Source organism: Candoia aspera, chromosome 11 (assembly GCF_035149785.1).
Source record: "Candoia aspera isolate rCanAsp1 chromosome 11, rCanAsp1.hap2, whole genome shotgun sequence".
Taxonomy (NCBI): Eukaryota; Metazoa; Chordata; class Lepidosauria; order Squamata; family Boidae; genus Candoia; species Candoia aspera.
This window is the reverse complement of record NC_086163.1, coordinates 3222111-3507542: the sequence shown is the minus strand read 5'-3', so window position 1 is coordinate 3507542 and position 285432 is coordinate 3222111. Positions and strand designations below refer to the sequence as shown.

At 46.7% G+C, this 285432-nt stretch overlaps 6 protein-coding genes across 11 annotated transcripts; 5 read left to right on the top strand and 1 right to left on the bottom strand.

The window, feature by feature from the left end:
• The first annotated feature begins 21537 nt into the window (after positions 1–21537).
• On the top strand, positions 21538–47151 carry FA2H (fatty acid 2-hydroxylase). Its single transcript, XM_063313081.1, has 7 exons — positions 21538–21648; positions 25826–25906; positions 39776–39918; positions 42068–42174; positions 44159–44331; positions 45850–46102; positions 47030–47151. The coding sequence occupies exons 1-7, from the start codon at positions 21538–21540 to the stop codon at positions 47104–47106; spliced, it is 945 nt and encodes a 314-aa protein (XP_063169151.1). The 3' UTR covers positions 47107–47151.
• A 24419-nt stretch (positions 47152–71570) lies between these two features.
• On the top strand, positions 71571–84373 carry MLKL (mixed lineage kinase domain like pseudokinase). Its single transcript, XM_063312979.1, has 9 exons — positions 71571–72092; positions 73751–73916; positions 75926–76023; positions 77781–77916; positions 79977–80061; positions 80513–80664; positions 81894–81943; positions 83709–83849; positions 84169–84373. Exons 1-9 carry the CDS (start codon positions 71606–71608, stop codon positions 84225–84227), a joined length of 1374 nt encoding a protein of 457 aa, XP_063169049.1. The 5' UTR covers positions 71571–71605; the 3' UTR covers positions 84228–84373.
• A 5222-nt stretch (positions 84374–89595) lies between these two features.
• Positions 89596–125896, top strand: RFWD3 (ring finger and WD repeat domain 3). 3 transcript variants are annotated; one of them, XR_010068599.1, is made up of 12 exons: positions 89596–89855; positions 96877–97082; positions 97752–98113; positions 99350–99441; positions 100702–100816; positions 101687–101915; positions 102036–102186; positions 102361–102537; positions 103735–103949; positions 104778–104995; positions 106000–106260; positions 125699–125896. XR_010068599.1 is itself a non-coding variant. In XM_063312800.1 (11 exons), the coding sequence occupies exons 1-11, from the start codon at positions 89596–89598 to the stop codon at positions 106141–106143; spliced, it is 2169 nt and encodes a 722-aa protein (XP_063168870.1). In that variant the 3' UTR covers positions 106144–107710. The 3 variants fall into 3 exon arrangements, 1 of the variants encoding a protein (XP_063168870.1); XR_010068600.1 differs by lacking the exon at positions 125699–125896 and adding an exon at positions 110978–111060; XM_063312800.1 differs by lacking the exon at positions 125699–125896 and having other exon boundaries at positions 106000–107710.
• A 2553-nt stretch (positions 125897–128449) lies between these two features.
• GLG1 (golgi glycoprotein 1) lies at positions 128450–200139 on the top strand. Its single transcript, XM_063312867.1, has 26 exons — positions 128450–128846; positions 156624–156656; positions 158116–158202; positions 162631–162846; positions 163130–163333; positions 163983–164054; positions 165285–165468; positions 168338–168552; positions 174258–174379; positions 175022–175123; positions 175262–175415; positions 176863–177000; positions 179292–179378; positions 182760–182822; positions 184399–184512; positions 185246–185334; positions 185711–185828; positions 186400–186492; positions 187391–187528; positions 189309–189432; positions 190747–190889; positions 192322–192423; positions 193982–194089; positions 194562–194682; positions 195126–195232; positions 196243–200139. Exons 1-26 carry the CDS (start codon positions 128469–128471, stop codon positions 196408–196410), a joined length of 3480 nt encoding a protein of 1159 aa, XP_063168937.1. The 5' UTR covers positions 128450–128468; the 3' UTR covers positions 196411–200139.
• Positions 200140–202931: 2792 nt separating this feature from the next.
• On the top strand, positions 202932–229284 carry PDPR (pyruvate dehydrogenase phosphatase regulatory subunit). Of its 4 annotated transcripts, none has more exons than XM_063313252.1 (18): positions 202932–203102; positions 205078–205367; positions 208105–208238; positions 209150–209231; positions 209328–209491; positions 211135–211256; positions 212705–212822; positions 213611–213760; positions 214218–214410; positions 215068–215192; positions 215801–215956; positions 216052–216185; positions 216635–216783; positions 217648–217760; positions 218781–218875; positions 222338–222427; positions 226599–226781; positions 227554–229284. In XM_063313252.1, exons 2-18 carry the CDS (start codon positions 205138–205140, stop codon positions 227956–227958), a joined length of 2643 nt encoding a protein of 880 aa, XP_063169322.1. In that variant the 5' UTR covers positions 202932–203102; positions 205078–205137; the 3' UTR covers positions 227959–229284. The 4 variants fall into 4 exon arrangements, with proteins under 4 accessions (XP_063169322.1, XP_063169321.1, XP_063169323.1 ...); XM_063313251.1 differs by having other exon boundaries at positions 202932–203129; XM_063313253.1 differs by lacking the exon at positions 202932–203102 and adding an exon at positions 203409–203467.
• Positions 229285–232583: 3299 nt separating this feature from the next.
• Positions 232584–242452, bottom strand: LOC134503889 (fibulin-7-like). Its single transcript, XM_063312827.1, has 8 exons — positions 242324–242452; positions 240854–241010; positions 239765–239935; positions 238230–238355; positions 237534–237653; positions 236213–236350; positions 234295–234433; positions 232584–233541 (listed from the first exon to the last, which is right to left on the bottom strand). Exons 1-8 carry the CDS (start codon positions 242444–242446, stop codon positions 233181–233183), a joined length of 1335 nt encoding a protein of 444 aa, XP_063168897.1. The 5' UTR covers positions 242447–242452; the 3' UTR covers positions 232584–233180.
• Between the last annotated feature and the right edge of the window lie 42980 nt (positions 242453–285432).

Below are 285432 nucleotides of genomic sequence, written 5' to 3'. Positions count from 1 at the left end.
CCACTCCCATTCATCTACTGCATGTAGGATCTGGAAGAAATGCTTGGTTCTATCCTTTGTACACTTTTGCAATTCATGGAATTAGCCACATCACAATAGGGCATTGAAATCTTTCCCTGCTGACGAAATTTATACTACATAATAAATGCAGGTTAATAAGCAGTGAAAGGCTTTGTGTTTCTAGGTGCGAAGATTACTGCAGATGCTGACTGCAGTCAGGAAATCAGAAGACGCTTAATCCTTGGGAGAAGAGCAATGACAAATCTCAATAAAATAGTCAAGAGCAGAGACATCACACTGACAACAAAGGTCCGCATAGTTAAAGCAATGGTGTTCCCCGTAGTAACATATGGCTGCGAGAGCTGGACCATAAGGAAGGCTGAGCGAAGGAAGATCGATGCTTTTGAACTGTGGTGTTGGAGGAAAATTCTGAGCGGGCCTTGGACTGCAAGAAGATCAAACCAGCCCATCCTCCAGGAAATAAAGCCAGACTGCTCACTTGAGGGAATGATACTAAAGGCAAAACTGAAATACTTTGGGCAGATAATGAGAAGACAGGACACCCTGGAGAAGATGCTGATGCTGGGGAGAGTGGGGGGCAAAAGGAAGAGGGGCCAACCAAGGGCAAGGTGGGTGGATGATATTCTAGAGGTGACGGACTCGTCCCTGGGGGAGCTGGGGGTGTTGATGACCGACAGGAAGCTCTGGCGTGGGCTGGTCCATGAAGTCACGAAGAGTCGGAAGCGACTAAATGAATAAACAACAATAAACCACAGTTGCTGTGTTTGGCGGTCAAGCAAATAAACCATGACATAGCTTAAAATGATGGCCTGGTTCTCCCAACATGCTAAGACCATCGTTGAGTTTACATAGTACATTCAGCCTCAAATGCCCCAATCCCATTTAAGACTAGCTCAGTGTACTGTGAAAGTCAGTTTGCTGTAGGGTTTAAAGGCACTGAACTAGAAGCCAGGAGACCATGAATTCTAGTCCTGGCTTAGGCATGAAGCCAGCTGTATGACTTTGGACGGGGTCAGTAACATGCCCTTCCTGCCGGCCCGGGTGGGACTGGTCGATGTGATTGGGACGAGACGATTCCTCAGGCAACCGAGCCCCATGCCATGTAGGATTTTAAAGGTCATAACCAGCACCTTGAATTGGACCCAGAAGCACACTGCACCCAGTACAGCTTGCTCAGCAGTGGTGTCACACATGCCGATCTTGGGGCACCCATAACTGCCCATGTGGCCACATTCTGGACCAGCTGAAGCTTCCGGATACTCTTCAAAGGTAGCCCCATGTAAAGCGCATTGCAGTAGTCCATATGGGAGATGACCAGGGTGTGAGTGACTGAGAGAAGGGGTTCCCAATCCAGGAAAGGGTGCAACTGGCACACAACCATGAAGTTGAGGAAAGGCCCTCCTAGCCATGACTGCCACCTGCTCCTCGAGCAGGAGTTGCGAGTCCAGGAGGACCCCCTCCTTGTTGAGGAACTCTAGATGAAACGTGTGCAAGGCTTCAGACTCTGGGTTTCCTAACAGACTTAAGTCTTCTGCATCAAAGAGAGGGCAAGTTTTTCATATGCTAAACATAGCTTACCTAATATGCAATGTCTCAATAGATCTCACTTTGGCCATGCTGTCTGGGAATTGTAGCACCACACATTTGAAGAGCATTTGGGGAGGAAAAGCTGACTTAAACGTTCTGTCTGCACCTCCCCACCTGCTTCAGATGGGAAAAGGGTAGACATGTGACCCAACAGACAGGGCTGCTGTCATCACAGCTCTTAGGCATCACATCTCTGGAAAAGAAAAATAATGGCAAAGGAAAGAGGTTAGCATAGCTGGAAGTCTTAAGAACGTTGTGCCTGAAGCTGAAAGAAGGCTGGGAAGGAAAGGGGCCAGATGGTATGTTGGGTTTATATAATGTGCTAGAATAGGCCAAAATGAAGTTTTGGAAGTCTGTGAGTCAGAACCTTGTGGGAACCCAGCCAGGATCTTAATATAGTGTATGAAATAGGCCATCATATTCCATTATAAGGAGGTTTATAACACATTATGGAAATATACATATTGTGTAAATGGGGTGCATCCAGAAGTTTTAGGTTGGATGTATCTGTTGCGTGGTATGATTTGAAGCTGAGATTGGGGTGCACAGATCTCTACATCCAAGAGAGCTCAGGTGCTGTATGCATTTACAGGGACAGCACAAGCAAAAATTAGGACAGGTTTCCTACTGTCATGTTCGCCGTTGCAATGTTTGATGTACATCGTAACGTTTCGCGTGCCGTGGTGCTGACGCGCGTTCCGGTTGGGAGGGAGCTGCTGGGAGACCTTGTACCAGGCTGTCTGTCTGTTTTCTCGGGGATGGAATGTGTTTGGGTTATCGTGGGTGTTCAAGGTCTTTTTACCCGTTGATTAGCAGAACTCGTTAGGGGCACCTGGGATGGGGAACTTGAAACGGTTGTACAGGGGGAGGGCTTACATTCGCACCGAGGGTTTTTGTTGAGGTTTTCCTACTAACGATTAAGACTGCTATTGTACCTAATCATTTTGGCCCGGTGAAGAGGTTGTATTTGATTGTCTCCTTTCACGTGCTTCATGCACATCGCCTGGGGGGAGGATCCTGCCCGGACTTGTTTCTTACTTCCTCTTTTTTCTCTCTGCCGGCATGTAGCAAGCCATGAGAGCTAAGTCCTTTGAATTTTGTTTTGCTTTCTGTAAATAAATTATTTTTATAGAAATGCTTGGTGTGTGACTTTTCTGATCTCTCCTGGGCTAAAGGCTTTCCCAGCATTCTGCCAACAGGTTATGTGCCCAGTGAGCAACCCAGTAAGCCCAGTAAAACCCAGAGAGAAAAGAGAGATCAGCTCCACACCTCATGCACAATTTAAAGGCAGGTAGCAAAGACCTGTGAAGATTTTCTTTGGAGCCACCTGGAGTTTTTCCAGCAACTGCCGGTCTACAGGACAAAGAAGCCAGCTGAGGTGACTTGCAAAAGAAGGAAGAAGCCATGGCTACCTCCCAGCCCTCAGTGATGCCTCTGGAGCGCCTATCAGAGACCAACTATTTGAATTGGGCCCTGAAGATGGAGATGTATCTTCGCAGAGAGAATCTTTGGCTGCCAATTGGTGAGCAAAACCCCCCAAATCCCAGTGCTGAATGGCTGAGACAGGATGAGCGGGCTAGAGCCACCATTATCTTGGGAGTTGAGGACAATCAGCTAGTCCACGTGCGAGGCATGCAGTCTGCAAAGCAACTTTGGGATGCTTTGAGAGATATATATGTAAAGGCAACAGCAGGGAGTAAAGTTACCCTGACGAAAAAGCTGTACAGAGCCTACCTTGCAGAAGGAGATAGCCTTCCTGAGCACCTGCATTATATTCAGCAGCTGTTTGTTGAGTTGCAGGAGAGAGGAATGGAATTTACACCTCTCACAAAATCATATATCCTCCTGTCCTCACTGAATGAAACGTGGGACACGCTGATTTGTACCCTGGAGGCTATGCCTGAAACAGACCTCACCCCATCGTATGTTACACAGCGCTTACTCACTGAATGGGAGAAGAGAGAGGAAAGATCCCCCCATCTCTTCTGGAAAGCTGCAAGACCAGAAAATGAGGGAAAAGAAGGGAAAGGAACCTAAGGCCACAGCGCTAGCAAGCCAGCGATGCTTCACTTGTGGTTCAGCTGGACATTTGCAGAAAGACTGTGCCTTGAGACCCAAGAGTAGAAAGACAGATAAGAAGAACACAAGGGCAACACAGAAGAAGGCTCTTCAGACAAGCCAAATTGCACAGGTTGCTGAGAAGGGTAATTCTGATGTATGGGTGTTAGATTCTGGGGCCAGTTGTCATTTATGTAATTGTAAAAGCTCTTTTGTGTCACTGTCTAAAACTGAAAGACAAAGTGTATCTTTGGCTGATGGGTCTGTGACCAAAATTATGGGACAAGGTGACTTGTATTTATCCTGCTTAGGAGAAACTGTAAAAGGTGTGTTGTATGTGCCAAATTTACAATCAAACCTTTTATCTGTGGCACAATTGGCTGCAACAGGGTATATCATAACATTTAAGAAAAATGGTTGTAAGATACGTAAAAATGGGAAATTGTGTGCTACTGGTATGTTAAAAGACTCCTTGTACATTGTGCAAAATGCAAGGAAGCCAAGCTGCAAGGCTGCAGTTGGCAACACACCATATCATGACCAATGTGCACAGGAGATTTGGTCATGCTAATTTCAAGTATATAGCACAAATGCCACAGCTGTGTGCTGACCTAAAGATAAAACCCTGTGACAAATACTTAGACTGTGTAGTTTGCAAAGAATGCAAAACACTAAAAGCTCCTGTGAGTAAGCACAGTGACAGAGTTACAACTAGACCTTTGGAAATTGTACACTCTGACATTATTGGTCCTTTTGCTCCAAGTCTTGGACAAGCAAGGTATGCAATGACCATCATTGATGATTTCTCAAGATACACATTTATCTACATCTTAAAACATAAAGATGAGGCATTTGAGAAATTTAAAAGTTTTGTGACATGGGCAAATGGAAAATTCCCTAGGCCTGTATCTGCACTCCAATGTGATAGAGGAGGAGAATACCTTTCTCACAAATTCAGAAGGTTCCTAGTGGAAAAGGGGATAGAACAAATTCTTTCTAACCCTTACACCCCTCAGCAAAATGGTGTTGCTGAAAGAAAGGGCAGAACCTTGCAAAATGCGATGGAATGCATGTTAAAAGATTCACGATTATGTTTTAAGGACTGGGGAGAGGCCATATCTACTGCCACTTATGTACAGAACAGGTTGTATAACTCTGTGATTCAGGACACTCCATTCCATTTGTTTTATGGTGTGAAACCAAAGGTAAACCATCTTAGAGTGTTTGGTAGCACTGCATGGGTTCACATCCCAAAACAGCAGAGAAGGAAAGGAGGCCCCACAACAAAGAAAGCCATCTTTGTTGGCTATGAACAAAGCCAGAGGAGCTACAGGCTCATAATGGGAGAGAAATTAATAATTAGCAAAAGCGCTTCTTTTGCTGAACAAAACTGGGGGAGATTAAATTCTAGCTCTCCAGTTGAACTGACCACCACAAGAGAACAGCAAGGACTTGCTGATGGTGATCTTTTGCCTGATGAGGACATTAAACCAGAAAAGCAAACTGAAGATCTGTCTGATGAGACAGATGCTTCTCAGGAAAGTGATAGGAGTCAAAATTTAAGCCCTGTATTACCTCGCAGATCTCAGAGGAGTAATAAAGGCGTTCCTCCATCACGTTTTCAGGCTGAAACAGTAAAGGCTTTTCACATATTCACAGAACCTGAGTCTTTAGAACAAGTGAATGCTTTACCACTTGAGATTGCACAAAATTGGCATTCTGCCATGCAACAGGAATTAGCATCCTTGAAAGAAAATAAAACATGGAAACTGGTAAATCTACCTCCCAATGAACGCTGTCTGGGTTGTAGGTGGGTTTTCAAACTGAAAAGGGATGCTGATGGCAAAATCCAAAAATATAAAGCAAGGTTGGTTGCAAAAGGGTTCACTCAAAGGAAAGATTTAGACTTTGACAAGACTTTTGCACCAGTTACTAAAGGTGAATCAATTAGATTACTGTTAAAAGTTGCTGCACTAAAAGGAATGTCAGTTAACCACTATGACATTCAAACTGCATTTCTCTATGGAGATTTAGATCACAAATTATACATGCAGCAACCCCCTGGCTATGAAAAAGGGGAGAATCTAGTCTGTGAACTGCAGAAGTCAATCTATGGATTAAAACAAGCTGCTAGATCCTGGAACCAAAAAGTAGATGAAAAACTGCAGAATTTTGGTTTTGAAAAAAAGAAAAGCAGATCCCTGTGTATATATGAAGAAGGACAAACAAGGCTGTATGTATCTGTGCATTTATGTTGATGATTTGCTGCTGTTCACATCAACAGAAAAACAAAGGCTTGATTTTGAAGCCTGCATGGAAAGCCATTTCACATTAAAAAAAAAAGTCTTGGAATTATAACAACCTAGGTTTGGAAAAACACAGGAAGAAGAATGGTAGCTTTCTGTTAAACCAAAGGGGAGATAATGGTAAAGTAATGTGAATGGAAAGACATATAAAGTTGTCTGAGAAGATTGGTTTGCATCTTAATCTATAGTGTAAAAAGGGGAGTGTTGAGGTTTTCCTACTAACGATTAAGACTGCTATTGTACCTAATCATTTTGGCCCGGTGAAGAGGTTGTATTTGATTGTCTCCTTTCACGTGCTTCATGCACATCGCCTGGGGGGAGGATCCTGCCCGGACTTGTTTCTTACTTCCTCTTTTTTCTCTCTGCCGGCATGTAGCAAGCCATGAGAGCTAAGTCCTTTGAATTTTGTTTTGCTTTCTGTAAATAAATTATTTTTATAGAAATGCTTGGTGTGTGACTTTTCTGATCTCTCCTGGGCTAAAGGCTTTCCCAGCATTCTGCCAACAGTTTTTAGTTTGTATTTGGCACGCTTCTGCTCATTCTCAGCTTTCTTTGTACTTGCACACTATTCTTAAACCAGATTTGATTCAAGCTCTTGCTTGTGAGTCTGGGTGTGTTTTAGGATAGGCAATCATTACACCTACAGGATCCTGCAAGACAGAAGTCCAAGCAGTGTCATAAAGCAGTGTTTCTCAACCTTGGCAACTTGAGGATGAGTGGACTTCAAGTTGCCAAGGTTGAGAGACACTATCATAAAGGAGTGAGCCAAGCATCTTCAAGCTGTCTGCCTGTCTGCCCTGCCCCATTTTATCCTGACTTGAAGGAGCTTTTGTGGGTCTGTATTATCTTACAGAACCTAGATGAGTTCTAGGTTAATGCTAGATTAGTTGGACCTGTAATTTATCTGACATCCTGCCATTCCTGTCCTTCAGCTGTTTGTAGCTGGTAGGAATGTTCAGTTCTTCAGAGGTGGCCCCTATGGTGGCTGCTTCAGGGGGTGCCCTCAGCAGGAGAGGAGACGGTGAGATAGAAGCACAGTGGAAGCAGGGATGGTGTGCAAGGTCAAAAAGGATCAAGAGGTTTAGTGAATGTTGTTGGTGTGAACTAGATTAGCTTGGTTCCCTTCAGGTTTCCTTATGCCTTTCATTTCTTCGGCTTCCTGTTTCTAATTTCTTTGCTCTGCTCTGTAAAATTGTGCATATCCCAGAAGGGAATAGCTTGAAGTGTGGGTATCTGTCTGTCTGTGTTAACATTAAAATGGAACGTGCAAAGTGTTTTCTGCTTAGTTCTGTATTGTTTGAGAATCTGAAGATTTTACACTGCAACCCACCCAGATCCAAATCTCTTTAATCCATGAAATTACAGATTGTACAAGTATTAGGCTGGATTTAGCCCATGACACTGAAGTATAATTTGGCTGATCTGATTTTTGCTTAACATTAATGACTCAGCCAACACTGGTTTATGAAACTGCGATGAAACAAGCCACAGTCTAATGTAATTGCAAACCTAACCTTGTTGTTTATGTTTGGCTTTTCAATCAAAGAATTTACATCTCTGAAATTAGTTGGAGTTTGGGGTTGTTAGAAGATTTAAACTAATGATAGCTAAGTGGCTAAAACAGCTGTTCATTCATTTTTAGAGTGCAACAGGACACTTAAAAATTAATTGAGGTTTCATACTTGATTGTTTTCTATGCAAAGCAATTACAGTTAGCTTTATCAACACCTTAGATCAGCCTTTCTCAACCTTTTGACCCAGGAGGAACCCTTGAAATATTTTTCAGGCCTTGGGGAACCCCTGCACACTCAGGCTCAAATATAGGTGAGATATTAGAAAATTATTATATTCGTTTCATGGGTAGGCCTGTATTGATGCATTAACGGTGTTCTTAAACTAAAAATAAAGAGTGAAACCTACCTCTTTAATGTGAAGTTGCCTGAATTTGAAATAATTTTTTAAATAAATCGTGATCTCCCAGGGAACCCCTAGGGACCTCTCACGGAACCTGAGGGTGCCACAGAGCCCTGGTTGAGAAACCCTGCCTTAGATGATCAGATGAAAAGACAATATCCATTTCCGAATAACTGACCAATTACTGTGTCCAAGAATGACCACTTGAATCTTTGGCAGCAGATCTACCCAGAGATGATCTTTAATGTACCATAAACCACTTTATATACATTTTAAAAAAATATTGATTTGAGGAATTTATTACTGTGATGGAATGGGCTGCTAGGAATTATCCTGTCTTTTTTTCTGATTACATATTTCATTTTTTATGCCTATCATGAATAACTTTCCAAAGATACGTTTGCTACCACTGTTTATTTTTTCTAAGCATGTATTAATCCAATACCAAAGAAACCACAATTTGTGGCTTGTGAATCTCTTTTTTGCTGTCTTCTTGCATCCGAAAGGCCATGGAAGAGTTCAGTTGAGGGTGGGATTCCTCTAGATGCCACCGAGCCAAAGACCTTACTTAAATGGCCTGAGGAGCGGATCCCATGAGTTCATCACACCCCCATGAAGGTCCATTAACCTGCACTTTGATCTGGGCTCAGACTCATCCAAATCCTTGTACTGGTCTTTTGGTCTACACTCTTTTGAGGAAAACTGCTATTCTGAGCCAACCATCTTCCTACACCAAGAGGACCTGATGGTTTATCACCAAAGAATGAATGAAAATATGTATTGGCTGTAAAATTAGCAGGCCTGTCGAGCTTCCCACATTTGTGGAGGGTGGTGGGTGGTGGTGGGGACCAGCATGAACTTCGGGTTGCTGTCCTGTTTTTTGAGAGGTATCACCCCAGACCCTTTACAGGGTCCTGGAAATATTGGGGTAAAGTTCCCAGATGACAAGCAAGGACATCTTGCCAGCCTTCTCTTGGGTTGTACAATATGTAAACACTTCCTTTAAAAAGAATAGCCCCCCACCCCCCAAAAAAAGAATGGCTTTCATTGGTGGCAGCATCAGAGGGAATTTTGCAAGGCCATTCATGAGTGTGAAACTCTGGGTGAGCACTAAAGGGCAGCAAAGAGAGTTTTGGTGCCACTTGGCTGCCAGATTACAGACTAGATCTGGTAGTCTTAGTTGTACTGCTTTGGATCTTGGTAATGTGTGGACCCAATCGTTGTAGTGTACTTAACAAACTATGATTTAAAAATCATGGCTTAGTGGATGGATAAGCCCAGATGTTGTGCTTTTAAACCTATGGTTTATCGTATGGGTGTGCAACCCTCTCAATGTGGCTGAACTCCCAAAATGCCCAGCCATCATGGCCAGTAGTAAGGGACAGAGCAATGTTTGCCAGCCACATTTGGCATCCATGGCTGTAGCTTAGAATCGTGGCTTATTTTTGCTCCTGAAAAATTAACTGATAGAGGCTGGGACCTTCTAGGCAAGAATATGTTTTCTTCCACAGAAAACCTACAAAAACCACAAAACACTAGAAACAGACAGTAAGCAATGAAATGGAACGGTGTGAAATGAAAAGAAATGGTTAATATGCACCTGTCCATAAGATAATCTATTTATTATTAAATTCTATTAATATTATTAAATTTTATGTAAGTTCTATTAGCAAAAAAAAAGAACAAATCAAAAGAACAAACAAGCCAACACAAAAAAACCCTAGAGTTAAGATATTACATGAATATAAATCATCTCAATATAGCACATATATATTTAATAACAAAATATCAAATTAACCATGAAAATGTGTTTATTCTTGTAAAAACATCATGACATCTATGCATCACTTTTATTAGTTAAAAAAAGCTTTTTCAAAAATTGAAAAATTACACCTTTATTGAACCTAATCCATGATGTTTAGACTGGTAATACTTTCCCAGTTTCTCAATATAACTCTCTTCCCCACACCCAGCTTGACCAAAGTTCCTTAGAAAAAGGTCAAATTTCACAATGTTGGGAAATAATTCAAAACAGCATTCACAACTTTAACATGAAAACATTGACCCATGAATCTACTTATATATGATAGAATATTGTTCAAAAAGTGAATCAATAACAGACAAGACCAAATCATATGGGCCAACGTATCCTCACATTTCTTACATCGCCAACCAAGAAGATCTGATGCCCATCCTTTCTGATGCTTCCCTTGGGGCATCCAATAAACTTGGAATGAAATCTTTTGAGGAATTAATTTCAGCCTCAGGGCCGAAGTCCCATAGGTGAAGAATTTGAATAATGTAGAAAGGTCAAGGAGGTGAAGAGAACCTCATTTGCTGCTGGGCAAGGCGTGGCTTCTGACTGGTGTTGTGCAGCAACCACAGGAATCAAATATTCCTCTGCCTCTCAGTGCAGAAACTGCTTCAGGGTCCCCCTTCTCTCTAGAAAACTTCTATCTACTTCATCAGCCTTCCAAGGTAGCCCAGACCAGGAAACCAAGTGAGATTACAGTAACAGAATCTTGCAAGTCTGAAAGCACTTCCCCCCTTCTTTACTTTTACTTTCCAGAAAACCAGGGAGGGTCCCTTCTGAGACGCTTTCTCAGATTACATCTCTGCTTTGGACTCAGATTTCTCTTATCAGACGGTTGTCTAGGCTGCAGCTCTTCCCCTGTCTTTCAAGGTTACGCTCACAGCCTATTATAACTTTTACTTGGGAATTGTCCAATTTAAGATGGAAGGATTACAGAATCTAGGGCATGTGGCAAAATGCTACCCCCGCCCCAAAATGGCTTTTTTATAACTTACTGATGTTGTGTGAACCTAGTCAGTACAGTCACTGTGCTTTATTTTTTATCATGTTGCAACAGGCCAGACATTTGTAGCTTATTCAGAAGTTACAGTAAAATAATTCCACTGTGATTTCCATTTCAGCTTAGTGTGTTCTATGAACTTGGTCACCGTGGTTTGTAAATGCACTGCACCACCCCAGACAATAACAGGCACCTTTTCAGTTCTACAGATACAAATTGATCTATAATAAATTCCCTGCCTGCCCCCCCCAAAAAAACTAGTTCAATAGGAACACAACTGGACTCGAATTGTTTTCCCAATATGCTAGATTCCTGCATAGAACATGAGTAGAAAAGTAGGAATTATTTTTGTATTACCTTCTCATCTGCACTCTTAGACTGTTACAGTGTGGATATTCCGTATCTGCTTGGACCACAGGGCCCTGCAAGGTTCATGCATACAGAAGAAAATCCAGTAGTCTAAAGAAGAATGAAGGCTTTCATTTAGGCGTCTTGTAGAGCTGGCTGCCATGTGCCTGAATCTCAAAGCAAGGAACGCTCTTCGTAGCATCTCTGCAATTAAATCGTGTTTCTGCAAGACTCTTAGATCTGTCATTACACTCAATATTAGTTTGTAGGAAATGCACCTGCTGAAAAGGTCCTGCTTTATCCAACAGTGAGTTTTGCCATAATTCCCAAGTGCTTCTGTACTGCAGCTACATGGTTTTAATTTCTGGGTGTAAAACCTGCTTTCTGTATAATTCACAGGAAGTACTGAAGGAAAACCTCTTTCCCTGAATTTCACATGCTACTATAGCTAACTTTGTTTCCTCCCCCAACTGATAATCTTCCCTGGGTTTTTGTTCTAAAATTTAACTGGCTCTACCTTTTATTGCTTCAGCAAAGGATCGTTACCTTGTTGTGGTGCTGGAGCTTGAGCACCTCAGTGATGCCATGAGCTAAACCGTGAAGGGCCACCCAAGACGGGAAGGTCATGACAGAGAGGTCAGACTAAATGCGATCCCTGGGGAAGGTAATGGCAACCCACCCCAGTATTCTTGCCGTGAAAACTAAATGGATCAGTACAACCAGAGATATGTCGGTATACCATCGGAAGATGAGACCCCCAGGTCGGAAGATGGTCAAAATGCTACTGGGGAGGAACAGAGGATGAGCTCAACTAGCCCCAGACGTGATGACGCAGCTAGCTCAAAGCCGAAAGGACGGCTAGCGGCCGACGGTGCTGGTGGTGAACGGCGAATCCAATGTTCTAAGGATCAACACACCATCGGAACCTGGAATGTAAGATCTATGAGCCAGGGCAAATTGGATGTGGTTATTGGTGAGATGTCAAGATTAAAGATAGACATTCTGGGCGTCAGTGAACTGAAATGGACTGGAATGGGCCACTTCACATCAAATGACCACCAGATCTACTACTGCGGACAAGAGGACCACAGAAGAAATGGAGTAGCCTTCATAATTAATAGTAAAGTGGCTAAAGCAGTGCTTGGATACAACCCAAAAAACGACAGAATGATCTCAATTCGAATTCAGGGCAAGCCATCTAACATCACAGTGATCCAAATATACGCCCCAACCACAAATGCTGAAGAAGCTGAAGTAGAGCAGTTCTATGAGGATCTGCAGCACCTACTGGACAACACGCCTAAAAGAGATGTTATTTTCATCACAGGAGACTGGAATGCTAAGGTGGGCAGTCAAATGACACCTCGAATTACAGGTAAGTATGGCCTGGGAGAACAAAACGAAGCAGGACACAGGCTGATAGAATTTTGCCAAGACAATTCACTCTGCATAACAAACACTCTCTTCCAACAACCTAAGAGACAACTTTATACATGGACTTCACCAGATGGACAACACCGAAATCAGATTGATTACATCCTTTGCAGCCAAAGGTGGCGGACATCTGTACAGTCAGTAAAAACAAGGCCTGGAGCTGACTGTAGTTCAGATCACGAACTTCTTCTTGCACAATTTAGGATCAGACTAAAGAGATTAGGGAAGACCCACAGATCAGCTAGATATGAGCTCACTAATATTCCTAAGGAATATGCAGTGGAGGTGAAGAATAGATTTAAGGGACTGGACTTAGTAGATAGGGTCCCGGAAGAACTCTGGACAGAAGTTGGCAGCATTGTTCAGGAGGCGGCAACAAAATACATCCGAAAGAAAGACAAAACCAAGAAGGCAAAATGGCTGTCTGCTGAGACACTAGAAGTAGCCCAAGAAAGAAGGAAAGCAAAAGGCAACAGTGATAGGGGGAGATATGCCCAATTAAATGCAAAATTCCAGAGGTCAGCCAGAAGAGATAAGGAATTATTTTTAAACAAACAATGTGCGGAAGTGGAAGAAGACAATAGAATAGGAAGGAAAAGAGACCTCTTCCAGAAAATTAGAAACATTGGAGGTAAATTCCAGGCAAAAATGGGTATGATCAAAAACAAAGATGGCAAGGACCTAACAGAAGAAGAAGAGATCAAGAAAAGGTGGCAAGAATATACAGAAGACCTGTATAGGAAGGATAACAATATCGGGGATAGCTTTGACGGTGTGGTCGGTGAGCTAGAGTCAGACATCCTGAAGAGTGAGGTTGAGTGGGCCTTAAGAAGCATTGCTAATAACAAGGCAACAGGAGACGACGGCATCCCAGCTGAACTGTTCAAAATCTTGCAAGATGATGCTGTCAAGGTAATGCATGCTATATGCCAGCAAATTTGGAAAACACAAGAATGGCCATCAGACTGGAAAAAATCAACTTATATCCCCATACCAAAAAAGGGGAACACTAAAGAATGTTCAAACTATCGAACAGTGGCACTCATTTCACATGCCAGTAAGGTAATGCTCAAGATCCTGCAAGGTAGACTTCAGCAGTTCATGGAGCGAGAATTGCCAGATGTACAAGCTGGGTTTAGAAAAGGCAGAGGAACTAGAGACCAAATTGCCAATATCTGCTGGATAATGGAAAAAGCCAGGGAGTTTCAGAAAAACATCTATTTCTGTTTTATTGACTATTCTAAAGCCTTTGACTGTGTGGACCATAACCAATTGTGGCAAGTTCTTAGCGGTATGGGGATACCAAGTCATCTTGTATGCCTCCTGAAGAATCTGTATAACGACCAAGTAGCAACAGTAAGAACAGACCACGGAACAACAGACTGGTTTAAGATTGGGAAAGGAGCATGGCAGGGCTGTATACTCTCACCCTACCTATTCAACTTGTATGCAGAACACATCATGCGACAAGCTGGGCTTGAGGAATCCAAGGCTGGAGTTAAAATCGCTGGAAGAAATATTAAGAATCTCAGATATGCAGATGATACCACTTTGATGGCTGAAAGTGAAGAGGAACTGAGGAGCCTTATGATGAAGGTGAAAGAAGAAAGTGCAAAAGCTGGTTTGCAGCTAAACCTCAAAAAAACCAAGATTATGGCAACCAGCTTGATTGATAACTGGCAAATAGAGGGAGAAAATGTAGAAGCAGTGAAAGACTTTGTATTCCTAGGTGCGAAGATTACTGCAGATGCTGACTGCAGTCAGGAAATCAGAAGACGCTTAATCCTTGGGAGAAGAGCAATGACAAATCTCGATAAAATAGTTAAGAGCAGAGACATCACACTGACAACAAAGGCCCGCATAGTTAAAGCAATGGTGTTCCCCGTAGTAACATATGGCTGCAAGAGCTGGACCATAAGGAAGGCTGAGCGAAGGAAGATCGATGCTTTTGAACTGTGGTGTTGGAGGAAAATTCTGAGAGTGCCTTGGACTGCAAGAAGATCCAACCAGTCCATCCTCCAGGAAATAAAGCCAGACTGCTCACTTGAGGGAATGATATTAAAGGCAAAACTGAAATACTTTGGCCACATAATGAGAAGACAGGACACCCTGGAGAAGATGCTGATGCTAGGGAGAGTGGAGGGCAAAAGGAAGAGGGGCCGACCAAGGGCAAGATGGATGGATGATATTCTAGAGGTGACGGACTCGTCCCTGGGGGAGCTGGGGGTGTTGACGACCGACAGGAAGCTCTGGCGTGGGCTGGTCCATGAAGTCACGAAGAGTCGGAAGCGACTAAACGAATAAACAACAACACCTTTTATTGATGGTGATCTGTTATTGAATTCCAAGCCTGCATCTCTGAAGGGGGGAGAGATTACTAACAAAGGAATATTAGTAGGTTCTTCAGTTAGGTCAGAAGTTGTTTCTTTACATCAGCCTTTCTCAACCTTTTGACCCTGGAGGAACCCTTGAAATATTTTTCAGGCCTCGGGGAACCCCTGCACATTCAGGCTCAAATAAAGGCCAGACGTTACAAAATTATTATATTCGTTTCATGTGTGGGCCTGTATATATGCACTAACGGTGTTCCTAAACTAAAAATAAAGAATGAAACGTGCCTCTTTAATGTGAAGTTGCCCGAATTTGAAATTATTTTTTAAATAAATAATGATCTCCAGGGAACCCCTAGTGACCTCTCGCGGAACCCATGGGTGCCACAGAACACTGGTGGAGAAACCCTGCTTTAGATGAAACTTGTGTGTTTTGTGTAAAGACTGTCCAATTAAATTTTGGATTAGAGGAGGGAAGCCAAGTTGACAATCAAAGTTGCCTATTCAAGCTCTAGAAATCCCAATGGTAGTTGAAATGATTGATGGACAGCCATTAAGAGCAGGACTGATTCTGCAGCACGTGGCTCCTTTGCAGTTGACAATCAAAAATCACACAGAGTTCATAACACTCTATGTAACTGCCTCCTTACGAGTGCCCATAATCTTGGGAATAGAGTGGCTTCAGCTGCATGATCCAGATGTAAGTTGGGCACAAGGGACACTCTCATTCGCCTCCCCTAAATGCCAGGAACATCATGTACAAGTAGTGCAAGCTTACCCCCCTCTCCAATGCAGAGCAGGGGAGCATTGGCACTGCCAGAAAAATATGCAGACTTTGCAGATGCTTTTGGGGAGGAAGAGCCAGCCATGTTACCCCCACACCGGGCATGTGATTGCACCATCAATTGGAAGCCAGGAGCCCAAATCCCAGCAAAGAGACAGTATTTGGATGTCAACATCAAAAAAGGATTCATTCACCCTTCCAACTCACCAACATTGGAACCCACATTTTTTGTCCCCAAAAAACAAGAAGGAGAAGCTGTAACCACTATGAAGGGAAAGGAGGGAGCCCCCACGAACAGAGTGACAATGAGAGACCATTATCCACTCCCACTTATCCTAACTACTAGACCGGCTACAGAAGGCACGGATCTTTACAAAACTAGACTTGAAACGCTTGTCACCTAATCAGAAGGAAAGAAGGAAACGAGTATTTAACAGCCTTCAATACCAGATACGGCAAGTTTGGATACAGTGATGCCTTTTGGCCTGGTTAACTGTGGAGCTGTTTCTCTAGATTCATGAATGACATATTTTCAGAAATTCTAGACAAGGACGTTGTAGTGTACTTAGACGACATGCTAGTTTATTCTGAAGATCCCTCCTTGCAGGTCACCCATGTATTGTAAAAGTTATGGGACAACAAGCTCTTTGCCAAACCAGAAAAGTCTGCATTTGACCTGCCCCAATTGGACTATTTGGGCTACAGAATCTCCATAGAAGGTACGCAGATGGATCCAGCAAAAGTACAGTCTATTCTATCATGGCACACACATCCACCACCCCCACCACCACCCTCCAGTAACATGAAAGATGTGCAGTGCTTTCTGGCCTTTGCTAACTTCTGCAGGAAATTCATCCTTAATTTTGCTGACCATGTAAAACCACTGTCCCAGCTCCTAAGAAAGGGTCAGTGATTCTCCTGGTCGACCCAAAAGCAAGCAGTGTTTCAAGAGTTAAAACAACTCTTTGCTTCTCAGCCCCTCCTGTACCATCCTGCCCCTTCCTGCCCCTTTGTGGTGCAGACAGACACTTTAGATGTGGTGGTAGGAATGGTCCTACTCCAGGCAGAGAAGGAAGGGGGGGCACATTTACTACTGAGTGCCTTTTACTCCAGAGCGCTCCTCCCAGCAGAAAGGAACTATGACATTTTCAATGAAGAGTTGCTGGTGGTAAAAAATGCCTTTCAACATCTGCTGGAGGGAGCAGCCAAGCTCGTACAAGTTCGTACTGACCATAAGAATTTAGAGGTTATGCAAAACCCTCAATCTCTCACCCCTTGGCAAATCAGGTGGGCACAATTTTTCTCCTGCTTTGATTTTTACATCTCATATGTTCCACGCTCCCAGAACAAGTTTGCAGATGCCCCCTCATGTAAGCTGGGGTATAAGGTCCCCCAGTCATCCCCCCAGCAACAATACTCCAGCCATGCAACTTTGAGTCGTACCATAAATCTTGGTACCACCAAGATGAAAAGCTGGAAGCAGGAAGACGTGCTGATCTCTTTGATCAGATTAGGGCACAGCAGCAGCAGGATGCATATGCAAGGATGACCTCCAGGGAGCCCAACAAGGTACTGTTGTGCCTTTCACAGTGGAGGGAGGGCAGCAGTTGCACAATGGACATTTATATGTTCCTCTTCCCCTAAACATAGAAATACAGCTGTGCCCTGACAGCAAAACAGCAGGGCATGGGGGGATATTTAAAACCCAACATAGACTTTCCAGAGAGTTTTGGTGGCTGTGCACCCATGCCAACATCAAGGATTATGTTTCCTCTTGTCATGTCTGTCATAGTGCAAAACCAATCCCTGGTAAGCCAGCTGGGTTGTTGCAGCTGCTAGAGATCCCATTGCAGCCCTGGGACACTGTTTCTCTGGATTTCATCACTGATCTTCCCCCAGTGTGGGGATATACTAGCATACCAATAGTAGTGGATTTACTTACCAAATCAGTTCATATCATTCTTTGCAAGGGTCTCCCAATGGCCCAGGAAACAGCTCAACTCTTTTTGGACCACATCTTTAGATATAGAGGATTGGTCAATCATGTGATCACAGACTGCGGGAGTCAGTTCACCTCCAGATTTTGGAAGGCCCTCTTGCACTTATTAAATGTTAAAATTCATTTGTCTTCCTTGCATCATCTGGCATCTCCAGGGAAGCTGAGAAGGTTAACCAATTGTTGCAGCAATATTTAAGATGCTATACCAGCAAGACAACTGGACTGATCTCAAAGCTCTTGCTGAATTTGCATACAAGAATGCAATGTACTCCTCTTTTGGTATGGCCCTTTTCCGGGTAACTTATGGGTTCCACCCACAGGTCTCACCAACAACCAGGCAAGAAAGCGCCATTCTCACACCGCAGATTTTCTGCATGAGAGGCAAGCAGCCCAAAGTCTCTTAAAGGAACAGCTCGAACTAGCAAAGGCCACATACAAAAAAGCAGCAGATTCACACAAACAAGAAGGAGGTAGAGTTGCAGAAGGAGGATTGGTGTGGCTCTCTACAAAATTTCTGACTCCTGCAAGACCTTCCAAGAAACTAGACTCAAAATTTGTTGGCCCTTTCCCAGTGACTAAGCAAATAAACCCAGTCGCATTCCATTTGCAATTGCCAGCATCAGTGAAGTTTCACCCTGTATTCCATTGGTCTTTGCTTGTGAAAGAGGCACCCCCTTGCACTCTGCATTCACAGATGGCACCCCATCCTGTACTGGTAAACAGAGACGAGGAGTATGAGGTGGAAGCGTCAGTAGACTCTAGATGCAGAGGGAAGTGTGTTGAGTACTTGATGCACTGGAAAGGCTACCCTGAGAGGGCATGGGAGGTGTCCTGCAATTGGTGCCCCGCCTTCATGACTGATACCCTAACAAACTCTGTCCTCGGCAGCTACCGGCCTTGCAGGAGTTAGGCATTGACCAAGAGTTCTTCCATGGGGTGGAGGGCACTTTGGGGGTGGCAAGAGACCAAATAGGGGGCATGGGAAATTAACCAGCTCCTTCCACAACAGGCCTACAGGACATGAAGGGGGGAGGCCAACAGATTCCAGAAGGAGGGATGGCTACCAACTCTATAGGCACAGCTGATTTATGTGACACCTCAAGTGATCTTGGGGACTTACCGGCAGAGAGGGGAGCAACACAGCTACATTTTGTTCTCACAGCCCACCATCTGTTTCCCCTGGGAATTCGGGAGGCGGGGATTATTCTGAAGGGGAGGGTGATTTGAGAGGCAGGGATGAGTCTGAAGGGGAGGGTGATGTGGGAGTGACCTTGGGAGACAGGACATTGAGACATAGCCAGGGGAACTGTCAGATAAAAGGCAGCTTAACCCTCAGCAGGAATGTGGGCAGGGCAAGAGGCTCAGGAAGGACCCTTCCTAATTTCTTGGGCTGTAAAGGAGACAGCGGGAGGTTTGTACTTTCAGACTTACAAGATCCTGTTAATGTAGCCTTACAATAAAGTAGAATTAGCTCCTCTGGTCGTGTTTCCTGTCTGGTCTGCCTGGGAAGGCTGACAGGAGTTCATTGGGAGTGCCTGGGGCTTCCATCTTAGACTCTTCTGCATCTGCCCTGGCTATCGCAGACCAGGCTGCCCTCAGCTTGGCTTCATTGACGTTCTGCCTTCTGCACCATCCCAAATTATTCGCCAATCCCTGGGTAGAAAGACAGCTAGTTCTGCTTGCTGCTGGGCTCAACACTTGTGAGCTTTGCCCAGGAAAAAGGAAGGAGCTTAGGGGAAAATGGACTTTGGGGTTCCAGAGCCAAGGGAACAAACTGCCTTTCTCATAAATTCCAGGTGTAACTGGACACTTCCTGTCAGTAACAAATGTGTCAGTTGAAATGAGAACGACAAGAAGGGTCATTTTATTGTGCTTGGAAGACGTGCAAAAAAACTAGAAAATTTTAGATTCAAATACACACACTGATTCAGAGGATTTTAAAGATTTGTATACAACTGAGACCAGAAGTCTTCCTCTTGGGACTGATGGACAAACAGTTGGAAAAAAGTCATGGAATTCTGTTCTGGTACGTGTTAACTGCAGTGAGATTATTGCATGCACAAAGGTGGAAAGATTTGGCAGTCTTTTTACAATGGAGGAATGGTTGGTAGAGATGACAGAACTTGCTGAGATGGCCAAATTGACTTGTTTGATTAGAAAAAAGGCAATATCTGTGTTTATTGCTGACAGGAAACCCCTTACGGACTTTTGTGTAAAATAGGAAAAAATGAACTTACAATTTATGGTTTTGATGATTGGAAAGGATAGATTATACAAAGAAGAGAGTCACAGTGTAACTTTATAGAAAGAGGTGAATTTATAATTGTACTCATAACTGCTGTAAGGAAGATTGGAGGCGATTTCTTTGTGGTTTTTTTGTTTTCTATTTTTCTTTTGCTTGTTCTTTCTTTCTTGCACTTTTAGCTTTCTCTTTGATTTCTTTTTTGTTCTTTTTTCTTCCTTATTCTATATTAGTTTGTATTAGTTTCTACCTTTGTTTTTAAAACTTTTAACAAAATTGCATGTGTGTGTGTGTATGTATGTGTGTGTGTGTGTGTGTGTGGGTATATACACATATATACATAGACACACACACACACACACATGCATACATACAGTATACAGTATATGGAAAAGGAAATAATCTGGCTGGCTATCGGCAGGATAATGCTTCTAAAATTGAACAGAAGAGGACTAAATTTTCTGCAGGGGGAAAAGTGGGCAAAAGAAAGATGAACTTCAACCAGGGGCTGCCAAGAAAAATTCCCCCATTGCATCCCAATGGGGAAGGCAGCAGAGCCACTGCTGGAAATTCGGGTGGCGGTGCCAGTCTCTTCCTTCCTGGTCATGTGACCCAGAGTGGAATTTCCATCCCAGGCTGATTAAGAGTTCTGTGGGAGTCCTAAGCTCATCCCTTCTTCATATTCTCATTTGCATCTTTTTTCCTGAATCAGCCCAGGAATACCAGGAACTGCGGCTTCTTGCCAGCTTCCCAGGAGGAAAACATCCAAGGAACGGTGGGTTGGGAACCTTCTTCACAGACATATTCTAGCAACCTTTGCTGTCTGGGCATCTCTCCAGCCATTAATCTTCTGCCAGGATGGGGACTTCCTATGCTTCCAGTCTGGTGTACTGAAAATACATCCTAGAGGAAGCCACCTGGTGCATCTGGCTTTGCAGAGGTGGGTCCCTGTTGCCTAGCGCACAGGTGAGAGGTTGGGCCAGTCTGGGGTGACACCCTGAGATATCCTGTCTCCCATCCCTGCTGGGAAGGGCCCCCAGGCATCAAAGCTGAGGGGCAGGCTGGGGGGGGGGCTGCCAAAGCCCCCTGGGTGCACTGGTGGAAGGATGCCAAGCACCTGGGACAGATGCCTTGCGAAGCCCTGGCTCTGCCACAAGTGTTTGTGCAAGCTTTGGGCAAAGGATGGTTTGTAGGTTGCTCTGGGTAGATGGGGGAAGGCCAGCCTTCTCCCCACAAGGATGGAAAGGCCGTAGATTTAGGACATAATCCTCTGAGGGCCTGGAGTGAAAGGCAAGCCAAGGCCTTAAAAGGACTGGAAATTCTTTCCACTCTGCGGTAGTGCCACCCCACACACAAAGGGAAGCAGTTAAACAGAGGGGATGGAATAAGATCCGGCCATAGGGCTTCCTCAGGAGACGCATCGAAAGGAATGAGGCCATTTCAGCCTGAGGATGGGCCGTGCCGTCATCAGGGCTGCAAAAAAGCAGACAGCAACTATGTGACAGTGGTGGGACACCAACCACTCTTGACTCTTGGCTCCCCTTTCATGAATACCCAAAGTTTTATAGTCCAGATTTGATAGTCTTACCTGTCAGAGCCTAGATCATTCAAAGGCAGGCTGAGAATCAGATCAGACCAGATCAAGTTAAATCAGACTGTCTGTCTTCTGGTTGGAGTGTAGTGAACGACGTGTTGGCAGCGATGCTGCCTGAGCTGTATCTGTTGCAGGAAGCCGAAACTCGCTCTTCTGATTTAGACCATGCCCTGTCAAATGAACAAGAGATGCGCCTTCTCTATGGTCAGCCCTGCGAGGTAGGGTGGTCACAAAAGAGAGTCCATACGTTTGACTGGAGGAATACTTTATTAACGTTGGCTGTAATAACAGAATCTCCAGAGTCTGTATTTTCCCTTCCCTCCCTCCCTCCCTCCCTCCTTCCGCAATGGTTTTCCACATTATTGCAGGAAGTGTACTTGAATTCTCTTGTGTATGCCTATGCCTCATAGCCAAGAGCCCATGCCTGGTGGAGAATCTTTGGGTGTTCCTCAAGTTATGGCTTCTCACCACAATTCATGGAACGCATCACACTAGGCCAAGTTCATTTTACGTCAGAGAAAAGTTAAGGAGGAGTTATTTGCAAAGAAATCCGTGGGTGTCCCTGCACTGAGAGAGGGATGACGAGGTGGTGGAGGAGAACGTGTGAACGCCTTCTCTTCCATTCTCCAGTCTTTCCCCGGCATTCTGTGGCTCTGTGGCTTCTTCTAAAACCTGAGGGGAGTCCTTAGGAAGGCACTGTGCAGGTGTGCGACATCTCTTACCCTGAAGAGAATGTTGCTGGAGAGCGTTTCCTTCTCCTGGACAAATATGCAGAGTTTCTCAGGAGTGAGCCCGGAGGGGTGGGGGGGGTCAAAAAAGTCAGCAAGGTGGCCATAACCATGCAATCAAAGGCCTGCCCCTTTTTTACACGTATTGCTGTGTAAAGAGTGTGTGGTTGTGGCTGGCACCTTGACTTTTTAAAGCTTTTTTTTAATGTTTCCTTTTTATTGTTACAAATCTTGATATGTTGTATGGTTTCAATACAGTGATGTTTATATGATATGATTGAAGATTATTAACATTCTGTTATTTAGATAGCATAAAGTATCGAAAATAGAGAAAAAAAATTCTATCAATATTAATTACAATTCAGGATGTCAGTTGTATTTAATATTCAATATTAATTAAATAAATAGTTAATTAATATTCAATATTAATATTGAATATTAATATTACAAGCAGAACATTATTTGGCTTTTTCATCCAAAGTTAAATAAAACATTAAAGAAGGAACTGCTGCGACTCACGTCAAAGTATTGGTTATGTGATAATGGTTTTGATCTTAAGCTAATTACTTAATATTAAAATCTCCACTGTATTGTTTAGATAGATAGATAGATAGATAGATAGATAGATAGATAGATAGATAGATAGATAGATAGATGGATGAAGCAAATTTAACAAAAAATATCTAAAAAGTTTTAAAAAAAGAAAGGAAAAGGGGAATAATAAGAAAAAGAACTATTGGTTTCTGAGTCCTCCCTTTTTATACATCTGCTAATTGGCATATTTGTACACATTTAGGCCCCTTTGGAAGCCAGACTGTAGGTGATTATATTTGCTGTGCTTTGTGGTATGTTGTACATATGGGAACCATTCTTGCTTAAATTTAGTTAAACATTCATACAAAAAATATATGCATATACATACATACATACATAAGGGACGCGGTGGCGCTGCGGGTTAAACCGCTGAGCTGCCGATCGGAAGGTTGGCAGTTCGAAACCGCGCGGCGGGGTGAGCTCCCGTTGCTGGTCCCAGCTCCTGCCAACCTAGCAGTTCGAAAACATGCCAATGTGAGTAGATCAATAGGTACCGCTTCGGCGGGAAGGTAACGGCGTTCCGAGTCGTCATGCTGGCCACATGACCCGGAAGTGTCTATGACAACGCCGGCTCCATGGCTTAGAAACGGAGATGAGCACCGCCCCCTAGAGTCGGACACGACTGGACTTTACGTCAAGGGAAACCTTTACCTTTTACATACATACATACTGTTAGTTTTCCCATTGCTGTGTATTTGCCAAGTTCCCAATCAGATTCTGTGGGAATTATGTCTTTCTTCCAATGTTGAGCAAAATTTATTCCCTCTGCTGTAAGCATGTAAACTCATTAAATTACAATGTTTCTTGTTAATTTTTTTTCTGAGATTATACCTAGTAAAAAAAATTGTGGTTTCATTTCAAATGTAAATTCCAAAATTTTCTGCATTGTACTATATATGTCTTTCCAGTATTTTGGGGTTATTTTGCATGTCCACCACATGTAGTAAAACATTCCTTCTGTTTCATGGCTTTTCCAAGATTTGTTACAATACGATCTGTCTATCTGGGATATTACTGATGGAGTTGTTTACCATCTGTAAAACATTTTGTACCCATTTTCCTTCTTGACATTTTTGATCCTCTCCCTGCAGTTTCTCTTCCCACTATCTTGCTGGGGGATTTTGAAGGGCTGAGAGTATTCCTAATCATATATACTGTATATGATAATTAAAAAAAAATTCCCTTCTCACCCCTATGGGTGGTATGTGTCTTCTTCAACCTCGGGTCCTCTACCAGAGGCCTGGGAATTCACGGATTCTGTGCAGTATCTTAGCTGTTCCTAACATTGCACTCTTCTGGACAGAGAGCCCTGATGTTGATGGAATTGATTATGTATGCATGTATGCATGTTTCCCTGGCTCCAATTTGCACTGTCCAGTCACAAACCTCCAGGATTTTTCCATAGCCTTCAGAAAGCATGCAGAAAAGCTTTGGGTGTGTGTGTGTGTGTGTGGAATGGAAGCAATGACTATTCAGCAATTGTCAGGATTCAACCTCCAGGAAAAACTGGAGCCAATCCAGCAAAGCCTTAAGCATCCAACAACTTTGAATTGTTTGCTGAAAGGTAGTTAGAAAGCAGTGGCCTCTAGGGAGACCAATGGGAAAAACAGTGTTAGGGGCAAACTGCAGCCCTTTTGTAGTACATCATGAGGTTGTGTGGATGAAAGAGACAGAGCTGGGGGCATGACACTAACACTGCGAAAGGGTTGGATCCTGCAGGTGCCTCTTAGAAAGCTGTGGCAAAAGCATTCCAGTAGCTGCAGTGTTTCAAGAGCAAGACCTGTGGGTAGCACTTGTAGTCCACCTCTTCTGAACTTCCTTCTCTGGTCTGCCCTCTGTAACAGACTGCTGGCCCCGTCTTTTGGACCAGGGGCCCAGCTGCTGTCTGTCCCTGGTTTGGGTCATAAGAGACACCCTCTTCTTTTCCTCTGGCTTTGTGAGGACTGACTCACAATGCATTTTGTGCAAATTCCCAAGTCCTCCCTTTCTCCTGCAGGGAGAGCAACTCTGTGTGTGGCTTGATAAACGAGGAGCATTAATAGGGTTCCTGCTTGGAGAAGGAGAAGCCAACTTGGTCTTTGTAAAGTTGATAAGGGGAACTGAGAGGTCGTAGAAAGGCATACTCAATGCTAGCATTGCGTTGCTGGGTTCAGAAGTGCATGAAAGTGCCCTGAGTATCCGTTTAAGAAATTAGAGTTAATGGGGCTTGAGTTTGGAGTAAGGTTTCCTTTCCCCATATATCTATACTAACAGCACCTGGCTCTGAACTGATATTGTCTCCTTCCTTCTGGAAAAGTTCTCTTCCGTTCTTTATTTCTGGGAATTTAGATTTTGAAATTTCAGTGGGGATATCCCAATAGACTGTTGGGACGGGATGCATTGGAAAGACAATGAAAATATGGATAACACAAGGCAGTAATTATAAGCAGAATTTGCTGGTTAATGGCCATAATAAAATTGATGGGTTGATTGGGTTATAAGCAGTAAAGTACAATAACAATACAGCTTGATTGAAATTGTGTGCTTGATACCACTCTCCCCTAAAATCAGAAGGGGTGGGGACCACTCACAACTACTAAGGGAGAGCATTCCCTAGTTTGGGAGCAAAATGGGAAAAGGAGCTTTCCAAGGTATCTTCAGAAGGGCCTGTGCTGGTAGAACTGTGCTACCACCTCCATGGGTGATTGGTTCCATTGTCAAGCAACTGTTATTGTTAGAAATTCCAGAAAACAACAGAGGATCAGTGCAAACCATTCCATTTACACCTGGCAGGTTCTTGAATCTGTACCCTGGTTTGCTTCCAGATGCAGCTGAGACCCCCACTTGAATTGCACTGCAGCCTTTCTTCACAGACACAAAGACTGAATGTAAAAGAACAACCTGGAGAGACATGAGTTCCAAACTCCATGGCTGTTTTTGCAGGGGTGCATTTATGATTTGAGACCCAGCATATAAAACTGTGCAGTCTGGAATCTGTTGAAGGCTGTTGTCCTATCAGGCAGAAGTTGAAATGAATTGGTCCCAGGGAGTATGCCTTTACCCTGAATTGCCCCCCCTACGCTTTTTCTTGCAGACACCATGCTCCACCGGTTTAGAAGCCTCAGGTCCCGTCGTGACAGAGGATCCTAGATATAAATCACTTGATGTAGATAAGGTAAGAATCTTAATTGGAAGAGGAAAGAGAAATTCCCTGTGTACTTAAAACCAAGCTGCAGAACCTGCTAACATGATTTCAGGGCGTGTGCAACACTAAAGTGGCAAGAGAGGAAGCATTAGATATTTTCTCTTCCTCTTCTCTTCTCCATCTCAGAGCTAAATAGGTTCCCTGACTTTGCCTTTTCTCCTGGACATTTAATTCCACCCCGTGTTTTTAGGGTAGAGATGGACAAACCCGTCCATCTGATTTCCCTCAAGCTCTCATTTTTATGCAGTTTTCCATAAGATAGGATAACGTTTATACATCATTTCCTGATGGATGCAGTTTGGCAAGTGATTTTCCAGGGGTGAGTGTCCAAAATGGTCAAGATGGCAGCCATAACGCAGGTAAAAAGGGCGAGGCTTTGATCACATGACTATGGTGGCCACCTTGACTTTTTTGTCCCTTCCCATCAAAAAAGTCAAGGTGGCCTTGGAAACTTTCTCTAAAAGAAGATATATAAATAAGATTTATAGATCTCTGTCTGCATTTGTTTGCTGACTGAAGTGCTTGGCCCTGTGAAAAAGGGAAAAAGATTGGCTTGTAACTGCATTTCCATATGTTGGTAAGAACAGGGCAAATTTCTTCCCTATTTCTATTTTTGCATCTTTTTTCAGTCTGATGTTTTTTCCCTGCCCTTCATAGTAGGGTGCCTCATGTGGCGCAAAGTGGTAGGCGGCAGCATTGCAACTGAAACTCTCCCCATGACCCAAGTTTGATCCCAGCAGAAGCTGGATTCTCAGGCAGCCGGCTCAGGTTGACTCAGCCCTCCATCCTTCCGAGGTCGGTAAAATGAGTACCCAGCTTGCTGGGGAAGGTGACGACTGGGGAAGGCAAAATCAGGAGACCTTCCCTTCTCATTGAGTCTGTACTTGAAGGAGCACCGTCTCTTTTAACACGGAGGAGGCCCATTGTCTTGTTGTCCATCCAGCAAGATAACGCAAGTATCTTACTCAATCCTGGTAGGACCAAGCTGGTCTTCCTCTGTGGAGGATGGGTGGCTGACATACTTTCTTGGAAGCTTCTTTTGTGAGGAGGTGGAAAGTAAGCCTCGGGCACTTTGTATTTGGCTGAGTTAGGAGCTTGTTTATGGAAATGTGAAAAGCAATTGTAGTTGGTTTTGGTCCATTAAAAAACGCCACCGATCTATAAAGATCTTACTCCTTTCATTGGAATCAAGAAAGAATGCAAATTTTAAAGTCTGTTGGAAGCCAGCAGATAGTCAGGCAGTCACTCCCATGCTTGACTACTGCAACACACTCCACATGGGGCTGCCCTTGAAGACCACCCAGAAGCTTCAACTGATCCAGAATGCAGTGGCGTGGGTATTGATGGACAGGCCTTGGTGTGTCCATGTAACACCTCTGCTTTGTGAGCTTCACTGGTTACCAGTTTGTTCCCGGATGTGATTCAAGGTATAAAGCCCTATATGACATAGGGCCTGGTTTCTTGTGGGACTGCCTGTGCCCTGTAGCATCTGCCCAGCTGATTCGATCCTGCAGGGTAGGCATGCTCCAGGTTGCTTTGATTAAACAATGTTATCTACATATTGGGACCCCGGAAGCACACCTTCTCTGTAGCAGCACCTGCCCTCTAGAATGAGGTTCTCCCTGAGATTCAGGTGGCTCCCACATTACTGGTGTTTTGAAGGGGTTTGAAGACCTGGCTCTTCTCCCAAGCCTCCAGTGAGCATGAGTGAAGCCCCCTTGGATTGTGTGGGTGGGTTTCTTTTCTTCCATTCCAATCTGGTTTCTGTAATTTTGTGGGAAGTTGTCAGGGAACTTCAGTGAGGATCGTGTGACTGTGGCAGTGTGGCGGCAGTGCTGAACAGCAGCAGCGCAGCAGCGCTGAAATGGCAACAACTTCCCCAAATTTCATTTCCATGTGAGTAATGGGTCCTGGCATTCTGTAAGTTAGCCCATTTGAGGCACCTTTGTTAAAAAAGTTTTGCCCTATGATGCGGTGTTTCACCTAATTGAGGGTTACAAAATATCAAACAGTCATGAGAGTTTTAGTAGTATATAGATTCCATACGTTACCTTGTCGTGGTGCTGGAGCTTGAGCACCTCAGTGATGCCATGAGCTAAACCGTGAAGGGACACCCAAGACGGGAAGGTCATGACAGAGAGGTCAGACTAAATGCGATCCCTGGGGAAGGTAATGGCAACCCACCCCAGTATTCTTGCCGTGAAAACTCAATGGATCAGTACAACCAGAGATATGTCGGTATACCATCGGAAGATGAGACCCCCAGGTCGGAAGATGGTCAAAATGCTACTGGGGAGGAACAGAGGATGAGCTCAACTAGCCCCAGACGTGATGACGCAGCTAGCTCAAAGCCGAAAGGACGGCTAGCGGCTGACGGTGCTGGCGGTGAACGGCGAATCCGATGTTCTAAGGATCAACACACCACTGGAACCTGGAATGTAAGATCTATGAGCCAGGGCAAATTGGATGTGGTTATTGGTGAGATGTCAAGATTAAAGATAGACATTTTGGGCGTCAGTGAACTGAAATGGACTGGAATGGGCCACTTCACATCAAATGACCACCAGATCTACGACTGTGGACAAGAGGACCACAGAAAAAATGGAGTAGCCCCAACCACAGATGCTGAAGAAGCTGAAGTAGAGCAGTTCTATGAGGATCTGCAGCACCTACTGGACAACACGCCTAAAAGAGATGTTATTTTCATCACGGGAGACTGGAATGCTAAGGTGGGCAGTCAAATGACACCTGGAATTACAGGTAAGCCTGGCCTGGGAGAACAAAACGAAGCAGGACATAGGCTCATAGAATTTTGCCAAGACAACTCAATGTGCATAACAAACACCCTCTTCCAGCAACCTAAGAGACGGCTTTATACATGGACTTCCCCAGATGGACAACACCGAAATCAGATTGACTACATCCTTTGCAGACAAAGGTGGCGGACATCTATACAGTTGGTAAAAACAAGACCTGGAGCTGACTGTAGTTCAGATCACAAACGTCTTCTTGCACAATTTAGGATCAAACTAAAGAGATTAGGGAAGACCCACAGATCAGCTAGATATGAGCTCACTAATATTCCTAAGGAATATGCAGTGGAGGTGAAGAACAGATTTAAGGGACTGGACTTAGTAGATAGGGTCCCGGAAGAACTCTGGACAGAAGTTCGCAACATTGTTCAGGAGGCGGCAACAAAATACATCCCAAAGAAAGAGAAAACCAAGAAGGCAAAATGGCTGTCTGCTGAGACCCTCAAAGTAGCCCAAGAAAGAAGGAAAGCAAAAGGCAACAGTGATAGAGGGAGATATGCCCAATTAAATGCAAAATTCCAGAGGTTAGCCAGAAGAGATAAGGAATTATTTTTAGACAAGCAATGCGTGCAAGTGGAAGAAGACAATAGAATAGGAAGGACAAGAGACCTCTTCCAGAAAATTAGAACCATCGGAGGTAAATTCCAGGCCAAAATGGGTATGATCAAAAACAAAGATGGCAAGGACGTAACAGAAGAAGAAGAGATCAAGAAAAGGTGGCAAGAATATACGGAAGACCTGTATAGGAAGGATAACAATATCGGGGATAGCTTTGACGGTGTGGTCAGTGAGCTAGAGCCAGACATCCTGAAGAGTGAGGTTGAATGGGCCTTAAGAAGCATTGCTAATAACAAGGCAGCAGGAGACGATGGCATCCCAGCTGAACTGTTCAAAATCTTGCAAGATGATGCTGTCAAGGTAATGCATGCTATATGCCAGCAAATTTGGAAAACACAAGAATGGCCATCAGATTGGAAAAAATCAACTTATATCCCCATACCAAAAAAGGGGAACACTAAAGAATGTTCAAACTATCGAACAGTGGCACTCATTTCACATGCCAGTAAGGTAATGCTCAAGATCCTGCAAGGTAGACTTCAGCAATTCATGGAGCGAGAATTGCCAGATGTACAAGCTGGGTTTAGAAAAGGCAGAGGAACTAGGGACCAAATTGCCAATATCAGCTGGATAATGGAAAAAGCCAGGGAGTTTCAGAAAAACATCTATTTCTGTTTGATTGACTATTCTAAAGCCTTTGACTGTGTGGACCATAACAAATTGTGGCAAGTTCTTAGCGGTATGGGGACACCAAGTCATCTTGTCTGCCTCCTGAAGAATCTGTATAACGACCAAGTAGCAACAGTAAGAACAGACCACGGAACAACGGATTGGTTTAAGATTGGGAAAGGAGTACGGCAGGGCTGTATACTCTCACCCTACCTATTCAACTTGTATGCAGAACACATCATGCGACAAGCTGGCCTTGAGGAATCCAAGGCTGGAGTTAAAATCACTGGAAGAAACATTAACAATCTCAGATATGCAGATGATACCACTTTGATGGCTGAAAGCAAAGAGGAACTGAGGAGCCTTATGATGAAGGTGAAAGAAGAAAGTGCAAAAGCTGGCTTGCAGCTAAACCTCAAAAAAACCAAGATTATGGCAACCAGCTTGATTGATAATTGGCAAATAGAGGGAGAAAATGTAGAAGCAGTGAAAGACTTCCTATTTCTAGGTGCGAAGATTACTGCAGACGCTGACTGCAGTCAGGAAATCAGAAGACGTTTAATCCTTGGGAGAAGAGCAATGACAAATCTCGATCAAATAGTTAAGAGCAGAGACACCACACTGACAACTAAGGTCCGCATAGTTAAAGCAATGGTGTTCCCCGTAGTAACATATGGCTGCGAGAGCTGGACCATAAGGAAGGCTGAGAGAAGGAAGATCGATGCTTTTGAACTGTGGTGTTGGAGGAAAATTCTGAGAGTGCCTTGGACTGCAAGGAGATCAAACCAGTCCATACTGCAGGAAATAAAGCCAAACTGCTCACTTGAGGGTATGATATTTAAAGGCAAAACTGAAATACTTTGGCCACATAATGAGAAAACAGGACACCCTGGAGCAGATGCTGATGCTAGGGAGAGTGGAGGGCAAAAGGAAGAGGGACCGACCAAGGGCAAGATGGATGGAGGATATTCTAGAGGTGACGGACTCGTCACTGGGGGTGTTGACGACCGACAGGAAGCTCTGGCGTGGGCTGGTCCATGAAGTCACGAAGAGTCGGAAGCGACTAAATGAATAAACAACAATAGATTCTGTAACTCAGGACAGAGGAGAAATGTGTTTAATTTGCATTTGAGTGTGAACGTATCTAATTTTGCATTTTTAAATGGATGCATAAGTAAGTTCTTTGTTACTGTATGAAGCCCATAATCTTCTAATATTGGTAATACAGTTCTCTAGTAAATTCAAATAGGTTTGTACAACTGTAATGTGTGAAGACATATCCTATTAGGGGAAATCATTTGCAAAAACACTGTATGTTAAACAGAATTGCAAACAGTAATGCCTGGGGATAGAGAATGGTGCATCACCATACAGAAGGGGCAGGGGCTCTTTGGATGATTTATGCTACAGTTCCCAGCATCCCCACTCAGCAGGTCAGTTCAAAGAGTTGTGGGTATCATTGTTCAGCACAACCGGAGGGCAAGTAACTCCCTTTGTGTCTCAGTCCTTTTTGTCCCTTGGCTTCCAGGGGGTCCACAGTGTTTTTTTCCAATTGTTCCTCATCTCCCTCTCTCCCTTTCTCTCTTTCCTTTCTAGTCCTTGCTTCTCATTACCTCCCCAGCCAAGAAAGATTAACTAATGAAACTTAATCTGTGAAAGTTGCAAGGCCACCCAATTTGAAGTGACTCATCAAGTTACTGCCAACTCTTAGCAACTACATAGATAAATCTTCTCCATGACGATCTATCACTAACCTGTTCTTTCAAGTCTCCCAATGGTACACCCATTGCCACTGTAACTGAGTCCATCCACCTTGCTGCTGGTCGCTCTCTTCTTCTCTTTCCTTCCACCTTTCCCAGCATCAGAGCCTTCCCCGGAGAGCTGCTAGGTCTTTGCATTATGTGTCTAAGATAAGACAGACAGGTAGATGATGAACCATCAATTGGAGACCACACGTTTTTTATGACGTGTGATTGTGCTTATGGGTCCTTCAGGTCTTCCAACAGTGGACCCATAAGCACAATAACTGAGTCCATCCCCCTTGCTGCTGGTCTTCCTCTTCTTCTCTTTCTTTCCACCTTTCCCAGCATTGTGGACTTCTCCAGAGTGCTGGGTCTTGCAATGATAGATAGATTTTTTTTTACCTGCTTTCAAGTCAGTATCACCTCTTAGCAACCACAAAGATAGATTTTCTCCATGATGATCTGTCCCTAGCCTGGTCCTTCAGGTCTTCTAATAGTGCACTCAACACCTGGTAATTGAGTCCTGAGTGACATACTGTACAATGTTAAAAACAGATAAAAAATAACTATTGTCAAAAGATTCGTGACAGAGAACCCTTGCCATACCCCATATGACAAGGATACCGTTGAGGATCTCACCTGTCATGAGTAAGGATGGCGAGCCGCATTTCTTGGTTTTCTGAAGACATTTCTAAACGTATCTCCTTAATTGCTTGTTCCTCCCTCTTTCGATGGGAGTAGGAGTTTGTTAGGATTGAAGTCCTAACAACCAGGAAACACACTGAGACAAGGAACTGGTCTCGAATATTTATTGCTAGTACTTAACAGGAATCCTAACAAACTGAAGAAGCGTGGGGAAAACCCAGACATATAACCCCCAAGGGTTAAGGCGGTCCCGATCTGTGTCTCTTTGAATGGCTGAACAATTCATCAGTGCTACGCATGCACTTGACAGTCTGGATGGGAGCCCCCTGCTCGCCATCCTTACTCATGACATCACCAGCATTTAGGCCAACGACTGGGGGAAAAAAGCAGGTTTAAGGGCTTTTTGAAATAAGGTCAGAGGAGGGGCTAAATGAATCTCAGGAGAATGCTATTTCGGAGGGTAGGAGGGGCAACAGAAAATGCATGCTTCCCACATCAGCTGACAACATTGTTTTATTGATGGGGCTTGGACTGTGCTGATCAAACAGGATGGGCAGACCCTATGGGAGAGAGGCAGTGCCTGGGCCCTCTGCCATGATGGGCTTTAAAGGGGGCAACAAGCACCTTCAATTGCATCCAGAAGCCCACTGGGAGCCAGTGCAGCTCCCAAGTAGAGATCCTACGTGGGCATAATGTGGCACACCCATAACTGAACAGCCTGGGTGTTCTGGACCAGCTGCAGCTTCTGAGTGGTCTTCAAGGGCAGTTCCATGTGGAACACAATACAGTAGTCCGCATGTGAGATGACCAAAGTGTGATTGATGGTCCAGAAGGCCTCCTAGTCAGAAAAAGGTGCAGTTGGCACACGAGATGGACCTTGGCCACAGATGGTCTCCTTGGCCACAGCTGACACCTGCTGCTCAAGCGGGAGTGGTGGGTCCATGAAGGTGCACAATGCACATCAGCCCCTAGCCCTAAGACACATTTCCATTTTGCAAATTTGAAATGGTGTGTGTGTGTGTGTGTGTACAAAGGACCTGAGTGGCAGTCATATCTTCCATTGTTGTGGTTGGTTGCCAATAAAGCAGCAGCCCTGACACAGGAGATGTGTGTTTTGGAGCTCTGCAGCCACCAGCAAACCGAGTGTAGCAGCCAAACGAAAGAAAGCATTCTTCCTTCAGAAGGAGTAGACTGTCCAAAAGGGAGCAAGAGAGCTAGTAATAGAACAGAATATAGGAAGCACTCCCATACCACTTTATATGTAGATGTTTTATATACAAATAAAACATCTCCCCAACCTTTATAGGGTCCAAGGACCAGTGTTTTTGTGTCTCTGTTGAGCCTGGGTCAGCCCAACGGGGCATGGCTTAAAGAAAAGAACCTGTGACGGTTATAGCCGATCTCAATGAAAGAAGTTTTAACCTTCCTGTGGAGTTGATTTCATGGGCTGGTCTAGGGGTTGACATCGGTCTTGCCAGTCTAATTGTGCTGAACTTCCTCCTCCTCCTTCAGTCACTTAGGGAGGTGTCTGCCTGAGCCACTTCCATGTTATCTCATTATTCTGGGCTTTAAAAATTTTCAGCCCCTTTTGCCTAGGAGAGCCTTTCTCAACATTTTGACCCTGGAGGAACCCTTGAAATGTTTTTCAGGCCTCGGGGAACCCCTGCACACTCAGGCGCAACTATAGGCCAGATGTTACAAAATTATTATACTCCTTTCATGCGCAGGCCTGTATGTATGCATGAATAGTGTTCTTAAACTAAAAATAAAGAATGAAACTTTCCTCTTTGATGTGAAGTTGCCTAAATTTGAAATAATTTTTTAGATGAATCGTTCCCTCCCAGGGAACCCCTAGTGAGGAACCCTTGGAGGCCACAGAACCCTGGTTGAGAAACCCTGGCCTGTATCATTAAAAAACAGAAAAGGAGATACATTTCTGGATTTGCAACCGTGACCTCATACTTGAAGCATCATGAAACTTACCTCTTCAATGTGAAGTTGCCTGAATTTGAAATAATTTTTTAAATAAATCATGATCTCCCAGGGAACCCCTGGTGACCTCTCGCGGAACCCTGGTTGATAAACCCTGGCCTAGGACTTGGTTCTTGCATACCTCCATCGAAGTCCTCTTCCTTACTCTCTACAAAGGTCATTTGCATTGTGGAAGCTGCGGCAGATTATGATTTTACTAGGTTGATCGGTTTTATGCATTTTTAACTGCTATTTTAGTTATGATACTGTTAACTGCCAACAGTCTTCTCAGAGTATGATGGTGTTTAAAAACTGCATGACTAAACAAGCAAATAAATAAAGACTTTGCATAATAAGCAAAGAACATTTAATCTTGGTTAGGGCTTTGTTTTTCTTGTTGGCTTAGCCTCTTATGCAAATTCATTCCATTTCCTGAGTATTGTGCAAAATTGGGCAACAATTCAGGTCATAACCAAGTTGGCCTAAATAGCTTTATCTCAAGATCTTTTGGAAATGTTGCTGTTAACAAGCTGGAAGAAAAAAAGCTTGAGCCTAACAGTAATAAATGAATAATAAATTTAGCTTAATGTTTCCCATGAGAAAGACAGTACAGTAGGTATGTCTCATGCTGCTACTCCTCCCAACGACACACACGCACACACGCACAAGCAAAAGGAAACAGACCTTATGGTCATATTTTGGTATCTCTTGGTGTCTGATTTGAAAGCAAGGGGGCTCTTGTGTTATGACCCTAACCTTGCTTCTAATAGAACCTAATAATCTGAGTTCTTGGATTAACTGTTTCTGGTCTAGACTGTAAGCAGGGAAGTCTGACATAAATACTCCTTTGAGTGGAATTTGCCTCTGGGTAGGGTTACCAGACCGCCAGCAAAAGGAGGACGTGTCCTCCTTTTGTCCTCGTGGCCTCCATCTGGTAGGCACAGCCTTAAAACATTATCCGGCTTTTTGGGGATCTAACAAGCTCCCCCTTCCTGAGCAGCTTTTCTCTGCAGGAAGAGGCTTCACCAATAAGTGCTAACCACAAGTTAACAAGCTTTGACCTGGGACCTTGATTAGTGGATTAGGCAGCTTCCTGAAATTGACAAGTCCGTAATCAGTAACACCTGGCAGCTTTTCTCTCCTAACCAGCTTTAGCACATTTCTGAGATTGAAAAAGGAGCCTTTCTGATGCTGGAAAAAGGAATTTCATATACATGTAGGTTTAGCAACTGTGGGTAGAATATGCTTTATTTGCATCTGCAAGTGATGGTCCATGATGCAGGGCTTGAATTCACTTAAAAGAATGTTTATTTCCAAGGGACAGGAGACATGGATGTAAACCCCACCACTCTGCAACCTGATCAAATTGTTAATTTTCCCAGCTAACAACTATAACTTAACCCAGCTCCAAACCAATACAATACCGGTAGTCCTTGACTTATGACCATTCATTTAACAACCATTCGAAGTTACGGCAGCACTGAAAAAAGTGACGACCGGTCCTTCCACTTACCACAGTCACAGCATCCCTGCGATCACATGATCAAAATTCAGGCGCTTGGCAACTGACATGTATTTACAACAGTTGCAGTGTCCCAGGGTCATGTGATCGCCATTTGCGACCTTCCCAGCCAGCTTCTGACAAGCAAAGTCAATGGGGGAAGCCTGATTTGCTTAACGACCATGGCAAAAAAGGTGGTAAAATTGGGTGTGACTCACTTAACAACTGCCTTGCTTAGTGATGGAAGTTCTGGTCCCAATTATGGTCATAAGTCAAGGACTACCTGTAGTTGCATGGGTCCCTTCACTTCCCTTCCATTTGCAAAGGGAGTGGAATCGAAGAAAAAATGTTTTTAAAATCCAGTTCAAAGCATATCTCCTCGGGTGTAGTCTGCAGCAGGGGTCCCTGGGCCCAGACTGGTGGGCGCAAAGCCAGCACCGTTTAACATCCATGTACAAAGTGGGGGGTGGGGAGAGCATCAATGCATATTGATGTGCGGAAATTTAGAAAGAATGGAAAAACACAGGAAAGTGCGTTAACTCTGCCTGTGATCTCAGGGCATGTGCAGAGAGCAGGGTGGCATGGTGTATGTGACTGACCAGACCTGGCAGAAGTAGATAAGGATGTTTATTAGAATGTTTACTAGGAAAGTAGGTAGGGCTGTCCAGACAAGCAGGAACCACGCCGAGACGAGGAATAAGTCTCTAGTGTTTTATTACTGCTACAGTAGACAGAAAATCCTAACAAACTGAAGAAGCGTGGGAAAACTCAGACAGATAAACCCCAAAGTCAAGGCGGGTCTGTTCTGTGTCTCTTTGAATGGCTGCTCAAATCCTCACTACTACGCATGCGTTTTCCCCCCTGGATAGGGGCCCCCTCCTGCTCACCATCAGTACTCATGACAAGGGCTGCTTTCTAGGAAAGGCAGAACTGGATAGAGTTGGGATTTGTGCTTAGCACATGAACAATGTGTGGCTAATTAGGCAAAGTAGAAGTGAACATGTAAGTGACTGGTGGGTGGGAAAAGCACATGTGTAGACTGCTTTAATCACTGCTGTCAAGCTGTATAAAAATGCTGCTCCTGATGTGCTCAGGGTGTCTCCCTCTTCACAGGAGGACTCTATTTCTTCCAGACATCTCAAATAAATAGCTTCTGATTCTCCTGCTCTGCATGGTCATTGGCTGTTTATTGCGCCAGGTGAACGAATGAAAGGACCACGATTTGGGGACAACAGCATAAAGAACAAGTTTTTGATTCCTCGGTCATGGTTGAAATCTTGACCTTTTTACCCCCACTCCCACCCTGTGTAGATACCCCTGGCTAGGACAAGTTAAAAATGATTTTAGAGTGAAAATGGGGGATTTAAGTCCTGGAAGGAGACCTGTTTGAAGCCAGCTGTGTGTATCGTGTGTGTTAGAGTAACCTGGGCAGTGTGAGTTAGGTGTAGCTGTTTGGCTGCTAGGATGCTCTGTAGGTCTTGCCTGGCCACACGCTTGCACCTGGAAACCCCCCCCTCCCCGTAAGGTGTGGCAAGTGGTGTGTGAGACCTCTGGCCCACCATTCTTTCTCCCCACCTGTAGTGCCTATTATAAGAAAATAAACAGGCAATTCTTGGTGTCCTCACTTGGAATTTCCCCATTCCGTTTGGCCAACTGCTGCTTTTCTATGGCCAGAAAACTGCTTGCTGGCCGGGGAATTCTGAGAGTTGAAGTCTGCACCTCTTAAAGTTGTCAAGGTTGAGAAACACTGAATTAGAGTCAAAAGAAGCTGAGGAATGAGGGATTCCCCACAGATGTTTTCTGCAGCCAGTGCCCATTCCTTGAAACATCTTGTTGGGTCTTTGGCAAGTCAGCTTTTGCAGTAAGCCTAGAGATGATTAACCTCTGTGAATCACTGTCTTTGATCCCTTTTTTAAGAAGGGAAATACCAGTTGCCTCTTGACTGTACAGTTCTTACAGCATCTCTCCCCAGAGCCTGGGAGGGTCCACACTGAAACGCAGAGGTAATTTTTATCTCTCTGGATTGAGAAACCCATTTTGTTTTGGGTTCCTTTGCTTCTGAAGCGTGAGTTCCATGTTTGTTCTTATGAGGACAGAAATGTCCCTCCCCAGCTTTCTTTCCTCACTCAGCCTCCCATGTGCACAAACTGCCCTGTGAATGCTGCCCTTCAAAAAGAACTCTGTCCCAAGGTATGTTTTGCAGGGCACATATATACAGGAAAGTTTCTAGTAATGACACACCGTTTAAATAGGGGGAAGGAAGAAGTAAACAGTGAGCAAACAAAAGCACAGCTGATAAATCCTGATTCAGCTGGCAGATGCCCCCGGGTCTGACCCTTGCAGACCAACTCTATCAGCTGATCTGCAAAATTAGTACAGGTAGCTCAGTTTTTTTCCTGGATACGTCTTACTCTATATATAGTCAGCTTTAAGGGACTTCCAGGTACAAATCCGATGACAGGCTGACGCCCCCCCCCCACCTTCTGATCGAAGAACACAAGTGTGTTTTCCATTACGTTAAGTCATAGCTCCCTGCAAATTGGGAATTCGTGTTATTTGTGTGCAGTGTGGAATGCATCCCATTTTAGCAGGAGAAGGGAAAGTCTCTTTCCACTGGAATTTGATTCTTGGTGACTTCACGGGCACCTCTGTGTCATTTTCTCCAGCGTAGGTTGACCAACTGCATTGGAGAACAGATGTTGAGATGCACATAATATTGCAGGAACATTGACTATCTCAGTTGCTGAACTCACAAATTCATGAGCTGGAGAGGTTCACAGTCCTCCTTCTTATGCTGCTGACATAGAACATACAATTGGCAGTAATGAGTTTTGCTACTTTTCATGTTTGCATTAATATTAACAAGACCACCTTGCCAGAATGTTGGAAAGGAATTAATAAAACAAAAAAAGAAACATTTGCCCAGTTCATCTGCATGGGTGAAGCAGCTGGGCAGTGCTCAGAATTCCTTGCATGCCACATCTGTGCCTTGAACCTTTAGATGTAGTGGCAGGCATCTGCAGGAAGTTTGGGCGGTGTCACAAAAGTCAAGATGGTGTGCGTGACTATGCCGTCGCTCCTTTTTTATGTATGTTGTGACACATTCATATGACCTGATAACAGGGAAATTTGGTAAATATGACTTCTGGCAATTGTGTCCTTGAAGTGTTTGCTGGTAAGCAGTCTTCCTTCCCAGTGCTGGAGCTGGGGTTGATTTTAAACACTTTATTGTGGTGCAAAAGGGAGGGCCACCATCTTCAGCAATCCAAAATTCAGAAAGAGAGATGAAGAAATTGCCAGCTTTCCAGTGGCGATCCAGGTTTTTGAAGCCCAGATATGGATAACCTGCACAGTGTCCTGTGAAATCTTCTGCCTGATATGAATCCATAATCTAGAATGGTTTTGTTTTTGCTGCGTACAGGACAAAACATTCTGTTTTATTCACAGGTTGTCTTCCTTCGTGGGCTATTATAGGATGACTCACTTTAATTCTGAAAGCATTTATCAACCAACTGTAAGAGATAGTTTCTTTCCCTCTGGTTGTCCTAATTTGTAGGTAGAATGGAATCTACATTATGTGTTGGGCCCACTGGATACGCCCCATATGGAAACAATTTGGCAACGATCAATTGTTTGCAAATCAAGGGCTAAAAACAGGGTGGTTATTTTTAACTGACATTGCAACACCTCTGTCATACACTAATCAGAACTAATTGTATGGTTCCAGGTGTTCTCCTTTATCCGGAGAAAGGAAACCTGCCTGAGCCCCCCAAAAATTGTTAAACTGAATTTCGCATCCTACCAGTTCTCTGCTTTTTTGCAGTGCTATTCACGAAATTTCCTGGCATGCATACATTATTACTCTAATTCTGACCATTGAGCCAACACAGTTGTAAAGACCATGGGATATTGCTCTGACATCTGTCCTTTGCATCTCCAGGATCTGGTGGACTGGAGAAAGCCTCTGCTTTGGCAGGTGGGCCACCTCGGTGAGAGGTACGATGAATGGGTGCACCAGCCAGTGGATCAGCCTATTCGCCTCTTCGATTCGAATCTCATGGAGACCTTTTCCACAGCAAGTTGGTAAGGTCCTAAGTGCACAATGGGTGCGGGCCAAAGGCACAGAATGGCCCTTGTGTTGCAAACAGCAGTATCTCAAGCAAGCAGAAGTGGGATAAAAAGTAGGTCTGGCCAGGATAAAGCTTAAGTTTCATTTCATGCTACTGAGCTGCCTGTGACTGATCTCAGGTGCCAAGCAGACTTGGCCCTGGCTAGTATTTGGATAGGAGCCCACCAGGACACCAAGGGCTGCAGAACTAGACTCGGAAGTTTAAAAAACAAAAAGCTGGAAGAAGGCAGATCACTTTAATCCTGCTGCCATGATCACTGGGAGTCCCTGGGAATCATGGTCAACTCAGGGGTGACTTTCAATGAGATTTAGTTAACATGAGAGCGCTCTGAATTTTGAATAGTCACCCCCTTCATGTCATGTTAAAAATTACAAGTTCCATGACAATTTTGGGAGAGCCTCTGGGATTAGTCTCGGTGCAGATGTGGCGCTTCAGGACACACCCTGTACCCTAGGGCCCGTCTGGGAGTCTGGGGTGTGTGCCTCAGAGCCGTGGCTCCCTGAGCTTCGGCAAGCTGTGTTCAGAAGGGCTAAGCCAGCTCCTAGCCCAGCCCTCCGCTCCACTCCGACCCCCAGATTTGGGGCTCAGATCAAATGTGTTATCAGCCAAACAGCTGGAATTGCGGGCGTTGTTTCTTAAAGCAAACTGCAGCTGCTGGGTGGAGCCTGGCCACGGTCTGGGTTAGGGATGAACTGTAGCGGAAAGGGTGTCACCGTCTTGCACACCAACCAGTGCTGGTCTGGCTCGGGGCAAGAGGCCCAGCTTCCTCTTAGGGAAAGCAGAGACAGGCTCGGCTCCTGGGACGACATGGACCCAGTCGGGCTGTTTTTCACCCACTTCCCAATATAGTCTGTGCTCTTGAGATCTCCTGTTGGTCTCCCGTCCAAGTGCTAGCCAGGTCTGAGCCAGTTTTTCCAAGATCAGCTGAGGTTGGCTCAGTGCCACTGCCTTCTGTGACAGCTCCTATTTGCTTTTGTCAAATCAAATATTTGCACGAATACCTTCACATGTACTTTGATCCCCGGTTCTTCGATTTTTAGCTAGGGATACCTCTTGCCGACCCTTACAACTTTAAAGGAAAGCCCAAGTGTGGTATGGACCGCTTTCCGTCATGACTCGGGATGCTCTGAGCATCCTGCAACATTAGCCCTTAACTTGGCAGTTTCCACGGATCTCCCATCAGCGAGCACGCACCACAGAGAAGCACGTCCGGGTGCCGAGCGTGCCCCGAGGGTTGCCCTCACAGCGCAGGCGTTTCTGGTTGATGTTGGGGGGCTATGAGAACTCTGCTACTGAGAGCACTCTGTCCAGCAGGAAGGGAATGCGCCTCCTGGATCCTGCGACCTTTACGATCCCTGGGTTTAGTAGGGCCGTGCAGTACCTTGGATTCAGGTAGAGTCCTAAGTTTGGAATGGAGCTTGGAGGTCATCTAGTTGAACCCCCTGCCCAGGGCAGGAATCTTCATACCATCCTGTCCAATTTTTTCTCGAAAACCTCCAGTGGAGATGGGACACTTGCTTAGGGCTCACTAAAGGAGGCGCATCTTTTTCAGGGTTGGGCACTATTTGCAGGAACCCTTCCTGGAAGCCCAGACGTTCTGAAGCATCTCTTCCTGCTTGCATCCAAAGCCCTGCACACCCCAGGGTTTAGCTGAGCCTAAGATCTCTTGCAGGAAAGCAACAGCAGTTGATGGCAGAGAAACTCTCCTGCCTTTTAACTCCCACTTCTCGTTCAAGCAGATGTAAGAGAGGAGAATTTTGGAGACATTCTCCTGCATGGAGGGTGGAGCTCCTGTACTCTTTGAATGACCCACTCAGCCCCACTGGCTTCTGCAAAATCCCAAGGGCGGAAGCCTTCTCATTTGGCCTGTCACTCATTTGACCAGTCATGGTGGTCTTGTCACTGCTTGCGGGGAATCTTCTCCTTGAGGAATTGTGTGAATTTCTCCTCCCCCTGGAGAAACTCAGGGAAATAATCCAGCCAGTTTCTCTGCCTACAAATTCAGGGCAGAATCTGAAAAGGCTGCTTCAGCCCAACTCTAATACCAGATTTCAGGATGCGTTGTGGGTCAAAACCCAGTTTCATCCTTGCTTTTCTTCTAGGTATGTTGTCTGTATATACTGGCTATCAGTGATATTCCTTCTCAGCTGGTACTGCTACACAACACTTGGCCAAGGCAACACCCACCTGTTTTCCTCCTTCACATCAGGTGAGGCTGCTGGGCTGCCCAGTGCCTTTTTAAAACAAAACCCCCTCAGCACTTAGGTGACCAGGAATGAAGGCAGCAGGCGGAATGGGAAGTGCCAGCAACATGGTCTCCTCCTTACTCCAAGCTCACCCACCCAGTGGCTTTGGAATCCATGTTTGCAAATGTTTGGGAACCTGATGGTGGTGGGTGCAGTTGGGAGTCAGCAAAGAGCCGGGCCAGCCTCCCCCTCTGCATCTTGGCCCCAGGTGGGTCAGCAAGAAGGGCGAGACCTAAGCCAGCAAAGCCAGCTGTTGGGGCTCCCTTTGTCTCCCAGGGAGCATACCGTTTTGCCATGGAAAGAGGGCTTCTGAGCATTGAAAGTGTGCCATGCGTTCACTCTTCACCCAAGGCCGGGGTAGCAACTTGCAAGTCCCTTGTTTTGTGCCCCTGCAGTCAGAATGACTGAAAATAAGCAGCATGGTTTCCTGCCAATTAAAATAAAATGGAGTGGGGGGTGGGGGGACTCCCCCATTTGCAACGACCAAGGAAAGTGTGTGGCTGGCCAGTCCCCCTTTGCAATACTGCTTCACCCACGAAGCCCCTGGTTCCCAAGGTCGCCCACTCTCTTTAAAACCTGTGCAACGGATGGCAGGGGGCTTTTAGGCCAACGACCATCAGTAGCTCCCCGGCCAAGGCTCTGAGGCCCAGAGACTCAACACAGATGGAAGCCTGTCCGGTCAGCAGCTGGCATTTCTCTCACTCCTGTGCCTTCTCGTCCTCGGTCACCCTCTCGGCTGCTGGCTCCCAGCCCCCACGCTGCAGCCCGGTCTCTGCTTTGTTCTCTGCCGGGATGTTTCTCTTGGGTGCCCTGTACCAGCCGGCGCTCTCCCCCAGGGACAGGAAAGCCCGCTCCCCTGGCCCTTCGAGAGCCAGCCTTCAAGCCAAAGGCTTCTGCCCTCCAGCTGTTCCCAGGGAGAGTCCTGGCTCCCCTCCGGGGCGGAGGCTTTCTCTTCCCCGGCGCTTGGAAGGGTGGGGCAAGGGGCAACCCTCTTTTTTCCCCCAGCGGCTTCTCTCTCCTGCTTAAAAAGCAGGTGGCAAAACGCTCCCACGAAAGGCCAAAGAGCTCAGGAACAAACCACCCAACTTTAAAAGAAGAGTGGGCCTGCCAAACAAAGCCCACCCAAAATGGGCTTCCTGGTGGAAAATGCTTGGCAAAGGTAGAGGGGGACGGAGATGGACTCTGCTGCGTAAAGGCCCTGCTGGAACACAGGCACAGGTGCACACACACACACCATGCCCCCGCCCCTGTTCCAGTTTCACGGGGGACTAAGAGCTTTGGGAGGGTTCCCTGGGCAGAAGTGGCCCTCTTGATATTGCCATCACTGGTTTCCCCCACAGAGAAGCAAACGGGCTGCCCCCATATTGGGGGAAGACAGACTTTGGGGAGAAAGGAAGAGGGGACCGGGCGGGGCTGCCCCCCCTCTCCTCCCACGCCTCGGAAGCTGCCAGGGGGAGGCCCAGGTCCCCAAGCCCTGAGGAGTCACTCTAGTCCTGCTCTCCAGTGGCCCCTGTACATTTGGCGGCAGGGGGAACCAGTGTTGCCAGGCTCTCGCCCTGGGTACAGAACGAGGCCAAACTGGCGTGGGGGGGCATGGGGGGTCACCAATGGCGGACTCGGGACTGAGACGAGGCCAAAGGAGAGCCCAGCCGGCCCCTTGGAGAGCAGTGTGGCCCTGCCTGGAGTTGAGGAGCAGAGCCAGAGTGGGGGGGGGGGGAGATCTTGGCCACTTTGAGATGGGTGATAGCTAAATGGAACCTCCCTCTTTATAAGCAGTCTACCTCTGTCTACCAGAGGCTGGGGCAAGCAGAACGTGGCACTCATGCCCTGCTTCTGGACGTCCCCAAAGAGATGCCTGCCTGGCTGGCTGTTGTTGGAAATCAGATGCTGGTCTTTGCCGGCTTGTGCTCTGCTCCCCTGACTTCCTGTTTTCCATCCCCGGTGCAGCCTACGCCATTCCTGTTCACAAGCACTGGTTCCCACTGCTCTTTCTCTTGGGGATGTTCATCTGGTCCCTGGTGGAGTATCTCATTCATCGCTTCATCTTCCACATGAATCCCCCTGCCAACAGCTACTACCTGATCACCTTCCATTTTCTGGTGCATGGCCAGCATCATAAGGTAGTGGGACCTGGGAAACCAGGGAGGGAGCGACTTGGGGTGACTGCCTACCTGGCTCAGCAGCAGCCCAAGGGAAGGCTTTGCTTGGCATTTTTGCGCACTGGGGAGGATTTCGAAAATGCTGCAAAATGGGCAGCTGTGGGGAAGACGAGGCTGACTCGGCTGCTATTAGTAAGCGTGGCTAACAATTCTGCAGGCAAGCCCTGAGGCTGTTCCTGAAGCTGACATAAAAAATTCCAGGCTGGATTGCCGTGATTTGGCAACGAATGGGGCTGGGTCAGTACTCCTCTGAGCCTGCAGCTGATGCGTTGTTCCTGTCATTTGTCTTTCCACCTGGGCCGGGAGGGAAGGCTCACCGGGTAGCCCTGGGGTGTGGGATCTACCAGGGTGCTGGTAGAAACAGGTGCTGCCTGTTTCTTTTAGGGATGATCCCTCCCTACTAGAGGGATCTGGCAGCACCTCTTCCAACCAACCAATTTTATTAAAAGGCATAAACTTCTCTGAGATCATATCATAGAAATTCAGTGGCAGAACTATCCATGCTTGTGACTCAGTCTTCTGCCCTGTTTTGCCCACTCCCAGTGCAATTTAGGCATGTTAGGACTCTGCACTCTGCAGTGCCAGTCAAGTCTGCACAGCTAATGCATTTGCTTTGCATTTTGATCTCCAAAGCAGAAAGAGATAAAAAATGCTTGGTTCCTCCCCCAGAGTCACCACTTCTGTGGAGGATGGTGGGCGGGAAGGGTGTCCCCACCTGGCAAAAAAGGGCCCCTTTTGGTTTTAGAGAAACCAAAATCAAAAGAGAAGTGGAATCTGTAACCATTCTGAGTTTAGATATAACCCCAATTGTGGTTACTGCAGGCTTATCAGAAACAAGTGCCAGGGGTGTCCGTGGGGGTGTCAAAGAAGTTAAGTTGGTGGCCTGCAGGATCAACCCCTTAGCCCTCTTTATGTGCACCACATGAACGAAAGGGCTGGAGTGGGTTGCAATCATGCCCCGTGGCTGCCATCTTAACAGGAGTGCTTAAAATGCTGAAGGTGGCCTGCGGCTGCGGCTGCAGCTGCAGATACTTGGCCTTTCACTGCTTGGTTCTCTTGCCCCAGGTCTGTGGCCTTTGGGGGTTCTTCCACGTCGGTTCCACACCATTCGGACTAGGACGCGAGGCCAGCCAAGCCCATTTTGGAATAATGGAAAACATTAATAACAGAGAAACATCCATCCAGGTTGCCCCTGTCCATAAAGGCTGGTCCACAAAGTCACCAAGAAAACTTCAGAATAAATTCTCAAGCAGCAAAAGAACTTGAGAAATGGGATGACTGACTGCAGCTCGGCACGATCATTGACTGAAGAGCAGTGGTCAGATCCTGTAGCTGGACCAGAAAGCGGGGAAAGTTCAAGGAGTAGTGGCAGGGTTTGGGGGGAGCACTTGGGGGCCCTGACAGGGCCTCCTTCTCAGCGTTGCTCAGCAGCTGCTCCAGCTGCTGGGATCTAATTTTATCCCCGTTGCTTTCTTGCAGTCCCCGTTCGATCACAACCGCCTCGTCTTCCCGATTATTCCAGCCTCCCTGATCGCTTCCCTTTTCTATTTTGTGGCCTGTGTGGCTTTCCATGGAGTCTTTGGAGTTTCCCTCCTGTGCGGGGGGCTCTGCGGCTACTTAATTTACGACATGATGCATTATTACTTCCATTTCGGCTCACCCAAAGAAGGAACCTACCTGTACGGGCTGAAGACCTACCACAGCAAGCACCATTTTGAATACCAGAAAGCAGGTGAGGGTGGCCTTCGCCTGGGACACCAGGGCGGGGAAGGGGTTAGGGGTGTAGCCGTGCTCCGCGTTCCTCTTTCTTGGCTTTCAAACATCCAAGCTTCCAGAGTCAGAGCTGTGGCAAAACTGCTTTCGGACGCTGAGCATCTTCTACTCTGCGTGCCATGTTCTGGGCTTGGGCCTAGAAACATTTCTTCTATGTCCTTTCCCAAAGCAGTTGGCGGTGCTTGGCCTCAAAGCTATCGCTCATAGTGGTTGCAAGCCACAGTTTAAGGCGTATTTGGACTTGTTCAAGGCAGTTGGCTGAGCTCAGTGTAGATCTCCTGCCTTGAAGACTTCTGGGAAAGACAAGGGGGTCTCCCTGCAGCATTTCCCACATGCCTCGGTGACCTGTTCGCGGCAAGCAGATGTACTCAGCACTGTTGTGTCCCCACTCAGAGCATGGAAGCCCTCCCCCACTCTGGTTCAGAGAAACCAGGAAGCCCCCAGGCCCTGCTGTTGGGCTGCAGGGGAGCAATGGCCGTGTTCAGAGTGCGCTCTCAGTTTATGAAATGCACCTGAATTCTGGGAACGTGCCCGGAAGCCTCTGCAATTTGCACACTTTTGCTGGGAGGCAGGAAGCCAATCATAGAAAATACACTCTCTGGGTGAAAAAATGGAAAGGCGTCCCTTTGCCAACCTTGTTCCGTCTTTCATGACCCGAATGCTGATTGTGGGATGTTCCTAAGCCTGCCTCTCCCAAATGTGCTGGGAATACAGTGCCCTGCCAAGCCATCTTGGGGCACCCCTGCTAAAAGTCTGCCATGGGGGCTTGGAGGTTCACGCCCTGCTTGAACCTTGAACCTATGTCTGAAAAACGGCAGCTTCTCTGCCTCCTTTCACCATCTTCCCCCAGCAGGGTTGAATGCTCAAGGGCTGCATTCTCTTTCAGGCTTCGGTATTTCCAGCCGATTCTGGGACCGTTCCTTTCAGACGCTGATTCCAGAAGAAACTGCTAAGGAAGAGTAGCCGCCCGAGCTCCTGCCTGGCCCGTTGCTGTGTTGATGGTCCTTGGCTGCCATTGGTGGAACTTTGCAAAGCAGGGATTGGAACAGGTCCTGGACCTGGAGCAAGGAGAGAACTGGGTTTCCTTTACATGCTGCTTTTTGTGGCCTTATTTATTCCTTGGGGTCCCGGGGGAAAAGTGCCTCCAGAGACCCTGGGGCGGTGAAGAAGCAAATGGTGGGGAGAGGGCCGAGCCGTATCTTAGTGTCAGAGTCAGGGAGAGATGCACGGGGAGAAATCCTGCTCAGCTCTATTGCCCAGCACCCCAAAATTCAGGGGCACCTCTTCTTCTTGTAACCTGAATGAGTGCATTTCTACATATGCCATCTAAGCAGATCTTGGGGCAGAACGTGGCTCACAAGGGGCTCTAGCCCAGGGTTTTGTGGGAGAGAGAATGTGTTGGGTGCATGCTGGAACTAGAGGCACTCTGTCAAAACCCTCAGGGTGTGCATGGATCAGGGACCTGCACAGACACAGCTGTGTTGCTCTTCCCATGGTGGGAAGGAGTCTCCATTTCTGGCATTCTGGAGCCAGTCTTCCTAAGCCGGCTGCCACTCTGGTTTGCTTAAAGCAGAGGCCTGGGCGTTCTGGATTTTCTGCGCGCCGCTTCCTTTTGGAGCTGATAGAGCGTCCTGTGGCCAAGATTCCCAACGCGGTGCTTATCTCTTGGGAGAGCGATGGAGACCTGCTTTGGCAGATAGATCGAGCCTGACTGAAAGTGGGTTGACTTGGGCAGAGTGCCTGGGATCACTCTGGGATTGTAGTAAATTGGCTGGTTGAAAAGATGCAAATCATACACAGTACTGTGGAATTATACAAACCAGCGTTCCTACTTTAGCCAGATTCCAAGGCCCAGCAGCGTCCAAAGAATTTATGAGCCTTTTCCCACTGCTGAGCTGAAATGGTCTCCACCCATCCTTGAGTCGACCCAAAGCCCTACAGCACAAAATTGCCTGCCCCCGTTGCTGACCCCTCTCCTGCCTCAACTGCCTCCGTTCCCAAGCTCTGCAGTCCCCTGACTTTCCTCCGAGGAGACGGGTGACAAACCTAACAGAGTTGGCCCACCTTGAGGCCACCTTGGCAGGGTTGGCTGCAGGGGGAAAGTGCCACTCTGGTGAAAGCTGTGTTGTGGGCAAGCTCTGCCCTTCTGCATGTGACGTCACAGCGCCTGCAGAAGGGGGCTGGGCTCTGCACTTGGATGCTGTGGCACTGCTTTGTCAGCCCGACACCCCTTGGCCACCACGCCATGGAAGCTGCTGTGCAGGGGCATTCACAAGAGGGCCCAAATCTGCAAGATGGTGGTTAGGAGTTGCAATTGAAGACCCTCCCATTGTGGGGGGCACATACCAAAGGGGTGGGGCTTTGATGGTGACCCACACCCACCATCTTAGATTGTGATCTCCCCTCCATGGATGTCCCTGGACCATAGGAACCTTCTCTGCCCCAGCTACACCTGCATTCCCAGGTGCCGTTGCCAGGAGCGTTTCCTTCCATCCTCTGTCCAGGCGTACTTCATGACCTATGGGGGCATCCTCAAAGCTCCCCCCTGTGATACCTCTTGCGCCCTTGCTCTGATTATGTTTCCAGAGAAGCGGGGCCTGGAACAAGCCCTTGCTTGGCATGGTCTGGGCCCTTGTGGCCACATTGCCAGTGGCGTCAAGAACCAGAGGCTGAATCCTCACTAGACTCCGATGGGGGGCTCTTGCAGGACAGCAGAGTTGGGGGGTTCTGGTTCTCCCCCTCCTGGACCAGGATGCTCTCCTGCACCTCCCCCCTCAGGTCCTCTCCAACCCCAGGCCTCATCCTGCTGGAAGGGAGAACGGAGTTGCAGCAGCAGGAGACGACTTCTGCTGCCCTCTGGTTGCTCTGGAAGAGGCAATGCCCACCATCAGCTCTTCTACTGTTGTCATCCCCTTTGGATTCTGCTACCAAAGTTTCCTTTCGCTCCCCTTTGGATGAAATGCCGCTGATGAAATGTTTGGAGTGAGTGCAGTTGCCAGCTAGTTTGTCTGCCAAATAGGGCTGTCTTTTTCCTGCCAATATTCTCTGGAGCCCCATGCCCAGAGGCAGTGAGAAAGCCCTCAGAGACTGATGCCCGTCTTGCTTGCTCACCTACATCCGTGGGCATCCCAGAATCTCAGGACAGAAAGTTGCTTTTTGACCTCTGATTAGAGATTCTGACATGCCCAGGAAACTGGGTGTGTTTGCAGAAGATATCCAGGTGCAACCGTGGGTAAGAAAGCGCGCCACTCATCCAGTCTGGCAAAATGGCACAGGTAAAAAAAAAGGTGGGGCTTGGCAGCAGCCCTATTAGCTGGTGGCACACCATCCTGGTAGCAGCTGCCAGTTCATACTTTTGGCTGTTTTTTAGATTAGAACCTATTTATAAGTTCCATGAATCTAACAAGCAGGAGGTGGAGGGAGGGAGTCTCTCCAGTTAGAGCAACCTCCCCCCCACCCCCCTTGACAACCCTTCTGGCCGCTATCTCTGAGTCTAGAAGTCAGGAAGGTGGGTTAAGCTGAGGTGCTTCCTTTGGGTTCAGGATGACCAAGGGCACCACGGCTAGCGTGGTATGTATGTAAATCACGGCAAATCATAGATAAACACCGAGGTTAAGGTGCTCCACCTTAACTGAAGTTTGACCCCTTTCTAAAGCCCAGGCAAGATGCTAGGGCTACTGCTAACCTAGCTTGGCACCGTGTGCAGTAATTTCACTTTCATTTGCTTTACCGTTGCTGTGTAGAAGCAGCCACTGAAGCAGCTTACAAGTGACTTCAATATGCAAGGAGTCGGGGCACGGTTAACTGAATGAGGGTTTACTGAACTATGATATACTGAATTGAAAGTTCACGCAACCCACCGGAACATTATAAACGGGCCGGGTTTGCACAACCCTCTAGGCTAAAACGTGGTTGGCTAGTATGAGTCTCGACCTGTCATGCCTTGCATAATCCCAGGATTCTTATTTTGCAAAGGCCGCTTTGGTCTCTCCCAAAAGGCACTTTCTCCAGCCCTGAATTGTTAATTTGCGTGTAGATAAGTTGGTTGTTAGTGAGTTCCTTCCGTGAAGTGGTGTTGGAGGAGAGCTCTGTTAGCCTATGGTGCAAAGAAATTAGGAGTCTGGTAGTGTCTTTTCTGGCAACTTCATTGCAAGGCCTAAGGCGGTGCTTCCCAAACCTGAGTAAATTACCCCAAATTGGGTAAAATTGGGTAACGACACACGAAGCCATTACCCAATCACAACAGGGATGTTTAAATTGATTTAAGAGTGGATAAAAAGGGGCTGGGAATAGACAGGCGCAACCATGGGTAAGAAAGTGAGCGCCTCATCCTGTACCAGCCAGATAAGTGGTTTTGGGTAATGAGGGAAAAAGTTTGGGAAGCCCTGCCTTAGTGTCTCATGAGCTTCTGCCTTTTAATCTGTTAGTCAGAAGAGGCGCTACCAGACTCCCGATTCTGTGAAGCAATGGCAAATGGGGACTCCATTTGAGCCTGGCAATGTTTGCACAGCTCTAATCCAGATTTGATTTAGATATGTAAATAATTCACTTTCCGAGGCTCCTGATATGAATGACGACGGAGGCACGTTGGGGCTGTAGATGTCCTGATAGGCAGTCCCGGATGGAGGTATCCAGAGTCAGTTTCAGGGCTGTCTATCCCCAGCCCCAAATCCCCAAACAGGTGACACATCTGCTTCTCTCCACTCACATCCCACCAGCAAGGATGTCTTGAATTTTGTGAGGTCGGTGTTAACCGTGCACCACTTCTGTTTTGCACCAGCACTGTTCCCTGGGAGTGTTTTGAAAAGCTTTCTGGAATTCATTGTCTTTGTTGAAAGCCATTGCAAAGAGATGCTGCTGAGTCCCTCTGCCTTTTGCCTTCTGACTTCCCCATCTTCTAACGTTGGCCACACAAATATTTTAGGAGGAGGAGGAGGATGGTATATCGAACTGTAGACATGAAATACTTGTACATAGATTATATGTATTCTGAAAATAAAGAGACCTTTGAAGCCTACGTGCATGTGGGAGTAGTTTGGGACCACAATGCTGGAGGGTGAGGTGGTGGGAGATGAGGCAACCTTGCGGTTTCATTCCAAGCAGACCTGCCACATTGCAGTATGCAACATGGGTGGGTCCCTCTTCCCCAGGACAGAGAGGGTGGGGACAGATGGAGGAAGCATGGAAAAAGAACACATTTCTTCTCTGTAACTACTCCAGCTGCTGTGACTAATGCAGGTGTCATCTTGGTTGCAAAGATCAAGAGCTCATAAGCTCCTTTCCACATCCAAACACAGCCTACAGCCTCTTGGGCTCTACGGAAGTTAGCCATCACAATAAGTGGCCGAAGCAAAATTAAGCAGAGGACAGCTCTTCTTGGAGCTCTTCCCAAACCTGGCAGCGTCTTGGAATGTGGCACCAAGCTGCAAGGTTTGAGAAGTGTAGCAGGGCAACTGCCTCCCCTCTCTGAAGGTGAGGAAGTGGTAAGGAGCATTCACTTTCCCTTAAGGGCTAGGGTTGGGGACCTAAACCTTTTGGGCCTGTCCCGATCAGAAGCCCAGGATTCTCGAAGCGTCTCTCCTCTTCCCACGCTCCTTTCCCTGAGATGAAATCACGCCACTGCGTAACCCATGAAACAAACGTTTGCTTTCGATACCCAGTCTTCATCCCCCCCCCCCCCGCCAGCTTTAGAGGGCTGGTAAAGCCTCAGGTTCTGGTGTGGTGAGTTTGGGCATTTCTCTGAAAACAGGTCCCTCTCTTTTTGCCAAAATTCAAAATAGCCTGCATCAAAGCAGCTATACTGTCATGAGTGCCGTTGAGCTGAAGTCATCAGCGCAATGGCACACATGACAATAGCAAGGAAAGAGGTGAAGGGGCTCAAGATAAGTAGCCATCAACTCACAACGACTAACGGCCAACAGACAATAACTAAACGGATCACGGAGCACACCCAAGCCATCAGCGCCAATACAACGGAGATCGCCCAGCTGACAGCAATCACCGGATGAATAGAAAACCCGATGATGGGCGATCCCGGAACGCCAGCGGGGCCTCACAACCCCTCACCCACCGGCAGGGCAACGTATTGGACAAAGGGGGGTGACGTGACCGCGAGTGAGGGGGCGCTGACCGGCGCGGGGTATTTAAACCCCGCACCGGCGCGCTCCTGTCACTCTCAGCTTTTTTCTTCCGACGCTGTAACTGCGCTGTGAATAAATCAGAGCCTGATCCATCGAACCAGTGTCTGAGCCTTATTCAGAGGCAGGCAGCGCATGACATATACAGGGAAGCATTACACTGCAAACAGGACTGCAAGAACAGGTACCTGCCAGCACAGAGAACGAAGTAGAGGGGCAACAGATGTTTTGATTCAGATAGACATTCTGTGAATTGGCTGTGTGGATTCTTTTAAGGCATATATGGAGGATCAGGTTACTGCTGTTACCTGGCAGAAAAAGGAACAAAAATTGAAACATGAAAATTTGGAAAATAAGATTGAGGAATCTTTGAATAATTATTTGCAACTATCTCCCCCAAATAATAATAACAACAACAATTAACAACAACAACAACAACATTTTAATATAGTTGTCCATCCCAGTGGACTCTGGGTGTCTTACAAAATATAATACTAGATTAAACAATTAAAAACAGTGAAACATGGCAAGTTTGCCTTTATGCTTGCAAAAATGGATCTTAATCATGATCAGTCATTCACTCAATCTCCTGGCTGCAAGCCACCATTTTGGAGGACAGATGGGGTGATTCCAAGTATTCTCCTTGATTCAGAGAATGTTTCTGGGGTTCAGGAAAGCCTGCACTAGCCCCCAAAAAGTTGCTGTGTTGTCTGCTCCGCCCGCTGAAATAGCGGGCACAGCTGTTCAGTCCACCATTCCCACTGGAAGCCAGCTGTGATTAAATTTGATATATATATATCAATAAATAAATAAACTATGGGAAGAAGAGATCATCTGTTGTATTTTAAGAGAAGGTGATAAGTTACTAAAATTGTTTATACTTCTTGTGATGAAGGTGGGAAGTCACTTCTTTATATATTTCTTTTTTTTTCTTTCCTATATTCTTTTTTTTCCCTTTCTACTTTCTTTTTTCCTGCACCTTCTATTTCTTCTTTTTCTTCTTCTTTGTTTGCTTTGTATTAGTTTTTTTTTAATCATTGTAAGTGCAATTTTTGATAAAATTGCTATTAAAACAAGTAACTAATGCTGAAGGCAAGGAAAGGTTCCATGGAGTGATTTCTTTTGTAAATGCAGCGGCAAAGATTTTGACAGCTACTTGGTTCAAAGGCTCTGACCTGTTTTGTTGTTGTTTATTTGTTTAGTCGCTTCCGACTCTTCGTGACTTCATGGACCAGCCCACGCCAGAGCTTCCTGTCGGTCGTCAACATCCCCAGCTCCCCCAGGGACGAGTCCGTCACCTCTAGAATATCATCCATCCACCTTGCCCTTGGTCGGCCCCTCTTCCTTTTGCCTTCCACTCTCCCTAGCATCAGCATCTTCTCCAGGGTGTCCTGTCTTCTCATGATGTGGCCAAAGTATTTCAGTTTTGCCTTTAATATCATTCCCTCAAGTGAGCAGTCTGGCTTTATTTCCTGGAGGATGGGCTGGTTTGATCTTCTTGCAGTCCAAGGCCCGCTCAGAATTTTCCTCCAACACCACAGCTCAAAAGCATCGATCTTCCTTCTCTCAGCCTTCCTTATGGTCCAGCTCTCACAGCCATATGTTACTACGGGGAACACCATTGCTTTAACTATGCGGACCTTTGTTGTCAGTGTGATGTCTCTGCTCTTAACTATTTTATCGAGATTTGTCATTGCTCTTCTCCCAAGGATTAAGCGTCTTCTGATTTCCTGACTGCAGTCAGCATCTGCAGTAATCTTCGCACCTAGGAATACAAAGTCTTTCACTGCTTCTACATTTTCTCCCTCTATTTGCCAGTTATCAATCAAGCTGGTTGCCATAATCTTGGTTTTTTTGAGGTTTAGCTGCAAGCCAGCTTTTGCACTTTCTTCTTTCACCTTCATCATAAGGCTCCTCAGTTCCTCTTCGCTTTCAGCCATCAGAGTGGTATCATCTGCATATCTGAGATGGTTAATGTTTCTTCCAGCGATTTTAACTCCAGCCTTGGATTCCTCAAGGCCAGCTTGTCGCATGATGTGTTCTGCATACAAGTTGAATAGGCAGGGTGAGAGTATACAGCCCTGCCGTACTCCTTTCCCAATCTTAAACCAGTCCGTTGTTCCGTGGTCTGTTCTTACTGTTGCTACTTGGTCGTTATACAGATTCTTCAGGAGGCAGACAAGATGACTTGGTATCCCCATACCGCTAAGAACTTGCCACAATTTGTTATGGTCCACACAGTCAAAGGCTTTAGAATAGTCAATAAAACAGAAATAGATGTTTTTCTGAAACTCCCTGGCTTTTTCCATTATCCAGCGGATATTGGCAATTTGGTCCCTAGTTCCTCTGCCTTTTCTAAACCCAGCTTGTACATCTGGCAATTCTCGCTCCATGAACTGCTGAAGTCTACCTTGCAGGATCTTGAGCATTACCGTAGTGGCATGTGAAATGAGTGCCACTGTTCAATAGTTTGAACATTCTTTAGTGTTCCCCTTTTTTGGTATGGGGATATAAGTTGATTTTTTCCAATCTGATGGCCATTCTTGTGTTTTCCAAATTTGCTGGCATATAGCATGCATTACCTTGACAGCATCATCTTGCAAGATTTTGAACAGTTCAGCTGGGATGCCATCATCTCCTGCTGCCTTGTTATTAGCAATGCTTCTTAAGGCCCATTCAACCTCACTCTTCAGGATGTCTGGCTCTACCACACCGTCAAAGCTATCCCCGATATTGTTATCCTTCCTATACAGGTCTTCCGTATATTCTTGCCATCTTTTCTTGATCTCTTCTTCTTCTGTTAGGTCCTTGCCATCTTTGTTTTTGATCATACCCATTTTGGCCTGGAATTTACCTCCAATGTTTCTAATTTTCTGGAAAAGGTCTCTTGTCCTTCCTATTCTCTTGTCTTCTTCCACTTCCGTGCATTGCTTGTTTAAAAATAATTCCTTATCTCTTCTGGCTAGCCTCTGGAATTTTGCATTTAATTGGGCATATCTCCCCCTATCACTGTTGCCTTTTGCTTTCCTTCTTTCTTGGGCTACTTCTAGTGTCTCAGCAGACAGCCACTTTGCCTTCTTGGTTTTCTCTTTCTTTGGGATGTATTTTGTTGCCACCTCCTGGACAATGTTGCGAACTTCTGTCCATAGTTCTTCCAGGACCCTATCTACTAAGTCCAGTCCCTTAAATCTATTCTCCACCTCCACTGCATATTCCTTAGGAATATTAGTGAGCTCATATCTAGCTGATCTGTGGGTCTTCCCTAATCTCTTTAGTCTGATCCTAAATTGTGCAAGAAGAAGTTCGTGATCTGAACTACAGTCAGCTCCAGGTCTGGTTTTTACCAACTGTATAGATGTCCGCCACCTTTGTCTGCAAAGGATGTAGTCAATCAGATTTCGGTGTTGTCCATCTGGTGAAGTCCATGTATAAAGCCGTCTCTTAGGTTGTTGGAAGAGAGTGTTTGTTATGCAGAGTGAGTTGTCTTGGCAAAATTCTGTCAGCCTATGTCCTGCTTCATTTTGTTCTCCCAGGCCATGCTTACCTGTAATTCCAGGTGTCATTTGACTGCCCACCTTAGCATTCCAGTCTCCCGTGATGAAAATAACATCTCTTTTAGGCGTGTTGTCCAGTAGGTGCTGCAGATCCTCATAGAACTGCTCTACTTCAGCTTCTTCAGCATCTGTGGTTGGGGCGTATATTTGGATCACTGTGATGGTAGATGGCTTGCCCTGAATTTGAATTGAGATCATTCTATCGTTTTTTGGATTGTATCCAAGCACTGCTTTAGCCACTTTACTATTAATTATGTAGGCTACTCCATTTCTTCTGTGGTCCTCTTGTCCACAGTAGTAGATCTGGTGGTCATTTGATGTGAAGTGGCCCATTCCAGTCCATTTCAGTTCACTGATGCCCAAAATGTCTATCTTTAATCTTGACATCTCCCCAATAACCACATCCACTTTGCCCTGGCTCATAGATCTTACATTCCAGGTTCCAATGGTGTGTTGACCCTCAGAACATCGGATTCGCCGTTCACCACCAGCACCGTCGGCCGCTAGCCGTCCTTTCGGCTTTGAGCTAGCTGCGTCATCACGTCTGGGGCTAGTTGAGCTCATCCTCTGTTCCTCCCCAGTAGCATTTTGACCATCTTCCGACCCGGGGGTCTCATCTTTCGATGGTATACCGACATATCTCTGGTTGTACTGATCCATTGAGTTTTCACGGCAAGAATACTGGGGTGGGTTGCCATTGCCTTCCCCAGGGATCGCATTTAGTCTGACCTCTCTGTCACGACCTTCCCGTCTTGGGTGGCCCTTCACGGTTTAGCTCACGGCATCATTGAGGTGCTCAAGCTCCAGCACCACGACAAGGTAACGATCCTTTGCTGAAATCTGACCTGTAGTGCCACCAATAATTCATCCTGCTCAGGATGGCTTTATGGGAGGCAGTCAGACTTCTGATGGTTGGCAGTGCAAATCCAATGACCACGAAGCGGCAGTGGTGTACAGACCGAGTGCGGCTCTGTCACTTTTTTTGTGGCTCGCTCTGCCTGTTCTCTGTCTAAGAGACTGCCAACATCTAATCACAGCTTTCCTTCAAAAATGTGGAACGACCGGACTTCAAGGCAGCCCAAGAGGCACACCTTTTCTTTAATTATAAATGGAGGATGCTGGTAGTATGAGAGGTATCTATACCCTTGAGTATGGATGGGTGTTGGAAGGAGCTTCTGGGGGAGCAAAGAGGAAGAATTTGCAGCTGTTACACGTACAGGTTTGGATTGTGGTCACTCACTCACTTGCTCACAGCCTGTTGAGGCTCATGGATCTCATCAGCCCCCCTGGCTTTCTACCCGGGTTTTCCAGATAGGTGCGGCTTGAGCAGACAAGACACACAGCCCAGGCCAATGGCCGGGATATAATTAGGGTCACACACCAATCACTTCCAACCGAACACTGAGGCACAACAGGTTCTTTGGAATCCATGGAGGCCCAGTGAATTTAAAGGAACAGCAACACTTTACTGGCTGCAAGGTACATTTGCTCTTTCTCACACACATGCACACACACCCTTATCCACACTTACCTGCGTCCTTCTCAGCTAGGCTGCCAGGCACTAGCCAGAGGGACAGAAGCTGCCAAGTCTGGATCCAAAGACAGGGAGTGGGCAGGCTTTGGGACCCCTTTTATCCCCCAGAGTCCTTGCTCTGTGGATTCCCAAGTCTGGTAGCTGTTGATGGGATGTGGTGGGGGGGGGGTTCCATGTGCTCAGGCCCATCTTCCTTTGTCTGGTTCAGGTGAAGTTTTTCCTTTGTTTCCTTGACATCTTGCTTCCTTCTTATCTACCTTCCCATAAGGGAAGTTATAGACAAAATTCCGGGCTTTTTCTCCTCTCTGCCTGCTTCATTTTTAGTCTAGTCTTCAAACTAGTCTCACGCAGTCCAGAGTAGAGCAGCCATCAGGCTACGTGCGTGCAATGGGCATAAAAAATGGCTGGAGCTTTCAACACCCCACTGTGGCCACCAGCTTGACCTTTTTACCATATCCTGTGGACATCCTGCCATTCCCCAGTCCTTGAATTGTCAGAAAACTGCATGAATTCTGCCAGGGACATCCGTGGGGTGTGTGTGTGTAGGGGAGGGATTAAAAAATGTCAGCTGCATGATTGATGCCCTACCCCACCCCTTTTAAAAGCTGCATTGCCCCGAATTCTGCTATCCCAACAGCCAAACCCTATGCTGCCTCAGGAACAAAGCCAGGGAATCACCCTGTCCTTCCAGTTGTAACGCAGGAGAATTTAAGGAAAGAGATTGGTGAATCCCTGGGAAGGAAAGTGTCAATAAGCTTGATCAAGGGATACAGGAGCCGAAAAGGGAGGAAAAATAAAAACTGAGTCCTGGGTATACAGAAAGTGTGAAAAAGAAACTCAGAATAACCCCACCTTGATTCTGTTGGCTGCATGAGCGGGCAGAGGAAAACTAACAGGCTTTCAAGATTCTGTTTTATGCAGTAAAGTGGCGTTCCTGTAATCCTCACCATGTTTGTTTCCTGAACTGGCCTGGCTGTTCAGTTCCCCTGGCTTTGTTTCTCCTTCCACCAAGCATCACCTGCTGCTGGGTTCAGAGATTACAGCATTATTGGTTATGGAACCTACTGGTTGAATGGAGGAGAAACCTAGACTCCTTCTAGTGCAGAATACCACCAGCTGGAGTGAAATGGGAACACTTCTCTGCAATCAGGGCTTCTGACTTCTTGGCTTAATCACAGTATTAAATTCGTGCAAAACCTGAGCCAAATTGGGGGTGCATCTAACGGTGGAGAAATAACACAACAGTGGTCTGGAACAGTTGCTGTGTGAGAGCTGCCGTAATCCCTTCCATCCATGGTGATCATGATTTGCATTGACAAGAAACCGGGCCTTGCGCTTAAAAGGAACTGGGCAGCTGGTTCAGGAAGGGAGAACCAGGAGTCATCTATACTGTCTCTATGAAGAACTTGGAGAAGCTGATGGTGGGAGCAGCATTCATACCACACACCTGTAACTCTACCACCAGTTAACAAAACGCGGTTCCATGTTTTGCTTCCAAAACATGAGGCCCAAGTAAAGAAACCAATGTTGGCTTGACATTTTGACTTCATTCTCCAAATATGCAAAGACTATGTCTGGGTACCCATTACAAGCCAAACCACAAGCTTCTTAACACTATTTTAGCCTAGGCTAGTTGTGAAAATCCAGTCATTCTGTGACTGCCAGCCTTTGATCCAACTGGACTGTTGGCCTAAAGAGAATCTGTTGGCCTCTTCCTGGCTGAACATTGACTTACAGCTGGACCGGGTGTCTGTCTGCACTCCAGGGCCTCAGAATCCAGGAAAGGCCTTTACTACTTGCCTCTCCTTTGGCTCTTCCTTCGGGGAGCCTCCTCTCAAACACCTGCCATTTACAATTAGCTGGAGGAACATCCAGCTCTGCTCCTCCAGAAGGCCCCCTGCCTATGTGGTAGGGCTGACCCTACCATTAAGGAGAATGAGGCAACTTCCTCAGGCCGTAGTAACTGCTGCCAGCTGTTCCTCCAAAGCATCCTGCCCCCCCCCTTTTATCAGAGGACAGAACTCCTTTTGCTGCATGATTGGTCTCCTAAACTGGTCTGCCACCATGCAGAAGGATGCTGTCCATCCTTTGTTAGTGCTGGCATAGGATTCCGGTTCCTTATTCTGAACAGGAAGAGGACAACATCTGGTTGTTCCTTTCAGGCACCTAAAGAGCTTGGGCCAATCCTGGCCTGATGACAGATGGTCTCCATGTCAGCTCTGCTTTCTACATCCTCTCCTTCTACATTGCCACCGGACTTCAAGTGATGGCAACAGGTCTGAGTTGAACTCCTGTCCAGAAGCAGATGAAAACATCATGCTGTAACATTTCACAGAGGCCCTGTGGCACTGTATGGAACCAAGTGTTGGGCAGCAACAAAGGGTATAGAGAGATATGGAAATGTATGTGCTCCATTGGATATCGGGCATCTCCCTGCTCAATCATGTCACAAATGATGCCATCTGACAACAACTAGGCGTGTCATTAATTACAGAGAAGATGAGAGAAGGCCGGCTTCGTTGGTGTGGACATGTCCTTAGAGCGGAACCTTTCGCTGTCGCCAAAATAGTTTACCATCTTAAAACCGATGGCCGGCAGCCACGTGGGCGACCAAAACAGAGATGGCAAGACCCCATCAATGAGGACATGCAAATCGAGGGCCTGCGCCCTGAGGATGCAGATGATTGGGCCAAGTGGTATTTCAGGATCCAAAAAGCAGACCCCGCAATAGCAGGAAAATGCTAGGAACAAGAAGAAGAAGGAGAAGGAGAAGGAGAAGGAGAAGAAGGAGAAGAAGGAAAAGAAGATGACGACAGTGGAGGAATGGAAGGTTGGTTTTAAAGGGCATTAGGAAGTCCTTGCAAATGGAAGAGCAGGTAGAATGACACTGCTAAGAGCAACAAGTTCAAAGGTAGCAAGGGATGTACAGGTCCTCACTTTATGACCATCCATTTAGTGATGGTTCAGACTTATGACAGTGCTAAAAAAACCAACTTACAACTGGTGCTCACACTTATGACCGTTGTAGCATCCCCATAGTCATGTGATCATGATTTGGGCACTTGGAACTGATTCACATTTCTGACCGTCACAGCACCCCGTGGTCACATGATCGCCATTTTTGATCTTCCCAGCCGGCTTCTGGCAAGCAAAATCAATGGGAAAACCACATGATTCACTTAACGACCATGTCGTTCACTCAATGACACACTGATTCACTTAATGACTGCCACAAAGAAGGTCATAAAATCAGGTCAGATTTGCTTAATGACCACTTCGCTTAGCAACTGAAATTTTGGTCTCAATTGTGGTCATTAAGTGAGGACTATCTGTAGTATATGTGAGCTATGGCCAAATTCAAATCTTAGTTTCTAGAGAGTACAGAAGTCTTCTGACTGGCCTATATCAAGTCCACTGAACACTGGAGGGCTATGGGAAAGCAAGAGGACATCCATAGTATAAAAATAATCAAAGGTGTTCCAGGACAGTATTTTTAGTTACAGGTCTACCTTGTGGATAGGCTGCTTCAGAAGACCACCATGTTTCCCCCAAGACTTTACATTTAGCTGAGTGCTATTGATCCGGTGTAGTGTGTGTAGTCTGCTAAATGCTTCAATAGAGTTGTTATGTGGGAGCGTGATTGCCTGTGACTCATTCAAACAGCCAAGTCTCCACTTAGCAGCTGTGCAGTCCTGGAAACAGATGTGGCTGCTTCATTGCTTGCACATTCTGAAATACTCCATAGACTGAGAGCCAGTTTGGTCTAGTGGCTAAGGTTCTGGGCTAGAAACCAGGAGGCTGTGAGTTCTAGTCCCGCCTTAGGCACGAAAGCCGGCTGGGTGTCATGAGCACCGTTGAGCTGAAGGCATCAGCACAACGGCACACATGACAATACCTAGGAAGCTAGAGGAAGGGATTTAAAGATAAGCAAAGCACGCACAACAACAGACACAGACCCCGAGGAGAAGGGAACGACCCCGGCCGGATGAACCAGCCATTAGAACACAAAGGGGGAAGGAAGAACGACAAAGACAGGGCGGATCACGAGGCACACCTGAAGCTGTCAGCAGAACGCAACGGATATCGCCCAGCTGACAGCAATCACCGGCCGGAGAAAGAAAACGATCATGAGCGAAGCCCGGGGCACCAGCAGGGGCCCCGCGACCCCTCACCTACCGGCAAGGAAGCATGCAGGACTTGGGGGGATGACACAACCCAAGGTGGGGGGGGCGCTGACCGGCGCGGGCTATTTAAACCCCGCACTGGCACGCTCCCTTCACTCTCAGCTTTTTCTAGCTATGCACTATGCTGAAATAAACCTGAACCTGCTCTTCCCTGAATCAGTGTCTGTGTTTTACTCAGTAGTAGGCAGCGCATGACATAAAGCTGAGAGTCATAAACTCAGCCTCGCCAAGCCCCACCGGACAACAACGAGCCGCGGGAGGAACAGATGGCGAGAAGAACACGAGCGGAGAGCAATGGAGCTGACGCATTGCAGCCAGGACGGGCGAGCCGCACGGCGAGAAGCGGAGGAGGACCGACAGAGGCCAGAGGCAACGCGGACCCCAGGAGCCACGGACACCCTCCCGGCCCATCCCGAGCCTCAGCCCCACCCCCGGAGGGAGGCGGAGGCGACCCGGCCACGGGAGGGAGCAACATACCTCCCGACACCCGCGGAGACCTCCCCGCCCCACATCGCACCCCAACCACAGGCGTGGAGCTTCAGCCCAACTGCAGCAAACGCGGTGGAGGACGGAGAGGTGAACCAGCCGATTCACTCCCAAGTTGAGGGAGCTGACCAGCGGACGGAAACACCCAAACCCCACCGGTGGCACAACTATGCGGAGATGCCGACTGGTCCGATCACAGCTGCGGCGCGGACCTCGGACCGAGAAACGCAAGCCAGACTCATGGCCATGGAGGCCCAACTAAGGGACCTTGGGACCATGCTGCAGTCGCTGATGACCTCCATGCCTCACAACTACGTTCCCGTGCAGGTACACACCCCTATCCAAACCCCGAGCGGGTCTTGGCACCCCCATAGGCCAAATGCTAACCAGCAAGCATCCCCGGTGGACGAAGCCATGGGACGGGAAGCGAGGAGAGGGGACCCACCGAACACCAGGGCCCCAAAGGACTTCCCCATTTTCTTCGACGGGAACCCCGCGAAGCTGTCGTTTTTCATCACAAACGCCAGGGAGTTCATGGGGCGGCACAGACACTCCTTTGACTCCGAAGCGGACAAGATCGCAGCCGTGGCGATCAAGTTACAAGACAGGGCGGCGGACTGGTACGTCCAAATGTACGAGTCCAATTCCCCCGCCCTCTCTGACTTCCACGCCTTCATCACTGAGATGAAGCACTATTTTGAGGAAACGCTAGCCAAGGAGAGGGTTAAAAGTGCGCTTCAAGCCCTCAAACAGGACGCACAAGCTGTCGCAGACTACGCCCTCAAATTTAAAGCCCTCGCAGGGAAGATTAACGACTGGTCCGAAACTACCCTGCTAGAGATGTTCAAAAGGGGCCTCAACCGCGAGGTACTCCAATGGGCACTCTACCGGGACGACCTGGAGACTCTGCAAGGCTGGATCTACCTAGCAGGGAGAGCGGAACACACGCACCACACTTTCCTAATGGCGACGACAGAGGACAAAACAAACACCAGCCCAAAGGTACCCGCGCCACACTTGGGGCCGGCCGGTCCCACGTATCAAAAGAAGAAGTTTACTCGCGGACCCTCTGTGAAGTGCGGAAAAATGGGGCACAAAACGGCAGATTGCTTCTCCAACCGAACACTAACTAGCGCTCCCAAACCTGCACCGAAAACGATGTTCAAACCAACTAACCCACCGCCGCCCCCCCACCGCCGGATGACCGGAACCACAGCGACACCGGACAAAGACTGGGACGCTTACTTGGCGGGGGAGGACGCCGAAGTCCCAGACCAGCCGGCGGGAAACGCTCCCCGCCTGCCTTAAAACGCGCCGCGAGGCAGGTGGTGGGACAGGGGCACGAAACACATAGACAGAGCGACGAAAGCCCCGTAATAATGGGGTCAATCAGGCTTTCCATCAGCAACAGAGCCACGGCCGCGGCGCTAGTGGACTCGGGGTGCTCCAAGAACCTGATCCACCCCGACATAGTCGCCAAGCTTGACCTGCCTTGCCTCCCCCTCCCCACGCCACTGGCCTTCCACCAGCTGGACGGCTCAACAGCGGGAGGGAAACCAGCCACGACGCAGACCGAGCCGGTCACCCTGCAAATGGGCACCCACACCGAGCGAACATTGTTTGTGGTAACCCACATAGGGCGGCCCATCGTAGTCTTAGGAATACCGTGGCTCGCGACCAACAACCCACGCATTAACTGGAAGACCCGCACCTTCCAATTCGACGACAGCGCGTACCGGGCGCCAGTTCCGGCGGGCAGGATCAACCCCACAGTGGGACGGGCAGAGGCGGCAGCCCAGGACAACACAGCAACCCCAGAAGACCTACCTGAGCAATATGCTGATTTCTCAGAGGTCTTCGGAGAAGAGGAGGCAGACCAACTACCCCCCCACCGCAAGACGGACTGTAGAATTGAGCTGCTTCCAGATGTCCCCTTACACAGGCCGAAGATTTACTCGATGACCCCGAAGGAGATGACAACCCTCCGGGAGTTCATCAATAAAAACCTGGATAGGGGTTTCATAGAGCTGGCATGCTCACCGGTTGGAGCGCCCGTCTTATTCCAGGAGAAAAAAGACGGCACCCTACGGCTCTGCACTGACTACCGGGGCCTCAACGCGGCGTCCCTATCCAATAAATACCCCCTACCCCTTGTGAAAGACATGCTCGCCCACCTGTCCACAGGTAGAGTATTCTCCAAGCTGGACCTTCGCGAGGCGTATTACCGGATCCGAATCAGGGAGGGGGACGAATGGAAAACCGCGTTCAACTGCCCCCTAGGCGCCTTTCAGTACAAGGTGCTGCCATTCGGACTAGCAGGGGCCCTGGGAGTGTTCATGCAGCTCATCAATGAGGTACTGCATGAACACCTGTTCAAAGGAGTCCTAGTCTACATAGATGACGTCCTCATCTACACCCAGACGCACGAAGAACACGTAACCCTAGTCAGACAAGTCCTTGAGAAGCTAAGAAGGGTGAAACTCTATGCCAAACCCTCAAAGTGCGAATTCCATAAAGCACGCCTAGACTACCTGGGGTACCGAATCTCCGGGGAAGGCATAGAAATGGACCCCGCAAAAGTCGAGGTGGTGGTGAACTGGGAACGCCCACGTAACAGGCGCCAACTTCAAAGCTTCCTCGGCTTCGCGAATTTCTACAGGTCATTCGCACGGGGGTTCGCGGAGATAGCCCTCCCCCTAACAGACCTCCTCAAAACTAAAGGAGTTGGGGACACACGGCGAGCCAAGAACCCAGGGACAGTACTAAATTGGACTCCCGCGTGTCAGATAGCGTTCAACAGGCTGAAAGCGCTGTTCACCACGGAGCCAATCCTCGCACATCTGGACCCAGAATGGCCGTTCGTGGTCCAAGCCGACACCTCAGACTTCTCCCTGGGGGCCATACTGCTCCAAAAGGACCCTACAGGAATCCTAAAGCCATGCGCCTATCTGTCGAGGAAATTCTCGGAGACGGAAAGGCGCTGGCACGTATGGGAGAAGGAAGCGTTCACAGTAAAATCGGCGCTAGAAACATGGAGGCATCTACTGGAAGGAGCCACCCAACCATTCGAGGTCTGGACAGACCACCGGAACCTCGAGGCCCTCCGGACGCCCAGACGCCTCAGCCCGAAACAGGTCAGATGGGCCCAATTCTTCAGCCGCTTTAACTTTCAACTGAAGTTCATGCCGGGCAAAAAGAACTTCCTGGCTGACGCCCTCTCCCGACTGCCCCAAGACGAAGAGCCTGTCCCAGATATGATTGGGACGGTCCTATCCGCCTCCCAGCTGGGGATGGCTGTGACCACCCGGAGCGGCGCTCAGAAACAGCTCAACCCCACGTCTCAACCGACGGCAAGCCAACCAGCGACCAGACGGCGCCACCCACGACTGCCAGGAGGAATACGCGCGGACCTCACCACCGCCCTCAAAACCGACCCCTGGCTACTAGCAAACCCCGACAAGGTGACGATGGCACAGGACTTAGCATGGGGTGAAGGCAGAATATATGTCCCGGACTCGCAGCACCAGGCGATCCTGCGCAGATCATACGACAGCAAACAAGCGGGACACTTCGGGTTTCTAAAGACCCTGCATCTAACACGACGACAATTCTGGTGGCCCGCGTTGAGACGGGACGTGAAGGCCTACGTAGCGTCCTGCCCAATATGCGCCATGGCCAAACGGGCACCAGGTAAGCGCCTGGGACTCCTACAAATGGTGGCGGAGCCCTCCTGCCCATGGGAGGAAATCTCCATGGATTTTATAGTAGATCTACCACCCAGCCAGAAGAAAACAACCATTTGGGTGGTGAAAGACTACTTTTCGAAACAGGCCCACTTCATCCCCTGCTCATCAGTCCCGTCTGCCCAGCAACTGGCTAAACTCTTCCTTATACATGTGTACAGGTTACACGGATGTCCCGTACGCGTGGTGACCGACAGGGGCACACAATTCACCTCGAAATTCTGGCGGGCCTTCCTAAAACTGATTGGGACCCAACAAGCCCTATCCACGGCCTGGCATCCCCAGACGGACGGAGCCACAGAGATCCTCAATGCCACCCTAGAACAATTCATACGCTCATATACCAACTACCACCAAGACGACTGGGTCGACCTGCTTCCGTTCGCAGAAGTCGCATACAATAACGCCGTTCACATGAGCACAGGGAAAACCCCGTTCGAAGTAGTCTCCGGGCGCGAGTTCGTACCCATACCGGAGCTACCGCAACCCCCGGGACCCCAAGTGGGTGCTAGTGACTGGGGACGGAAGATAGCGGAATCATGGCCAATAATCACGGCAGCGCTGAAGGAAGCACAGGCGGCCTACAAAGAACAGGCCGACAAGCACCGGCGCCAGCAACCGACATTCCAGGCAGGGGATATGGTCTACCTATCCACCAAATTCATGAAATCACCTCAACCCTCGAAGAAACTGGGGCCTATATCGGGCCGCTTCGAGTAACACAGATAGTGAACCCGGTGGCAGTACGCCTGGACCTGCCACACAATCTAAGGAGACTCCACCCGGTATTCCACAGCAGCCTCCTGAAACCAGCAACCACCTCCCGATGGCACCCAAGCACGCCTCTGCCCTCCCCAGTGATGATCGACGGCCAACAACATTTCGACGTAAAAGAAATACTCGATTCCCACCGTCAACGGGGCACACTACACTACCTAGTGAAGTGGAAACACTTCCCCCACCCAGAATGGGTGGCGGCTCAACACGTCAAGGCACCGGACCTGACCCGGGCATTCCACACGACGTACCCTGACAAACCAAAGGGGCACCAAGCCGAACCGGCCCCTAGAACACTCTTCCCCCCTCGGGCCTCCCCCCCCCACCCGCCGCGCCCCCAGGGGAAGGGGCCCCCCAAGCCTGCGACTTGAGTAGACCTCCTCCCCCCTGGGACTCACCCTCCCCCCGCCCCCCCCGGGCCCACTGGGGAGAGAAGATTGGTCATAAGTGCATCGCCAGGGGGCAAACACCCAGGATGCACACATGACAAAACGACGAACATCAACATAAACAAGCAACAAAATAAAAAGATAAGGATCCTACCTGGAGCTGAAAAGCACCCAACCAGCCACGCCTCCTCTCACGACGAACTGAGCACGAACAAGCAGGGTGTGGTCGAGGCATGCGCACTCCCAGGGTGTGGTCGAGGCATGCGCACTCGGAACACACCCAAAAGATGGACACGAGGTAGAGGGCGGAGCAAGGGGAGGGGCAAAAGCACTCCGGCGGGGGGGAAAAATTTTTTTTGACAGCTCTCCCGGGAAAAACCAGAATGCCGGGGGGGGGGCTACTATTCGAACGGGGGGCAGTATGTCATGAGCACCGTTGAGCTGAAGGCATCAGCACAACGGCACACATGACAATATCTAGGAAGCTAGAGGAAGGGATTTAAAGATAAGCAAAGCACGCACAACAACAGACACAGACCCCGAGGAGAAGGGAACGACCCCGGCCAGATGAACCAGCCATTAGAACACAAAGGGGGAAGGAAGAACGACAAAGACAGGGCGGATCACGAGGCACACCTGAAGCTGTCAGCAGAACGCAACGGATATCGCCCAGCTGACAGCAATCACCGGCCGGAGAAAGAAAACGATCATGAGCGAAGCCCGGGGCACCAGCAGGGGCCCCGCGACCCCTCACCTATCGGCAAGGAAGCATGCAGGACTTGGGGGGATGACACAACCCAAGGTGGGGGGGGGCGCTGACCGGCGCGGGCTATTTAAACCCCGCACCGGCGCGCTCCCTTCACTCTCAGCTTTTTCTAGCTATGCACTATGCTGAAATAAACCTGAATCTGCTCTTCCCTGAATCAGTGTCTGTGTTTTACTCAGTAGTAGGCAGCGCATGACACTGGGTGACCTTGGGCCAGCTACTCTCTCTCAGCCCAAGAGCCAACCAGGCATGGTAGGAGAGTTCTAGTCCCGCCTTAGGCACGAAAGCCAGCTGGGTGACCTTGGGCCAGTCCCTCCCTCTCAGCCCAACTCCGTGCGATGTAGACTAGCCTCCTTGTGCTGCACCCCGGGCAACGTGACTCATCATGGCTAAATAGTCCACACATCTGGTTGCTGGACATCGCAAAGATTTCCCAGCAAGAAAAAAGCAGCATGAACACCGGACTGCTATGCCATACGATTAAGACAAAAACCAAAAAAACTCCATAGACAACTTTCAAAGTCTGCCTATAGCCCCACTGTCACACTAACCAGCAGTAGCAGGCTGTGGCATTTTAAGGAAGAATTCATTCCAGATCTTTTGCAAGTGTTCAACTGCTGAGCTAGAAGTGAAACTCTTTTTACAACGTAACAGGCAGGCAGGGTTTCCTAACTTGCATAACCCTTTTTGTCAATCTTTGACAGGAAGTAGGGGCCAACGCTTGGGAAAGCGGAACTGCAGGAGTTTTGCTGAACATTTGAAGCCAACCTGATCACACAGAGAGACGGGAGAGACCATCTTAGAGACACCAGGTAAGCGGCAGGAGGGTTGAGGGAAGATGCTGCTGCTCTCAGGCTGAGGTGACAGGCGAGGGTGGCACCTCACAGTCTTGACCATGTTGAACTTACGGAAGATGTTCAGTGGGGAGGAACTGACAGCAGAGAAGAGTTGGAGAGTAACTGCTCCATCCTGTATTAAAGTTTTAATACAGGCCACTCTCCCCAGGATAGAGTTATAATGCTATAGACTTGCCTTCTATGCTACATAACAGTAAGCTTTCCTTGAAGTTGACTTCAGTTCTTGGTGACTTCCTGGTCCTGTCTGTGAAGTTTTCTTGGCATTGATATGGAAGAGGTTTGGCACTGCCTTCTTTCAAGTCTAGCTTTCAGTTCTGGGATCTCCCGATGGCTTACCATCTCAGGGTTAACCAGTCTGACCTACTTGCTCTCATCGGAGATACGGGCAGACCAAAGGTCCCATAATACGTTCATAGATCTACATATGCAGGTCTGGGCAGCATTTTGCATTGGTAGACAAAATGGTGGTTTGGGGTGGGTAGAGACACTTGGGTAGCGCCACTCTACCAACTCCTGAAGGAGCTGCATCTTTTCCAGGACTGCATGACTGCCACTCCAGGGCAGTTTGGGGATCTGCATTTATTATTTATTATTATTTATTCAAGTTTTTGCCACTGCCCATCTCCCCCCACAAGAGGGACTCTCTGCATTTGCTGGGGAGAGCCACTTTGGTGTGGCAGTTAAGGCACCAGGCTAGAAACTGGGAGACCATGAGTTCTAGTCCCGCCTTAGGCACAAAGCCAGCTGGGTGACCTTGGGCCAGTCACTCTCTCTCAGCCCTAGGAAGCAGGCAATGGCAAACCACTTCTGAAATCTTGCCAAGAAAACTGCAGGGACTTGTCCAGGCAGTCACCAGGAATCAACACTGACTTGAAGGCACCAAAAAAAAAAAGCTGGGGAGGGCAACAGTGGAGCAAATGATGACACCAGAGATGGGGCTTATGTCCTTGCATCTGATGCCATGACAGAGTTGATATTGATGTCATGACATCATGGCCCACATGGCACTGTAATGCCACGGTGGCTTCCTGGGGACAGCTATGCCTAAGATTCCTTGGCATATTATGGGTCCTGATGAATGCAGTGGGGAAACCATTAAATAAGTGCCATTCTAGAGAAACCGGTGCCCATGTCACTTTCAGGCAGCAATCTCCACACACACTGGCACGGAGGACATCCCTTGAAGACCACAGGTGCCCTGGAGGTTGATGTACTTGCGGATATTATTTAACCTGGCTTTGTATATTACCATCAATATCTTGTTGATTTTGGATTTAAGATAGTTAGAATAGTACATAGCTCTTCTCCATGATTTCAGATGAAGAACATGAAGCCATTAGTGGACAGCTAGGACCACTGAATGGAGCAGAGCTTAACACAGTGAAAGATGCACACAGAAAAAAGAACATTATCTAAAATAGCATCGATGAGCATGTTAGAGAAATATAGGTTATTGATCTTACACACTTAGCCCACCCAAGCATAAAGAATTACACACTTAGACAAAGTAGGTTCAAAAGTAAGTAAAAAGAAAGTCTTACTCATTTATTTGGTCCAGTTACATCCATTCAGAAGAAAAAATGATTCTTGTTCTTCTTCTGGCCCTAAACTGAATTAACCCTTAGCCCTCATTGCTGCTAAAGGCTGCATGGAGAAAGGGGGAACCTCCTGAATTCTAGGTCCACTGCATGGCCCAAGATGGAACAAGCTGCAGCCGCATGCTTCCTTCTAGGATGGTGAAGAAGGAGGAAGTGAGATAAGGAATGTGGGAGTGACAACAAACAGCTTCCTCCAGAAGCACATAGAGAATTTGCATCCTAGAGCAAACTCATCCACATGCTAATGAGGCATGCTGATTTGCTGGGACCTCCAACAGAATAGGATGAGCCCACATGATGAAAGATGGGTCAAGAAGGTTCAGAAACCATTTGAGTGTACATCTAGCCCTGCCTCCCACTTTGGAATATCTGTGTGGTAGTTGCCCCTGTCACCATATATCTTCCAGAAGGATGGCAATCCTTGGCATCCTCTCTGCTAACCCAAGCATGTGAAAGAGATAGGGATCCCATAGCCCATGTACCTTACCAGCAAGTAAAAGAAAAAGAAAAAGAAGCTGATACAAATGAAATACATTTTATAGCACGAGGCATGACTATTTATTTATTGAATACTGTTCAACTCTGGATTTTACAGCACTCCAGATTATCGAGAAAAACTTATGACTTAAAGTTAGATTTTTGAACAGAACCCAAAATATACGATATGGGAATTATATACTATTTGCCCATTTATACAGAGACATAAACAGAAGAGACAATAAAGATGTAAACCAGTGTTTTTCAAACTTGGTAACTTTAAGATGTGTGGACTTCAACTCCCAGAATTCCCTGGCCAGCAACCCTAAGAAGTCCACACATCTTAAAGTTGCCAAGTTTGAAGAACACTGCATTAAACAGTACGCCCTCATCAACATCAGTTCAAGATCTAATTGCAGATTCCTGGGTGACTGTTTCCCTATTTCAACAGAAATAAGCAAGATTCTTGAAAAAGGCCTTTACCCTCCTTCCCTTTTACTTGGATTTCCCTTTTTTCCTGGAAATTCCAATCAGTGACTTCTGAGGCTGTGGGGGATGTGGAATCCCCCTCATTACACACCTTGGTACAGCAGCTTCTCCTTGGTTTCAAAAGAGACCCTAATTCCTTATCAAGAGAAGAGGGTAACCCATGCCTGAAATCCATGACTGTATTCAGAATACAGCCAGCCTGAAATATTGTGACCACAGGTTGGCTTCACAAGATGATGATGATGATGATGATGATGTTTCACCCTTGCCAAAGAAATTTGCTAACTGTAATTTCATGGAGGGCCTGAGAGCCTCCTACCTGAATTTGTAGAACTACAGTTCCCAGGGCTTGTTGATTAGGATTCCCAATAATGAGATGGAACAGGCTTCAAGAGACAACTTGTGGGCTATCACAAGTTGTCTATTGTAACTGAAATCTGGGAAAGATGAAGGACCCATTCCAGCTGAGTCATGCTTTGTTCATGGGATTGTTCCCTCCTTGTAGCCATGGACATTGTGGAGCGCATTCTGGTGGTTGCTAACAAGATCTACAGTCAATACCAAAACATGAAGTACTGCAAGAAGCAGAGGGAGCGCCTTGTAAAGCGCATGGACATCCTCCTGAGACCTATTGAGCTCCTTCAGGCTCAGTCCATCGGTAACCTGTCCCCCAGTCTGAAATGGATGCTGCAGAACATGTTGGACCTTTTGCTTGAGGCCCAGGAACTCTTTGACAAGTACAAAAGCCAGAAAGTGCTGGAGAGATTTGTGAAGACTGGTGACATGTTGGAAAAGTTTGCAAATCTGAACGAGCGCTTTGGAGATATGGGTCAAGGGCTTTTGCTGCAGCTCCAGGTGGAGCAGAAGGTGTTCGTAAACTTTAAGAAGTGTGTGGTAAGCAAGGAATGCTGCCAAGATCTAGCAGAAGACAAAGTTTGCTGGAAGGAGATGCTCCAAGGTAGGGCCATATTTTGTTGAAATGTCCTTCCTTTGAAAAATAGAATAGGGGAGAGGCAGGTAAAGCCAGCCCAGCTACAGGAATGGGTTTGGGGAGGTATCTTCAATGGGAGTTAAGAAGCTAACTCATACTGGGTGGGAGTTCTGGAATTTGGGTCCTCTGAAGGATCCTCATCAGGAAAAGCTGCCCTATGTTCTGTCTTCTTCTGGAAGTGTCTCATGCAAACAGATGTGTGAGACACTTCCAGAAGAAGACAGAACATAGGGCAGCTTTCCCTGATGAGGAAATAGCATACAGTACTTAAACAGATATTTGGGCCAGAAGTTGGAGAAGGTCCCTATTTTGTGATCTACCAACCATTGCCATCAGCTTGTAGCATTATGACAACCAAAGTCAGCAGAGTCATTTCCCGATATTTTGAGGTGGGAACCATACAATGGATGGAACCTATCCATGGATAGAACCTAGCACACCAAAGCCTACAAGAGGAAATTTAAAAGAACATCCCAGAGTCATAGGTGGAAGATATTTTGCACCATTTCCCAAGCATCTTACAAATAGTGCCAGATAGAAACAAAAAATCTGTCTTGCCTTTTTCCTTCCAGTTCTCTCAGCGGTATCTATGTGTGTGTCTATGTGCTTGAGAACAGACCAATAGTGTGTCAGAGTGTGCTGGAAAGCATTTGGCCTGAGAGATCAGAAAAATCACACACACCAGGCATTTCTATAAAAATAAATGTATTTACAGAAAGCACAAAAACATATTTTACAAGCTGTGCATTCACACGCACTCAGAGAGCACCGGGAAGAGAGGCTGTGTAGAAAGAAGGAAACTGAAACTAAAACAAGTCCAGGCAAGCTGCCCTCCAGGCAATTTCCTTATTTGGTCATGCCTTTTCACACCCAAACTGAGGAAAATTAAGTTCGACCTCTTCACCCTGCCGATACTTAAGGAAGTACTCAATTACCATGGTAACATTAATTTCTGTAGCAGAAAACAATATACCAACATGGTGGTGGTAATGTTGCAATGGAAGCCCCTCTGCCCCTGGAGACGCCATTGGTCTCTCATTCAATTGGATGAAATAGAATGTGTAACTGAAATTATGGGGAGGGGAATGTGGGCGGAATTCTAGAGGGTTGATTTGTGCTGGTTCACTGACAAGGTGCTGCAGGTGGGCGTGTGAGTATCTTGCCTTTCTTTGCACAAGCCTTCTCTTGCAGCCCTCTAGCTTCACCCAACACCATACAATTGCCCTCAAGACATTGTGAGAGATCTTTCTTTCCCTGAAGACATTTGCGGAAACAATTCCATTTCTCAGCCCACAAATTAGATGGAGGGCTTTGAGAGGCCTGGGGGTGTCCGCAGGGCGTGGTGAAAAAGTCACAGTGGTGGCCAGCACGGCGTGAATCAGAGCTCTGTTGTTCCTGTGCCATGCACAAAATGTGATGCACATAATGCAAGCACATAAAGAAGGCAGGGCTTCAATCACACCATCACAGCCGTTGTCTTGATGTTTTTCACCGCACCCTTCAGACGCTGCTGGAAAGACCCTTTATCCCTTGGCGGGTTTTATTTCTGCAACTGAGAAGTGCAAGATGTTGGCCTCACTTTGGTCTGCTTGACCCTGTTTCAACCTCTCTCCCTTCCCCTCCAGGGCAGCAGGACAATACTGATACCGAAATCACGGAGATAAACAAGCACTACTTAACCAAGATGTCCTTTCTGAGGGAGATGGAAGACCACATCCTGTACAAAGGCGAATATTACAAAACTCCTGTGGCTATCAAAGTCTTCAAAAACCCTTTGACCAACAACCCAAAGTGAGGAAACGGTGGTGGTGGCGGCATGCTCAGGAGAACCTAGTGTTCAGGTCAAAAGGTTAACTTAAGCCACCTTCTTCCTCCAACTGCCACATCCGCTTTCTTATTTTAATGTTGTTTGTCACAGCTGTTCCCCCCCTCCTCCCTTGGTCCTTTATCCATTGAAGTCAGGTAAAGCTGTCTTCTAGTGATCCTTCATTCATTTATTTGCACAGATTTGAAAACACCTGACTCCCAGTGACTCTGGTGACGAACTGGGGAATATGTCCATGTAGATCAGGGTTTCTCAACCTCAGCAACTTTAAGACGTGTGGACTTCAACTCCCAGAATTCCCCAGCCATTGACTGGGGAATTCTAGGAGTTGAAGTCCACACGTCTTAAAGTTGCTGAGGTTGAGAAACACTGATGTAGACTGATTTATTTACAGTACTGCCCTTGTATACTGCTGTAATGTAAAAAAGAGCTCCTGGTGGTTTACCATCAGATAAAACCACAAATGTTTTTGTGGGATGCGGTGGCACTGTGGGTTAAACTGCTGAGCTGCTGAGCTTGCCGATCGGAAGGTCGGCGGTTCGAATCCGCATGACGGGGTGAGCTCTCGTTGCTAGTCCCAGCTCCTGCCAACCTAGCAGTTCGAAAACATGCAAATGTGAGTAGATTAATAGGCACCGCTTCGGCGGGCAGGTAACGGCGTTCCGTGTAGTCATGCCGGCCACATGACCACGGAATTGTCTACGGACAAACGCCGGCTCTTCAGCTTTGAAACGGAGATGAGCACCGCCCCCTAGAGTCGGACACGACTGGACTTAATGTCAAGGGAAACCTTTACCTTTACCTAAAACCACAAAGCAGAAAATAGTTGACTGCAATAACAGAAGCCCGGGAATAATAAAATGAAAATATCAAACGTGGGTACCAATTCTGCAGTAACAGTGTGTAGAAGCAAGATTTTGAAACCTTTAATGTAAACAATAAGGGCAGAAGCATTCGTAAAGTCCGGGGTACGGAGATAGTATGAGGAAGAGGTTTGGGTTGGCTCCCCCCTGACTTCCTGGGGCAGGGCCAACACAAGCAGGTATGCAAGTTGTGCGCTGCACAAAGGTGCCAGTGCATGGGGACACCAAATGATGGGAAGAGTGGTAGCCCAGGGCCGCCTTGCAGGGCGCCAGGTTGGGGGAAGAAGCCTGTCCAGTTGCTACTCTGAGCTTCTGCACATGCGCTGTGGAAGAAAAGGGAGAACAGAGTGCTGGGAAGGCTCAGCTGCCATGCGACGTGAGGGGCAAAACCCCTTCGCAGGAAGGTGGTGGTCCTGCCCTGGGGAATCAGAGGGAGGGGAGGAAAAGCACAAGCAGACTCGCAGGATTCTGTCATTACAGCCAGTCTCAGTAAAGCTTCATTCTACTCTCCTGGTTTCCTGACATGGCCTACTTTGCAGGGCTGGCCCTGCCCTTCAGAAGTCCTCTGAGAAAGTTCTCTTTTCATGGCCCTCCAGGATGACATCAGCATAGATGTCAGATGAATTCTGGGGGAGGCTGTTCCATGAGGGGGGGAACACCACGGATAACACCCACCTCCTGTGGTGCACCTCTCCTTCTCATGCCATATATGGGATGCATCAGCTTGGACATTTGCTTGGCTTACTGTTGCCTTTGCCTTTTTCTGGAGTGTCCCTGCCCTTCTAGGTCAGCTTAAAGTCCCCTGATCTCTGAGTGGTCTCCCATCCAAAGGCTGACCCTGCTCAGGCTTCTGAGGTCAGCCAGGGTCAGCTCGGGGCTGCCATCAAGCTGGGCCCACTGAAGTCGATGGCCAATAAAGGGGTGTGTTTCGGATATCCAAAATATGAGCGGGGGGGGGGGACCTTCTCAGGATTCTATTACAGCTGTGCATTAAAAGCATGTGTATTCTTGATATTTGCAAACGCCAAGCCAGCCTTCTCTCTCCTTCGGTGGGGTTTGAGGGCAAGAGCATCAGCTCCTGCCAAGGACTGGCCATTTGCCATTTCTCGCAGGCGGGTGAGGGAGATCTTTGAGGAGGAGAGCAGGGTGCTGAAGCGTCTGGAGTCCTCCTACATCGTGCGCCTGTATGGGATCTGCATTGATGAAAGCGGTAAGATCTTTCTGCTGTGTTCTGATTTGGAGAAGAGGCTACCTTTGGTGAATATTGATGGAGCCCTACGCGGGTTTTTCCTCTGCCTTCCACAAATTCTCTGTGCTGAGCAAGGGAGGGGGGCCTTTTTATAGAAGAAGGACAGGTGTGGGGTCAGCTTTCAGTCTGCCACTCAGACGTCAGTGCTGGACCACGTATGCCGGTCGAAAGGGGGTCTGCGTGCCAGAAGCCACCACAGCAAGTGGGGACAGGCTGTAATAAAGGTCCCGTCGCCCCATATTGGCAGGGTTGCAAGGTGTATCGCTGGCTTTTCAGGCCCAGACACTCAACCGATCGTGGAAAGCTCTGGGGAGGGATCTGGACTCAAGGGAACTCCCAGAAACTCTTGCGGGATGCTGCCATTTAGCCTCAGCGCTTCCAGCAATGCGGTTAACGGAGCCAGAGACCCTTTTCGTACAAAACCTGCTGTTGGATATCAGGAGGACATGTGCATTTTGTTCTAACTCAGTGTTTTTCAAACTTGGCAATTTGAAGCTGTGTGGACTTCAAGCCCCAGAATTCCCCAGCCAGCTAAGCTCTAGACAATGCCCAGATTCCAGCCCCACAGGCTGTGCCAGTTGAGGGTATGTTGCAGAAACGGGGAGGAGGGTCACAGGGCTGCTTCCCCTTCCCCACCACACCAGTAACAGACACGAGCCTTGCAAGGGTCTCCTTGTGCCTTCTCACTTATCCAAGATATCTCTTCTTCCTTTTCCCTCTTCCTTATACCTTCAGAGCAGTTTCTCAACCTCGGCAACTTGAAGATGTGTGGACTTCAATTCCCAGAATTCTCCGGCTAGCAAGCTGACTGGAGAATTCTGGGAGTAGAAGTCCACACGTCTTCAAGTTGCCGAGGTTGAGAAACACTGTTCTAACTCATAAGTACATCTGGGGGCTGAGAATCAAGCAGCAGAGCACAGAGGCCATGGGGCTCTTTTGCTGTGTCCTGTGGTCCCCTCTCTCCCCACTTGGTTAAGCTGAAGCTGGTCTCCAAACAGCCTTGGGGACACCGGATAGGAAGAAAGCCTTTTCGATCAATTTCAGGAAAATGGAAAACTGCCAGCTGCAACCTAGTGTGGCCAAGTGGTTAAGGAGCTCCCAGAGACTTTGGGCCAGTCTGTGGCCCCCAATACAACCTGCCTCACAGGGTTTTTGTAGGGGAAAATGGGAGAGGAAAGGGCTTTGCCTATGGCCTTGAGATCCTGGAGGAAAAGCAAAATGTACATCTACGAAATAGAGGTCAAGCAAAATCTGGATGGGAGCAGGCAACTGGTTTGGGCTGGTGGGCGCTGTCACAAAATGGCTACCATAGTGGGTGGGGCCAATCAAAGCAACCCCCTGTCCTTAGAAGGCAAACTGGAGAGATTCCCCAAGAGCTTTCCTTCCATCTCCTTCCCCTGTTTTTTCCTTTTTCCTTGGCCTGTGGTCACACTTTAAAACACGCCACTGGGTGGAAACTGCTTAAAAAATGCAAATGAGAAGCCCAGGTGTTTGTGTGGGGAGGGGGGGGTTGGAAACAGAGAAGGTGGTGTTTTCTTTGCAGCTTCTTGTTTGATGAAAAGGGGCTAAACAGAGCAGGGGATGTGGTAGGTGGATGGTCTGGGTTCCGTTTGCTGTTCTGGCTTGAGATTGATGGATGGGCCATCCGGGCAAGGAGAGCTAAGTGGGGCAGAATCCCAGGCGTAGTATCCACTCATGGAGTATTCTTGATTGTTTAGGGCCAGTCCCCGAGTTCTCCATCATCACCGAGTACTGTGAAAAAGGCACCCTGAGGGAAGTGTTGAAAAGAGAACCAGACTTGCCCTGGAAGATTCGCACAGAAATGGCTTCAGACGCTGCCGCTGGGCTGTACAGGTGTGTGTGGCTGGAGGGGAAAAGGGGGTGCGATGCTTCTGAGGGTGTGTCCTTGTTTGCAGGTCTCGGCCCCGTCCTGCCCTGACAAGCCCAATCTTCCCAGTGTTCTCAGTCCCAACGTGGTCTCCAACCCGTCCCCGGCCCTGGAGCGAAAAGCTTTACATCGTAGCAAAGGACTCATCGACCGAGCCCTGACCTCAGCGCAAAGATGCTCCCCTACAGGACGCCCCTCAGGATGCTCCTTCATCCCAACAGCCTGACTTTTTGCCCAGCTGATTCAGTTCTGGTGTTTTCCTTCTTCTCCCAAGACAAGCCTGACTGCGTGCAGGTTCTCTGTTACATCAGCAGTGAGGAGGGTGACGACATGGCAGGACCTAGGACCTGCCCAGCCCCTGTGGGCTTCTTAGGGCCTGCTCTTCCCCTCCGGTTGCTGGCAGCTTCCCAGCACGGGAAGGCACCATATGTCTGCCTGCATAACCCCTGGCTGGTTCCCCATGGTCATCTACAGCAGCTCATGGTCTCCCATAGGACCATTAGATGTACATGAAGGAGCTCCGTGAAAGAACTCATACAGCAGAGCAGTGCTGGCCACTTCTGGTTAAGCCAGTGCTGCTCGGCCATGCACACGGCCTTCCAGGCTCTTCTGACCAGGCTGCAAGGAGGCTTCTTCTGCCTCCTGCTACTGGAGCTCAGAGGATTGTCAAGAGGAGGGGAGGGGGAGAGCAGGAGACCATTGGAAATCCAGGGGACCAAACCAATCCCCTTCTAATTAGTCCAGACGCTACTTGGCTTTGGATAGTTCAAAACTTTCATCAAACTTTTATTTGGCCAAGTTACTGAACCACAGAGTTGAAAGGACCATTTAGACTAGTGTTTCCCATCCTTTCCCAACTCTACCCCTACCCCTGAACCTAAACCAGAATGCTGGCTGGGGAATCCTGGGAGTTGAAGTTCCAGGCTCAAATATAGGCCAGAAGGTACAAAATTATTCGTTTCACAGGTAGGCCTGTCTAGACGCATTCACAGTGTCCTTAAACTCAAAATAATGAAACTTACCTCTTTAATGAGAAGTTGCCCGAATTTGGAATAATTTTTTAAATAAATCATGATCTCCCAGGGAACCCCTAGTGACCTCTTGCGGAACCCTAGGGGGCCACGGAACCCTGGTGGAGAAATCCTGTTCTAGATCATCACAGATAGGTGTTTTGATTTATAACAATGGCTCCCAATTTTTAGTTTCACCTGTATTCCAACAAGCTCTAGAAAGGCTCCATTGGGCACCTAGTTCATCCTTTGGGAAGGAGATGTTTTCTGATGAGTCCTGCCCCACCAGGGGGCTATTTTAACTGTGCCTCAGCAAGGAGATAGCCAGAGCAGCTGCCCACACACTGGGCAATGTCAGCCGCATTCCATCCTGGTCAGTTTCACCCTTTCCTCCTGAGGATTCAACTGACCAGCAGCTGGAAGCATTTTCCTCTATTACATGGAAGAACACAAACACAGGCCACTTACCAGAGAGAAGACTGTTGTTATGAGAGATGGACAGTTGGTCTTCCATAAGGTCAACGTCCCCCAACCATACCACAAAAGGAAGGAAAGGAAAAGAGGAGAAAGAGAGAAGTTGCTGGTTGAGTGTCTGCTATCTTCAGCAGCCAGGGCAGGAAGGACCATGGGTCGCAGAGCCCAGCAGCCAGATGGGAGGGGGCAGTCGTCACTGGGCCAATGGGAGCCCCACAAAGTACCAACCCCCAAAGACTCTTTGTCCATGCGGCCTAAAACATCTACACATTTTCCCCAGGAAAATACTCCTTTGAAGGCTTTTCCACACCTCCTCAGCAGGCTGGTTGTGGGATGGAGACTCCGCGGTGAGGACGTGCCCTCAGCAGAGGGAAAGTGGGGCGTCTCGGAGCCAGGGCAAGGAGGCTGCGTGGTGTGGCCTGAGGGATCCAATCTGTCCCAAATCTGGGAAATGGCAGCGAGGGGGCTTCTGCGGGAGGCGGAGTTTTGCTGTTAACTGCACACGGGAACTGGGTGAAGTTCTTGTTTTTCATTGGCTGCAGGCTACACCAGACAGGAGACATGTGCCAACTGCATTGTTGCATCAACAGTTCCAAATTCTTGGTGGCCAAGGGCTACTGTGTAAAGGTGAGGTCCCTGTGTAGCATTTCCATACTATACGTGTACCCTTTGGCTTAAAGGCAATCCCCTCTCTTCAGAAAAGTCTGATCATTGTGGAACTGTAAGAGTGTGCTTGTATTTCTCTTCAACAAGATTATGTTGGGGGAAAACTGGTGTTAGACCTTTGTAAACCTGTCCTTAGGTGGTTCTGTTGTGTTTGGGTGAGCCGGTTCCTTGGAAACACGTGCTGTCTAAACCGTTTCCTCACTAATGACTTATAGCATCTACATTTCACACTGGAGGGATATAAACCCTCGTTGCTACCATGGTGGTATAACAATGGGGGGTGACTCTGGGAGATGCCCTAAGCGGGGAAATGACAGAACGACAGGGACTCCCTTGTTAGCACAACTCCATTGACTGTAGATGCATTTCCAGACATGCTTCAGAGGACTGACTTTCTCTCCATTCCACTCAGTTGTCAGGATTTAAATTGGACCAAACAGAGTCATCTATCAGTCGGAAAAGCAAGAATAAGGCCCCCAGGGAGGTCTCTTCTTTAGCCTACGCCTGCCCAGAGGGCCTGGCATCCCTAAACCATCCATACAACTTGGCTAGTGAAATATACAGGTACGTGTCCTGCTGGACCTCCACATTTCTACTTCTTCACAGCTGGGTCAACACATTGTCTTCCTGAGCTCAGTACTGAATTAGGTTGAAGCGGCTCAGTTTTAGACGTAATTCTGCATTGACATGTCATGTTAAGCTTGGTTAGTTTCAAATTTGGTTAGGATTGTCTCTGTGTGTGTGTGTGTGTGTGTGGTTTAATGTGCTTCATTCGTTTATAATTCACTGTATTGTGTGAACACAGAAAATGGGTAATTCAGTAATAAAGTTAAAAGTGTGTTGTGCAGACAGACAGGAAGTACACAGTCTGTGATCTATGGGCAGCGACTCCCTGCTCTCAGGCACATCTCTCCAGAGCCCCCTGAGAAGAGAGGCTGAATGTCTGTAATTTCTGTGGCATTCACATGCCACCCAGTTTCCTTTTTGGAGATTTCCTTAAGTGGGCAGCAATGGAAGGAGGAAGTGACTGAGTCCAGATGTCATAATAAATGTCATATTAAATGATGGTTTCTTGCACTATGGCTTGACTAAATCCCAATAGCTGGGTATGCACAACATATTAAGTTATAAACCCTGGACTAGTGGCCACAGTTGCTGGGTTCCCACAATATGCCACTTTGAGGCTTAGCATGATGTGTGAACTCAGCTTTCCTCTGAGAAATGAACCTGCAGGCATGACAGCACGATGGCTGGTGGGCCACTGGGGGACGGGATGCTGGGGAGGAGAGGAGGCAGACTTCCTTTGAGAGTGGGGCACCCCCAGAGGCATCCTGCTCAAGGCTTCCAACCCCTGGTTGGCCCTGATCCTGCTCTGGTGGCAGGTGGCATCTGTAGGGAGAGGGGCAATAATGGACAAAAAGCCCTGATGTGATTCCAGTTTAACAGGAGGGGATGTGGGCCAACCCCTGAATCCCACAGTGGCTGCATCCACACCACACATTAAGCATGGTTTGCTTAACTGTGGTTTATTAAACAAGCCAGTATTAGCTAGCTTTGCAGAACATGGAAGCCACAAACTATAGCTTGCAAAAAACAATGCCTGGTTCGGTAGAACATGCTAAGCCATCGCGTGCTTTGCTCAGTTTGGGGCTTAACAGTATTGTGCGAACTGGCCAACGCGTCCTTAGCCCAGCAGGGCCCCCTCGGACGCAACCTCCCCAGGCCAGGCTAATGGCTGGGCAGGGGGCGGCAGCTCTCAGCCCTGGTGTGACGGCTGCTTCCCTTTCTTTCAGCTTTGGGATCGTGCTGTGGGAAATCGCAACTGGGAAGGTCCCTTTTGCAGGTGAGAGCTGGGCTCGTTTCTGGGAAAGCTCTGGGTTGAATTTCTCTTCTACCACTGCAGGCAAAACCAAAGGGCGCAGCGGCCTCCCCGTCTAGTTCCTACAGGGCCTGTGGCACAACCTCTGGGTAAAGTCGAGGTTGTTTCTCATGGCGCTCCCATGCCACCTCCAGAGCCTCTTCAAGCTGCCTTATCATTGAGCAGGACTCAAGAGGTGCCTCCCTGCTGACCAACAGGGGAGGGCCCCAATCAGCATCCATGCTGTGCCCAACCTCCCCATCGGCAGGAAGAGGGAAAGCGGAGTAGCTTGTAGGCAGGATGAGGTCAGGGGTCTTGCTGAGGGGAAACTGCTCCCCTTGCCCCCAGCTCTGGGCAACGCTGCTAAAATATGCTGTGGCTCTTCCTCTTATGCTTGGCACAGGCAGAGGCCCAGGGGCACAGCGTGGACTCCAGAGCTGCATGCGTGGGTCCTCGGCTGGGCTAAAAAATGGAGGTGTTTTCCCAAGCAGAGTCAAGAGCCTGTGGGAAGTGAGAATTGAGTCAAGAGCCTTTCTGGTATTGGCTGGAGGAAGCTGGATTTTGGGAATCTGCCCAGAGGTTCTCAGAACTTCCCTTATATCTGAGGAGACAGACACAAGCTGGCTCATAATTGGGCTGAGTCATTTCTTTCCTGCTTGTCTCTTCCTCTTCTTGTGCAAGTCAGGCACATTTTTGCAGCAGCAAAGGAAGATCCATCTTGCAATACTCCCTTGGAGAGAATTATAGCAGAAAATGATTGGCAGGGCACTGCTTAGGCACTCCCCCTATTATTTTGCCTTTGCCAATGTGGATCTCTGCACTACAGCCAACAAAATCCACTGACAACATTTGATTCCCAGAAATTTAGATGAAAAATTCAAGTGGAAGGTGTGGAAGGTGGCAATAATTTTTTTTTAAATTGTGCTTTAATTATTCCTTGTCAACAACAACAACAACAGGCCAGGAGCAGCAGTGGAGCCAGAAATTGGCAATTACTGGCAGAAAACAAGCTGGCCTGTTTTTCATTAGCAAGCAAACTTTTGTGGAATTTGAGCATAGGCAGTGACGCCGCCACACAAGCTCCACCCTACAGGGCCAACAGGGAGGCAGGGTAGCCAAAAGTCGCCTCAGTTTGCTATGCGCCCTCCTGTCTGCACGTTATGTAGGAATGCAAAGAAGGGAAGCTGGACCAGCCCTTCTGGGCTGGTGAGATACTGTAAAATCTGGAGATGACTTTCCCTCCATGCCCTTCAGGAGATCATTTCAGGAACTTCTAGGCAATCTGGTCTCTGGGTTTCCTTGCAGCCCTCGTCCCCTCTTATCTTTTCTCTTTTTGTCATGTTTCTGAGATGATATGACAGACAGCGGAGGCAGTCTTGCTTTCTAATTGAACTATGAGCTATTTGTTGGAAAGGCAGGATTAAAAAATGCTCTAATTAGGCAGTATGGTGGAGAAAAAAGTGATCTTGTGATCATCCCTCTGTCTGAAGACTGAGGGAAGAATTTTGAATTTGAAACATTTCAAGCTTGAGACAACTGTTCTGAGTTTACCCTGGGTCAGGACAGGGCCACTGCAAGCTGGCATGGAAGCCGGCTGGTCTGGGCTCTCCAAACGGCATCAGAACACTTCGGATAAGGTGGGAACAGCTGCTTTGAGCTCATGTTTCGGATTTGAAATACCTTGCAAGTCACTACTTTGTAGGCGTGTCTACTGTATGTGAAGTCTTGCCAAATCTCTGATTGGTTGTAGGCTGCAACTCACAAGAAATCTACAAGAAGGTTTATAAGCAAAAGGTACAGGAACCTTTAGGAGAAGATTGTCCCTCCTATTTACAGGAAATCATCAACCAGTGTCGTAACTATGACCCGTCCAAGCGTCCAACTACTGAAGGTATGAGAAAGTAGCAGGCACCTGGGTGTGTGGTTGGGCCCACAAGTTTCACCAAGCCATGATTTGCTTTTAGCTAGGGCTTGATGCATAAGCTATAGCTGAATTTATATGTAACACAATGCTCAAAGGCTCACCAACCCTGGGCACATGGGAAGCAGTGAGTCTAGACATACTACTCCGTGCTCACACTTTCTTACCTCACTAGCAGAGATGGAATTGCTACTCATCTATTGACCAAACTAATTGTCCCTGTGCTTGGAAGGCTGAGCTACAAAACCGAGGTAGGAATGTTTCTGAAAAGTGACATGTCTTTTTGCAGTCGTTGTGAACCAGCTCCTCATCGACCAGGATCACAGCAGCAGCAGCTTGACTTCATGAGGGGATATCAGTGATGTCATCATGGAGGATATATTCCGTCACCTGATCCCTCTTTTTTCAAGTTTCAATATTCTTTGCATCAGCCAGATCTTTGAACCATTAGCCAGCCTGGCAAATGGCCCAAACTTTCCATTGGCTCTGCAAAATTTGGATTGAGGTTGCAGAGAAGGAACCCCCAGATGTTCAAGGCCATGCAAGCCAGAGTGTGGCTGAAAGAGCAGCGCAGCTGTGCTTGCAAGTGTTCTCATTCAGTCCCTCCAGCTGTCGATACTGGCAGAGGGACGACACAGTGGACCAAACCGGGTGGGGTGCTGAGGGTGTGCCATTTGTTTCCTGTACAAAGAGCAGGGGGTCTCCTAGCTCCTCCAAAGCCTTTAAAATGAAGCCACTTCCCCTGCTTACCTGTTCTCAATATTGCCGTGTTTTAAAACAATGAAATTCTCAGTTGTCTGAAGTGGACAACAAGTTAAGATGGGTTGCAATGGGAAGAGTGGTCCTGCATCTTTACTGAAAATTAGATGCCAAAATTCAGCAAAGTTACAGCAAGAGATGGACGCTGCACCTGCCAAATTTCGGTCTAATTTAATCATCTAAAGGAACAGAGCTTTTGTTCAGTCTGACGCCCAGTGCTGTTTCTCTAACCCAGTGTTTCTCAACCTTGGCAAGTTTCAGATATGTGGACTCTAACTCCCAGAATTCCCCATGGCTGCCTGGGGAATTCTGGGAGTTGAAGTCCACACATCTGAAACTTGCCAAGGTTGAGAAACACTGCTCTAATCTACAGTATTACCTTCTGTTGTGGAATCCTTGTACAAACCTGCTGGTATCAAACCAAGCAGCTGTGCTATTTCTAGCTTAGTATGTGCTTCCATTTTCTCCCTCCCGACAGAAGTTATTGAAGGGCGATAGCGGGACATCCCTTATGAACGGAGATGGTGGCGGAGCAATTGAAACGCTGGAACAGATGTATTGTATTGCTCCCTCTGTGCTGATGCTCGCCAGGAATTACTATTCCCGCTCGCCACCAAACACCCTGGTCACTCTGATCCTTTCTATCTCAAGTTGCTGCCAACAGACTAATCTGATTCCGCTTCTTTTTTTATATATAATTTTTAACAGCTAAAAACAATGCAACTTTTAGAGTAGAAATAAAGAAAATACAGAATAGTGAATAGATAATAAGGAAAAGAAAGAAAAGAGAAAGCAGCAGCTTCTGATCTTCTTAACAGCAGTTATAAATGCATTTATATTTTACCCTCTTTCTCTAATATTATCTCATAATTTCCTTCTTTCCATAGTCTAGCCTTTCTAATCATCAAACCCATAAATCGTAAGTTCATTTTTTTCTTTCTTCAGCAAAAAGTCCACAAGGGGTCAATCTTAGTCTACTTCAGTGATTACAGCCAAATACTGTTCCATAGTTTGTTCAATATGCCACAATTTTTCTTCAAGCATCTCCTAGGTATTTTCTGCTTGCTAACATTTCAAATGCAGCTGTCCATTCAGAGTCTATTTTATATAAATGTTTTATGTCCTTACTCTCAATTGAATCTTATTTTTGCCTTAATTTCATTGGCTGCCAGTCATTTTAGCAAAATAGTCAGTCACTAGAATTGTACTCTTCTGAAACCATAATCGCTCCTTATGTATTTTTCTTCCTAACACTTTACATCACTACATTTTCTTTAGATATAATATTAATTACAACTTTTCCATGGCTTTTTGTATTATAATGGTTCTATATATTTTAGATTGGCAGTTTTACTATTCTGTTATTCTAAACAATCATTTGGTTGCCTTATATAAATTGTATTATACCTTACTCTATTAATTTATACGTCCCAAATTCTTAAAACTTTAACTTAACAATTTTACTTGTATTGTTATATGATTTTATAGCTTGTTTTACTCTAATCACTTGTGATTCTTTTGTTTTGCTGGTCAACAACTGAAACAAAATGACTTTCTATTTTCTATTTCCCTCTTGTGGGGAGATGGGCGGTGATAGAAATGTGAGAAATAAATAAATAAATAAATAAATAAATAGAAGGAAGAAAGAAAGTCTTTGAGACTGCCCAGTCCAGGCACATCTGCACCACTGGACTCTCCACCTTCTTGAAAAATACAAAACCCAAATACTACGTTGCCAGTGGCAGTCAACAAATAGAAGCTCCATCTGATTGTATTTATTTTTATACTCTTTTAATTAAATAAAGTAGAGCCAGTTTGGTGTCGTGGTTCAGGAACCAGGCTAGAAACCAGGAGACAGTAAGTTCTAACCCTGCCTTGGGCACAAAGCCAGCTGGGTGACCTTGGGCCAGTCACTTTCTCTCAGCCCTAGAAAGGAGGCAATGGCAGGCCACTTCCGAAAAACTTAAGATATGAAAACGTCCGGGACTTGTCCAGGCAGTCTCCAAGAACCATCATAATTGAACGGATTAAAAAAAAATTAAGTAAAAGAAATGGACATCCAGCTTGCTGCAAAACAAAGAGCAGCCTCAAATATTTTTATGTTCACAATGTTTCTACAACTTTTTTCCAAGCCAGCTACAACCTGTTACATTCTCCCATCTCCTCTGCTCCTTCTGTGATCCTTTGTGGGATCTAAATCAAACTGCCCCAGAGCCAAAGAACATAAAATAAAAGCTGACCTTGATCGTATCAGCCTAGACAAGTATGTCTTTGTTTACACCGTTTCATTGGTTGATTTATGTATTCCATTTGGTGGCTGCCCAGCTCCAACCGACTCTGGGTGGCTCACAACAGTAAGACTTTTATTACAATAACCACGTCCTCCCAATTAAACAGAACAAGTACAAAAACGACTATAAAATAACTGCAAGGTGGCAATGCAAACAAAACAAATCTGTAACATCACAAAAAGGACAATACAAATCATTCAGCAGTAAAAAATCACCACCAAATCTAACTGGGGGCATATTTGCATGACATCCTTAAGCTGCCCCTGTTCTGGACTCAGGCTGGCTTGACTCAGCTGGTTTAAGAAAATCCTGCCTGAGCAGGTCTTCCTGGCCATGCCGCCCCCTCTGCTGCCTGCCTGTGGATCAATTTATATGTCCAACGTTAGACATCAAGGTGTGTGTACAGGTAGTCCTCACTTAACAACCATTCATTTAGTGATGGTTTGGACTTATGATGGTGCTGAAAAAAATGACTTATGACCAGTCCTCACACTTATGACCATTGCAGCGCCCCTGCGGTCCCCAATTGCGATTTGGGTGCTTGGCAACCGGTTCACGTTTATGACTGTTGCAGTGTCGTGTAATCACGTGATCGCCATTTTTGACCTTCCCACTGGCTTCTGGCAAGCAAAATCAATGGGGAACCATGTGATTTGCTTAACAATGATGTGGTTTGCTTAACGACCACTGCAAAAAGAGTCTTAAAATCGGGTCAGATTTGCTTAATGACCAATTCGCTTAGCAACTGAAATTCCGGACTACCTGTACGTGTGCACACCTACAGTCACACGCATATATGCAGGCACAACCACCAGCTGTTGTCCCAGGAGCTCTGGGCTGTTTAAAACCTGGCATGCTTCGCCAGTTGACACGCAAGGCAGGAATCTCTTTTATAGCTTTATTCTGCACAAGAAAGGGCACCCATGAGCTTGCAAATCAACACAGCTTTTATACACATTTAGAACAAAGAGGTATTTGATTATTTTATTCATTTATTCAATTTATATTGCCGCCCATCTCAAACTAGTGACTCTGGGCGGCTAACGACAATAAAAACAGTCATTATATAAAACAATAAAAACAATAGCATAAATTAAAAACAAGTATAGAGTTATTCATGGGTTTGGAGCCAGTTATTACTGGCAAACAACAACTATTCACACCCTTGCGTGGGCAAAACACTCCCAAAAGGTGGGCACTTTTGCTATTGCTGGGGAGAAATACGAGCTCACGGTTATCTTATCTGTTCTCATTGAGCGCACAGCTGACCACTTCCTCGTCCCTTCCTTCTCCAGTTTGGGGAGGGAGCTTACGGCCTTACTGCTTGCACCCGACTGATAAGGGATCCACCCAGGAAGGGCTCCAGTCTTATCTGTTAGCCTTTCAAATGTTCAAAGCAAAGGGGTTGGGGCAGCTAGTTTCTGCAGCCTTCTTCAAATTAACCCTAAAAATCACCATTCCATCACAGCTGTAAAATAACAATTCCTTTCTTGCTGCCCTGTTGCTCTCTAATGCAGTGTTTCTCAATCGTGGCCACTTTAAGACATGCGGACTTCAACTCCCAGAATTCCCCATGGCTGGCTGGGGAATTTAGGGAGTTGAAGTCCACACATCTTAAAGCGGCCACGGTTGAGAAACACTGATCTAATGTCTTTTATCTTGTAATACTCAACCTTACTGGGTTGAAACTGGCAATGATTTTCCTAATATTTTTCTTCCACTGAATTCCATGTTTTCCACTGATTTTTTAAGTCTAGCGGTACGCTGTTTCTCCATCCACTTGCGGTAAAAGGAAGTGAGACCTCCACCCAAGTATTAGATCCAGCAATTCTAATCTTCATGCGCGCAGCCTGAAATACGGATGAACGCTGAAATTAAACACCGAATTCCATAACGCACAAAGAAATACAGAGGTCCTTCACTGTTAGCATTTTGAACCGCTTTTTGTGAGCGCGCTTAGCTTTCCCGCATTTAACCGGATCTGTGTTTTGCTTTGTATCCATGAGCGGTGCCCGGAACGCTTCGACCGCAAGGTGGCTTCTGCGTTGAATGAAGAAAATGAGACTCTGCACAACACCGAGAACGGAAACTTAAAAAAACTCCAGCGTACATCAAGCCCCAAATCCTGTTTCAATTTCCTGGAGACCTGCAAATGTTAGTCGGGGACTGCTGGGGAAGACGGAGACCCCGTTCCTTTCCCAGCCGCTCTCGCCCGACCCGTTTCCAAAAAGGGGTACAGAGGCTCCAAGCATGACAAGGAGTCTTCCTCCCCGTTGGGGAAGGGTCTGACTCTGCAATCTGCCAGCGGGTTGCATTCCCAACGGAGCCGGGTCTGCACCGCCCGCCTGCAGCTCACCGGCTCGTGCGAACGCTCCTCCCGGCCTGCGGCCGCCGAGCCATTCCCGGGCAGGCCTCAAAAACGCGCATGCGCGCCTTCCAAGCCTCCTTTCCCCCTCCCCTCCCCGCTCCTGCCCCAGCCCTCCCGGAAGAGTGACAGTTGGGAGACCCAATGCAGCGTCTCGGTGTTCAGAGCGCCACCCAATAGAAATCAAAGCCTGCCTTCGCGCGCGCCCTGGGCGGCCAATGGGGGCCCCCGGGCAGGGGGCGGGTGGCGGGGAGATTGACCGGTCGGCCCGGGCTCCGCGTCGCTCTGCTGAGGGGAGACGATGGCGCAGGAGACGATGGACGTCGATCTCCCGCCCGCGGCCGAGGGCGCCGGGCCGGAGCCGTCCCCCGCGGCCGATCGCGACGAAGCCTCGGGGCGTCGGCCGGCGGCTGCCCGCTCCTCTTGGGATGCCGGCGCGGAGGCGCGGAGGCCGCGTCGCGCCCGGAGGAACCTTTCTGGGGCCCCGCGGGCAGCGCCTTCCTCCTCCCCTTCGTCCTCCTCCGCCGCCTCCTCGTCCTCCCAGCGGGCAGCCCGCGCCAGGTGAGCAGAAACCGACCGCGCCGCCCCACAGCTTGGCAGCCCGCTCCCGTCGCCCGCCTCAGATCCTCGGCGGTCTAGCAGGGGGCCGGGGCTCCGGGGACACCCTGGAGGAAGGGGCGGCCGAGCCCCGATGGTGCTCCGGAGGAAAAGAGCTCCGTGGCTGTCTTGAGAGGCTCTAACGTGCGTTCCTGCAACTGGATTTCGGGATGTTATTTATGCTTTATCGCAGTGTTTCTCGATCTCAGCAACTTCAAGAAGCGTGGACTCCAACTCCCAGAATTCCCAGGCAAGCTTGCTGGCTGGGGAATTCTGGGAGTTGGAGTCCACCCATCTCAAAGTCTCTGAGAGATCCAGAAAGGCTGCTTTATATCTCACATGATGGGAGGGGACTAGAATCCGAAGAGCAGCTGGCCTGAATTATTGGGGAAACAGATGAAGGCCCCCTATTAAGCTCCCAGGAGGAAGGTCCCCTAGGTTGCGGTGATGGGATTTGTAGTCCAGCTCTCTGTGGTGATGCGGCACGAAGGCTTGGCCAGGAGAGGCTTTGGGCTTCTGCTGTAGGGAAGGAGATTTGGGACCCCCCTGCCTAGCAGTGCTGCATGCCCTTTCTGGCTGAGTGAGGTTGCCTTGATAGAATTAGGGGACTGCAGGTGAGACAGCACTGCCCTCCATTGGTTTTCCTCCTGGTCCGGATCTGAGAGCGCCAGAATGGATGTCTTGGAGTGACCGCTGCCTGGTGAGGAGCAGACGAGGGTGACTGGAGACGCAGCTGGGCAAGGCCAGGGAAGCAAGACCTTTGCAGGCCTTCGTAAGGTATCTTACTAACAGTCTGGGGGAAACTCTCATTCCCACCCTTGTTTATAGTGAGTTCCTTGAGGCAGAAGCCTGTTGCATGATTTGAAATGCTTCATCCCAGGTTCCTTGGTGCTTATGAGGTAAGCTGCCCGCTGACCCACCGTCTGTCTCTTGACTGATTAAGTCTGTGGTCTCCCCTATTCCTTTCCCAGCCTCACCACAATCTTGCCTGCTGGTCTCTGCCCTGAGTCTGATGGATCCTCTTGGATTCCAAACTGCTCTGGAGAAATGTTTTCTCTGACTCAGCAGCCCGGTGGAGGGGTGGAATAATGAAGCCTCCTAGACAATTGATGAAGTGGCTCCTCAGTGCCCATCTGTCAGTGATTGTGGGCGATTTCTGCTTGACCCCTTCGAAATTATTTCATCTTGTCTCCCATGTTGCCTGTATGAATCCAAAAGGGAAAGAACATTCATGGGTTTGGAGCCAGTTGTCATCAAAATGTTAATGAGACTCAGGAATAGATTTCCTTTGGTGGAGACTCACAATGGAGATCACCAAAGTCTTTAGGGGTCTCCAGGTGAATATAAAGAAGATGAGGCAGAATTCAGACAAGACAGTTTGCTCTGGGCTGGAGGCAGGACATACCCACTTTTGGATTGGGTTAGATTCCCCCTTTGCCATTTGGGGGTGCTGTTATCTAGTGCTGCAACTAGACACCCACTTAACAGCAATGACATAGTTCAGTTTCAGTTGATGAAGGGGAGACATTTAGTGTGTAACACTAAATGCTTTAGTGACATTTGCTACTAACCTCAAGGCTGAACTGTCGCAATATTTATTTATTTATTTATTCGATTTTTATCCCGCCTTTATTATTTTTATAAATAACTCAAGGTGGGGAACATGCTAGTACTCCTTCCTCCTCTTTTCCCCACAACAGCAACCCTGTGAGGTGGGTTGGGCTGAGAGAGAGGGACTGGCGCAAGGTCACCCAGCCAGTACGCTTTTTATAGGATGCCTCTTGAAAGGCAGCTGGCCCAGAACAAGTTAGCATGAATGGTGAATAGATCCCCTCTTCAGGTCCTGCTTGATTGATTGATTGATCATATTTATATAGCCGATCATGTGGAGTCCTTGGCGCTCTCTGAGCCTTGTTGTTTTCTTGCAGACGTTTCATTGCCAGACTAGGCAACATCTTCAGTGCCTAGTTTCATTGCCTAGTCTGACAATGAAACGTCTGCAAGAAAACAACAAGGCTCAGAGAGCACCAAGGACTCCACAGTTCAACCCTGAGCTACAAATATTCGCTTCGATTGATAACCGATCATATGTATATAGCCGCCCATCTCACGAAAGTGACTCTGGGTGGTGTACAACAGTTCAATTAAAACAGTAAATATATAAAACAATTGTTACCTAAAATCAGTATATGATAATTACTAAAAACATTACAACAATAAAAATAGAGCTAGAAACAGAAAGGAAATAGTAGGTGGAGAGATGTAAACAATAGCGGGGCCACCTCACTAGCTCAGCCGTCCCCAGGGGTTCCCAGGCCTGCTGACCAGGTCTTGAGGGACCTCCGAAAGCTCAGGAGTGATGAGGCCAACCTCATCTCCAAGGGGAGAAGATTCCACAGTGCAGGCGCCACAGCAGAAAAGGCCCACTGCCTAGGGCCCGCCAGACATTGCTCCCCAGGCAACGGAACCCGCAGCATGCCCGCTCTGCTGGATCTAGATTATGAAACGGTTTCATCATCGTGGGGTGCCATTCAAGCCTGGTTGCAATGTGTACGTGGCTTAATATCAAACTACTTACAGGAAAGCCTGTGCCTGTACACTATTAGTTCATTCATGGGGTAGCTTTGGCAGATCCTGTCACAAATATCAGCATTCAGTTCAGCCTTCTCTGGGCCTTCATGCAAGTTAAACCAAGCTCCCTCTTTATTACAGTGTAACAAGGGCTTGAAATATAATAATTTTTCCAGGCCTATTAATACCACTGTTTTAGCCTTTGTGCTTTATTATCTGTACTTTTATTTTTAACGCATATAAGTGATGTTTTTTCTATATCTTGTAGGCTGCTAGAGCTGTTATGGGAGTGATTTATATATTTTCCACTAAAATATATTTTAAAATTAAAATCTTTATTATAGTTATACAATGTAGTGAATGGCAGAGAAGGCTGTAATTTATTGTTGCACATTTTGCACATAGAATATTCTAGATTTAATTCCTGATACCTATAATTTAAAGAAAAAAATAGCTGATTTCTGCCTTTCTGTCCAAGTCCATTCCAGCTGCTCCTGGATAGACAAATAGCACTTGACCAGATGGACAAATGGGCAGCTTGTTACAAGAAGAGGGGTTGTCCAGAACAGAAGAGCACATGTGGGGGCTATGTAAACCACACTCTAACCAAGACATGTTTTCAGTTACAAAATGAGTTCTAATCAGTATGATTGCAATAATTCCAAAAACGGCAGTTATTTCAGGTTAAGGAAACTTCATAAGCTTGGTTAAAATGGAGCAAGCAGTATGAAGTAAGAAGTGGAATGTTGTTGTTTATTCGTTCAGTCGCTTCCGACTCCTCGTGACTTCATGGACCAGCCCACGCCAGAGCTTCCTGTCGGTCGCCAACACCCCCAGCACCCCCAGGGACGAGTCCGTCACCTCTAGAATGTCATCTATCCATCCTGCCCTTGGTCGGCCCCTCTTCCTTTTGCCTTCCACTCTCCCTAGCATCAGCATCTTCTCCAGGGTGTCCTGTCTTCCCCTTATGTGGCCAAAGTATTTCAGTTTTGCCTTTCATCTCATTCCCTCAAGTGAGCAGTCTGGCTATTTCCTGGTTTGATCTTCCGGCAGTCCAACACACTCTCAGAATTTTCCTCCAACACCACAGCTCAAAAGCATCGATCTTCCTTCTCTCAGCCTTCCTTATGGTCCAGCTCTCTCAGCCATATGTTACTACGGGGAACACCATTGCTTTAACTATGCGGACCTTTGTTGTCAGTGTGATGTCTCTGCTCTTAGCTATTTTATCGAGATTTGTCATTGCTCTTCTCCCAAGGATTAAGCGTCTTCTGATTTCCTGACTGCAGTCAGCATCTGCAATAATCTTTGCGCCTAGAAATACAAAGTCTTTCACTGCCTCTACGTTTTCTCCCTCTATTTGCCAGTTATCAATCAAGCTGGTTGCCATAATCTTGGTTTTTTTGAGGTTTAGCTGCAGGCCAGCTTTTGCACTTTCTTCTTTCACCTTCATCATAAGGCTCCTCAGTTCCTCTTCGCTTTCAGCCATCAAAGTGGTATCATCTGCATATCTGAGATTGTTAATGTTTCTTCCAGCGATTTTAACTCCAGCCTTGGATTCCTCAAGCCCAGCATGTCGCATGATGTGTTCTGTGTACAAGTTGAATAGGTAGGGTGAGAGTATACAGCCCCGCCGTACTCCTTTCCCAGTCTTAAACCAGTCCATTGTTCCGTGGTCTGTTCTTCCTGTTGCTACTTGGTCGTTAAACAGATTCCTCAGGAGGCAGACAAGATGACTTGGTATTCTCATACCACTAAGAGCTTGCCACAATTTGTTATGGTCCACACAGTCAAAGGCTTTAGAATAGTTAATCAAACAGAAATAGATGATTTTCTGAAACTCCCTGGCTTTTTCCATTATCCATCGGATATTGGCAATTCGGATATTGGCAATCTGCCTTTTCTAAACCCAGCTTGTACATCTGGCAATTCTTGCTCCATGAATTGCTGAAGTCTACCTTGCAGGATCTTGAGCATTACCTTACTGGCATGTGAAATGAGCGCCACTGTTCGATGGTTTGAACATTCTTTAGTGTTCCCCTTTTTTGGTATGGGGATATAAGTTGATTTTTTCCAGTCTGATGGCCATTCTTGTGTTTTCCAAATTTGCTGGCATATAGCACGCGTTACCTTGACAGCATCATCTTGCAAGATTTTGAACAGTTCAGCTGGGATGCCATCGTTTCCTGCTGCCTTGTTATTAGCAATGCTTCTTAAGGCCCATTCAACCTCACTCTTCAGGATGTCTGGCTCTAGCTCACTGACCACACTGTCAAAGCTATCCCCGATATTGTTATCCTTCCTATACAGGTCTTCTGTATATTCTTGCCACCTTTTCTTGATCTCTTCTTCTTCTGTTAGGTCCTTGCCATCTTTGTTTTTGATCATACCCATTTTTGCCTGCAATTTACCTCCAGTGTTTCTTATTTTCTGGAAGAGGTCTCTTGTCCTTCCTATTCTGTTGTCTTCTTCCACTTCCGCGCATTGCTTGTTTAAAAATAATTCCTTGTCTCTTCTGGCTAACCTCTGGAATTTTGCATTTAATTGGGCATATCTCCCCCTATCACTGTTGCCTTTTGCTTTCCTTCTTTCTTGGGCTACTTCTAGTGTCTCGCAGACAGCCATTTTGTCTTCTTGGTTTTCTCTTTCTTTGGGATGTATTTTGTTGCCGCCTCCTGGACAATGTTGCAAACTTCTGTCCATAGTTCTTCTGGGACCCTATCTACTAAGTCCAGTCCCTGAAATCTATTCTTCACCTCCACTGCATATTCCTTAGGAATATTAGTGAGCTCATACCTAGCTGATCTGTGGGTCTTCCCTAATCTCTTTAGTCTGGTCCTAAATTGTGCAATAAGAAGTTTGTGATCTGAACTACAGTCAGCTCCAGATCTTGTTTTTACTGACCGTATAGATGTCGGCCACCTTTGTCTGCAAAGGATGTAGTCAATCTGATTTCGGTGTTGTCCATCTGGTGAAGTCCATGTATAAAGCTGTCTCTTAGGTTGTTGGAAGAGAGTGTTTGTTATGCAGAGTGAGTTGTCTTGGCAAAATTCTGTCAGCCTATGTCCTGCTTCGTTTTGTTCTCCCAGGCCATGCTTACCTGTAATTCCAGGTGTCATTTGACTGCCCACCTTAGCATTCCAGTCTCCCGTGATGAAAATAACATCTCTTTTAGGCGTGTTGTCCAGTAGGTGCTGCAGATCCTCATAGAACTGCTCTACTTCAGCTTCTTCAGCATCTGTGGTTGGGGCGTATATTTGGATCACTGTGATGGTAGATGGCTTGCCCTGAATTTGAATTGAGATCATTCTATTGTTTTTTGGATTGTATCCAAGCACTGCTTTAGCCACTTGACTATTAATTATGAAGGCTACTCCATTTCTTCTGTGGTCCTCTTGTCCACAGTAGTAGATCTGGTGGTCATTTGATGTGAAGTGGCCCATTCCAGTCCATTTCAGTTCACTGATGCCCAACATGTCTATCTTTAATCTTGACATCTCACCAATAACCACATCCAATTTGCCCTGGCTCATAGATCTTACATTCCAGGTTCCAATGGTGTGTTGATCCTTAGAACCTCGGATTTGCCGTTCACCACCAGCACCGTCGGCCGCTAGCCATCCTTTCGGCTTTGAGCTAGATGCGTCATCACGTCTGGGGCTAGTTGAACTCATCCTCTGTTCCTCCCCAGTAGCATTTTGACCATCTTCCGACCTGGGGGTCTCATCTTCTGACATATCTCTGGTTGTACTGATCCATTTAGTTTTCACGGCAAGAATACTGGGGTGGGTTGCCATTACCTTCCCCAGGGATCGCATTTAGTCTGACCTCTCTGTCATGACCTTCCTGTCTTGGGTGGCCCTTCACAGTTTAGCTCATGGCATCATTGAGGTGCTCAAGCTCCAGCACCACGACAAGGTAACCATCCTTTGCTGAAGAAGAAGGGGAATACCTCCTTGCTTATTGAGGTGTTTGCCTCAGCAAACGAACAAGCTATTGTGACTGACGCAAAGTCATCCAGTGAATTTCATAGCTGAGTGTGGAACTGAACCTGAATCTCCTTATTACATTTAACCACTGTGCTGTACTTGTTATCTGAGTTTCTGCTGAAGGCATAAGCTGAGTAAGAATTGTGCATTGTAATAGTTTAAATGAATAGTTTGAGCTGTCTGTAATCATTTATAGAAAACCTAGAATTTACCATGGTGTTCTATGATGTAGCAGACCATATAAATGGATGGAAAGTGTTTAAGAATTTGCATATCACTCAGTTGCAGAGATAATGGTTTGACTTAGAAAACAATTTGAAAGAACAAACCTTTCTGTTAGTTGCTGGTATATGTGGCTTAAAAAGATGAGGGGGGTGTTGTCTGTTTGATACCACACTAATGCACACTTATATTTTGCTGATTAGGTCCACAGCATCACTGGACAGTTATTTCCAGGTCAGTAGGACTCAACCAACAGGGACATCCCATCTAGCAGGCCACAATAACCATAGCTCAGATGAAACAGTGGTCCTAAGTGACTCTGAGAGCAGCAACAGCAGCAGCTCCACTGGGGAGGAAGAGGAGCCAGCAAGAAGCTCAGAGGAAGCACCTGGGACCGTTGGCTTGGGAGGTTTGCATTGTTTCCGCATCTTTGAAAATGTAAAAATGTGTAAATGACTCATGGCACGTTGCCCATCATTGATCAAATAAGCGCAATCTGCTTATTTGTGTGACATTTTCATGAGCTTCAGTCGACTTAGGGTGTCAGCAGGATGTCCTCAAAACAGTCAAGATAGCGGCTACAGTGGCACAATTGAAGCTCTGCCTGTACTGCACATAAAAAACAGGCAGAACTTTGATTGGTCCGTTGTGGATGTTGTCTTGACTGTTTTGACTATACTCTGCAGACATCCCTGCTGCTTTGGGTCTCCTGTTGCACAGAGTGGATCATACTTTGTATTGTAACAATTCTAGGAACTCGGCTGAGCTAAGGCAAAATGTCTTGGGCAAATGCAGATTATTTTATGTCAGGCATAGCCTTTACTGTGCAGCAATGGTCCTTTACTAATTCCTTCCAAATATTTTTATGTAGTCTTCTAAAGTAGCCTGATTAAGTCTGTCTACTTTGAACTTTATATACTTATTACCTGTGAGCTTTTTGTGGTTTTGAATTATATAAAAATATCTTGCTAATTTATTTTGTCTGTTTAAATTGAAATAGCTTATTGGTAGGGCTGCACTTCTTTGTGGGCTGGTTTTGGTTTCCTTGTGTGAAGCGTTCCTCTGTTTTTCCCCTTAGTATCTGGCTCAAATCAGATGGAGCCTCCTGGAGATGGTCCTAATGAGACAGAGCACCCTGATGATATTAGAGTCACCGCTGCCCAACCAAAGGTGAGAGAAGGTGAAGTTGAATACCTGGGCTCTTATTTGCCTGAGCCAGCTTCCATGTTTTCTTTTTTCCAGACAACTCCGTTAAAGAAAACCAATCCGGTGGCATCTTTAGTTCCTTTGGAAGAGGAGAATGGTGATACCTGTGCCATCTGTTTTGAAGAGTGGACGAATGCTGGGGAGCATCGTCTCGCTGCACTGCGCTGTGGACATCTTTTTGGCTACAGCTGCATTGAGAGGTGGCTGAAAGGTCAAGTAGGCAAATGCCCCCAGGTAAAAGTCTTTAAGCAAGAACCACCTAAGACACTCATTGCAGTAAAAAGCTAAGAGCAGTTGCAGGGATTTTAAGTGACTTGCCGAATGAAACAACAACAACAACTTTAGTCTTGTCTTGGCTACTAAGCGGGTGATGTATTAGAGTATTCTGGTTGCATGTGACCTTTTCAGCTATTTAAATATTCACTGAGGGATGACAGAACTTCAGGGAAAGAAATAGTTCTCTTTCTTCAGTTATTTAATAGAACTTTGCAGAGCTTAGGGTTCTCAGGGGAAAAGGTGCCATTATTGTTCAGGAGAATTATTTAAATTGTGTGCAACTCACAGTGGAGTAAATGTACCTTGGACTGTGTGGCAGCTGAGGCTTGTTGTGATAAAAATCAATTACCAAAGAAGGTCTAAACTATTGGTTTATTGGTCCAACTTAGCAGGTTGCAATGAGTCACTGGTCTCTTGCACCCAGGAGAGCAGAAGCCACAAGGTATATAGATCTTATGTGGTAAATTGACCAAAGACAGTTTGAATGGGCACAGACACTAGCAGAAGAGCCCAAATAAAGAAAGAATTGCTTTACAACTGATAAGGAAACAAGATAACCACAAGCACAGGGTATCCCTCATGATGTGAAAACATTTCAGACACATTCCTAAAAATGCATCATAGGAGTTTTGATGTGTGAGTTGAGCCAAAGCCTCTGGTGGGAAGAGATGGGTGGTGACAAATTTGATAGATAGATAGATAGATGTTGTTCTAACAAGGTGACCCTGTATTTAGGTCAGGAAGTGATAAGGAGGTATGGCAGCATATATCCTGGTCCTGTCTCCTCAAGGCATGCATTCTGCGACCTATTAGTCACTAATAGGCAGAGCTGGGCACAGTAACAAAGCTCCCTTCTGAAGGATGTTATATGAGAAATACAGAGGAGCGCATAGATGAATGTAAAGAAAAATATATCAGTGCTACCCTGATAAAAGTAAACATACAATTGTATTTATTTATTTAATTTATCGCCGCCCATCTCCCCCACAAGGAGGGACTCAGGGCAGTTTACAATAAAAACACTTGACTACAAAATAATATAAATACTATACAATAATATAAATAAGCAATAAAATGTAAGTATTATATTTATAAATTTATAAATTGGTTCAATCTGGGTTCTTATTCCAAACCACCACAGGCTGAGCAATAGATTAGCCGCAAGAAATTGACTCATTTTGTATTTTGTTTTAGTGCAATAAGAAAGCTAAGCGCACAGATATTGTGGTCCTTTATGCCCGTACTCTGAAAGCACTGGACACCACTGAACAGGAAAACATGAAAAGGTACTGATGCTGAATCACCTTCATATTCCTACATGAAACTGTATGCACGTTTATGATCAAGGACCGTCCAAAAGAATCTTTTACTGAAGTGCACAGAGTAGATCAGCCCAGCCTCTCTCAGACGGCTTCTTGTGCACAAAAGGTATGCAGATTTGAGCTGAAAGAATCTTATGGTACAAATGTAACAAATAAGTGAAGTTACTCACATAATTACAAGGCATGCCTAGAAAATCAGACAAACCCTGTAGTGATTTTTTGTGCCTGATGAATCTGTGCAGAGTCTAGGTCAGGCAGCAAAGCAGGAAAACTTGGTATCTAAACTTAGAAAACGATAGGATTTCAAACAAAAGTCTACTCATGATTCAGTGGGTGCGTCTGCAGTATGTACAAGCTGTGATTAGCATTAAATCTGTCGCTATGAATGCTGCACTGAGAAACATAACAGGTTGAGGTAAAATGTAGTGATGGATCTCTGTTCGATGGCAGTTGGCCAGCTGCACTGAGAAGTTTTTATTTATTAACTGGTGTATAAAAATCGAAAAGGTGGGTGGTAGTCTGACAGGTGTTGGAGCTGCCCCAGGTAGGATGTGCTGAGGAGTTTAATTCTTTCCCTAGGTAACAGCAGAGATATTTTTGCAGGAATGATCCTGCTTCTGCAACCCTGCCTTATCCTTCTGGAAAACCAATGGTTGCTTAATCGTAAGTTAGCAAATAGTCTGGGTTCAGATAACACGAAAAACATAAAAGCCATGGGAGCTTTTGTTCTTGGCAGTTTTAGACCTTTAACTGCTTCCAGAAAAACTAGGTCACCGTGGAATTACAGACACTTCCCGTATTCTAATATCATGGCTCAAATTAATCTTTCCCATTCTTGCTTGATCAGCTGTTACATGTATAAGATTTAGATGTCTGTGTGTAGAGACTGTCCGTACCTTTTTGTTACTAATATTTATATGAAGCATTTTTACCCTGCTCTTGAGCCAAAATGACTCCTATGGCATTTTAAAAAATCAGTTCTGCCTTCAGACTTACACTATAGAAGTTGTAACATACAGTGAGGATGATGGAGGCTCTTGGGTCAGATTTGAATCCTGGTGACTTTGTGGACAATCCTTGTAGCTTCCTTGGAATCCATAGAAAAATAATGTATCACTGCCTTCTGGGATGTTTTCTCAGTTTTCCACTCCAGTCTACAGTCTGGGAACTCCTGGTAGTCTCCCATCCCAAATGCTAATGAAATCTGTCCCTTTTTTGCCATAGTTCTTTAGAAAAGGAGCACGTCCTGAGAAGGAAAGCAGAACTGGAATCAGCACAGAGTCGCCTTCAGCTGCAAGTCATGACAGAGGAGTGTAGCAAACTTAAGCAGCAAGTTCAGGTAAGCTTAGCTGCAATCATTAGGCAGGACATCTGTAATCTGTCTTTCTCACATGCTGTTTAAAAAAAATTACATCTTATTTACGGGAGAGGATGTTACCAGGGAGTCCCTGGCATGGTCGCCGAGGGGCACAGATATCCCCATAGACATTCCTTGGAGCTTGCCGGGCTTTACATGAACCAGTGGGCTCTGAAAGGTTCTTAGGAAAAGTTCAGTGGCATTCCAGGCAGAATGCTTGTTTGCCAAGGGAAAGGCCAAGTTAACTGGGATTTAGAGCACCTGGCTGGGGGAAGGGTGGGGCTCTAGAGAGTTGATAAGCATTCTGGCCAATTGATGTTTTGTGGCTGGGTATGTCCCCCATGGCTGGCTTTTGGTGAATAAATCAACCCCACTTGGTTGCCATTTTACAAGAGCACTTATAATATGTTCTTAAAGGTGCGGCCATCCAGATAGGTTGGGAATCCCTGATCTTGGCAGAGGAATGGTTCAGTGGCACACATTTGATAATATTAGACTTGTTGAATTTGGGCTGGGGAGAGCTGGTTCCTTTAGCCACGATGTCTTTCGGTCCATTCTCTATAAGCATTAGTCTCCTAATATCCCCTTAAGCTACTTGTCTTTCTTCCTGACTTTTGTGAACTTGGAAGACTTGTTAACTGCAGAGTGCTTTGCAGACCTGGTTAAACCGTGTTGGACCCCGATTTCCACAAGCCTAATCTGTACATCAAGCGGATGGGATTTCTGAGAGTTGTTCTCAAAAACATCTGGAGGGGCCTAGATAGCCCCCCCGTTGCCTAATTGTGCCCTCTACGTAGGAGCAGCCGGTACTCTGGGCTTCGCTTCCACTCGCCTTTGTCTTTCCCTCCGCAGGAGCTGAAGGCCTTGCTGGCCCGGCACAACGCCAGCTCCACTCCGCCGTCCAGCAGTGCTCGCTCCTGCTTCCCCGGCTGCCTCTCCTCTGGCCAGGGCCAGCACAAGTACCATTTTGAGAGAGCCTTTCTGGTCTCTCAGATGGGCAACTGCCGGGTTATGGCATACTGTGACCCCTTGAGCTGCCTTGTGGTCTCACAGCCCTCTCCACAAAGTACTCTCCTTCCTGGTGAGTCAGTAACCCAAACCAGGTGTTGGGGCTAGAGGGAGAGGTGGGACTGCCGCCTCAGTCAAATGAAGGTACTTCAGAAAGTGAGGATTCTGCTAACTGGCCTTTTTTGTGTCCGAGGCTATGGGATTAAGATGATGAGCGCTGTCAACTTGAAGAGCAGTCAGTATGTCCCCATCCACAGCAAGCAAATCCGGGGCCTGGCCTTCAGCAACCGTACAGATGGCTTGCTCTTATCTGCTTCTTTGGACCATACACTCAGGCTTACCAGGTGAATACTGGTGATGAAGAGGCTCTTCCCTGCACGGCTCGGGGGACTTGTTAGGAAACGGTCTCCCAGCCAGGACTGCGGCCATTATCTCTGCCGGGTAGTGGGGGCCAGGAGGAAAGGCGCTGGTGGGAATGGGTGCTGATGCTGAGAAGCTCTTGTATCCTTTTCTCTCAGCTTAACCACAAACACTGTTGTGCAGACCTATAATGCCAGCCGCCCCATCTGGTGCTGCTGCTGGTGTCTTGACGACACCAACTGTGTCTATGCTGGGCTCGCTAATGGCTCTATCTTGGTCTATGATCTGCGGGACACGAGCTCCCACATCCAGGAACTGGCCCCACAGAAGTCCAGGTACGGCTTTTGTAAGGTAACTTTGCCTTCCAAACACTAAATTGAGACCACGGGAGATTTTAAATTATCTCAGTGACAATAAAAAACAAGTTCATTTCTAAGGCTGCATATTATTTGAAAAATCCTTCATGCTGTGGGCTACGAACATAGTTTTCTTGACAGGGAACCTGAAAGGCTTGGATACAGAATGCAAACTAAGGGACTGTCTCATCCCCGTCACATCAACCCGTCCCGCCCGGTCGTGCAGAGGGGGCATGCTACGGACCCCGTTGCAAGAGAACTCCATCTGGCGGGGTCCAGGAGGCGGGCCTTCTCTGTGGCAGCCCCCGCCCTTTGGAACACCCTTCCCCCGGAAGTGTGGTTGGCCTCCTCTCTTCTGGACCTCAGGAAACGGCTGAAGACCTGGTTTTGCCACCTTGCCGGGAGTGGGGAGAGGAAGAGCCACTCTTGGGGCTGGTTGGTTCCCTAGTCCTGCCGGGACCCGTTCCGGTCCCCTTTGGGTGGAATTAGATCTGCCATCACTTGGATTTTATTATATATTATATGTATATTTATTGATACTATTCTGATTTTATCGTATTTTATACTGTTTTACTGTGAACCACCCAGGGTCCCCCAAGTGGGGCAGCTGGGTGGTAATAAAAATGTGACAAACAAACAAACAAACAAATAAATAAAAATAAAGTAAACTCCTTGCTGTGATCTAGGATAAAAGTCTCCCAGCTGGTGAGAGCTAGTGACTAGCGCTAGACTGGCTAGTGTCAGAGGTAATCTTGCCAGAGGTGCGTTTCCACTCCTTCAGTCACTGCTGGTAGCAGCATTCTTGTGGGCGGGGACTTGGAGGGAATACAGCGCGGGCAAAATCGGGGAGAAAATCTATCGTGCTTGTAGTGCTGCGTTGAAGACTCTTATCTCAGACTTTCCTGGAATTCTGAGCAGTTGTGAGTGATGTGAGTCAGGTTACCGTTCTTACCCCTACAATACGTTTAATAAAGCTTACTCTGAAGTAAGCAGGGGGTTTCAGTCTTAGCAACAGTTGAACTAAATTAGATGATCTCTAATTTTCAACTTTCTTTGAAATCTTTTCTAAACATTCCTATTTTCATTTTTTCATTTAGGATGAGTAGGGAAACTGTCGGGTTGACAATACCGATTGTCCTGACAATACCTGACTGATTTTGCTGTTCTCTTTGTCAGGTGCCCTGTGGTATCTTTATCTTACCTTCCTCGAATGGCTTCAGCCTCACTACCGCATGGTGGGCTGGTGTCTGGGACGCTGGAAGGAGCCTGTTTTTGGGAACAGAAGTCTAGCGGTTCCTACCGACCTCACGACCTCCTCCTTGAACCTGGAGGCTGTATTGACCTTCAGACAGAAGCCAGCACACGGCACTGCCTTGCAACATTCAGGCCCAGTAAGTTCTCTGTGGATATTTTTGCTCAGTGTTGGGATTTGCCCAGTGGATGCATAGAATCTGGACAGTCCATCCCCAAGAAAACATTGTGTTTTTTCCTCCCCTTCCCCTTTCACTTAATCAGGTGGTGTAACCTCTTGATAGCACTTTGCTTACTTGTTCATGCTGGGTTCCTGCCAGCTCTGTTACTTACAAATGGGAGGGTGAATTTGGATGGCTCTTTCTGTTGAACTGTAGCGCAGTGGAGGCAGTTTATTTTGGCCGCTGTTCTGGCTGCCTCCTCCTTATCAGTTAAGAGATTCGAAGATGAAGGAGAGAAGCTTCAGTGTTAGTTCATTTACTGTACATTGAACGCCTGGATCATGGACATAGCTTGAGCTCTCCTTTTCTTCCCCTGGCCATTGCTTCCACCTCAAGGACAAGGACTAATGCCAGCCTTTCCCAACACAGTACCCTTCACAGTCCCAGAATCTCCAGCCAGCAGGTCCTTTCTCTTTGCTGCCTGGAAATGTCGAGGGTTACAGCTCCAACACGTGGAGCTTCATAATGAGTCTGAATTTTTCCTTTTGCCCTGCTTTGAAATACTGCTTCACAAGCAAACTCGCAGAGATTGTTACTGACAGTACTCACGTAGTAGGCGCTAAGCCCTACCTTGGCATTCAGAGTAGAATAAAACAGGATTACTTTGATCTCAATGTGCATATAAGCAGTACTCTAAGGAAACCAAGCATCTACCAGACAGGTATCTCACTTAAATGTTTCTGCAGCGTTGTGTGTTGATACTTTCTGAATTCTTAACTTATTTTCAATTTCTTCTTCCTTTCACAGACAGAAACAACAACTGTTTGCAGTGTGTGGTAATGGAGCTGACGTCTACTCAGCTGACGGACAGAGCTGATGATGTTGTCTGTTCGTGTAACCCCGTTCAAACTCTTACTGCAGGTCCAACATGCAAACTCCTGACTAAAAATGCCATCTTTCAGAGTCCTGAAGATGATGGCAGCATCCTTGTGTGTGCTGGGGATGAAGCATCAAACTCTGCCATGGTATTGTCTTGATTTTGGATAAAACGTTTACCTTTTGTTGGTAGTGTTGGGTGCTTCCATCACTGGTTGTTTTTCCTGTTCTTCCACAACTGCAATCACAAAGACCCCGGAGTGATAGAGTAGTGCAGTGAGGGTACAAGCGTGTGGCGGTTGCCATAGTACACATCCATGCCACTAGAGAGCCTCTTGTGTAGCAGAACACTGAGGTGGGACTGGAGCTGTCTGTTCTCCCCACTTACTTCCACAGGGGCAGGAGGCTGGGAGGAAAATAATGATCTCAGCTGTGAGGCACATAGACCCAGTATTACTCCATGCAAGGCCTTGAGGTAGAGGGAGGTTAGTCCCTAATTTTTCTGGCTGTCGTACTTGGTCTTTATGTCTCTATTCTGAACTCTTCCAAAAACCTTTTATCGGGACGGGAAGGGAGTTTAGCTTTATTGGGAAGTCACAATTCCTATAAAACATCGTAGTTTGCTGAAGCTATGGAGCTGTGTCTTGCCCAGCAAGGTGTCTGGTGAATCATTTATTTTATTTCTTTATTTCCTATCCCACCTTCATTATTTTTATAAATAACTCAAGGTGGTGAACATACCAAATACTCCTTCCTCCTCTTTTCCCCACAATAGCCCTGTGAGGTGGGTTGGGCTGAGAGAGAGGGACTGGCCCAGGGTCACCTAGCCGGCTTTCGTGCCTAAGGCGGGACTAGAACTCCCAGTCTCCTGGTTTCTAGCCCAGAGCCTGTTTCACAATTCTCTCCCTAACCTTTCAGTATAAAATTCTGGCCAGTGCGGTAGTGCAGGGGACAAAAATGTACACAAAAATGTACCCAAAGTCACCTTGTGCGAGATGGGCAGCCATATAAATGTGATAAATAAATTGCTTAATCTCATACAAGAAAGAAAAAAAATAGGCATATTTATCTGAAAAGATGAATTTGAGTTTAGGATGATCAAAAATTACCAACATGCATAAAAGTTATGGCCTTTTTTCTTTTTATCCTGAAGCTCTGGGATGCAGGAAGTGGAACTCTGCTTCAGAAACTCCCAGCTGACCTCCCTGTGTTGGATGTCTGTCCTTTTGAGGTGAATCGCAGCAGCTTCCTTGCTACTTTGACAGAGAAGATGGTGAAAATCTACAAATGGCAGTGACTGTCTCCCTTGCCTTCCAAGGCTGATCTCTGAGCAAAGCCAGTGTTGCTGCTAATTGGATGTTGGCTGTCTTGAAGATAGGAGTATTTCTGAACCACCATCGCTCTGTACCTCAGGGTAATTTATTTGCTCCATCTCTGCTCACTTTATGTTCTCGTTTTCCCCAATTTATTTATTTTTTTCAGTAAAGACAATTGTTTCAGTCATGCAACAAATTACCTGTATCTTGTTATGGGTCTTGTCTTCTGGTTGCACTACTCTGGGAGAAAATGAAGCCTGAGAAGAGATTTGGCTGCCACTGCATATTTTCTGGAAATTAACTGTTGGTGCTTGCTAAAACTACCTTCATTGGTCCTGTTCCTCATGTGACCTAGAATTTCATGATGTGGGTACCAGCATATCACCAGCCTGCCGTGTGCAAAGCAAAAAGCAGTTTGCATCTTGTTTTTTTGTCTGCTTATAATCACTTGTCTGCAGTGAGTTGTTCCAGCAATGTGTCTTCTGATCATGAGGGATTAGGGGAAAAAGCTGATGGTGAATTCTGCCTCAAATTGGTTGCTAACATGCATTTTGAATGCAGTTTAGGGAGATCCAGTGACTTAAGATAGAAGCCTAACTGTTTAGGCCAAAATCATTAATTAGGAGACATCCTGCCAATCTCCCTGCTAGCCAATCATTGAGAGTTGCAAAATTGAAAAATGAAGCCATTTCAGAACTTGATCAAGTCTCCTTGCAAGAAAAAAAAAAATTGGCTTGGCTTTTCTTAAGCATATTGGTGATATGTTTTCTGCTCTGAATTAAAATGAGATCATATTTAATATTTGCTTTGTGAAAGCCAGCAATCAAGAGTGTATATACTGCGAGACTCATCTGAAAACCTATTTTGATCTGAAAGCTATGGAACTTGAAGCTTTTTGCGCTGCCTATACTATGCGTGGCAGTACGAAACCTTAGAACAACATTCCTAAATTGAAATACTGTGACTCGTAAGTATGTCTAGTAGTCCTGTCATGTTAGATTTTTTTTCTGAACAATGGCAATTGTGAAACAACTATTTAAAATCAGTGGTTTTCTCCAATGGGCAAACAAATTCATTGCCATGCTATTCAAATAGCTTTAAAGTTAAGCATAAGTGCCAAGAAAAGGAAGTGGAGTGCGCATCTTAAAAGATCTTAAGGCAATGATACCTTTTGTATCTGATGTCAGACAGGAATGTTTCCCTGTGGTAAATGAATATGTCAGGGTTTGGAAATACTTCCTTTTTGTTGAAAACTAGCAAAGTGGAATTTTTAAAGTAAATCTTCGCAACAGTGAATGCCTATACCTTATCTAAGGTGAAAATACAGTTACTTTTTTAATGAAGCATGTGTTGGAATAAACTGTTACCTTGCTGGAATCTCTAGAACATAGAAACAGTAGCAGTTCCGCTTTTAACAGTGAACAGGTCACTTTATATTAAAGTACATGATAACTATAATGTAAATAGAGGCAAATTTGTGACGTATGTCAGAATTAGAATTGCTTTGAAAATAAAAGTTTCTGCATAATAAAGATACTTCTTTATCAAGCGCTTAAAAGGCATGTTTGCGTTTGCTGTCTATGCAATAGATGGTGTGTAGAACACCCACGCAATTTCAAAATTTGAAACCCCTGGTGTTTGTAAAAGGATGATAGGTGGTAAAATTTAGGCCGAGTTCTGTTAGAGATATCTCCTATCTGATTCCAGTGCGGAGGGTGAACGTTACTGATGATATGAAGGGTTAGTCTGTAATAGACATCACTAATTGTGGAGTCCTGGGTGCTTTCTGAGCCTTGTTGATTGCTGGCAAGGGACAACCCAACCAATAGAAACTGTGAAAAGGATAACATTGCCATACATCAGAAACATCTCAGAAACCACCAACAGTTACAACCACACGGCAACACCGCAGCACACAAACCAACTAAAACTCTTATATTAAGCAACCCAATAGCCCAAGAAGAAAAAACAGGAGTTATTTACAACATACAATGCAAAGACTGTAACAGCCACTACGTAGGACAGACAGGCAGAAGACTAGCAGAGCGCATCCACGAACACCAACTAGCAGCCAAAAGACACGATGAGAACTCCTTAATCTCACAACACATGGACAGACTCAACCATAGTTTCAGTTGGGAAATGGTGAGCATCCTAAACCAAGCCAAATCCAAAAACACCAGAGAATTCCTGGAAGCCTGGCACTCAGACAAAGCAGCCATCAGCAGACACATAGAGGTAAACAACATCTACATACCATTCCAAAGAGACAATAGAAAAGCCAAAAGACCAGTACGCTCCCTTGCCAGCAATCAACACCCAGATATGCAAAAATCAAGACTAGCATTAACACCAGATGAACCATCAAACAGCACAATACACCCTAATCAAGGAACTATTAACTCAGGCAATCAACCAAGCAGCAAACAACAGCCCAATCAAAGAACTCCCAAGGAGAGAACAACACCCCCAGCAACACAAGCAGGGCAAGCCACGGTGTATAAACTGAGAGCAAGGCCCGCTCCCTCTTCGCACTGAAGATGTTGCCTAGTCTGGCAATGAAACGTCTGTAAGAAAACCTCAAGGCTCAGAGAGCACCAAGGACTCCGCAGTTCAACCCTGAGCTACAAATATTCGCTTCGATTGGTACATAACCAATTCTCTTACATCATATGTTTTAATAGTTTAGAAAAGACACTGTTAAAATCATTTGACAAATACAGTATGCAAATTTCATTCAGTGCTTGGGCTAATGCAGTGTGTAGCCTGTTAAATGAATGGGGTTACGATGGCATCGATATCATCTCAGGAGCGTTGGAGGATACAGTATTCGGCCTTCTAGCACTTGCCCACCTCCTCTATTTTGGGTCCATTTCTCGTGCATCATAATTGAGAAGGAGGCGGAAGATGTTTCACAATTCTCTCTGATCTTTCAGTATAAAACCCTGGCCAGTGCGGCAGTGCAGGGGACAAAAATGTACACTGCTCAAAGTTACCTTGTGTGAGATGGGCAGCCATATAAATTTGGTAAATAAATAAATTGCTTAATCTCATACAAGAAAGAAAAAAATAGGCATATTTATCTGAAAAGATGAATTTGAGTTTAAGATGATCAAAAATTACCAACATGCATAAAAGTATTTTACAATGCCATGCTTCTCCAGTCTAGGGTTACCAACTCTGATTGAAATCAATCCTGGCTGCTTCCGCCCCCAAATAAATGTGTGCGTATGTATCATACTTTTGTGTGCTTATATGTATGTAGAAGTATGTGGCAGAAGTCATATTCCATAAAAGGGCAGAGTCAAGAGAGAATAACCAAAATGTCTACTGATTTACTATAATTATAAAATAAATTATCCCATTCATAAAAGTAATTGACCCTGTCTTTCCATAACAACTGTTCTTTCATCTATCTCTCTTACACCCACATATCTCGCAAAGAGAAACACAAGTACACACATTCCCTGCTCTTTTTGTCTTGCTTGAAGCTAAACTAAATCCTCCATCAGTCCACTAATTTCTCCCTCATGCCATGTGAAACTTATCAAAGGGTTTACTGTGCCTTCTGATGTTCGTGATCCAGCTCAAGCTCCAGAGCGGCCCTACAAGTTTTGCTACCCCTAATAATACCATCGTGGGGGGAGGAGGGTCCTCCCATCTGGAGGGGATTTAAAAAATAACGTTTATGGGAGATGATAGGGCAAGAAACATGGCTGCTGGCCAACTGACCCAGTTGTTCTGAACTCTGTGTTGCATGAAAACTAACGAGCCCAGACAAAATGCAGGTACAGCTTGCCAAATAGCAACACTGACATATATGCAAGTCTCTCTCTTTGGTATGTCCAAGATTTAACTTCATTAGTGCTTCTGAGCAGTCTGGTTTTATTTCACCTAGTTTTGATTTATTTTTGTGATCCAAGATACTCTCACCAATGTTCTCCAGAACCACATTCATTTTTCTTCTTCAGTCTTTCTGGTGATCCATTTTGCACAGTCATGCCCCTACTGGGAAAACTATGACCTTGACAGTCCCTACCTTTGCTGTCAGGGTGATGCCTCTGCACTTCAATGATTTGTTTAGATGTGTCATAGTTTTGCCCCCCCAAAGCAAGCATCTCTTTGTTTCATATCTGCAGTTATCTCTGATCCTAGGAAGATAAACTCTGTTACTACTTCAGCTTCCCTCCCTACTTGCATTGGGGTTGGCATAATTTTGATGTCATTGAGCAGCAGGCTGGCTTTTATTCTTCTTTCACCTTCCACAAGAGATTCCTTAGTTTTTTTCTCTTCCAGCTTTCAAAGGGGAATCCCCAGCATATCAGAGTTTGTTGTTGCCTCTCCCAGCAATTTTAATCCCAATTTCCATTCCCATCATTTCTGACGATTTTCCTGCATGTACCTTAAAAAGGTGTTAATATATATACAGTACCTGGCATACTTCTTTCCCTGATTTGGAACTATTTGGTTGCTCCAGATTACGTTCATTGTACAAATTCTTCAGTAGGTAGATGAGGTGACCCCCAGACTTTTAGGGCTGCCCGAAATTCATTCTTATCTATCCAGTCAAAGGTTTTAGTATAATCAATAAAGCAAATCTAAACATATTTTTGGAACTTCCTTGCCTTTTCCGTCCATCTGATATTGGCACTTGCCACTTCTGAATCCAACTTGTACATCTGGTAGTTCTTCCATCTATTGTTGGAGTCTGGATAGTAACATCTTAAACATCATCTTACTAGCGTAATTGCTTAGTGCTTTGAACATTCTTTAGTATTGCCCTTTTTTGAACTGGAATATAAAATGTGCCTTCAGGTCGGTCTTGACTCCTGGCAACTGTCTGGACAAGTCCCTGCAGTTTTCTTGGCAACGTCTTCAGAAGCAGCTTTCCTTTTGTCATCTTCCTAGGGCTGAGAGAGGGGGACCGGCTCAAAGTAAGTCAGATGGGTAAAGCAGAAGAATTCATGATCCCCATTTTCTAGCCTGGTCCCTTTAACCACTATACCAAACTGGGTCTCTTGTTTGAGTTAGTCTTGATTCTGGATGACTACATGGATGAGTCCCTGCAGTTTTCTTAGCAAGATTTCAGAAGTGATTTGCCCTCACCTCTCCTAGAGCTGAGAGAGAGGGACTGGCTTTGGACCTAAAGCAGGACTAAGTCTCAAAGTCTCCCAATTTGTGGCCTGTTGCCTTTAACCACTAATCAACATTTTTTCTGTTCCCCTCGCCACTGCTGTGTATTCCATGTCTGCTTGCAAACTGCAAGGAATATTTTAGCTGCATCATCTTGTAATATTTTAAACAGTTCTGGTAATATCAACTCCTGCGGCTTTGCTTTTAGCAATATTTTCTAGGGCCCATTTAACTTCACTTCCCAGAATGTCTCGCTGTAGTTCAGTGATCAAACCTTCATATGTATCAGTGATTTGGGGATTTTTCTTGTACAACTCTGCAGTATAATTTGCACCATGTCTTCTGTATATCATTTTTTCCCAGAAGATCTTTGCCTTCTCTTTCTTTTTCCATGCCTATCAGTGCATGAAAAGTTTCCTTGATTTCTGTAATTTTCTTAAATAAATCTCTTATTCTTCCCATGGTGATGGTGGCCATGGGAATTACATTGTAGCTTAACCTTTGGGGAAGAAGAGCTATGTTTACATTACCACTGGATTTTTTTAATATGTCTTCTTTTTTGAGGAATAGTGTGCTTGAACTGCAACTTAGTGATTTGGGAATAATTCTTTGAGAATGCTTGCATTGTAGCCAAGTGTTTTTTATTGAGATAATGTTTTGATGTTTTAGATATTTGTATATTGGTGGTTTTTAAATGGAGCTCTTGTGTTTGCTTTAGAATTTGAATAGTTTGGGTGTTACAGTACCTAGGCCATTTTGGTAATAGTAGGCAGTTTCCCTTTGCACTGCTTATTGTTTGTTTCTTTGAGGCTTGTTTGCAGTGTAGACTGGAGTTGGGATGTTACTGGGGGAGGTTGTATGAGTATGCGTATTGCAGTTGCATAAGTTGTGCTGTGCGTTATATTCTTGGTGATTTGAGGGCAGTTGAGTTTTCATGTTAAACTGCAACTTTTTGCAGGGGAGGGTGATGGATAAGTGCATTTCCTTTACAGTTCAGCGTTTGGGAATATATTGATAGTTTAATCTAATTTGCCTGAGAATCAGCAGATGATGCACAATTTTTACAAAGCACTGGGACTGTGAGGTCTTTATTTTAAGGCCTAATTTCAGAAACTCACAGCACAAGCCACGATGGATATGCAAAGTTCTTTATTAGGTCTTTACCTCAGACTGTCAAAGCCACAACTGGCTCCACTTCCTCCCGCCTCCCTCCTTTGTCTTCCCGCCTTTTCTTTGTCCCGCCCCTTCCTCTGCGTTGACAGCTTGCGTGATGGTGGCCTCTCAGTCTCTCAGTTGTGAATGGGGTTGCTGCCATTTGCTCTCTTCTTCTCCCTTGCCCCTCCGTTGCTCGTAGTCTCTCCTCTGTCCTTCCTTCCCTTTGATGTGTAAGGTTACAGCACCCAGGTGCAATGAACCATTGCCCCTGGGTTCTCCATCCTTACATGCCACCTCCCTGCGGAAAGATGGCCTCCCCCCGTTTTGTCCCCTGGATACAGAGGTACCTGGCAAAAAAAAAAAGCAGGCTGTGACGCGGAGGTACATATGACAAAGCATTAGGAGGTACATATGACAAAGCATTCTGTTTAAGCTATGTAGGTTTAATGGGATATTGCTTATGGAATGCCCTGACTAGGCGGGGCACTCGGACATGGTGGCTTGCCACTCACTCATTTTCTTTGTCTGGTAGGTGTTTCCAGCGTACTAAGTATTGTAAGCCCCCCCGACATAGTCTGGAGTCTAGAATTTCTTGTATCTCGAAGTGCTGTTCACCATCAATCAGTGTGGGGGTGGGTGGGGGTGGTCTAGGGTGCCATCGCGTTGACGTTCGTACTGGTTTAAGAAGACAGCAATGGAAGACTGGGTGAATATTGTGCAATGTTTTTGGAAGTCGGAGTTGCACTGTGACATTGTTGATAAGTTGCGTGATTGGAAACGGGCCGACATACTTTGAGCCGAGTTTCTTCAACGGCTGATTCGATTTCAAGTATTTAGTAGATAAACCATGTCTCCCACTTTTAGGCGCCACTCGGTGGACCTCTTTCTATCAGCGTATTTTTTGTAATCGGGCTTGGCATCATCAAGCGCCTTGACAATTGTAGGCCAGCTGTCCCTGAGTTGTGCAATCCAATCATTCAAGGAGAGTATTTTGGTGCAGAGTTGTGGGAGTTCCAGGATGGGCTTGTCCGGTGGCGACCTGAAATGGCGTAAATCCTGTGCTCACGTGTACTGCATTATTATATGCTACCTCGGCGAATGGGAGTAAATCGACCCAATTGTCTTGCTGGTGGCTGATGTAGCAGCGCAAGTATTGTTTGAGGATTTGATTCCTTTGTTCACTCACCCTGTCAGTTTCTGGGTGGTGGGCGGAGCTTAGGCCTTGGTCGACACCAATTAACTTGAGAAATTGCTTCCAGAATCTGGAAGTAAATTGAGTTCTTTTGTCACTTATGATACATTCGGGAGTACTGTGAGGGTGATAGATGTGGTGAATGAACATCCTAGCCGGTTGACTGGCTGTGGGAAGTGTGGCACATGGGACGAAGTGAGACTGTTTTGAAAAAAGGTCAGTGACCATCCATATGACCATCTTCCATTTGCTCTCGGAGTTCAACAATGAAATCCATGGTGATTTGTTTCCATGGGCGGCTTGGACTCGCCACGGTTTGTAAAAGGCCTCTAGGCTTGCCTCCGATACATTTAGCTATGGCACAGATGGGGCAAGCTGCTGTGTATTCCTCCACATCTTTCCTCAAGGTCGGCCACCAAAATTGTTGTCTAGCTAAATGAAGGGTTTTCACAAATCTGAAATGTCCCGCCACTTTGGCATCATGGCAATGCTCCAGGATGTTCCTTCATAGGGTCTCTGGGATGTACAGTTGGGGTAAGCGAGAGAGGGCATCCGCCAAGACGTTCCTGCCTCCCGGTAAGTATTTCAGTGTGAAGTTAAAGCATCGGAAAAATTGTGCCCATCGTATCTGCTTGGGGTTCAATTTCTGCGGAGATTTTAGAGCTTCTAGGTTCTTGTCCATCCAAACCTCGAACGGGTGAGAAGCCCCTTCTAGTAGGTGCCACCATGTCACCAGTGCCCACTGGACTGAGAATGCTTCCTTCTCCCACACGTGCCAGCGTCATTCGGTGTCTGAGAATTTTCGTGAGAAGTAAGCGCATGGCCTCAATTCACCAGCATCGTCCTTCTGTAGCAGAATGGCCCCAGTTGCCACATCTGAAGCATCCACCTGGACTACTAGGGGTCGTGTGGGGTCAGGATGGCGTAGAATTGGTTCTGATGCGAACAATACTTTCAGTTGGTTAAATGCATTTTGACAGTCAGAAGTCCATTGGATTGAAGCTCCAGGCCTCTTCGCTGCCTTTGAGTTCCCTCGCTCCTTTGTTTTCAGGAGGTTGGTCAGTGGTAAAGCCACCTGTGCAAATTGTGGGATGAATTGTCAGTAAAAGTTTGAGAATCCCAAGAAGCTCTGTAGTTGTCTCCTGGTTCGAGGAGGTTCCCAGGCGATAATGTCTCTGACTTTAGCCGGGTCCATCCCAACTCCATCACTGGAGATTCTGTATCCCAAGTAATCCAACTGCTTCTTATGAAATTCGCACTTCGATAACTTGACATGTAAGTGGTTATTTAGCAGTCGCGTTAAGACTTTGTTGACAAGTGCCACATGGTCCTCCATTGTTTCAGAATAGATGAGGATGTTGTCCAAATAAATGAGGATGCCCCGGTATAAAAAGTCATGTAGAATCTTGTTTATGAGATGCATGAAGACACCTGGCACCCCCTGTAGTCCGAACAGCATCACGAGATATTCAAATGATCCTAGCTGGCAGTTGAAGGCGGTCTTCCACTCATCTCCCTCTCTTATATGCACCCGGTAATATGCCTCCAGTAGGTCAAGTTTGGTGAAAATCTTGCCCTTTGAAAGGTGGGTCAACATATCCCTCATCAGGGGAAGAGGGTATTTGTTTGAAGTGCAGACCGCGTTTAAGCCTCGATAGTTTGTGCAGAGCCGTAAGGATCTGTCCTTTTTAGTCCTGAATAGTACGGGTGCAGTCATAGATGAAGTAGCAGGGCGAATGAAGCCCCATCGTAAGTTTTTATCGATGAACTCGCAAAGGACTTCAAGCTCTTTGGTGGTCATGAGGTATAGTTTTGCCTTGGGTAGTTCTCCCCCCAGGATAAGTTCTATGGCACAATCTGATTTTCGGTGGGGTGGTAGCTGGTCTGCCTCAGTTTCGCCAAAGACATCCTTCAAGGGTCTGTATTGTCTGGGAATGCGGGGTCCCTCATTTGCAGTTTCCTTCTTAACCAATTCCTCAAGTGCTCCCGTGAGCTCAGATTGTCTGTTCAGTGGCCCTACAGATAATTGGTTGTGGCCCCCATTGGCAAAATAGATTTGTCCTGACCTCCAGTCTATTCTTGGATTGCATTCTCGGAGCCAGGCGAGCCCTAGGATCATGGGGTGGTGGGCAATTGGGGTTATAAGGAATCTGAGGACTTCTTTATGTTTCCCCACCTGCATAAGTATTGGCTCGGTACAATATTTGACAGCGCCCCCTTTCATATCCCCCCCATCCAGCTGGGTGAAGGTGACAGGGTTGTCTAACTTATCCACCCGTAGCTTTAGTCTGGCTACCATTGTAGGGTGTAGTAAGTTGCGTGTGCACCCCGAGTCTAGTAATCCAGCTATTGGGATGGGGTCCCCACCTCTTAGTGTTTTCAGTCGTGCATGCACCAGCACTACTGGGTACTTCCCACTTATCATGGGATCCTTGTGCCCATCTTTCCATGCCTGCCCTTCAACGCTGTTTAGAGCATGCTCATGTCGTTTCCTGACAGGGAGTTCATCTTTGGTAGAGGCTTCGGAGTCCTCATATGACTCAAGCCATCCCCTCTCAGAAGCTGCCGCTGCCGGTGTTTTGAGTTTCTTATCTGGGGCCTTTGGGTTGCTTGCATTGATCTTGGGCTGCCCCTGCTTCAAGGGGCCTGGGCAGTTGGCTGCTCGGTGTCCCTCCTTCCCACACTGAAAGCACAAGCCTCTACGTGCTCTTCGTTCTTTTTCTTCAGCCCATGGCCGGTCCGCCACCTATCGTCTGCTGGGGCCTTTGTAGTGTTGTAGCGCCATCCTGTGACATATGATCATTGTTGGCGTCGCACTTGGGCTTGCACTTCCTCTACCTCTCCTGCTAGGCATATCCAGTCTCTCAGTGATTTGGGGTTTCCTCGCACTAGGGACCACTCTAGGATCTCGGGGCATAAGCCTCTCTTGAAATACTCAATCTTTAGGGACTCTGGCCAGTCAGTTAGCCTTCTTGCTAGAGTTTTAAACTCTATAGCATAGTCAGAATCTGATTTGTTCCCTTGTCTTACGGTTTGCACACTGGCTCTGGCTCTCATTGTAGCCAGTGGGTCCTCAAAACATTCTTTTAGTGCCTTCATGAAATTCTGAAGGTTTTGGAGTTCAGGAGCTGCTGCCTCATGTAGTCCCTCCAGCCATTCAGCTACCCCTGCCTTGAGGCGCCCCGATACATAGCGCACTTTGGCATCCTCTGAGCAAAATGTTCCTTCAGATTCCCTCATAAACCCTCTGACATGTGTTAGAAAACATGCAAGTTGCTTGGGGTCTCCAGTGAATTTGATATTGAGGCCTCTGTCCCCCAAAAACTCCTCCCTCACTCTTGGGCTCCTCAGCCCCCCCATGATTGGTGGTTCTAATTGCCAAGTGCCTGGGGTGACTCCTCCCCAGTCTGTGGGCCTCCTTGCTGTGTCTGGGCTTATTCCGTTTTCTCCTGTAGAGGGCACCCATCTCCCTTGTAGCTCGGGGACAGCCGTTGCTGTTCCATTTTGAACGTCTGGTGTTCTGACTGCAGTCAGCCCTCTCTCTTTGCATGCGTCATGTGCCTCCCTTGGGGTCGGGTTCACTGCTTCTTCAGGGCCTCGGGCCATCTCCCACCAGGTGGGCAATCCTCCTTTTCTAAGCGTCTCTACCCTAGATGTCTGGCTGGGTCTCACCCCCTCTCTGTCATGTTCTCCATTTCAATGTTCTGTTAACATCGTAACGTTTCACATGTCAAACCGTTTTCCGTGTGTACCCGCCTTGCTCATGGCTGGGTTTTTCCATTCCTGCGCTCTGTTTTGTTTTGGAACTTTGGAATGTATGTTTGGGTTTGCACTCCTGTTCAAGGTTACTTTCCCAGGTGCGTGTAACGGTTCCTAGCACCTGGGAGGGGATGCGTGCTGACGGGTGCTTGGGGCGGGACTGCATTGAAGGCAAGGCTTTTAAGTTTGTATTTGGCATGCTTTTGCTCATTCTCAGCTTTCTCTGTATTTGCATACTATTCCTTTAATAAATCAGTTATCTTTAAGCCTGAGCTTGTGAGACTGAGTATTTGGGATTAGGCAACCATTACATAAAGCTGAGAATCGTTTATATCATTTCCGCTAGCCCCATCCAAAGTTTGGGTAAAGAGGAGCGCTAGCGATGATCGAACCTCCGCTTCGCGAAAGTGAAGGGAGCGAAGAAGAGCCGGACTCGATGAAGACTCTGATAGCTCCAACTTCGAGAGCGCAAAGGGCAGCACGTCGGGAGAGGTGAGATGTCCAATTGGATGATCTATTGTTAGCCGTGCAGGGTGCCACAGGGGGTGTACTCCAGCCCCAACCCGAGGTGGAAGCAGCACCGGGGAGGGGATCTCCACAGCCATCCTGGGAACCCGAAATCCCCTTATCGCCGAGGGTGGTGGTAACCAATAGACCCTTAGAAGAGCCGGTCACCCCTGCCCGCATGAAAGCAATAGAGGACAAAATGGATATGATAGTAACCCTCCTAAAGGATGTCACCAGAGGCCCAGGGTCCCTACAGGAAGACTGGGAAGAGGACCCCTCTCAGCTGGTTTTCCCAAGACGGAGTTCCCTGTCATTCAGGGGAAGAAGTAAGACTCGAGCTCCCCGGCCGTTGGGAGGAAGGGAGTCAAGGGCGTCCAGAGATCGGCCACCCCTGGCGGCTCGACGCACGTTGTTGTTTGCAGAGCCACCACAGCCAGTGGAACCGGTAAGGATCTTTCCACCCTTTGGGGTGAAGTTTGATGGGGACCCTACCACGCTCTCCTTCTTCATTACCAATGCTAGACATTATATGGAGGATTGGGGTCGAAGTTTTCGCTCTGAACAAGGCAAGATTAATTTTATTGCCAACAAGCTGAAGGGGAGGGCAGCTGATTGGTACGTACAGCTGTGCCAAGCTGAGGCCACGGAGTTAGAGGACTTTGATGAGTTTCTGTGGGCGCTAAAACAGCACTTTGAAGACCCATTGGCCCAAGAGAGAGCGAAGAACTCCCTGAGAAAACTTTACCAAGGAACCCTCTCTGTCGCAGACTACGCTTTGGAATTTAAAGCCCTGGCGGGGAAGGTGGAGGACTGGTCCCAGTCGACTTTGGTAGAGATGTTCAAGCAAGGGCTGGAGACGGAAATCTTCCATTGGGCTTTGTGTAGGGACGATCCTAAAATGTTATACGGCTGGATTCAGTTGGCAGGCAGTGCGGAAAGCGCTCTACAAATGTATGCCCATAGCAAGGAACTGAGACAAACCCGAGCCGCTAAGGGGGCTCGTGCTGCTGGATATTCGAGTCGCCCTAAACCAAAAACCTGGGAGGAAGAAAGGGAACGACGATTTGCGAAAGGGCAGTGCTTAAGATGCGGGAAAGATGGGCATCGTGCTACTTCGTGCCCAAGACGCCGACCAGAGGAACGGCCTGGGAAAGCGCCGGGAAAATCGCCATCCTTGCCGCGCAAGATGAAGGCTGCCTGTGCTGAACTCGACCCTCCAGATCTCCCATTCGGGGAAGAGGAAGAGGAATTACAATTTGACCAGCCGGCGGGAAACGCCTTCCACCTGCCCTGAAGGGCGCCGTTGGGCAGGTGGAAGAAACCGGGCGCGACCACGATTCGGTGAGTGGGAACTTCCCTACAATGACTGTCAAAGTAAAATTGGGCTCTAGAACCAAAACTGTCGAAGTCTGGGCCATGCTGGACTCGGGTTGTTCTCGTTCGCTGATGCATCCTGATGTCGTAGCTGCCCTAGAACTGCCCACGTTCCCTTTGCCACGGCCCATGATCTTCACGCAATTGGATGGGACCATGGCGGGAGGGAAAGCAGTCACTCACTCTACAGGACTGGTGGCTTTACAGATGGGCACCCACTGGGAGAAATTGCCTTTTGTCATAGCTCCAGTGGGGGGCCCTTTGGTGATTTTGGGAATGCCTTGGTTTGTGCAACAAAACCCTTTCATCAATTGGCTGCATAGAACTGTAACGTTTGCTGATGGATTTTATAAAGTACCTGAAAAGGACTTGTTAGAGGACATGGAGGGAGGACGGGTGGCTAACACTACAGTACAAACCCTTCCGCCGCTAGAAGGGCTGCCTAGCCAATACCAGGATCTGGCTGATGTGTTTGGGGAGAAGGAAGCAGATCGCTTGCCACCTCACCGGAAAACAGACTGTGCCATTGAATTTTTACCTAATGTAAAGTTACCTCACCCAAAAATCTATCCCATGTCTCCCAAAGAGCTAACTACGCTGAGGGAATTCATTGACAAAAACCTGGCTAGGGGTTTCATTGAGCCTGCAAACTCCCCGGTGGGGGCCCCTGTTCTCTTTAGACCAAAAAAGGATGGCTCATTGAGGCTCTGTACCGATTTCCACGGGCTTAATGCAGTCTCAATATTAAATAAATATCCTTTGCCCCTTATCAAAGATATGTTATCACATCTGGCCAAAGGCAAAATCTTCTCAAAATTGGATCTGAGAGAAGCCTATTTTCGCATTCGCATAAGGGAAGGGGATGAGTGGAAAACAGTGTTTAACTGTCCTCTTGGGGCTTTCCAATACGAAGTCCTGCCCTTTGGTTTATCGGGGGCACCTGGGGTTTTTATGCAACTTATCAATGAGGTCTTGCACGACCACCTGTTTAAGGGAGTACTGGTGTATTTGGATGATGTATTGATTTATACTGAAACCATGTCAGAACATATTCACTTGGTGCGTCAAGTGCTTACTAAATTGAGAAAAGCTGAGTTGTATGCTAAACTGTCCAAGTGTGCCTTCCATCAATCACAAATCGATTATCTAGGATATAGAATTTCCGCTAAGGGCATTGAAATGGACCCTGCCAAGGTTGAAGCGATTGTGGCATGGGAGCCTCCACATACCAGGAGGCAATTACAAAGTTTCCTTGGATTCGCCAATTTCTACAGGGCATTTGCCCAAAATTTTGCAGAAATCGCCCTCCCCCTTACTGAACTGTTAAAAACTAAAGCGCAGGGGGATACGCGATGCTCTAAAAACCCAGGAGCGCTCCTTAAATGGACTCCAACTTGCCAACAGGCATTCGAGGCGCTCAAACAAATCTTCACTACCGAACCCATTTTGCAGCATCCAGACCCCACCAAGCCTTTCGTAGTACAGGTGGATGCCTCCGATTTCTCCGTCAGGGCACTACTGCTCCAGTCAGACCAGTCTGACACCCTAAAACCCTGTGCTTACCTCTCTCGCAAGTTCACCGAAACAGAGAGACGGTGGCATGTTTGGGAAAAGGAGGCTTTTGCTGTAAAAACCGCTTTAGAAACTTGGCGCCACTTATTAGAAGGGGCTTCAAACCCTTTTGAAGTCTGGACTGACCATAAGAACCTAGAAGCATTAAGCACCAGTTGAAAACTCAGCCCCAAACAACTTCGCTGGGCTGAATTTTTCAGTCGTTTTGATTTTACCCTCAAATTCATACCAGGCAAGAAAAACTTTTTAGCTGATGCGCTGTCACGCAGACCCCAAGATGCTGGCCCAGGGCCAACGGTGCAGGGTACTGTGTGGACAGAAAAGCAACTGAGTCTGGCAGCGGTGACACGCAGCCAAGCGCGAGCGCAACAAACTCAACCTCAAGCCGCTCCGCCTCCCTCCCGGTCACCACACTTGCCAATTCCATCAGACTTGCAACAACAGTTGCTATTCCACCTTAAAAATGATACTTGGTTGCAAGCCAATCTACACACTGTAACTTTCACTGACAATTTTGCTTGGCGCAACGATCGTCTCTATGTGCCTGATGCTTTGCGGAAAACGATCCTCCAGCGTTGCCACGACGACAAGTTGGCTGGACATTTTGGATATCTTAAAACACTTCACCTAGTTCGGCGTCAATTCTGGTGGCCAACTTTGCTAAAGGACCTTAAGGCATATGTCACTGCATGCCCTGTCTGCGCGGCTACAAAGCGCAAGACAGGCAAGCCTCAAGGTCTCCTCCAACCGGTTGCCACCCCATCCTTCCCATGGCAGGACATATCCATGGACTTTATTGTCGACCTACCGCCCAGTCAACGAAAAACTGTCATTTGGGTGGTAAAAGATTTTTTTTCTAAACAAGCGCATTTCATCCCATGCGCCTCTATCCCCACCGCGCAACAGCTGGCACGACTCTTCCTCGTTCACGTGTACCGCCTTCACGGAATCCCCGCCCGTTTGGTGAGTGACAGGCACACAATTTACGTCACAGTTTTGGCGGGCATTTTTAAAACTGCTTGGCACCAAACAAGCCCTATCCACCGCTTGGCATCCGGAAACGGATGGATCTACTGAAGCAGTTAATTCTACTCTTGAGCAATACCTTCGAGCTTTTGTCAATTACCAACAGGACAACTGGGTGGACTTGCTCCCATTTGCTGAAGTCGCCTATAACAACGCCGTGCATCAAAGCACTGGTCAAGTTCCCTTTAAAGCTGTCTTCGGGCGGGAGTTCGTCCCGATCCCTGAACTCCCGCACCCGCAGCCGCTCCCAGCCTCTCTCACTGACTGGGCTAACACTCTCAAAGACTCGTGGCTAAACATTCAGCAAGCTCTACACCATGCCCAAACCACCTACAAACGCCATGCCGATGCTAAACGCTCCCGGGAACCTACTTTTGCTGTGGGGGATAAAGTCTACTTATCCACAAAATTCATCAAATCACCACAACCCTCCAAGAAACTTGGCCCTAAATTTGTGGGTCCTTTTCCCATTGTTGCACAAATTAACCCAGTTACTTTTAAACTAGATTTACCCCATAATCTCAAGCGTTTACATCCTGTTTTCCATTGCAGCTTGCTCAAGCCCTATCTACAGTCGGACTGCTGGCATCCCCATCTGGCTCCACCACCTCCGATCATGATTGATGACCAACAGCACTTCGAGGTCACTGAAATCCTTGACTCCCGCCGCCAGCATTCCACTTTGCAGTACCTCGTTCGCTGGAAGCATTTCCCTCATCCTGAATGGGTTTCTGCCCCCGATGTTCGTTCACCCCGCCTGGTTGCTCGTTTTCACTCTACCTACCCCGACAAACCGGCTCCTTAGCACTGTTCTGGGGGGGGGGGGCGATATGTCATGTTCTCCATTTCAATGTTCTGTTAACATCGTAACGTTTCACATGTCAAACTGTTTTCCGTGTGTACCCGCCTTGCTCATGGCTGGGTTTTTCCATTCCTGCGCTCTGTTTTGTTTTGGAACTTTGGAATGCATGTTTGGGTTTGCACTCCTGTTCAAGGTTACTTTCCCAGGTGCGTGTAACGGTTCCTAGCACCTGGGAGGGGATGCGTGCTGACGGGTGCTTGGGGCGGGACTGCATTGAAGGCAAGGCTTTTAAGTTTGTATTTGGCGCGCTTTTGCTCATTCTCAGCTTTCTCTGTATTTGCATACTATTCCTTTAATAAATCAGTTATCTTTAAGCCCGAGCTTGTGAGACTGAGTATTTGGGATTAGGCAACCATTACACTCTCCCTATTGCTGCCATGCCATTCGCTTCAGCTCCATTCCTTAATTCAAATCTCCCGCCTTCGGTTCGCTCCACCCTCTCTGCGTTCCCTTTGCTCGCACGTTCCCTCGCCCGAGGCTTGGGGCCCTCAACTCTCGTGCACTCTGCCGTCCAGGGCTCGAGGTCCGTGGGTCCCAGGGGTTCGTCACCACCCTCTCTCCAGCCATGGCCCCCCCATCTTGCCTGCGATCGCTCCTCGCGCCACTCCCTCTCCCGTTGCTACTGGATTCCACGTTCTGGCCTCAAACCCCTGGAGCAGGCATTCCACTGCCCCGCGTAGGGCCGCCATATCTTGTTCCGGCCTCATCACTCTGCTCTCCGATCCCACTGGTAAGCCTCTCGTTTTGGGGCCGGGGTTTTCTGCTCTTCCTTCCTCTGTGCTCACCTGCGATGTAGTTTCTGGGGTATGCAGGTTGCTTGGGAATCACGTTTCACTCAGTGGGGTGTGCGGAGCTTCTAATCGTCTCGGGGTTTCCTCTGGGTAGGCCTCTGCGGTTCTGTAGTTTGGCCTCCGTTCTCCCCCCGTTTGAGGTGATCGGCCTTCCGGGGTATCTGTGGTATCTCCCCATGTCGTTGCCTCGTGTGGGTCAGCGTTGGGGCATTCCGTTCCCTCCGGTAAGGCCTCCATGCTGTCAGCTGTGGCTTTCTGTGAGGTTTTTATTTTAAGGCCTAATTTCAGAAACTCACAGCACAAGCCACGATGGATATGCAAAGTTCTTTATTAGGTCTTTACCTCAGATGGTCAAAGCCATAACTGCCTCCACTTCCTCCCGCCTCCCTCCTTTGTCCTCCCGCCTTTTCTTTGTCCCGCCCCTTCCTCTGCGTTGACAGCTTGCGTGATGGTGGCCTCTCAGTCTCTCAGTTGTGAACGGGGTTGCTGCCATCTGCCCTCTTCTTCTCCCTTGCCCCTCCGTTGCTCGTAGTCTCTCCTCTGTCCTTCCTTCCCTTTGATGTGTAAGGTTAGAGCACCCAGGTGCAATGAACCATTGCCCCTCGGTTCTCCATCCTTACAGGGACACCTCATGTGCCTGAAAGGATGTAGCAACATTTTGAAAGCTGCTACTATCTTTGTCTTTCTGCTTTCAGGCCATGAAATTTCCGCTCTGCAATGGATCCTATGTTAATCTAACAATGACAACTAAGGAAAGCAGGACTAAGCTTTAGTTCAGTTCCACTTTTTCTCTTTGGTTCTAGAAATGTCAAGGGTGCCTTGTATATTTTTTTCCATCACCACTTTATTGTTTCTTTAAAATTATGCAGGAACTGGGAACATTTCCAAATCCTGCCTGAGGTTATTGGTGAAGAGAACATATTTTCCCCTCCCGTTCCGGGCAGGATGACTTTCCAAGATGTGGCTGTATATAGTGCTGAAGGTGTTGGACTAAGAAAGATTCAAGTTTATTCTTGTGCACAGAAACTCCCTGGCTGATTTTGAACCAGTTATACTTTCTCAGCCAAACCATCCTCCTCAAACTCCTGAAATAAATGAGAATATAAATCTAAGAAATAAAAAAAATGGTTGGACTCAGACCAAAGATCTACATGTCAAATCATACTAGAGTATTACAAGAACGTGCCCTCTCTGGTTGGGATTCCTCACTGCCTTCGTCAAAAAATGCTGATGAGAAGAGTGTCTCATCTTCAGCTGAACCGTTTATGATCTCACAGTCCAACCTACTTTATAGGGTTGTTGTGAAGGAAGATGGAAGGAGGGAATCTTGAGCTTCTGGAGAAAAGTTGAGATTTAGCCTGAATGAATAAATTGTCCCATCCCTTGGTCAAAAAGGCGGAATCACTGAAGCAGCCTTGTCCTTTAAGCCCCCCTGTGCCTACTGAAGTCGGTTTTCCTCGGCTTTCCCATCTTTCTCCTGGCACCTCTGTGTTGTGATCCGACTCCTTACTTTCCCGTCAACTGTTTCCGACAGACATCAGCTGTCGGCAAACGTGGCATTCTCCAGGATGTGTTGGAAGGACAGACTAGATGGTTAGAAACCATTGTGCAATGTAATGAAATTCACCATTTCAGTCCCATTGTTCAGGTTACCTTGTTTGTTTATTTACCTGTTTATTAACATTTGTAGTCTGTCCTGTATTTTATTTATTTATTTATTTAAACATTTATAGCCTGTTCTGTATTAAAAGGCTTCTGTCTGGAAACCAATCAATTGTAAAAGCTGACCAGAGTTGTTGGGAGTTTGGTGGCATATACGAACATTTTGATGATGATGATGATGATGAACATTTTTCAGAGCAGATTCTATTGGCTATGTCAGCATCTGTCTACTGCGGTGTTTCTCAATCTTAGCAACTTTCAGAGGTGTGAACTTCAACTCCCAGAATTCCCTAGCCAGCAAAGCTGGCTAGGGAATTCTGGGAATTGAAGTCCACACACTTCAAAGTTGCTAAGGTTGAAACAATGGTCGATATGCTAAATGGGAAGAGATACATAAGTGTTCTCTCTTATTCTCCAAATAGTACAGTTGGTTTCTTTCCCGATCTGCCTCTTTCTTTCTTTCCTCTCCTGCTCTCTTAAGCCCAGCTCTCTTTTCGTTGCAGCATCCAGCAAATGAGACAGGCCAAGCCAAGGGCTGTATTTGAAAGAACCAAGTATCAAAAGGCAGAAATTAATTCTGGGTATCGGGTTCCAGAAATGGAGCTTGTATTAAAATCCAGATCAAAAAAATAATAAACATATACATGGAAGAAAAAGGAGAAGCAAGTTATGTATGTGGAAAAAGATTGAAGCATCTAACGAAGTTCTCTTTGCATCAAAGGATCTGCAGGGAGAGAAATCACTCTATAAATGCACAGGGAGTGGGAAGAGCTTCAGTGTTGCTACAAAGGTCATCATTTCTCAGATGATTTATAGAGCAAAGAAATCATATTATTACTGGAATGAGGGGAGAGTTTTACTTGGAATGCAACTCTCACCAAACATTTAAGAATTTCTATAGAGGAGAAACCATGTAAGTGCACGGTATGTTGCCTGAAATTTAGATATATGTGAAAGAATTATTATTATTTATTAAATTTATACGCTGCCCATCTCACTGTGTAAGTGACTCTAGGTGGCTTACAGATAAAAAGAATTAAAAAATATACAAAGTTAAAAAGACGGAGAGAGCATACTCAACCCACCAACCACCCCCAGGGCTGTATACAACTATCGGATCCCATGCTAGGTGGCATTTATTATTTATTTAAATTTATTGGCTGCCCAATTCCAATGGACTCTTCTTCCAGTGAATTCACACAGAGGAGAGAACATATAAATGCCACTGGACCCAAATTTTGCAGGTCCAGGGTATCCAGAAATTGTACTATACTGAATTTTAATAGTCAACACTATTAGTCAACACTGGAGAAAGCCTTTTTTAAGGAGAGACAGAGAACTATAAATATTTATTTAGGCTTAACTCAGAGGAAACCCAGCCTAATCCTTCAAAATCAGGAAAAAAGCCTTAGAAACCTCAGCTTTTTCCACTCTAATTGACCAATCCAATCCCATTATCTGGAGGAACTGCTGGTCATCTCTTTCATGAAGCCAGATTGCTGAGACCCCCAGGGAGTGTTTTTCCATTGTGGCCACGTGTTTTATGGAACAGCCTTCCCAAAGACGGAGAAAGTGTTCTCCAACTTCGGCTACTTTAAGTTATGTGGACTTCAGCTCCCAGAATGCCCCAGTGAGGGGAATTTGGGAAGGTGGTCCACCACACACTGAAGTTGGAAAACTTGCCTCAACACTGGCAGCCTTCCAGAAGCTTGGTAAGATGGAGCCCTTTTGGAAGGCATTTTGTTTAGGCTTTGGGGGTGGTGCTGTCATGTGAGAGTCTGGTGGTTGCACTAACTCCCGTATCGTGGCCATTGTATCATTCTACTGTGAATGTTTTATATTGGATTCTATGGGTATGCTGCCAAAGGCCCCGTGAGAGCCGTGTTATAAAGATCAAGTCAGTCAATACGAAGGAGCTCTCAAAGTTTGCAGTGCTGCAGCCCCACCCCCCCAAGTGATCAATGAATCTGGGCAACCTCCCCATGAATCAAACTAAAGAAAAAACACATACATATAAATAAAACTGTGGGACTCAGAGGTTTAGCTACTCCCCCTGCCCCCTTCTCCAGGCAAAGCCAAAGACAAATTTTGCAATTAACTTGCCTGTGCAAGTCTGTTCAGCTTTTGTACACACCCACCCACCCCACACCTCTAATGCTTAGTTTGGGAGCGCCTGCTGACTTTTTCCTTGTTCCCTCCCACCCCCACGGTGATCTGGTGTTTCCAAGGGTTGTGCAAATAGTCTAAGTGGCTATTGAGGGTGGCGCTGTGCTTTGAAGACACCTGTTCTTTTCTCCCCAGCCAGTCCTCTGGAGTCTTCCTGTTAACATGTAAGCCCCCAAAGGGACTGGTTCAGCTGAAGCCCCCCTCCCCTTTTATAGGCTGGTCAGATCCGCGCAAACGTGGGTTTTTTCCCAAAGGGGTCACAAGTATGATCAGCGTTCTTCAATGTGGTGCCCTCGGCTTGCACGGGATTGCAGTTCACATCCTTTTCAGCTGGAATGTCAGAGTTGGAAAAGTGTAGGAGGAGAGCTGTGTTTTGTAGGCTCATGAACGCTTATGCCTTGGAATAAAATGCGTTAGTTGGAAAAGGTGGTACCAGACTCCAGTCCGAACCTTCACGAGCCAAGGACTTGGGAGGTTTTTCTTTGCATTTCTCCGTGCACCATTTCCCCCCATGTCTTCTCTGGTTAGTGGCCTTTGACGACCCCTCAGTCTGCTTCACACGTTGCATTCCATTGTGCTTTGCTGGTTTCCAAACCCTTGGCTGAGTTTGCAAACCAGGACAAGTCACCTTGAGGGCTTCCGATTTGGCAGCCGTAGAAGTCCAACCAGCCCAGATGCAAAGCCATAAACGTGCAATGCACATCGGTCTGAAACACCACCTTACGTGTTTTTTTCTCCTTCGTCTTAAGACGAACCCGACCATTGTGGACAGCAGTAGTCGTTCAATAATAAACCATGGTCAAATGACGGCTTGATCCAGGCGATTCTTGCCGCTGCATTAACGATCGAGTGCATCGGTCTGGGCGTGTGTGTCTTTTGTCACTGCGAACTGAGGCGACAGGAGAATTTTCCCGGTTGCGTTGCGCTTCGATCCCTGCCGAGGCTTGCAACGGGGAGGCGGCCCCAGCGGTTGCCTGGGCCACGGGGGAGGCGCGCCCCGCCCGCTCGGAACGGCCGGCCCCGACGCCGCGCGCAGGACGCGGGGGCGTGTCTCTCCGGCGGCGTCTCGGTGGGCGGGGCCGCCCGAGCGAAGGAGTCGCATCCAAGATGGCGCCGTGCGGACGTGTCGGGGCCCGGGGCCGCCGCGGGCCGGGCCCTCTGCTCCTCCTGCTCCTCGTGGCCCTCGGGCCGGCGCGGGCGCAGCCGGCCGGGGCCGCCGCCGCCGCGTTCCCGGCGCAGGGGCAGCAGCAGGCGGCGGGGCTGGGGGCCCAGCCGCAGGGGCAGCAGCAGCAGCAGCAGGCGCCTCAGCCCGGGCCGGCCGTGGGCGGCGGCGGCGGCGGGCGGGCGCCCCGCGCGGGCTCCTCCGGCGGCGGCTGGAAGCTGGCGGAAGAGCCGGTGTGCCGCGAAGACGTGGCGCGCGTCTGCCCCAAGCACAGCTGGGCCAACAACCTGGCCGTCCTCGAGTGCCTGCAGGACGTGCGCGAGGTCAGCGGGCGGCGCGGGGCCCGGGGCGGGCAGGCCGGCGGGGCGGCCGCCGGGCGCTCGCAGTCCCTCCGAGCGGGGCGGGCGGGCGAGGACCGGCTGCCGAGGGTTCCTCAGGCGGGCTTGCCGGCCGTCGGTTACAGATGGTGCGGCTCGCTAGGCTTCTTTAGGCTGGCCGCGCGTTATGGGGCCTCGCCGAGAGCGGCGGGTGGGCCGAACCGCCCGTGGCGGGACAAAAGAGGGTCCCAGTCGCGGTTGTTGATCCTGCCGGCGGCTCTCCCGGTCCCGGTGTTGGTTTTGGGGTTCCTGGGCTGGGCTGGTGCCCCACCGAGGGGCATCTGGGTAGGCGCACCCTCCCCGCGGCTGCCCTCTGCTGCCCGGCGCCCGCCCGGGGCGGCTGTAGCCCCGCGGAGGTAGACCCCTGGAGGGACCCCGGCCATCAGCCTTGGCCTGAGCCGGGGCAGTCTTCAGAGTCCACGGAAGAAGCTTGCCGTAACTTGGGAGTTGTTTCCTCTTTTTTTGGGCGAGCGGGCCGCCAAGAGGAAATGCTGGCAAAATCAGGCGGGTGCAGCTGGCCTAGAAACACTTGTGGGTTTTATTCAGAACTTTTGGAAGTCCATTCAAGCAGCTGTGGGAGGAAGATTGGTTTCCACTGGCCCGGTGGGGAAAATAAAAGGCATGACTACCCCATTGTAAAAAAAAAAAGGAGCAAGTTGGATTTTGTAGAGGTTATTTGGGGGATCAGCTGGTCACATTTGTTCTTTTGGTTTGCCATAATCTGCTAGTTGATCCTGACATATTCATCTTTAACTTGAGTTAGCTGGACAGACATTAAGAATTCAGGCATTTGAAGTCACTGGTTCTACTAGAAATGGTTTCTAAGTGAACACGAATAAATATGTTTCTTCTACACGGCTTAAATTGAAAAGCTTATTTGGATGTTTTGTGATGCTCTTGAGAAATGCCTGGTACTCACTTCCAGCCTTGGAGCTCTCATTCTGAATAGAAATTACCTAAATGTATGTATGTATGTTCTTATTTGTAAGCATCTGTTCATAAGGATGGAAAGTGTGGCAATCTGTGGAATGGGCAAGCTAAGAATGAACTCTAGATTAAGAGAACAAGCCAGCCAACCCTGATAGGTTTTACTGGAGGAAGCTGAAGTCAGTGCACGATTTTACATATTACCTTTGCCCTGTCTTGTTGCTTTTTTTCAAGTAGTTTTTTATAACTTCTAAACTGTTTGGCAGGGCGAAGTCAGTAGGATAGTATTTTTTATATAATACAGGCATTGGAAAAAGTCTCAGCGAAAAGGTTGTGATTGTTCCTTTTTGATTGACTGCAAAAATGGAAGACCTGTGCGCCCTGCAAGGTGGGTGCTTAGTCTTCCCTCCAATCTGTCCTTGATTTTTGAAACTGGGGCAAGACACAATGTTCTGCTTAAACAGGACATTATCTGATAACACAGAATCCTGTGTTTGATTATACAGGAGAAAATATCTTTGTTTCACTGGGTTTACCCCCAGGGATTGCAATCACAAGATGGGCAGCATTTTACTGTAAATTCAAGTGAGATGGTTCTGCTTGTAAGTATTTGCAAGAGCCCAATTTGCACATCACACCGCTTAATTTGGTTTGCTTTTGAATTAAAACATAGAGGATCCCATCCTAGGAACAAAATTATGGCTTACAAACACATTTTTTAACTTAAAACACATTTTTTAACTTACTGTTAGTGTGAACCAGGCCAGTTGTTTCTGAATTCTAGATGCTAATGTGGAATTGGTTTCTGTTTACCTATCTATTCTATCTATCAGAAAAGTGTACTGACAATTTGTGTCCTGAGAACTTTTTCCTTTTATCAGAATAATGAAAAAGCACATTTGAAAGAACATTAATAAAACATCTTTTGTCATTTGGTAGCAATTTACAAAGACATTTGCTTATTTTGTTTCAAATAATTTCAGTTTGCATTAGCCACTTTTGATTACCTTTCATTGCTATTGTAGGAGGAGAGCTGTGGCTACAGTGGCCAAAAAACAGAAACAGTCTGGTAGCATTTTTTCTAACAAATTTTATTAAAAGACTTATTGCAAAAGCTTATGCCCTTCAATAGAATTTGTTAGAAAGATGCTACCAGATTCCTCCTGATTTCTTTCATTGCTAAGATCATGAATATGATAACCACAGAGAGGGGATTTCTGGAATCAGGAGATGTTTCACTTTCTGGATGAGGCAAATTAAGCAAAGACGATGTGTAAGGAGTCATTGGTATTGAGGAAATCAAGGTGAATATCTATGTGCTTGCAGATGGCTAGCTCCTTTGGTGTCCACCAGACTGCCTACCTTCCCAGGCTTTAATGTATTGGTTTTCTAATTTAAAAGAGAGAGACACCTAAAGTGATTTGCCATAAAACACCGGCTTCTGTCATACCTTTATTTTGAAGAAAGCCTCAAGTGGGCCTCAAAACATCCTTAGAAAATAAAACTAAGCTGTGCCTTATTGTACTGTCTGGAAGGGTGGCCTCTCCCCAGAGAAAAGGCAATGGTAGGCTGGGGTTGGTTGAGAGCATCTCAGAAGGTTGGGAATGTAATGGAAGGCAACCTCACCAGTTTGCTCCTTGGTAAATGGGTGTTTTGTGATTGGGCACACTTACTGTGGGAGCTATTTTGCGAATTTTCAAAAATCTGATGGCAGTCACTGTGAAAGCACCCACAAATTTGTCTCAGAATTCCAAATAGTCCTGCCATCCCTAAAAGTTGCAGCCTAGGGCTCAGTTGGTATCTCGCTGCCCTTGCTATTGGTGCTGCATTACTAGAGGGACCATGAAGACTCTGTTCACCCCTCATATCCTGAGTTCGAGTTCCTTTACCAGAGGCTTGATTTGTGATTTGTAAATTGTGCTGCAGACTTTTCCAGTGGGTCAGCTCTAAGAATCTTGAGAAGTGGTAATCAGAATTTTAGAATTTTCTCCCTGCATTAAGCACAGCACCTGCATTGATGTCAGTTCCACCCTGCGCTGGGATGAATTACATCCTGAGTTCTAGATTGTTCCGTGTAGTTCCAACAATAGATCTTAGTGAGCTTGTAGTGAAGTGCCATATTTATTTTTGGTGAGAATGACAGAGACAGTGGATTGTGTGTTTTTTTGGATTGTGGATTCTTTTTAGTTTTTTGGATGTTTACAATTTGTAGAGAATTCTCTCAAAAAGTTTCAAAAGAGCAGCTATAGCATTATTTAGCTGCAGTCTTAAAACCTATGTAATATAAGGAATATGTGCTGTATTCCGGAAGAATAATGATCGGGGGATGATACTGAGAGAGACACATGCTGAGGCTGCCTAATGCTTTTATGGCACCAGTGAATTCTTGAGGAGTTCCAGTTTCATAGCTTAGTTTTCTAGATACTATGCTTCATGTAAAGTAGCTGCAAGTTTGTTCCACTATAATTAAAACCAGAAACAAAATTGTACGCGCCATTGGAATACTGCATCGGTTGTGTTATAGTTTTCCGTGACTGGTTCTTGAATCCCTGGGGTCTTTTGGAGGTGCTTCCCCCCTTCTCTCTATATAATATATGTATACTATGTACTACATAGCAGGGGTATCCACAGGGTATGTTAAAAAAAAAAGTCAAGATGGTGCCATCTTGATGCAGTCAAAGCTCTGCTTAGTTTTTGTGTGTTCATAAAAAGCCGGCAGAGCTTCAATTGCACTGTCATGGCCACCATCTTGACCTTTTTAAAAAAAAACATATTCCCTGCTGGTTGTATTATCAAAAACAAAGTTTTAAGATAACAAGGTGGTAGCATGAGGATAATTTTGTATGATTTTGAGAATTTAAGCAGAATTAGTGGATCTCTTTAGTACTTAGGGGTGTGGTGGCTCAGTGGTTAAGATGCCAGGCTTGTCGACCGGAAGGTTGCAGGTTTGGCAGTTCGAGACCCGAGCGCCGCGTGACGGAGTGAGCTCCCGCACTCGCCCCAGCTCTTGCCAACCTAGCAATTCGAAAGCATGCAAATGCGAGTAGATAAATAGGTACCACTTTGGTGGGAAGGTAGCAGTGTTCTGTGACTGTCATGCCGGCCACGTGACCACGGAAGCGTCTTTGGACAACGCTGGCGCTTCAGCCATGAAACGGAGATGAGCACCGCCCCCTAGTGTTGGACACAACTAAATGGGAACCTTTACCTTTAGGAGCCTCATGTGGTGCAGAGGGGTAGGCAGCAGTATTGCAACCGAAACACTCCCCGCGACCCAAGTTCGATCCCGGCGGAAGCTGGATTCTCGGGTAGCTGGCTCAGGTCGACTCAGCCTTCCATCCTTCCGAGGTCGGTAAAATGACCCAGCTTGCTGGGGGAGGTGACGACTGGGGAAGGCAATAGCAAACCACCCCTTTCTATAGTCTGCTAAGAAAACGTCATGAAAGCAGCGTCCCCCCAAAGGGTCGGACATGACTCAGTGCTTCACAGGGGACCTTTCACCTTTTGCCTTTTAGTACTTGAAGAGAGACCATCAGGATATCTCCCAGGCCATCAGTTAGACTGGGAAGTTGAGAAACATTGAGAAGGAAACCACGTCCCTGTTGTTTCCAAGACCTTCGCTTGACTCAAAAGTAGACTTTAACAAGTTGAAATGGATTCAGTCCTTCAAAATGCTTCTGATTAGGATTTAAGGTGAAATGTGCCTGCTGAAGAGAGAGACTTATAATTCTACAGTTGAAGCCCCAGAGAATGGAAGACCATTCATATGTTTGACTTCTGCAGCATTTTGTAACATTTAATCCAGCTGTCCCTGAGCTGCAACTGCCAGATATTTTGGACAACAACTCCTAAAGTCTCTTGCTGTTAAATGTGCTGGCTGTGCCCAGTGGGGATCAGTAGCAATCTTTTGATGATGGGAAAGGGGTACATTAGTGTCAGTTCCACATGTCTAGTAAAAGGCTAACATTTTGCATCGTGCAAGGTGCTTGAAAGGATTATGAAAAATCTGAAAAAGTTTAAATGTTAAATGTTCTACCTCATTGTATTATATAAATGTCAGACATTAAAATAATATAGATTTGTTTCATCTCAACACCTGAAGTGGGATCCAGATGGCGCCATGCCTAAAATAAACCCTCTAAAGTAATTGGCAGCAAATTTATAATTGGATTATATCTCATTGATTTAATAATAATAATTTATTAAACTTGTACGTTGCATGAACTCAACCACTGCAGCTTACAACAATCAAACAAAAAAAATTACAAGAAAATGAATAGAACATAAAAGATAAAAATGGCAAACACGATGAAGCGAGGGATCTCACTCTCTCTTGCCAAAGGCCTGGGCGAAGAGCCAGGATTTCATGGCTCTTCTAAATAACAGCAAAGTGGTGGCCATCTGGAGTTTGGGGGGAACCTTGTTCCAGAGGGCAGCTGCTGCTACAGAGAAGGTGCGCTTCTGGGGTCCTGATAGATGACATTATTTAATTGAAGGAACCTGGAGCACACCAACTCTTCAGGATCGAATCAGCCAGGCAGATGCTATGGCAGACCAATGGTCCCTCAAGGAACCAGGCCTTGTGCCATGTAGGGCTTTATCGGTAACAAACAGCACCTTGAATTGCACCCAGAAGCAAACTGGCAACCAATGCAGCATGTGAAGTAGAGGTGCTACACGGGCACACCGAGGCATGCCCATCACTGCTCGTGCTACTGCATTCTGGACCAGTTGAAGCTTCTGGGTGGTCTTCAAGGGCAGCCCCATGTAGAGCAAGTTATTCTAAGTGTGCAAATCAGAGTCCAACCCAGAGAATTGCTGCTCGCTTTGCTGTGATTTATGAATTTTAAAACCCATGCCAGGCCTTTGTTTTAAAATTTCCCCCTTCTGTTTTTCCAGTAGGACCCAAGTTATATGTTAACATTGTTTTAAGAGTACATTAGTTTGTACCGTCTTGTATCTTTTTTTAAAAGAATTATTATATAATAGTTTTCACTTTTTTTCATTACACAATAACTTACTTAGATGGTTATGCTTACATATTTAGTTCCCATCACCCTTCCATGTCCTGTGTTTTTTGTTGTTATAAACTAAGATAATAAAACATTTCCCATGGTTTTGAAAACTTCCAAAGGTGTTATGTCACCACCTAGGAAGGAATGATCCATTTAGTTGGTCTTAAGCTGGTGAGATGGTTTGGATAAAGCCATTTAAAACATGGTTTTGATTTCTTACTTGCTTGTCTACTTTTTTATTTTTGAACAGATAGGATTCAGTATCATACAAGATAAGATGTGTTACTTCCAGCTTCTGCTGCTTTTAGTCTGAGGCCACAGACCATCATTTTCTTTCTTTTTTCCCACAAAGTCAGGAGATGTTTTGGCATTACCAAATCCTGATGGATAAGAAAGTCACTCACCTAAATGATTCGGTTTTTATAGCTTCTGGTGTTGTGACTCATGTTGTGTTCAGTTTTGTTTGTAAGATCTGTGAAACAGCTCTAGATTAAACCTAGATTAGTGTTGTCATATAACAGGCAAAGGTAGTGATCTTGATAGAGCCACCATCTGAATCACAACAGCGTTTTAGGGTTTGCAGGGTATCTTTAATCTGCAGTCCAGGTTGTTGGCGAGGAACAGCGGCGAACTTAAGACCACCTTCTTTTCCTGCACCCAGCTCTAGAAAAGGCAACCTGGTTTGTTCAGCATGTTTCCTAGCACAGGATTGGGAATATCTGGTTTCGCAAACTAGACTCTGTCTTCTGTGCCAAGAGGAGGGAGAGGAGAAACACCCCAGCTCTTAATTCCTTTCCAGTTCAATAAATCTCCAGTTGGTTTGGATCAAGCATGCAAACACTGAACTAGACCACTGTGTCCCCTGCCAGTTCTGTCTGCATTTTGTTTTACCCTTTTCTGTAAATAAGTAACATGTTCTTTTAAAAGGTGTAAAGATCTATCAGCCCTTTGAACTATGGTATCACTGGCATGTAGTTCTGGACTGTGGCTTGCGTGGTTCTGGCATGCTTTAAGGTTTAAGTTGAACTTGCCAGGATAAATAGCTAACTGAAAGACTGAAATAGCAAGTAAGGAAATGCAAGGAAACTAAAATAACAGTGAAGCATGCAGGACTTTAACCTAACAAAAAATCACAATGCAGACTGAGAGATCAGAATAGGAAGGCTGAGGTCCTTTGTTTAGTTAATAAAAATAACAAGTCTTCAGTTAATATACTAAATAAGCTTAACACATCCAACTGTTGTGAAGATGAAAATGAAAAAATCACATGTGTTGTAGCAGAATATTTATTTGTTAACTGTGTATTTCCCTGTCCTCTAAGAGCTCAAGGCAACCTTCATGTGGATTTCTCATTTTATCCACACAGCAGCAGCCCTCCTCCCCTAGCGAGCTTCTGTGGCCCAGGAGGGGACTAGAACTCATGGTCTCCCAGTTTCTAGTCCAGCCTTTGAACCACAGCACCATGCTGATTTTTGGGCTGAGCGGGAGTGACATGAGGAGGGACTTGAACCTGAGTCTCTCTGATCCTAATTCAAAAATTAATACAGATGCAATAATAAGTCATATAGCAAATGCATTTCATCAGAAACCTTTCTTAGTGGTATATTTCCTGTAAATTTTATGACTTAGGATATTTGTTGAAGAATCAAGCCTTCCCTGCTGATTCACACACAGCAACTATCTGGAGATTTGTTATATTCATGTATAATATACTTGATATTTGGTAACTGTAAATTTTGCAATTCTTGTTAAACAGAATCTGTTTATGCTTTACTACCCCAATTTGTTAACTAAATTAACAGGATACTTTTTTTTTTTTTATCATATGGCATAGCAGTTCGGTGTCCAGGCTGCTTTTTCTTGCTGGGAAATCCTTGTGAGGTCCAGCAGCCGGATGTGTAGACTATTTAGCCATGACAAGTCACATTGCCTGTGGTGCAGCATGAGGAAGTTAGTCTACATTGCACCGAGTTGGGCTGAGAGAGAGCGACAGGCCCAAGGTCACCCAGCCGGCTTTCAGGCCTAAGGCGGAACTAGAACTCGCAGCCTCCTGGTTTCTAGCCCAGCACCTTAACAGGACACTGATATGTATCTACCTCAGAAAGTGGGTCATTGGCTGCATTCATACAAAACTATGCCAGGATTTCTAATTGTTTATTGTACAATTTTACATGGTTTGGTCTGCACATAAAAAGCAAACAAACCTGCAGTATAGCTTAGTGTTAAATGTGATCCAGGCTACTTTGTTCAAAGGGGTATATTTCAGTATAATTAGTAATAATTGAAGGGTGCTTAATAGTGAGTGCTATTGAACTTAATGCTTTTGAACTGTGGTGTTGGAGGAAAATTCTGAGAGTGCCTTGGACTGCAAGAAGATCCAACCAGTCCATCCTCCAGGAAATAAAGCCAGACTGCTCACTTGAGGGAATGATATTAAAGGCAAAACTGAAATACTTTGGCCACATAATGAGAAGACAGGACACCCTGGAGAAGATGCTGATGCTAGGGAGAGTGGAAGGCAAAAGGAAGAGGGGCCGACCAAGGGCAAGATGGATGGATGATATTCTAGAGGTGACGGACTCGTCCCTGGGGGAGCTGGGGGTGTTGACAACCGACAGGAAGCTCTGGCATGGGCTGGTCCATGAAGTCACGAAGAGTCGGAAGCGACTAAACAAATAAACAACAACAAAATTGAACTTAATGGGTCTTATTTCTTAGGAGATGGGTATAGGATTGTTTGTAAATATTATCAGATGGTAACTAAATAGATGGAATATTAAAACTGAATGTATATGAAATGTCTAGACAAGAATATTTAGATTTCACTTTACACGAGTAGGCAAAATCCAGATGTTTTGTACTTCCTTCTGTCAATCCCAGCCAGTGTGGCTGGTGGCAAAGGATATGGGAGTTTTAGTTTAAAACATCTGGAGGACACAACAGTGTCTGCTTCTGGCTGAGAAGAAGGCAGTCTGTATCACTGATAAATTTTTAGGAGATGGGTTGTTGATGAGAATTGAGTCTGTAAGTCTTCATTTGATCTTAGATCAATAAACATGCTGAGCCTGAAGGCTGTTTGTGTAATTTATGGCTGTGCAGGTGTGAATACAATGCGTGACTGTTAAGGACCGCTTCTTTTCCTAGAAGGGAACTAGCATAATGAAACATAAGCCCTTAAGTGGTTTCACTGTCCTCTGTGTGTTGGGAAGCTGAGAAGCATTGATGTAGAATTAAAAGGGTTTTATCTGCTGCATTTGGTGTTCTGCTTTGTGCTGCAGCAGACAGACAAGATTTTTGGATATTACAGTAACTCTTCTGAGCTCTACCCATAGAGATGTCCTTACTTCAAAGCGTTAGTGATCTAATGAAGGAGTTAAACATTGGTCACGCATGCTTAAGCATTAACATTATGAAAATAATAAAGATGATAGCTTGATGTGAAACAATGATAGGAACTTAGAAAAGTATTTATTACATTTGTACTGTCTCTTTCTCTAACCATCCCTTTCCTGCTTTACAGTTTGTCTTTCGATAACCCTCATTCCACCTTAAGATCTGAATGTTGACCATTAGCTGTGATCTTTCTGTCCATGGAACGAGCATTAATAAAAAAAGACTTCTCAGTTGCCGCACCAGACTGGAACACCTTACTCTGGGAATGGTCACTGCAGAAGAAAGTGCTGGGAGGGATAAGCAAAACTGGGACCAGCAGCAGTGTTCCCCGATGGGCTGCGTCTACAAAAGCTCTGTGTGTGAGCCTTAAGCCAATCTTTCCATACTTACGCTTTCAGCTGAGAAAAGAGTTCAGAAAATCCTTGTGTGAGTCCCTGTTGTTCTTTTAGAGTTGACATTTTGTTTACTTGTTGCTAAAAGAGTCTTGGCGTAACATGGTTTGTCGGTTTGTTTTTTTGTCTTTGTGTTCGTTTGTTTTTTCAAATACTTTGGCTTTCGTGCACACTTTGTGATCAGACAGGCATTATCATTTACTGTCTGCCTGGAACTTGCAGTGAGCAGATGGCACCTGGAGATCTTCAGCAATATCGCTAGAATAGTTTTGGTCATTAAGCAGTTAGTACAGCTGTTTAGCTCATTAGTTAAGGCTCATTAATGAGTAGTTTCCAATAAAAATGTAGTGAACAGGTAGTTACCTATTTCCAACAGAGCCCGAACAAGATGTATTCTGCAGTTGTGCTGGAGCCGTCGGATCTCAGACCAAGATGGCAGACGCGGCGCCTCACAGCGACTCGGGTCTTTGAAGGAAGGTGGAAAGGAGCCTTGAACAAGGTGCCGCCCCCACCTCTCTTCAGAGAAACTTAGCTAGGCAGAACATCTGTACCTCTGCATTTCTGTAACCACGGTGCAATGGATAGCCGCGGTGATGAGTCACGCTTGTGCTTTAACTGCTGAGCCTTGAAGGCTTCAGCGGTTTTGTTCCAAGTGCTCCAAGTTTGAGCACTTCAACTACATTTGCATATTCAGTTTTTGAATAAGTACCTTGGAAAACCCATTCATTGAAACTGTCTTGTATTATAAGACGCGGGGACTCTGGTTTTGCTTTCTCGACTTGGGGAGGGCAAGTAATAAGATCAGAGAGTCTGACACTTTGAGGAAATGCTAGGCAGCCCATGACCCATTGGGCCATCGTTTCAGAGATATTTCCTTACCTAAACAGAGGTACAGAATGACCACGGGCGGGCAAAAAAGCAGTTGGAGTGGGAGCGACTTCCGACTTCCTGCTGGCTTCCCCATTGACTTTCCTTGTAGGAAGCTGGCAGGAAGCATTGGAAATCTTCCCTCCCTCCCTCCCCAACCTGCACCATGCCCCCTCACACCTCCGTGACCCACACCTCACCACACCTCCCAGGCACCACCTCACACCCTTGCGCACTCTCCCTGACCCGCATCGTGTCTCTCCTGCACCCCCACGCACCCTGCCCAGCCCTCGCTTCCCTCCCCCACCCGGCAGCAGCCACTTCCCGCCTGCCAGCCTGGGACTTGCAACTTCCTGCTGGCTCCTCCACTGACTTTGCTTGTGGGAAGCTGGCAGGGAGTATCGGCGATCACGTTCGAGTTTAGACTTCTTGCCGGTTCCCCATTGACTTGTGGGAAGCTGTCAGGGAGCACTGGAAATGACAATCACCGGTGCTGAAGTGGCCACAGTTTTGCCAAATTTCAATCCCGTGGGAGTAATGGGCTCCAGATTTTGGATGCGTTCTGTAAGTTAGCCCATTTGAGGTACCTTGGTTCAAAAACTGTTGCCCTATGATGCACTGTTTTGCCCAGTTGAAGGTTATAGTACAAACAGACACGAGAGTTTTAGTAGTATATAGATGACAAAAGTAAAGGGCTGAGATTCCCATCTTTGTATCAACTACAGAAAGATACTGGCATCATACATCATATATAACAATCATGCTGTTCCTTCTTGGGGTAAGCAGCATTATGCAGAATGCAGAAGGACCGTCTGAAGTAATAAACTAAATTAAAGACTTAAGAAAAAGATGTGCAGCTAAATCTAGTTTACATCAACATTGTTAACTATACAGCACTTCTCCATATCTGTCCATCCTTGCACACTGCCCTTGCTTCCACCATGCCCATACAGCACTTCCTTATGCCTCATTTAAAAGAATACGGTGCAATGCTTGTCGTTATACATCTGTATAGACAGGAGAAGCTCTACAGAGGGCAACCAGATCCAGTTGTTTTCTTACATGCAACTATTAAATGCATTTCTTCCAATGTCTTTGGAAGAAATTCCTTCACTGGCCTTCAGTAGGTTGTCAGTTAAGTCTCCAGTGACCTACTAAGAGAAACACATTTGCTTCCTTGGCTTGGATGGCAGGAGGCATTCTGTTTTATGGCCTTCTCAGACTTAAGTCTTGTTAACAGAGTTTTGGCAAGACAGTAGTCCCTGGACAGCTAAACGCCAGAGTTTGTCCAAAGAGTTAGTGGCTGCAGTTTGAATGGGATTCTGGCCTGGGAGCATAAAATATTTCTGGCCTAAGCAAAACTTGGAGGGACGCGGTGGCGCGGTGGGTTAAACCGCTGAGCTGCCGATCGGAAGGTCGGCGGTTCGAAACCGCGCGGCGGGGTGAGCTCCCGTTGCTTGTCCCAGCTCCTGCTCACCTAGCAGTTCGAAAACATGCAAATGTGAGTAGATCAATAGGTACCGCTTCGGCGGGAAGGTACGGCGTTCCGAGTCGTCATGCCGGCCACATGACCCGGAAGTGTCTATGACAACGCCGGCTCCAAGGCTTAGAAACGGAGATGAGCACCGCCCCCTAGAGTTGGATTCGACTGGACTTTACGTCGAGGGAAACCTTTACCTTTACCTTTAAGCAAAACTTGAGAATTAGAATGAAGATGCAGAGGATGTGAGGTTGTGATCTTGTGGTTGAGAAAAGGCTTTTGCTGGGCGCACAATTGCTTAATTTTCTTTCTGCTTCTCTTTGAATAACAGCTATAGCTGTCCCAAAAAGCACAGAATCGTCAATAATGTATCTCTTGGGCTGCAGTTTAGTGTTCAGCTATGAAATAGGCTTAATTTTTCCTTCAAAGAGCAATTCCAGAGCAAGCAAATTCTTTGTACTTCTGTCTACTGAATATTTCCACCTGTGTTTAGCGGCGGGTTTCTCATATTCCTGAACAATATCTTAAAATTTTGAGAAGCTAGTTACAGCTTTTACCTAAGTTCTGTGTAATTGAGATGCTTTTTTTCCCCCTAATGTAACAAACTTTCCAGAAATTTTGGAGTTACTGGCTTAGTAGTCTTCTGAGGGAGATGAGAAAAGTTTTGCAATAAAGTTCAAGTCCCAGGCTGTAGTTGTATCCATTATCTCTCATTCACTGGATATTTACTTTAGGTTTACTGGAAGTAGTGGGAGCTTCTTGCAAAAAATGGGAGAACTGCATTTGCTGTCTTGTGTTTTTTTGGGAAATTGTAAGACACAAAACAATTTGGGCTCGGTCCTTAAGTTGCCAAATACAGGTAGTCCTCGCTTACGATCATAATTGGGACCGGAATTTCGGTTGCTAAGCAAAACAGTCATTAAGCGAATCCAACCGGATTTTATGACCCTTTTTGCGGTAGTGGTTAAGAGAATCACTGCAGGCATTAAGTGAACCATGTGGTCGTTAAGCGAATCACGTGGTTCCTTGTTGATTTTGCTTGCCAGAAGCCAGCCGGGAAGTTTGAAAATGATGATCGCGGGACGCTGCAATGCTCATAAATGTGAACTGGTTGCCAAGCACCCAAATCGTGATTGCATGACTGTGGGGACACTGTGACAGTCATTAGTGTGAGAACTGGCTGTAAATCGTTTTTTTCAACACTGTTGTAAGTCCAAACCATCACTCAATGAATGGTTGTTAAGTGAGGACTACCTGTACAAGAATCTCGAGCAGTTAGGATGAAAATTGCTTCTCCAAGGCCTTTTTCAATGCCCGTTAATCTCATTACTCCAGCCATCCCTAGAATCGTGCCATCGGTAACCATTGGACTGAGGTAGCAGACGTTTACTATAATCTCTTCGTGCTTGTCAATGAGCATCCATACAAAAACTTACCTTTGTTTTGCTTGCCACAATTCTTTGTCTCATATTTTGGGTCTGCATGACCTGCAGTCTGCGTAGGCTCAGAAACACAGAACTACCTCTTGACTGCTGTGCATTTCTGCCTCATGAGATGTGGGCTTCAGTCCAGGAGAGGCTTAGCTTCAAGTTGTGGGTCTTCGGTGTGGCTGGGTGAAGAGGGATAATAGCGGAGGCATAGATCTTCCCTGATGGGGGTCTTTTGCCGATCTGCCCTTGCTGTTTGACCCAGAGCTTTAGTCTCTCATCCTCGGATTGCCAAACCCTTGTCAAAACCTTTATGTGTGAACTGGAACAAAATATATTGTTTTTCTCCTAGAACCACACACAAATGGTTTTGGACACATAGTATCCTGTGTGGGTCTTTGCCTTGGAGTTGCTCATTGAGCGCACTTCTCACTGTGATCTTGGTCAAGGCCCAAAACAATGTATTTATTTCATGTATGCTATTGTAAGCATTTATGCTGTCACGTTGTAAGAATAAAACGAACAGAGTGAAATGGTTTCCACCCTTTTGCTTTAGCATCTCTCCATCATAACTATAATTTAGCATTGATTGATCTGTCTTCGGTTAATTTCCCATTAAAAAATGAATATTCAGTAGGAGGTGTGAGAGCAGTGACAGCTGGACACCAGTTTGGATTCTCTCCACATTTCTAAGCCGCTCCAGGACTGTTTTTGCATCTGAACCAAATCAGTGATCTGTATAACATTGTCCTGGTGAATCTGATAGCCAGTTTTTTGTGACAACCTGCACCTGTGTTTTTGGGGACAGATAAATGTGCACTAAGAGCTACTGGGGGTGGAGTGAGCATTTATCTGCTGCAGACAAAGGGAGAAAAACTTGCCCTATTGACTAAGCACAAGATGACACTGATAGGCAAATGCAGTTTTTGACTGCTGGAGTCCTGAGGAGAGGGATGCAGATTGGTGCCTGGTTTATTCATTCACAAGAAGGAGGAATTTAAATGTAGATAAAAGCTAGGGCTCAAGATGAACTATCTTTCAAATAAGGATTTTTCTTTTTCTATTTTCTTTGCATGCTTCATTCGAATCCATTGGGTGGTGGCACTTGTTGTTATTCTTGGATTGTGATCTTTCAGCAAATACCTAAATTTTGATTGCAGATGAAGTGGACAGTATTTAGTGCAGATCAGCAATTGTGGCTGTCGGTAGTGGGCTGAAGGCTGAATTGTATATGAGCGTGTCTGAAATTCAGGCATGTACTTATTCTTGATAACATGGATGAGCTGTTGATGCCCTTGGGCTTTGAGGATGCTGAAAGCATAGAAAAGTGCTTTATCCTGTAAGATTATTGATCTGGCCAGCTCCTTGGACTTACCTGCAAACCTTACTATATTGTATTGCCCCTGGGCATCTCTAACATAATTGCATTATCCATTGTACTTGTTATTTTGGGAGGAAGTATTATTCTTTATATTGCTTTTTTGTTGTATGTATTATTCTTGCATTATTGCCTTGAATCATAAAAGATAAGACAGGTTATAATGATTTTGAATTAGTTTTATATCCTGCTGATTAAGTCTACAGGCCTTGTAAAGGACTCAGAACCAGATGGTCTTCAGTATTGGGTAAAGATTAGGAAATTCTAACCCCAAATCTTCTGGTTCATGTCAGACTTGCATTAAAAACACATCATTTCCTTTGATAAAAGTCAGATTGGGCCACACACGCTGTCATACTGAGCATAACTAAAGATGGGTCTGTTTTAGGCAGTGTTGTTTTACGTTTCAAGTTGGGATGTGATACTTTTCATGCATTTGAGCTAAAGTGTGGCTCAGTTCATATTCTTAAATGTATCAATGTACTTGGATTGAATGTTTTTGTGTCAAAAGTTTCCAAAATTGTAACCAGTCATCACACATTAGCCATCACTGCTTCTTTCACAAGCTTTAAATGGCCCCCAAAGTCTGATATTCAGGCCAGGCTGTCTGAAAGTACAACTGTCAGGCTTGTGCTCCCCCCCCCCCCACCCATTTCTTCTTATCATTTTGTGCTTGTGGGCTTGGCATGGTTGCTTACAAGCATTCCTTATGGCTTAATTATGCACAGAGACCTGTGGTGTCACCGTGCAGCAGCAGCAGCTAGCCAGACGGGCCTACGGTTACAATTTAAATTCTTCTTTCTTCACATTGACCCGGGGTCCCAATATTTTGGCTTGCCATCACAGGGTTCTGTAAAGCAAGTTCCATTTCCCAGGACTACCAAGAATCATCACTGGGCAAAAGATTAAAAAGCCATCACGGCCACAGAATTTTTGCAAGCCACCCCACAAACGCCGGCAGGAAACAGTTCTGCAAGGCAGAATAAGCTGTTTCAGCTGGAAACAGTCAAGCCAAACCACGTGCAACAGAAAAGGGAAGGGAGAACCTCAAAGCTGTTGAAGTTACAATCGCACTGGAAGTCTGCCTTTCCACTAATCTACAGATCGGACTATTTTCTTTTCTTTTTTCTGACTATTAATTTTTCATTTTTTTTTAGAATAAATGTTTGAAGTTCCTCTATATTAAGGGTTTTTTCCCCTTAATGTATAGTTTGGGTTGATGTGTTTAAATTGTATTTTTAAGTTTGACTTTTCTATTTATTTATGCAGTTTACATGGCACTCAGTTTCAAAGTGGAATTGAGTGGATCACAATAAAACAAAAGTAAAGTAGAAAGGGAGGGGGTTAATCTCCAAATCTCACTTTATCTGTATTTTTATGAAAACCAGTATGATTACATTTTTCAAAAAGGAACAAGGTACAGTCTTTAAAAACAAAACCCTGTCTAAAGTTACTGTGATTTATGCAAGTACGATACCCTTGCAGAAGATGCCCCCAAACCTGAGAAGAACCACTGAAAAGTGTTGTTCCCTTGTTCCAGCTAAACAGCTTGGAATAGACGGGGCAGGCCTCGTGGATTCTCAGTCCCATATGGAAGAAGGCAGTCCTTCAGATATCATCTGCGGTCATAACTGTAGTCCTGAAACAAATAAGAGGACAGTGTAGTTGCTGCAACAGTAGGATGAGAGGCTTCTGGTAATCTGGCTTTGTGTAGCATTTCGGATAACCAGAATTTCCGGATATTTTCCCAGAGGAATCTTGCTATGGGCTCCCTCCATTTGTGTGAAGGTGGCTAGGATGTAAATGCTTAAGAAAGTTTGGAGCCTGTTTGGTGGGAAGATTGTGCTTGCAAACAGGTATTCAGGCCCACAGAAAAAACAGTAATTGTCCCCAGGCAACCATGCAGAAAGATATTTTTTAATATATGAGAAGAAAGTTGGCTGTTCTTACTTCCTGCGGACAAATGATTAACACAGAGGTGATCAATATAGACTTAGTTATGCAGTTGAGTTAAATTATGACTGATGGCTTCAGCTTTAGATATAAAATTTAAACCATCTTAGCCTTATCAACATTAGCATTTCAGAAATCATAGTTAATATTAGCATAAACTTTTTTTTCTTTAGCTTAAAGAAAAATTATCTAACCATTAGAGTGTTAATAATCTCCAGTCAACACTACATAATACCACTCTTTTGTTGTTTATTCGTTTAGTCGCTTCCAACTCTTTGTGACTTCATGGACCAGCCCACGCCAGAGCTTCCTGTTGGTCGTCAACACCCCCAGCTCCCCCAGGGACGGGTCCGTCACCTCTAGAATATCATCCATCCACCTTGCCCTTGGTTGGCCCCTCTTCCTTTTGCCCTCCACTCTCCCTAGCATCAGCATCTTCTCCAGGGTGTCCTGTCTTCTCATTATCTGCCCAAAGTATTTCAGTTTTGCCTTTAGTATCATTCCCTCAAGTGAGCAGTCTGGCTTTATTTCCTGGAGGATGGACTGGTTTGATCTTCTGGCAGTCCAAGGCACTCTCAGGATTTTCCTCCAGCACCACAGCTCAAAAGCATCGATCTTCCTTCTCTCAGCCTTCCTTATGGTCCAGCTCTCGCAGCCATATGTTACTATGGGGAACACCATTGCTTTAACTATGCGGACCTTTGTTGTCAGTGTGATGTCTCTGCTCTTGACTATTTTATTGAGATTTGTCATTGCTCTTCTCCTAAGGATTAAGCCTCTTCTGATTTCCTGACTGCAGTCAGCATCTGCAGTAATCTTTGCGCCTAGAAATACAAAGTCTTTCACTGCTTCTACATTTTCTCCCTCTATTACCAGTTCTCAATCAAGCTGGTTGCCATAACCTTGGTTTTTTTGAGGTTTAGCTGCAAGCCAGCTTTTGCACTTTCTTCTTTCACCTTCATCATAAGGCTCCTCAGTTCCTCTTCGCTTTCAGCCATCAAAGTGGTATCATCTGCATATCTGAGATGGTTAATGTTTCTTCCAGCGATTTTAACTCCAGCCTTGGATTCCTCAAGGCCAGCTTGTCACATGATGTGTTCTGCATACAAGTTGAATAGGTAGGGTGAGAGTATACAGCCCCGCCGTACTCCTCTCCCAATCTTAAACCAGTCCGTTGTTCCGTGGTCTGTTCTTACTGTTGCTACTTGGTCGTTATACAGATTCTTCAGGAGGCATACAAGATGACTTGGTATCCCCATACCGCTAAGAACTTGCCACAATTTGTTATGGTCCGCACAGTCAAAGGCTTTAGAATAGTCAATGAAACAGAAATAGATGTTTTTCTGAAACTCCCTGGCTTTTTCCATTATCCGGCGGATATTGGCAATTTGGTCCCTAGTTCCTCTGCCTTTTCTAAACCCAGCTTGTACATCTCGCAATTCTTGCTCCATGAATTGCTGAAGTCTACCTTGCAGGATCTTGAGCATTACCTTACTGGCATGTGAAATGAGTGCCACTGTTCGATAGTTTGAACATTCTTTAGTGTTTCCCTTTTTTGGTATGGGGATATAAGTTGATTTTTTCCAATCTGATGGCCATTCTTGTGTTTTCCAAATTTGCTGGCATATAGCATGTATTACCTTGACAGCATCATCTTGCAAGATTTTGAACAGTTCAGCTGGGATGCCGTCATCTCCTGCTGCCTTGTTATTAGCAATGCTTCTTAAGGCCCATTCAACCTCACTCTTCAGGATGTCTGGCTCTAGCTCACTGACCACCCCGTCAAAGCTATCCCCGATATTGTTATCCTTCCTATACAGGTCTTCTGTATATTCTTGCCACCTTTTCTTGATCTCTTCTTCTGCTTTCCTTCTTTCTTGGGCTACTTCTAGTGTCTCAACAGACAGCCATTTTGCCTTCTTGGTTTTCTCTTTCTTTGGGATGTATTTTGTTGCTGCCTCCTGAACAATGTTGTGAACTTCTGTCCATAGTTCTTCCGGGACCCTGTCTACTAAGTCCAGTCCCTTAAATCTGTTCTTCACCTCCGCTGCATATTCCTTAGGAATATTAGTGAGCTCATATCTAGCTGATCTGTGGGTCTTCCCTAATCTCTTTAGTCTGATCCTAAATTGTGCAGTAAGAAGGTCGTGATCGGAACTACAGTCAGCTCCAGGTCTTGTTTTTACCAACTGTATAGATGTCCGCCACCTTTGTCTGCAAAGGATGTAGTCAATCAGATTTCGGTGTTGTCCATCTGGTGAAGTCCATGTATAAAGCCGTCTCTTAGGTTGTTGGAAGAGAGTGTTTGTTATGCAGAGTGAGTTGTCTTGGCAAAATTCTATCAGCCTATGTCCTGCTTCGTTTTGTTCTCCCAGGCCATGCTTACCTGTAATTCCAGGTGTCATTTGACTGCCCACCTTAGCATTCCAGTCTCCCGTGATGAAAATAACATCTCTTTTAGGCGTGTTGTCCAGTAGGTGCTGCAGATCCTCATAGAACTGCTGTACTTCAGCTTCTTCAGCATCTGTGGTTGGGGCATATATTTGGATCACTGTGATGCTAGATGGCTTGCCCTGAATTCGAATTGCGATCATTCTATCGTTTTTTGGATTGTATCCAAGCACTGCTTTAGCCACTTTACTATTAATTATGAAGGCTACTCCATTTCTTCTGTGGTCCTCTTGTCCACAGTAGTAGATCTGGTGGTCATCTGATGTGAAGTGGCCCATTCCAGTCCATTTCAGTTCACTGACGCCCAAAATGTCTGTCTTTAATCTTGACATCTCCCCAATAACCACATCCACTTTGCCCTGGCTCATAGATCTTACATTCCAGGTTCCAATGGTGTGTTGATCCTTAGAACCTCGGATTCGCCGTTCACCACCAGCACCGTCGGCCGCTAGCCGTCCTTTCGGCTTTGAGCTAGCTGCGTCATCACGTCTGGGGCTAGTTGAACTCATCCTCCGTTCCTCCCCAGTAGCATTTTGACCATCTTCCGACCTGGGGGTCTTATCTTCCGATGGTATACCGACATATCTCTGGTTGTACTGATCCATTTAGTTTTCACAGCAAGAATACTGGGGTGGGTTGCCATTGCCTTTCCCAGGGATCGCATTTAGTCTGACCTCTCTGTCACGACCTTCCCGTCTTGGGTGGCCCTTCACGGTTTAGCTCATGGCATCATTGAGGTGCTCAAGCTCCAGCACCACGACAAGGTAACGATCCTTTGCTGAAGAATACCACTCTACCCAAATAATATAATGTATTACTTCTGTTTTATAACAATACAATAAAACAATATAAAGAGAAAAACATTGCAACTGACGGTGGGACAGAACTGAAATCATCTACAGGAGAGAGGACCGTGTTCCATTATTTGGCCATCAATTAGTGGCCCGGTGCCTGCTTGCAGAGACAGAAACTGGGCTGGGGTGAAAAACTCCAAACAGAAACATATGGGGGGGAGGTGCCACTTAGCCAGAGAAGTGGTTGACTGCCCTTTGCTGGACATATTCAGGCAGAGGCCACAGACAGCCATCTGGTGGGGATGCTTTGATGTGGTTCCTGTACCGAACAAAGGGTTGGATGTGATGGCCTCAGTGGTGCCTTCTAACATGGGCACTCTATTTTTTTTTTCCCCCTTTGCGGTCTTTTGGTGGGGAGGCAGTTCTGAAAAGAAAATGAATTGGCTTGTAATATTTCCTTTTACAAGAAATTGTTAAGACGTTGGTTTAGACATAAATGAGTATTTCTATACTTCTCTCAGCATAGGAAACCAGTTTTTAGAAGTCCGTGAAAATGATGAAATGTTTTTTGAAATAAGAAACAAAAGAAACTGCAGAAAGTGATAGTGTTTCAGATTCAGCTAATGCTTTGTGTCTTGACCTTCGTATTCTGAGCTTGCTTCCCCTTCATTTGTCAGCTTACTTCCTGTCTGTTTGACATGGTGGAGAACAAAACTAAATATCTATAACATATAGTGTTCATGGTTTCTTCTCTTTTCCTTGCCAACATTTTGTCTGCCCACTTCTTCTAAAAGGCAAAAGAAGTGTTCCTTTCCTTATCTTATTCATCATCTTATAAATTCTGTCAGTAGAGTTACAAGTTCTGCTGAATTAAGCTAACCCTTTCAATTTTAAGCAAGCCTAGTTATTATTTTATAAAGTTGCAAAGTGAGGGTGTTTAAAAATTGGAACACATGCATTTCAGTTCCCCATAACCCCCTCAAAATGTGATTCTTCATTTCCTTCAAAATCTCCAGAAAAAAATGGCTTCTGTATTAAAACAAACAGAAATGACACAGGTAACGCAAGTCAGAAATTAGCCTGCCTATGACAGTAAACTGTCACTTCAGTTTACCTTCCCAAGGTGTTGATACTTATTTCCTTTAGTACTTAAATACCCATCACAGCTTGCAGAACAAGGTGCTGCAAGAGTTATTAGCTTAGTGCATTTTCACCTTGATAGCCAGGGAACTATTTTCTCCAAGAGCAGTTCAAGTTGATTAAAGCAAGAGGGCTCCTGGTCTCAAAAGGCGACACTTGGAAGCAAGGGAACTGGAGGAAAAACAAGAAAAGAAAAGAAGAATGTTTCCACGCCCAGGAGAAGGGGGCGAGTGAGGTGCTGGCATTTATGTGCATCCAGACTGGGCTGATCTTCTCTTCACGTTCTGCTTTCTGATTGAGAGGGCCTCAGTGGTGGGTGAAGCCAGAGTGGGCCACCCTTCACTGCAGTCCCAGGGAAACCTGCAGTAGGAACCGAGTTCTTAATTTGGCAAAGCAAGCTGCAGCCATCCCTGCCTGGCTACCGTATGTGGCACTCAGGCCGCCCCCACGCCAGGATATTTCTCTGAGGTGGCCGTGGTCTCTGGGAATCTGGGTGGGTCGGACCTTTCAGCTCAAAGGCCAAGATGAGCCTTTGCAAAGCCTGTCTGCGGGAGAAGTCCCCCCCTCCCCGACGTGGCCCCCTGGTGCGTCTGTGCTGCCCATGTGCGGTGTCTCGCGCGAGAGAAATCCCATCCGATTCCAGCTTTTCAGAAGAACGTGGCTGTGCTGGCGTTTGGCATTATCTTATGAGGGGGAAGATTTAATTTAAACAACATTGATTTAAACCATGGCTTAAAGCACTGCTCAGGAAAACTCAATGTTAATGATTTAAGTCACTGCCAGCAGGATTCTATTTAATCATCCATTTAGTAAAAGAAAGTGTTCTTGCCTGATATAACCTTAGCGCAGTGTTTCTCAACCTCAGCCACTTTAGGATGAGTGGACTTCAACTCCCAGAATTCCCCACACTGCCTTAGTGTGTGTTAATTATTTCTCAGTGATAGATGTAGACTTCAGTTTCAGAAGGTGGGTGCGCACATTATGCAGCGGTTGTTAGTTCAGATGTTCAGATGATAGAGTTGAAGAATTTTATTTGGTACCAAAACAGTTACAAGCTTGTCATGTCATTAGGAGGCAATCCGGTTTTTCTAATGGTAGGAAAGCTACTACTGTCATCACTAAAGAGACTTTTACGTGTAGCAATAAGCTTATTTATTTTGACAAGTCTTTCCTCCACAAATAACCAAAACATTACTTAAACCACACGTGAGCATTTCTCTTCTTAACCACGGCTGTACAGTTTCCTGAAACAATAAAAATCGATGAGGCGTTTCCCGTATAATCAGCAAGCGAACCTATACAGATAAAATATTGGTTCAATGTAGGAGCGCAATTTTGCTGTTCCTAGTCTGCAAAAAAAAAATTTTTTTTTAACTTTTCAGTTCCTGAGTTATTTCCCAATTTAGAGTTAATTAGCCCAGAGGAAGAGAAAAAATTTCCCTTTGCATCTGCAGAAGAGGCTACTGCTGTTAGAAGCCAGATGATCACTTCAGTCGTCTCCGAATTCAAGCCCTTAAGTGAAGGATCTTTGCGGGGATCTCTTACAGTCTGCTGCTGTGAAAGTTTTCCATTCTATAATTAATTACGGATATCCAGTATAAGCTTCTCCAAGGCTGCAGGAAGAAGTTATTCTTGATTTTGTCCCCATCCTTCCTTTCCATTTATATAAGTGTCACGTTGCTTTGATCTACTCTGTCCTCAAATCCTGTATTCACTGAGAATTGGTGTTTTTGTTTTTAGAGAGTGGGGGAAACGCTTCCACCTGCAGAAAAGGATAGATCATCTCCGTTAACAAGAATATTCATAGAATGCATGTAGACGTTTTGGTTACCATTTATTATACCCTGGTGCTAGGTTCATTTTCTACACACTGCTTTAAGAAAACGGTAAAATCTGATCCAAATCATTAAAATGGGAATTATTGATATATTTTAAAAAAACAGATCAGTTTTTATTCATCTCTCCTGTGCCCTTGGAATTGAATTTTAAAGTAATAGCTTGAATGATTAGCACATCTTTTCTAAGACTGCATACCATTGGTGGGGGAGGGGGGAAGGAGCATATTTTATTTAGGTTGGCTTTGTAACAAATTTAACTAAATATTTCTGGTCACGTCTTAAAAACTAATGGGATTATGGTGACATAAATATTTGAGAACTACTGAGAATAATCCTTCATGCACAGATAGGCTCATGTCCTTAGGGCTTCTTGACACAATATGTTGTTTTTTAGATCCTGCAAGACTTTTGTTCTTTTGCTGCATCAGATGATCATGCTTTTTTCTGAGAATTTATCATACTTTAAAAAAAAAGGTAAACATGATAGCTTGCAAAAGTTTAATGAGCATACTTTCTGGAGGACCCTGAAAGGAAGCAACAGTTTTTCCTTAATATTGGAAGGTAAAGTAATCTTCAAGCTGAATTTGACTTAGAAGACACTGATCATTGCCTTTTTTTGGAATGTTTTTCAATTTTCCAGTCAAATGTCCTTCCTTCCTTCCTCCTTCCTCCCGGATTTTCTGGGCTGTCCCATTGAAGTGCCAACCAAATCTGGCCCTGCTTAGCCCTTTTCAGGGTGGGTTAGGGTTAAGGTTAGGACTGGATGGAGAGTAACTATATCTGCTTTCCTTTCCTAACTACAAACAATTGAAATTGATAGTGCTGGGCTAAAGTTGTAATGAATGGTTTTTCAGCAGTACGCCTGATTTAAGTGAATGGAAGCATGCAGTTCTGGATAACAGGCCACTTTTTCAGCTGGTCAAGTTTAACAGTGGGCAAAAATACTGATAACCTTTGGAAGGTTTTCCTGGACGTCTGACCTGTGAGTGGATATAAGAAAGATGAGGGCTTCCATTTAATATCAGTTGTTTAAATGTCTCTTCAGGATTTAAAATCCCCTTAATTCCAACTGCTCTATCCTTCATGTTTGCCTCTCTCGTATGGTGCCATTAGCCCTTCAATCAAAAAGAGTAAACTCTTGTCCCCTTTAAGGTGCAGCACTGGGATATATCAGGCAGTGCCTTGCCAAAATTGAAGCTCCCTGTCCAGTCATTTAGAGAGGGGCTGTTGTGCACCCCACTTGTGCGGTGCATGAGGCTTAGACTAGGTGACAGGCCTTCTCAGTGGTGGCCTCCTTTTAATGGAACACTCTTTTCTCCAGAGGTAAGGATGGCCCATGCTCTAGACCCGTGGTTCCCAGCCTCAGCAACTTATGTGGCCTTCAACAATTCCCCAGACAACATGTTGGCTGGGGAATTGTGGGAGTTGAAGGCCACACATGTTAACGTTGCTGAGATTGGGAACCACTGCTCTAGAGTTATTTCAAAAATAGACCAGAGGAAGCTGTTTGCTCTTAGATGAGATGAATGGCACCTTTGATATAATCAAGGATTTTTTACTAAGTGACTATAACTTATACTTGCTTTTAATACATTTTGGACAGTGTTTCACCCTGCCCAGAGCCTGTGGAGTGGGCTATAAATATTGTAAAATAAATTAAATACTTTATTCTCTTTGGGATGTCAACTTCTTTTTCTGTTAAGACATGAAGCACTGTTTAGCTTGCACAGTTTCAGTAAGTCTTGCTTTTCTAGGTATTTGGAAAGAGATACCACCATCTTTAACCATTTTAGAAAGCACTGAAGCCTATTATTACAGCCCACTATAAAGTGACCTAAATTACTAGCCTTGGATCCCTTGGAAGTAGTGGCTATTTCAGGAGGCAGATTGGCTGCATCCTTGCTGGGATCCCGAGAGACATCCTTCAGAGTGTGTTCTTATACATGCAGAGGCCCGTTTTTATGCAGTCCAAGGCTGCTGCAGCAGCATATCCCGATTTACAGTTCAGTGCCTTTCATTCTTGCTACCCAGGACATCCTTTTCCTAGATTACAGTTGGAAGCACAGTTTGCTCTGTAGTTAAAAACATGCATCAGTGATATAGGCTAATTTAGGATGAAAGTAGTTTGTAAGTTAAGGTGACGTCCAAAAGGAAGATTTCACAATCTTCTGCACAATCCAGGTTGAATGGCACACCTGGTGGCTATAAAAAACGTTGTCATATTCTTTCTGAACTGGCAATTTCGTGGGCCTTTAGCAAGGCAGCACAGGAACCGAGCAAGAGCCAGTTTTCTGACTAATGTATGGACAGGTTAGTTAATTTCTAGGTGCTTGGTTGCTGAAGCTTCTGACTGCTGCTGTGGATGACTATAAATTCTGAATATATTCCTCCATGACCTGCACTTAGTCTTCTGAGCAAGAACTTAGAGCTAAATATGGGTAACTGTTACCTTTATTGTAAGCTTTTGATAGGCGAGCTTTAAAATTGTTGCATAAATAGCATTATGTTGATACTAAAATCGTAGCTTAGTCTTTGAAGAAGGCACAGGGTTGAACATTCACATTCACAAGAGTGGGAAGGAGGGACTTGTCTTGCACTGGAAGAAAGAGATGTCTCTCAGTAGGTCTGTCAAAATTTAGAATGGTACTTTCTTTTGCTCACAAGCTGTTTTAAATAAGCCTGTGGAAAATTGTTTATGGACAGGTGAACTTCTTTGCTGTTATAAATATCACATCCTGTTTGCTGGGATGAAGGTCTTATTGAAGGACTATGTAAAGCATGTCTTCCCTCCTTCGTATTGACTTCAGAAAACTAAAGTGAAATATAATCTCGCATCTGTCTTTCCTCTAGAACTAGCCAGTGTCCCAGAGCAGAGGTTATAGAGCACTATGTGGATTCTAAGACCTACAGAAATTGTTAACAAATTTTAACGTTTAATGTAAATGAAAGGTGAAATTATTAAATACATGCCTGGAGAAGAGTCAGATTTAACTAGTTTTTGTCCTAGCCTTATTTCATGGATTGTGGCTCCTAGACCTTAGTCATCCAAAGGCTCTTTGGCCAGAAAAAGTTGCACACTTTAAAACAAATTAATTTCTGTTGATATAGTATGTAAATAGAGCTTGTATCCTGGTTAAGTTCAGGAAGATAGGCTGATCACAGCAGTGGCCATTGGAGCATAAAGCTAAAAACAATCACCTTGTGTTTTCTTTAAAATATCTTATGAACTCCATATGAAATGGAATGTTTTCTCCATCTCCTACTCACTCCCTTCCAAGGAACTGTTTGGATAAAATGGTAGCAAACGGGTGCCTTGTAGGAAGCCTGAAACATTCAGAATCATTGCCCTAAAATCTGTACATCCTTAAACTGGATTCCTTTAGAGGTTTTGGATTTAGCTCCCACAATTCCAAATTGTTGACCATGCTGGTTGGACATGGCAGATATTGGACTGCTTGTGCAGGGCCCACCTTGGTGGGAAGCCTCCTGTAAAGAGAAGTCCAAAGAGCAACTAGATCAGTGCATGCATTTGTAGTCTTCTTAGAACGTGAGGCTGTTGGGTAGTAACAGGTGCACCAGGACATGTCCCAGTGTAGGCAGCATGAAAGGGAGGTGGTCTGGAAGTCAGGGGAAACTGAGTGGATTCCTGAGCTAGTAATTTGGGTGTGTATGGAACTTTTTGCTTCATCAGTATGCATAATCCCCTCCAGAGGTTTCAGCTACAACTTCAGTTGTAGTCCTTGTCCCACAGCCCACGTTGATAGGAAATTGATGGAGGTTGTAATCTAGCAGTACATTTATAGCATTTTAGGGTGTCCTTTGCCCCAAGAATGTTCCTAATTAACCTAAGGGAAAAATGTGGTGGATATAAGAAAAATGAAGGATATCAAGGGGCAAATGTAAGCAAACATAGTTCTAAAATTCTAAACATGGTTAATTGATAAGGCCTCATAAAAATTATTTAAGGGTGGTGAAGTGGCGGCACCCCAAAGATTCAAGGAATATGTTCCACAAACCAAAGGCAAGTAAGAAGAGCCTGTCGTGCGTTACTTTGGCTGGGTCTGCGTGCAATGGAATCTCCTGAGGCTGTTTCTTCTTGCCAGTCAAATCTGGGGGAAAAGATCCCATTCGTCTTAAGATGTTTGTTGAATTGAGATCACTTCTAGGCTTTTGCTTAAGTCAGGTCAAAAGGGGATGGTGTAATGCTCTCGTCATAGTGAGATTCTCTCCTCACCGTGAAATGATAATTCATAATTGCAGTTGCGACTGGTGGCCAGGAAAAAAATGTGAAGTGTTCCACACTCTTAAGAGCAATTGAACCCACATTAGCAAACCCTGCTTGCCTTTACTGGATAGAGCTCCAGCCTGTCTAGAGTATATTGCTTTATGAAGTAAGGCTTGTGGGAAAGCACCCTAAGTGGAACATTCTGAAAAGGAACTTAGTTGACGCCTTTGAGTTGAGGCTAATCCCTTAGTGGTAGGGATTGATTAGACAAGATAAACCGGCATTTATCTGCGGGCTGCTCACCTTTGCAGAGCGGCTTGCAGGGTTAGTCTGATCATGCACATTTCTTTGAAGCAATAGCATTGCTTGTTTGTGGGGAAGGGAAGCGGGGTATCCTGACCTTCTCTGAATTAATGCCATTTTCTTTCTTTCTTTTTCCCTAGCCGGATAATGAAATCTCATCGGACTGCAACCATGTAAGTGTGCTTTTTTTTAAAAAAAGGATTGGCACATGCTGTTTAAAAAGCACTGAGCACACTTGCTTTGACAAAAGGGGAAGTTCATGGGAACCTAGACTAACTCACCCAAGTGGAAAAGGCTCACGCTTCTTTACTTTTCTGTGGCTGCCTATGCAGGCAGTCGGAATTCTGTTTCTCAGTAAATGCCTGCTTGAAAGGCATTTTCCTTGAAAGGCAAAACTCTCCTGTGCACACACCCATAGGTTTAATAGGAAATCTGTTTTTCAGAAGCAATTAATTGCTTTTTTTAAGCTTCTAAGAAGAATCTAACTAAATAAATTTCCCTGAGTTTAGCCCTTACTCAGATTGTGCTCTAAAACAATTTCTCTTCAATTAACTCATTGCTTACTCAGTCTCCTTTTGCTGTCCTCGTCTCTTGCTACTCTTTGCAATTAGTTCACCTCTGGTCTCTGCTGCTCTGTGCTAGATGCTTTTTGGAAGAGGTTCATTTAAAAAACAACAGCTTTCTTACAGGGTGCATAGGCAGACGGCAAAGTGCAATTCCAGCATTGTTCCAATTGCATGCCATCTTAATTATTCCCCTGGTGGTTTCAATGAACTTCAAAGAAAAAAAGGTTGGTGGGTGACTGGAACCTCAGCTGGCACTGTGCTTACAGTGCACCAGGCTTCCTGGGATAGAGAATTGAAGCAAAACAGGCACACGAACACCTTGCAAGGGCAAGAGAAAGCTGCGTTGTGGCAAAAATAATTCTCTTTCAAGAGGACTGAGTAACAGCTGTCATCACATGGTACGGGCTTTTTGGCGCAAGGGAAAGAAGAGCCATTCTCTATGTGGCTGCATTGTTAGCTTGCTGTGAGTTTTAATTAGTAGAGTCATGTGTCCACATCCACCTACTTGCCTCTGTTTTATCCCTGGTTGTGCTCCTAAAAGTTCCATGCTAACTGTCACTTACTTGCCTGCAACAGTTATTCAGTGGCTTATAATAGTAACACCTATTAAGGAAAGCATACCAACAAATAAGAAAGGGAATACACACACACACTTTGGTGTGCTTTTGAACAGGGTGGTAAGATGGAATAGCTGTCAATATGGTCATAAAACCCAAGTCTCGATACAACTTACCCTTTCTTTGCTTTTGGATTCTTTTGTCATGAGGACAAAATGTAAATTTCATTTAACTTCAGAAAAAATACTGACCTACATACAATTATATTCTTAAAGATCAGACTTGTGGATTTTTCTAATAATGAGGCAAAGATTACTGTGCTGTACAGAAAATAGGTTGATTGGGATTTTTGTTTGGGTATATTTACATCTGAATTGAAGTCTTGATATCACAGGAAAAATGTTGTCAGATAAGTGTTAGATCAAATCGAGTCATTGCTTTAAACAGGATCCTAAAGCAGCATTTTTTAAAAGTTAAGTTTTACCTTTTGCTTCTTGTCTTCCCTCTAGCTGTTGTGGAACTACAAGTTGAACCTGACTACAGATCCAAAATTTGAATCAGTGGCTAGAGAAGTTTGCAAATCCACTATATCGGAGGTAATTTGATTTTGCAGGGGGTGGGCAGAGCCTGGAATCCTACCATCTTCTTCTGCAAAACAGATGCTGGACTTTTAAAAAAATGAAAGCGCTGAATTATTTTTCCAAAAAGTAAACCCCACCTTTATAAATATTTTCTAAATTGATTTTCTTTTCTATGGAATTTGAAACATGTTAAAAAAAAACCTGCTAATCTCTATTCTAGATTTAGTCTGTGCTTTTGCTAGTTACGAAAAATATGAGAGCAACCCGTTAAAAAGTAACCGTGACTTCAAGCCCATTTCTCAAACTGTGATTCCGGATCCTCATCATTAAATACGGTGCATTTATTTCTTGTCCAACCCCATTCCCAGTGAATGCAATTAATCTATGCAGTGGGGATGGAGAGAGTGGGAGTCGCACAATTCATTTATCATTTTAGGAGGGGTCAAGGCAGTGCAAAGATTGAGAACCTTTACTTTAAGATGTACTGTACTTTTTCTTGGATTAGTTCCAACTGAAGATGGCCATGGGTGGAATGTAGTGTCCAGTTTAAGTAGCACAGCCTCTTCCAACAGCAGGATTACTGTGGGTGGTAGATACTTCCTCTCCCCTGCAGCTTCAAAATCTGAGCCAAAGAATTGCAGGATCCTCCTTAACAGGCTTTAACCGAGAGGTAAACACAGACTGCAGCCAAGTGGGAAAAAGCTGGAATCTGCTCCTGTAACGTTAGTGTTCCATCCACAGGCCGTGCCTTTCTCTCCTTGTCCTTATCTGGACTGATAACATCTATTTAAGTGTTGGAGATAATGACTGCTTGCTAAGAAAATGCTCTGACTACTTTAGAGGAGGCAGTTGTGAGATCACGTTTTTTAAAATATCTCCATGAACCATACCAGGTTTTCCAGCTGTCACTGTTTACAAACTGCCCTTCCTGGGCATGGTGCTTGAATGGATAACTGGGAACATCTGGTGCTGTGTCACTGATGATGCAGGAATTCTGTGCTGATTTTGATTTGTTTTTAATTTTAGAATTGCAACTGCCTTGAGTCATCTGGTGGGGAAAGTAGGGAACCTCTCCTGAAAGGAGAAATGGAATCAGTGCAAAGCTTGTAATTGCCTGCATCATGCAGAAGGATGTGGTGCCATTGACCGTAGTATGATGGAATCTGCTTCTGATCCATAAATCCCTAAACAGTTTTGAAATAGAGCTTATAAAGGGCCCTCCCCTCTCTTCCCAAATCATTGGAAGCCACCTTCTTTGTAGGGAGGGATGGAATATTACTGCTATGGAGTTGCGTATTATATTTACTCCAGACTAGCATTAAAGATACCTTATTTAAATCTGTAGTTTTTCCATCCTTGCCCTTGCCCAGCTGCAAGGTGAGGAGGGCCTCTTAAGGAGGAAGTGTGCCACCTTTCAAGGCTGTTGTCATTGCTCCTTCTCAAAGTAGGACACTGACTCTCTCTCAGATCACTCTGCACGCCCCACCAAATCCACCAAGGAGCCTTGAGAAGGCACGGATCAAGTCCACAAATGGCTGGGGACAGCCGCGGGAACAGCCTTTCTGCTTCGTCAGAGCCCACAGGCCAGAAGGAATCCCAGATAGCGTGGCCAGACATCCCAGTCACCTCAGCAGACTTTTCTTTTGTATTCTGCTTGTTTCTTCTGGCTACTAGCAGAAGCAGTTGGGAAGAGCAATTAGCTAAGCACGCCATACCTACTTTGCTGACTCTGGCTTATTCAACAAACCATAGTTGAAAAAATCCTGGCCACATACATAGCCATGATGTAGCATCTTTTGCATATGCCTGCATCTGGGTGTATTTAAGAACTGGAAAGCGGGATTTCAGCGAAGCTTGCCCCCAAAGCTGCCATCTTCTCAGTAATACAAGTGAAGTTCTTAAGTGTACTCCAGAATCTCCTGTAACTGCTGAAGGAAGAGGATGTCATCCGTTACAAAAGTTTTTATTTGGATCCTACACGGAGCCAAGGGTTGGACTTGATGGCTAAAATGGCCCCTCCCAATTACCAGTCTTCCTGTAATCATTTGCATATTGTAGTTAGCTAGTTCTATTTCGTTTGGTCCAATAAATTAAATATTTAATCTTAAAAGTATTTGAGCGAATCAGTAAGTTGACCAAAGATTATACTGATTGTTTAGCTCTCAACCCTTTCATGCCTTCATCCTCAAGTTGTTTGTAGCCTATTCTTCATCAGATAAATTGGCACTTACCACAGGAGAGAGTTTATTCAAATATTGTTTACTAAATCTAAGCTAAAAGCTTCTAAATTGAAAAAAGACAATCCAGGATTTTAGTTGGGAAAACTTTGTGCAGTTTGTATCTCGTGATGAGATAGGCATTGTTAACAGAACCAGTGAATGATTCTTTAAAAACTTACTTGCATTAGTAACACCAACTGCACACAATAGTCTTATCTGATTAATTTCCAGCTGCAAGATGGTCAAATACATAGTTTTTATTAAAGAGGAATATAAGGAAACTTGGTGTTCAGCTTTCAGTAAAATAGATATTTTTCCCCCTGAACATTTCTTCCTTCAGGGAATCTATTCTGTATTGTCTTGTAGGAAGACTTGAAAATAGCTGCTTCTTTCTGTTTCTGTTGCAGCTATAAAATACTCCAGACATTCATTATACGTCACCACTTAATTAAAGTTCCTGCAATCACAGCAGTCCATCTGAGTTGGCTGTGCCTTTCTTTTGGGACTACTCATTTTTGGAAAATCTTTTCCTATCCAAGTATATGCTCATTTTAAGAGTGTGTGGGTACCCTTGCAACTAAGTCATACTTACGAGTATAAGATAGATAGTTCTTTTTCCTCATGCAAATGAATAAAATCTGTATTGAAGCAGGATAGTTGAAAGAGGGCCACTGCCTCTTGGCCATATAATGGGTTTCTTTTATAGATGGGTGAGAGAGCTATCATGGATCAGGTTTCTTGCCCTTGTGTAAACACAGTTCTGCATAATTAGAAAGATTTCTTTAAAAAATTGTAGCTTGGTGAGAATGAATAAATGTATTATGATTTGGGTGGATTAGGATTTACTCAGGAATTAAAATTATTGTTGTTTAAACAAGAGTGCCAACTGCAGACATTTGTGATGTATCATTAGAATTCTTTTAAGACCTAACTTGGGTGTGATTCCACAATTACCTCACATTCCTAGATATTCACTAGGTAATCCTTCTGTGGTTAAGTTGTTTGGCTTGACAAATAGTGGCTCTAATAGCAACTCCCGCTTATTCTTGGGTGTGTTCAGTTTACCATTGGGAATGCACTTCTGACTTGCTCTGTTAGCTCAGCTTTGAACCTTTCACTTCCACTAGAATAGGTTTTAAAGGGTAAGAGCCAGTCTGGTCTAGTGGTGAAGGTGCTGGGCTAGAAACCAGGAGGCTGTGAGTTCTAGTCCTGCCTGAGGCACGAAAGCTGGCTGGGTGACCTTGGGCTGGTCACTCCCTCTGAGCCCAAGCCACCTCACAGGGTTGCTGTTGTGGGGGAAAGAGGAGGAGGAGGGAGGATTTGGTATGTTTGCCGCCTTGGGTTATTTATAAAAATAATAAAGGCGGGATAAAAAATAATTAAATAAATGCATGAAATACCATGAGATTCCTTCAGTATTTAGCATATGCAGACAAGGACTATGCTTGGTATCAAATGGCCTTTTACTTTCTGTTTAAAACCTTTGTTGCAAGAGGACTCCCGGTGTGATCTGAATTCTGTGTGCTTAAGTCCCCAAGCCTCAGACTATAGCTCCTGCAGCCTAACTGGGTTCTCCAGTAGGGGAATAGGATAATGGGATCTCATCTTGAGCTTCTTCCCAGTAGAATTTGGGCATGCTTTCAAGCTCTCACAAGAAGCCAGCTTTTCTAGCATTTGTGCAGCGGCAAGTAGCTTTTGCACTGCGCTCTGTGCCTTCAAAGGTTCCTTCACAGAGCCACTGGTTTCACTCATCCAGGCAAGGTGCTTTGAGACTCCGGCTTAGTTTGAATGGCTTCCGGGTTCCGGGTCTGCTGTTGAGTGTTTGCTGTTCTTGCCCTTGGAGTGGGGTTGGGGGAGAGCTGTGATAATTCTCCAGTGATTTAGTTCATGGACAGTAAGTAAGAAAGCCACCAGTCACTCTAAGACCTTCTCTATGGAGGTTGCTCACCACAGAGCAGGGTTCCTCAGCCTTGGCAACTCTAAGCTGTGTGGACTTCAACTGGCTGGGGGATTCTGGGAGTTGACGTCCACACAGCTTAGAGTTGCCAAGGCTGAGGTTCATCTCAGATCCTCAGAGTAAGTGAGCTTTTTCCTGAAAATTGGGAGTCTGGGTTTTTATCATCTCTCTGTACTCAAGACTAGTGGGCAAGAACACGATAAACAAAATTCTCCACAAGGTCCAGGCAAGGTATCTGTTTATTTTATCATGGATCTTTCTGAACAGATCAAAGAGTGTGCTGATGAACCAGTTGGAAAAGGTTACTTGGTATCCTGCTTGGTGGAGCATAGAGGAAACATCACGGAATATCAGTGTCACCAGTACATCACCAAAATGACAGCCATCGTTTTCAGTGATTACCGCCTGATCTGTGGATTTATGGATCATTGCAGGACTGATATTAACCTCCTGAAGTGTGGCAGTGTTCGACCAGGAGAAAAGGTAATCTGTTCCAAAACCTATTTTGATTCCAAATTCACTGATTTTGGGGAGAAGAATTCCTGCTCTAAAGAAACCTGGAAGATCATGGCTAGATTCCTTATTTCTGTCTGGAATTTCTGTTACCATCTGGAAGTGTTCTTGGCAAGATGCAGTTAGCACTTGGTTGGCTGAGAACGCCCTTACACTGAAGTCACCATTAGGATGGGAGGTGTTCAGCATTGCATTTGGAGTAAATTGAACCAAATATTTTTTGCTCTTGGATGACCTCCTTCTCCGCATTCAGGATGCCCATTCTCAAGGGGAAGTGGTGGCCTGCCTGGAGAAAGGGCTGGTAAAAGTGTCGGAGGACAACGAGCATCATGTGAAAGTCTCAGAGCCCTGCATGAAGGCAATTCTCCGAGTGGCAGAGCTGTCATCGGATGACTTCCACCTGGACCGGCACCTCTATTTTGCCTGCCGGGACGATCGGGAACACTTTTGTGAAACCGTAAGTCGCTGATGATCTTTCTCCTCTTCTTTGGCCAAAATGTCCACTTTCAGCAAATCTGGCTGACAAGACTGAGAAGCCTTTGACATTGTCTGGTTTGGGGTGAGATTCCTCCAGGAAATTCCAGGGTTGTAGGCTAGCCCAACACCTAACAGAAAAGAGAAGGGAGGAGGAAAAAGCCCATAATAAGGCTGTATTGTTGCCAAGAAAGCTATTGCACATGCGCCTGAAGGCAACCAGAAGTCAAGCTTGACTGAAGATTACTTTTTACTACTAAATAATGAACTTGATTCAGTGTGATTCATTTAACTGGCGATGCAGCCTTGTAAATAACAACAGACTTGTAAACTAGAAAACACTGGATTGTCGATAAAAAGCAGTCAGGGAAGTGCAGTGGATAAAAATGTATTGGTAGAATGGAGTGTAGCTTGAGCTACTGTGTAAGTTACATTTGACTTGCCTTTGACAATACTTGTGTTTCAGTCTTGTGTTTCAGTCTGTCTTCATGAGTTCGTTGGAACAGTCTGCTAAATAACCATATATATTCTCCTTCAGTGCTTTGGAGATGAATATAATATAAATATATTTTTTAAAATTATATATCCTGGCCAAAGCATCCTACTAAATGAACTGTTGCTTTATTTCACAGACTCAAGCAGGGGAAGGTAGGGTATACAAGTGTCTCTTTAACCACAAGTTTGAAGATGCTATGAGTGAAAAGGTGAGTGTCCTCAAGAGCTGATGCTGAATCCAGCCCTTTGGTTGCTCCCCCCTCCCCCGAAGCGTTGGCTTCTCGGTCACCTGCTGTGCTTCCTCTAGTCTGTGCACCCAGGAGAAGATAAGCCAGCTGACTAGCTAGAGTCATGCAACCCTAAACTAGACAAACACACTGCAGGGGCTTTGTTCACATAAACATGCTGTGCCCAAATCAATCATATTATGCCTTAAAGAGATAACCTTGTTTGTGCAACCTTCTGAGACAGGGGCTGTGCTCCTATAATAGGCTGAATCACAAACTACCCAGTTCCTTTTGAGTCTAGTCAGGCATGGCTATGGAGTTTGTATTAGTTGGGTAGAGAGACAAGGGAAAAGAGGAGATATATAGGTCCAATTGGGATCAGCTTTAAGGCGGCGCTCTCTGTGTTCTGTGGCCTGAACTGCAGAATGTAGTCGTCAGATGTCATCAGTAAGAACCAGGTTCTTGCATGCCCTACCTAGAGTGGTTGAACTATATTACATTACAGCAGTGTTTCTCAACCTTGGCAATTTTAAGACGGTGGACTTCAACTCCCAGAATTGAGAATATGCTGGCTGGGGAATTCTGGGAGTTGAAGTCCACCCGTCGTAAAGTTGCCAAGGTTGAGAAACCCAACGCTAGAGATTTAATAAAGTTTTTTCCACCCTCCAGTCAAGGGTGTATTTTGAGCCAGGGCATCCTGTTGGTCATAATTCCCACTGAAGGCTTCACCGTCTACTAGTTTTTGGGACAGAGCAGGTTGAAAGAACACACTGTGCTGGTCTGTTGGAATACTTCAATCCTTTGGTCTAGCAAGAGTAAAGATAATTTCTGAATGAAGGGAGTGGCGTATTGATATTAGGTGTGTGCAAAACTTTCTGTTCTGTGGAATAAGGAAATGTTCCGTTTTTCCTTCAGATACATGTTGATTCAGCCATTCCAGGGTTCCTCTGGGCATAAATCCTTTGGAACAGGATATAGCTTTTCAGAACCACTTCCTGCTCCAGAATATTTACATCCAGAAAACTACTGGACCATCCCCAAAAGAGTTGGATTGGTGTGACCTAGAAAAATGGAGCATTTTTCGGCCCTGGAACATTTTGCAGTTCTCTAATTCAGATACATGTATATTTTTATTAGGTTTATTATGTTATAAATTAATATAAACCAAAGACGAATGGCAAGTTTACTTGAATTCTCGCTTGTCCTCTTCAGTGTCGGGATGCATTGACAACTCGGCAGAAGTTGATTGCCCAGGATTACAAAGTCAGCTACTCCTTGGCGAAGTCCTGCAAAAGTGATCTGAAGAAGTACCGTTGCAATGTTGAGAATCTTCCTCGTACTCGGGAGGCCCGTCTCTCTTACCTGCTCATGTGTCTCGAATCTGCTGTGCACAGAGGTAGCGCTCACCCCTTGTGCTGTTCCCTCACTAGTTTGTGTATGTTAAGCTTGTTGTAAAATGTAAGCGTGAGTAATGGAGTGCTTTTACTTTCTTTTTAAATGAGAAATTGCGGTTGGGAGAAAAGCCATTTGAGGGGAAATTACAGCCCAGGCTGACGTGTGCTTAGTGATAAAATTTCTAGATCCATTTGAATACAGCAGAATGGATTAATTCAACTTCCTAATTGTGTTTCTTGCAGACACTTGCAGCAAGAGCTAGCAGTGCGATATCTGTGGGTGCAGCACGTGTAAATGGGACGTGTGCAAAACCCTAGATGGCACTGGAGAAACCCCCAAATTAAATAATAATTATTCTTTTAAACAAGTGAAGCGTCTGAAATGTAAAAAAAAACTTCAGTATTTTTGCATGAGTTTTTGAAAATAACTTGCAAGGTTTGAGTCTTCTGACATTTTGTGCACCTGACTGAAATATTCCATTTAGATGGCTAATACCTCTGTCCTTCAACTTCTTGAAAGGCAGTGAGGCAAACCTCTGTGGTGCCCTGGAGTCCTCTTAGGCAAATATCTAGACTAGATAAAAGTAGAAGCCCCTAGTTGTCTGCCAAATAGCATGATCCATTTCCAGAATGTTCTGGGTTTTTTGCAATGTTTGATTTCATTTGAGGGCCTCGTATTACAGGTAGTCCTCGCTTAGTGACCACAGTTTTGTTGCTAAGTGCTGTGGTTGCTAAGCAGAAAATCACATGATCATGATGGACTTATGTCACTTCCCATTTGGTTGATAAGTGAGTCACCATGATCATTAAGTGAAACATCACGTGACCATAACTTGTGATTTTACTGCCAGCTTTTCCATTAACTCTGCTTGTCGCAAGCCAGTTGGGAAGCACACAAATGGTGATCATGTGACCATGGGTTGCTGTAATGGTTGTAAATGCGAGGATTGGTTGCAACGCTGTTTTTTTTTAAAACACTATTATAACTTTGAACAGTCATTAAATGAGGCAGTCAGTAAGTGAGGACTACCTGTAAAAGTGTAAGGTCAGACGTTGACATTGGTCACCAAAACATTTTCATCAGCCTTTGCAGGAAGACTGAGTCCTAGGCTGTTTGAGTATTAAAACCAATTTTATATTTTAAATTTAATTTGGGGCCAACCTCATTATCCCTGAATTAATATGTACAGAATTCTGGGAGTTAAAGTCCACACATCTTAAAGGTGCCAAGTTTGAAAAACACTTCTTTAGGACTATCCATGATCCTGCAGTTCTGTGACCTACAAAACTGTCAGTGCTTCATCTAAAGTCTATTAATAGATAGAAAAGAAACTGACTAAATAGGTATCTTTATTGAGCACTTTGAGCCAATATGCACTCTCTTTGTTGGGAAAAGTATGTGAAGTCATCCATCAGAAGATGATGGTGGTTTGAGGTGCAAGCTTGAGCAGCCCTCTCCCTTCAAAAAGAGACCTAAATGGTTTGCCTCCTTGGAGCTGGCTCTTCATAGGAGAGATTAGTGCCAATAAATCATGCCATGTTAAAAGAGAGCTCTGTGGTCCTTGGAACATGGATTGGTGACATTCATGAGGCTGGAAAGGGCTGCAAAACCATTTCCAGAGACCTTGGTCTCCAATCCAAAGTCGGGCAGATGGTGTACAAATGGAGCAGCACCCTTGTTACTCTTCCCAGGAGTGAACATCCAAGAGCAAGGTGCCCAGTACTCGTGGAGGTTGCAAAGAACCCTGAGCTAATGACAAAAAGTCTCCTGGCCCTTGCATTGTCTGATCTCAGGGTTCATGAGTCCACCGTCAGGAAAACACCGAAGAAGGACAGTGCGCATAGGACCCCCTGGATGAGCCTGTTCCAGCAGGCTGTTGGAGCAATGTTTTGTTGATAGATGAGACTGAAGTGGGACTGTTGAGCGTTAATGAGAAACACCACGTTTGGGGAAAATGGAACACTGCATTTCAATAAAAGAGCCTCATCCAACCGAGAAGCATGACAGTGGGAGTATCATGGCTTGGGGCTGCTGGGCAGCCTCAGGATCTGAACAGCTCCAAGTGGCTGAGCGAGCAATTGATTCTGGATAGTGCCAGCAAATTCTATGGGAGAATGTCAGGGTATAAGTCCGTGAGATGAAGCTTAAACAGATGCAAGTGATGCAGCATGACAACAATTCTGAACGCGCAGATGACTCCATGACAGTTGGCTGGGTCAAAAGGAATCTTGTGTCTTGGAATGGGCGAGTTAAAGCCCTGACTTTTGACCCACCTGAGATGTTGTAGCCTGACCTGACGTGAGCAGCCGTGCAAGACAGACCCAGAATATCAGTGAGTCAAACAACTTCTGTAAGGAGGGGTTGGCTAAAATGCATCCATGCCAGAGTGTGGGGTTGAGCAATAGTTACAGTTAAAAGGAAGGCCTCCCAGTAACTAAATCTAAAGTTTCATAAACCTTTTTCAATGAAGAGAGTGAACGTTGGCTTAGTGTGTTCAGTGAAAGACGTGGCAGACTCAAAAAAGAATTGGTTTCAGATACGTATGTGAGTAACTTAAAGCAACCCTCCGTTAGGAAGAGGCTTAGGTCTGGAAACTCTGCAGCTGCTGGTGGCTGGGTCGCTACCTCCCTCGGCTCCATCCCTTTCACTCAGTTGGGTCATCCTTTTTCATCAGCTTTCTGACGCTGAAACAAGGGTGAAATTTCCAGATGGAAAATCCCTTCCCAATTATCGCAGTGAAAGGGCCTGTGTAATGCACGAGGGATAGCTAGAGCGGTGCTCTCAATGTGCCGTTTCAACGGTGCACAACGGTTTGCTGTATCGCTGGGATTCCATTCCGTGTAGCGTGAATCTCCTCTGACTTGCCTTAGGTCGGCAGGTGAGCAGCGAGTGCCAGGGAGAAATGCTGGACTACAGGCGGATGCTGATGGAGGATTTTTCTCTGAGCCCGGAAATCATCCTTGGTTGCCGCACTGAGATCGAGCACCACTGCTCGGGGCTGCATCGCAAGGGCCGCACTCTGCACTGCCTGATGAAGGTTGTGCGGGGAGAGAAAGGCAGCTTGGGAGACAGCTGCCAACATTCGGTAAGCCGGTGGGGGGGAGGTCTCCCCACATCAGTCTTCACCCAGTTTCTTCACAGCGCGCATTTGGTGCTTGCTAAGTTTTTGCGTCTGGAACATACTCTTTGTGGCTTCTGTGAATCACATGTGCCCAAAGCAGTGAGCTTTTGGACAGGGACCCTGTCCCTGAGGGGGCCTCGACCGTCGAATTCCCTCAGCTCCTTTCCAGCTGCCTCTGTGGCAACACGGTGAAGACTTTCTCTTTTACGGAAGCCGAATCGACATTTTAACCTCAGTGTTTGTTTCTTTTTCCCTCTCATACTCGCCCCGCATTCGAGTCTTGGCCCTGAAATGGGCTAAGTAGTTTATGGCCTTTGAACCGTTCTTCAGGAAAATGCATTGGCTACGGTAGAAAGATAAGGTGATGAGAACGGGAGGAGAACAGGAGGGAGAAATAAGTCTTATTCCCATAAGAAGCAGAAGCCAAGAGCTGCCAGTCTTTCAGGCTGTCCTGGAACCCTCTCTCCATCCACCTCTTTTTCGGCTGTCGCGACTCCAGCTGCATGGAAAAAAACAAAGAGCTCCAGTTAAGAGGGCAAGATCTAGAACCATTTCCGGTCAATCGTATAGGATCTCTGATGATTCCTGGCAGCACTCCAGATGCTCTTCTTGTTCTCTTCCACAGCCTCCACCACCTATAGGAGCCACATCTTTAATCCCAAATACTTACTTCTTCCTCTGTAACGCATGTGACTTTTGCATTTCATTTGGTTTACTGACAAGAGGGACGCGGTGGCGCTGCGGGTTAAACCGCTGAGCTGTCGATCGGAAGGTCGGCGGTTCGAAACCGCGCGGCGGGGTGAGCTCCCGTTGTTAATCCCAGCTCCTGCTCACCTAGCAGTTCGAAAACATGCAAATGTGAGTAGATCAATAGGTACCGCTTCGGCGGGAAGGTAACGGCGTTCCGAGTCGTCATGCTGGCCACATGACCCAGAAGTGTCTATGACAACGCCGGCTCCAAGGCTTAGAAACGGAGATGAGCACTGCCCCCTAGAGTCGGACACGACTGGACTTTACGTCAAGGGAAACCTTTACCTTTACCTTTACTGACAGATTTGCAGCACTTGACTGAAGTTGCTTCATCTCTAGTGTCGGACCCTCTGCTTTCCACTTGTCTGTTTGTCTTGCTTCCTCACCCTCTAATGCTGCCACCCGCTAGACCCATGACATGAAGGACTTCAGGTTGTGGTAGGAAAGAGTGGATTTGGAGGGCTGTGGGGCAGACTTGAAATCTGCGTTGTCTGTTCTGCCCTCTGCTTCCTTGTCAGATCCAGTGGGAGGTGGGCACTGAAGGTGTTCGTCTTTATACAGAGCAAGTACGTTGGTTGGTAGCATGGTGCAGATATAAATCAATCACCTATGCCACCAATGGACAATTTGAAGTGATGGTCTAGTACTAGTAACCATTCTTCTACTTGCAACTCTTCTTCAGGTGTTTAAAGAAACTTGGATTCACTCAGCTTCTGTTCCCCCAACATCAAAAATACTAGAACAGAGAAAGGTTCAGGAAAACAGTTGCAACCCCCTACCCAATTTTCTCACAATTGAAGCCCTTCAAAGTATGTTGCACACCAGACTGCTATCTGCTCCCATTGACAAGAAGTGAAATAGATGTTGTTTTTATTCGCAGCAGCTTGGGATGTGCATTACCAGTTACCAAGCTTGTATGACAAATTGCCACTTTTTCTGGGAGAAAATAGCGTCTCTTTTGAGCATTCACCTGAAGATAAATGGCTTTTGGTACAAGTTTTTTTGTGAAGAGTTATCCAAACAAAAGCCATAATATTGGTTCCGCTGTGACGTCTGTGGCTGTATTGGTGCAATTCGCTGGTGATGATCCTCTGGTCCATCAGAAGTTTGAGCCTGTATTAGAGACTGTTCTGGGAAAGGGGAAGGTTGTTAAATAAGAGGTCATCTTTGGTATCTCCATCCCTCCTATTTTAGGCAATAGTGGGACTAAATAATGCTTCCATGTTTTCATACCAGACTTTGGGGTAGAGATGCAGCCATCCTGTTCTTTCTTCCAAGACCACTCTTTTTGGGAAGTCTTAATGCTGATTTTGACCAGTTTCCATCCCCTCCCTTTCCAGAACTATAGCTGGCTATTTCAAGACAAACTGGCTCACATGAGATAAATTTCCAAGCCAAGGTCAGATTGCTAGGTACTCATCATTGTTACGAGAGGCCATGCCATGCAGTTTTAGAACCTCACTCCTTCCACTGCTGTCTTTGATGAAATAAACTCATTTCACTAATAACTCATTTTCAATAGAACTGGTGCTAGGTGATCAAACTAGGGGAAGCTTTTGCCATCTGTACTTCAGGAGACTGGAGAAAGATGGTTTGTATCTCATTCTTGATCTCTAAGATCTGAACTTTATCACCTACTGGAAATTCCAAAGTATTTCTATTTCATGGGGCTTCCTTTTCCTCAATGCGGAGATTTATTTATACTCTTTGACTTACAGGTTGCCTATTTTCATATAGCCATCATTTCAAAAATTTATTTGCAAAGTTTATGTCCCACCTTTTGTTCAGGAGCTTAAAGCTGCCTTTTCCCATGTTTTCCCCACAACAATTTTTTGAAGTCACTTGGGCTGAGAGTGACTGGTCCAAAGCTGCCCAGTGAGTTTCCATGGCTGTGGGTAGACTTGAACCTGGCTCTTCCCAGTGCTGTTTGAACATCTTGACTGCTACATTGTGCTGGCTCTCTATCCTAAAAGCCACTGCCAGTTTCTTTGGTTCCAAATTGGCCCCCAACAGTACTGGTAGTCCTTGTTTAGCGGCTGGCTCGGGCAGTGACCATTCACAAGTATGATGGTGATGAAAAACTGACTTTGGACCAATGCCTGCTTTACAGTGTGTCTCTCTCGGTCACTGTTCACCATTGTGGTCAGTCAGTGTGCGTTGTCCTGTGCCCGTGTCCTGTCCCCCCTTTTTTTCCTCTTCCTGCCCCTCACTGGGTGGAGAGATTGCCTAAACAAGCTATCACTTCCTGAGCTGCTTTTCTCTGCAGCACATCCTGCTAACCAGAAGTTAACAAGCTCACCTCTGTGACCTTGATTAGTTGATTTGAACCCTCTAGCTGGCTTGTAGCTGCTCCTTGAAATTGACAAGACCATAATCAGCCTCATACTACAGGTAGTCCTCCTTTAGGACTGCCTGGTTCAACAACCCTTCGCAGTTGGCGGTGATGAAAAAGTAACTTTGCGACCAGTCCTCGCATTTATGACCCTTGCAGGTCTGTAAAGCAAAGGAAAACTGAAATAAGATTGTAAGCACAGTTGGCGGTTTCACTTGGCGACTGAGTTGCTGACTCCAATTGTGGTCACTAAAGAAGGACTACCTGTAAAGGCTTTTGTTTGCCTCCTGAGCGGCTCACTAGGCAAACTGTCCTTTCAGTGTGTATTCTCTGTGGTGTGCCTGCTTACTCTCTTGTGATTCCTTCCTCTCCAATGAATGTAAATACAGACATCGATTCTCTTCTTGCTAATTATCCCAGTGCCAGGGCGAGCATTCCAGAGGGTGGGGGAGTGGTGGGGGAAGGGTTGTCAGATTTACCCTTTTACCTGGCTTCCTCGTGAGTCGAGTGCCAGAAACCTCCTCCACCATTTAGGCTCACCCAGCTGTTTGGGGTTGCATACTTCTGACACAGTAAAGCAGAGAGAAGTCGAAGTACAGCAGTAAGCAGAGCTGCAGTCACATGATTTTTCACTCGGCAACCGCTTTGCTTAATGACTGAGTTGCTGGTCCCCATTGTGGTCGCTAAACAAGGATGGCCTGTATCAGTATTGGGTGCTGTTCTTCATCAATAGCTGCAGCCCTGTTCATCAAGCGCATGCCAATGGCGAGGCAAGGAGGTGGCTAACGGCAGAGTTCCAGCCTCTTACTGCAGATGCAGAAAAGGTGCAGCTGGTGTGCATCAACGACCCCAAAACAGGAGAAGGCTGGGGTGGTGCGTGTTAACTCTGCTCCGTGTAGCCACCCCCCCTCTGATTCCTGTGCGTGAACATCTTGCTAGCACAGTGTTTCCATTCATTATTTCCACGGACATAGCAGTTGCGGGAATTAACGCAGTAAAAGGGAGCAGCATTAATCTTTTATCATTGCTTTTTCCCTCCTCTTAAACAAAAGGCTCTTATTCTGCCAAGAGCTTGCTATATAAACTAAGGATCTGATAATTTTACGGTTTTTGCTGGTATACATAATACATAACTCTTTGGCTTTCTTTTTTAATGTGGATTCTAGGATAACTGGATGTTGCCCAAAATGAAAACTTCCTAGTACTTAACTGGGACAGACAGGAGTCCCTGGATTTTTACCTCAGATGGAGGGAACAGCAGATTGTTTCCCAGGCAGGAACAGATTATGCTGGTATTCCCTCCAGGGAGTTGAGCCTCCATTGTTGGGTACACACCTCGCTTTGATATGTGCATTAGTGCAAGGAAGCTGATGGTTCGATGCCTTTGAACAGTCCAAATTTCCTTAACAGGTTTTCAAGTGACTGCAGCATATCAGCTGGGAAGGAGGTGGATGGGATGCAGCTCAGCTGACCCCTTTTGCTACACTTCCTGGCAGTTGGCAGTTTTTTCAGGAAGAATTTTGCTTACAAAGAAACAGGAAACACCTTTAGCTTGCAAAGATAGTGCAAGGATTTTAAAAAGCTGTGGTTAGTTGCAGTCCACAGCAAATGAATGGCTTTGCCCAATTTCCTTTCCACTGAATCAGGAGGAGAGTATCAGAAGCTGACATTGTTTCTGGTTGTAAGTTTCATTAGGAAACCATCAGGTGATAAGGTTAAAATGTAAGTCTGCTTCTTTACAAGAACCTATTACATGACTTTCCTTCCTTCCAAGAATGGGTAATAGGACACAATAAGCATTGAGGTCTCTTCAGAGATTCTCTTTTTTTGGAAGCTGCCTCTCTGTAAATGTTGTTCTGTATTGAAATATGATTCATAAGTCAACACGTTCTCCATGATTGCTTCATATTGGCCCAGTGGATTATATTTCACCTTCTGCCCATCCCAAATGAAATAGCTAGGAGCACCAATCCCTAGGCTGTCATTCACAGCAAACACAGAAGGCTGTTTCAGATTTGGGAGGTTGCTACTTGCATTCATGGCTGGAATTGGGGAGACGTGGGCTTTTGAGTGCCCAGCGTGGCTTCTCCCTGCACTCTTGGCTTTCCTGTCCGTCAGCTCTATGAAGAGAAAAGACCCTGTAGTGCTACCGGTGTTCTAGTTGTTATCTCACTGAGATTAGCCTTAGTCGCCCCAAGGTTAATGGGGGAATTAATTGGGGTTGCAGATGTCTGGATCTTGCTGTGTTGTGGTGTAGCCTGACACTTTGCCTGCCTGACTCCAAGCTTGCAGTTGTCTGCTGCAGATGAAGGAGAAGTACCACAAAAAGTTGGGATCTGACCTAGTCAGTATTCAGCCATTTGCTCTTGATTGGGCTTGGGCTTGGGCTTGAAAAACCCTTGGCTCAAAGCTGCTTCTCTTTGGTGGGCTGTTAGCCACTGTGTTTGTTGCAAGGAGTGGGTAGCATCCATGCTTCAAAAACATTGTCTCCTTGCAGAGTCAGTCCCTGAATTTAACTGGTGGAGAGACCGCTGTTCCAGCAAGGACTCTGCGTATTAAGCTCTCTCTGTCTTTCTCCCTCCTTCAGCTTCAGACTCTGATCCAGGAGGTGGACCCTGTGGCTGATTACCGCATTGACCGAGCTTTGAATGAAGCCTGTGAGTCTGTGATACAAACAGCCTGCAAGCACATCCGTGCGGGAGACCCCATGTAGGTGACCCAGTCCTGTCTTCTCTGGCTACAATTGTTACATGTTTCTTTGAGGTAGAAGGAACCCAACGGAGAGAGGGATGGATTAAAGGTATCTCATATCGGAGGGAAGACTTGGGCTATGTAAGAGCAGAAGAGTTCGGTGTTGTGATGGTGTGTGAAGAGCCAGTTGCCTCCTGGCCACTTGTGAATCCCTCAGTTATCAGGGAAATAAACAGTCTCCTGCTGGTTCAGAGAGGCTGTGGGTAAAAACACTGAGAAAGTCTCTGCCTTAACAAGCTGAGGGATAAATTGGGCTCTGAAGTTGCTGAGATTTCTATAGTTTTGTTTCGTTCCCTTTCAGTATATCTCGTTAAAAGAAACTGGGAAATGCTAGCTTTCAGATGAAGTGGGTTGCCTAGAGCTAGATAGATACAGGGATTCAGACTGACTGTTTAATGCTGCTACAAGTTAGTCCTACAAAGGACTTGGGGAAAGGGTGGACCAGAGGTAAGCCTTGCGCTCCAGAGAAGGCTGTGTGGTTGCAACAGGGAGCAGGCTTGTGGGCATTGCAGTTTGGCTGGCTTGCCTGCCTGGGAGATGCTGGTTGTGGTAGCACCTAATAGGGTGGCTTCAGAGATGACTTTCCTGCTTCTCCCCTAGGATTCTTTCTTGCCTCATGGAGCACTTGTACACCGAGAAGATGGTGGAGGACTGTGAACACCGTCTCTTGGAGCTTCAGTACTTCATTTCACGGGATTGGAAGTGAGTGCTGGAGGCCAGGTCTTTGAGAGGCCGTGCTTGTTGTGATGGAACCTCCTGCCGTGTCCACTGCTGTGATGGGGAGCAAGGCCATCCAGGAACCTCAGGTGACGCCGGTGATTTCTCTTTCTGTTCTCGTAGGTTGGATTCTGTCCTCTACCGCAAGTGCCAAGGAGATGCATCCCGCCTTTGTCACACACACGGCTGGAACGAGACCAGCGAGGTTATTCCTCCGGGAGCAATCTTCTCCTGCCTATACAGACATGCCTATCGCACAGAAGAGCAGGGAAGAAGGGTGGGTCTTGTCTGCCCATCTTCCTAGCAGATCCCAGTGCTTCTCAGAGAATAAATAGGGTTTGGGAGCATGTGGTGGGTTTGGTTCCTGAGGTAGTGTTTGAATATTCCCAAGGAAGCAGAGGAACTGAGCAGATGGCTCCGGGAGCACCTGGGGAGGCAAAGCAGTGGTCTTCTGGACAAGTTGCTTGGACCTATTACGTCCCAACCAGCTTGGCTGTGAAGTTCCATGTATCCACAGGGGTGGTCATATATGGAGTCTCAGCTGAAAACCTGCCGAATGTTACTTTCCTTGCAACTATAATGAGGCAAGGACTCACAAGGGGTCAAGAGCTCTTTGCCACTGTGGGTGAAGCTCCATAGTGCAACGGACTTTGCATATAAAAAGGTTCCAGATTCAATTCTGGCATCTCTAGTGAAAAAGAATTAGGTAGCAGGTGAGGTGAAAGGCTGCCTGAGATCCCACGGAATGGGATTGGACGTCCTCCGGATATTTTGAACTGTAGCTGTCTGGTCTTTGGTCCAGGATTTATGAAATAGAGTCATCTGGACTTAGTAAATGCAGACTTTTTGCAAACAGAGGTAGGGTGTGGAAACAAAAAAGGAAGTGGGAAAACTGTATTTTTCACCCTCTTTACAGGAAGATCTCTTTCCCAATGTTATAGAGAAGTAGCTGAAATTGTGGGAAGAAGGTTTCATATGCTGTTGCCCAGCTGTGAGTGTGGGATTGATCAAATCCTTCCTGTGCAAATAACACCTTGGTTTCATCATTTTCTTATAATGTGTTTGAAATGAAATTGTGCCATTTTTTAGATAAAAAAATAATGAAGGCAAAGGTTGATGCAGCCAGCTTTATAGAAGAAACTTCCTGTAAAAAGACCAGAGGAGGAATGAGGCATCTCTTATTTTCATTCCCTGCTTCTTTCCCAATATATTTGGCTATATTTAACTTAATTTTAACGTTTTAAAACGTTAGTTTTAATTTGATTTCTTCATTCTACAATAGGCAGGTCTTCTGCTGGTATCTGACTTTGCTAGAAAAGTTGCCTAATTACAGGAAAAAATGTTACGTTTGCGAGGCTTCTGGTGTAAGCGACCTCCTAAACGTGGGGTAGAAAGTTTGGAGTTGTGAGCATTTTGACACAAGCACAAATTAGAGATTGGGTGTATTTTTAGTTGCCTGCAACAAGAATTGTAGCTAGATTGTTTGATCTAGCTGGTTCAGTTGCAGCCTTCTTGTGGCAATTTATTTAAAAACTTTCTGATTAAATGGGAAATATCCATTCAAATAGCAATGGAAGTACGCATTCAAAGGAGACAGAGTTTTGGCCTGCCAATGGATTTGGTCAAGAATAAGAGAACTGGTGTCTACATCCTGAAGGGAAAACCACATTTCTGAGCGGTTGGGTTTGTTCATCTGGATCAAATTTCCATACGTGTCCTTGTAGTTATCCCGAGAATGCAGAGCAGAAGTACAACGGATTCTGCACCAGCGTGCTTTGGATGTGAAACTTGATCCAGCTCTCCAAGACAAGTGCATGATAGACCTGGGGAAGTGGTGCAGTGAGAAAACAGAGACTGGACAGGTAACTATGGCATTCATTCTTTTCAAAATCGTGTATCAGACTGGAATTATCATACCGTAAGCCTTTTCCTCAGGCTTAGAACATGAGCACATCTGGGCCTATAACTTACTGCAGTTAATAGAAACGTGATTGCTCATGGGGCCACGTGCTACAGGAGAGAATTTGTATGTTCCTGCTGGGCATCGTAAAATTGAAGAAAAATAGCAGGGACAGCTAGAGAGCTGACTTCAGCAACCACGACAGGGTGGTGATCGTGCAGGTACTCTTTCGTATTTTGAATACTGGGCTTGGTGGTTTTCAGCAGTGCAGTTAAGACTACAGGTTGTTCTCAGTTAACAACCACTCGTTTAGCGACTGTTCAAAGTTATGATGGTGCTGAACAAGTGGTGGTTACGACCAGTCCTCGAAGTTCCGGCCGTCCCAGCACCCCCATGGTCACGTGATCGCGATCTGGGCACTCGGCAACTGGCTGGCACTTAAGACGGTTGCAACGTCTCACGGCCACGTGGTCGTCATTCGTGACCTTCCCTGCTGGCTTCCCATGAGCGGAGTCAACAGGGGAGCCAGCAGAGAAGGCCGCAAGTCACTCTGGACCCCCCCCACCTGTGCACCCTCCTCCAGCCCCTCGTGCACCCTCTCCCATCCAGCAGCAGCCCCCCAAGTCCTGTTGTGCGCCTGCCACACCTTCCTGGCCACCCTCACACCCCTTCACCGCCCGGCAATAGCCACATACCTGCCTGGGGGCCTGCTTGCAAGCTGCCTGGGATTTGCAACTTCCTGCTGGCTTCCCCATTGACTTTGGTTGTTGGAAGCTGGTGGGAAGTTGCGAGGAGGTGCTTGCTTAATGACCCATGATCCTTGCTTAATGATGGCAACAGAGACTGCAGGGATTGTCGCTAAGCAATGCAGTCACATGATATTGTGCTTTACAACCGCACCGCTTAGTGACGGAAATTCCAGTCCCAATTGCTGTTGTAACTCGAGGACCGCCTGGAGGTGGTTGATCATGGGATGAAGCAGCTTGCCATCTTTGGTGATTGAAATGAAAGTTGTGGATTTTGCTATCGTAGTCTTGAACCCTCACATAGAGGAAGGCTAAAAACTAGTGGGGGGTCTTGAGATGTAGGGAGTCCCAACAAAGAGAGCCTGAAAATGGGAATACGAAGAAAGACTTAAGTGGAAGTCGTGTGGCTGTAGAAGGAGAGTGGAGGTAGCAAGGGACCGAAGAAAAGCTGCTTCATGAGAAAGAGTTGATTTTTAGCCTGATAGGGGAAAGGGAGTTGTGAGATGCTGGTCAAGAAACAGGATGGTTACATTATTAAAGCTTAATGGTGTTTGAAATATAGATGTTGAGGGGAAAATGTGTAGTGAATAGCTTGAAGAAGAAGCGAACCAAATAAGAAACTCGGTAACTTGGTGGCAAACCTGGAGAAGCGACTTCAGGCCGGTAGCTTTGTCTTCCGTCGTCACCTCAGTATGTTAATGTAGAGATCCTAATGGAGCAAGAAGAGCTCCAAAGCAGGGGACCTTTGCAGCTCCTCTTCATAGCAAGGTTCCCTAAACTGGTTTAATTTTTCAGCATAATGAACCTTTGAACAAAGCTGGGCACGTTTTCTTCAGAAGCTTTTTCATGTGACCGTATCTTGCCTTTCTTCCAAGGAGCTCGGAGTAGTTTGTTTTAAGGGGTGTTGGTTTTGGCACGTGCTCTTACTGGTAGGCAGTTAAAAGGCATCTTGCCTCCCTGAGTGAAGATTGGCTGCCCAAAAGCTGTTTAACCCTAGTGAGGACAGGCGCTTATTTAGGAGGAGGAACAGGAAGCTGGAAGTAAAGGATTCGGAACCTGAAATACTGTGACCTAGCTGTGAAATATGCGTGTATTAAAATTAAAAAGCCAAGCACGTCCCATATGAATTTACTAATATTATGCAAGAATCAGAAGTCATTTTTGTTCTAGCATCGTGTCATAAGTCAAGCATTTTTAGCTAAAAGAACGGTCACTCGAGAGACCGATGGTATTTCAGAGGGTCGTGAACGTTGGCTTTTCCAAGGCTCTCTCACTTCAACCCAACCTGGAGCAAAAATTGTGACTTGCTACTCCAGAATTTATGTTTGCTGGAAAAATGGTAGAACCCCCGTTGCTAAAATCCATAGCAGAATCCTGGGGGTCACTTTTGTGGAAGAGTAAGTAGTCTGGAGCTCTTTCATCATGCATTTGGGATTCTCAAAGGAACAATGAAATGGACCTGTTTGCATTGTGTGTTAATTCTATATCTGTATTTTGCCCTGTTCAGGAACTTGAATGTCTACAGGACCATCTGGATGACCTGGTAACTGACTGCAGAGACATTGTTGGAAACCTTACAGAGCTGGAATCCGAGGTAAGGGGGCTTTCTCCAAAAGAAGCAGCTCCACTATTTTGTTGCACTTGACACTTAGTCACTGTGCTTTATCTTCCAATGTCTTAGAGTGGGCAGACATTGCGAAATAACCGAAGGCTGCTATCGCTGGAAATCGTGGTAGGCAAACAAAACATTATCAGACGAGCCAGGGGCGCATCGCCTGTGCCTTTGATTCTTTTCAGTCCAAAATAAGGAGCTACATAAAGAGACTAGGTCGAGTATCTGTCCATCACTGGGGTACCTCTAAAAAACCCCTGAAAGGAATGGGAACCAAACTGGGTATGGTGGGGGAAATCAGCAAAAGTAAACTTGAGTTCAGAAGTGGAATGAATCCAGTTTCGGGCTGTGGAGAAAAAAAGAAAGAATTCCAGAAGTCATGCTCTGCATGTTTTCCCTACCTTATTTATTATAGTTTATCCATCTCAAAGTGATGCTTATTGAGTGATACCTTCTTGCTGAGAAAGCAGAGGCTGCTGCAGAAACTTAGGAAGAATATCAGGTAGCCAGTTTCCAAGGAATGACTTCACTGATTGAGTAAGCAGACTCACTAACAGGAGCTTGGAGGCAGACTTAAGTGGAGGAGTCTCCAGTTTTTTTCACCTCTAGCTTGACAGTACATACTTGGCTAATCTGAGTGCCTGAGAAGAAACAAGAAGAAATAAAAGCCTTTCTGTTGGTGGTGCCTTGAACAACTTAAGTGAAAATAAAGAGGCGTGACTAGTTGTGACAGGCACTGCTTGTGATATATATGTGCTGACCTGAAAAAAAGTGGCATTTATTTGCAGCAAGTGGAAATGTAATATTTGCACATGCTGCGATGCTTATTGAGATGCTTAAGGAAAAGTACTGCGATTGGCACAAGTGTCCAGATGTCCCCTCATAAGAGAGAACAAAGAATTATTAGACTAAACAAAGGAGGTGCTATAAGAGGGCCTGTTGGAGAAAGCAGTTTTCTATAAAAAGAGAATCAAAGGGTAAACCTAATGGGTGAGAGTGATAACCCAAAACAAGAGAAGATACTCTACAATTTTGGAACTCAGTAACATCTTTGACATCTTGCAGGGAAGGGAAAAAAGACAGTGTTGAACGGAATATATAAAAATGTAGGTCAGAAGAGGAAAGAAAAAGAATAAACGTGGTAGCTGACAGTTCAGTACTGCAGGGAACAAAAACAAATGTGAACCAATTGGGTCCATGACCTCATGAAGTGTGCTGTATGCTAGGAACACCAGATTAGGTATAGGACAGAATCCCTTCCAAGATTTATCAACTCTACCAACAGTTACCATCATCATCATCTTAACCGTTCAGTCGTGTCCGGCTCTTGGTGACTTTATGGACGAGAGCTCTCCATGCAGCCCTATCAAGCACGGCTTCTTTTAATTGCTGGATGTTCATCTTGGTATCTGTTCTGATGGTGTCGAGCCAGCGTATTCTTGACAGTTATCACTTCTAGTAATTCATGTTGGGCAAATGATTTTGCCAAGGGCATCTACAATGTCCTCAACATGGATTTTGAAGATTTAAGAAGAAAGCTTAAGATCTAGGGGCTCAGACAGTGTTCCTATCCCTCCTGAATCAATGGGAAGAGGACTTGAAATATTGCAGATGACAGATTAGCTTTCTGGGACCATGGACTAAGTTATCTCTGTCATGGACTGCTGGCACAGATGAGCTGTAGAGGACAAGGACGAGTAAAAATGTGCTTCGCTGAAGGATGGCAAGTTTGCTGTAAGGGATTTTAATCTGCATCCTTGGGATTGCAGATGAAAAGCTGAGGTAAGGACCTCAGATAAGGATTGTGTGCTCTAGGAAGAAGCAGAAATGTTGCTGTAATGGGCACCTATTATATCAATAAAGTACCAGGAAGAACATTGGCTCGTAAAGTTCATGGCCTTTATTGTCTGTGCACTAATGGTCAGAGTATGGAAAATAAATATTGATCGATTATGTGCCATGAAATTGGTGTCAAATGTGGTGACCACATAGATTTTCTCCATGACAATCTGCCCCTCACTCTGCCCCTAACCTGGTCTTTCAGGTCTTCCAGTGGTGCATCGATTGCCACTGTAACTGAGTCCCTCCACCTTGCTGCTGGTCGCGCTCTTCTGCTCCTTCCTTCCACCTTTCCCAGCATCAGAGCCTTCCCCGGAGAGCTGCTAGGTCTTTGCATGATGTGCCCAAAGTAGGATAATTTGGTCCTGGTCATTTGTGCATTGAGGGACAACTCTGGGTTGATTTGTTCGATGATCTGTATGTTGTGCCACTTGGACTTTTTTATTTTTTACTCTTATTTATATTATTTATTATTGTAATTTTCTATTGTGGATTTTATGATCGTTGTTTTAATTGATTACTGTAAACTGCCCAGAGTCCCCCAAAGGGAGGAGATGGGCGGGGACAAATTGGATAAACAAACAAATAAATAAATGTTTGTTTCCTTGGCTGTCCACGGTATTCTCAGGGGTCTTCTCCAACACCAAAATTCAGAAGTGTCAATACTCTTACCATCCTGCTTCCTCAGAGTCCAACTTTTGCTTCCACAGAGTAGAGAATACCATGGCTTGCATAATTCTGACCTTTGTAGGTATCAACACATCACGGCATCTGAATATCTTTTCCAGGGCCTTCATGGCTGCTCTACCAAGTGCTGGTTTGCGGCGTATTTCTTGACTGCTTGTTCCTTTACTGTTGATGGTTGATCCTAAAAGGCAGAAGCCGTCTGTCAGTTCAATATCTTCATTGCCAATTCGAAGGCTGGTTGTTCTGCCTGTTGTCATTAGTTTGGTCTTCTTTATATTTAATATAAATAATTTTTCACAGTGCTCTTTGACTTTTTGTACTAGGGCTCCTTTGCATTTTTGGCTATCCGAATAGTATCATCATCATAGCGCAGGTTGTTGCTGTTTCTTCCTTCAATTCTAAAACCACACTTACCTTCTTCCAATCCAGCTTCCCTTAATATATATTCTGCATATAGGTTGAATAAATAAGAGAGTATGCAGCCTTGCCGCACTCCTTTGCCAACCTGGAGCCAGCCTGTTTTGCTGTGTTCTGTCTCTGTACTGTGGCCTCCTGACCTGTATGTAGGTTTTGCACGAGGACAAGGCGATGTTCTGGGAATAGGAAATAAATAAGATGGTTGTAAATTCTTAGAATACGAGGACAAGTGAACTATAGGATGGCACTATGGTCATCTCCGGCACCCCCTGCAGTATTTATGTGCTGGTAACTATTTGATTGTCACTTTAATTGCCAGTGTTGGAACCAGAAGTATTAACTATCCAAGATTATGGTTTGTGCTAAAAAACTGGGCATGACCCAGAATGAACTGACTGGTTTCTGGGTTCCTCCGACCAGGATATCCAGATAGAAGCCTTGCTGATGCGAGCATGCGAGCCCATCATCCAGACCTTCTGCCACGTAAGTGATTCTTTTCTCTTGTAATTCTGACCAGGTTAACAATTAACATAAAGTCCTTCCCCATCAAGATATAGAAAAACTTCTCACGATGCCCTTACTGGTATGTGTTCCTTCTTGGAACCTCTGCGTTTTGCAGATGTTCTGCTCACCCACCTCCTTTTTCTGAATTTGGCTTCAGTTCTGTGTGGCAATGCTGATTGACAGGTTTGCACGGAAGGTGGGGATTATGGAAGTTGCAGTCACTTCCTGTCTGCAAGGAATTGGACTGGAGAAGCTGGGTCAAGATAGCTGGTTTTTTTCAGGTTCCTGAGCTTTGTCAGCTGCCTGACTGTCTCCTGAAATAAGAAGAGTGGAATTATTGCAAAGAAATTGCTGATGAAAGAATCCTCCTATATTTATTGCAACACCAAGGGGAATATGAGTTAGGAGCTGCAGTGTTGTAACATTCAGTGTTCCTACTGCCTACATGCCAGAGGAAAAAAGTAATTTGCAGTCTTGTATTATAGTGATCATTTGGGTGCCAAAGAGATGGAGCTAGAATAACAAGCAGATGGTGGAGTGTCTGATGCATGGAAGCATCATTGTTAGATTAGTTTCCTTTCAACCTTCCTCTCCCCCTTCCCCCTTGAAAAAGGAGTTTCTTGCTATGAAAATGTGATTGAGACTGTTTGGTCAGAACTTGCTGAAATCTCTCAAGATGGGGGGTGGTTGTCAGGAGCTGGAGACGGTACATGTGCACAGCTGCTTATTGCTCTCTGTAATGGAGCAAAGCAAAATTAGTGATTTGGAATAAAATAAAATATACCAGAAAGAGTTTCAGAGTTTACTTCGCATAGAATTTCTGGCTTATGTAGGCACAGAATTTTGCTTTTCATAGCATACCCCCATCCCTGTGGGGTTTAAAGATGCTTCTTTTTTTTTTAATCTGTTCAGTTGTGTCCGGTTCTTGGATACTGCCTGGACAAGTCCCTGCAGTTTTCTTGGCAAGGTTTTTCGGAAGTGGTTTGCCATTGTTTTCCTTCTTGGGGCTGAGAGAGAGTGACTGGCCCAAGGTCACCCAGCTGGCTTTGTGCCAAAGGCAGGACTAGAACTAACAGTCTCCTGGTTTCTAGCCTGGTGCCTTAACCACTACACCAGACTGGCTCTTAAAGATACTTGAATAGCATTTAATGAGTGAATTTGGCTGTGGGGATATATAAAATTTAATCCTGGTTGAGGTACAGCTTTCCCCAATTTGCCATCCTCAGGATGTGCGCTGGACTGCAACTTGCAATTCTCTTGGCAGCAGGCCGTTGGCACTGCCAAGCAGAAATGGAATGAGAGGTTGTAGTCCATATGCAGGGGAAGTTGAGTTGAGGAAATGTGACTGAGGGCAACTGGATTGTTCTGGGGCCAAGACTGGCCATATCTCCATCACCGTCTCTAAGGTGATAGTTGAGTTCAAGCAGAGCCTCGTGAAACTTTTCCAAACTATGATTTATGTCTCCTTTAACTTGAGAGTGGAAGCTGCCAAGAAGGGGGAAAGTTTCTGCCAGGTAGTCATTATATGTCTCTAATTGTTCCATCTCCCTTTCAGGAAATGGCAGACAACCAAATTGACTCAGGAGACCTCATGGATTGTCTCATTCAGAATAAGCATCAGAAGGAGATGAATGAGAAGTGTGCAATCGGAGTTACACATTTCCAGCTAGTGAGTATAGCCATTTTGTTCATTTATTCCCATCCATCCATATGCTGCCTATTCTAACAAGTCTAGGTGACTGTTGATATATAAATCTAAAAACATCCACAGAATACTAATAAAAAAAATACACAATTGAAGTATTAAATACTGTTAATAAAAATGACTGCCATCACTTGGAAGATCCTCCTGCCCAAATGCCATCCTAAAAGAGGGCAATCTTCTCCATTTTTCTAGAAGGAGTGCATTGGACCTCAGAGGGGAGGCTGTTCCAGAGAGACGGGGCTGCCACTGGGTCCCAACTCCCCGGTCTCTTTCAGGATGGGCACCCGGAGCATCCTGTCCCCGCTAGACTGTAGGGCAGGCCGATTTTCCCCGAGGAAGATGGTCTTACAAGGGCTAAGCCAGAAACATTTAGTGCTTTGCCAGGGCTAGGAACCAGACAGCCCCCTTCTCCCCAATGGACAGGATCTCCCCAATTAATAGAAATTGGGTTCTTTGTGGTCCCTTTCTTCACGGCTTCTGGCTCCCTTGCCACATACCACCTCCCACACCTCCTTCCAGATGGTCATTCTGTATTTCCATGGCTGTTATCTCGAGGCTATGTCACTTCCCATGGTCTGCATAGGAGTTGCAGTCCGACTTAGCTCCAGCAGAACTTTGCTAGCCTGGAATGAGCAAATGGAGGTGGCGGTTGGGACTTGAGGCCTTTGATACTTTCTGCTCGCTTTTCTTTCTTCAGATTCAAATGAAGGATTTCAGGTTCTCCTACAAATTTAAAATGGCCTGCAAGGAAGATGTGCTGAAGTTGTGTCCCAACATCAAGAAGAAGTACGTATATGCTTTTCCCCTGTAGCTTGGTGTGGTGGATTTCTGTAACGCTGCTGGTTCTCGGGAAGGAGGGAGCACATTCCAAGGAGGAGGGCAAGATAAAAGCAGAGAGAGTCCAGAAATGGAGTGTGGGAAAACTAAGAGGTTCAGAATAGCCCTGCCCTAGAGCCTCCCAGGTTATTTCCCCTGAGGTTAGGCAGAGTAGCTTTAGTCTGGCAAGATTCTGTCTATACGGGGTGAGCAAATAAAGAACTGAAGTTCAGCTGGATTGATTCTCTGAAGTTCTTGGGCTGGGCCTGACACTTGGGGCAACGTGGATGGTCTTTCATCCAGTCTGCAGGTCTGCAGGGAGACAAAATGCTTCTTTGTTCTTCAGGGTGGATGTGGTGATCTGCCTGAGTACCACAGTGCGCAACGACACTCTGCAGGATGCCAAAGAGCACAGGGTCTCCGTGAAATGCCGCAAACAGCTACGCGTGGAGGAGTTGGAAATGGTAAGTGTGCCTGGCTGCTTCTGTCTTGCATGGGTTTCTCAGGGGACCCAGCGGGGCACCGGCTGAAAATATTGGCGCCACTCATCACTAATGTGCTTTCCCCTAATTATTGTCTGCAGCAGTTTATATTCCAGCGCTGGCACCTTGCCACAGGAAGGCAGTCTCCTTGAGCAAGGCCAGTGCCCAGGATGCCAGTGGTCTTGCTCAGCCTGATCCCCACAGTCATTAGAACCTCAAACCCTTTCTTGCCAGGTTTTTGAGGCAAGGTTTGGGCACAACCCAGACTCCTGCTGGAAGACAGCTGAGGAGAGCTTAATCCTAAATTATCCTTTTACGACTTTTGCGACTTAAGACTGGGTCTGAGTGCAGATGTTGTGCTTTCAATTCATGCCAGCCGTCCCTCTACCCTCCGGCTTAACTTGGAATTAGTTAAAGAGTTTCAGAGAACCTTAAAGCTTTCAGAGTGTTTTGGGACTTTTGCTTGTTCTTTAAAAAAAAGACTGCCTATCTGCTGGGTTTTAGTTGCTGCTCCTATTTTATATTCCTCTTTCAATCGGAATTTGTCCTGCAGACTGAAGATATTCGTCTGGAACCAGATCTTCACGAAGCGTGTAAAGCTGACATCAAGAACCACTGCCAGAATGTTCCCTACGGCAACGCCCAGGTGATAGGCTTTTCTGGATTTATTCCCACGGGTTTGTGTACACATTCCTAACATTTTCTCCAAGGTGCGGTGTCTCTGGTCTCCACTCCTCCTGTATTTTATTGCCACAGGCTAACAGAGGGGGATTTGACCTTGCCCCTCCCAGCCCTGGTGAGACATGCTAGTCCAGAGTTAGGCTGATCCAGAGCCCCAGATCCGCATGCCACCCATCCTCATGAGTTTTGGGTGTGGTTCTCAAAGCCTGGAGAAGGTGCTGTCAGATTGTGGCTTTCACTGTGATAGGATAAAGTGTTTTTAAAATGACGACAGTGCATTTATGGTCACTATATTTAATTTTAATTCATTTGAAATATAAACCAGACTTAGTTTTTGCTTAGCCCTTTCCGTTACTTTCTGGAGTGAAACCGAAGCTGAAGATATGCTACCTTGCTTTTCTCTCTGGAGGTTTCTGCTTGAGAAGAAGGGACGTGGTTCGAGCATATTTGGCCTCTCGGTTTTCTGCAGTATTCTGGAGCACTTTTTAATCAGTGCCTCTGTAACAAGCAGTTGCTGAAAACACTCATTTTTAAGTTACTATGTTAGTGGTAGAAATGGCTCCATTTCAGATTCTTTCTTGCCTCTTAATTGCAGTTTTGCTTACGGTCAGGTTAACTTTTTGCCACTAAAATTTTAAGAATGTAGTCTCTGAAACAGGTTCCTTTAGGTGGGGCCCTGCCAGGGCCACTCTTGAGTTGGTCTGTGATGAGATACTGCTTAACATAATTGTCTTTCTTTTTACCAAAATGCATTTTGGCTGAATGGTGTAGTCTTTCACAAAATCCCAGATCTGTCTCAGCAGTGCCTCCCTCTTACCACCAGTGATCCTCAGTGTTTTCTTAGTCATGTCCTCTAACTGCAGATAATTGAGTGTTTGAAGGAAAACAAGAAACAGCTAAGCAGCCGCTGCCATCAAAAAGTCTTCAAACTCCAAGAGACAGAGATGATGGATCCAGAACTGGATTACACCCTCATGCGGGTGTGCAAGCAGATGATCAAGGTAAAGGTGACCAGTTCTGGCCACGGGAGCGTAGCTAAGTCTTGGATTGTGTATTTGGAGAGAAAGGTGGAGAACTTGACGTGTCACTAAACTAAACACTTCATTCATTCATTTATTTATTTTTCAAATTTAATTACTTTTAACCTGATTTGATAGAGTTCCCAGAAAGTGTTTTCTCCTCCCGATCCGAAACTGTCAGATGTGCTTTTCAGCCTTCTTTGCTACAGCCCCGGCACTAATTCTTGCCCTACTTGATGAATAATAATGCTGAATGCAGCCAAAGGGCTGGAAAATGGGCGAGGGATCTGCAGTAGCCACATTGTTTTATGTGTAATACACAATAATTTATATAAAATCTTATTCAGGGCTGGCTGTCCAGGCTGCAGAGTGAAGCAGCCTCCTGAAGGGCCTACCAGGTGGGGTTACGGGGTGGGGAGTGCAAGGCTCAGAATGCTTGATACCCTCATCCACCCCCACCCCCACCCCGGTGTAATGGCTGCTGAGCTGTTGCAGTTTTGGTTTGTGAGAAAGAAGAATTCAGTATCAATAGAAGCAAATCTCTGCAGCCCAGGGTTGAACGGTGGAGCCCTTGGTGCTCTCTGAGCTTGGTGGTTGGTGTGCAGGCGTTTTGTTACACGACTAGGCAACATCTTCAGTGTGTGTGGGTTTTGCATGAAGATGTTACCTAGTCGGGTAACGAAATGTCTGCAAGCCAACCACCAAGCTCAGAGAGCACCGAGGGCTCTGCAGAATCCAGTATTCCTAAATAGGAGAGAATACCTTTATTGGGCTCAACCAAAGTGGCACAGAGAAAAAAAATCAAGCCTTCAAGTTCTCCGAAACGCCTTGTTAAGCAAGGTGCTGTAGAATCCTTTGTCTCTGGTACCGCCGGGTCTGATGAAGAGTTCCGAAGGACTGAAAAGATGGTGTGCTCTTCACTGCCTTTGGGGTTGGCCCTTACGAAGGCCTCGCCCGCCAAGGACGCTGAAAAATGAATAAGGAATTGCATACGGCATGAAATTAAGGTTTGCGATACATCAGATTGTGCACCCCAATCTCTTTCATGCATGTTTGTGTCTGAGGCAGATTTCAGGGCACTATCAGATGTTTGGGCCGTTCCTGCTGAATATATGAAGGGGGAAAATGTGTGAAAAAAAAGAAAAAAAATAGCACAGGGCCAGGAGTCAATGCTGACTTGAAGGTACCCTCCCCAAAAAGCGGGTGGGGGCCCCCTCCTGAAACATACTTCCACAATTCATTCCTTCATTTCTGACCCTGGCAGAAATCTCAAAATAGAGACCCCTGACATGCCGTGAAGGTTTCCAGTGCTTGCATTTGCTAGGATCACTTAGGCAGTGGAGCTCCTGTTTCTAACAAGGTCATTCTCTGTAGAGCAGTGTTTCTCAGCTGTGCAGATGTGTGGACTTCAACTCCCAGAATTCCCCAGCCAGCATGGGAGTTGAAGTCCACACATCTTCAAGCTGCCATGGCTGAGAAACGCTGCTCTAGAGAGCTTTCCCCCAATTGCAGTGGTTCTCAAACAGTGCACAGTGGGAACACACATGGAGACAGGCATTTCAGGGAGGTCCAGATTTTCCACGTGCTGCCATCTGGGTCTTGGAGAGGAAGGATGGGTCTTGTTGATGGTGCAAGCAAGTAGTTCTCCACCCTGCTTGGCTTTGCCTTCCTCCACTGCTTCTTCCCAGAATAGATGACAAAAGGATGGGAGATGTTTCTGAGTCCCTTTGCTGAGTTTTTGCTTCTCCATCTCTCTTGGCAGAGGTTCTGCCCAGAAGCAGATGCAAAGAACATGCTGCAGTGTTTGAAACAGAACAAAAACAGCGAGGTGATGGATCCCAAATGCAAGCAAATGATCACAAAGCGCCAGATTACCCAGAACACAGGTAATGGTCTGTGGCTGCTTGGAACAAGGAGGCAGGAACAGAACGCCCTGCCCTCGAGGGTTGGGATTCTGTCAGCTAGGCCGGACAATTGGCATTTGGGGCTTTGAAGTGGATTAAAAGCCCACAGCAAGGAGATCACCAAGTACACACATTCCTCTGCTTTCTGTTCCTCCACTTTCTTGTACTGGAGTATATTGATCTTGCTTGTTGTTTGCATTTATTGTGCAGAACGGAATGCTCTGATTTCTAGCCACTTCTGCATTTGAAACTACCATACCCACACAGCCTGTCTTGGCAGAAAGTTGTGCTTGCTTTTCCAATAGCGTATGCATTTTGTGTCCGCCCAAATCTACAGTATGCCAGGTTCCTCCCCAGTGAAATTTTCCACGAGGCTGCCATCTCCATAAAGAGCGTTTTGTTATTTCAGAGTTAATTGAAATGTTACAACTGAAACTACAGAAGCACTTGATTGCAAGCTACTAAATATATTTTAACCATAGAGGACATTTTGTAGCTCAGCGAAGCATTTACCTGACTTATGGAAAGTCTGAAGTTTGGACTTTGGCTAGCTGAAAGAATCTCAGTTAGTTAACATGGCTGGGAGGGACTTTGGCATAGCCAAAGAGATTAATAAAAACTGAGCATGCAACCCCAAAAGAAACACACAGAGAGAGAGAGAGAGAGAGAGAGAGAGATGCTGAACTCTGCATCAGGTAGCCAAAGCAACCTTCTCCAGCAAGACATCCATTGGATTGCCCAGTCGGCTGGAATTGTAGGAGCTGTTTGTTCTTTTGTTAAAATAAACCCTTTTCTTTCATTTTTGTCTTGGATCATACTGAATGGGAAATAGCCACGCCTTCCCCATCCCATTAAAAGACCCACCGAGGAAAAGGCCATTGAATTACGTAATTTAAATTGGAAAAGGCTGGGGAGGGGGGCATGTAGGGTCATCTTGCTCAGCATAGAATCATAGTAATTTTGAATTCTCCTTTAACCCAAGAACATCTTATTCAATCATTACCTCTAGCTTTTGAGGTTCCAGCAAGCATTGTCCGCAGTGTTCGAAGCTTTTGTGTGTGTGTGTGGGTGGTCATAATCTGCGTAAATTTGCTGCTTAAAAACGAAGTTGCAGAGGGTGTAGGAGTTGTATTCCAGACCTTTCTTTCAGTTAATCCTTGTAATTTGGTACATTCGAGAGCAATCCGATGGAACGCCATTTGTAGGCTGCTTTGTAAACCCAACACGGTTCTGCAGAGATGCCTCTTTTACCTTGTGGATTTTAAAGCCTGGTTTAACTCTTTTTCTGTCCGGTAGATTACCGTCTGAATCCAGTGCTCAGGAAGGCGTGCAAAGCAGACATCCCCAAATTCTGCCAGAGCATTCTGAGCAAAGCCAAGGATGACTCAGAGCTGGAGGGGCAGGTCATATCCTGCCTGAAACTGAAATATGCAGACCAGGTGATGGGCGGTCGGGTGTATCGGCCAGAGCAGAGGCAGGAAAGTCCACAGAGCCCCTTGTCCACTTCTGTAGAGCAGCTGCAAAAGATGGTGCAGAGGTTGAGAAAGGAAGAGTAGTCTCTTTCGACACAAAGTGGGGGATCCCATTACATGCTTGTCAAATAAACAGACTCTTAGATTGTCATACAGACATGCCAGGAAAAGGAGATCAAGGAGGAGAGACTGCCTTAGTGAGCTCACTAAGCTGGCAGGTTCCGATCTTTTGACCCCTGGCATTAAAACTCCTTAATGAAAGTCTGTGTGAATCTTGCATCCTTGATCGTGTTTTGCAGGTCAGGGGTTTGGCAACAGCCTCCTCCGGGCTAAATGCCTTCCAGATGTGTGAGCTAACTTCTGCAGTTCCTTACCAGTTTGGCCATTGTTCAGAATTTGGAGAATGGAGACCCATTGAGGAGGAGGCTGATGTGGAATGTCCTTTCACCGACTTGCTAGTTTGGCAACTGCATTCGATCCAGAAAATTGATTTGGAGGCAGCTTGGTCAAAAATCCAGATAGAATCAGATCCGGGATAATCTCATACTCTTACAGAGACATGTGTTTAAAATTCAGGAAAGCAGAATTCTTGAGACTTGTTTTCTGCATTGGAAGTTTAAAATTTGTGATGGAGTTTCTGGAAAATTGTCCAGTGCCATAAATTGACCAAAATTCGATTTTGCATACTTGAATTAGTCAGCATGGATAATCTCAAAGTGCACCTTTGCGGTTATTTTGCTTCTTGCAGTTAAATAGCAGTTTTCCTCCTGGAATGCAAAGCAGCATACATGATTTTCTTCCCCATTTTTCCATCACATGACAGTGATCACTGGTCTGGGTCACCAGGCAGGTTTCAAAACTGCATGATCCCATGTAATCCGGGTGTCTAGCCATGAAACCAGCAATGCAATACGGTTGTGGAGCTTGAAGGCTTTGCCTGAGAAGTTAGCTGGTTGGAGAGTCTGCCAGTTTCTCTGTAACCCTGACAAAATCTGAGATTGATGGCGCAAACTGCAAGCGTAGGAAAGCGTTTGTTGGTTTGGAGACAGGGTTGGGCACCTCCTCCTCTTCGCTGTGCTGGAAAGGCAAAACAAAGCTGGAATTGTGGCTTTACACCAACCAACCAACCAAAAAGGCAGAGGTGAAAAGGCAGGTCTAGCTATCGCACCAACCACCCATGAAGGTAGTTTGCTTTTGAACAATATGTATTGTGTTTTCTTTTACAACTGGTTTATATAGCTCGTAAACAGCTCTGAGAGGATTTTTATTTTGCAAGGCTGGATGCCAATCGCTGGCCAGCCTTCATCTTCCTTCAGCTGCGTGGCAAGTCAGATTTTGAGAATGATTTCAGGCTTTGTCCTTCTCCAGCGTGACAGTTCTTGTCCTTGTTTCCGAACAGCGTCTTTCTTCAGACTGCGAAGATCAAATTCGAGTGATCATTGAGGAATCTGCTCTGGATTACCGGTTAGATCCTCAGTTGCAAATGCACTGCTCAGATGAGGTGGGAGCTTCCGGATTCTGTCCTACTTGCCCCCGAATATGTTGACAAGTTCTTACAACTCTTGACAGTATAATTTAAATAATAGGAGTCATGAACTGGTGGTGTAAATCTCTGGGAAATCCCTTTATGGTAATTGCCATAATTTACAGGAAGTATGTTTGTGGGTGGAGCGAAACATTGCGGATTAGTATCACGTACCAGAACTGTCTGTCCCCCTCTGGCGTTGACCTGTCCAGAATCCAGGTTGTTCATTGAGTTCCCTTCTTTTGGGGGGCTTTTTCTTGAAGTCAGTGGAGTCAGTTCCCCATTTTGTCTTTCTGCAGTTTAAGACCTCTATGAAAATAACTCTGCTTCATGCATTTTGGAAGAAACAGAAAACCCTAAAAGCTGGAACTCCTGCTGTTTAATACCATTCTACTGCAGGGAAAATACAGTTGCCAGCCAGTGTATTTTGGGTGTTGTTGCTGCTGCCGCTGCCAGCTCATTTTACACCCCCCGCTTCTCTGCCTTCTCTCAAAAACAAGTGCTTGAGTTCTTGGGGAGCAGCCCTCTCTGTAGTGTGGCTGCCTAGAGCTGCAGGGGGGCTCCCTGCAAGAGTTCTCGGGGCCTTTCCCTGATTCTTGTGAGAAGATCTGAACTTGCAGATACGTAGAGCCACAGAATTGGAAGGGGCCATTGCAGCCATCAAGTCCCACCCCCTGCTTGGTGCAGGAATCCAAATTAAGGCATCCCAGACAAATAGCTGTCTGGTCTCTGCTTGAACATGCACAGTGATGGAAAAACAGTTAGGAAGGACTTACTGTAGGCCTCACAGTCTGTGTCCTGTTTCCCCGGAACAACAGAGAACTTCTTTATGCCGCATTTTCAAGTATTTGAGAAGGGCTATCCTCCTTCCTACGCCCCAGCTCCCTCAGCCTTTCTTCATAAACTTTTCTTCCAGTTCCTTGCAGATCCACGTTGCCCGTCTACAAACCTGTCCCAGGTTCTCTGAAACTTGTTAAAAACATGGCACCCAGAATCGGTCCTTGAGGTCTGACCAGTGCAGAATGTATTGGAAGTATTGCTTCCCATATCTGGAAAGTCTGCTTCTACTGACATAGTCTAAAATCCCACTTGCCTTTGCAATAGCCATAGCACACTGCTGACTCCTTTTCAGCCACTGAGCAGTTCCCGTTCCATGATGTTTTCAAACCTGTTATTATCCAGCCAGGTATCATCTTAAGCGACTAGCGTCTAAATTCAGTCTTAGGCAGCAATCCTCAGCTAAAGCTTCTGCCCTTGTATTTAAGATGTCTTTAAGTCTAAAGATTTAAGGCTGTATCCCTTGGCTCAGGAATGTAAGGATAAACTACTCTGAGCACAAACAGGGTATATTGTCCTCCATTTGTCATTAACAACGGGACAACATTCCTTCCTCTTGGTTCGCTTTGTTCTTTGTCCACACTTGGAAATCTTATTCACATGGTACATGCGTGGATTCTCTTTTATAAATATTTGAACTTCGCTAGGTTGTCCTGGGGTGTGGAGGCTACATCCTAATGTGCTTTATTTTTAACAGATTTTTAGCTTGTGTGCGGAGGAGGCTGCAGCCCAGGAGCAGACAGGGCAAGTGGAAGAGTGTCTGAAAGTGAATTTGCTCAAAATTAAAACAGAGATGTGCAAAAAGGTGAGTGGTCCTGTCTTAATGCACATGTGGTGCATGGGAGATAAAAGCACAGATCCATGTCTTCGAAGGGAATGGATGCATCTCAGAGTCTGTATTGTGGGCTTTAAATTGTAACTTTAGGAGTTCCAGGTGGCTATTTTATTTTGGTTCAGGTCTCTCTCCGCCCTTCATTCCACCCGGAATTGACCCATTTACTCCCCTCTTCCCTTTTTAAGGCATTGTGGATATGCAGCAACAGTTGTGCCTCAGAAGGGCTCCATTTCACATTGATTTTCACTACCAGCTGGTGGAACATCCAGAAGCCACCTTCCTGGATGAGCGCCGTTCATTCTTTGCCAGTGTCTGGTAAAGTCTGCACTTCGCCTTCCGCTTCATGGTTGAACCCCCAAGCCCTTAGGTTTTCATTGGCTCGAGAACAACTTGGGTGTATATCCTGGTCGTGATCCTCAGTGCTTTGTGATCTGCTCTCTAGGAGGTGCTGAACATGCTGAAGGAAAGCAAGGCCGACATCTTTGTGGATCCTGTCCTTCACACAGCCTGTGCCCTTGACATCAAGCATCACTGTGCTGCCATCCCTCCAGGCAGAGGCCGACGTACGTCTCGCATTACCTGCGCGGTCAGGGGAGCCCCGAGATTGCAAGGCTGCTCTGGCCACAGAGTCAGTTCACTCCTGATAGTGGCTGCTTACAAACTTGGGTGCTTCCCACTATGAATACCATGCTAGAGGTGGAGAGAGATTGGGGGAGAAAACAGGCTTACTGGCTGGGCATTTTTTTTACCTCCCACTCAGTGCTTTGTCCAGGGGAAATGTTTCAAATTGCAGGTATTTTATTTTCAAATTATCTGCAAAATGCTTGTGTGTGGAGGAGGTGCTGGTGGAGAAACAGGTTGGCTGGGAAGAGAGCTGCATCGTGGGCCAAGGGGAGCCTCCCTGCTGGGTTTTCTGTCAGGTCCGTGGTTTGCGCGTATGGCAGGTACTTCCCTGACCCCTTCGAGGGAGCCTGTCTTTCATGATAGTATATCCTTCCTTCTGCAGAGATGTCCTGCCTTATGGAGGCCCTGGAAGACAAGCGGGTACGGTTACAGCCAGAATGCAAAAAACGCCTTCATGACCGAATTGAAATGTGGAGCTTTGCTGCGAAGGTGAGCGGGGTGGCACTTGCTTATTGCTGACGTGTGAACAGAAAAGTCATTTGCGTGCTTGGAGTTTATGAGAAGGGGAGGTGAAACAGACCCTGGGAAATGTTTGGTGTCCTGCAGGTCTCATCTCCATTACCTCTAGCCAGTATGGCCGCTGATTTGCATGCTGTTGAGAGAGTCTCACCCCTCTCCAGTTCCCAGTGCAGATCATTCACCAAAGATCTAAACGGGTGAAAGGCCTTGGGTGCAGAAGTGCCAGTTTCTGTGGGCAAATACTGGGTGTACATGTCTAACCTAAATATTTGCTTCTCTGTGTGTATGTGTATGAGTGATGATGTTGCCTTGGTGTGGAGCTCTGGATGGCTGATCAGGAATTTGAAACGCTTTGAAAGGATCTGGACCCCTCATGCCGTTTGCACTGAAATAGAACCTCACTGGCTTTGTTTATTAAAGAGGACAGCCTTTTATGGCAAATTGATTGAATGCACGTTAGGATGTATCATTCCAAATTGGGTTGGTAAGAAGTTTGGGGTTGATCCATAAGCAGCTATAGGATGTTTTGTCCCTCCTGAACTTTGGCTAAAGTTCTACTAGAGGCTTATATGGAACTTTAGCTTGGATGTACTTAAAGGCATCCAAGATTAATGGAACTTTTGACCTTAAAACTGTGGCTTCTTTCATAGACTTCTGGACAGTTTTAAGCAAGGTGCAGTAAACATTTCCCAGAGAAAACTGGGTGTCTCCAAAATTTATTTGGGCATGTTCTAATTCCCTGGGTGGGAGCTTCATGGTTGCTGAGAATCTGATTGCATTCTAGCTGGACTTGAGAGATTTCTACAGATCTGCCCAGGTGGAATCAGCCCTTTATCAGCCTGGGTTTATTGGAACAGTATCACTTGCCTCCTGCCTGGGCAACCAAAGTCCACCTGTCTGGTGAAACGTCTTGATTGGGGTGGTTTTGCTTTCCCTCGGTGGGCAGCTGACCGGTCTTTTTCCTCCTCTGTGCTTGCCAGGTTGCCCCAGCAGAAGGCTTTTCCGATCTTGCCATGCAAGTGGTGACATCTCCGTCCAAGAACTACATCCTTTCAGTGATCAGCGCAGGCATCTGTGTCCTGTTCCTGGTTGGTCTGATGTGTGGGCGCATCACTAAGCAAGTGACACGAGAACTGAAGGACAGGTAGAGACGACCGTGGTCATCAGAGGGAAGATGGAAGGCCTGCCCGTTGCCCAGTTTGTACAGTCTTCTCTGTATAGCCTCCCTCCCCACCTCGCTCCTCTTCAGAGAGTACAAGCAAATTAGAACAGCAGCAGCAGCAGCGGCCCGTGTCAGCTGGGTTTCCCATCTTGTCTGGCGGCTTTGTTACCCCATCGTTAGCGACTCTTGTTTGCCTGCCTGTAGACAAAGCTCTTTCTTTTTCTTTTTCTCATGCTGTTGAACTACCTTCATGCACTCCGAACCAGACTGGCAGACTGCAGGCCAAGAGGTTTTTACAGTAAACATTTTAAAGATCTGTCCCTGGCATAGTCTGGGCATTGTCTCTCGGTGAGGAAATATTTGTGCTCTGAGGCTAGGCAGGACTGGAAAGGATGGGACGGCACCCACTGCTCACAACCGACCCTGGTTTGGACATCTAGTTTGCCAATGAACCAGCTCATAATCTGTCAGCAAAAGGGTCTCCAGAGGTCGTCATCTTGACCAGTATCCCCCTCCTGTTACAAGGTTCTCTTTGTGTGTATTTTTTCTTTTCTTTTTTACTGGTTTGTTCCTCAGTTTCTGCCAAAAGGCAATGCCTTTCATTTTCTCCGCTGTCTTTGGGATTAATAAAATATTGACCGGAAGAAACAAACTCCAGTGGTTTTATAGGTTCCCCTAGCAAAGCTATATTCTATCCCAGTGGATGCCGTTAGATGAGGCAAGCAGAGGTGTGAAGTTGGGTAGCAAGTAGGTAGGTATCCCAGAAAGTTGTTGGGAAGAGTGTGGCACCTGAGAGAGGGTGTGAATCACTGGGTTGATCGTTGGCGAGTGACCCTCTCCCTGATACGTGGGTCCAGCATTAATCAGAGGGGTGAGGCCTTCCTGCTTCCCAGGATCGACTTGAAGAGATTGTCAGGCTTGGGAAGTAGGAAAGCAGCCCCTTGTGAGCTCTGTCCCTCAGCAAGAATGGGGAGGTGGGGGCTGCGCTGGAGAGGAGGAAGGGAGCTGCATTTTTCTGTTACTTGAAGCAGCACTTCTAACAGCCCTTCTGGTCTGAACATGGATGCTGCTCTGGGCCTGACTGGGGAGTAGAAGAAACTGCACGTGTTCATCGTTGGCACACCAGGCAGCCTTTTAACCTGCCAGCCACAGGTCTGCCTGCGTGTGCTGACATGCACTTGGGTGTTCCGGCCAATGCAAAGCTTAATTGCACACCTCTCTCCATTTCCCTGGCATGATCCAGCTTATACAGTAGTTGCACTTGCTAGGCAGATTTTACCTTTCTAGATTTTCTGCATCAACTTCCCCAAAGTGGAGGGTTTTTCTGTAAAGGGACCAGGTGATCAGAGTGTTTGGACAAGCTGTCGTTCGTAACAGTACTGTGAATATTTGCTGCTGCTCTGAAGTGTTGGTGAATGGTATTTTTAACATTTTACTTTAGGAAACTTCATATTGGAAAGTGAGCGATGTGGTATCTAGTTTTGTTTTCCTAGAGATGGTGGTTTGGGAAAGCTTGTGCATTTATTTTTTAAATTACTACTGAGTCTGTCGGGCCTCAAGAGCTGCTCTTGATATCCTGAAGGGTTGCTTGGATCATTTTTGAAAGGAAATGGGGCAGGAATACAGTCCCTCTACATCTCTTGGTCTTCCCTCATGGGTCTTCCAAAAGGTGGGACTGGAAAAAGGCACATGATAGGAGAACCCGGTGAGTGCTGCAAAGCCTAGTATCTTTCTCCTCTGTGGGATCTAAAGGAAACGCCAGTATTTTGTCAGATGCCGATCTACCTGAAGTCGAAATCCGGATCCTTTCTCCTAGAGACAATAGCCGTGACTTTGAGGTTGGTGATTCTGGCCCGTAATTGGATATGCGATAGTCCAGGACTGATACTATAATTGGGCCCAGAGGACTTTTAGCCCTGTGGAGAGGCTGGCCGTGGAATATGGATTATAGAGTGCTTTCTGAGGTGAAGCTGTTGATGGGAGGCAAGGAATAGTCTCAGGCAAGTTTCATTCAGACGTGTACAATTGTACAAGATGCTGGCAGGAAACCTGGGTTTGTATTGGCTGCTGAACTTCGCATGGTGAAGTTGATTTTGCAACAATTGCTGATGAAGCCTGTTCTCCCCCCCTCCCCCGTCATTTTGGCTATCGTCTCTTAGGGAAAAAAACCACACACTCTTTTTTTGCTGTCCTTCAGGTAGCTGTATCGGCCTTTTCCTGCGTTTCCCACTGTTTAGCTGTTTCCCACTGTTGAGGATAATGAACGATGTTTCTGCAGGGGAGGAAGACAGGCCAGAACACTCTGTGGGCTGACTGGTTGTCTGAAAAGAGGGCTCATAAGCAGCTACCCCGAGACAGTCCGCCCAATCTGCCCCACGGCTGAAGGGGCCCACTGCTCTGAAGAGACGGTGGGCAGCCCCCAGTATTCAAGGGCCGTGGTTCCCATGCCCATCCCAGGAATTTCAGCAGCGAGGCTCCCGGGCTGCCTCTTCTGCTCGGTTCTCCAACCCCAGGGCCTTGCGGTGTGGAGGAGAGGATGCCAGGCTCCATTTCCATTCAGGCTGTGCCACACCAGCTTCATTCCGCTGCTCAAGAAAGGTGGAGAAGGCAGCACTGGGTTGTGCCAGGCTGTGGTTTGAAGGCTTTAAAGTCCTTCTTAGCAGGGAGCCAGAAGCCCCTCTTCATCTGCCGCTTCCGTATGCGATCCCTAACTACAGTTGTGGTGTGTGCTTTCCACGCCCGTTTTTCCTTTATCGTTCTGTTGCGCGAGGAGACGCAGCACGGTCCCTCCTCTCAGGCAGAATCCGCTGGGTAGGAAGCTTTGCAGATGGGGACAGGTTGGTAGATGAGGGTCCCGATGCCCAAGCTTGGTGAGGCTGCAGCTGCTGCTTTTCTTAGTGGTGGCTCTGCTGCACCTCAGAAAGAGAACCTGGAACTGGAGGAAAGGCGCGTCAGATAGACTGCTCCCCCGTGTCTTAGTGTGAGAAAGTCAGTGCACAGCAAAGAGCATCAGTTGCACCCTGCTGGCAGGCTGAGGGGAGACAGGAGGAAATTCCTTCTGCAAGAGGTGGTGCTACCAGTGAGCCTAACTGTGTTTTGGACCAAGCATTATACTGTTGTGGTGAAACTGCCAACCAGTTGAGCCAGCAGTGACTGGCTAAAATTGGGCAGTTTGTGGGGCTTGCCTTGCTTCCTCTGTCTCAAACCTGCAGTCCTCCCCACCCTGTGGTTCCATAACTGGTGGAAAGGCATCTGGAGTGTTCTGAAGAGGCAACAAGAGGCATTTTCCCTGCAAGATGGCACAGAACCAATTAATGCTTGGTGCTCATAATTTTGATTTTTCTCATTGCAGATTGTCCAAGACTCGTATGTTTTGGATTTGAAACAAACACCATGCATGCCCAGAAAAACTTGGAATGGCATAGCAGGGTTATGTTCAGTGCCCCTCGTATAGATTTGAAAAGCAGCCATTGGAGACGGTAAATGATAAAAAACAGCAAATGTTGGCTGACCTTGGTTCTTTTTAAAAATGTAATATTAAGATGATTTTTTTTGTAAATTGTTTTTCTTATCTATGTACAAATTCTTGGCCATTCTTTGTTTTTACATGTTCATGCTGTGTAATTTTGAATTGTTACCTGAAATACTGAACATAATGTGCATTTTTCTGTACAGATGAAATGGGAGAATTTAATAAAAAAGAGTCTGCAGGTTTTAGGGGTTTTGCTGTTTTTTCCTGTGCTGCTTTCCCATAACGACCCATTTGGGTCCTGCTGGACTTCAAGGCTAGTTAATGGTGCTTGCCAGCAGTCTCAGTATTTTGCCGGTAGCACCCTTAATTTCTGGATCCTCTCCCTGATCCTCCTCGCATACTGACTGACCAGGGGAATCAGTTCTGTTACTGATGCCCCAGGTTTACAAAATCTTGACCGATACTGGTTGCAGGAGAGGACAGATGTCTTGGAGGAGGCATCTGAGAGTGGGCGAAACATGCTCCACCTTGACCCTACACTCTCAGCCTTGATGCTCTGCTCTGCAAGGTGGGGACAATGCCAGGCTGCCTTGAAGGAAGTGGCTGACAGGCCGCCTCAGATCAGGAGCAGCAGCGAGGGGAGGGGGCTGTACTTTGGAATTTGCTTTGAGGGGGTGTTTCAGTCACAGCTTCATCAAAACACCCTTTTGTAATAGCATTTAGAAGGCTGGATCAGCCTAAATGGTCAGCTCTTTTTACAGTAAAGCTTGGTTGGATGATTAATTTTGGCCTGAGGACCTAAATCAATTTTGGAGCAGGGAAGCAAGACCTGCATGTGGGCACAGCTGCATAATACATTTCCTGGGGGCTTAGCGGGGGTATTTTGGTCCTTAAGGGATGTACCCGTGGTCTTGGGGATGTGCCCCAGAAGGACAGGCTGAAGGAATTGAGGATGTTCAGCCTGGAGAAAAAATGGAGGGAAGATGTGATGGTCAAGTTTGGGACTGCACAGGGAAGATGGTTGGGAGCTTTTTTCCATAGCCACAGAAGCTAGGACCAGAAACAATGGATACAAGTTGCAGCTATCTAGATTTCATTCAAATATAAGGTAGAACAACAGTGGAACAGTCTACCTTGAAAGTCTGTGGGTTCTCCATCTCTACAGGTTTCTTGAGAGAGGCTGGACAGCCACCCGTTGAAGGTACTTTAATTGGCTTCCCTGCACTTTGCAGAGTTGAACTAGGTCAGTATTTCTCAGTCTCAGCAACTTTTAGATATGTGGACTTCAACTCCCAGAATTACCCAGTCAGCCTGGCTGGGGGATTCTGGGAGTTGGTCCACACAACTTCAAATTGTTGAGGTTGAGAAACGCTAGACTATTTGATATTTGGGATGACTTTCCTTCGAACTCCAGAATGCTATGATTGATTTCAGGCAGGTTTCTTCCTACAGCTGGTGGGTATTGCTGTACATGAACTGAATTCCCGATAGCGCTCAATCCCACCAGAAAATATCAGTCCCACAGCCGACGAGCTGTCGTCCTCTGGCGAAGAAGGCAATATAGAAGGAAAGCTGGAGGGAAAAGATTCAAGGTCATGAGGTGAATGTGACATTGGGCCCTCAGAATCAACCTGCCTCAAGGTTAAACAAGGAGGTATGAACTGCATGAAGTGAGTTGCTGCCTACAGATGAACATTACCACGTGCCAGCCTCTGCTCACAACAACAGGCCACGCAGCAGAGGCTCAGGGTTGGAGGGCACTGGCTGAGATGTTGAGAGACCACAGACAGACTTCAACTTGCATTCTTGCCAGAGGACCCAAGAGGAGCCTGGGCAGCTGCCCAGAGGAGTCAGCAATGGGAGCCTCTCCCTTCCCCACCTTCCCTGCCCTTGCTGTGACCCAGTCCAGCTCAATTGTGCTCTGGGGACCCCTCCACCCTCCCTTAGCTACTGAAGAGAAGCGCCCCCAGTCTGGGTCGGGCCAATGGTCCATCTGGTCCAGGGCTCTGGGTCACACGGTGACTGATCAGGAAGCTCAGCACCAGCCCTTCTTCCCCACTTGGCTGCCCAGCATCCGTCATCCAGAGGGGTGGATCCAGAGGAGCCGGCAGCACGAGGCCAGACATCCCCGGCTGTAGATTGTCTTCTGGGGTTTTTGTTCAGCCCAGCTCTAAAGCTCAGCTGGCAACCGTCTCCATCCCGGGTGCTCAGGTTCTGCTGGGGTCTTTGCCTGTGGGTCACTCTCCTGGCGCACCCACTCTTGTCGCGGTGGGGGGCCCTTTGAGTCCATCTTGACTCTGGGTGACTGGGGGGGCAGTCCCTGCAGTTTTCTTGCCACCTTTTCATGAGTGATTTGCCACTGTCGTCGTCTTCCCAGGGCTGAGAGAGAGGGGCTGGCCCACGGTCACCCAGCTGTCACGGAGTCCCGGTCTCCCGGTTTCTAGCCCGGGGCCTTAACCACTAACCCAAATTGGCTCCCTTCCACTCCCTCTTGCTGCTTCGGATTTCCAAAGTGCCTGGGATGGTCAAGCAAAAGGCATTCTCCTCCGGCGCTGCTCCCGGCTGCCCCCGCCATTGCAGCCTCCGGGCCACGTCAACGGTTCACGGGGTTGCTTCAAGTACGATGCATAAAATCAAGGCAAAAAGGAGAAGGGGCAATAACGCTTTCCGCTCCTTCTTGGCAGCCCGCCGGACAAAACGTGGCTCCTGTTCCCTGCAAGGTAGGCTTGGCAGCTGATCAGGCACGCGGCAGGGTTTGGTTCGCTAGGCGCGCATTGCATTAGGTACCACTTTCCTGCGGGGCTGAAAAAAGAGATTAAAACTCGCCCAACTCCGCGCCGAGCTCCTGCAACTCGACCCACAGCGGGGAGAGTGCGCAGGCGCCCTAGCGACGGCTCGCCGGCGCTCAAAGCGCGCATGCGCTCGCTCTTGCGGTCTATCCCCGCCCGCTCCTTTCGCCCCCAGCGCCGATTGGCTGCTGCCCGACGGGTTGCGCCAGGGGACTGGCGCGACGTTGTCGCGCGCTGCGGCCGTAAAGCGCGCGCGGGAAACGGAGAGGGAAGGTCGCGCGCCGCCTCTGCGCCCGCCCCAGGTCTCCCTCCCTCCCTGCCCGCGACGATACCTGTGGGGGCGGGGCCAACTATGCAGATGACCGCCGCGGGGCGGGGCCGGCGATGCAAAGTAGAGGCTCCAGCGAGCGCGTCCAGGTGAGCGCCGCGCCGGAGGCCGGACAGGTGGGTCCTGCTGCGGGGCGCCCCGCTTCCCTCGCGGCTGGGCCGGGCAGGGGGGCCGTTCCGCCGGCCCCGAGAGTCCCGGCCCTTGCGGAAATCTGGCTGGGGTGGCCGCCTCGCCTGCGCAGAGGGATCCCCCCTTTCCCTCCTTGCACCCCAAAGGGTAGGAGCGGCCGCCTCCCTTGCAGCCCATAATACCCCAGCGGCCCCCCCCCCCGCTCCCTCGGGCGCTGCCGCCTCTGGGAAGGGCTGCTTGGCTTTGGGGTCAATGAAATGCCCTCCACCTTCGCGATCCTCCCCAGTTCGCTTTTCTTCGCCGCCTTGCGTTGTATATGAAAAAAGTGGGATAGAAATCTGATAATCATAATAATGACCCATCTGTGGACTTACCTACAGCAGTTATATATATATATATCAATCAAAGCGAGTATTTGTAGCTCAGGGTTGAACTGCGGAGTCCTTGGTGCTCTCCGAGCCTTGTTTTCTTGCAGACGTTTCATGGCCAGACTAGGCAACATCTTCAGTGCGAAGCTGTTCAGTGTTTGCACTGAAGATGTTGCCTAGCCTGGCTATGAAACGTCTGCAAGAAAACAACAAGGCTCGGAGAGCACCAAGGACTCCACAGTTATATATATCCTGGCCAAATGGCTTTAAAGCAATAGAAATAATGGTAAATTACCATGCAACAAACACAGCATTTGAGGATCCTTCCCTTAGGGCAGTTGGTAGTAGCCCAGGAGAAGAAGAGCCCAGATGGAGCTGGAGACCAGCTTTTTCACCCCACCCCCCTTTGCAGGGGTCCTGCTAATGATAATGGCCCTGGGGGACCTGCTGGTCCATGTCCCAAGGTAGAAACAGGAGCAGTTTGCCAGCATTCAAATGAGATGATTTCAGGTTGCACCCAGGGCTTCCTAAGCCTTCAGAAATCAGAAAGAAATCAGAAGGAAAGAATGGCTGAGCTCCCGTTCTTTAAAAATATAAAAAGAGGCTGTTACCTGAACTAGCTTATTATTGGAAGATTTGCCTCCTCTTCCATTTATTGCCATGTTGTGAGGCTTTTTTTTTTCCCCAGGTAATCACTTTTGTACTGAAGGGCAAGGTGTGACTGAGTCAGTGCTGCCCTGTGCAGTAAATGTACTTTTGGCATTCAGAGGGCAAGCTGCTTCCCCCATGGAATTGTGCCAAAGCACAGTGAGGTATGACAGGTGATGTTTCTGCTGTGGCATATTGGCTCGCTTCACACAGCACGCCAGACCAGAGTAACATGGGTCTTGACCGTTTGTGGGTTAAATTCAGCTGTTTTCTTTGTATTGCATTCAGGTATAATACATACTTGGTTATAGCATGTTGGGTGTTTTGTTGACTGGGTTTGGGGTCAAGTATATTACGTGAATGTGTCCAAATGAGGCTCAAAGAGAAGAGTTGAGTTTCAGCCACTGAACTTAAGCCAGCTCTCACGTCCACTCCTTTTCCACATATTTCCCAGTATAGTGGCTGCTGCATGTGAGGGGCTTCCATCGCTCTACCAATATGCTCATTGTCCTTAGTGACTGGGGATTATTGTAGTCTGACAGCCTGGAGGACATCTGTTGGCAGAGTGCATTTTTGTTGTGTTCATATTCTTTATTTTGGTGGAATTATAGTTTTGCCCCAACATTTATTATTAATTGGCCTTTTAAAAAACAAAATGTGAAATGTTTTTGTTTCAGTTGTGGTTTCCAAATACTGAAGTAATAAAAAGGCTTGTGGTGAATGGGCAACTATCCCAACAGTCATTTTCCAAGAAGGGCCAAATCATGTTCTGAAAATTCTTCATGTTCCCACCCACCTAAAAAAGTTAAGGACCCTGATCTGTTCACACATAACTGAGATGATGATGCTGGCCGATCTCATTGAAGTCACTGCACATTTTCCAAGGATGCACACTGAAGAGCATGCTCCTCTTTTGCAGAATTAGCAGCAGCTGTGAAGATTTACCTGTGCATCTTTGGAGAACTGACTAACCATCAGCATGATGTTTCTCCAACGGTTGTTAGATGTTCAGTGGCAAAGAATGAGACTGAGGTGGTGGAGGCTTTATGGCTCCCGGCACAGCAGCACAAATGGAGTTGAACCTCACTTGATGCCCCTGCCAGCACATGCACAGGTGGTTATCTGTGGTGGTGGAATCATGGGTACATCCGTGGCATATCATCTCTCCAAGCTAGGGTGGAAGGACATCGTCTTACTGGAGCAAGGCAGGTAAAGATTACGTTGTTGATTAAAATGTTGATGTCTGATACTGCAGGAAGCATAGTAGATACAAAGGAAGTGGACAAAAATCTACCATTTCCAAAGTATTTTAGCAAAGGTAAATTGCCAGCACAACTGCTATGTGCATAAATACCCATCATGCTACTCCCTTTCAGGGTAAGCAGTTATGTGAATTGCAGAAAAATAGTAAGAGGTTAAAGGCATGAGATGGAAAAGGAAAGATGGCTCAATCTGCTTTACGCGGACAGCATTTACCGTGTGTCTCCATACCTTTCTGTCTTTGCAAACCATCTTTGCTTCCACCAGTGCCCCATACATTGCCTTTTGTTCTTTAAACTTCTCACTGCTCTTTTTTTGAGGATGTCACCAACTCTGTCCGATCATAACTTTCTCTGTCGTCTTCTTCCTCTCAAACCACCCACGATTTGTTTTGAGATGCATCTTCATTCATTCTCTTTAGGCGGTCAAACTTCCTCATTGTGCTTCTTTGCGCTAGGTGCTCCCTTTGTGTATAGTACACGTTCATTCAGCCCCCATTTGTTCTTGGCTGCATCTCCTTGTTTTACCACACACACCTTTATTACCCCAATCCCACTATGTTCAATTTACGTTTATGTTTCCCATGACAAATCCAACTCTTACTTCCATATCACAGAGCAGATAGATGCACATTCTTATATGCAGCCATTTTCAGTTCTTTAGACAAATGTTCATTCCTCAAGACAGACCTCCTACTACCTTTCCAGCAGAATTTGAATCTTAAATTCTGCATCCATTTCCCCACCTTTAGCCCACATTCCTTGAACATACTGTGCATAAATTATCTATTTGCTCTAGTTTTCCACCATTTATGTATAACTTGCAATTGTTCATTTTCACTGTGAAAAGTATCTTCTTTGATCTTTGAGATACTAATTTTCAGGTCGATGCTTCTTATTGCATCATACAGTTGCTGCAAATCATTTGGGTTCTAATTTGTAGCTGTTTTCTGATACTGTCAATTTTTTTGTTATATTTTGTTTGCGAACTGTGTTGAGGACCACTTCCGAGGATGAAATAATAATGTTCCAAATCTCTATGAGGTTATGCCCAAAGCTAAAAAAAGGAGAGCTTTAAAGAGAGAAAAGAGGTTGGGTTAGGCTTTTCTTGAGCATTTGGAAGGTTTATGAAACTCCACGGAATCACACAAGTAATGCAGATACTAGACACGTTGCTATCAAAAAAGCCAGTAAAAGAGATTTGAGTAAAGATTTCCAGAGAATTTGACTTGCTTTTTCAAATAACAACATGAAATGCAAAATCAAGATTAATTTTGAATATCTTGTTTCATTTGTAAGTGGGGTAATTAAAACATGACTTTAAAGTCACCTCGTTTCCTCTGTGCCTCCCCCCCCCCCAGTTTCAGTGCAAACTTTAATAAAATTCATTAGTCGGAAAAGGTGCTACCAGACTCCTGATTTTTTGCCTTAGACCTGTAGGCCTCTACAGTAATTATTTCTGTGATACGATCAGAGGAAAGCAAAGCATGCCTTTTTTCAACACACAACTAAAAATGTTCTCTGTGGCAGGTTCCCTGCCCTCGGCATCCGCATCTTTTTTCACAAGCTCCATCTTCTGTATAAACATCGATTATATAACTTCTTGGGTGCTGCGATTTTTTATTTTGCTGTTAGCCCTGAATAACGTTGTGGGAGGCACTCAAAAAGCCTGAATCTATGGCAGCGACTCAGCGTTGACTCAAATTGATTATAACAGCTTAAAATAAACTTAAATACACTGAAAGACAAACTGAAAATAAGTATTTTACTTTTCCGTGGACCCTAATAAGAGGCTTGTGGGAGGAGAGGGCTACTGCTTCTAAATGGGGGTAGTTTTCAGAGAGATGCCAGCCCAAAGGAGAACACTTTTTGTTGTGTCCATGATGGTTGAATTATCCAACGAAGGTCCTGGCTGCTCCCTCCACAAGAGAGAAAAGTCAGCTCATACAAATTGCGCTGCCCTGTTCCAGGCAACTTCTGGCCTCAAAATGTCCTGGGGCCTGTGCACCACTGTCCTCTTTGGAGGTCATGCTCCCTCTGTGGTTATTCCTGCACAGAAGGGGAGAGAGTCGAGGGACAGGGCTGCAAGCCATGCGGCCCCCACCATTGCTTCAAAGGTTGCTGCTGAAATGTCATTTTTAATCCCCAGGAGGGGAGATTGAATGAGGGATGGGCCAAATATGTTGAACCTGCACCGTTTCGAATGTAAAATGTCTTGTCTGGGCCGTTTTGTTTTGAGCTGAAAGCGCTTCTGAAATGGACTCGGGCAGCCTGCTCCTTTCAGACAACTGCATCGGACTTGAAACGGGGTGCTTTGAAATGTTTTGCGCACCCCAAGGGGTAAACCACAAAATACAGGGGGAATAATTTTACTAGTGGTGGTTAATTAATTACATGTGGGCCACATGTGATTTGACCTGGCCCTTTCTACTTCAGAGGCTACCTGCAGCTCTCAGCTTGAGCAACGCTGCACTCTCCTTTTGGATGCTTCTCCTGTTCCCAGTTAGGTACTCGGGGGCTGTGAGCTCGGGGGCTGCAGAAGACAAACTGGCCCCCTTCTCCCTGATGTGGCTCTTCCCTGCCCGACCCTCCTGGTTCCCTTTAAAACTGGGCTTCAGGACTGCTTCTTCTCTCCTCCGCCTCGGAGTCCAGCGTTTCCCCACCCCTCTCTGGCTTTCCTCTTTCAGGCTGGCAGCCGGTTCCACTCGATTCTGCTCGGGCATTGTGAGCACCGTGCGGCATCTGTCCATTGAGCTGAAGATGGCGGATTACTCAAAGAAGCTCTATCAGCAGCTTGAGCAAGAGACCGGCGTAAAAACCGGTAAGCGCTGGAGGTGCCAATTTGGGAGAGAAGACATCCCTGTCGCTGCCTTCTTGGCACCCTCCAATTGCATCAGGAGCACAACTGGAGTCAAACTGGGGTATTACTGTGTATTGAAAGCTGATTTTCGTTATGGTTTATTGGTCCTCTGGCTCCAGAAATTGGGAGGCCTCAGCAAAGAGCCCGCAGGCTTGGCTGCTCCCCTTAACTTGCAAAAAATGAGGTATGCAAATTGAGGATTTACTCTAGTCCCTTCTGACTCGATTTGATGCTCTGGCTAAAGTGAAAACGATGATGGATATCCTGGCTTGTCCAAGTAGCCGGCTCGGGACTGAGTCCTTCTGACGAGGCCTGAGGAGGTCTGGGAGAGCTTGCTAGAGAGGCCCTAGGCTGCATCACTGTCTGTAAGAGAATTTGTTACAGAATCAGTTGTTTTTGGAATAGCTGGAAGAACCAAGTGAGCCCTTAGTTCCTTTCAGCTGAAGTTTTAGCTTGGTTGTGAAACCAAAGAGACAATGAAGGCTCATCTTCAGAATCAGAACTACTTTTCAGCCTGAGATAAGCCCAACTCACCGCACAGGGTTGTTGTTGTGGGAAAATAGGAGGAGGAAGGAGTATTAGGTATGTTCAACACCTTGAGTTATTTATAAAAGTAATAAAGGCGGGACAGAAAATAAAATAAAATAAAACAAAGAGTATCAGGCTGAATATGACAACAGTGTGGTGTAAATTCACCTCACTTCACTTTCTGGCCGCGCAGGGATCAAAAGCCTGGATTTTCTTGTCCAAGCTCACCCAGCCGCTGCATCGTGCTTCCTTCCCTTTCTTCTCCCATCCAAGAATGGGTAGTGCAGGAAACGGCCCTCTGGTGGGACCGGACGGAGGCTGAGGGCATGCTGTTTCTGTTCTAGGTTACATGAGGACGGGCTCTATCTCACTGGCTCAGACACAAGACCGGCTGATCTCCCTGAAGCGCATAGCCTCACGGCTCAAGTAAGTGGACACATGTGTGTATCCGGTGGGGGGTGCGTCCCCTTCACCCGCCTCGCTGGAGCAAGAGTAACGGGTTCCTGTGTGTGTCTCCGGCAGAGTCATGGGGATCCCCTGTGAGCTTATCCCGCCAAAGAGAGTGGCCCAGCTCCACCCCTTTATGAACATCCATGACCTGGTGGGGGCTATGCACGTGCCTGAGGATGCCGTTGTATCATCTGCTGACGTGACCCTCGCTTTGGCCAGTGCTGCTGCGGCGAATGGTATGGCCCAGCCTCCCCGGTGTCCTGCCGGAACTTCCTTTCTCAGGAGGTTGGGCGCTGGAGTGGAGGGGGGGGGGTGGAGTGATGCTGCAAAGCCACAGGGATGTGGCTCCTCTCCCACTGTTGAATTCCTTTATGGCCTTCAGTGTACGTTGCTTCACAAGCATTTGGGGGAAGCAGGTCCTATTTGATGGAAGTGGAGGGAACTGTTACAGACCAGAACCAGGAAGCTTCAGCTGATCAGGATTATCAGATGATCAGGATTAATGTAATTTTCATTGCATCCTGGGCTTTTACCCTAAGCAGGACCAGGTTTAGATTGCCTCTGTTGGAGAACAGGCAGGATCTCTTGTCAACGCTGACTGGAGTTGGCATGAAAAAGGCCAGACCTGCACATGTGGCTTCAGGGGTGGGGCTCCAGGTTCATTCTGGGACTCTCCTGCTAAAAGGATCAGGCCGTTGTGGCAGAGAAGACCTTTCTCTGCCTTGGGAGTATCTGTTTATGAGAGTAGACAGCACTGGCAAGAGGTTGTGAGAGTTGAGATCTCTTGTTTCTGGAAGTCCTGCATTGGAGAAGGTGGCCTTCTCTGGCTTTTGGGAGTCTTCCTTCACCCTTAAGTGACAGCAAAGGATGTTGGCATCACAACATGGTGTGAGCTGAAGTTGGCATTGCAGAGGGCTGCTGTTTTCCAAAGCATTCTTCCCTTTGTAGTGGGCAAGAGGAGGCAATGCTAGACAGCTTTGCTTGGTCAAGAAGTCTCACGGAATTGGAGCTGCATTTCTGAAGAAGCTCTCAGGTCCAGATTGCAAAACGGATGGCTTTCTTGGACCCATGTGGGCTTTTTTTAATCCTTAGCTCGTGACCCAGACCGAAATGCGACCTGCTTGTTTGTGACTTAAGCATCAGTTACAAGCCATGGTGATGTCACACAGATCATGACTTGAACTTCCCCCAGCCACTTCCAAGATGCTGAAAGTTGAGTCCTTCCCAGTTCAGTGATGGTACAGCACCATTGGCCACACCTGTAGTTGTGGTAGGCCAAAAAATTACCCCGAAAGTGGGGCTCCTGCTGCAGAAAAAGCCCTATGTCCCTAAATTAAGGCTTAACTAACCTCTTCTCATTGAAGTTGTCAGTCCTTCTGGCTCCGTGTTTGCATTCTGCCTCACTGCTGCTCTGCAGCTGGATTTCTTCTTAGCTTTGAAATGCCACTAAGGGCCTGCTTGCATGCAGATGCAGTTCTGGAGCTGTGACCCCTCTCCCCACCCTCCTGCCTTTGCTTAAGAGCACCAGAACTGTCTTTCTGGGTCAAGTCAAGGTCAGTGGCATCGAGCCTTTTCTGATTCTGGCAGAATTTGCTTGAGATTTCCTGGCAGGGCTTGAGCGTGCCTTCTGCCTACACCTGGGTCAAGGCGACGCGCTGCGAGATGATACCCTTCCGAGCACAGCGTTCTGTTTGTCGAACTGGCAGGGAGTGTGTGAGCGTCCATGAGCTTCTGTCGAGTTGTCTCCTCGCAGCGTGTCCCTTTGGCTGAGGGTGAGTGGAGTCCAGGAGAGACCGTGCAAGACCAGGCTGCTCGCGGCTTTCCCTTGCGGTGGATCGCCAGAGAGCTCCCGACTTCTTCCCTGCCTTTGCCTTCCCAGGGGTTCAAATCCACGAGCGAACCAGCGTCATCCACGTCTTGGGCCAGAAGGGCTGTGTAACTGGAGTGGAGACTGACCGAGGGCTGATTGAGTGCCCGTACTTCGTTAACTGTGCTGGACAGGTGAGACCCTGATCGGACTGTGGGGCTAAAGGGCCGGTTGGCCCAGCCTCTCCTGATGACGTCTGGGTCTTCTCCTCGGGGGGCTCTGCGGCCGCCTGCCAAATTAGGCCTATCCAAGCAGGTCTTCGGTGGCTTGGACTTTCGGGCAGATGAGAGGCAGGGTTTCAGCATGGCAGGTTGCTCGCCTCATTAGACTTGCTTGCGATTGGGCTGAGTGGGCGGCTGGTGGGATCGAGGGCAGCAGGTGAGTGGATGCCGTGTGGCTGGCTCCCTGTCGTAAGCAAATGATTGCCTGAAGACTGGAAAGGGCTCATGGGAAGGATGCCTGCTGTTCCCACCTTTCTGCTTGGGCTCTGCGGTCAGCGCTCATTATGCAGAGCACCGAATCGTGCTCAGCGGGCGTTAAACGATATTAGCTAATGTTTGCTAACTGTTTGGGTGCTGCACTGGTTGAAACGCAGGGTATAAGCTGAAATAATAAATAAATAACTTGTTCCTCATTTATTTTGCCTCTGGTCACAGAGATTAATGGCTCCCCACCGCTTCTTCCCAGGCAATTGTTCATATTGATCCTGCAGTCTTCTTTCTTCCTTGTGCTGCATATTGCGTGTATTGTCACTGATGTTTCTTTGAGCAGCTGTAAGAGTTTCATTAACTGAAATTCCCTCCTATTACAGCAAGTCCTTGAATTGACCAGAAAGAGCTTATAGGTGGTACTAACACCCCTCCTTAAAACAGCAGCAATTCTAGATTGAACTGGAAAGGTTGTGATCATCATATTCCATATTACCACCTCTGGAGTTTATATCGACTTAGATACTTGTTTTGCTTGAATTTTTTTTTTGGCCAAAAAATGATAAAGAAGCAATTAAAATGGTTAAGTAAGTCTGACCTTATTGTTAACTCTTCCCAGCACTTAGGGTGCAGCATAAAAAATGAATTCAGTAGTTGTTGTTTTTGCTAAATCTATTATAGCAAAACACTGGAAAGATCATCTTTGTTTGGATCAGTAACGATATTTAAAAGCGTGGGAAATAGCCCTCTCTGAAAAATTAATACAATGTCGATGTGTATTGAAGCACTTTGGTTAAAGATTATTTTACTCACGTTTAGTTTCCATAGTTTCAGTTTAATGAAAGGAATTCTAATGGATTACATGCAGGTGTCCTTTTGGACAGAAATATTGAAAATTAACAATGGTTTCAGTCCTCCAGGTTACAGACCAACTTATATACACTTCTAAATTATCTGGGTTTTTTATTTGTTCCTATGAAATGTTGGGCTTTGGGGGTTTTATTCTTCCTTACGGTGTTTTTTAAAAAAATTTATTATTTAAACGGTGGGTTTAAATGCTTCTTTGAAACAGGACAGCAGAATTTGAAGAATGAGCCCCATGGGAGTAAAATCTGCCCGTTGCTTGGCTTCTGACTTACCTGCTTTGCTTTCAGTGGGCTTATGAGCTGGGTCTTTCCAACGAGGAGCCAGTCAGCATCCCGCTGCACGCCTGCGAGCACTTCTACCTCCTGACGCGCCCCCTGAAGACGCCCCTGGAGAGTAGCACTCCAAGTGAGGAACCTTCTCTTGCGCTCTCCCGCAGGTGCTTGGGGCTTTGGCACAATTGCAGGCCACGGGTGTTCATGCAGAGGGGCGTGGCATTCCCACGCAAAGCAAAGGCCAGGAGCCGTCAGCTCAAGGGCCGCCAGCTCCAGAGAGAGGGGGCTTGAGTACGGGCTGATGGTCTGCCAGTTGGACACCTGGAGCACCATAGATTTCTCGTCCTTGAGCTAAAGGGTACGAACAGGCTAAAAGGGCCTTGACCTGAGGCCAAGGGAATCAGGAGGGACAGTGTTGGGCAGGGCAGAGCCCAGGCCTGACTCCATGTAGAGAAGGTTCCTCGCTTCTCTGGTGCTTGCTGAGAAAGAACCTTGGCCTAACAGTTGTGGTTCTTAAGACCATCACACACACACACACACACACACACACACACGCTGCTCTGGAGTAGAGGGAGGATAAAGGCTCTGGGGTTGCCTCCGCTTGTGCTGTCGTTCTGAAGTAGCCTGTGTGAGCAGAGAACAGCGCAAAAGCCTTCCAGGAGCATCAGCGCTGGCTGAGGATCTGCTGGGCTTCCACGCTCTCTCAGCTGGAGAATTTCTTGCCAGCAACCCTTCTTCTCTGCACTCAGCCGTGGGGGACGGCAGCCTGGCCGTGCGTGCAGAAACCCAGAGTGCACGATGGGCCCCAGAGCAGCCAAGGAGAGCCCCCCCCCCGCATTGCTGGCTGGTTCCCCCCTCCTCCTGCACCCAAGCCTTCTGTTTTTCTCCCTGGGTCCAAGCATCTGCTTCTCTCCTCTGTAGCTATTGTGGACCTTGACGGGAGGATCTACATTCGCAGCTGGCAGGGGGGCATCCTCTCCGGTGGCTTTGAGAAGAACCCCAAGCCTATTTTCACGGAGGGCCGGAACCAGCTGGAGATACAGAGCCTGCAGGAAGACTGGGATCACTTTGGTAAGGCGGCTGGGCTGCTGGGTCTGGCCTGAGAGAAGGAGTGCCTGCTTTACTTACTTACTTATTTTTATTGATTGATTGATTGATTCAGTTTTGATGCTGCCCAACTGCAGCCGACTCTGGGCAGCTCGCACAAATTAAGCACAATCCTCTGGATGCTTGAGCAAAGCGTCTGGGAGATGGCCCCAGTCCTGTACTCCCTCTGTTGTTTTTGGAGGCGTGGTACTTCGCACGCGCACCCTGGTGGCCCTTTCCACTTACCCTCCTTTTAAGATGCTGTGGCGTTGCCACAGAACAAATGGCCATCTGGGCTAGAAGCACACTTTGCTCTGAGCAAAACCCAGTAAGTTTCACTGTTGGAGGCCGGGAGCTCTGTTGGGTGGAGGGAGGCCCACCTGTCTGCTCTGTCTCTGCACATTGGCGGGAGGTAATTGTCTGCTCTGCCTCTGGTGATCAGAGCCACTTCTGAGTGCCTTGCTGCGGAGGATGCCGGAACTGGAGGCCCTGGAGATAATGCAGCTGGTGAATTGCCCAGAATCCTTTACTCCAGACATGCGATGCATCATGGGAGAATCCCCCACTATACAGGGCTACTTTGTCCTAGCAGGAATGAATGCGGCTGGTACATCCTTTGCGGGTGGAGCAGGCAAGTAAGTGGACTCGTTTCCTATCAGTGAAGAGTGGGGGGAGAAAGCTTGATGGGTGTGTATGTCTGTGTAGCAAAATGATTTTTTCCCTCCTTAACTTACTGAAAAGCTAGTCCCATATTGTGAAGAAGGGGCTTTCACAATCTTTCTTAAATAGGAGGCTAGTAAGTTTTTTGGACTTATTTACAAGATGTAATAGACAACTGACATTCCTATTTTTACACATGCAGACTGCTTTCCTTCATTTGACTTCAGTTTTCCAAGTGGCTGAATCCCCTTTTTTTCTAGATCATGGATACATATCGAACCAGATCATGTTCTATACGTATAGTCTCTCCCTTTTCCTTTGCGTCTAGTTTGTGCGCACGGGACTTTTCTTTGCAGAAAGTGGCCTTGCTGACCCCAGTGGGACGCTGCCCCAAATGCTGTGGGCTCTATAGGGTCGCGACCGATGAGTTACCTCTTTGAGATCCTATTCTGGTTTTTCCTCGCATTTCTCATTGTGCTGTTTGGAATCACTGACTCGGAGCGATGGGTTCCCTGGATACATTCGGTAGACTCGAAAGCCACCTGTCTGTGCTTTGATGCCATTTGTGCAATGAACAGGCAGCTGGACTTGTTGGCTTCACGGCCCCTTCCAGCTCTTTGCCTTTCTGACAGGTACCTGGCTGAATGGATGGTGAACGGTTACCCCTCTGACAACGTCTGGCCCTTGGACCTGAAGCGCTTTGGAGCTCTGCAAAGCAGCCGCACCTTCCTCCGCCACCGGGTCATGGAAGTGATGCGTAAGTAGCTGTGTTCATGGAGGTGGGTGAGGGGCCGAGCCCAGCCTCTGCGCCCGTTTCCTGGCTTTGGCGACTGGCTCGTTCTTTAGTTAGAGGGCTGAAGCTCAAGACTTTGGAAGCTGTTTCTAAATGGAGGAATCTGGAGTGGGGAAGTAACTAATTACTTTTTTGTATCACCAAGGAAGTTCAGACAAAACTCTTCATGTCTTTTGAGTAGAATCAAGAGATTTGGAACCTCCTGGGGAGTCACATTCTCCTCCCCGTTTGCAGGAAGGTTAATATTAACCATAGTTGGCTTTCAAGCGCTCAGACAAGCTTAACACCCTGGTTTCAGGCTGCACTTTAAAGCTAGACGTGGTCAGTGGAAACCTTACCATAAAAGTAATGCCACACTATAGGTCTTGCGGAGAGGAAGAAGGAATAGTTCACCGCAAGGACAGGGTGCTTCTTGAACTAGCATGTAATGCTCCGGAGGCCTTATTTTTTCCCTGTTAAAATTTGAGTTGGGTGTTTGGGTGACTGTAAACGATATTCTGGCTGGACTGGAAAGATAATGGGTTGTGTCCCTTCCAGCACATTAATTCTGTGGTTCTGTGGCCCCTCTCCAGCCCTGATTTATGACCTGAAAGTTCCCCGCTGGGATTTCCAGACCGGCAGGCAACTCCGCACGTCTCCCCTTTATGACCGGCTGGATGCCCAGGGAGCGAGGTGGATGGAGAAGCATGGCTTTGAGAGGGCAAAATACTTTGTCCCTCCAGGGAAAGGTGAGGGTGATGTCCCCCGTATGCGCCCCGGAGAGCCAACAGGGGGTGTTTACGGGGGGTGGGGCATGCTCAGTCTTGTGCTTCCTCTCCGGCAGATTTGCTGGCTCTGGATCAGAGTAAGACGTTTTACAAGCCAGACTGGTTTGACATTGTGGGGGCAGAGGTCAAGTGCTGCAAAGAGGCCGTGTGTGTCATTGACATGTCCTCGTTCACCAAGTTTGAGATAAGCGTAAGTGTGTCCTCCCTGAGATCTTTCCTTTTCGTTTCTGAGGTTTCCATGCTTGTTTACAGTGACCTGACTGTGGACATAATATGAGTTTTTAGGCTTTGCCTGAGTAGCATATTGTGAATTTAAACACTGTGGTATATAAACCATGATTTATTGCTTAGTGTCATTTGCAAATGCACCCAATTTGGAGTATTGCAAAACTTTAATTACAAGTCCTGGCTTTGTGTAACATGTGAAGCCACTGCTCTGTTGGTACCAGGCTTTCTCTGGATCAGTTTGCCCCCAGATGCCATTGAGGAGAGCAGTGTCAGGAGACGCTGTGTCTCCTCCCCGTTGCTGAGGGGCATCAGGCGGGCCACAGTGAGGACTAAAGTGCCGGAGTCTGAAGGGCCTGGGCCTCACCCATCAGGCTGTTCTTACCTTTGTGTTCCCTCTTCCATCTGCTGCAGTCCACGGGGGGCCAAGCTTTGGAGGTTCTGCAGTATCTCTTCTCCAATGACCTGGACGTGCCAGTTGGGCACATTGTACACACAGGGATGCTCAATCACAACGGCGGGTACGAGAACGACTGCAGCGTGGTCCGCTTGAACAAACGCAGGTAGGGTCACCCAGCTGTAACCTGGATACTTGCTGGCTTCAGCCTCCCTCCTCTGGGGCCTTTCATGACTCGCCATCCACGCGCAGGAGTCTGTGAGAAGCCACAGTGGCATCAGAATGATAAGTGCAACATGGCATCAGTTGCATGACAACATCCCAGCACGTGATATCATTGTGCCGTCATTGTGGTTTAAGAGATGCCTTGGCTTCTATATAGTGCTTCTCCGCTTGGACGCAGGCATAAAAAAAATTGAGTCACCCCAGTATAACTAGAGAGGGGAGGCATCTTTTCCCATTCCATGCCGTGGTTTCATGGAATTCAGAGGACACCCCTGCAGTTCCTTCCATTGCTCATCTTGCTTAGCCAAAATGTGGCCTGTGTGGTGTGTTCCTAGTTACTTTGCCTTTTAAACCATGATCAGTGGTGCAACCTGTAGTGTTAGCCAAGCCAGCTGTGGTTTATTTGATAAACTATGGTTAAGCCATCTGTTGATAGTGTGATAGACAAAACTGGGGCGTTGTGTGAGTCTAGAGACCTGAACGCCAGAGAATGTGATGTGCCCGCTGTATTGAAGGCGCCTTTCCGGAAGTGAGAAGAGACTTGGGGGCCCATTAGCCGTGGCAGATGAGACAACGGGGAAGGCCGTTGCCATCAGGCTGGACCGTGAGCACCTGATTGGCCATTTGCATTGGCTGGCTGTTAAGAAGGTCATGCTTTTTAATAAAATCGGTTATTTGGAAAAGGTGCCACCACACTCTGCCTGATGAATTAGTAACGGTGTTATCTGATGGCTTCTTTTGCAAGGCTCTGTGGAAAAAGTGTCCCCTTTGGGCTTAAATGGCTTTCCTGTGATTTATACTGCAGCTTCTTCATGATTTCCCCCACAGACCAGCAGGTTCACTGCTGGGCCTGGTTGAAGAAGCACATGCCTGAAGACAGCAACCTCTTCCTGGAAGACGTCACCTGGAAGTACACAGGTGAGGGCAGCTGCCAAGTGCAGGCCCAGCTGGGAGAGTCTCTGGACCAGGGCAGGGCCACCCTTCAAGGGAGCCTCAGCTGCTGCTTTGCTTGCGGTGCTCAGACACCTCACTCCTAGTTAGCCTTGTCCTTGGACAGGTCTCTGGTCCGGCGAGTCAGTGCCCCGGCCCACCTGCTTGGAGTCTTGGGGAAGCAGCGCGAATGACCATCCCTCAAGAGGAGCCTCAGGTCTGTGGGCTCCTGAGACTGAGCGAGCCAGGCTTGCAGGGATGACTGGTTTCCCCTTGGGCCTTTTCACATTTGTGTTTTTCAGAGCTTGCCTAAAACCATAAATGTGGCAAGCAGATTTTAATCGAACTGTGTCTGTCAGATACGCAGGGTTGTCTTGGCTCTTGGGTCAGCGTATTGGCGGCAGATCCAAGTTGGTGGCTTTGTAACATGAGGAACAGCCCTTGGCTGTGTGTTCTTTTGCTCAGTTTTAAAATGCAAGTTTTTATTCCACGTTGTCTTTAAAATGTGATTTGCCTTTTGATTTCGGCTTCGGTCCTTGTTACTAGAAACAAGTATTTTGAACTTATACTGCCATAATATTAGGGCACAGGGCCCTTCAACGCAGGGAGCTTCCCAGGCCCATTGGTGGCTGTCGTGAGATGGGGTGGAGCGTTGGTGTCGCTCGCACAATCCAAAGGCCGAACACAAAAGCTGGATGAGGGCAGTTGCTCGACGTGAGGCTTTGGCCTTTGGAAGAGCTGCCTGCATTGGCCTGGAAGGCTGATGTAAGAAGCCTCCAGCCGAAAAGGATTCCTGGGCTTGTGTTAGAATCACCAGGCATCCTTTCCCATTTAAGTGGCCTCCTCTCGCCCCGATGGAATCTGCCTGCAGGTTCCCAATCCTTTCCAAGCCCTTGCTGAGTGGAGTTGAGCTGACAAGCTGCAAAAAGAGGGAGGGTCTCAGTGGGTTGAGACTTCCTGTTCTGCCGCTGTCTCAGAAGCCGAATCCCTTTCCTTTATTCCCCCCAGCTTTGAATCTGATCGGCCCACGTGCCATGGATGTCCTGTCAGAGCTCTCTTACGCGCCAATGACGCCCGAACACTTCCCTTCCCTCTTCTGTAAGGTGGGTGACTTCCATTTCAACTAGCTACTTTTTTCCTTCTCATGCAGATGGCTTTGGTGGCTTAGCCAAACTTCTCTGAACACACTGGGCCTAGTTCTGATTCGGATTTTAAAAGCATAGGCCAGGCGTAGAATTGTCTCGCCTGGACGCATTTTGATGCGCTTGGCTTCCCAGTTTGGTGAATGGAGCACCGTGCTTTTCCAAACATCCTGGGAAAACAGCGCTTCTCAAGAGCTTAGAGTAGCAGTGATTAACCAGTCTGAATCTCAACAGAGCAGCAGTTGCTCTTCAAAATGCTTGAAATGATCAAAACCACACAACTGAACCCGAAACAGCTGTTTCGAACTTGAAACAGGGTGTTTCAGGTTTGAAACGTTTTGCCCATCCCTCACTGGAAGTGTGCAGCTTTAGGATTTACTGCTGGTTACATGTCAGTGAAGCTGGGATGGGGCAGTACCTTGGGTGAGCTAAATTTATGTCTTTTGGTTGAGCTTCTAGTCCCAGACAGGTGTGGCTGTGTTCTCACAGGACGTTATTTCAAGGCTCATCGTTGCAGTTGCACAACATGCTCAGTTTGTTTAGTTAGTTGTACAGTTTGGTATATTGTCCAAACCCAGAAAACGGGTCAACTCAGTGGCCAAATAAAGCCTGTCGCATTCATTTATTCTTTTCCGTCACACGATTGCCTTCCGGGGTAACCATCTTATACGAAGCATGGAGAGGAGTAAGAAACTATAGGCCCAAGATATTAAAGGTCTGAGAAAAGGAAAAGAAATAGAGCTAAATCTGGTTTACATCAGCAGCATCTGATTTGCTGCCTCTTTCCATACCTTTCTGTCTTTCCAAACCATCCTAGCTTCCACCATGTCCCTACGCCATTTCATGCACTGCCTGCGTTCTTTAAAATTTTCCCCTCTCTCTTTGGAGGATCTCATCCTTAAGCGCAGCCTTCTCAGCTTTCTTTCCTTTTCCCTTCCCTCAGCCCCTTCTCTTTTCCTTCATGTGTTTGCTCTACAGTTTGTTCCTCATTTCATTTGATGGCACCCAGATTAAACGTAAACCTGTAACGCAGCATTAAACTCTGAGAGCCAGTCCCATCCAACGTTATTTCACGTTGAATAACCTGTCACTGTTGACCCAGGTGTTGGCTCTGCTGATTGCTGTGTGGCACATACTCCTTGCTGCATTATTCAATTTGTCTAGTATTTGCTGCAAACATTCTCTCGGGGGTCTGGTGGCCGTGGAGAGGTTTTACGATGGCTGGGTTGAATGTGAAAAATATTAATTGGATTTGCCACTGTCCATGGTTATGTTAGGTGTTTTATTGATAGTTTGTATGTTTCTGTGTTCATTTTTATTGATTTGTTTTTTGGGGCTGTTTTAGTGTTGTCCACTGCCCATAGTCACTCAGGTGAGATGGGTGGCTATAGAAATTGAATGAATGAATGAATGAATGAATGAATGAATGAATCCATCCATCCATCCATCCATCCATCCATCCATCCATCCATCCATCATCCATCCATCCATCCGGTTCATAGTCAGTAATACCATAGAAAGATTCATGTTCTTCGCAACCCCAGCCAGCACACTCTAATGTCACCACAAGCAGTTATTGTACATTTATCCGTAAATGCATTAAACAAGAGGATATCACACATCCTTGTGCATTGCACGTTCTTGCTCAATTTTCTGCCATTTGCTAAGTATTCTGTTTGTTCTCATGCATACTCTACTTCCATCATATACTGCCCTTACCGTATTTTCCAGCCTACCTTCATCACTAATTTGTGCAAAACGTTTCGTAATTCAAGCCTGTTCGCTTTCTCTAAACCAATGTATGATACTTCCTCCCATTCACACATTTCTCAGTGACTTGCTAAGGAGGAGATATCTGAACGGCACATCCCCTGCCGGGCATAAAGCCTCACCGCACTTCCCTGGTTCTGCCTGCTGCCATGTCTTGCTCCCTTCCCAGCAGAATTCTGTCAGATACCTTCCAGGGCCAATTATCAAGTAATCCCCCTGTGCTTTTTACATTTGCTCTTCCATCTTTGCAAGGCAATCAATACAGGTAGTTCTTGGGTTACGACGGCAATTGGGATGATGTGGGTGTAAAGTGTGATGTCACGTGACTATATCGCTTAGCGACAGCAATCCCAGCACTCCCTGTTGCTGTTGTAAATCCAGGACCATGAAGGTTGTGTTTTCTTTAGTTTGTATTAGTCTTGTATCTCTTGTATTTGTAAACTTTAATAAAATTATTATTTTAAAAAAGCGGAAAGAGGCGGGAGCCCTAGGTAAGGAGGATGGGGCGGGGTGCTGTGGGTAGATTCTGGGGAGTGTGGGTGGGCTGGCAAGGGCCCCAGGCGGATGCTGGGGAGTGGGGGGGGATCATACAGAGTGAAAATGGGATCTTGCACTCCACAGTGAGGCTCCTTAGGAGAAAAGGCGGTGGGAGCAACTTACAGGAGCGACTTGTGACCTTCCCTGCAGGCTCCCCCATTGACTTTGCTTGTGGGAAGCCAGCAGGGAAGGACGCAAATGGTGATCACATGTTCCCGGCTTGCTGTGATGTGATCATCGCAAGCCAGGCACCCAAGTGCACGGATCGCAATCATGTGACCACGGGGATGCTGTAACAGCCGCAACTTTGTGGACCAGTCACAAGTACCCCTTGTTCAGAGCCATCATAATTTTGAGCTGTTTCTGAATGAGTGGTTGTAACCCAAGGACTACCTAAGGACGTTTTTCCACTTGTTAAGTCGTGGATACGGTCATCATGCATGTCACACAGTCCACATTTTAACACTTCTCCAGTTACATCATTACTTTCCTGCATGTTTTCATCAACTCCACTCCAGAAGATCAGACTGCTTCATGCAGATCCTTTGCTTTTCTCTTATAGAACATACCTATTTTTCTTTGTTTTATTTAGTTAATTTGTACACTTTGCCATTTACTTCTCTTACATTCCAAGATGCAGTCTTTCATAAGGCATCGGATGCAGCCCATCGATTCTGACCTCTGCTGTCCAGCTTCTCTGGAAGATTTCTTGCCTGATCTCCGCTTGCTGCTCTTAAGAAATCATTGTGCATCTTCTTGGGCACAATTCTTGCAAAATGACTTTGATTCACTGGCCAAACCTGCAGAGTTTCAGTAATGCATTTGGAATATGCCCCAGAAGTCCTTGTTGTGGGCAAATTGTTGGTGGCCTGACCTGAAAACCACGGTTCTAGACTAACGAGCATGAAGAGCAGAAAGCAGGCATGGTCCCCCCGTCTTGCAGGCTGCCAGTATTTTGATCTTAAGTGCTGGTTCAAGTTCTCTCTTGTGCAGAATGTCAATCTGTTTCCCTCCAGTTTAAGACTGTTGCTTGCTGGTAAAGTGAACAAAAAAGCTTTCCTTTTTCTTTCAATGTTTATTCTGGGTTGATTGATGTCCTGGTCCCTCTTTCTGCAGGAGATGAGTGTCGGCTACGCCAATGGAATCCGTGTCATGAGCATGACGCACACGGGGGAGCCGGGCTTTATGCTTTACATCCCCATCGAGGTGAGTGGGGATCAATCTTCACGCTGTTTGGGGGGCCTGTGGTTAAAGGACCTAATCCCCAGATGGTGTGATACAATCCACAATTTATATCTAAGAGCTTTTGCCAGAAAGTACCTAGATGTGACAGTAGCACCTTTTCAGGCTCCTAAATTATATCAGGTTTATGTTTAGGGAAGTGGGTGCCCCTGGTTGGTCTCCACATTTCTCCTATTTTGCGAGGATGGCCTGGATCATTTGCCCCTGGCCTGGTGACCCCAAAGGGCTTGATAGCGATGAAAGACCTGCCGGCAGAGGGGAAGCGGTTCATCAGTTGTCTGGTCTCACTGCACAAGCTTGTGATTTTTATCCCTTGGTACTTGCAACGCCCGTCTCTCTGCGCTGCTGCGGGGACAGCTCCACAGAGCTCCTGTAATCTGCTGGCTGTGTCCTTGTGGCATGGAAGAAGTAAACATGATGACACATGTGTTTTTGCATTGTAGATTTTATTTGGCCTTTTACTGGAATTTTATTTCCCTCTTTTTAGTAATAAGGCCAGGGCAGTCCAACGATTATCTTGTAGCCTTCCTACTAGCCGACAAGAACATTCAGGATGCTCGCGATGTCGCTGAGTTCTCTTATTTAGCTTCAAAGATCCTCCTATGTCTTTTACACTTGTCTGTCTGTTATTGATTCCCTTTTGTGAGTCTTTCACTGGAATAAAGTTTTTGACTTGATAGCCCTTGGTAACACTCCTATATTGATTTGCCTATGAAGGGTTCTTGGCTGCATTGAATCGTGATGGGAAGGAGGGGAGCAAACATCTGTTTGCTTCCTGAGGTCTGCATTCCAGATGCAGAATTTATTCACTGCACTTGGTTTTGTAACTTGGTCATGGCCACCTTTCTGTATGGAACATGCTGTTCCATTTTCCTGCATTACATCTCTCTCCCTTCCCTTTTGCAGTTACGGATCCAGAAAAGGGTGAAAGGAACCCCAAAAAGAAGTGAAATATTGGAAGAATGAATCAAATTGAAAATATGTTTCTAAGGGAAGGTGGCAAAAGGTGCAGCCGGTTCTGTCAAAACTGAGGAGGGGAGGGTGTTAATTAAAATTAAAATTGAAGGAAAGCGAAGTTCCCCCCCCCCCAAATAATCTTTACCAGAGCCAGTTTTAATCGTTCCAAATGTAGAATGCATTTTGTGAGGGAAGATGCTTTTAAAAACATCCAGACCACCAAAAAGGATTTATTTATTTAGTTTGCCTCAACATAAACAAAACCTTACAAGCTGCTAACAAGGAGCTCATAGAGAGAGAGAGAAAAATAAGCAAAACAGAACAGTCAGCAGTGCCCCTCAATCCCCAAAGAGCTCCCAGTTACTTCAGGGGTCATTTCATTCAGCTTCAAAAATATGATATTAAGTGCACTATTCAGGAGTTCTTATTGGTGCATTCTGGAACCTGGAGAAGGTGGGAGGGAGTTCTCAGAGCTATTAAAAATGCAGTTTTTCTGCTAAGGTTCTGCTAAGATATTTTGGATAAAAAAAACCTCTCATAAAAATACATAAAAAGAATAGAGGAGATCAACAGTGTAGAAACCAGAGATTATATTATGAAATGGAAATATCAAAAAACAATCTGCATGAAGTCCATAGTGTCCGTAATATTAGTCAGTTTCAGGAACGGTAGTTATGAATGACAGCTCCAGTGTGGGATCTATGTGCTGATAAAAATTACTGTTGATTTCTTTCAAACCACTGACTCTGGGTTTTTCACATAAACATTACAGGGAAATGCCATTTGCTCCTACTTCCAGCCATTGCCCAGGCCCTAATATTCTTTCCTTCCCACCCAAAAAAGGAAGAGGGGGTGGGGTGGAGGGGCCTTGGCACCCAGATGCTGAGTTAAATGATTGATTGGGGGAAAATGTGGGTTTTGTGGTATGTGAGTCTGGCTCTGCATCCCATATATTTTATGTGAAGAAAATCAAGTCATCTGTTATGGCTGGCCAGGTTCCCACAAACCTTTAGAGTTTTGCTTGTGGGATGCTCCAAGCTGGAGTTGCACAAGAGCCTCTTTTGGTTGGCTTGTTAAGGCAAAAGATACTAAGAACTAGGAACCTATTTTGCTATAAGAGATTATGGCTGCAAAAAGCTTGATGGATTAAGATGATTTCTGTGATATTTCTTGGACCGTAATTAGAAGGAGCCTTGGGAGAATTTGTGTTTGAAATAAGCATGTTTTGGCTGAAAACTTTACTCACTCTTTTCTGAGTTGTTTCTTGCAATGGGTTTTGATACTTAACCCACCGTATATAAGGAGGAATGTCTCTACTGTTTTTCCTTTGAATAAAATTGCTTGAGTTGGGTTTGCATGGCCAGAAATCGTCAGGTTTATGCTTCTCTGGAGGGACCTGTTTTCCCCAAAGGGTCCCTTTCAGATCCTTAGGTACCATGCTGGGAAAGGCTGGTCTAGGCTGAGCTCATGTGCCATCTTTAGAATGCATTAGCAGTATCTTGAAGAGCAGTTTAGACACGTGGCTGAGAAATGCTATTAGCTTTCAGTTTCCAGAGTGCCTCTGACCATGGTTATGTCATAGAATCCTAGAATCCTAGGGTTGGAAGGGACCTTGGAGATCCTCTAGTCCAACTCTCTGCCGAAGCCCAAGGCGGGAGTCCTCATGCCATCTTGAACAAATGGTTGTCCAATCTTTTCTTGAAAACCTCCAGCGATGGAGCACCCACCACTCCAGGAGGACAGCTGTTCCCCCGCGTAATAGTTCTCACTGCCAGGAAATTCCTCCTTGTTTCCAGAGCGGACCTCCCTCTGACGAGCTTCCACCCGTTGCTCTTGTCCTGCCCTCGGGTGCCATGGAGAATAAACCGGCGCCCTCTTCCCTGTGGCCGCCCTTCCAGTATGGGAAGACTGCTCTCGTGTCTCCCCTCCGACTTCTCTTCGTTAAGCTAAACATTCCCGGTTCCTTTAGCCGTTCTTCATAGGATGTAGCCTCCAGGCCCCGCATCATCTTTGCTGCTCTTCTCTGCACTCTTTCTAGGGCCTCAGCATCTTTCTTGCTTTGTGGTGACCAGAACTGGACACAGTATTCCAAGTGTGGCCTCACCAGTGCGGGATAGAGCGGTACCATCCCTTCCCGTGATCTTGATACGATCCCTCTGTTGATGCAGGGACTGCATCAGGACTGTGTTGGCTTTTGAGGACCTCCAAGTAGATGTAGATCCACTGAGGACCACACGCTGAGTGTGGCTGGTCAGCCAACTGCGAATCCATCTGGTAGTGGTACTGCCTACCCCACATCATTCCGTCTTACCAAGAAGTAGGCTGAAATCTAAGTATACTATATCCATGCCATTTCCTCAGTCCACTAATTTAGTCACTCTATCAAAGAAGGCAGTGATATTTGTTTGGCATGACCTGTTCTTAACAAACCCTGCTGGCTTTGTTCATTCCCAGGTGTTCACAAATCCGCTGCTAATTAGCTTTTCCAGGATTTTCCCAGGTATTGATATCAAGCTGACTGGTCTGCAGTTTCCTGGACTGACTTTTCCCCCCTTTTTAAAGATTGGAACCACGTCAGCTCCTTTCCAGTCCCCTGGCAATTCTCCTGTACTCCAGGAGCTCTCAAAGATTTCATTCAGCGGTTCCGAGATCACATCCACCAGCAGCTTCAGCACCCTGGGATTTAAACCTTCTGGTCCAGGAGACCTGGACTCGTTCAAAGCAGCTAGGTGGTCTCTTACCAGTTTGTTACCTATTTGGACCTGCATTCCTCTTCTGTCTCCCATGGTGATGCTTTTGACAGGTTGGACTATTTTTTCCTTTTACGTAAAGACGGATGCGAAAAAGGAATTAAGCAGTTCCGCCTTCTCCCTGCTGCCCGGCACCTTCTTGCCATCTTCTCCCACTAGTGGACCAACCACTTCCTTGTCTTTCCTCTCGCTCCTTGCATACCAAAAGAAACTTTTTAAAACTATTTTTGCATTTGTTGCAAGTCTTAGCTCATTCTGAGCCTTCCTGACTCTATCCCCGCAGATTCGGGCTATTTGCTGGTATTCTGCTCTCGTTATAAGCCCCCCTTTCCATTTTTTATACTTGTCCTTTTTGTCCCTCACTCATCAGAGAGCTCCTTCTGCAGCCACGCTGGCCTCATCGGCCTGTTCACTCTCTTCCCCTGCAGTATGCTCTCCACGTGTACAACGAGGTGATGAACGTGGGGCAGAAGTACGGGATCCGGAACACTGGCTATTACGCCCTCCGCAGCTTGCGCATTGAGAAGTTTTTTGCCTTCTGGGGCCAAGATCTGGACGCTTTCACCACCCCGATGGAATGTGGGCGAGAATTCCGGGTTAAGCTTGACAAGGTGAGGGGCGGTCCCTGGGCGTGCCTGGCAGGGGAGGGCTGGTGGAGCAGGTGGCCTTAGCCAGGGACCCCTTGCCACTTTCCAGCACTGGGGTGGTCTGCCTCCCAGCTCCCAGCCACTGCCCCCTTGCAGGATTGCAATGGGGGGGCGGCACAGCAGGGCTAGAGGGGGAACTGTGGATTCACAGCCCACTTCACAGGGGTGGGCAGTGTGCAGGGGCTGGGAGTCCCCGGCATGCTACTTGTGCTCCCCGAAGTTTGGGAGAACTTTAAGGGCATTTATTCCTTTAAGCCTAACCCCCCCCCCAATGGTTTTTCATGGGAGGGGCATCTCAGGTGGTATGCTGCCCAGAGTCGCTTGCTTTGTGAACTGGGCGGCTATATAAATCGGATAAATAAATGGGATAAATAAACACATGAAATAAGATTCACCCTCAAGAATTTGGGGATAGGAATGGGATAGGAACAGGCCTAACATTTCAGCCCACCTGTTCTGGTGATGTCATGGTATCACTGCCCCCCACCAACCTCCGCATTACAACCACGGATCCCCTGGATGGCCTGGGCAGTTCCTGCCGCCTCCCCACCCACCCCGCGAAAGCAGTATTACCTTGCTTCGTAGCTCTTACAAGAAACATTGCAGACAGCGTAAAAATCCCGTTGCCGTAAGGACTTCGTGGTTGGGTTGTTGGCCGGGGGTCTTTCCCAGCAGTGAGCGGGAGAGATCGCTGGTCGCATCCCGCCGCCCGGTGCCTCTCTGTCTTTCCCGGCAGGGCGTGGATTTCATCGGGAGGGATGCGCTGATGGCTCAGAAGCAGGAGGGGGTCTACAAGCGCTTCACCATGTTCATCCTCGAAGACCACAACACGGACCTGGACTTGTGGCCCTGGTGGGGGGAGCCCATCTACCGCAACGGCTGCTGCGTTGGCAAGACCACCAGCAGCGCTTACAGCTACACGCTGGAGCGGCACGTTTGCCTGGGCTTCGTTCAGAACCCGGACCCTGAAACCGGCGAAGAGCAACTGGTGACCCCAGACTTCGTCAACCGGGGCGAATACGAGGTCGACATTGCGGGGCAGCGCTTCCAGGCCAAGGCCAAGCTGTACCCCTTCAGCTCCCTTTTCACCCCACGCCGGCGCAAGGACGAGATGGAGTTCAGCGGCTTCCAGGGAAAGTAATCTCACACGGCGCTGGACTTTCCCAACATTGCTCCTTGGACTTCTGATGGTCTTTCTGGTCTGTTACATTTTGTATTCTATTTTAACACTTCCCCTTCCTTTCTTCCCCCAAATGACCCTGCAGCTCCCGGTCTAAAGGATTATCTGTGATGGGAAGGAGCACCCTCTCTTTTCAGAGCAAGCAGAGACTTCCTCTTCCCTCACGTGCCAGAGAGAGTTTGAGGTCTTGGGGAACTTGGTGGGACCTCTTGGGGTCTGGAGGAGTCTGCAGCAGCCTGGACCTGTTGCTCCTTTAGGGCACCCACTAACATCACTCAGAAGTTCACCCACATGCAGACACTCTGCTTCCGGGTCCTGTCACCCTTAGCCACCCTTCAAAGGGGCTAGTAGGAATGGCAAGAGGATTATCTCATCCTTATCTCCACAGTAGGAGATGGTAAATTCTGTTAACAGGAGGATCTTAGTAGCTTTGATTCTGCATTGACCAGTAGAAAAATGGAAGTCCCTCAAATAGGCACAGAGCTGCCTGATATTACCCATTTCTTCCTCAGCAGGCCCTCTGCTTCCTCTTTGGGATCTGTTTAATTGGAGCTGCTTTTGGTTCTGCTGCCTCTCCTGTCTTTGTTCTGTTGTGGCCAACCCCATCCTGGGCGCCCTCCAGAGATGTGGACTTCAGCTGCGAGGATTCTCAGCAACAGCCATGCTGGCTGGGAATTCTGGGAGATGAACCACTGCAAGGCAGCCAGAGAGAAGAGGAGAAGGCCATTTCCTTGCAGCTGGTGCAATATGAGAGATGTGGGAGTCTCTCACTGAAGCAATTGGGGAACGGCAAGGCCAGGACCTCGGGATAAGCGGCTTCCTTCTTAACTTTTAAGGCTGATCCAACATGCAACTTTGCTTTGTAACCTAACCATTGCCCCCCCCCCCAACCTAAATCCTGCATTCGGCCAACACGGATGCATCCCCAACCTGGGTGGTCATCCCAGTAGCAGCATCTCCGGCCTCAGCATGACGCCGCGCAATGCGCAACCCTCCTTCCCTGTCATTTTCGGTGCTCCAAAGGCTCACCAGGTTGTGGCTGCGAGATTCTGCCACAAACCAAAATGTGACAGCAGTGCAACCCTTCCCTGGGCGGGAGGTGAAGCTGAACAGTGATGAAGTCCACTTGTGATGCTTCTGGTAGGCTGAATGCCTCTGCCTGGCCTCTTTTCCCCTGTCCCCTCCACACACTGGTGGGGAATTGCTTGGCCAGGAAGACTGGCCTTTTTGGACAAACGGCCTTGCCTGTTTCTTCCCAAGGGAATAAATGTAATGCTTCGCTTTGTAGATCTTCTCCCATCCTGGCCAGCCAGGTCCTTCCTTTGGATGAGGGCTGGGAAGGGGAAATTGGGGAGGCGGTTCTGTCCTTAAACTGGCTGCCAGGGGCGTTTTAATTGCTTTTCCTCCTTGCCCTTCCCTTTGTTCTCCCTGCGATTGCTCTCCTTTGCCCGCGTGTAGCAGGGCAGGCAGCTTACAGGCTGCAGGGGCTGCTGCTCCTCTTACCTTGCCAGTGTCCCATCCAGGGATGTGGGATGGGGATGAGTGTTTTCAAGGGGACCTGTTTGTGAAAGTTCCCTTTCCAGGAGCAGGGACCTTGCCTTGTCTCACGAGAGTCCGGCTCAGGCCTGGTTTACAACAGAGGGTTGCGTTTTCAGGCTTCCAGGGAACTGCAGTTAGGAAGCAGCCCCCAGGGAAGCCCGTCAGTCCAAGGGCTGCCCCGAGGCCCTCGTCTTCTCTCCGCCTCTTTCTTCAGGATCAGAGCCTGGGCAGGGTACAGCACCCTGAACACCCAGCCTGCAGGCTGGCGTGATCTGCTTGGGAAGTGTTGGAGAAGAGCCAGCCATTCCCCTGCTGATCTAAAATCTGCAAAGCCCTTGGAGCAGGCAGGGCAGCAGGACGGGGGAAACCTGTGGGCACACCCAGTCCTCCCCAATGGGTGCCTCTTGGGTTGTGTTGCACTACAGTTCCCCTCACCTGTCACCACTGGTAGGAGGAGTATACCTGGGGAAGTGTGGTATCTGTTCATAGAAAGCAAAGCTCCTGCATCAGTTTGAAACTCCTCTGATTTTGCACCCCTTGTCCTTGTGCCAAAGACATCTGCTCCTTGACCATCTTGCATCATCTTTGTCCTGCAGAGTTTTGAGTGAGACTCGCCCCCCCTCCGTTTTTGCAATACCTGCAAGGCTTTTCCGTGTGCGTGAACTGTGTCCAAGCTCACATTCTGTTTCCAGGACCTCTTCCACGCAACGCTTGCGTCCCTTTGAATTCTGGCCTAACTGGCCCTGCCCTTTTGGAAAACACTGGAGGAATTCTGCAAGGAACCCCAAGTCCTCCTCTGCTGCCCCCCTCCTCCTCCTCCCCCTGCCCAAGCCAGCCCTTCAGGAGTCCCTTCTTTGCAATTCTCAGATGCACTTTAGGATGTTCCTCTATTTTGGCATTGAATGCCCTCCACCCTAGATCTTTGGTTTCTTTCTAGAACTCAACTCCAGGATCGGTGGAGGGATTATCATTATTACTATTACTATTATTATTACTATTATTATTATTATTACTATTATTATTATTGTTACTATTATTGTTGTCATGATCATTCACAGTAACTGAGAGCTCTGGGCAGACTCTTCCACCGGGGCCTGCAGCTGGGAAACCTCCTCCTCCTCTTCAGAGTGCCTTACGCGCGTGATGTTACCAACGGAAGGGGCGTAGCTTGGCCTTGCCCTCTGCCCTGTCTCAGCTACTTGGTGCTCAAAGCCTTGGCCACAGGAGGACGCCATGGCAGAGGCTGGGACATGGAAACCCCGTCTGGCTTTGCGAGGTGCCTTGGCAGCACCGCTGTGGAGGTCTCACCGGGGAGACCTGCTCGTCTAAGCCACCCAGCTTTTCTTCAGGAGATCGCTCCTGGCCTGAAGTCCACCATGGAGCACCGGCCCCTCCCCCACCAGGTCTGCCCTTCTGCAACTGGGAAGCTGCTGCTTCCTGACGTAGACCATCCGCAAAGACCTCCTGTCCCACGGTTGTTTTTCAAGGCTGCCGGCTTGGTACGTCAATAAAGAGTTGATTAGCTGCAACTGCTGGCTGGTCTGGGGGCTGGTTTCGGAGTCTGCCAAATACCCCAATGGAGTTTTGAAGTTCGGGCTGCCGGCTCTGCATCTCATGGTATGGAGAGGGATTTCTGAGTGATCTGCAAATCTGATGCTGGCTCAGTGCTTACTTGGGGAGGGTGTGAGTGCTCAGGACTATGGGGAGGGTGTGTGTGTTTACGTATATATGGGGGCCCAGAATTCCTGCCTTGCTTTAACCACAGCCCTGAAAACCCATCGGTGTGCTTAATGCAGCCATTTATAAGGGGCAGCGATCCTCAGCTCTCCTCCCTTTCCCACAGACAGTGCAGCCTTTCAGAGGCGGATTGGCCAGTTTCCTCCCAGCGCATTGCCACTACTGCAAATTCCACACCCACAGAGCCAAGCACCTTTCATCGCTTAGACGCTCTGCCCGCCTGCCTTTGTGGCTCAATCGGATAAGCAGCCAAGTAGGGATATGCATGGGGTGGGGGTTGGGGGGCGGCCAGGCCAGAGGCAAGTATTTGTATTGCTGTGGCGTTTGGGGAGAAGAGCAGCATCAGCTTTAAAACGGGGGCCTGTTCTGCCATGCACAGGAGCCCCAACTGTTGATCTGCAGAGTTGACTCCGAGGCAGCCTCACTTTCCCTCATGTGCCTGCAGTGCATATGGCAAACCCTCAGGAGGGTCATTTTTATTCCTAAAGCAGTCTTTCCGTGAGCCCACCTCAAAAATCTTCCTTGCGGCAAAAATAAGTTTTGTTCTGATTTGGACAGATGGCAGCCATCCCACGCATAGCCTGCGGTGGCCCTAAATTAGCCAACTACGTAACCAGCCAACGTAGTTAGCTATGATTCTGTCTTGGTCAGCTCAGAAAACTGGATTGAGGAAACCATGTGTAAGTTAACCAGAGGCGTTGTAAGAGGAGAGCCATGTTAGTTTACAGGGGCAAGAAATCAGGAGTCTGGTAGGTCCTTTTCAATTAACAGCTCATAAAACTGAATTTGTTAGAAAAGGTGCTATTAGACTCCTCCTGATTTTTACCCAAGGGCAGCTCGGTCTTGCAAACACAGCTATGCTGCCCCTGCCTCTTGACCATCCAAGATGGGCATCTGTGCGTGTGTGTGTGGGCAAGATGGCTGTGGCTGTGCAATGCTGGTCAGAAAGGGGGGGGGGGGCTTTGATTGCATGGCCACCAACTTTTTTGATCACCTGTTCCCAGGGCTAAGGACCTTTCTGATCCTTTTTTTTTTCTCCATTGGGTGACGAGCCACAATTTTTATTGTAGCCAAAGCATTTGACACAGTAATAACGAATCGCTGTATTTTAATAACTGCTGTCCACATACCAAATCTAGTTTGTTTATATAGATAAATGGCTCACAGGGCCTCCTTGTATCAGACTGGATACAGTGAGACTGTTTTAATGCAGATACCTGTAAATATTTATATGCCTTCCTGCTAAGGTTGGAAGCAAGTTATAAAAAAACGCCGAGCCAAGCGGAATCAGAGGCGCCCAGCTCTCAAAGGAATATAGTGATGGCGATGGTCTGAAAAAGAACGTTGGTATCTTTTCTCCAAAATGTGGATTAATTCCCGCAGTGTGCTTTCTGACCAAGCTGAAAATGCTGCAGTCCTGAGTAGCTGTTGCTACCCACTTCCTGAGCCAAATTTCCAAGCTCTGCAAGGCTTCCCCTGATGTGGGCCTGCTTTTTATATTTAAAAGCTGCACAAAAACTTACATGCTGGCTTAGGGTAGCACCTGCATCTTGTAAAGGCCGCTGATCCATCATGGGAGTTTGCTCTGCTCTTGCTTACCACTCGGATCGTGAAGATTTACGTGCCTTCCAATTTCTTTGCGTCTGTCTACAGCTGCAAGGACTTCAATCGCAGTTCTTGGTCTTCCTCATAAGATGATGGGGCTTCCCATCTATCGCTGCTCCAAGGGGACAGATAGTGGGGAAAGGGTCCAGCAACGAGTGCGGAGAGGAGTGTCTGGCCCAGCCGATCCAGACTCACCTTGGCCTCTCTTATGGCCCATTCTGGGTAGAGAGCTATACGTCCCAAAGATTCCTGCAACATCTGTTCCTGACATTCCCCAAGGCCTGATCGGGTTCCACAGGGGCTCAGAACTCATATTGGGATACCATGACTGTGACCTTGAAGATGTGCTTCCCTAGAAGGATCTTCTGTGCAAATTCACTCATTTCCACCTCGGCCTCCAGGATGGTTGGCCCCAGAGCCGGGCGGACGAGCACCAGTTCCCCTGTATGCTGGCCAGAGCGCTGCACCGCAAGCTTCCCCTGGCTGTTGCCCCCTAGGAGGGCAAAGCGCAGGCTGTCCCCCAGAGGGCGGCTCGTGGACATCTTGAAGAGGACCCAGGGCACAGTGCGGTTGGACTGGAGGGGCAGGTAGTGGAAGGAGATGGCATGAGCAGCTTTCTGGCAGGCTTGGCTGCCCATGGGGCAAGGGCTCCGCTCACACTGCCTGCAAGGAGGAGGTGGAAAAGGAACACCCAGTCAGGGCTGCCTTGAGTTAAAAGCAAGGGGCATGTCTGAATTGGAGGAAAGCATCATGGCATCTAATGGCTGCCAGGAGGGAGCTCGCCTCCTGACATAATGGCTGTCAGGTGGACAAGGCCAGTCCAGAACACCCATTTACCAAAAGATAGAGGACCGAGTTGCCACTCTTATTTCTCAGGGGCATCCACAGGGGTCAAAAAAAGCAAGATGGCAGGTCAACTGCACCATCAAACCAAAGCAGCCTTTTTGCTTGCTTTAATTGCATGGTCCTGCCCACCATCTTGATATTTTTGACCCCTCCTGGTGAATCACCCTGGTCATGGATAATACCTGTTTTTTTCTGGCTGGGAGTGGGGAGTGGTGAAAAGAGAATAAAAATGGGGCAGTTTCTTAACTACTCTGGGCTGGGCTGCCTCAGCTTTCCTGTTTGTAGAATCTCTGTCTATTTCTGCCCTTCCACCCTTGCCAACTTCAGCCTGCCTTTTCTGGGGTGCACCAGACAGCAAAGGGGGCTCAGTTCCCCATTCAGAAGCTCTTCCAAAATCTCAGCCCTCATGAGTGTGGAAAGGTTGGAAATCCGTTCTGGTGTTCCTTGGCTCTCTTAGGACCAAGAACAGCTGTCATCTTTTGCCCCAGCCCTGAGAGAGCAGCAGCTGCTGCTGCTGCTGCTGCTGCTGCTGAGGACCCAGCCCTTCCCCATCCCGGAGCTCCTACTTACAAGGCTGACGTCTTGACGTAGGTGGTGTTGAACTGAGACTTGGGGCATTCGGGCGTCACACAGCGGAAGCCTCCAAAGACGTTGATGCAAGTCTGTCCACGGCTGCAGTTGTGCTGATTCCCGGCGCATTCATCCACATCTCCCAAAGACAACAGAGAAAGTCTGTCTGCCGCGCCTTGGCCCTGGTGGCCTGGAGCCCTGCGGTCCCACGACTCCCGGCAAAGATTACGGGCCCTCACCCTGCTCCAGGAATTTGGCAGAGCATAAGAACTGCTGTGGGCTGCTGGCACTGGCGCTGTTTTGATCACAGCAAGGAAGGGCCTCTTCAAATAAACAGGGATATAAATCCCCAACTCTGTGCAGCTCCCCACTGCAAGTGCCAACAATCTACATCCTTGCTCTTAAGGGATGACTGTGGGGCAGAGGTGGGCATCCACGGGCTGAGTGCAGTCCAGCCTCCCAGTGCCTCTGGAACGAATGGGGCCAACACAGCCCCAAGTTTTTGCATTTCATTCTTTCAAACACACACAAATCAACCTGATCGATGAGGAGGGGTAAAATGGTTAAAATGAGTGCTCTAAGCTTCTACAATTTATTATCCTCCCCTTTGAATGAGGATGGGAAGGCAAAAATGTTGACGTACAATCTCTTTCTACCAGAAGGATGTCCATCCACCTTCTAGGATTCAGAACAATGCTTGAGAATCCTGTTCCCACTCTGTCAAAAGCTTACTATCCCATTCTATTTCTAGCTGAGCTAATATGCTTTTGAATGCTCCTCAGAAGTTTTTTATATGAAGCAGAAGCGGCCTTTGACTTTGTTTTAAGCCACCAAAGACCTGCTCTTAGCTTCTGAGTTATTCTAAGGCCCTAAAGATGACTGGCTGACTGCATTTATGGACTGCCAAATGAACACACGACTCCTAGCGGTTAACAATAGCACTAAAACATCTAAAGTAAAGTTAGAATCCTCCAAGCAGTTACTTCAAAAGATGCTTGGTACATGCACAATATAAATAAGCACAAATCTTGTAACATCTATAAAAAAGACAGATACCGCAAATACCAATAAAATCAGAACTGCTATCTTCCACCAAACACTCTGCAGAAAGGTTCCATCTTGAGCAATTGGATGCCATCGTGTCAGTATCAACTCTTAACGACAGACTGATCTTCTCCTCCAGATGTTCCCCAGAGTAGCTCCATCTTAGCTAGCTGCAAACAGGGCAACCCAGCTTCCAAAGGGAGGCTGCTCTACAACACTGAAGCAGCAGCACTTCCTGGTCTTAATCCCCTCCTCTGGATATCACGAAAGTGAGACATAAAAGTTTCTCCCAGGGTGCTTGTATCAGAAGAGTTGATCCCAACTGGAGAAGGATGCCAAGCCATATGTGCGCCGATAGATCAAAACCAGCCCTTTGAATTGCTCTTGGAAACCTGTGGGAGGCTAACACGAGACTTGCAGGTTCTGTGGGTGACCAGCACCCAGAGAAGAGTCGAGCTCCTGCATTCCATACCAACAGTGGTTCCAAGTGGTCTCCAAATGCGGACTCACGCAGAGCACATCATAGGAGTCCAGGCCGTGTGTCCCTGTTGCAAGATCATCAAGCTCCAAACAGGTGGGAATGGATTAATCCTTCCTCTTAGGCTGCTTTCCTAGTGAAAATTGCCCATTCTTTCTTGGGGCACAAAATACCTCCCTTTCTCTAAGCTGGCATGCAACAGAGGGTAGAAAGAGAAGGATGGAAGGAGGGGGTAGAAAGAAGGAAATGACCGAGAGAAGATGGATGATGTCTCCAGGAATAAACCATCCCCTAAAGATTTTCACCAGGGAATACAACCTGCCCTAGAGCTCCCAGTTCAGCCACAGATTGGTGTGACTCCCCCACAAATGTTCCCGTGCCCGCAAAGGGACTCACCACTGCATCTGTTCTGCTCAGCCTGGAGCCGATAGCCGTCCGGGCAGGTGCACTGGTAAGAGCCAGGTAGGTTCACACATTCGTGGAGACAGATGCGGGTGTGGTAGTTGGACTGGAAGAGCCGGCACTCATCCACATCTGCAGTGGAGCAGGAAGACGCTGAATGGGTCCCCGGGGTGAGAAAAGAGCTCCCCAGTCTCTGCTCGACTCACTGCCCAAGAGAGGGTGCATTCCCACAAGCAGGATCCCCACTCAAGGCACAATGCTCAGCCACGCTTTGCAGGAGGAAATTGCATTGTAGATGGCATTGCAGATCTCCTCCAGTGGGAGGAGATGGGCGGTGACAAATTTGATTGATTGATTGATAGATAGATAGATAGATAAATACATTCAATAAATAACACAGAGGAGGCTCTGCTTAGGGCCCTTGAGCAGGGAGGCATTGCCACATCTGCAAAATGTGCTCAGCTAAGATGGAACCAAACCACAATGAAACAGTTCACATTATATGCTAAGGCAACACAAAGCCACCCCATGTTGGTTTAACCATGGTCTGGTTGACACAACACTCTATGATGGTGATGGGCAATGACAGACCAAAGGTATTCCCTCCCTGAGATTGCACTGCCCACATTCAGCCACACAATGACTGAATTTCACTGGTGCGAGACCAAAGACCCCCCACCTCCTTTCTGCCAATGGCTGCAGGCAGAAATACACATTTTCATCCACTCAAATTCAGGTAGACGTGGAACCGAGAAGATTCGAGGAAGCAGAGTGCCCCATTTCCTCCCTTAACCCCCACTAAAACAATCCAAAATAGTTGTTTTCTGTTTTGTATTTTTTTTCCAGGAGATTTAAGGATAGAAATATGAGCAGGAGGCCACTGGAAGGCCTATCACTCCATCTCTCCCCCCCCCCCATTCTTGGAAAATGTTCGGGTGGGGGATAATGGGAGTTGTAGTCCCGCAAAAGCAGGCAGCATTCTGTTCCATTGGTCCAAGCAGCCTTCCCTGGGACCCTCCTGCTGGGTGGGAAGCACCCACTGCCTGCAGCCACGCTCCCCTTAAGTGCTGGTGGACCCCCAATGAGTCTTGTCTCTTTAGTAGCACAGAGAATTTCCTGACCCCTGGGCTAAAGAACCACCCAGCAAAAGCATTGGCTGATTAGAGTGTTCTAGCTTGTTTTTATTTTCTTGTTAAAGCATCTGTGATGGTTTTACTGCAAGAAGCAGTAAAGGGTAGAAGTCTGGGAGCGGCAATCGCCACCTTGCTTGAGGGCCCCTGGTTGGGGAAGATCATTCCCAGCCCCGCCACCTTACCTTGACACAGGCCTCCCGTCAACTGGAAGCCAGCATCACAGCTGCACTGACGCAAGCCCCCGGGATTCTCGGCACAGTGGGGCTGGCGGCTGAACGCTGCGTTACTCATGGCTGCCCCATCTGTGGTCAAGAGGCTGCTGTAAGTGTGGACTCTGTGGTGGCAAATTAGCAGAGCACGGGGTGGGGAAGGGATGGGACCCTCTGCCTCTCCTGGCTGCACAGGCTTTTTACAGCCCCTGCTAAAGGCAAGGCATACTTGAGCCAAGCTTCCCCCAGGGAGTACCCAGATGCAGCAATATCAAAACGGTTTTGTTTCTGTCCTCTCAGTCTAGCCTGGTGGTCTCCCATCCAAGTGCTTCCAAAGTCAGCCAGGTGCTACCACTGCTAGGAGATCCCAGGGAGGCTTCAACCTAATCAACCTGATGCCTCTGGCAATTAAACACTGACCCTGTCGAAGCTGGTGTGATGCAGGAGGTCAGAATTTTGCTCTAGGGTTGGGGACACCCACATTCAAATCCCTGCTCAGCATGGATGCTTAGAGGGTGACTCTACAACTCACTGGCCAACCCTCCATCTAAGACCCCCACCCCACCCCACCCCTGGGACGAAAGGACGGAAACAGCCAGTCCCGATCCTCCAACCCTTGGGATTCAGAGTCCTTTGGCTAAGGCAGTCCAAAGCGTCTCTGTTACTTACAGGAATAAACGGGGGCCTGGCAGGTGCTCCCGGACCAGCCACTGGGGCACAAGCAGGTGTAGCGGTAAACCCCATCCGCACAGGTCCCTCCGTTGGCACAGGGCTGACTGGCACAACCACCGATGCCTGGTTGGGGAGTAAAGCGAGAGAGGAGGCACTTCAGACCCATAAGGATTGAGACTCAGCCCTCTCCTCCCTTAGCAGGGCCCAGACTTTGCCAGAACGATGCCCAAAAGAGCAAGGACCGCCAAGGGGTGAGTGAGCTGTGATGCCCACATCCTTCCCTCGGAGTATGTGGAATTAGGCTCAAAGGGCACCAATGAACTTGGGCAAAGCTTCCATTCCATTAGCAAGCTTGGGCTGGATGGTACAACAATTAAGTGGCTACAGAGCTGGTAGGAAAATTGTACTCCATGCCATGGTTTCTGATTGATTGACGAGATGAAATTAGACAGACACACGTGCAGAGGTCTTCACTTAGGCAGAAGAAATCGAGGAGAAAGCTACGGACGGGGATACCTGGCTTGGAAAAGGGTTTTGGAATTGCAGTTTATGAACCGAGCATCAGTCGGCAGCCTGATGCGACTGGAAAAAAGGGAAAGACAGTTTTAAATGGCAGGTATGTTTTCTCTTAAGAAAAGTTGACCGAGGGGGATGTGACAGCAATAAGTACTTGAAAAGATGCCAGCTAAAAGAAAATCAAGTCAAGAGAGCAGAGGGATAGTCTCAAATTACAGAAAGGCAGATTCCAGTGGAGTGTTAGGGGGGAAAAAACTTCCCAGCAGTGGGAGAGAAAAATCAGGGATCTAAGAGGTGATGGACCCTCCTTCGCTGGATGCTCCTTTGCATTGGCTAATCAGCCACCTCTTGGGGACACTTTGATTCGGATCCTGCATTGACCAACGAGTTGGACTTGATGTTGAACAGACTTGCCAGTTTGATTCTCGGATTCTATGTCCACAGTTGTCGCTGCATCCCAAGAATCTGATCCTTAATTTCTCAGCATCTAAATTTCTAGACCTTAAGCCTTAAAAAGTGGAGATGAAAACATGCTGACTGGGTGCCCGTGTTGGTCTAAGGTTTTGTGTGCTGTGCTGATTTTCATTCCGCAGTTTAAACCCAGCTTCTGTGTCTGGCAAACTGTTGTTTATGTTTGCTCTGCCAACCCACTTAGTTATGATTTATTTTGGAAGCTTTGTTTAAAATCTCGTGCCTAAGCTTGCAATATTCACCTTGCTTGCCACCAGTTTTGCCCTCCTTGGCTCCTATGCTATCCAGCTGGCTCTGCTGAACTGTTTTATGATTGTGAGTTTGGAAAAGCCTTGTTTTGTTGCTACTAGCTGTTCTGAGACAGCTACAATGGGGCTTACACTGTTGTATAAAAGACAAACATGGGTGGATAGATAAGCAAAATAAACTATATGACCCATAAAAACACAAAAGCAGTGACAAAGGCTTTATGTGCATCTTGGAGGCAAGGTGGCTTCAAACCCACGATCAGGAACAGGAAATCTCTCCTTCCAGCAGACACCCACTTTTGCAGAATGCTGGCCGTCCGCTCCACGTCCTGTTCGCCAGGCACGCCCGCGTCTCAGAGCCGATCAGCGTGAAGCCAAGGTTGCAGACAAAGTGGACCTCATTCCCCACGGCTGTCCTCCTGCCCAGCCTCCTGCCATTGGAGGGCGCAGATGGGAGGGCGCAGCGCTCTGTAGAGGGGAAGGCAGAAGGGGAAGGAAAACAAGATGCAGATGCTTCTTGGCTCCTCAAACAATGCCAGGTTTAATCAGAAGAGACTTGCCTGGCCCTGCAGCTGAGTACAGAACTGGAGAATCCAAATGCAAATGACCAGACCCCATTCCTAATTTTTTGTGGCCCCACTGTTCACAGCAACTTAGAAGAAGAGAGTTGGGGAAGGGGAATTAAAAACTTTAAAGAAATTTAAAAGGCTATGCCCCAGTAGGGAAAATGCAAGCAGACTCAATCAAAGCATTTCAGTGAAATCTGCTATAGTTAAAAAAAAACAAAACTGCTACTGGATTTATTTTAACATGTTTCCCTAATGCGCTAAATATACGTTAGGCTGCCACATCCATCACTTTTAACTAACAAGACCATCAGAAGAACTTTGCCATGTTTGGAATTGGTCCTCATTTTCCTTCTTCCTCCCTCCCCCTTTTCCTTTCGTGACGTGTCTTTTAGACTGTAAACTTTAGTTAATTCCCAGGAATAACACGGGTTAAATAATAAGCAGAGACATTTCTATCATGTCCTCAGTTTTGGGAGGAGCCTGTCCACAGGGAGAATCAACAGCTAGTTTCCTGGGCTTCTACAAGGCAGACCTGGGTTCAAATCCCCGCTCAGCCCTGAAACAATCTACCTCACCTGTTTGTGGCGAGGATTAAAAGGGTAAGGTGGGATAGGGGATAGAATGCTTTAAAAAAAAAAGTCAGTTTTATTCTAATGAAGTTGATTCAGTACCCTTTCCCCAGGATTCTGCAGTCTTCGATTCCAGGGCATCTCATGGAGGTGGTACGGATCAAAAAAAGCAAGATGGCGCCCACAACGAAAGTTACAGGCGCCATCTTGACTTTTTTGACCCACCTCTTGCTTTGCTGGTCTTTTACCATTCTGCTTGGCTGGCAGCTTCCGGGCGCCACCTGGCAGGAGAGCGAGCTGCTTCTTCAGGGTCCGCAGGGTCCGCAGCTGGGCCGCCTCGTGAGCCAAGAGCAGCTTCTGCATCTGTCGGACGGCAGCAGCAACTTGTGGCTTGCTCAGGCAGTTCTAGGAGGGGGAGGAAAGCACAGCTGGTTGGGAAGGGGCTCCCCACGCTGGGTCTGCACCCCAGAAATCAGGCCGGCCAGAACGGGTTTTCGCCCTCCTGGCATCTCCTAAGGCTTAGCCTGGGCAGCAGGGCGGGGGGGGGACTGCACCCAATCCACTGGGACAGCTTGGGATTGAAAAGCCGAAGCCCAACCCTGGAGTATTTCTGCTTGTGGCCAGAAAAGGATCCCCACGTGCACCCTCGGCTCAACCCCGGCAGATGGCTGGAGGGCGGCCATGGCTCAGAAGCCGCTGGATGACAAGAGCGGGGTCACCTCCCTGCACAAGGTCCTGAGGCCAAAGTCGTCAGATGCGTGAGAACGGGTTTTGTGAGAAAACACAGCGGCCCTTCTCTGACGACCAAGGCTCCACATCTGGCCCATTTTGAAGTTCTTGGTTGCTCTGCAGCACTCCAGAAGTATATGACCCGATTATTTAGATGTTAATATTCATGCCGCCCGGGAGCTTCTGATGAATTTTCCTTTTGCTGCTCCTAAAAGTTTCCTTCAACTCGACCCGGTAATATCACAGACCCGTTCAGGCAGTTTTTGGCAAGAGAAGAGAAGTGGCTTGCATGTCCTTCTTCTCCCTCCCAGTCCAGTCAATCCCCTAGGACTTCATTTTGGTCTCCCATCCAAGTACCATGCAGGACAGACCCTGCCTAGCTTTCCAAGATCAGCCAAAGTTGGCTAGATATTTCAACTGTGGCTTTTAAGTTTAAATTTCAAAGCGCCTTCCAGATGTGCTGGAATCACGGCTTCCAGAATCCCTAAATCAGAACAGCAATGGCCTCGTTTAGCAGGTAAAAAAACAGTGGGGCTTTGATTGTGCAGTCGCCATCTTTTCTGACCCCCCTCCTGTGGACAGTGCTGCTACAAAGAATTATGGGAGCTGTATTTCCCAACCTATTGAGAGAGGCAATTTGGGCATGGACATTTTAGATCATAAACACAGAATGTTGTAAGCTGTCAACAAAAAAATTTGAAGAACAGTATATAATTATTTAAAATGCATGAATAATAATAATAATAGGCTGGGCTTTCAGCTCCAGGCCACCCCACCAGGCACAACTGGACTGCGTCTCCTCAGCCACCTGGACCAGTGTTTCTCAACCATGGCAACTTTAAGATGGATGGACTGCATGGCTGGGGAATTCTGGGAGTCGAAGTCCACCCATCTTAAAGTTGCCAAGGTTGAGAAACACTGGCCCAGACGCACGCTCCTGGGATCTGGTGGGCATTATCTTTCCTCAGCCTCATTCTATGTCCTCTTACCTGGGTACTGCTAAGGGGCAGTGGCAGGATGCTGAGGACCATCACGAGGGTGACTAACTTGGGTAGCATTTTCTGCTCTCCAAGAGATGGGAGAAGGGAAATGGCTGCCTGCATCATCCTCATCTCTCCTTGACTAAGAAAGAGAAGAGAGAAGAAAAGTTGGTGAAGCTGGAAATCCAGCTCCAGTCAAGAGCAGAAGACCAGAGGAGGTCCTTCTCTAGCAGAAGAGAGCAGGCCTCCTCCGTCCTCTTCCTTCCTGCCATTTTGACCCATCCCACTCTTGGGAGGAGGAGGGTGCAAATGGACACGATCCTGAGAGGGCCAGAGTGGAAGGAAGCCCAGGTCGATGGGCCTGCATAATGCCCAGCTTCAAGGTGTGGAAGGAACAGCCTCCAAGGCTGGTGTTTAAGGCACCTTCTCCATCTTGGTACCGTACCCCTTTCTGCAATGCTTCCTTTGCTCCGGTTGGTCTTTATGCAGGTCATTTTGGATCCTGTTCTTTACGGTTTTATTTCAACAGATTTTTAGGATTTCTAAACCACTTTGGGATTCTTTGCAATGAGGAGCGGTATAGAAATACCTGCAAAAAGGAATAATCGCCTTGCAGGGGCCGGGAATCACTCACTGTGCCTGATTACGCCCCCTTCGGCCCAACCTTGTCTCCCAGCCCCCCCCTCCGAGCCGATGGGACACCCCCTCAGTGCTCCCCAGGCAGATCAGTCTTGCTGAGACCCCCAGGAATTCTGAGGGTTGCGGTTGCAATCCCGGCCCCTTAAGTGCACCTTTAAGTCATCACTGTCCATGAGGGCTAATAGCAGAGCCCAACCAGAGGCCCGCTGGGCGAGAGGAATTGGCAGCAACAGGCAAGGCCATTCTTGGGGGGGGGGGGCAGACCGCATTCCCACCCCTCTGCTCTGCCTGGAGACTCTGGGGCCAGCTCTGGCGGCCGGCCGGCCTCAGCGGCCCCGTCTCCCTGCCCAGATGACCTGCAGCCCGCCCCAGGAGCCCAGCCGGGGCCAGGGGCTGCCTCGGAGTGGGAGGCCGTCGTTCTGGCGCCCCTGGGGAGGCTCTTATGGCCACGGGGCCAGCGCCAGCTTTGTGCTTCCGCTGCCACTGCTGTCCTCGCCTACGGGAGAAAAGTCAAGTCCGTCCCAGGCCAGCCACGTCCTGAGGGGCCTCTCCTCGCTCGTGGCTGAAGGGGCCGCCCTGCCCTCAGTAAGCAGAGCAGCACCGTGAGCGGGCATTGCGACCAGAGCCCCCGGGTTGGGCTCCCCAGCTGCCCTCCTTGTCCCTCGCCAACACCTCACCTCGTCGTCCCCCCCAGCGCTGGGGCCAACACCTTCAGCCCAGGCCAATGACGGGGGGGGGGGGACGACTGGCCACCCCTTCCCGTGCCTGAGCGCAGCTGGGATCACCCCAGGAGAGCTCACCTGGGCCAGCCTCCCCACCAGAAGGGGTACTGCTGCCCACGTTGGTCGGGGCGGGGGGCAGCGCTGTCCCTCCAGCTGCGGTGGGGGGGAGTGTGGGCTGACTTCAGGGCAGAAAGTGGGGGTGCCAGCTCCGGGGGGGAGGGCAGAGGGCCAGGCTGGGGCCGGGGGGGGGCTGATGCCTGATGCCCCGCGACGCCCCCGCTGCGATTGCACGCCACCCCCCCACCCCCCCAACCCGGGACAGCCAGCGGGGGCAGGAAAAGGCGCGGACCGCCGCGGAGGCGGCGAGGGCACCGACCTGGCTGGAGGGACCTCCCTGGCGGGTGGCGGGGGCCGCGCAGCCCCTCCGGCGAGACTGTCTCCCGCGCCCCGCCGCCCGGCCGCCCCTTATCCCCTCGGCCGCCCCGCCCCGCCCGGCCGCTGCGCTGCTGCCCCGCCCGCCGAGGGAGCCGCGAGGCGCGGAGCTCGCCCGCCGGGCGGAGGCGGCCCTTCCCCAACCGGGCGCCCTCCTCGAAGCTGGTCTAACCCGAAAGGCCGGAGTAGAGCCGGACGCCGCCCTGGCGGTTCCTCCGGGCTCAGGGAGTGGCCGGGGTTTCCCTGGAGAAGCGGGGCAAGAGGGCAGGCGAGAGTCCCCTTTTAAGAGCTGTGCCGCCCGCCCCGCCGCCCCGCCGCCCCGCCGCCGGAACGCGCGCATCCCTGGGCACCCGGGGCTGGCCGGACCCGAGAGAGGCAGGAGAAACGCGGCATTCCCAGTCGGGAACCCGACTAGGCTGGGACACCCCCGCTTCTGATCTGCTGCAAACCTAGTTTGATAAAATAAGCCACTGCGAAGCACTTTTTAAACTCCTGCCCAAATACCAACAGTCGGGAAACCTCGTACAGGTAGTCCTCACTTAAAGACCACAATTGGGACCAGAATTTCGATTGCTAAGGAAGTGGTCATTAAGCGAATCTGACCTGATATTATGACCTATTTTACAGCAGTCATTAAGCGAACCACATGGTTCCCCATTGATTTTGCTTGCCAGAAGCTGGCCAGGAAGGTCAAAAATGGCAATCATGTGACTCTGGGATGCTGCGGCAGTCATAAATGCAAACTGGTTGCCAAGCACCCAAATCGTGATCACGTGGCCGTGGGGATGCTGTGACAGTTGTAAGTGTGAGCACCGGTTGTAAGTCGTTTTTTTCAGCACCATCGTAAGTCTGAACCATCACTAAACGAATGGTCATTAAGTGAGGACTGCCTGTATCTTTGGGGATTTCTAAACTGAGAAAAGCTGGAGCAGGGCAAGGTTGGTTCTTTTGAGCGGGGGCACCTCCCCATTTCTTCTGACAAGTCAGATGGACCCGCTCCCTCAGGGCCCTGCTTCTTCGAGGGGGCTGCTGTGAGGAAATGGAGAGGGGTGCACCCCCCCCCCCATGTCAGGAATTGCAGAGTCAGAGTCAGAGAAGTGCTTGGTGGCACCAACAGTCCCCCCCCCCCCAGCTCTGGTGTTCCCCAGAGTCGTGTATGTGCTGGCTCCTGGTAGGAAAACCTAGCAGGATTCCTCGGTCATCTTTGCAGGTGCACGCGCATGCGCACACACCCCGCGTGGATAATTTCTCTGAATTTCTCCAGGGTCAGGGGAAACTTCCCAGGTATTTCTCAAGGGTAGGACTCCCACTTTGATGACAGGCACACTTGCTTGGAAAGCCCTCCTGGGCAGAGGTGACGCCCGAGGACTTCCCTCGGGTATGAACAGAAGCCAAGGGACGTTCGGACGGTTGAAAAGGTAATTGTGCAGGAGAAAACAGGACTTCCTCCATGTCTTTTGGCCACCTCATAACTCAGTAAAGGCAAAAACCCTACCCTCCGGCCATGAACATTCCTCCAAAATTCCCTTCTTGGCTAGAAATTTTGAAAATCAATTCTCACTGTATGAGAACGCAGAAAAAGTGCAGGAAACGGTCAGGGCCTGCAACTCGCTGCTGCGCGCACAGGCCGGAGGCATGAGCGACGTGCCTTTCTGTCACGCAAACAGGGAAGACACGCCTGACCTGGAGCTGAAGCTGTTGGCGAGACACCCCCTCGCTTGGCGGGACATCCGGCGGAGTCTGCCCGGCGGCACCTTTCTGACCGACTCTTCCTTGATCGGAAGGCTTGATAAAAAGGCATCGCTGCTCTGTGCATCCGATGAAGTCAGCTGCAACGCCTGACAGCTTGTGCCTTTCAATAAGATCTGTTGCTCGGAGAAGATGCTACCAGACTTCCTCTGACTTTTTGCCACGTGGCTCTCCTGCAGTCCCTTCACTCTGGACTCCGGGGGTTGCTCAGCACTTACCAGCCCAGCCCGAAGAGTGCCCGGGATGGGCAAACCTCCGTTTTCCTTGGCCCGCTCTCAAATGTCTTTGGCCGTGGATGAGTGGAGGCACCCAGCCTCGATGTTCCTGCCAAGGGCGACATGAGGACTGCACGTGGCATTCCTTTGCAGAAGAAGCAGCCCATTCACAGAAGGGGCCTTGCGCTCTTGGCTGTGACCCCGGTGCGTAACAAAACTCTGCCTCCTTCTAGAAAAATGGCTACACTTTTTCCTTACATGCAGAGTTGAAAAGTTTCAGAAAAGGATTTTTGGGAAGAGATGTAGCAAGTCGAGGAGTCCAGGAGTGGCCCCAGATGCATTTTCTTGCTCTGGAAGTGGAGGTGTGCATAGTTTAGTATCTTGGCGCAAGCTTGAAATTACCTTCTGAAAAACAAAGGCACTTATTTTTCCTCCATACCATTTATTCACACCGTTTGTTTACTGAATTTGCCATTTTTGTCTACCGTCCCATTCCATCAGGTTCCATAAACCATATAACAGGTTACATGAGGCCAGCCAAGGTTCACACTTGGGCAAATGCCTGTGTCCGGTTCATACGGAACACGTTAACCGTGTTCTGTGAACTCAGCCACTGAGGAGTTACCTACTTTGCTGTGTCTGGCTGTGGATAGAAGCTCACTCTCTGGTAGTATAAGATCACCAGCCACAGCTGAAAGCAACTGGGAGAACGGATGGCTTGTCGTCTGGGGCCACTCCTGGACTCCTCGACTTGTTACATCTCTTCCCCAAAACCTTTTCTGAAACTTTTCAACTCTGCATGTAAGGAAAAGGTGTAGCCATTTTTCTAGAAGGAGGCCAGAGTTGTGCTTGTTTATTCCTGCTTAGCTGAGGGACAGTTTTTAACCTAAAAGCCATAGACTGAGAGGGGCTGCCTGCCAATCGCCTGGGCATCTGCCCAGAATCAGGCCCACGGAAAGGATGTCCAAGGCCCCTCGGGGTGCCTTTCCTCCAGGCACTTCAACCGAGATCCTGCCGTTCCAAGCATGTTTCCATCTCCAGCCCTGGATTCAGCCAGCCCCACGGCTGGGCATCTCCTGTGGCCCCTTCGTTCGGCTTTCTGATGCGTCAGCCTCAGGACTGGCAATTGGAGGGAGCTGCAGGCACCAGCTGTCTCCAACTGAAAGGACCAGCAGTGCAAGACTCAAAAGTGGTGCGGCTGCTCTGTTGGTGAGGAGGGCTTAAAGCTGGAGTCCAACAGTGAATGCGGAACATTGAATTGATCCGTGGATTTGTAGGGAAAGGTCTAAATGTTAGATTTCTATAGTCATCTTTGGTGTTTTTACATGGTGCCCTTCTTAGTAGTCTGAACCACATACAGGTGGTCCTCACTTAATGACCACAATTGGGACTAGAATTTCAGTTGCTAAGCAAAGTGGTTGTTAAGTGAATCTATGTCTTACTCATGACAATCTAACCCAATTTTATGACCTTTTTTGTGGCAGCCATTAAGTGAATCACCATGGATGTTAAGTGAACCACCTGGTTGTTAAGCAAATCACACTGTTTCCCATTGATTTTGCTTGCCAGAAGCCGGCCGGGAAGGTCGAAAATGGTGATCACATGACCACGGGATGCTGCAATGGTCGTAAATGTGAACTGGCTGCCAAGTGCCCAAATTGTGATCACGTGACTGCGGGGATGCTGTGACGGTTGTAAGTGTGAGGACCAGTCATACGTTGGTTTTTTCAGCACCGTTGTAAGTCTGAACTGTCACTAAATGAATGGTTGTTAAGCGAGGACTATCTGTATGGAATGTTCCAACCCAGGACATGGGCATTCACAGGGCAAATGTAATGTTCTACCACATAAGCAAGAGTAAAAGGACGCACACAACCACAAAACAAAGCAAAACCGAGAGAGATGACCTTCCAGAAAATATGCAGCAATCATTAGTAAAACATGAGCTTAGCCCAGAAAACAGGAAGGTATGCGAAAGAAACGAAAGGTTGTCCTTCCTTGATTGCCTTTGGTATAAGAGGGAGGGAAGGGGAGATGTGGTCAGGCTTTCAAGATTCTGTTGTTATAGCCTAGAATAGACCAATCAATGCAGTCTGTTTCTTGACTTGGCCTGCCTTGGAGGACTGCCATCCAGCTTGAAAGCCTGATGGACTGACCAGGGACAGGGTGGGTGTGAGCAGCCAGTCAAGGCCCTGCCCTTTCTACGTGCCTGCGGTGTGGGCCACGCACATTAGAAAGGGGTGGGCCTTTGATCACATGGACATGGACACACCCCTATTTCGAAAGAAGGGCAAGGAAATTAGAAATTAGCACTTCTCCTTTGGTCAGTTATTTTAAAGGCAAAACTTATTCATTTTTATTGAATTTTCTATCCCGCCTTTATTATTTTTATAAATAACTCAAGGTGGGGAACATACCCAATACTCCTTCCTCCTCCTATATTCCCCACAACAACAACCCTGTGAGGTGGGCTGGGCTGAAAGAGACAGAAGGACTGGCCCAAGGTCACCCAGCTGGCTTCCATGCCTAAGGCGGGACTAGAACTCACAGCCTCCTGGTTTCTAGCCCAGCACCTTAACCACCAGACCAAACTGGGTCTCAGTCACCAAATAGAATGAGAACTGGGAGAAAGAAAGTGCAGGATAATTTTTCTACCTGGCGTTAGGTATAATGTTGGGAGATTAGAAAAGATGGGGAGATGTCAGAGGTTTATAACATTATACCTGTTGCAGGGAAAGTGAATAGGCAGAAGTTTGTTTGTTTGTTTGTTTATTTATTTATTTATCAAATTTGTCACCGCCCATCTCCTCCAAACGGAGGGACTCTGGGCGGTTCACAACATAAAACAATAACTATACAATAAAATTCCAATATAAAATAGAGATTAAAACAATTTTAAAAACTACCAAATAAAATAAAATCCTGATGGCTATGGTCTCATTCAGTCCTTGCGTAGGAGGGGCACTTCAAGGCACTAGCCAAACCCAAGTATGATTATTATCCTCCCTGCCCCAAGCCCGGTGGCAGAGCCAGGTCTTCAATTCCCTCCAGAAGGCTAGGAACGATGGGGCTAATCTCACTGCTGGGGGCAAGATGTTCCAGAGGAAGGGGACCACTGCAGAGAAGGCCTGCCTCCTGGACCCCGCCAGATGGAATTCTCTTGCAGTCGCGGTCCGCAGCATGCCCTCTCTGCAAGATTGGGTGGGGTGAGTAGATGTAACAGGGAAGAGGTGGTCCCTCAGGTAGCCTGGCCCCATGCCATGTAGGGCTTTAGAGGTGATAACCAACACCTTGAATTGGACCCGGAAGCAAACTGGTATCCAGTGCAGCTCACAAAGCAAAGGTGTTATATGCGCCCTTCTAGGGGCACCAAAAATCGCCCGCGCAGCCGCATTCTGGACCAGCTGAAGCTTCTGGATACTCTTCAAGGGTAGCCCCATGTAGAGCGCATTGCAATAGTCTATACGGGAGATAACAAGGGTATGAGTGACTGTCCGAAGGGCCTCCCGATCCAGGAAAGGGCGTAACTGGTGCACAACACGCAGCTGTGCAAAGGCCCTTCCGGCCACGGCTGCCACCTGCTCTTCCAGCAGGAGCCGTGAGTCCAGGAGGACCCCCAGATTACGCACCGGGTCTGTCTGGGGCAGTGCAACCCCATCCAGAACCAAAGATGACAAAATCCCAGATATGGAAGAGCCCTTAACCCACAGCCACTCTGTCTTACCAGGGTTCAGCTGAAGCCTGTTGTTCCCCATCCAGGCCCCCACAGCCCCCAGGCACTGAGAAAGGGCAGTCACTGCATCACTTACCTCACCCGGGATGGAGATGTATAGCTGAGTATCATCAGCATACTGATGATACCTCAACCCGTGGTGACGGATGATCTCATCCAGTGGTTTCATGTAGTTGTTAAACAAGAGAGGAGAGAGAACCGAACCCCACAATGGAGGGGTCGAGGGTTGGATCTCTCCTCTCCTATCACCACCGACTGGGACCAGCCCTGGAGGAAGGAGGTGAACCAGCACCGCCCACCCCCTGAGCCGACCCAAAAGGATACCATGGTGGATGGTATCGAAGGCCACTGAGACGTCAAGAAGAGCAGATGTCATGAGCACTGATGGCGAGCAGGAGGGGGCCCCTATCCAGGGGGGAAAATGCACGCGTAGTACTGAGGAGTTAAGCAGCCATTCAAAGAGACACAGACCAGACCCGCCTTAACTCTTGGGGTTTATCTGTCTGGGTTTTTCCCACGCTTCTTCAGTTTGTTAGGATTTTCTGTCTAATGTAGCAGTAATAAAACACTAGACGACAAGTGGTGGCATTTACTGTCCTGAGGATCCTGTCCATTTCCTCAGGTCCAACAGGATCAAACTGTTCCCAGATAACATGGTAAGTACTCTCCCTTGGTATCTCCACAGACCCTGCCTCATGCTTGGAGTCTAACATAGAGCAGGTCCGAGCGATTTTATCCTGCAGATGCTCTGAAAACTCCTCTGCATGGCCCTGTAGGTGGGTCACTGGGCCCACCTTTCCCAAAAGGGATTGAGTAATTTTAAACAGGGCTGTTGGGCAGCATTCTGCGGACACGATAAGGGTGGAGAAGTATTGATGCTTTGCCGCCCTTATCGCCACCAGGGAGGCCTTGATAGTGGCTCTTACCTGTGTTCGGTCGGATTCAGTCTTTGTCTTCCTCCAGTAGCACTCTAGACATCTCTTAGTCCTCTTTAAAACCCTCAGCTCCTCCGTAAACCACTGGGAGCATCGGGTACGATGAGGCAAGAGAGGCCGCACAGGCGCAATCCTGTCCAAAGCCCCAGCCACCTCCCTATTCCAGGTGGCGGCCAGGGCCTCCGCTGGACCGTGCAGCAGATCCTCAGGAATAACCCCCAGATCCCTCTAAAACCCTGCCGGGTCCATCAGTCACCAGGGGCGGACCAATCGAATGGGTCCTGCCTCCCTGCGGAGGGGGGAGGGTGACATAAGAGAATCTCAGGGCTACCAGGGCAAGATCTGACCATGACAAAGGGGACACCTGTAACTCTCCCCTCAGGTCCCATTGCCACTGCTCCGACAAGAAAACTAAGTCCGGGGTGAGGCCACTGTCTCGAGTTGGGTCCCGAATAATCTGAGTCAGGCCCACGGCTGCCATGGTGGCCATGAACTCCCGAGCTGCCTCCGAGGCATGTACCAGGGATGGCAGGTTGAAGTCCCCCAGAACCATAAGCCTGGGGAACTCCACCGCCAGCCCCGAGACGGCCTCGAGCAGCTCAGGCAGGGAGGTTGCCACGCAGCAGGGAGGCTGGTACAGCAGCAACACTCCCAACTGCTCTCGGGCACCCAACTTAAAGAACAGGGTCTCACAACCGGCCACTTGTGGGGCAAGGCCCCTGAAGGCCACCAGAGACTCCCGGATGACAACTGCCACCCCTCCTCCCCTGCCCTGGTGTCTCAGCTGGTGCCATGCCGTAAACCCGGCCGGGCACATTTCCGAAAGGGGCACCCCCCTTCAGGGCCCAGCCAGGTTTTGGTAATACATGCCAGGCCTGCCCCCTCCTCGGTGATCAAGTCACTTATGAGGGGGGCTTTGTTGTTAACTGACCTGGCATTAAGCAGCAGCAGCCGGAGACCAGGGCCCCTGTGGGTCTGCTGACCAGGGCCTGGGTCTGAACTCGGAGGGCCGGAACACGCCACCGGTAACAGACACCGGGGGTGTCTTCCCCGAAGATGGCCTGCCCTCTGGCTCCCACCATAGCGTCCCCTACCCGTCACCACCTCAATAGTATAACCCGCCCTGCACCCCCCGGAGACTCCCCTCAGCCCCGCTCCTGCACCGCCAGAGTCCCCAGTTTGAAATAGAGGTCCCTCCATCCACTCACACCCTCACACATGCACAGTTACCCACAGGGCAATGGCAGGCCCAGCTCACATTCTTGGCGCCATCAGGGCCCAGCCATCACCCACCCATTCACTATTCACTCACAATGCCCCCCGCTCAGCCTCTCTCACTGGTCGGCCAGGGGGGGCATCTCATTCGCTCCCCCTCACCTCCTGCCTCTCACTCAGGGGGTGAGTGCTCTCCCACACCGTCAGACACTCCCAGACTCCCCCCCCCCCGTCTCTCACCCTAGGAGGGGTCCTCAATGAAGAAATGAAGCTGAGTGGTGGATGATTTGGGATTGAGAAAAGGAGGCAATTGTAGATGCAAAGGCAGTTAAAATATGAAATTTGGTGTACCTTTCTCCAAATATGCAACTTAGTTTGCCTAATTCAGAATTTTTGCAGCTGGTTTTCTCCGTGTACACCAATGTCTTTTGGTACACTCTGTCTATGAACACATGTTTTTTATACAGGTGTTACTCTACGGATTATTTCCACCTTTGTTTTAAAGAGCAAACTGCATTACAAAATTGGGAAAAGTTCTAACGTCAGAAATAGAGAGGGTGTTCCAAACTCCCTGAAACTCCTTCTGGGCCCCAAAGTGTGAGCTTGTTTGGTTTGACAGGCCTCACAGAAGAAGTCAAAGCGATGTCTGGTCATTCCTGGGCCAGCCAGCAGGGGGCAGTCCAGGGCTACCGTTCGCTGGTCTCCAATTGGCGAACAAATGTTCTCCCCAGCTGAGACCAGCAATATTCTTTTTCACAAATAAAGCTCCCCGCCAAATAGATGTCTGCAAAATGGGTTTCTTCAAGTTACGACACCATGCCAGCTTTGGCCACGCTCTCTCCATCGGTCTGTGCGGCCCAAAACAATTCATCCAAGAGTCATGAAGGAACAACAGGGCGTAAAACTGCATGTGCTAGTATGGGGTGGGGTGTGGGGAGATAAATCTGCTATTTTCTCTGTAGGGCAAAGAGCCCTATGAGTGGGGAGGGTTGCCCTATTTTTAGGGAGGATTACTAATCCAAGGATTTATTTCTCAACCGCTGTTTCTTCATTTACTTAGAGTAGCAGGAGTGATTCCTTCTGCTTCAGTTCTGTCTGGTTCTGATTCTGGAGCAGGAGGAGGTCTCTGAGCAGCTGGGACACCAACCCCTCTAACTCTTCCATCTGGATTTTCTCAGTCCAAAATTTAGAGGATTTGCTGGCAGCAATCTTGAAATACTCAGCCTTTCAACCGAGGGTATCCACAGGGACGTTGGGGGGAAGAGGCTGTCAGAAAAGTCAAGATGGCAGCTGTAACTGCATAATCAAAGCCTCATCACACATTACGAAGGGTGGGGCTTCAATTGTGGAGAAATTGCTGCTATCTTGATTTTTTTGACTCCCCCCCCAGCTCAAGGATGCTTTAAAAGTAGTGACCAGCAGTTCGAATTGGGCCTTGAAGCCGACTGGTGGCCAATGCAGGGACTTTAAAAGTGATGTTATTCTACTGTCCTGGGATTGTTCTGCCAGAAGTCCATCCAGCATGTTTTGTATCAGCTGCAGCTTGCAGATGGTCTCCAAGGGCAGCCTCACATAGGGAATGTTACAGTAATCAAGCCAAGTGATGTTCAGGGCATAAGGTACTGTCACTAGGGCATCCTGGTCTAGCTGGGATTGTACCTGATGCACCAGCTAAAGCTGGGTGAAGGTATCCCTGGCTACAGCTTCCACCTGTGGGTTGAGCAAGAGCTGTGAGTCCAGGACAACCTCCAAGTTAGTCTTTTGGAAGATGTGAAACCCAACCCAGCTCAACTCCTGGGGCTGATGTTATTGGACTGCCCAATGGTTTACTGGCGAAGAGCAACTCAGTCTTGGTAGGTGGAAAATCACAGAGATGACCTTGAGGGAAATAGGCAAGAACATTGCAAAAGGAAAGAGGGCAGAAACATTCCTTAAGTCCTGGGTATGGAGACAGCATTCAGAAGAGGCTCAGGCTGGCTCCCTCCAGACTCGCTGGGGTATTGGAGGGAGGGGAGGAAGAGCAAAGCAGACATGCAAAATTCAGTTACTATCTCAATAAACCTTCGTTCTAATCCTCCTGTGGAGTTGGCTTCCTGATCTGGTCTACCCCGAGGGGTTGACATGATAAGATTTAATCAGAGCTTGTTTTCCTCCATCCAGACTCTGGTTCAGGGCTTCAGCGGCATCTCCAGCTCAGCCTGTGGTAGCCACAAAGAGCTGAGTGTAATCATCACATTGAGGTCAACTCACCCCAAACTGAGAGCTGAGGGTCTCCCACCAATTTCAGACAGATGTTAAGTAGTGAATGGGACACCGCCTGCCTTGTGGGACCCCACATGGAAGTAGCCATGAACTCAAGTGCTTCTCTCCCATGGCTACCAACTGGAACTGCCTATTCAGGTAGGAACTTATAATGGTACCCCCCCTCAAAAAAAACCCAGAAAACCCTTGCAGGTGGTCCAGAAGGACACCATGGTTGATGGTATTGACTGTTGTCAAGCAGTTTTCAAAGGCCAGATGAAGGTCTCCCGTCTAGGTCCTGATGATGGTCGTCAAGCAGAGTGACCAAGGTGGTTTCTATCTGCCAACCAAGGGATTGGTTGCTTTCTCAACTTCATTCTTTTTATTCTTCATTCTCTTCTTTTTAACAATGGTGGTGTTGATTTACAGCCAGCTCTAATGATTTGCCTTTGCATTAAAGACTGTTAGAAGATTAATCCCTAAACTTGTTTTCAAAACATGCAAGGTGTGGCAAAGATACCTAGCTGGATAAAGAGGACATAAAGTAAGAAAACAATGGCTATCAAAAAAAAGAATTGCTTACATTTCTCAGGTAAAAGGAAGAAGAAAGTAAAGAAAACCAAAGAATTTAGATTGGCTAATATTATTACACCTGGGATTCTCAGGTGCCCAGTTAGGTGGCAGTTTTAGCCAATCTTGGCTAACCTCCCTGGATGGGAGACCATCAGGCTATAAATGACACCAGGTTAGAAGGCAATGGAAACTGCTTCTGTTGCCTAGAAAAGTACATGGGCTAATCAGTGAAGTGCCTAAGAATCAAAGTTGCCTCAAAGGGACTTTAGTGTTCAGGTTACAGCTGGATGCACAGTATGAAGACAGCAAAATGACACAGCAAAGGGTTCTAACTTAGTTCTATCCATTCATAATGGGGGTATTAAGATGTGGAAGAATGTATTTAGCTGTTAAAGCTTCATAAATATGTGGAATTTGGATCAGGGTGGAAAACTGGTGGTCATGGGCATCCACCACTTCTTGTGACCTCACATAGGCCACGATGTCTTTACACAATGATGCAGACAGTTTAATTTGCATCAGTCGCAGCTGTGACTGACAGAAACTACGTAATCTGCAGAATTGGTGTGACACCATCATGGAGTGCATGATGTCAGGGTAGCTTCTATGGGTCACCAATGGCCCTGTCCCCCAGATGCTCCTGAACTAGAACTCCCAGCAGCTCCTGGGGCCTTGTTGAGAACCACTGCTGGGAACTGTAGTTCAATGGGCTATCATCAACAGAACCTTCACCAAACTCCACCCTCTATTCCCCTCCAAGCTCCAATTCCCCCAATTCAGCACATCTGGAGGCACCAGGATACGGGAGGCTTCTTTGCTAAAATGGCACATCCTTGAAAACTCTTTTTTCCCCACATTGGTTTGGTGTTGTCATTACTACGATTGCTTATTTCTTAAAATCATTTGAGTCATCTTTTCATGTTAAATAATAATGTAATCTTCATCCCTCCCCAGGAATCCTTGCTAATTTTTTACTGTAAACCTCTGGGCATTTACAGTAGTTGCTGGCATAAACATTTAGGAACAATGAAAAAGAAAGAATAAAACCAATCAAATGCAGGTACAGACAGACTTAGCTGTCTGCTGAAAATCAGATGGGGTTGATGAGTGGGGTGGTGGTCAAAGAAGTCAAGATGGTAGCTGCAGCTGAAGCCCCACTCCATTTTTATGCATGTTGCAGATGGGGGTGGGGCTTCAGTTACCCAGTTACAGCCACCATCTTGACTCTTTTGCCCCCCTCCCCCACAGCTGCCCCTGGATGGATTGAAATGTTTCCCACCCTCTGCAGGAGCCAGACAAGGAATGACAGACTTCAGGATGAATCAGTGTACTAGGGCTGATTCTTGTAAATAAGGGGCTTGATCTCCAAGCTTTTATAGTAGGTCGAAGGAACCAATGGTCCTAAGGTGTCATTATCCCTGGCTCTCACTAGTGTTTGTTCACTGTGGCCATTGATGAGGGAGGTTGGGAGTTTTCTCTAATACCTGGAGGGCCACAGTCCCCATAACTGATCCACAGAAATAGCAGTTTAATTTTCTATGTCTGAGTCCTTACATAGCTAAAATTGGACCATCCACCTGCTGGAAGGGAGGAAGGGAGGAAAGATGGTCCATAATGCCTGCCCAAGTTTTAGAGAAGGCCAAAGAGAAGCTAGAAAGGAAAAAGTCTACTGAGAAAGTTTGGAGCAGTGGCTTGGTAAGACAGAGTCAGAGAGTTGGATAATGATCTAGAACTAATGGGCAAAACTTCCAAGGATGTAGATACAGATGAGGCACTAGGAAGAACTCCTTGACAGTAAGAGCTGTCAATGAGTGGAATAGGCTACTGCATGGAGGGGTTTCTTCCCTTTTACTGGGAGTTTTCAAACAGAAGCTGGAAGTCATCTTTCGGGGATGGGGTAGTGAATCCTGCAGTGTGCAGGAGGTTGGTCTTGACTCTTTGGTCCCTTCCAACTCCATGATACTAGGATCCATTAAAGGCTGCAGAAAACTGTTGCTAGAAATTGGAAGATCTGGTGAAGGTCCATCTACCTTGACTAGATGTTGTTCCTTGACAAATGAGTGGAGACTATGGTTCTTCTATTCCTCCATCTCTCTCTAGGCCACTGCTGGAGGTCCATCCACTATCACATCCACCCATTTCATGGGAGGAGTGACAGCCATGTTGAATTTAGGAAGTCCTCTGGCCAGTGGCTTTTAGATTAGACCTGGTTTTCTTATGCCTTTACTTTGGAACAGTCTTTTTTTCAGATGTCCCACTTCTCTGTGTGTGAAATATTTGGAAGCTGACTGGCCTGTCAGAAGACTTGCATCTGGTGGCTGGTTGGGTGGCACTTCATATGTAGCTGGTGCTTGATGTGGTTTGCCTGGCATTAGATGTGATATAACCCTTGCATTAGCTCTGATGGATTAGGTTTCCTCCAACCTCAAGAATATTCTGGAATTGTTTTATTAATTCACCAACTCCTAGGCATCTCTCCTGCTGTCAGTATGATATGCATCCCATTACACTTGCCCATAGAGTTGGTTGAGTGGTTTGTCCATGTTCAGGTTGGACCAGATCATTGACATCAACTGTATTGGCTCCGGGACATTCATGCCAGGCAGCATACACTTTTATGGACAAAGGTCTGATAGGAATTGGGCACCTTCTGCTGTCAGGTCCTGAAGTTCCTTCTGACACTTGCTGGCGTTAGCCCTAGATGAATTTTACTGTTGTCTTGATTGTCCATGTTGCCTTGAGGCATTTTACAGGCCACTGACAACAAAGTTAAATATCTCAAAACTGCATATGTTGATTTTCACTTACCTTCTAGCCATGACAAATCTTTCCACAGTTGCCCAGGAAGTGGTCAGGATTCTTACACTCTGGAAATTTGTATTTTTCCATAGGATGTTTTATGAGAATCTCTGGACTTTTTAGTTTTAACAAAAAGGTCCTCTTTTGGTAGCACATAGAAAAATAGATTGCATTAGCAGAGCCAACCAACATTATGATCTTTATGAACTGTCCTGTCAGTTAAAGGTTCTGAGAATAGTTTGATGAGGCTAACAAGTGCAAACCCTTTCAGATCCTGGAATTACTAATGGTGATGCATTACAGTCAAAGGTCTACTTCACTGGATTGTTCCCCTTTCCCAAACCCTTCCTCTCTACTTCTAGACTTACACCCTCAGTCACTCCTATGAATACCGGATTGATTGCAATGGAAAGGAGTCCTCTTAAACCTCTCTAGTTCTAATTTTGAGCACGTTTTTTCTGTGCTCTTCACTCTAAACTTCTTAAGTTTAGTTCCATTCTTCCAAGGTTTTCCTCTCCCAGGAATTTCAGATCCATTCTTTTAAAATATTTCTGCTCCTGAATTTCCATTTTCTTTAACCCATGTGGGTTGATTGGTCTCAGTGTGGTGACTGATTTGGCTGTCTTGGAGTCTGACTGTCCCGTGAGATGCCTTCTTTTGGCTTGGCAGGCAAAGAGGTCTTCCTACCCTTCCATAGCACACAAGAATGCCCTGCCCTCTAATAATTACCTCCCTGTTTTTTAAATGTGGAAGCTAGCTAGATAAAAGAGGGATGCCGCAATGTGTGTGCCCCCCCCCCCATTTGAGTACTTTCTTGTAGACTCAGGTTAAGCAAATGATTGGTACAAAAAATCTAAAGATGCCTTGTGTCAGAAATGAGCTAAACAGCTGTGCTTGTGCAACTTGGTTACTAAACTGAACTATTTTCAGGGTCTGCACATTACACCGAATCATCACAATTTAGTAAGCTGCCATTAAAAAAAAAACTCTTAAGTTTTACCCTAATCAAACCTTGCATCTTGTGGGAGTTGCTAGGTATTCAATTAATCTGGCTAACCTGGTTAAGCCCAACTGCTACTAGTCTTTACTGCCTTTTGGGGAACTGATAATCTATTGCTCTGGATGTGTATGGTGGCTTCTCCTTATTAGAATCTTTCTGAAATGCACATTCTTTGATAGCTCCATTTGGTTCCCCATGTCTCTCAGTGGGGGCTTTGGAGTTCATTATCGCCTCTCCATGGGAAGCATGCTTGAGGGGGCAGAATCAGATTAAAAGAAATCTGCTCCTCTGTCAAAGGCAGGCATTAGAATCAAGGATCCTCTCTGCAGTGCTGCCCAATATTTTCCAGAAAAAACCCTTGAGATGGCCTTTCAGAAGCAGCAACTTTACAGACATCCTCAAGCAGAGGGGCATCTGCATAGTGTCTGTGTGTGCCCAAAACGTCAAGATGGTGGCCGTGACCAAGCGATCAAAGCCCACCCCCTTTTAGCCTGCATCTCATGCCCATGAGACCACACAGCATTTTTTCCCATGGCAAAAACTTTCAAAAGATTTCCTTTCTTCAAATGAGTAGAACAAAGGAAGAAGAATTTCTTTGCCTGGTTGGGGGAGTATGAAATAAACAGCAGTTCATTCTTCGGGTTGGAACACTAACTGAATCCATCCCCTGATGTGAGCATGTAAGGAGCAACACACAAAAACTGCAGTAGCCATCATGTAGCATTTTAAATAATGCGGCAATTATGATGACAACTGTCCATACACCTCATCTACACACCTGCATTAGTTTTTGGGGTTTAAGCCTGCCTGCAGCAGGTGCAAAATGCAGCCCGCCTTTGCTGCTTGCAACGAACGCACCTCCAAGGAGACACCATGAAGGGGTCAGTGGGTTATGCGCCTCCAAGGGGCACAACAGCTTTTTGCCAGAGAAGAAAACCAGTGGAAGGGTGCCCCTTTCCAGTGACCGGCCCTGCTTTTTAAGGGTTTCTTTCATCACTTTCAAGGGCTTCCCCAGGGATACTTTAAAAGAATTTTAATTTTGCAAAGTGGATTTCACTAAACAACAACTCCTGGCATCTTCTAGAGCAGTGTTTCTTACATTTTTTTTCTTTCAGGATCCCTTCCCACTTTTAAAAACTATGGAGGACCCCAAAAGAGTGTTGGTTTCTGTGGGTTATATTTATCGCTATTTACCATATTGAAAATTAAAATTGATGCATTTGCTGTCACTACTGCTTCTCGTGACTGTTTGATCGGATTTTATTATTGTATTATTTTTCAACATCGGCAAATAATTTTGATTTCCTTGGTCTATACTTTGAGGAACGCTTTTCTAGAGAGTAAAAATGACCCTTAAAGCAGAACTGGGCTCAAGGGCATTAGCCAGGTGTGTGCGTGGGTCAAAGGAGTTGGGACCCATGTTGCTGGGCCTGGGGAAACCTTGGCCTCCCGGTGCTGCTTCTGAGGGCCAGCCCTGCAGGTCTCCGGGGACAGAACAAGTCCTCGCCTCCCGGAGTGAGGTCCTGTGCGTGTGGTGGGGTTCAAAGGACAGGCTGGGCGCGTCGCTGAGTCCAGCTACATCCCTGCACGGAAGTGGGGATCGGCCTCGGCTTTCAGTCTCCTTTCCTGAGAACAGCCGCCCCCACCCCGCCCGCCAGGCCTCCCTACCCTTTGGTTTTGCATGCTGTGTGAACCCAGCACATCATAGCTGAGCAAACCATGGCTTAGTGCAGTGTGCAAACCTGGACTAAGCTCACACTTTTTATTTTTTGGGAGGAATCCATTTTTGTGAGGAAGCAGGAGAGCCAGCTGGAGGTTTCCTGGAGCCGCCATGTTGGGTGGTGCCTTTGCTGCAACACACCTGTTCTTTGGCCCCCACAACCTCACCTGCCCCAGATTTCTTCTCCTCCACCCAGGCTCACCTCTTAACTGCTCCCTTCTCTCCGCCTGCTCCCAGGAACCTGATTTTTTCACACCACCCCCAGATGCTTAAGATGATCACCTACCTTTGCCAGAAAGCGTTTCTTTCCCTTTGCAAAAGAGTTCCAGAGATCCACCCATTTGCCTGAAGGATTCCAGCCATAACAGGACCAAATCCTGCTATTCGTCTTCGGTCTATTGCAGAGCAGAATCGCTGCTGGGCAGAAATATCTCGATGTCCCGGTTTGAAGCAACTGCCGGGTGCAGTTGCATCGCCTGCACCCAGTTCAGTGGCACAGAAATGCAGAGAACCCTTTGCGGTCTTCTGTAAAATTGGGATTGGGGAGGGAACAAAGGTTTTTCAAAAGTGTCTCAATAGGGAGAGTATTACCTTTTCCCGAGAGCATCCACTTTCAGTGTGAGCAGGTAAGAAAGGCTGGAGAGGTTTCCCCCCCACCCCGCCCTGGTAGCCCTGAAATCTGCTCCTGTATCCTTATCCCATTATTTCGGAAGCTTGGCAGAACAGGAATTCTTGTAGGAGAAAAAAGGCGTTACATTTCAAATCTACTTACGGACGTTGTCTGGAATAATTAACTCAGCCTTGGCTTGGAATCCAATAATTAAAGTCTGACATGAAACAAAGGATGATACTCTTTGGAACAACAGAGATTTTGCCCCTAAACGGGAGTGGATTGACAATGGATCAGAATCAGCTTCTAGGTCCCTGGGTGATCTACAGTAGCTAAGGAAAGATTTTGGTATTTGTTCCTGAAGAGCAGGAACAAAAAATATGTCTCCCCCCACCCCCCGTAAAATAGGCTTTGGAATCAAGAAAGCTGGTGTATGTGGAGAAAAGAAAAAGAAGCAAAAGAACAGAGCTGTGCACAGAGAGGGGGGCAAAAATGTCAAGATGGCACCCACAAACTCACAATATTTTTACCCCCTTGTAGAGCCCCCTGCAAAAGAACTTCTGTGGAAGCTCTGGTCCCTGAATGCAAAATCTTGTGCTGAGCATCCTCCTGGAGACTCTTCGGTTCCTAGAATTCGAGCATCCACCTGGAGTTCTCTCCTGGAGGGAGAGAAGTGCTGTTTAGGTGGGCATTTTGGATTTTGAGAACACCTTGTGGGCATTCTTGTGAAATGGCTTTTGGGGTTGGCTTGCCCATTGGCCGAATGATTGCCACGAGGACCGAGACCAGCTACAAAGCAGCAGTTGACGAGAGAGCTGATCTTGCCCTTCCTGCCAGACACACCGTGCCTGTCTTTCTATTTTTCTGCTCAGGGTGATACTGTTCCAAGCAAAACCCTGGTGGCTTTCTAAGAAGTGTTAGGGTACCCAAAGGCGTTCTTGGAATAAAAGTGATGCTGGGGCTGGAACCCTGTCAACCTCCTGCTTTGCAGCAGGCCAGTCTCCATTTTCATATAATTCCATCCATCCATCCATCCATCCATCCATCCATCCATCCATCCATCCTTCTATCTCTATCTCTATCATCTATCATCTATCATCTATCATCTATCATCTGTCATCTATGTATCCATCCATCCACCCGTCCATCCATCCATCCTCTATGAACCATCCGTCCATCCATCCATCCATCCATCCATCCATCATCTAACTATCATCTATCTATCATTTATCATCTCTATCATCTCTCTATCTATCTATCATCTACCTACCTCCCTCTCTATTTCTCTGTCTCTCTAGCTATCGCTCTAGCTATCATTTCACACATACATACAAACAATGAAATGGGGCATGAACTCCAAAAAAGTGTTTGGCATTTTTGGGTACCACACTGGAGATTGCTCGAGTAGGTCCACTTGGGGCCTTCATCACTGAGCTGTACTGGTATCAGTTGATACTGATCAATCAATAGTATGGAAATAAAAAATGCATCAAAAAATGTGAGTACCATGATGTTACCTAGCTGGGTAATGAAACGTCTGCAAGAAACCAACCAAGCTCTGAGAGCACCAAGAACTCCATCGTTCAACCCTGAGCTACAGATATTCTCTTCTATTGATACTATTGTTTTAATCCAGTTACTGTATTTTAGTCATATTCTTGCAATGGCTCAGGGTCTCTGCATCAGAATGGCCTATAAACCCAATGAAGTGAATAAATAAATTAGCATTACCTTCTGGAACTGCTCTTCCCCACCCACAAGCTTAAATTTGGGAGGGAGCCTGCAAGTGCCATGGGGAGGGGGGATGATGGGAGCTCCGATACTTCTGGCTGGTGTTGCAGTCCTTTTAGGAAACGTAAGCCTCCTTCTGCTGCTAGATGTGCCTGCACCAAATCTCCTCTCATCCATGATCTGATTGTGGATGAGAGGACAGGTTTTGCACTGGTACCTGGATGGGTGAGAGGTTCCTCTCTCTGGGCTGTTCCCTCCCAGGTGTTGGATTTTGAATCAGCCACATCCCATGGTGGACGAGAAAGGTGGTTATGGTGATCCAGGAGGCTTTGCAGGCTACCACAAAGCACAGCTGGGCCTCATCCAGATGTGAGGTCCAGTTCATGTGATTGGATTCAAGGGACAATCTTCTGGTTGCCAGAATCCCTGACAGCTGTTTTTTCACAGGCAGAAAATAAGACAAAAAAATGTTTCCTGGCTATCAGGGTGGGGTGGGAGAATGGGTGAAGGTATTAAGTTCCATCACCCAGGCCATGACATCCTTTGGCAAATGATGCAGATGATGTTATTTGCATTGCAAATTACTGTGTTATTTGCAGAATGACATAACTGATGTTGGACATGATAGCAGCCTCCCGATACATGAAGAGATGTCACAGGAAAGAGGGTGTGGATTTATTCTTCTTCGTAAGACAAGAACCAATGGGTAGAAGCTTAACAGAGGGAGATCCAAACTTGAAATAAGGATGAATTTTCTGACTGGGGGAGCGCTTAAGCAGAGGAACAGGAACAGGGTGTTCCACTGGAGGCTTTCAAGAAACGGTTGGACAGCCGTTTCTCCAGAAAGGTCTGAGGATTCCTGCACTAGACAGAGGGTTGGACAAGAAGACCTCCAAGGTCCCCTCCGACTCTCGGATTCTATGATTCATCATGACTTTTGTTGTATGCCTATGATAGCAACATGCTTCAAAGAAAGTCCTTCTTGAAACCACTAGATGGCAATCAGCACCTGCTAGATCACTGTTGATCTCACAGCCTAGCCGCAACTAGTTTCCAAACATGTACTTTTCTTTCGCTTAGGGACACTAGACAACCCATGACCCGTTGGGTCATGTTTCAGAGATATTCCTTACCAGACTCCTCAATGCCTTCAACAATGGCAGAACTTCTAATGTACTGCCTTCACTGGAAAAGTTCTTAAAAACTCAGGGAGACATTCAGAGATGTCTCTGCCTTGAAAATAGCCCATGTCATTCACACTGAACTGTATAGCCCAGTCAAACCTCAGGAGCTGGCCACAGGAAATGTTTTATGACATTTTTTATTGTATCATAAAATGTTTTATGATCATTTTTATGTGATAAAATGTTTTATAAAATCTGCCTAATTTCAGTTCCACTGGAGTCATGGGTCCCGGATTTTGGACGCATTCTGTAAGTTAGCCCATTCGAGGTACCTTGGTTCGAAAATTGTTGGCCTGTGACGCACCGTGTTGCCTAGTTAAAGGTTACAAACAGCCAGACATGGGAGTTTTAGCAGTATATAGATTCTCTGTGATGGGACAAGAAGAAAGATGGTCAAAGCTGAACTGATTTTGACTACCCTTCCTGTACATTGTCTACAGTCGAAAAGAGAAACGGGAAGAGATGCTTCTGTGTTTCCCCCCGACTACCCCTGGATCTCCCCGCTGTGCCACAGAGTCCCACCACCCCTCTAGTGCAACGTAGATTTCTTTAACTTACATATTTACCTAGTTTCCTCATTTCTTTAACCCCAGTTTCTCTGAGTTATTGGTTCTACCATTGAACTGCTCTAATCTTTAATAATTGTTTTTCTAAAATTAAGCCTTTCCTCCAGGAGATTTGGGGGGTGTATTTGTCTTCTCTCCACCGACAGCAATCTTAGAATCACAGAATGGATCGTAGGGGATCTGGGAGATTGTTTCATTCAACTCCTGCCTTGTGCAGGAATCTAGTACTGCACCAAAGCTACCCAATTTGTTTCCATGCCTGCGTGTGGATTTGAACCCTGGTTTCCCCAGTCATAGGCCAACTGCAATATTGCCTTGATTCTTACTGCTGCTTTATCTTCAAAATACTGTAGTAGAATCCATATATAAAGTAATGTGTGAATTCTCTCTCTGTTGTTGGAAGCAGGTATGAATACATGTGGGTACAGATGTCAGGGTTCCAATGTTATTGATATGATGTTAGACTCTCCTTTTTAAAAAAAAATTCTAAAGTAATAATTGTAATTTCTACTAGCTCCTGATTTGAATTCTAAGCTTCTCATAATTTTTTGTTGTGCAAATGTTTGATTTCTTTCTAGAAATTAGAAATAAATCCATGTTTATTATATTTTTTCTGGAGCCCATTTATTTTTACACTCATCAGAGAGGATTCCACAAATCATTACATTTCAGAAAACTATCTTGAGGGCTGCTGAAAGAGAAATCAGGCTTTTTCCTATTTGGCTCTAGATTATTCTAGTTTGTTTTTAGCTGCTAGATTTCTTGTCCTTTCAAAAGTGACTGTTCTCTATCCTCCTTATTCTTGGCCTTGCTCAGCTGAGAGGAATATCTATTTACATACGATGTTTATTAACTGCTTTGAACTAGAAAGTCTCCAAGCAGGGTCTGTTGGAGTAGCCATTACACCACCAGAACAAGGTCATAGTACAATAAGACAATTACCAATAACAACAATTAGAAAAAGTAAAAAGTGCAGAAAAGAAAGAAAAAAAGGAAGAAAGAGAAAAAGAAAAAGAAAAAATATAGTAAAGAAGAAGAAAAGAAATATATACAGAAGTGACTTCCCACCTTCATCACACGTATAAACAATTTTAGTAACCTATCACCTTCTCTTAAAATATAACAAATGATCTCTTTTAACCATATCCCATCTCTTATCTAAAATCCACAAAGCCTTGTCATTTCAGTCCTGATGTCAGCAAAAGTCCATTAAGGGTTACCAGAGATAACAACGTATCTATTTTAGCTCTGATCAAATAAACCAACTTTATATTCCATCCTTTTACTTCTATCTTGATCTTTAGTCCCTTCAAATAATGTCATTGAACTTGATTACTTTTCATTTTTCTTTGTCCCTTCTCATAAAATTCTTCAAAACTTTAACAAGCCTCTTTTGTAAATCCAATATAAGAAAGTTATTCAGGTCACTCTCTTGGTTTGTTGTTTGATATCCTTTTTAATTATTAAGACATCAGCCGGTTTCTTTTGTATGTCCAGTGTAACATCTTTTTCCATGTCATTCTTGTAGCCTGTCATTTTTAAATCCACTTTCAACTCAGTCTCGATCTTGTCAGGTCTTCATCTTGTTCTTCTTCCATAACATCTTTTAGACACAGTCTAGCTATAGAGGCAGATACTCTTAAAATTAACTTCTGGGACCGTTGTTCAAAAATATTCTTCAATATGTCCAGTGTTAAAATATTTTGCTTCATTTTGTAACTGTAAGTTGAGTTAGAGTGTTCTTCTCCTTTAATTGTAATCTTTAGTTCCTTCTAGTTCCCTCTAGTGTCCAATTTTTAAAGTTTTTATCTTATTATGTTTTTTCAAAACAATTCAAAACAAAAGCATTTGCCCATGGGATGGATTCTTTATAATTAATTCCAAAATCTTATTTCAAATTTAGCTGGATCTGTCCTATCTTAGAGTGGAGAACCATGCTGAGACGGAAGCTTGAGTCTCTAGTGTTTATTGTCCTACTCTACTAGCCAGAAAATCCTGCCAAACTGAAAGGCCATGGGAAACCTTCACAGATAAACCCAAGAATCAAGGCGGGTCTGCTCTGAGTTTCTTCGAAGGAAAGTTCAAAGCTTCTAAACTATACATACGTTTTTCCCCCTGGATAGGGGCCCCCTCCTGCTCACCATCAGTACTCATGACAGGGCCCTTAGTCCATTTGCAACTTTCTAAAATCAAAGTTTTAATCACCCTTTAGCTGTTTATTAAAAAAATGTTTTTTTAAGTTCTTCAACTTGTATTTAAAACTTCTTTCACTAAGGATTGAAGGAAACTCATCCAGTGCAGTAAAACCTGTGGATTCAAAGGTTCCTAATAGCTGAAAAGCAGTTAACAAGCAATTTCCAGAAGTAATTAGAAAGGAAGTCCATGCAAACTTAGTCTCCTTTCAAAGGTGCCAACCATAGTTTGAGCAAGATGGCCATTCCCTTGTCTCCTGGGTCTCTAAACTCACTGGAGACTGCTGTCTTGTGTCTCCTCATGAGGAACAACTATCTGGAGCACTTGTGGGTGATCTCAAGTCCTCTCCTTGTCCAGAGAGGAATTATGAAGAGCCAGTCTACTTGCCAGCTCTTCATTCTTCTGTGGTTGTCAGCTCCACTTTTCGCAGAGCCATCTTCAGTCTGCCATTTCTTCCTTGAAAGTCCAGCATTGGATGACGACCTGTGGTGGAGTTGGATAGGGGTGGTGCATCCATCCTAGCACTCCTGGCTTTCAATAACGTCAACCATGATATCCTTTCAGACTGACTTTGGGGGTGGGAGGCACTGTTTTATAGTGGTTCTCCTCCTTTCTCAATGGCTGGTTCCAATTGCTGTTGACAGGTGGGGAGAGATCGTGCCCACAGCCCCTCCCTTCTGTTTAAGATCTATATAAAACTGTTGGGTAAGGTCATCTGCCAGTTTGGGATCAGGTATCATTCATATGTGGATGTTACTCAGTTGTATATCTCAAGCCCTTGCAAGTGGAGCAATCAGGTTGACGTCCCCACTTAGGGCCTTGGGACCAGATCCACCTTGGACCTTGGGTGGGTCTGGATGGGAAGGAACAGACTTGGGTTCAATCCTGACAAGACAGAATGGCTATATCTATGTGGGTCCCTTGAATCCAGAGATATTCCATTGTTGACTTAAAGAGCAGGTAGAAGTATGGCCACGAGCGCCTTTGCACAGGTACATGTAATATGCTAGTTGCACCCCACCTGGACTGGGTGGCCCTTCAGAGAGTCACTCATGCCCTAGTCACCTCACAATTGGATTACTGTAATGTGCTTTACTTGGAGCTACCCTTGAAGACCACTCAGAAGCTACAGCTGGTCTAGATCACAGTGGCGCGAACAGTGATGGGCATGCCATGTTATGTCATGCAATCCCATTGCTTCCCAAGCTGCACACTTGGTTTCTGGGTGCAATTCAAGGTGCTGGTTATCACCTACAATGCCCTGCTTGGCGTAGGGACTGGTTCCTCGAGGGACCACTGCTCTCCATATGTTTCTGCCCATCTGGTGAGGTCAACCAGAGTGGACACTCTCCAGGTCCCATCAATTAAGCAGTGTTATCTGGCGGGACCCAGGAGGGGTGCCTTCTTGGTGATGGAATTATAGAATTATATCCCCCCAGAGATTCACACTGCTCCCCCCCTTTTGACCTTCTGCAAACTGCTTCAGAACTGCCCTGGTCATCATATAATATGATAAATTTATACAACATGCTAAGATAATACTCATAACAATACACAATATGTGAAACCACACACTACGCAACCAGGGGTGTCTATGGTGTGTGCGTGTTTCACAGGCACACACAAAGGGTTGTGGTTTCCATTATGTGGATGCGACTGCGATCTTTATTTGTTTGACAACCCCTCAATGATATCCCTTGACTCAACTCTATTTTTGTCTAGCCTAGGATGTCATGTGACTTAGTCTTTGAATATTTGGATGAACCTGTTTAAAAGCTCTCAGTTTAACTAGGAATCCCGAAAGCCAGGTGAGCATTCCTCTTTGGGGACCTTCTAATTCAGTGTGGGGCCATCTGAGATTACAGCCCACTGAAGTGCGTGGGGGGTACATTCAGCAGGCAGCAAGAACAGTCCAACCCACCAGCATTTTAAGGGGTTTCTACTCACCTGCAGCTTGGTGTCAGTGCCTGGCTGACCTTGGGTGATCTCAGAAAGCTAAATAAGGGCATATTTGGTTAGGGCGGGAGATCAGCAAAAAATCCAGAGAGTAGGGATATCAAAACTACCTCCCCAAAAAGGCAACCACTTCCATATGTTTTACCAAGAAAACAACTTGGACGTATCCATGAAATTGCAAGGAGCTGAACCAGGAGGAGCTGTTTTTTGCAGGGCGGAAATGCAGAAATCTGTAGAAACTCATTCCTCCCCCCCCCCCCCCAGTCCTGAGTCTGAATAAACAAACATTTGGATAAAAGCACAGCAGATGCTCACCCTAAATGCAAGTGATCCAATTTTCTTCAGAAAAGTAAATCTACACTTACATTTCCACCCATGCTGTGTAATGTGAGGTTACGCTCGAGAGCAACTCAGAGGGAAGCCGGGTGCCATATTGTGAGCAGTGCTGGAGCGGCTGAGTTATTTTGAATGCGAGGAGAAAGAGCAGGCAATATCGGTTGCCGGGCCCATCAGCACATTTCAGCCGGGGCTGACGAAATCAAATGCAGAGGAGCCGGTGGGGCTGCGGAAGAGATTAACCTTGGCTGATCTCACGGTGTGAAGCTGCTCCTATTACCTCCACAGTGCTATTTGGGCTTTCAGCCAGGCAACTGCAACACACCCTCTGATGAGGAAGAGCTCGTCTTTGGAAACCCCCGCACGCCGTCTCGAACCTTTGCTGGACCCTGTGCAAAGCTGACAAGCACCGCATTAGAGCTGTCTTCGCCCAAGACATGAAACCCCAAAGCGGCCAATGACCTTTCAGCCCGGCTGGTGGCATGAACCAAGCCCAGTGGCTAGTTAGGGTTCAGTGTGTCCTTTGCACCCCCAAATTGTGTTCAACATTCAACAGAGCATGGTTAAGGAAAAGCATGGAAAAGCATGTTGTGCAAATATGCTCTATAGCTGAGCACACTCTGGCTTGATTCAGGGGAAGGCAAGAGAGAGAGAGTCCTTAAAGCACAGATGCAGCATTTTTTTTGAATCACAAAGGATTCAACTAATATGTTCTTGTGTATATGGCATGTCACGTCATGTTTTATTTATTTTATGTGATGTTTTGTGATGTGTTGCGTTGTGTTGTTATGTAGGAGAAGATGAGGTACAAATGCATTATGGAACTCAAGGCTTAACTAGAAATGACTTTCTGGATATCACTTACTTATCTCTCCTTCTCCTTCTCCTTCTCCTTCTCCTTCTCCTTCTCCTTCTCCTTCTCCTTCTCCTTCTCCTTCTCCTTCTCCTTCTCCTTCTCCTTCTCCTTCTCCTTCTCCTTCTCCTCTCCCCTCCCCTCCCCTCCATCTCCATCTCCATCTCCATCTCCATCTCCATCTCCATCTCCATCTCCATCTCCATCTCCATCTCCATCTCCATCTCCATCTCCCTCCCCATCTCCATCTCCATCTCCATCTCCCTCCCCATCTCCTTCTCCTCTCCCCTCCCCTCCCCTCCTCTCCTTCTCCTTCTCCTCCTCTCCCCTCCTTCTCCTTCTCCTCCTTCTCCTCTCCTCTCCCCTCCCCTCCCCTCCTCTCCTTCTCCTTCTCCTTCTCCTTCTCCTTCTCCTCTCCCCTCCATCTCCATCTCCATCTCCATCTCCATCTCCATCTCCATCTCCATCTCCATCTCCATCTCCATCTCCATCTCCATCTCCCTCCCCATCTCCATCTCCATCTCCATCTCCCTCCCCATCTCCTTCTCCTCTCCCCTCCCCTCCCCTCCTCTCCTTCTCCTTCTCCTCCTCTCCCCTCCTTCTCCTTCTCCTCCTTCTCCTCTCCTCTCCCCTCCCCTCCCCTCCTCTCCTTCTCCTTCTCCTTCTCCTTCTCCTTCTCCTTCTCCTTCTCCTTCTCCTTCTCCCCTCTCCTCTCCTCCCCTCTTCTCCTTCTCCTTCTCCTTCTCCTCCAACCACTGCCTTTCTGCCTCTGTCCTTCGTTCATGTCTTCTCTCCCAAACCATTGTGCAGCCAAAGACAGCTCCTTGGCAATATCATTGCTTGGCACCCCAGATCCACCCATGGATTGGCACATGAGTGGTTTGGTGAGCACAAACATTCCGGCTGATCTGCTTCAGTCATGTCCATCTGCAATGGAATATTCATAAGCATTCAGTTTCTTAGTTTGTGAGCTATAAAGAAGGGCAACTCTATAATCGTCTTTGTTCTTGATTGTTTCTTAGCTGAAAAGACTGGACTAGTAACACTTAATGTAAACCTTGACTTTTATCCACACTTTCTCGATGTGACAGCACTACACTGTATTAATGTAAGAAGAAATATGTGAAAAATTAATGTTTTTTCTTGCCCATTTAAAAGCTCAACAATTCATTCCCCCAAACCTTGGCTGTGAGATTTGGGTTCATGGCTCTGCTTTGTACCTACTTGGATTAAACTCTCTCTGAGGTTCAGGTTTGCAAAATTTCTATTGCCAACCCCAAAGGCAACTGCAACATACATGAATGCATTAAAAACAACATGCACAGTAAAAAAACATAACAATAATGACTTTTCTCACAGGCTCCCAAAGTTGCATCTCTGGAGTTTTGCCATAAAGTACCCCCCACCCCAGAAAATCAGTTTTGTTTCCTATCCCTGCTTTGAAGAGAGATTAGTCTATATGCAGAAGTGGTGTGCTCACAGGCGTAGGTTTGCTGGGCGCACACGTCTGCAGTCAAACTCCAAACCAGAGCACTGTGTTGTGGCTCACGGCCAGGCTTTGGTGTTGGTGCCTCTTTCAACAGACCACAAATAGCTATTTTAATTGCCAGCCTTATCTGTGCTCTGCCCATTCTTACCCCTTCCTCAGGCAAACTGCCTAACAAGCCCAAGCATGCCTTTGCAAAGCCTTTGAGGCTGAGGATTATGGGCCATGACCTGGAATGAACTGTTCGGTTGTACTGGGAGCTGGCTCGAGGCAAATCAGACAAGCTGCCTCCCTGCTGCTGTTCAACAGCCAAGAAGTCAGGTTTGAAATGTGTGCTGCAGGTTGTATGCGAGTGTGTGTGTGTGTGTGTGTGGGCGGGCGGGTGGGTGTGCTGAGCTCCCCCACCCCTTACCTTCCACCAACATTTTTCATCTCCCAAGATTGCTGCTCTGAAATAAAGGGGGGGGGGGGGGTTAGAGGGAAGGGACGAGGAAAAGAAACTGCTGTGGTGGAGCAAAAATTAAGAAAACATCTTCTCAAGTCACAAAGAAAATGATTCTCCCTGCCTCAGTTATTAATTTTTAAAATGAAACTGGCATTAACAACAAATGAGACTATCTAGTTTTGTGAATACAACTATAGTTGGGTTGGTTTACAGGAATGCTTGTTTAGGAAGGGGGTGTCACAAGTCTCTTCAGTACCCAGGGTCAAAAAAAAAAAAAAAAGAGGGTCACATCTGTGGTAGGATGCCTTCCCACAATATGCTTAACCAGATCTGTGGTGGCATTCAGACAACACACTAAACTTGGTTAAGCTTGGTTTGGTTTTTGTTAACAGTGTGCTATGTGAACCCAGCAACCTTTATTCTTTTGTGGTTCAGTCTATTGTGTGAATTCAGAAAATGGGTTAATTCAAATGGGGTTTGTGCTTCAGGGTGTGGTGGGAATCCATCCATTGTCTCAGCCTGTTACCATCACACGGAGCTCCCCTAGAACAGAAGGCACCTTCCTTATCTGCAGGGTTTCAGCTCCAGCAGAACCATGGACAGGGATGAGGAAGAAAACATCCTTTACCCGTCTGCCATTTTGCAGAGGAAACAGCCCAGACCAGAGCAGGGTAAAACTCTTCCCCACAAACGATGAGGTCTGGTCCATATCTTCCAACCTCAGATTGTAAGATCGTGGCTAACAAAGGCCATCTGTATTTGTCTGAGGAGAGAATGCTACTCATAGGAACTAACTCACATTTAACATGCTGTGGGGACACAGCCAATCTATAACATTATAGGTCTGATACTGTTGTCGTCGTCATCTTCATCACCATCATCATCAATAATTGAATAAAGATAATTTAGATAAAGGTGTTCTACAACATGGTTAGGCCATGTAGACTCTGTACGTGCTTTAAATTACAACGCACCCTTCTCCCTTCTTTCCCCTTTCTGGAATTGATCCCCAACGCCGGGAGGCTGTAACTCCCCCCACGCCCCCAACCCTGTTCCAAAAGAAGAAGGAACGTGGTGCAGGTGGAGGGGCTGGATGAAGACCCGATGAGCAACTGGGGAGACCTTCCGTGGGAAGTTCTCCTGACTTTCAGGGAGTGCAATCCGAAAGGAATGGGGCAGAATTGCATCTTATTACCCCAATCCTTTTGGATTGCATTCCCCAAAAGTCAGGAGAACTTCCCACGGAAGGTCTCCCCAGTTGCTCTTTGCCCTCAGATTTGTTTTTGGGAACAAATTACAGACATTGCAGAAATGTTTGGTGAGAAATGAATGTAGTTTCTAATATCCATACCAAGGGCATAGTTTGAATTTGGGCTCACGTGTCAAATTTATTTCCCAAAGCAAACAGCATTCTTCTAAGATAGTTTAATACAATGTATAGTTTGTCCCAGAAGAAAACTGGTGCGTGGCAGCTGTCTTCCCCATGGCTCACCCTCAGCAGTCATACTGTTTCCGTGTTCATGTTGTGTGTTCACACCATGTACTATGCTACAATCTGGCTCAGGAGCCACCAGATTTAGGCCCTGATTCCCGGTCACCTCCACTTACCTTCAGTTACACAATTCTGAAACAGAATTTAATTTCATTGGCTACAAAATACATGTTTTCCTGTTTATTACCGGTTCCCTGATTAGCTAGGCTGGGGCCTAACTGTGTTCACAACTAATTTGTATTGATTGAAAGGTAGTTCAGAGGCAGCTAATTTGCTCTTGTTTGGACACACATTCAAGACGCCCAAACAAAGGGGAAATGCTGGTTCTGAAGTTCTGGCAGCTTGCTTTCATTGTTCCTTCTACCTTTGCTACTCCTGGGAAAACATGTCCACCCCAAACTCAAGGCTGGATAAAATCTCTCTCACACGCTGCAGTCTCACTTTCTCTTGCTTGTGTTTTGCATGTCCTTGCATGGAATGGGCAGATACAACAAAGCACTGACATGGATTAAGAAGTTGTAATAAGATGCATCATCTTATGCAACTGATTAAGCAGATTAAACCTTCTCACAGTTGAAGTGCTCATTGAAAAGCATGCACAGTCATAGATACTGTTTGATCTTGTACCTGCAACTCGGTAAAGGGGTGATGGCTTCTCTGATTCCTATCTTCTAACAATGTTGATGCAAAAGCTGATCATTTCTGTAATACCACTAACACCCTCTGGAACATCCTCCCTCCTGAGATTAGGATGGCCCCGACCCTTTTGGCTTTTCAGAAGGCCTTGAAGACTTTGTGCCTGGGGCCCTGAGTGTGCAAAGGGCCCCATTTCATGGTTGTGTTGACCCCGATGGTTTTAAGATCTCTTGGCTGTATTTATATTTAATTTTCTCTTTTGTTATAATTGTTTGATTGTTTTGATTGTTGTTAGCTGCCCAGAGTCACTGCTCTGAGATGGGTGGCTATATAAATTGAATGAATGAATGAATGAATGAATAAATAATAAATAAATAAATAAATACTAATAAAAGCCCAGAGTCCTGTTTGCTCAAAACTCCAAGACCCAGTAAGTATTGCTGGAGAAAACCCCTTACTCTTTGTTCATCAGATGATTATGAAACACAGTCACCTGCTGGAGTACCCCATAAAGAAAAGTCCCTTCTCAATAGCCTTCAGATTGACCTGGGAGATCATTCTCCAAGCTGGCTTGAAGAAGGATGAAGAATGGCCCATTTCATCCAAACCCATGGGTGACCACACGTTTACCTGGAGAAAAATGCTTTGATACCCGCTTGGCATTCCCAAAGAGGCTAAACCAGAATCTCCATGGTCTACACCAGGGTTTCTCAGCCAGGATTCCGCTAGAGATCCCTAGGGGTTCCTTGGGAAGTCATGATTTATTAAAAAGGTTATTTCAAATGTGGGCAACTTCACATTAAAGAGGCAAGTTTCATTCTTTATTTTTAGTTTAAGAACACTGTTAATGTATATAGACAGGCCTACCCATGAAATGAATATAACACTATAAGTTACATATACAATAATGCATATATACTGGCCTATATTGGAGCCGGAATGTGCAGGGGTTCCCCAAGGCCTGAAATATCTTTCAAGGGTTCCTCCAGGGTCAAAAGGTTGAGAAAGGCTGGTCTACAGGAACAGGAGGGCAAAAGGCATCTCCCAGGACCCACAGACTGGTCCGGAAGGCTGGGTTAGACCTTGATGTACCATTTCCAGTGGAAGCTAGCAACCAAGGGGCTCCAGATAAATTGGGAGAATTCTTTAATAGCACTGCAGATCTCCTACTTTGGGGTCTCTGGTGTACTGCAGCTATTCCTACTGCCTTACTCTGGGGTATCCACTGGAGGGTCAAAGACCCAACTTACTGCAGCTGCCATCTTGAATTTTTGAGTCCTCCCATGGCTGTTCCTGCTACTTCCTGCCCTTTCTTATCACCAAGGCACACTGGGTAAAGCTTTTTCTGATACCTGATTTCCCATTCATTCATTCATTCATTCATTTCTTTGCTATCCTTTATTTATTGATGTGCATGCTACTGTTCCTTCTAAGAGACCCCAGCGATCTGACAGGATCATAGTAAGAAAAATGATACACCCTAAAAAGCCATAGAAGTGCAGAGGTTAGCTCCAGGACAATTGAAAACCTTTCTCTCAACACTAAAAAGACTAGCCAGGTAGAGTGCTTTCATCCAGAATCATTCCAAGGCAACCACAGAGCAGCATCCACAAGGGAACCCCTGGGGGAGGGGGTCAAAGAGTCAAGATGGCAGCCATGATGCATGCAAAAAAGCCTTATATTGCACAGTTGCAGCTTGACTTTTTTGACCCCCTTCCTGTGGACCCCCCTGTTCAAAAGTCCAGAGGAACTGCAGTCACAGGACACACCTAATGCTGGTTACTGAACGGACCCGCTCTGGCTTCCTGCAAGACATTGAGCCATAAATGAACTAAGCAGGCAAATTTCACACAAGGTAATAAATCATACGCACACTCACACACAAATCCTTCGTGAAGAAAGTCTATCTACTGTATGTCACTAGGAGTTGAGAATGACTGGATGGCACAGAAGCAATCAATCAATCACACACAAATCCTAACCCAGGGTAAAAGTAACCAAGTTTGTTTCTGTGGCGCAATGAAGCTTCCATGGCTTTTATTAATCTAGGTTACCTGTTGTATCAGCACAGCCAGTGAGAGAGAGACACACAAACAGCATCAGTGTTGATATCCTTAAGCAACTGTTAAAATCAATGTACATCCCTCAATGTGATGGTTGCCTTATTCCCAAAGAAACACAGACTCACTAGTTAGGGCTAAGGATTTCTGGTTTATTGGGAATAGAATGCATACACGAAAAAAGACGGGAATGAGCACATGGCGTGCGAGGTAGCCAGTAAATACCCACGGTGCAGACCTGATCCTTCCCCCCCCCTATTGTCCCAAAGTCCTGATCTGGAGTCTTGATGGGCTCGATGGGCGATCGGGGGGGGGGGGGGGGGATTAGCGCTGATTGCCTCTGTCCTCTTCCTGTGTCTGGAGCAGGTGTGTCCCCCGTGGTAATGCAGAGATGTCAGGGAGATAGGGTGATGGCTTTTCAGGTCAGGACAAAGGTATGGCTCCTTTGTCCTTTATTTGTATTTGTCTTTAAGTGTTTGTGAGATTATCACTGATTCCTTCCTCCTTCCTCCCCTTCCCTGGGAAGGCATGTTCTCCGTTGTGATGTATGTATACATCGCAACGGGGGACATGACACTCAAGGACTCTAAGCTTGGATTCACACATCACACAAAGTCAAGGTTTATTATAATCAAGGCTAATTGAATATGCCACAATGGCCTGAATTTACACAAAACTGTAAGCCATAAGTCATGTTTTACAAATCCCAATGCTGGTTTCCACTAAAGCATTATTATGGCTTAGTCAGCTGTGTGAACTAGGTCTGGTTGTGAGTGTTTGACCTGAGAAGGTTTTGCAGGAATGCTTGGTATTGGCCATATCTGGCAGTTGGCAAGCAATAGGAGTCAATATTTGAGAGTCACCAAAAGATAATTTGCAAAAAATTTAGAACGTTTTAAGTAAATATTATCCAACCAATAAGAGCCGTCCATTTCAAAAGCAGGTTGCAATTTCGACATCACCGAGTTTACTTTTGAAGCCGAATGTAACAAGAACAGATTGGGAAATCTGCGCATTCATCTTGAAACTTCTGCACAATTGCTGTTCCATTTTGGCAGTTCACTCGCACACACATGCGTGTGTCATGCCATGCAGACCCGCGAGATGCTTCGACGAAAGCAAGGGAATCTGTGGACGTACTTCTGGACTCGCCCCTTTCCGGCCAGTTGTCACAGCTCCAGCATTAGCAAGGTCACCAGGGTCTGACTGCACACTCAGCCCTCTTGTGTGGCTACAGTCATTTTTAAGAGGGCAGGGCTAAAAATAACTTTCACAGAATCAGCCCATAGTGCTGGCCACGCATTAGACACATGGAGGTTACTGTATGCCAGGCTTGCAGCTGGTCATGTAAATGTGCTGCTGCAGGCTTAGCCTGCACAGAGGATCTCAAGACACTGCCTCTCAGCCCAGTCCCCAGGGTCTGAACGGCCGTAGACTTTGCAGATGGAAAAGGAAGCATGGAAATGCATATCGAGGCTCCCTGGAAGCCCCTGTTTGCTTTACTTCAGCACAGATGGGTTTTCCTTTTACCCTTTCAGAAGCATGGGGGTTTTTTCTTCAGAGTTTAGTAGCCAGAGGTGTAACTTTATTCCATATCTAGAACTAAATGCATTAGTAGCTGCACAAGGCAAATTATGAGGCATCATATGCAAAATAAAATAATGTATGGCTAAAATCAGCTTCTTCCTCAACTGCAGCCACAAGCCCAGTTCTATCAGCCTTTTGTCTTTTGGATGGGACGGACTGAGTTCCTTTCACCCCCATTCCGTTTCTGGAAAGTCAGGATTATGGGATTATGGAGTTGTGCAGGGAGCTAGGATAATTAAAGATATTGTTATAGTATATGCGCTGTTGTAATATATGCGCTGTTCCAAGTAATGGATCATCATCATCATCATATTCAGTCATAAATCAGTTAAGAAAGTCAGCCTGCATGCAGAGTTGCAATCTAAAATACATGATGTGAAAGGAAAAGAGATGAGGAGGGAAGAGGAAAGTGCTTCACATAATGATTAATTGGAATGGAAATTGCCCCAGGAAAAGAGGAAGTGGAGGAGACAGTTCCCATTCTTTGTCACATGCATCATACCTTAAAACTTTCTTATGGACGTAAGTGGCAAGGGTGTGTGATCCCAGTTCTAATTCAGGAACAGAGGGGCGCCAGCTACTAAATTCAGGAACTGTTGCGCTAAGTGATGATTTAATTTGTGAACAATGAATTCTAAATATAAGCATTCTTAAATTTTAGATATCGATCCTATGAACAACTTCTCTTTCTGATAGTATTGGTGAACCATTAAAAAAAGAAGAAGGCAAATCCCACCCTCCGACCGCTTTCTCTGCCTGAGAAATATTTTGGCTTTCATAAATGTAGAATTAGCTTACAGGGTTGGATGGATTAGATAATGAAAGTTGTGCTGCATGAAAACCTGGCACGCATGAAGTAAAAGGGGAGATGGCACCCAGATTTTGCAACTGGCCATAGTCTGGCAAACTGAGAGGACATTTCAGAACAGGGTTTCTCAGCCTTGGCAACTTTAAGAGGGGTGGACTTCAACTCCCAGAATTCCCCAGCCAGCATGGCTGGCTGGGGAATTCTGGGAGTTGAAGTCCACCCCTCTTAAAGTTGCCAAGGCTGAGAAACCCTGTTTTAGAGAACACTGTGCAGGGCTTGAGAAACTGGCATCAGTAAGTTAATCGAAAGGAAAAGCCTCTGTTAAGCTTGCATCCGCCAAGTGCAAAAGCGCCTTTCGCCTTCTCTCCACTCCTGTGTTGCAGACCCTGCTCAGCGGGAAATCCCCTCTGCCTGGCCTTCTCCCAGCTCTGGTGGGGTGGGGGTTGCCTGGGTGGGATTTGCTTGCAAATGCTGAGCCAGACCATCCCTAAGTCAGGCCGGCTCACCAAGCCAGAGTCCCTGCAACACAGCCCCAGGCTGGAAATAAATGTTTCCCTGCTATGTTATTACAGAGCTGGATGGGGGCCAGGGAGGATTCTTTTACATCAACAAGCTTTCATAGAAGAGAAAACAGCCATTTGACCCTGCTGATGATCCTCTACAAAAAAATGTCTTTTCGATGTGATTCAAACGGTTTGCTTCCACCCAAGAGTTTTAGACTGGGTTCTCAGACTGCACTAAGCTTGAGTTGGCTTAACCCTGATTTGTTGAATAAGCCACAATGGGCTTCATTCCTTCACTGAGCCAGGAAAGTGGTTTACCAACCAGAGTAGCAGGCTCACACACAGACAGAAGAGAATGCGGACCCAGCTTTATGGGATGTTCTCTGTCCTGCAGAATAGAATGATAGCTAAAAGAGAGTTTCACAACATTTTGAAGCTGACGAAAAGTTGCCCCCCCCTTTGCCATTTTCATCTGCTTGCCACCGCTGGGATCATGGAAACAGCCTCCTGTTTTTTTGTCCCAGGGATGCTGGGAGTGTGTTTTGGGTTTGTTTATCCAAAGAGGAATCACAAGACGAAGCTTTTTAAAGCAAGAAGGCATGAAAAGGGAACTTATAAACCACTTCCCATACAACACAATCCATTTGTGCTGATTCATCTCTGCCCAGAAAAGGTTAATAAACTCTTCCTAAACATAAAAGTGCCAGAAGTGTGCCAACCCTCCCAATGCTTTGAAGATTCAGATTATCTTTGAGCAATGTCCATTCCCATCAAGGTTTTTCAGTGTTGTTTCCGTTCACGCATCACGCTGACCATCCACTTGGGATGGGAAGCCACATTAGCTGAATTTACCAAAGGGATGGACTTCTGCACACTTTACTCGCACTTTATATTTTCACAGACTTGGATGCAACAGCTTCACGTCCCAAAAGACAGCATTTATGAACCTTACAAATAGAAGCCCTTAAGTGCCATTTGGTTTTAGGTAAACGTGAGTTACTCATGTCATTTTGCCCAGAGTGTCCCGCCAGTTTGTCAAAGTGGGAACCCATTTAAAAATGTTCTCCCCAAAGTCAGGATTGCAGGAGGAGAGCCGTGGTAGTTCACAGTGGCAAAAAAAATCAGGTGTCTGTTAGCACCTTTTCCAACGAACACATTTTATTAAAAGGCTTTTATGATCCACAACTCACTTCATTGTAAAAGCTCACTCCGTGCATCTGATAAATGCTTCTGATTTCACCCCAAAGTGAGCGTGGTCCAAAACTACTGAGGTCCAGCCCTTTTAAGGGCAGCTGCTGCAAAAATGCCCAACTGTCGCTGCTTTGCTCACAGGAGGACATATGCAGTCCATCCAGTTTCTGTTTAATCTGCAGATGAGGGAAGTCAGGAGTGAGAACTTGGGTAGGTTTAATCAATCACCAAAGATGTTCTCCACTTTTAAAAAACAAGCATTGTAATATAAGCCTAAACCATTGGGGTGTAAACATTTTCAGGCCAATGCCCACATTTGGATTCTGTCCGTCAGAGGATTTTTTTTTTAATGGGGAGACTGTTAAGAGTTTAATACAGTTTAGAGTAGGAATGAAGGGATTGGTCAATTTCAGTTTCTGTAACTTCAGTTTGCTGAATTTGAGAATATTTCAAAATCATTAAAATTCTTATGTGTTTTGGTGGATCAGTTTCAAAGCATATGCATTTTTGTTTGTAATTTCACCTAATATCTTGGGTTTATTCTAAATTCTTTGGAAACGATTTTCCTCAATATAGTGCCCCTTTGTACATTATTTTCACAAGTATTTGCAATTTGGTCAGCCTTTTTCCTAATACACTGTACTATTTTATGTTAGCATAAAATAGTTAGTCATGGCAAGACTGAGCAAAGCACCAATTTTAAGTGATAATTGAGTTTCAATTTGTGTATTGGCTGAAAAGAGCAAAATTAGATCATTCAAATTATCTAATTCAAAGCATGCCAAACTAAGTTTTAACATGGCTTATTAACAGGATTCTGAAAGAGATATTTGGTCATCTTCTGCTTCTGGACTTCAAATTTTTGTGGCAGTGGTTGGAAAGATTCAGGGTGTGTGTGTGTTCCAGGTCAAGGGGAGCGGTAAAAAAAGTCAAAACGATGGTTGCAACAATATGAGATGCCCCTTTTTTAGATGCAAGATGCACATGTGCAAAAGGAACAGGGCTTCAACCTCAATGCCAGCTTGCAGAATTTTGACCCCACAGATGCCCCTATTCCCATCCTGCAAGGTACAAACCAGCCCTCCCCAACCTGGTGCCCTCCAGATGTCTGGGAATGTAACTCTCATACTGTAGACCTGGGATGCTTGGAGATGCAGTGCCAACCTATTTGGAGGGTGCCAGGTTGGGGAAAGTAACAATCCCTGGAAGAGGTCTTGCTCGACAAAAGCATCTAACCCATCTAGCTTGTATCTCCATATTGCTATAAGCTGCTTACCAAGGACTGCAAAAATGCAGATGCCCACTGGGGGTAGAAACAAGTTAGAGTTTGCTGTATCTGTTTACTGCCATCTAGTGGTCATTCAGATTTCTGCAGCCCAGCTCTGGTAGCCCTACTAGAAGCCAAAGAGGCTGAGTTATGGGAGGGGCATGTCATAAAGTCCTGTGCCATGTTGTCTGAGCGGGTCTATGCCCTGAGATGGTTGCAGGATTCAGATTTCTTTCTGTCTGAGATAGCTGCACGGGAGAGAAGAGGCTTCACCCTACCTGCCACATTATGTTCCCCCCTAATTAAAATTATACTTCAGATGGGAATGACATGGACAATGTCTGTATGTTCTGGCCGTGGGACAATTAGCTATTTTGGGAAAGGGGAAGGATTTAAAATGAGGAAAACAGTCTGGGGAGAAAGTGGTAAATTGCACCTCAATGTTCTGAACCCATATAGGCTCCTTTGCAGATGCAGTTTCTTAAAAAAAAAAGGGGGCTACACTGTGAGCCAGCTTCACATTGAATTGTTTCCCAGAGAAGGTCGCCCTGGTCCTTCAGAGCTCGGGTCCCATGGGTTTTCAGCTCCAATATGACCCGGTGCCATTAAGAAGAGCTGAATGTGTGGTTTTTGAATTTGCGATTCTTTGCAGTTCCCAGGCAGAGTTGAATCCTCTGGGAGAGGAAGTGAAACTGAGTTGAAGGGAAGTAATTTACTCTCTTTTGGGGGGGAAGTATCTGAAGAGACAAAATATTGGGAGAGGTCTAGAATCAAAGGTGATATAGCACTTATCTTCCCGCTGTTTGTGGGGGTATAGCGTTCCTAGAGCAGCATTTCTCAACCTTGCCAAGGTTGAGAAACAATATTCTAGAGGAGCAGAAAAGGCTAAGGGGAAAGCACTGGTCCTCCCTCCTGGGGTTTCTTCACAGTCCCAGGCCTTCAGGACAGCCTTGCAGGGAGAAAGTGCACCATTTACGGTTGGGGTGGCGTTTCAGCAGAACTCTGCAGCTGTACGGTGGACTGAACCACTGCACTGGGAGCCTGAGGGATTGCTAGGGAGAATTTATTCTTAACGTTTCCCTTACTGTCACCCCGAACAGCTCCCAGGCTTCCTTTATAAAAGCCACTTCTGGCTGGGCTAGTTCTCTTTTGGCCAGAATATTCAGAGGTACAGTTTTTAAGAAGCATATTTTAAAATATGAATGTTGGGGGGCAGAGATGAAGATGCTGGATGGGAGACCCTCCTCAGACGTTGGGGCAGTCCTTTTCTTTCTCAGCCTAATCTCAGTCCATTGGAGCTGGGCGGCTAATAAATCTGAATAAACACCCCCCCACCAGTACTTCACAGGTGGTGGGGAAAAATGAGAGGGGGGAGTGCCAGTTCAGTTGCCTTGAGCTCCTGAATAAAAGATGGGCTATAACTGCCCAGAGTCACTGGCAGTTGAAGGAAGAGGAAGAGGAGGAGGAGGAGGAAAACATGAACAAATGAATAAGCAGCAGGAATCAACTCCGTGATTAGGGCAGCAAAGACAATAGACAAATAATGCACTTTTTCCTGCAATTGCTTTCTTTATTTGTCAGTTTTACTTAGCAATTACCATTTTCTATTCGCCGAACTTCATAGGGTTGTTGTTGCAAAGACAAAAGTAAATTCCTTGGAAAGTCAGCGTGGTCAGTGGGGAAGGGGCTGGGCTGCTGCGGGGGAAATGCCGGTTCAGTTCCATCCTTAGCCCCAGAAGCTCCTGAGGTGACTTTGGACCATTCCTCTCCCTCAGGCCAGCCCGCCTCACAGGGTTGTTGTGGTGAGGAAGAAAATAGGAGGAGGAAGCCCTGAGGGCTGCTGAATGAAAGGCAAGTGAAACATTTAATTTCCCCACTTGTAATCCAAAGTCTGTTGCGCCACCTCAGGGTTCTACCATTTCATCTGGCTATGTTTATAGCTTTTTGTAGGTTTATTTATTTATGTTTATATTTATTTATGTAGGTTTATGTAGGTTTGGATCCAATGCCCATTCATAGGTTGAGATGTATCCCCCCAGTCTTCTAACCTATTCAAAAAGTGCATGCCACAGACAGGGTTTACCCCCTCTGTAAACCTTGACTGAAGTGGATTCCTCCAGATCCAGATCCATTGGATCTTACAAAATCCTTCTGCCAAAGCCGTTCTGTCTTCCTCCCTTTGCCCAGCAGAGGGAAGCACGTTCCCAAGCCTTGTGCCACCACACAGCAGGGAGGGCTGGCCTCAGTTCAGCCTGGCACTCTGCACCAGAGGGCTGGGTAGAAAGCTGATATTTTACACTGCAGCCTCAAAGAGCAGAGTGACAGAAAGGTGTGTCAGTAAATTTGCACTTACACAGGATGCTAGCAGTGCAAAATTGCCAGTGGAATAATCTTACTCCACTCAGCCTTCCCAACTTTCCAATCGGCTGTACCGTTTCTCTTACCACTATCCATGCCATCTTGAGAGATCGTGGACAAACCCCTTCTGCAATCCGGATGGAAGGGGGTTGTTAAAACTAATGCCAGGTCCACAACTTAACATTATTTTGGTGGTAGGATTGTGTGGCCATAAAAATTCCCAGAATACCTTTGCTAAGCTAGGAAGTTGGGACAAAGTCTGTTCTCTTGACAAACGAGGTGGGAGGGGGTTTCTCAGCCCCTCCTTTTCTTAAAAATAAGCTTTAATGCCAGTGTACACTAAAGCATGGGTCGGAATATCGGCCTCCCTGAGCAGGAATTAGATGAGAATTCTGACCAGCTATATTTTCTATTCTAAAAACTGCAACAACCAATGAATTAATAAGGGAAGTTTCACAGTTCTTCTCCTTCATCAAAAACGTGCCAAATAATAATGTTTTCCTAACCTGCTTGTGGCATTTATATCTTCCCATTTCAATTTATGAAGCTGGATGTTCACCTTGGTAATATTAAAAAACATACCTTACAGCCATATTGTCAGAGAGCATGCTGAAGGCACTGACGTTAACCTCTGATAAAAACATCTGTTAAAAGTGACATAATAAGAAGGCACCAGGTTTTGCTTCCAGAAATGCATGGAAGTTGATGTTGTGCAAAGATGTGCCTTTTTCCCCCTTTTTGAACTGTTGCTGTACATAAAGGTTGTTATTGGCTGGAAGCTATAACGACATTTATCTAGTTTTGGATAACAATGCTGATTTAATATAGTTAGATACCCGTCTCTGTCACTGTAGATATGAAAGCAGTTTATAGTAGAATACTTAGAATAATACTAAAAATGAGTTCAAATCTCCTTCAAGTTGTCCCCAGATATTTCAGGGAGACATCCATGGTGTTTCCATCCACAGTAATTATTTAAAAGGCCTAGAGCAGAAGGACAGAAACCATTTATGCAACATTCATAGAGGAGGAATGAGGTGGGCCTTTAAGGTAAAAAATGGGAGGGATTTTGATGGCGTGGCCACAGCTGCCATCTTGACCCTGTTGACCATGCTCCCCAGTGGATGCCCTGGGGGAGCATCACTGGCCCTGTGTTAGCCAGTCCAAGGCCTGAAAATAGCTGTCACTGAGTCCCAAAGGGAACTTACACTTAGACATGGCCGTCCTCAGCCTGGCATCTTCTAGAGCAGTTTCTCAACCTTGGCAACCTTAAGATGTGTGGACTTCAACTCCCAGAGTTCCCTAGCCAGCATGCTGGCTAGGGAATTCTGGGAATTGAAGTCCACACATCTTCGACCTGCTGAGATTGAGAAACACTGTTCTAGAGGCGTCGAACTACTGTTCCTATCTTGCTGCCTCTATGCATCTGGAGGGCACCAAGTTGGGGAGTGTCTCTGAAATGTAAATGTCTTTTTCCAATTCTCTCTGCTGACAGGCTGAACCATTTATCTTGCCTTCCCCGTGACAGGTTGAACAGCTTTCAGCAAAACTTCGGTGTTCTTTTTTCCTGAGACAATTCCAGGATCACAGTGCTGGGTGGAGGAACGCAGCAGCCCCTTCTTTATTTAAGACCTGTCAAGAGTCTTCCTCCTACACAGGTACAAGCTCAGCCAGGTTATGAGCAGCTCCTCCTCCTCATGGCCGTCAGGACATCCTGATGAATGGCCTCCACTCGATTGTATTGTGGGCTGAATTGCGATGCAGGCTTGTTTTCCTTCCCTAAGCTCCTGTGAATTGATTGAGTGGTTAAACACTTAAGTAATCCCAGTTAAGTGCCTTCTGAGCCTGAATCAGACAGGATGAGGTGCATTCAAGAGCACAGA

Coding starts and splice junctions, on each gene's coding strand:
- FA2H (XM_063313081.1), top strand. CDS start 21,538: ATGCTGCCTGAGCTGTATCTGTTGCAGGAAGCCGAAACTCGCTCTTCT. Junction 39,919..42,067: donor ACCTTTTCCACAGCAAGTTG/GTAAGGTCCTAA, acceptor CTTTTCTTCTAG/GTATGTTGTCTGTATATACT. Junction 44,332..45,849: donor TGCATGGCCAGCATCATAAG/GTAGTGGGACCT, acceptor GCTTTCTTGCAG/TCCCCGTTCGATCACAACCG.
- MLKL (XM_063312979.1), top strand. CDS start 71,606: ATGCTTTGTTCATGGGATTGTTCCCTCCTTGTAGCCATGGACATTGTG. Junction 80,062..80,512: donor CCAAGGGCTACTGTGTAAAG/GTGAGGTCCCTG, acceptor CATTCCACTCAG/TTGTCAGGATTTAAATTGGA. Junction 83,850..84,168: donor CAAGCGTCCAACTACTGAAG/GTATGAGAAAGT, acceptor GTCTTTTTGCAG/TCGTTGTGAACCAGCTCCTC.
- RFWD3 (XM_063312800.1), top strand. CDS start 89,596: ATGGCGCAGGAGACGATGGACGTCGATCTCCCGCCCGCGGCCGAGGGC. Junction 98,114..99,349: donor AAGTAGGCAAATGCCCCCAG/GTAAAAGTCTTT, acceptor ATTTTGTTTTAG/TGCAATAAGAAAGCTAAGCG. Junction 104,996..105,999: donor AAGCATCAAACTCTGCCATG/GTATTGTCTTGA, acceptor TTTATCCTGAAG/CTCTGGGATGCAGGAAGTGG.
- GLG1 (XM_063312867.1), top strand. CDS start 128,469: ATGGCGCCGTGCGGACGTGTCGGGGCCCGGGGCCGCCGCGGGCCGGGC. Junction 185,829..186,399: donor GCGTGGAGGAGTTGGAAATG/GTAAGTGTGCCT, acceptor TTTGTCCTGCAG/ACTGAAGATATTCGTCTGGA. Junction 195,233..196,242: donor TGTGGAGCTTTGCTGCGAAG/GTGAGCGGGGTG, acceptor TGTGCTTGCCAG/GTTGCCCCAGCAGAAGGCTT.
- PDPR (XM_063313252.1), top strand. CDS start 205,138: ATGATGTTTCTCCAACGGTTGTTAGATGTTCAGTGGCAAAGAATGAGA. Junction 211,257..212,704: donor TCGTTAACTGTGCTGGACAG/GTGAGACCCTGA, acceptor CTTTGCTTTCAG/TGGGCTTATGAGCTGGGTCT. Junction 215,193..215,800: donor CCGGGTCATGGAAGTGATGC/GTAAGTAGCTGT, acceptor GCCCCTCTCCAG/CCCTGATTTATGACCTGAAA.
- LOC134503889 (XM_063312827.1), bottom strand. CDS start 242,446: ATGAGGATGATGCAGGCAGCCATTTCCCTTCTCCCATCTCTTGGAGAG. Junction 241,011..242,323: donor TGCCCCTTAGCAGTACCCAG/GTAAGAGGACAT, acceptor TCCCCCTCCTAG/AACTGCCTGAGCAAGCCACA. Junction 237,654..238,229: donor CCAGGCCCCCGTTTATTCCT/GTAAGTAACAGA, acceptor TCTTGACCACAG/ATGGGGCAGCCATGAGTAAC.